General features: G+C 37.0%; 3 protein-coding genes across 27 annotated transcripts; 2 read left to right on the top strand and 1 right to left on the bottom strand.

The window, feature by feature from the left end:
- Positions 1 to 2,134: 2,134 nt before the first annotated feature.
- Positions 2,135 to 37,100, bottom strand: WFS1 (wolframin ER transmembrane glycoprotein). 2 transcript variants are annotated; one of them, XM_061992672.1, is made up of 8 exons: positions 36,970 to 37,100; positions 34,735 to 34,932; positions 17,733 to 17,815; positions 13,148 to 13,292; positions 12,165 to 12,335; positions 11,525 to 11,605; positions 7,061 to 7,206; positions 2,135 to 4,808 (listed from the first exon to the last, which is right to left on the bottom strand). In XM_061992672.1, exons 2-8 carry the CDS (start codon positions 34,925 to 34,927, stop codon positions 3,000 to 3,002), a joined length of 2,628 nt encoding a protein of 875 aa, XP_061848656.1. In that variant the 5' UTR covers positions 34,928 to 34,932; positions 36,970 to 37,100; the 3' UTR covers positions 2,135 to 2,999. The 2 variants fall into 2 exon arrangements, with proteins under 2 accessions (XP_061848656.1, XP_061848657.1); XM_061992673.1 differs by lacking the exon at positions 36,970 to 37,100 and adding an exon at positions 36,480 to 36,554.
- Positions 37,101 to 65,063: 27,963 nt separating this feature from the next.
- LOC104555463 (janus kinase and microtubule-interacting protein 2) lies at positions 65,064 to 276,514 on the top strand. Of its 24 annotated transcripts, XM_061992933.1 has the most exons (32): positions 115,497 to 115,656; positions 117,135 to 117,228; positions 117,876 to 118,416; positions 125,968 to 126,244; positions 136,712 to 137,206; positions 149,654 to 149,863; positions 150,489 to 150,608; positions 152,913 to 153,059; positions 153,667 to 153,807; positions 157,039 to 157,098; positions 159,305 to 159,379; positions 166,255 to 166,383; positions 167,652 to 167,780; positions 171,718 to 171,801; positions 175,393 to 175,455; positions 176,533 to 176,631; positions 179,622 to 179,723; positions 182,422 to 182,475; positions 183,449 to 183,514; positions 187,275 to 187,343; positions 190,515 to 190,592; positions 192,119 to 192,322; positions 208,094 to 208,159; positions 209,881 to 209,925; positions 212,328 to 212,408; positions 231,482 to 231,583; positions 233,226 to 233,372; positions 236,996 to 237,172; positions 238,980 to 239,036; positions 239,418 to 239,600; positions 248,774 to 249,004; positions 250,075 to 250,782. In XM_061992933.1, the coding sequence occupies exons 4-32, from the start codon at positions 126,116 to 126,118 to the stop codon at positions 250,459 to 250,461; spliced, it is 3,930 nt and encodes a 1,309-aa protein (XP_061848917.1). In that variant the 5' UTR covers positions 115,497 to 115,656; positions 117,135 to 117,228; positions 117,876 to 118,416; positions 125,968 to 126,115; the 3' UTR covers positions 250,462 to 250,782. The 24 variants fall into 24 exon arrangements, 22 of the variants coding, with proteins under 22 accessions (XP_061848918.1, XP_061848919.1, XP_061848917.1 ...); XM_061992934.1 differs by lacking the exons at positions 115,497 to 115,656; positions 117,135 to 117,228; positions 117,876 to 118,416 and adding exons at positions 65,064 to 65,164; positions 113,029 to 113,223; XM_061992935.1 differs by lacking the exons at positions 115,497 to 115,656; positions 117,135 to 117,228; positions 117,876 to 118,416 and adding exons at positions 69,897 to 69,917; positions 113,029 to 113,223.
- LOC133625131 (uncharacterized) lies at positions 160,588 to 166,247 on the top strand. Its single transcript, XM_061992951.1, has 2 exons — positions 160,588 to 160,824; positions 166,155 to 166,247. Exons 1-2 carry the CDS (start codon positions 160,689 to 160,691, stop codon positions 166,244 to 166,246), a joined length of 228 nt encoding a protein of 75 aa, XP_061848935.1. The 5' UTR covers positions 160,588 to 160,688; the 3' UTR covers position 166,247.
- Positions 276,515 to 277,591: the final 1,077 nt, after the last annotated feature.

Here is a 277,591-nt window from a genome sequence, read left to right as displayed (position 1 = left end):
AGTCAGAAATTCATAAATGCGGGATTAATGGAATAATTAACAGCAGCTGCCACATTCTGTTTCTCCTTTCCAGTCTAGATGATGGACTGCTGTGGAATACAAAGCTGTAGCACACATGAGTGGAACAAAGTTATTTTGTGCTCAGTTTGCTTGCAAGATGTGAAAGAGACAAAACCATCTTGCCTGGAATTGCAATTGCTTATTAAATATCAGTGATTTTGTGCCTGTCAGCTAAGATACAATTTAGAATGAAAAGATTTATTTGCCAAAGGCTTCGGAACACTGAACACTAGACAGACAGGAAAACAGAGTACCTATCCATCATGTTACCATTTACCTATCCTCTTTTGCCAGGAAAATATACAAGCATCAAGAGGGAATATGCAGGGCCACAATGATTAAGATGATGAAAGGCTGAGGGAGCTGGAGCTCTTTAGTTTCGAGGAGACTGAGGGGTGATCTCATTAATGTTTACAAATACATAAAGGGTGGGTGTCAGGAGGATGGAGCCAGGCTCTTCTCAGTCATGTCCAATGACAGGACAAGGGGCAATGGGTACAAGCTGGACCATAAGAGGTTCCAAAGAAACACAAGGATGAATTTCTTCACTGTGAGGGTGAGGAAGCACTGGCACAGGCTGCCCAGATGGGTTATGGAGTCTCCTTCTCTGGAGACATTCAAAACCCACCTTGATGAGTTCCTGTGTGACCTACTCTAGGTGGTCCTGCTCTGGCAGGGGGGATAGACTAGATGATTTTTCAAGGTCCCTTCCAGCCCTTGAGATTCTGTGAACACTTGAGAACTAGTATTGAAGGGCATTCTTTAAAGGTCCTGAAGACAAACTTAGCTCCTCCTCCTCTTCTGGATACACAGAAGAGCTAAAAACATCTGGAAACTGACCTTCTGTGTGCTAGTGTTCAAAACTTTTAACCTCTATTGGCCACAGACATCTGATAAATCCAACTGATACCATCAACCTAATTATTTTTTTCCCAGATCTAGATAATTCAGGAGATGTTTCTCACTTAAGTGCATAAAGGAGAATTGTATAACTTGGAATCTGACCAGTATCAGTATTAATATCCTTGACGGAGCTCCCCATCTCCAAGGAACCAGAGTTTTAGCTAGTAGTTCTAGGTCTGCAAGTTAATAACAGTTACATGCCAATATACCATATAATTTCCTCAGGAAAGGCTGAACTTGAATTGTGAGAATTTTCTGATGTGCTCAAACACCAACTCGTTAGCTTTGGCAGGTGGCAGCTTTCTGTTCTGTTCTGCATCCTTAGGCTCAGCTCTGCCTGGGCACAGAGTGGGGGGGCACTGGGCAGGACTTGTCTGTACCTGTAGCATCTTCCAAAGTGCAGCCCAAGGTGATATTCAAGAGTGTGCTTTTAGCTGGAGTGCAGCCAACTGCCTCCCTTTCCCCAATGTTTCCAGAGTTTTCACTGATAACACTTCTCCCCACTGTTACTGACAACCAACATGCAAAGGCAAAAAAGAACCTAGTGCAGGATCTGTGGAGTAGCCACATTGTGATGGACCTGGAAAAGAGACAGCTGAGGGGGGAACCTCATCAATGCTTACAAATACCTAAAAGGCAAATGTGGAGAGGATGGGGTGAATCTTTTTTTCTATGTCACAGTGACAAGACAAGGGGTAACAGGCAGAAGTTAGAACACGGGAAGTTCCACTTGAACGTGGGGATAAACTTTGCTGTGAGGGAGCCCTGGCACAGGCTGCCCAGGGAGGGTGTGGAGTCTCCTTCTCAGGAGGTTTCCAAAACCCGCCTGGACACGTTCCTGTGTGACCTGATCTAGGTGGAGCTGCTTCAGCAGGGAGTTGGACTGGATGATCTCTAAAGGTCCCTTCCAATCCTACCATTCTGTGATTCTGTGACATCCAGTGACCAAAAAGTCACAAAGAGGCCAGGGATAAGCAGTACGTGGGGATTTCACAGCTACAGAAGCTTCACCTGGCATATTCAGATTTTACTGACAGCTTTAAATAACATGAAGTACATCTTCAAATATCTCACACCAGAACATTTTAAACACTCCAAACTGTATTTTTCAGTGAAAGTTGTTATGAGTGCAACTGCTCACACAAACCGAAATGAACAAACGTTGTACCCATTTAATTCAAGTTTGTATCTCGTTTATTTGCACAGTACAAATAACAAACACTCTATTTCCGTTTCCACTGCAGACTTTTAGGTAGTATTTTCTGTTGCTTTGGCTTGTCCATTACTGGCAGTACCTCTATACCAGTCTCTCTCTGTGGTTTATCCTTCACACAGCAGCATGGATTATACCATAGTGTCACAGGTGTAGCTATCATAACCAATCAGAACAAGGACTGCATTTTATACAGAATATTTAAAGCAAAATGGAAGCTTGAGGACTTTTTACAACCTTGCTGGGGTATGAAACGGTGTGTCCTTTCAAAAAAACCCATTGAAGCCGCTATCTTCTGGCTAAATAGTGAAACGAGTTCTGTACACAGATACCGCTATCAGCTACTGACCGTAAGATCACTTTTTCCTAGAAAACACCAAATAAATACAAGCAATATATGCAACGTAAGCTGTTGTCAGCTACCTATCTAAATCATACCTGTGAAAATACAAAGGGGCACGTTGTGAATATTTAAAGAGTAAAGTGCTTTCAATATTGAGCAAGTGAATGCATCTAGTGTTGTACCACAGGCAAATATATCTCTGTTTTGGACAAAGTACTCTCCATGCAATTAGTCAGCAGCAATCCCCTGCATCCATTGATAATATTAAACTAGTACACATCACTTCAGTCATACAGGGTTTAAAGTCAGGATACAGTGTGTACACTTTGAAAACTCAACCAAGGCTCTACACTAGCACACATTTGGAGCATTGCTACAAGACGATGGTTTGTTGGGGGATTTTCCTTTTTAAAAGCCAAACCTTTGGTAATGTAAATGCAGCGTACACTGAAGATACCACTGAACCAATACCAGAGCTCATTATGCAGCTGACAGGAATGGGAAGAAGAAAAAATCAAAAGCGAATTTAATGGCTTTATGCACTGTGCTCCTCCAGTCATGCTCTATTTTCACGTGTCTCCCTGCAGGTAAGAGTTTCGACATGCAATTCAAGCAAGTGATTGCTTTCAGTTCAAAGACAGGCCACTTACTGCCAAGACGACCCTCCAGAATTGTGCTGAATTCAATTATACTTCCTTGCCTCAAGTTCAACAACACTTTTTTAAACTCATTGCTTGCCTTCAGCACAATATCTTTGGTTATATCATCCTCCTCTATAGGCTTGCTTCCATTCTTGCTACTGAAAGGCATGCCCACGGTTATTTCAAACTTGTACCGGTCGAACATTTTCATGTGGCAGTTATGCTTGGTCAAGTACTTGAGTCGACACAACTCTTCCTCCTCCACGGTAACATTTTTGGGGTCACAAAGAGGATAGGTTTCACCGTACAAGCACCTCATCCAATCACCAACAAAAAGCGGGAGCATATTTATTGCGGATTCCGCGCTGTTGTCGATTTCTGTCACGCGCACGTACTTGAACCGCCCGGTCCAGGTCACCCTGTGGCCTTCCAGGTGGCTGCAGAGAATCTGAGTCCGGGCCATGTTAGTGTCCTTCCAGGCCCGGGGCCCGCAGAGGAAGGCATACTGATTCCACGTCAAGGTGGAGTTGTAAACTTTCATCCCCTCTGAGCGATACACGTAGAACCAACAGAAGAGCACCACGGCCGTAATCCACACCAGGATGAGTTTCACAATGGAGCTGCGCGTCAGGGATTTCACCATTTCCACTACAGAGAAGTTAACTTTCGTCCACCACCGGAAGAGCAGAGGGACGGCACACAAAACCAGAGTCACTATGATTTTCATGAGCTCCAGAGACACAAACCACTTAATGAAATGGATGAGACACATCAGGGCGACGCCCACGCCCAGCACTGGCAGGGCAAAGAGGAACAGAAAGTAACCGATGGAGGCTCGAACGAGCCCAATGCCCGAGGACTCCCGCAGAATGACCACGGAGAGCTCGCACCACATAAAGCACACCAGATACGGGACCAGGTAGCAGTAGGTGCCTTTAAAATTCCGCAGCTGTGCCATTCTGAAGAAAAGATAGAACAAGTACAAAAACAGAAGGCATGGGATGCTTACGTTTATCACAAGGAAATGGCCGACAGGAACAGTAAAGAAGGTTTTGCCTAGGAATTTCAAGTAGCCAAGGTTCCCAGGTAACACCTGCAATAGGGATAAGCAACCCGCTGCCATCTCAGTCATTAACGCTCTCCGCGTGTAAGGTTCTGCACACGTGCTTAAACTCATGTAACTTGTCACTGTGAAGAACACCGAGATGGTGGCTAACTCTGAGCATGGGATGCAGTCTTTGCTCGCTATAGGGAAGGAAAAAATGACAAAGAACACCGAGAGTAAAAAATACACGTATGGCTCTAAGTGATTCCATCCGAAGTTGACCTCGGCTTGCTCCACATCGAGGTTTGGTTCGAAGCGGAGCAGTAAGTCAGTCAAAGCACGGAAGTTTTCCCAAGCCTTACTGTCCTGAAAAACCTTCAGTGTGCAAATCACCATCGAAATGAAGGACAAATAGAATATGACTAACGGAATAATGAAGGCAAAAAAATCAATGGTCAGATTACTGATGATGAAGAAAAAGATGAGAGCATTGATATGGTGTGTTGGAACAATGGTAGACAGCCAGTGCATTCCTGCCTTTGATGCAATATCTATAAGGTATTCTTTAATTTCCATGATGGCATGAAGAGGATATTTTACAACCTGGAAAGAGAGAGAGAGGCATTTTATTTATGAGCAGTTTTGTACATCACTGATATTCTTAGTTGAGGCGGTGGCAGTCACTTGCCTCACCTCTAAGCTGACGTGAAGAAATTGATATTTCTGACAAATGTTGCCAATAAAATGAGATTACTTTGTCTGAGATTATTAGCTCTATTTTGATTAATTCAGTCAGATGAAGCTCAGAGGCGATCTTGATTTCAGGAACGATGTATTTCACTACCTTTGACACATATAATTAAATGGCTTCCCAGTCAAATATTCTGCTCTGCTAACTTCATACAGAAGATAAACTACACAGCTGCAGTCCTGCACTAGCTTAAGTCATTGCTTGAGCTGTAAGTTCTGTAGCTTTAAAGCACTTAATCCACACAGAACAGCAGCAGAGGTCTGTTGTACATTCTGATAGCATATACACCACAGGAAGCAGGGCATGTGATTCACATGCAATTACAGGAAGTCTTTACAGTCGTGGTTTATCAATTTTTCCCAAGCATCTAGGGATGTAGCTGTCAAATTCTGCTTTGCAAGCAGCAGAAATAATGTCAACAGATAGAATTACTACGTGTTTACGGATTCTTTTAACCTCACAACTGTACTAGTACAGGATCTTAAAATGGTATCTTTCTGTCCTGGTTTTGGCTGAGACAGAGTTAATTTTCTTCCTAGTAGCTAGTTCAGGGCTGTGTTTTGGTTTTGTGCTGAAAACAGTGCTGATAACACAGGCATGTTTTGGTTATTGCCAACAGTGCTTACACAGCATCACAGCCTGTTTTGCCTCTCTCCCTGCCCTGCCAGAGAGTGGGCTAGGGAGCGTAAGAAACTGGGAGAGAGCACGGCCAGGACAGCTGACTCCAACTAGCCATAGGGTTATTCCATACCATGGAATATCATGCCCAGTATATAAAGTGTGGGGACTTGGTGAGGCAGTGGGCTGCTCGGGCACTGGCCAAGGAGGTGTAAGCAATTGCATTGGGCATCATTTGGCTTTTTCTTTTTTCTTCCCTTGGGTTTTATCTCTGTCTCTCTTCTCCTAATATATCCTTTCATTACAATTACTATATTATCATTATTGCTGTTATTACATCTGCTTTCATCCTAGTTATTAAACCATTCTTATCTTAACCGGAGTTTTACTTATTTTTTTCCACCTCAGTTCTCCTCCCCATCCCACTAGGGAGGAAAGCAAAGTGAGCAGTTGCATGGTGCCTAGTTCCTGGCTGAGGTTAAACCATGACACTATCTCCCATGGCATTTTCCACCACAGTCACCAGACAACAGAATCCTGGATCAAATTATGGGATGGAACCCACTTCCTATGACCAGTCACACACCTTACATAGGATCAATGAAAAGGTACAGGATTTCTTCAAAGATATATTCAAATACTGCACATCATGTGCTGCAAATAATCCTCCTTCCCTCATAAATAGTAAGCTTTTATGTTTTCCCAGAACTTTTGCTTTAATTTTAATTAGTTCAAGGGAAAGGCTAAGAATGCTCCAAAAATCCATGTATTGTGATGAGCTGGAGCAACACAAGCAATGACTTATTTTAGCCTATTAGCAAAAGTATCCCTGTTCTTTGTAAAGACATCTCTTTCGAAATATTAGTTATCTCATCCTTCCCTTCTAATCCTTCCCCTACCATATAATAATGGAAAACAAAATGGCAATTACAACAAAACCTCTCACATGAGAAGCTAGAAACCCTCCTACTTCCTTGAAATTTATACCTTTGACTGAATGCATGCACTTCAATTTTCCCTTCTCCTTTCACTAACTAGAGAAGTGTCATTATAGAAAACCACCATCAGCAAGTTCCACCATTCTTTAATTCCTTCATAAAAGACATTTTTCACACCTCCAGGCTACAGTCAGTTTTTCATGCCTGCTTGCTCCTGTTTAAACAAGAAAGATATGAAGCATATAATACCTGTAACAAAAATATGGCAGCTATGTCAGGGACACTTAAATCCTCAGTGAGATGCAATGAAGGTAGATTGCCCTTTTCCAGGGAAGACCATTACCCCTTTCACTGAAATATATGACTCGTATATATGAAACTGTAAACATATACATGAAGTCAAGTCCAAAAAGAACTTATAGCACCAATTGTTGTACTGACCTATATAGACTGAAGATCAGTTTTGAGAGTCAAGTGCGAGTCACCTCTGTCTTGTCTAACATGCTTAAGAGCCCTTCAACATAACCTGTTCAGTACTGCCTTCGTACCTTGAGTCGCAGGGGTAACTCTTCAGGAGTCTTCCCTGCCAATTCATCATCTTCCTCTTCATGCATAATCAGGTTAGATGGGATGATCCCCTTTGCATACTTCTTGGTAATTTCAACAAAGTCATCCAAAGCAATAAATTTTTTAGCTAAAAGATAAAATGAAGACTATAAATTGTATCACTGTAACATCCTACCGATTATGAGTTGGAATATTGACTTTCTTTCCTGGTATTAAAACAGATTTACTCTGGGCTTCAGGAACTGAACTACCAATAACACAGGCTTACCTTGCACCTTGTTCTGAGACCTGTGCTGAAAACAAGCTGCTTGTGCCAACAATGTGTGACTACTCTAAATCTTGGCAGACCGCAAATAAGTTTATTATACCAGTAAGCAGGAGAACGAGTGACTGAATGCAGCTTAACTGCAGGTATTCCAAGGGAAAAAAAACCTTACTGCATTAGGTCACGCACTTTTAAACCATAAATTATTATATTTTTGGTAACTGCTTGAGAAAAACCTTTAACCAACTGACATTGAAAAGACAGAACTGTACAGGAACAGTAATGAATTATCCTTCTGTTATTAACTGAAAAACTGACTTTTGATTTGGCATTTAACAACCATTTTTCTGAGTTCAGAAGTTGCAGACATGTCATTATGGGAAATGTCCAATTACTCATATCTACAAGACTAAACACAGAACATGTACAGTGTATTAATTTAATATGCTATGTGGCTATACAAAGGCCCTGCCCTAAACTACAGCAACTATGATCTAAAGCAAATAGCAAGAAAATATACTTTGCTCAGTTGTCCACAGAGACAAAATGTATCACTCTGCCCTGGAAGATCCTCATCCACTCCTGTGAGTAGAAGGGAGGCAAGAGGCTACTTCCGAAATGTCTAGGCATGCTGCAAGACAGAGGATGATTTATACACTGCTTCAAACTCTTCTCATTCGCATGGGTTAGTTGGTTTCTATGGTAGACAAGCTTCATGCTGTTTTGTAAAGACAGATAATTAACAGCAACCTTTATCCATACGCTGATGCAAATGACACTGCTATAGATATGAAAGACTTTTGAATGACAAAAATCTGTAACACACCTCCTACACAGTAAGTTTAGCCAGTCAGCTGATATAGAGATATGAAAGCTGTCTTACCTAGTACTTGTTAGAGATATTAGATAGACAGAAAACTGAACTAACTTCACTAACTTTAACATCAGAGGATTAGTGGGTTTGAGCCTATTCAGTTTTTAATTTAAAGAACTGCTATACATATAACTTCTACAAGTACTTAATACTGAAAACACTGTTTATACAGAACAAAATAAAGTATGTGTGTCAAGATATCTGCTACAGGAAGAGGGATATTAAAGAAGTTCAACAGAAGACCAGCAATTTACAATCTATTGCTTTAGTCATCATCAAGAGTGTAGCCAGCAGATCAAGGGAGGTTCTTCTCCCCCTCTACTCTGCCCTGGTGAGGCCTCATCTGGAGCCCTGTGTGCAGTTCTGTGCTCCTCAGCTCAAGAGGGACAGAGAACTTCTGGAAAGATTCCAGAGCAGGGCCACCAAGATGATCAGGCGACTGGAACACCTTTCATATGAGGAAAGGCTGTGGGAACTGGGGCTGTTTAGTCTACAAAAGAGGAGAGTGAGGGGGGATCTCATTAATATTTACAAATATCTAAATGGTGGGTGCCAGTAGGCTGGGACATCCCTTTTTTCTATAGTAGCTAGCAACAGGACAAGGGGTAATGGGATGAAGCTGGAACACAAAAAATTCCACTTAAATATAAGAAAAAACTACTGTGTGGGAGCCCTGGCACAGGCTGCCCAGAGAGGGTGTGGAATCTCCTTCCTTGGAGAACTTCAAGACCTGCCTGGACATGTTCCTATGTGACCTGATCTAGGTGAACCTGCTTTTGCAGGGGGGTTAGACTAGATCATCTCTAAAGGTCTCTTCCAATCCTACCATTCTTTGATTCTATGAATCTCCCAACATGGATGTTGCTTTTGCTCAGACTTTAACCTTTCTTCTTTTGTTCCTCATTGCTCAAATCTGTATATCCCAAAAAATACCATCTAGCATGCCTCTCAAGAAACAAGGATTTCTCTTCTTGTTAACTATCCTTATCATTCACAGGATGTAAGGTGACATCACTTGCACAAAGAAATCAGTGAGACTCCTTGTCTGTACTGAGGGGTTCAGATCAAGCCTAATATCAACTATGTAATCTAAATTTATTATCCCTTTGAGAAAAAATCTACAGTGGTAAGACAGTCTTTTTGGTGTAGAATCAACAAGCAGGTGTGTTTAGAACACCACGAAAATTCCCTAAGGGCACTTTCAGAGGACTGTGGGATGGCCTCAGAGGGAGTTACTAACTTACTATGTATACATGGCCTATCAAATGCAATGGCATATATACTCTCAGGCACACAGCAGCCGTCCAGGGGCACTGTCAGCTCTAATCTTCTACTTAGAACTTCATTAAGGACAGCCCAGATGAGATGTCTACAAACACATTCCTGGCTTAAAAATCATCTTCCAAGTATCGGTAATGTATTAAAACTGAAGGAAACATCTCCTGCTGGCAAGATAAATGAAGAAACTCAGTGGATGAGAGAAGTAAATGATGGAGAGAAACAGCTGTCTTGTTCATCCATGAAAGGATAAAAGCTCTCCAGAGAAAAGGTAACAGCTTAACTCCTACTTTAAGTGTTTGATGAAAACTTTTCGTTTTTTAAATGTTGTTAGTATTTTGTCACCCGAGTGTCTCTTCAATTGATACAAAAAGCATATGTTGTAGATTCTACTTCATTATTCACAGATTTTTTTTCTTCTTCTTCAATTTGGATGTGACAAATTCCACTGCCTCCCCCATCCACCGTAGAAAAAGAAAAATATGCACATCAATTTCTGCCCACGCTAACGTGTAGGTTCATTTACTCTCCTGTTATTTAATCTGCCATTTAAGTCATTAAAAAAATAAATTAAAAATTTGCCAGTTCCTTTTCTGACATTCTTTGAATTACTGAAGAATCCAGAACAAAATGACTTGCTTTGCATTCACGCTCCAGCACCACGTGCCAGTTCAGCTAAGGGACAGAAGGAACATCCACTAAGCACCAATGCACTGTAGCTTCAATCAGCCCAGACAGAGCTGCACAATGACCGGATGGTGAAACACAACAGCTTTATCCTTGAAGGACTGTTTTGAGCTTTCTACTAGTGGCAAATAAACCACAAGAACAGCTGACTTACTCTCATGGAAGTTTTGATAGGAACAGAAGTGTGATGTCCAAAATACTATTTCTCCCATCATCTAGTACCTTACATACACAGGCACCTGTCACCTCTCCTCTTCCACTGATCTGAAAGTTAACATAAAACTGAAATACTTCACTCTTCTTGGGAATGTTATTTTCAGAATTCACCTATGTAATGAACACAATCCTGGAACTGGTCAAACTGACCTAATGAAATGTAAATCTAATCTTTCAAGGAGTTTAAATCTGCAACCTCTAGATTTGGTTCACTAATCCATGTGATGCTTTAGTTACATGTATTCTCAACTACAGATGTATTAGTAATTAATATACTTTGTGACATTTGAAAGTGCTCATCAAGAACTGATCTACATTGCACCAAAACTATTTCATGACCTACCGTGTTTCAAGAAAGTGAAATTTTCCTAACAATGTTTAATCAAACCTTATGTTAGAAAAATGTTCTTGGAAAAGTATGTGCTGCATTGTTTAAAAATCATTTCCTTAACAACTTCATTTTCATCCCAGAGGTCCAGGAGCATATCAGCATTTCTTAGGTATGCAAAGCTAGAGAGAACTTTATTTCAGTTCCAATTCCCCATCACATCATACCTTAAAAAACTCACAGACTTAGGTCTACAAATCTGACCCTGTGTTTGTCGAATGGTAGAGTTCTCCCCACCAGATGAACTAAGCTTCTTCTAAGTTAGGAAAGAAATACCTTGGTGCATCTTTCCTATATCAATTCTTGAACAAATATGAAAAGACCAACATTAATTATACGGGAATGGCAAACAGAATGAGAGCTCTGTTTGCATTAAATAGTTGCATAGTTAATTCCCTTATTGTAATCACAAAGCTTACTGCAATTTAGAACTAAAAAAAGAAAATACTGAAAGTGACATTTTTTTTTTTCTGAATAGACTTGTAAGTGCTGAAGAGGCAAGAATATAAAAATAACAAATAGCATGTCAACTCCTCTTGGTACACCAATCACTGACAAACTGACTGTAATAGTGATGTCTTCTGTGACTTCGCATGCAGATCAGATAATTGACACTCTCAGTTTATAGTAATCCAAACTCACTGTGCATTCTTACTAAGGCAGCACAAAATTGCTTAGCAAAACAAATCAGAAACCAAACCCACAGGTAAATATTGAAAGCAGCAGCATGCACTCACATTCACTGCTCACTAATCGCTCCAGCATCCTTCTCTGCTTCTGCACCGACTTTGGGACCGGGCCAGGCTTCTTCTCACCATCTGGTTCAGTAACAGAAGTGTACAGCAAGACAAAGCAGTCAGTTAAAGTGATCAAACAATAAGTGCAGTGTTCTTCAAGATGCAATATCTGGAGAAAAGTATTTCCTCAAAGTCAAGATAAGTCAAACATACATACAAATGGGTAAGAAGTGGCTATAGAGCTTTCTATTTTCCTATTACTGTGTTAAAAAGGGGAACAGCATAGACATAGCTAACATACACTGCTGTAGTGGCAGAGAGAGCCAGGTGTCTGGAAGATTGGGTTTCTAAATTGAAATATCTAGTAAGATACTATCAGGATGACTGTTAAGGGGCTGGGGGTGGGCTCAGTGAGAATAAGTCAAACACAGGAAAGTCACAACCTACAGCAAGAGTCAGGAGGCCTTTATGAACTAACTTTATTGGTCCAGAGAGCATAGTTATTGAAAGAGTTAGTTATTCTTCATTAAATAGATGATGCATTTACTGTTACCTCATGCCTGATTGTTTACAAAGCCTTTTACGTTTCTGCCTGTAGGTTTGTATTTTATGAATACAATAAATCAGTTCACAAACAAACCTTCATTATCAACTTGCCCAACGTTTTCCAGTAGTTCAGAAACTGCTAATTGCTTCTTCTTTTTGGGGTTTAATTTCCAATACATGACTAAGGCAGCTTTCCTCACAGCTCTCTCCAAGTCAGTCTCAGATGACAACTTTTTCACTTCTTGCTCATTCTCAGAAGTGATGCCTCAAGAAAAATACATTATATACTATTATCACATACATGCAGAAACAACAGATATGCCCACTATTCTTCTTAGTCTGAAACTTCATCCACATCTTGACCACCTAAGTAAATTACTCAAATGCCCTTCTGTGCCCATGGCTTAAGTTTACACAATCACATTGCTTAAGTTTAAACTGTACTTCAATGACTGTTCAGTACATGCATTATCCTTATGTCTTGCTTCAACTTTTGAAGTACAGCAATTGAGGCAACAGGTGGAGCAGATATGCATGAGTGACACATAAAAGGCAGCAAGAATTTTATGAAAGTCGTTGAATATTTTGGGGTTTTTTTCTTGTATTTAAGAGTTCAGATATTTGGCAAAGGAGAGGAGACTATTCCAAGTGTGGGAAGTTGCATGAAGAAAGAGGTAAATCTTAAAATGAAAGAAGACAGTGGAAAAGATCAATTAGGAGGGAGGTTGGAGAGGAGCAAAAGAATGAAACAACAGCAGATATGTAGGTGGTGTGTGGTTGCATATGACTTTCATGGTGAAAGAGAAGAAGCTTCAATGAAAGGTGTAGAAGGGAAGATTCAGCATGAATTCTGTGAAGGAATTCAAGTAAATAATTAATATAAATGCTTTTATGAGCAGTATCAGTAATTAATGCTTTTAAAATCACTTTTTTGAAGAGGCTGTCAGCAACTATTCACATAATTTTTCCATGAACATTCCCATCACATTTTAACCCCTCTTATCATTGTTAAAATGAATAGAGTATAATTTCAGATGAAGTGGGAAGTGCAAGGAAAAAGTCTCAGAGAATCCATACCTCTTCTGTCTGCCAGGCATCTACGCAACAGTTTAACAGCTTCTCTTCGACCTTGCTTAGCAGCGAGGATGAACCAGTCAACAGCACTACAATTGTTAAGTTCTTCATCCTCCTCTTCTGCTAATCTTAAGAAGTGTTTCCCCACCTAAAAAATGCAGGGAACAGAAATCTTTCGTTTACTGAAACAGTCTCTGCTCTCTGTCTCTCTCTTCTCACCCCCTAGAACTCAGCTAAAATAAACTATCTCTCAACAAAAGGTCAAAACATTTGCTCCTAGCACTAAAGAACATAGCTGTAAGTTGAGCTTCTGCAGAGAAAGATCAGTTTCCAGAAGTCGAAGCAAGAAGAAACTGCAACCATTTGGCTATGTCAATGAATTAGCTGCCATTAGTCTTCAGCCATCTAAAGCAGGATCAGGTAAAGCTCACGGTGCTAAAAGTTCTCTTGAATTCTTTTCTTCCTGTAACAACGGTCAGACAACACTGCTAGCCTCATTTTAGAGGCACGAAAATGAGGTGTAGTAATATGGTGACAGTAAGACTGAGAAATTCAGATGAAATTATTGACAAATGGCCTTGATACGGAAGGAGGCTTCAGCAGTGAAATTCCTGAGCAGTTTAGCCACTGAAGGTCAAAGCAAAATCATAATTAATTAGTGAAGGAAATAAAACTAATACTGCCTAAGCATCAAGTAAACACAGGGAAACAGCCTGAAAAAAATCCTCCTATTCAAGAATTACAGAAATTATGAAGCAGTTGCCTGTTTTCCAGATTAAAAAAACACCTTTTCCCTTCCTTTGCTAAAACCAAACTGTATTATAACATACTACCATTCTATGTATTTATGCAATAACATGAAACATTTCTGCTTATCATACAACAAGGTAACAAAACACTAAATGTCTGAAAGTGCCAAAACTGTTGGACATTTTATCTGCACGCAAGGAGAATCTGTGAGAAGCTTTTGCTTGGCTAACTGCCCTCCCTCTCTCTCTACTGTTACTTCAGGAATGTTCTAGAGGTAATTAACGCAATACCTTAAGAATATAGCTCCATAAGTCCACACTATTATCTGCTGAAAAACACCTGTTTGACAGTTTCTCTGAAACTTGGCCTTTAGTATTACAACTTAAGGTGACTAAAGAAATACTTTTTAAACATTATTCCCATACATGTTAAACACATTAATAAAAAAGATCTTTTTCTTCCAGTAAAGGTTAGGTCTCCAGCCTTCTACAGAGATAGTTATTGAACAAATATTGCAGTGACTAAACCCAGAGTACATACAGTGAAGCTATCCAGAAACACAAACACAAAAAAATGGAGTAAGTAACCAAAAAGTCAGAACTAAACACTGATTACAAAGTCATGCTGAAGTTCAACAGGCAGTGCACACGTGTAGTGTCAGACCAAGAAAAGAGGATATGAGGAGATTACAGCAATCGCCTGGTAGTTTAACATCCAACTGCAGAGGTACCTTCAGCTATTTACTTCAGAAAGGAATTTTTGGAACATGATAAATAACATCCTGACAAACAGCTGTTTCTTGAGCATGTTGATATTTATAGCTATTGAGATTTTGAGTAAAGCTTCATGAGTAGTACCATTTAAGTTTATAACGATCTCTTGGACACAGAAACTCATATTGCAACAGAAATAAGTAGATTTTTTGCATTAGTCATATTGCACAAGGCTGCCACAGAAGCAAACAATAGTGTAACACCTGTTTTCTCATAGAAGTGTTTTTTTGGCCTGCTTGTGGACTTGTTTCTTATTATTTGAGGTTTGGTTGGGGGTTTGGGGGAAAGATATTTGGGTTTGGGGTTTTTTTGGAGAGGAGGTTTAGTGTTTGGGAGGAGGATTTATTTCTTTATTAATAGCTCAATGTTAGGATTTAATCACCTATCCTCTCCAAAAAGCCCTACAGAATCCACCTTCAAGATCTGAGCAATTAGGAAGTATTTTCCCTTCATTTTGATTATTAAAACTATAAGCTCTTGTGTATGTTGAAGGTTTTTTGGTAGCAAAAAAATGCCACCTCAAAGTCCCATAACAAATATCAAGTTTTTCCATGAAGTACTACTGGACAGTCTACCAGTTCTCTCTGAACAAGTCCTGTGCAGCAGTCACCATTCACTGTCATAGAAAAGCTCCTACAAGGACCCATCTGAAGATGGCTGCAAAGCTTTGTCCCACAGCAAACAAAGGAGGAAGAACTGGCAGGAAAAGGTGTTAACCTCAGGCTTGTCATGCAAGCAAGACAGGGCTTCTCTCTTCCCCATGAGAAGTCGCAGGTGTTAATGGCTTAAGGCAGATCTTCTGAGAGGAGACCTTATCTTTCTCTACCACTATCTGAAAGGAAGTTTTGGAAGGTAGGTCTTGGTCTCTTCTCCCATGTAACAAATTATGAGGCCATTTCCTCTTGTTCTAAGTTGCACCAGGGGATGTTTAGCTTGGAGATAAGGAAGAACTTTTTAACTGAGGGTGTTGTTAGACACTGGAACAGGCTGCCCAGGGCGGTGGTGAGGAGTCACCATCCCTGCTGATATTTAAAAGATATGTAGATGAAGTGCTGAGGGCCATGGTTTAGTGGTGGGCTTGGCAGTATTAAGTTAGTGGTTGGAGTTGATGATCTTAAAGGTCTTTTCTAACTGAAATTACTCTATGATTCATGCCGTACATCTCCAAAGCTTGTTCTCACCTGTGGGCTTCGCTAACAGAGGTGGTTATCTCAAGCAGCCCCCTTGCAGAGATTCTACAGCTGAAGACACAGAGCAGCCTTTTCTCCATTATAGAATTCCATCTGTGGGTGTCTTATTTATGTAATTGCTGTTCAGTTATTTCTCAATAAAGAAGATACAAAAAGCTACAGTAATACAGGTTGACAGCCACTCAGAGTGCATTTATTTCCATAGTCATTGAAGGGCTATTTTTGAATAAACTCATATTACTATGAATTTATAGCCAATGAACTGCATGATTTCTTGTGTTTGATTTCATAATTATTATCAGACAGCACAACAATGTCGTGTCAGCTTCTCACTCACACTCCTACAAAGGTAAGAAATAAACCCAGATTTTTCTAACTGACTCTAAAGGGACCTATTCAACAATAGAGAAAAAAATAGATTATTTTTAAGGTTTTTAAAACTAAAAATTAGTTTCCTCTCCACAAGTCATGAGAAATTCGATTGCACAGAAAAGAAACAGCTGTATTTGGGGTTCTCTTTCAGGCAGTCAATTCATCCTGAGCACACACTGAAGCAAAATTGTATGCTGGTCTCTTTACAACAAAAATCCTATTATTGTGTGGAAATAGAAAGTGTACACAGATAAAAAGCTAAAGGAAAACAGTGGAAGTGGAATGAATTGAAAAGGAGAAAAAAATTATTACTTATACACATACACAAGCACACATCATGGGCTTAGATTACAAAAGGTACTGCTTACTCAACTAAAGTTATATCCTGAAATAATATTTATGGGTTTTTTTCTCTTGTATGGAGAAACAGAGCCAAAATGTGGACTTTATGACAGTGATCCTCTCAAGGGTAAAGCTTCATCCTCTGCAAAGTCAGCAGCTGTTTCAAAGGTGAGGATTTTGTTACTGTCTCAAGTTACAACTCCCAAGGACAGTCTGCCCCTCAAACAGAGATGGAGTGAGATGAAAACCTGGCATTATTTTTCTTTCGATTTTTTTTTTTTTACCAGCTTTAAAAGGATTTCAACCTCCATCTTTTATTTTTATTCTTAAACAGAATAGTAATGCTTGGGAAAAACCCAAACAATCAAGGAGCATGTAAAAGACCATAACCACTCCCTTTTGCCATCAAAGCTGAAGTTGAAAAAGAATGCCCAAGTAAAATATTAACCCAACCAAGACAGACACAAATTAAAACTCTTCTAAACAATTATGAACTATTTATGACCAATACACCAGACAGTGGAATGATGCAGAAAACTGGTACAATTTTTTTTTTTTAAACTTAAGGGATACCTAAAGTGCTAACACATACAGGGATAGAACTGCCATTATTAATTCAACTAGATATGTATTACACAATTAAACACATCTAATTTCAACAAACAAGGATGGATTCTTTTCTAAAATGTGCAAATTCAACAGAGAAATTGTCTAAGAGCAAAATATCAGCCAGCCTCTGCTCCTGATAAATCACCACAACAGCAGTTTCTTGCAGAGTTCAGCCTAAGAGGCCTGGTCTTCTCTTTGCATGGAGTGCAGCAGTGCTGAACCAATAGCATTTAGTAGTCCCTCCACAGTAGTACACCTCCACAACTAACTCTTTGTCACATTCTTTTTTTAAAAAAAGGGATAAAAGCAGTTCTGTACCTTCTTTATGCTCCCAGACTATTCTCCCTGCTTACTCAAGAGTTGGATCCGAAACCAGAAACACTCTCAAGCAAGCAGCATTTTTCAAGAGAGAGAAACCATCTGGCATCATCTTTCTTTGAATAGTTTAAGATCAAACCAGATACAGTTCAACTAAAGAGATACCAGTTCGACAGCACTGCTATTTTTGGAACTAAGAGCAAACAAGACTGGACAAAGAACATATAAAGTTACCTCCGTTTGTGCTTTTGGTTCTCCAGCTTTGGCCCTCTCAAGCAGTTCCTCAAAGAGCACTTCAGGCTCTTCCTTCATGCCCTCTATAAATTAAAGCAATAAAGAAAACTGTTTATTAGCATTATTTGAAAGTATTTTATAAATCATTGTTATATGTGGATGAAAAATTAAAGGTTTCTATGTATATTTATTTTATTTTATCTATACTATGTCTGTTCTTTTACAAGAACAGGGGAAATTAATTCATTACAAAATTTACATTCCATCTTGGAGTTGCACTTCAGCATATTTACCATTACTTGTTATTTGGTACCAGTCAGAGAACGATAGGTACAGTTTAAAGTTCCTTATTTGCTTTGAAAGGATTCATTTCTCAATAGGAGACTACTTAACAAATATGAGCACCAATCTTGAACAAGCAGTATGGATCAGCTTTTGTACTATGAGTATTTTTACTATAAAGAGCACTTGAGTCTTTCACCTAGTAGCCTCATTACCTAGTAGTGAAGTCTTTTCAAGAGTTTTGGAAAATTAATCAGCCTTTAAAACACATACAGTATATCTGAAAGCTCAGCTCCCAGCCTCTGGACTACACAGAAACAAACAACGATTACACTGTTATAAACCTATTTTGAATTCAGCTTCACACTCGTATCTAATTTTTAATCCTTCCCTATCTACTGTACACAATTCTTTTCTTCAAAAGCAACATATTGCTCCACCAATCATAAGGTATCAAGAGCTTTTTCTGACATCCTATGTTTCTAAACACCACCATGCTGCATGCTACTTTAAGAATGAAGAAAGAGTAAGTTTAATGGAAGAGCCGACACAGCCTGAAACTTCTACTTTTTATAAGTTCTCATAAACTAGTTTAGACAAATCTGAATGAGAAAAATATCAATACAATGTGTACACTTTAAGTTGGGCAAGCATAAGAAAGGATAATAGATCACCAATTCAGTATAACATCTTTACCAGCTAAGCTAAAGTGCCAATTTACATACCACATTACCCTGCAAGGTCACCAAACACACTGTGACACTTGGTAGCTACATATTGAAAAGACATAGACAGCATGAGAAAGTGGGGTTAGGGAGCAGAGTTTCCAAATGTAGAAAAAAGACTGAGAGAAGCTTTCTGGTATCCACTCAAAGTTACAGATTTCAGCCTCTGCTCAATTTGGGCAATAATAATGTGAGAAGCTGCTAAGCAGCCTTGCTAACCGAGGTGCCATTCAGTATCAGCTCTTTTTCAAAAGATGGGAGAAAGGAAGAAATAAACCCCATTCCAAATAACCTCTCAAAGAAAAGGGTTACTTACATTCTTTAACATCCCTGGTACTGGGACTATTTCCAAACAAGACCAGGCTACAAGCCAATGATTTCATTAAAACCGATGTATTTTAACAAAAGCAAACCATGAAGTAAGTTTTCTCCTTCACTATGCCACAATTTTGTCTGTCAGGCTCACTTGGAAAAACACTAATGCCAGATTCTAACATGTTGTCTGGCTAAACAAGGCACAGAATGAAAAATATTTTTCATTTAGCTCTTGGGTCTTTTCGGAAAGCTGCAAAAATATTATTCTAAAATAGGCAAACAGCATCCCAGCAAAATCAAGCACTTAATTCTCTTGTTCTGATATATAACCAACAGGATTGAACTCTAAACAAGTCAGAAGCCTGTTTTCCAGATGGCACCATTCACACCAGCAGTCATCATTCAGGGGCTCTCTGCTAACAATAAACACCACATTACAGGAAAGAACATATTGCTTGAAAGGAACACACTATTCATTCATCTACCTCACTCTAATGAAAAAAACCTAGGCAAGACAGTACTTTTCTGTTTCTTCCCGTGCTTTCACATTTATTAACTTCTTCTGCATCAAAATTTTGGCAGCAATTGTCCGGGCAATGCATTTTTTTCTGTTCAAGTTTTTCCATACTTTGAGAAGAGAACATTCTCCCACACCTCTACTCTGTCCTGGTGAAGCCTCATCTGGAGTACTGTGTCCAGTTCTGGCCTCTTCAGCTCAAGAGAGACAAGAAACTTCTGGAGAGAGTCTAGCACAGGGCCACCAAGATGATTAGGGGACGCATCTTCCTTATGAGGAGAGGCTGCGGGAACTGGGGCTGTTCAGTCTGGAGGAGACTGAGGGGAGATTTCAGTAATACTTACAAGTATCTGAAAGGTGTATGTCAAGAGGACAGGGCAACACTTTTTTCTGCAGTGTCCAGTGATAGGACAAGGAAGGGGTAATGGACAAAAGCTGGAACACAAAAAGTTCCACTTATGTTTAAGGAAAACTTTTAGTGTAAGGGTGAGGGAGCCCTGGCACAGGCTGCCCAGGGTGGGTGTGGAGTTTCTTTCTCTGGAGGTTTTAAAATCCGCCTGGATGCGTTCCTGTGGGACCTGATCTAGGTGAACCTGCTGTAACAGGGGGGTTGGATTAGATGATGTTTAGAGGTCCCCTCTAGCCCCAATCATTCTGTAATTCTGTCATATTTTGGTCATATTCTGGATAAACAAATATTGGCACCACTCAGAAGTTAGTGTTTGCTAATTAAGTGGAATTTAAACACACACAAAAAAGCGAGCTATAGAAAGCAGTTTGCTAAACTGGTATCAGTCCTCACAAGAAAGGTGGCAGCTTATACAAAGAGACTTCCTTTCCCTCTTGAACCACTTGCGACACAGAGGATCATGGCACAGCTCTGAAGCATTCCATCTCTTCTTGCTCAGAGGAATGCTTGTTAGATAAAAGCACTTACTACAAACGAAAACTGTAAAGCTTTCTCCTTTTCTTTCTTCAACACCAAGCTATAGTTATTTTATGGTAATTATATTGCAGATTAATGTGTAAATAACGTCCCACACAAAGATATCAAAAAAAGCTAAGCCTGCATGTACAGCCTTATGGTCCAACTATCACCTTCACTGAGAAAAGAAAATAAAATGTACTGCTACTGCAGCAAACATGTTGAAATGTTTGTTCTAACGGAGCTGAGTGCCAGGGGCAAAGAAATGCTTTCTGCTGTTATTTTCAACCTACTGCCTAATCCCTCCTGCCCAGTTATCACTTCTATGTACTCTCACATGTGACCTATAAATAAAAGGTAGTTAATTAAAATTTTGTCTGTGGGCTGGTTCTGTAGTTGTAGGGCAAGGGTTGGAAGAGCAGGTTGTGGAGTGTTTTGGAGATCAAATGCAGCAAAACTTAGTATCATAGTGTTCCCATAACTATCAATATTTTTTTTTCCTTTGCTTAAAGGACAAGCAATAAGCTAAGTAAAATAAAAATGAACAATTCACACTTTGTGGCTACCATATCAATTTAATTTGTCAAACTATTTAGGTCTGTCTCTGAAGGGGAAATGTGTTTTGGAACAAGGATAGACAACACACATTTTCTGTCAATTCAGCTCAACACTAGAAAAAATACTAAACATGAGTAAGTGTAATCATCATAAAAATATCATTAAAAGTGGTGATCTGTGACTTATCACCCTTGTTCTTATGCTTTTAGTCACAAAATGTCTTGATGTGTATTCCTCCCACATAAGAGAACTGCAATGGAAATGTCAGTAGAAGCTTTTATTTTCCACCTTTGCTAAAAACTTATGCCTTTTCAATGTAAAATTTTACTGTCTTGAATATAAATATTCCAGAAGAGAGGAACGTTTATCTTACAGTTCTCCACGTATATTTTATGACAATTAAAATAGATGATGTTGAATAGATGATGTTGATGCTGAAATGTGTTTGTTGATTTACTTTCCTACCAACATATTAAAGGTCTCAGAAGAGTGGGTTCATCCAAACATAGGAGTTTTAGCACCTTGCCTTTAGCATCCCCTGGCAAGGTGCATGCAGCTTTTTCTTTTTTGGTCACAGCTATAGCACCTTAGTTCCAGATAAAACAAGTGGAGAAAGACCATGAACAAAGCAAAAACCTGGAATTTTAAAGGATCAATCTCTTAAGCCTTTTGAGGCTAAGATCTTCTTTGTTCATGTAGTTATTGGGGACCAGCCCCAAGACAGTTATGTTGTCATGCACAATAAATCACCTTTTAAACAAACACAAGGTTGGCACTTGCAGATGCTTTGAACGGTGGTAACCTACTGAGAACAGGATAAAAGGAAACACTGAAAGCAGTTGTGCAGACAGGAAGCAATAATGAAGACAAAGGATTCATTACAAATATGTAAGTTTAAAAGAAATTACAGGTTTTACAACTGAATATTAAAGCTGCATGGAAACTCTATTGAAAAAAAAAGATTAATGCGTTAAGCAACACCCACACTAAGTGTACAAAAGACTCCTCTATGGCACATACACTTTACATGATCATGACTACAAACATTCATTTGGGCTTAGAAAAAAAAAAGGTGAAAGACTTGCAGGAAGAGGAGGAAAAACCTCTACCCATGTGGGCAGAATAAAGGATCTGTCATCACAAGATACACTAAAGAAGATTTCTGGATTGGTCTTCCCATTTGATTAGTACAGCAAGTGTCCTGAAGTGACTGAAAGTGCACAATACATCTGATACGTTCAGCCCCAGTCAGTGTTAACACACTTCCAAACTCATCAAATACACACCTAGAAAAGTGCATAAACATTTTTATCATTTCAAGAGAAGATCTGACAGCTGCTGCAGGTGAAAACTGCTATTTAGGTGGCCCAGTAAATCGAGACATGTAATTGCAAGTAGTGATTCACAACTGATCTTGCAAATCTGAGGGTTTTTTAAATACAGGATTTTAAATGCAGTTCCTTTGATCTTTTGTTTGAATAAACATGAGTAAGTGACACTGAAAAAAAATAGAGCAGCAAAAAGGCCAAAAAGCATTAATAATGAACTCAATTACCTCCTAGAAAGTAGCAATCTAAGAAATTTAATAAATAACTTCATGAGGCATCTAGTTGGAGAAACCAAAAGACAGAAACCAATTTTTTCTTCTAATTGCACAATGCATAGAACTTAGTTTAACAGATTAATGAGTGACTCTTGAAACAGCAAGTTACATTTAGTATCTACATGGGAGTGTCAAAAGCAAAAAATCTGCTACAGTCATTTAAAAGCCAAGGCAGATTGAAAAAAACCCAAAAAGAACACAAGCTCTTAGAAATAAGAACGCATTATTGTAAAGCTACAGTCATGCCAAAAAACAGAGAAAAATAGAAAAAAACAATGAATTAAAAACATTTACAACAACAGATCAAAACATCTGGAGAAGAATTTGATGCAGAACCTGCAGCTACTTTGTTAGCCATTTTCTAGATCGCAAGGAACAGCAAGCTTAGCAGGTAGAATATATAGCCTATGGACAATTTAAAGACAACTGAGTATTTCACGTTAGGAAAGGTGCAGTAAAAGATCTACTAAAAGCTGTTTGACTACTTTATTGGTATGGATTTTTTTTTACCTGACAAGGAACGCATTGAGAAGCTCTTGTGTTGGAATCTCAAACTTAAATAAAGAAGTTATGGTTTCTTTTAATTGTGTTTAGAACTGTCGTGTCTCTTAATTGTTTACCCAAATGTTCTATTAAACTATATATGCCAGTGTGTAGCCTCTCATTTAAAACTGAGAAATGGAAAGCAGTAAGAATGATACCAGAGAGATCCATGATAACAGAGACCATTAAATCTGCTATATATCTATAAGGCAAATATGTAGAAGAAAAAAACCCATCATCTTAAGCCTATGGAAAGGGCATAAAAGATATACTGGGTAAAAATCAGGTGATCTTGGGTAGAAAGCTCTGAAATAAGAAGTCCTTGAAGGACTTAAAAGCTTAGTGGACAAGTGGGTTCAGCTCATATTTCTGTCTTCAAAGTTAGCAAGTAAGGCTTCTCACAGAAGCCCTCTAAATAAATTGGAATGGAAGGTGCTACATCGGTAAGGAGGATGGAGCCAGGCTCTTTTCAACGATGGGCAATAATAGGACAAGGGGCAATCGGTACAAGCTGGAACATAAGAGGTTCCAAAGAAACAGAAGGAAAAACTTCTTCACTGTGAGGGAGCACTGGAAAGGGCTGCCCAGATAGGTTGTGGAGCCCCCTTCTCTGGAGACATTCAAAAAACCCCTGGACGAGTTCCTGTGTGACCTATCTAGGTGGTCCTACTCTGGCAGTGGGGTTGGACTAGATGATCTTTCGAAGTCTCTTCCAGTCCTTGAGATTCTGTGATAGGAGATTACAAAACAAACCCCAAATAACAGAAAAAAACCACAGCTCTTATTTTCTCAGGGGAAAGACTATCAGTTTAGACACACAGAGATATACAAAAAGGCCTATATTATGCAACGCATTTATCAGTGAGTGGAAAAAAAGAGGCAGGGCTAACACAGTGGTGACAATCTGTTGACAATTCTGTGTTATTCAAGTCAAAAATACCACCACCTCAGAAGCAATCACTGCAAAAAACACCCCAACAAACCTACCCAATACAAACTCAACCAAAACCTGCAAAAGAATGTCATGATTGTTTACCTTAAAATATGGACAATTCAAGAGTAAAAAACCAACCCAGAAAGCACTATCAAACAGAAATACCTCACCATTGAGCAAGGAAGTCTCCAGATTGCAAGGGGACAAAGAATATTCTGAGAAGGAAACATCTGCTTTTGAACATCTTTAACATCTCAGGTAAATGTGAGTGAACTCAAGTAGACAGTGGTAGCACTGCATCTACTACAAGCTCCCTGACTCTCACAGACATGCTGTAAATAATAGTGTAAAGGATTCTCCTGAGAAAGGATAACAAGAATCTTGAACCCAAAGGGTTCATCATCCAGGTTTTCTCCAATATTAATATCAAGAATTGATGGCAACTTCCATGAACCCTCAGATGGAGTTCACAAACTGTAAAGCTCCAGTGTTAGTTCAGGCAGGAGAGAAGAAAAAGCTGGATGGCATCCAGAGGAAGAAAACCTGTACTTTGTATTTTCATTACCTCTATCCAGTAAGCTAGGTACTTAAGTGAGTTTTGTACTTACAAGAAGCCACAGTATGTCAAGCCTTTCAGCTCCTTGTTATTAACTGACAAGAGTAATTTACATGTTTGATGAATAGCAGCATGGAACAAGCTTTCACTCACAGGTCTTTCTGCCACCTAAATCACTGGGGTGGGAGTGGGGAGGGAAAAACGTCTTCTTTGACATTAAATCTTTTCCCACATGTGCACAAATTCTCCATACACCATGAAGTGTACTGATGTCTCAACTGATCTTTGTTGCATTGCACAGTGCTTTACTTGAAGCTTCAGGCATACATCATTTTACTGCTTTAACAAGAAAGCCCTACTGTAATTGAATCTGAAAGGCAGGACCATTTGAGTGAAAGAAAATTACTTGCTTTTACTTTGAGAGGACACTAGTATGAATAATCTATATTTGCTGCTCGACTTTACCCCTCCTACCATGCTTCAAGGAAAGTTGAACAATAAATGTGTAAGTGGAGACAGAAAGGACACAGAAAAGGCAAATACAGGATTAGTTACTGTGTTTGAACAAGCCTCTTCTGTGACTTTCATTATGATGAACTTGAAGCTGAACTTTTTTCTGAAAAAATACACCTCTGAAGTGCAACATATAAAGCTTATCCATATCAATAAGTGTGCCTAAGTAGTAATTGCAGATAGAGTCTGAGACATAAGTTTCATCAGCAAAACTAGATTTTACATCAAATTAAATTATAGCTTTCCAGTCCAGCACTGAATTAGCTTGAGAAAGAAACAGTCAATAACAACTCAAAATCATGCTATAAATTCTGTCCCAAAGAAAGTTCAGGTGGTGCACTGAAAAAATGTGTTTCACCTTAATTATTACCAGCTTGCTGGGAGCCACTATTTATATAACATTAAGTTTTCATCCATAGTTAGGATTTAAGGGCCCCAAAAACATGTTCTCCCCTGTATTTCAATGCCTTCTGTAGAATAAAGCCAAAATAACTAAAAGAGAAAAAACCCCACATTGTTCAGCTTCTTCAAAATCCAGCATTCAGCTGCTGAAGACAAACCACCCATAAAAACCTCTGTATTTGCAGACTGCTTTGAAGCCCTGGCCAATGGAATAGGACTCCCAAACCACAGTTGCAAAGGAATTCTGTCTCCTACTCCTCAGGTTTCATTGGTCTTATTCTCTATTTCTTTAATATTTACCTTTGCTAGAGTAGTCAGCAAGAGAAGTTGCTAGAGCTTCCTATAAACTCAGTAGAGATCTTACTACATGGTTCAAAAATACAATAAGACCGTATTGTAATCATCTGGTGTTTCAGGGCTACTAGGGAAAAAAAAAGCAAACATGACTGAAACAGGAGGAAAAAAGCAGTCTGTCACAAACATGAGACAATTTATGTTTGAAGATGAATTTGCTTTAAGAAGTTCACAAAATATAGTAGCTATAGAAACTAATTTTCTTGCACATTCTCAGCAATAAGTCATTTGCAAGTATGAAGAAAATAATGCAAGTATGAAGTAAATAATGCAAGCATATTGGTTCCAGCAATAAATAGCCAAAGAAGGCAAATTAAAGCTTAAGGACATGCCTAACTATGGTTATCAATCAAAACAGACTCAGCAGAACACATTTTGTGCAAAATCTCCTTAAAAGGCCTTTCCTTTGGAGTCACATCGTACACAATACCTCCAGTCTCTTTTGGAAGTTACGGTGGTAATCCTGATACAGAGTCACACAGGACTTTTTCTCAGGAAAAGTCCCTTGTGTAAGCACAAATCTGGTAAGCTAATTAAAATTCATCAAATTCAACGTTTCCATGCACATCTTTTTCATTCAGATTTTTTTTTAACTATCATAGAATGGTAAGGTTGGAAGGGACCTTTAGAGATCATCTAGTCCAACCTCCAACTACGAAACAAGCTTTCTAGAATCTCAGATGCCCTCAGGAGCAAAGGCATATACATGTTAATGACAGAATAAATTTGCTAGAAGATGCTATGTAAGCGTGTCTCCAAAGTAAAAGGTGACATTTCTTTCTTTCAGGAAAAAGAGATTCAATCTGTTCATCCACAGGTAGATTGTCTATTACCCAACATGCTTTTAGAAGTTGATCTGCACATTTTGTAACAAAAATCTAGGTTTTAATTGCTTTAAGGTGTCACTGCATTGTACTGTTGAGCTTTCAACTTCCAGTGGAGCCAGCCTGAATCTCTAGAGAAATCCTCCTACTCACTTTCCACAAGCTCCAAAAGTTTAGTTGTATTGTGTGCAGTACCTATGTAGGAGTCAAGTTTCTGGAAAGACTAACATGCCACTTAACAGCAGACATTAAGCATCACATCATAAACAGAATTTGTATATATAGAATACAACGACACAAACAGAGGAGCTGACTGGAGAGGGAGAAACATTTTGTAAAACAAAAGTCACTGTTCTGATAAGTGTTTTTCTTAACTTTAGATGTTTATTTGCTCATCCATTAGTGTTGAATCCTCTCATCCATTCAGAACCTTGTGGATTCTTATCTTAATTGCAAAGTAAGGGCTTGATACAATTAAGAATGCACTGCATGCTCTTCTTCCATGCACTTCAACTTCTATGGTTAAATCTGAAAATGGTCCTACTTGTCTCAAGAACAATAAAAAATATTTGTATTAGCATACATTGGCAGGCATTCTGTTTTTACAGTGATAACAGGGATGGGAGAGAAGGGAATAACATTTGTCTACAGAAGTGTTGAAGTCTGAGACTCAACTCTACTTTCTTTGGGAGCAGTAATGCATTTGTAGGTATGATAATAATCTTATACATACCACAATTGCAAGTCATCAAACAGCATTAAATTGAAAAGGGAACAACTTCTGCACCCTCACAAAAGGCAGGCAAATTGTCAGGAGGGCAATGAAAAAAATAAAAAGCACGTAGGTGGAAGACTAAAAGTGAAGATACCATAAAGACTATATATTATAAAAGTGGAGGGAAAAATATTCTTAAAAGCTCCTAGCATAGCTGTTATTGTACAATGATCATTTAAAGTCATTAAAATAATTTTACACACAACTAATGAGAAAGCTCGGCTGCTTTTTCTGTGCAGGCATCTCTGTTAAAATTCTTTATGGATGAGCTGGGATAAATCTAACATGTTCCAAAACCAGAGCACTAAAAATAAATAAGCTTTTTATCATTTCTCAGTTGATAATCACTACTGTTAAACCTCCTCACAAAAAAACCAAAGCAACCAAAAAATCAAAGGAGAAAGAAAAATCAACATATAGTAAAGCAATGTAAGAAAGAGCTGAGATCATAAACATATTTTTTGTTGGCAAAAAAAAAAAAAAGTTATTCTAACAACTTGGACAATGCTCAACAGAATATCAGCAATTTTGCAGTTTAGTCTTTTCACCACACAGACACTCTAGCAGTTTATTAGCTTACCCTGAAAATACAAGGGCCCTTAAAAAGGGCCCACTCCAATTCTATACTGCTTTATTGCTTTGCTTTAGTAAGCACTTCTAATAATTAACTGACTTTGCAAAGGGTTGGTTTTATTTCCCAATTTACTGTTTCTAGTCTTATCTTCTAACTTTCACAACAAAGGGGCCTTCTGTCACTGCAAAGGGCTCTCTAGTAGCAAAAGTTTCACAGCTCTCCTCCATTACTGTAGCGTAACGGGGATTTGTTAGAGTTGTATTTGAAGATGAATGTACAGGTATTGGATACTTCCTATTCTTTTCCTACAAAGCCACTGCAAAATATCTCCTGAAGGTAGCAGCTCTTGTTGCTGATCAATGCAGATGCATTATATTAGAGCATTGGTTCAGGTGACGAATCTGCTTTTAACTTTCCAGCTGTGACCTTTTAATGCATTTTGTTTGCACAGTGGAACATATACACTGGATTCCTTTCAGAGGAAACTGAATTGAAAGACTGTATTCCAACCACTAGATTAAATTTTTAAAATATGTACAATATGAACCTCGAGTCTTTAGCACCAAATGATTTACAGAGCGACTCCTACTTCATTACATAACTTACTAATGCCAACATAGCTTTCAGATGCTCACTTCCATCCTTCCAACACGCCAGTACTATGCTAGAACAAACATTTTGTTCTCAAACTAAGACAGATTGGGAAATTGATCCACCTGAAAAACAATGGAGGAGTTCTGAGCTATGACACTTTCTTAGCTTGACTCATTGTGTGAGCACACCAATTGTCAGTAATAATATTGTTATCAGCCAAAGAAAACATTTACATACTTCAAATGCTGAAAGAGGCAAAGATTGAGACTCCTTCCTCAAATAAATAGGTGTTCAATACTAGTTTCACATACGGTAAAAACACCAGCATGTTATTGACAACAATAGCAGCAGACCTGAAAGAGCCAATTCCCAGTGTTCTGCACCACCTATGACAATGTCCCGGAATTTTAACTGAAAGTACAGTCATTAAATTGTTTGGATAGAATCCTTTCTCACTCACAGCAATGCTTGGCAAATGAGCTTTCCAGAAGCCCCAGTAATTACAGGTAAAGTTTGAAGGGGCATTAATAAACTGACAGATAAATTGCTAAGTAATTAATGTTTCAAGGTGTAATTCATCCTGTCTAACAATCACAGATCTTTCTTAGATTTCTTCAAGCTTTGCACAAAACGTTTCCCTTTGCCTTCAGAGTTATCTGTATAAGCAAACTGCCAGAAAATGAAGATGCAGAAGTGCTAGTCAAGGTTATGAATAAACTTTGCTTCAAAGCTTAAGTGGAAGAGGCTAACACTCAGAAAATATTTGTAAATTAAAGAGGTTCCCTACTTGTTAGCTATCATTTAGCAATATGCTGGAGATGCACTGTTACACATTGTTACAATGCACCTGTAAATTGTTTGGAATATTTTTTTATACTATTTATAAACTCTAAATCATGCAGTTTACAAAATAATTCTCCTCCAAGCCATACAAAAAAACCTCATAACTTTCCTAAGTGCAAGCAGAACTCCGCACATCTAAAAACAACAAGGATAAAAATGATTTCTGCCTGCAAAGCTCTCAGTACAAAGATCTTCTCCATATGTTTTCAATTCTAGAGCAAGAGATTTGTGTTTCCTTAACAGTAAAAACATGGACAACACAAAAATTAGTTTCTTAACTGAAGGGATGTTTCTTCAAGCACTGCAACTTAGCTTTGTAATGATCTCAAACTTCTCAAACTCTCACCTTTGAATTCCTACCCAATTCCTCCTCTCCAACTTTATTGGCTAACAAATGCACACAAGTAACGTAACAAATATCTTTTTATATGTAGATGAAACAAGTTTTATCATCTTCACACTACCTCCCAGACTTCCATATAATTCAAAGATGTCCTCTTTTTAAGACAGACATTTTACATGCTTGAAAGTACTTAGGCATTATAAGAAAGGGCAACACCTCCAGATAACCTGCAGCACAATAAATATCCACTGGGCTGAAAGCCAGGGAGGTTCAAGTTACCATCATGGCTAACTTAAAGCAGTTATGTGAATGCAGACATCACAGACAAGTATCTGATCACCACTGCATTGAGAAAAGTTTCAGTTCTGCTTTCTTTTCATCTGAATCAAAAGTGAAGCATCCACTGGGCCACAGAAAAGTACATTCTAGCTCAACAACACTGACCACTTGGCTGGGGTGTGGAGTCAGGTGTCTCTTCCAAAAACATTACATAAGTAGCAGCACTGTTCAGATATTCACATGCTAAGGTGAGCATGCTGAAGGTGCTTTTTTTTCCCCCCAGCTCTGCTCTGTGTACACACACAGAGGAAACGGTTGCACTAACACATGGATGTTTTTAAGCCAATTTGGAGAATCTGGCCTTGGAACCTCCACAGCTCTCATTTGAGCTATTTCTTTTCACTTCAGGGCAGTATCTGAAGGAAGGAAGATGTACAGAGTGGAAGAAATACAGATGCCAAAAAGAGGTATGCAGCAGTTGGACAGAACCTGAGGGGTCTGGGCACCTAAGAGGCATGAAAGTCTCTTCGATTGGAGTCTCAGTCTGTCTCAACAAATTTCACTAGCAAGCAACCACTGGCCTTCCTTGCTAAACACCATGTTCCTCTTCACACAAACTACTAAAATAATGGCAGAAATTTTTTGTTTGGGGAACTGGCAACTGTCCTGTAATTTGTTTAAATGAATACTGATGACTCAATGGTTTTGAAACTTCAGAAGCCCTAATTAGTAGTGTATACGCTTTGCTCACTAATAAACTTCTTGTCCAAGAACATCCTTGAAAGAGTAACAATTCTTTATTTTTTACAGTTTAATTTTTAAACATGAGAAGTGACATTCATACTGTTCTTAACACATACAACAAAACCCAGTAACTTACATAGGCAGAAGTTTTCTAGAGAATGCAACAGCTTTGGGTAGAAATAACAATACCTTATTTTTGTTTTATAGCAACAAAAGTGCCATCTACAAATCATTTCAAGCTTCACAATTCGATATTGTTCATTGATTTAATCCAGATTTTATTTGCACAATACGTTCTCCAAGCTCTGTTACCTCCCATTGTGAAATGAATTCCATGAGGAGTAACAGAAACACTACCTAATGATACATAATGATACAGCAAAAGATAGACTGAAAAATTGCTTAGAAAAAACTGTTGTATAGGAGTTGAAGCCAAATGAAGTACCTGTGCAGTTGAGGATGTTTGTATGCTTAAGTGCTTTACTGAGTCAGAGCCAGGACATTCATTAATTTGCTGGACTATGTTGCAAGACAAAGATAATGCTGCAGAAGTAGAAGATGGGTGTTTCCAGGCAATAAATTGCTTAACATTCATGTTGATGTTACAGCCTTAGACACAGCATAGATAAGTAGATACTGCAAGAAAAAGCACTAATCGTAAACACAGATATATTACAGGAATATTTCAAGAATCATCAAATGGTTTAGGTTGGAAGAGACCTCTGGAGGTCATCTGGTCCAAAATCCCTGATCATATAGGGCCACTTACAGCTGGTTGCCCGGGACTGGGTCCAGTCCAATTCTGAGTATCTCCAAGGACAGAGATTCCACAACCTCTCTGGGCCATCTGTGCCAGTGCTTGGTCACCCTCACAGGAAAAAAAGCTTTTCCTGATGCTCAGACAGAGCCTCCTGTATTTCAATGTGTGCCCATTGCCTCTGGTCCTGTCACTGGGCAGCAGTTAAAAGAGTCTGGTTCCATTCTCTGCACTCCCCCTTCAGCTGTTTATAGACATTGAGAAGACCCTCATGAGCTTTCTCTGCTCCAGGCTGCACAGCCCCATCTTTCTGTCTTTCCTCATAGGAAAGGTGTTCCAGTCCATCATTCTAGTTCCATTTTCATGGCTTTTCATTGGACTCTCACCAGTATCTCCATGTGTCTCTTGGACTGGGGAGCCCAGCACTGGACCCAACACTGCAGGTGTGGCCTCACCAGTGCTGACCAGAGGGAAGGACCACGTCTCTCCAACTGCTGGTCAAAACTTTGTCTAATGCATCCCTGGATACCAGTCACCTTCTTTATGGGAAGAGAGCATGGGCATGCCGTAGATAGGCTTGAGGTAAAATTGCAATTCAAGACAGTATTTGAGGTGGACTTTATACGTCTCCCCTTCTCCAACAGAAATATCATAGATGATTTATTAAAAGTTAAATTACTTTCATTACAAATTGAAGTTTGTAGAATTTTGTGCAAGATATTTAAGTCAATAATAAGTGTTGCATATATTTAATAATATTTGAGATAGCTTTCTGCACAGCAATATGCTGGTCTTCTCTGTCCCCTTTGACATCATTCAGGCTTACAGTCACCATCACAGTGACTATTCAAAGCAAATGACTTAATCTTCCAAGCAATAAGTTGAAACAACCCTTCCCAGAACATCTGGTCTAGCGCATGTCCTTTCATGCAATCAGACCACAATGTCCCATGGCTAACTGACCAGATCCTTTACTCTTTCTAGATCTATCAGCAATTTGAATGTTATTTATCAGTAAAGGCTCTAGTGATTCCAGGGAATATCTTCTCTGTCAGTTTAAATATTTTGAAAATTGCTTAATTTTCTGTTTGAGACGTGACTGTTTCCATATTTATTTCCATATACACATACACATGTGTGAATTTGTACTTCTATTTGTACTTCTATCAGAAGCCCCACTAAAACCCCTGGGTTTAAGTTCTGATGATCAGTGCCACGGTGAGTGGAAGAAAAATTCTCTGCTTCCTTTTTTTTTTTTTAGTTATAGAAGCTGCTAGCATTATGACAACATAGAAAATAACCGTAGAAGAAAATACTAGATGAAGATCTTATTGAACATGATCTTATCAAACATCTCTGCTACCCAAATCCACTAAAAGCTCAGTTGTTAAGACGCTCTGGCATGACACAATGGCAATAATAGCTCACTCTGCAGCATTAAAACCTGCGTATATTAAGATGGGGATGGAAAGGGCAATGATAGTGGAACAAGACATGGAGAAGCTTTTCACGAGAACAGATTTAAAGTAATCAGGGATGAGTCAAAACTGCAACAGAGAAATACATGAATGATTTAAAGTTCTTTATAGGGGCACAAGTGAAAGCATCTATAATACAAAGCTAAACAGGAATTATAAGTAAATACACAGGCCTGTGAAAAAAAACAAGAGAAAATTCAGTATGATTTGAAGAGTCCAATATTTACATAGAAGACATCCAACTTAGAGAACACCTGACACAGTCTGTGTAAAACATCACTAGATTGATAGCTTGTCTTCATTTTCAGTATCTTGTGTCATTGTGGGCACCACCAACAGAAACCTTTTTCTCTTTCACATCATATTATAACGAAGCCTGAGATAACCCCATACCATATTCCTAATATTGTTGCTATTCTTTCCCTGTTGAAGCATACTAAGAAACTGGAGAATGAAACAAGGAAAACACACCTGTTAGCACTGTTCCTAAATTAACAATGACATAATTAATCTCAGACGTGTCAGTTCAACATCTCTGAATTTTTCTTGCGGTAGGAGAGATACAAAGTTGGTAGTTTTACCTGCATTTCTAACATGCCTCAGTGTATTCAAAAATTCCCCTCCATCTGGAATGTGCCTTTTGATAACAAAGAATCCAGAAGGTTCCAAGAGCCAGTCTGGAATTCGATGCAAACAGTAGATGTGCTAACACAAGCACAACATTGGCTTAACTATGTGCAAAGCTCAGCTGCCTCCAATATGTGTCATGTAGATATTTAATAGTTTTTACACTCTTGGATAACACTATTACCTTCAATACGGAGACTCATTTAAGAATGCAAGGGTGTGCACATAAGCAGTTTCAGAATCAAAAGTCTCATTTGAAAGAATGTTTAATAGCAGCAATTTTGCTAGCCCTAGACAACAAGATCTTCTTGCACAAGTGCTAGATTACAAATTGAATTTGAAACTGGAACTCAGCAGTTGAATACTGGGGTCAGATATTTTTGCACAAGAAGTTTTTCTCACCCCATCACTCTTCACAATCTTTGAAACTCAATGGTTTCACAGTGGAGGGAGGGGAAATTTCATTCCGCCTTTCAAAGAGTATCATGATTCTTAATCAACTTCTTATTTGCCTGCTAATCTCCATTTATTTCTCTCTGGTTTCGTATATCAGCTTATTAATCCCTCAGTCTGCATTACAGTAGTATACGTTCATCCATATTAGAATTCAAATTAAAGCTATAGTTAGCATGCAATCTAGCCAGCCAAAGAAATTAAATCAAACCATAACACTATGCTAAATTACATTTCATTCTTCCTGCCAGCTTTTCCAACAAATTTCTTTCCTGTTGCTCTGTATACATAAGAAAAATTGGATGCGAAGGCGCAAAATATGCCCAAAGTAAGATTTCTTCAGCAATGGGTTAAAAGAAATTAGAGAAAGGTATTTTCCTACTTTACAGTGTCTCTGTAAACAGAGTTTAGAACACATGTACACACACAATCTCCCCGTGTTTAACATAAGCCAGTTTTTCATCAAAATTGCATTCATACTTACCTTTTTTTTCAGCTTTCTCCCTGCTATGGGAGTAGCTAGGAACTGAAGAAGAAAAACTTGCAGTACCTCCTGAAGACGGTCCAGGTTTCTGGCTGTTCTCACTGTGGTCCACAGCAGCAGCATTTAGCTGGGACCTTCCCAGACTCACCTGTGGGTGAGAGGGACTTGAGGGAGGATCAGGCTCTGAATTCATTTTAGCTGCAAAGGAAGAGAATAAGGATTAATTATCACAGCAGGTTTACAACATACAATCAAAGGTAAAAATGGTAAATCTGAACGTATTTGTATAACTGAATAAAAGGCTAGAAAACAGTAAGAAGGCTGACAGCAACTTCAAGCTGTATTTATACATTCTTCAATCATCCTAAGCACGAGCAGTTATTGTTGAGTAAGGCTGACCATATACAGTCTTGTGCCAGAATAGCGACTGTCTTTTTTCCTAGCTAAATAAGAATTGATTTTCAAGTGTAGATAAGTGCTAAAATTAGTGACTCGGTCCCGTAAATATTGCATAGAAATAACTTCTACGAATCTAATATTCTAGTAACACACAGAAGACAAGAAGACTAGCCCCTAACTTTTTTCACAACAGTTTTGCCGTATTTATAATGACAGAAAAATAATTTTGTATCACAGGTCTGGTTAACTGCCATCACCTAAACAGGCAACAGAGAAAGACAAGATAGGTAAGAAGGCAAAGGAGGAGCTGGAGAATTCTGCCTCTGGAAATAGAAGGACATCACCAAAGATGCTCTTTATAGATACTTCCAAGTGAAACATACACAATTCAAAATAAGCTGACTTTATTTACTACTAAGTTACTATACAATTTTATAAAAACCCAATATTTCTACAAAACAAATGCCACCAAGGCAGAGAGGGAAAGGCCTTATAATTCCTTACAAGAGAACACTTTCTGATGTCCACTGAAAGTCTTCTCCTAAAAGGAGGAGAACTCTGCTCTACAATAAAAGGTTCCTTAAATCAGTAAGCTTTTACAGAAGTGCTTACTGAATAAGCTTTTCCAAGACAGCAAGTAGAAAAGCAGGCATATACTACCACGGGGTAACACTTAGTAACTCCTCCTGCTTAAGAGCAACTTCCCTGAAGTGAAACAATTTGCAAGGAACATTTTTGAAGGTGTCTCGCTACAAACTGTATTTTTTAAATCTGTGTCTTCAGAACACTGACCTACAGATGTCTTTGTAAAGATGACAGTAGTACAGCCAAAGACACACTACTCAACTCAGCTAACAACTTCTTCCACTTAAAGGACACAAAAAAAATCACAACAGGATGCTAGAAGTTCCAGCAAGATTACCACTGTAAAACATGTTCTTTGAAACTTAGACAACTTGCTTGCCAAAACTAAGCTTACCTAAACCAAAAAATATTTTACTGATTTAAGTAAAGGCATTTCTGTATTACATTTCTACATTAAGTTATAAATAAACCAACTCAGTTCAGTTCAACCTTCACACAGTCCTAGGAAAACACTGAGATTAAAATACTTTCCCAGTAAAGCAGCATGAGTATTTTTAACCATTGTAAAACCACAAAAGTTACTTTGCCTCTGGTTTTAAATTTGACCTTAGCACTTTGAAAAGAGACACAAGAGAAGCAGCGGCAGGGGATGCACTGCATGGTGCGGCTCCAGCTCCTTGGGGCAGATCTCTTCCAGAAAAGGGAACCAGGTCACAAGGGCATCTCCCCAGTACACGTTCGATGAACAGGAGAACACTTACCTCGGTGGTAGTTAGCTAGCAAAAACACTCCCTTCCCAAAAGTCACTCTGCACTTTTCCTACAAAAGACATCCCCAACTTTCCCTACTGCAGGCTGAGACGTGAACACAAGCCGGTCTTTAGATGTGATTTTAGGATTTCCTCTAGAAGCCTAGGAATGGGAGGCAGAGGAAGACTTTAGGGGAGCCCGGGCTTGTTTAGAAGCCAGTCGGCGCTGCGTGGGGAAGCGAGGGCTGCCCGCCCTCCCAAGCCGCGCTGCTGGCGGTGACTCTGCAGCTGCCGCCACACAGCCGCTCTTGGCGTGCGGGACGCCACGGGCCGGGAACGCCGGCCTTTGCTCGGCCTCGTTCCCGGCGAGGCCGGAGGGTGCCCGGGCGGCGGCTGCCAGCCCGGAAGGCCGGGAAGCCGCGGCGCGCAGCTATAAAACGGAGGGGGGTGAGACAGAGGCTGCTCAAGGCGTCCTTCCCAGGCTCCTCGCCCCAGACGCTCACCGAGCCTGGCACGGCGAAGTCACCAGCGCGGACTCCCGGCGTCAAGTTTCTCTCCACCTCCAGTAGCGGCTGCGCGCCAACTGGGGCCCCGCCGGGATCCCGCAGCCCTACGGGGCGGCTCCGGCTCCGGCCCGCCCACCGACCGGCCCCCACTCCGCGCCGCGCCGTGTGACTGAGCAGCACCGCCGCCACTCACTACCCGCCGCTCCGCGGCAAGGCTCCGCCGCGGCCAGGCGGGGCTGGCGGGAGGAGGCGGTGCCGGGGCGGGAGGAGGCGGTGCCGGGGCGGGTGGCTGAGTAGTGACAGGGGAAGCGGGCGCTGCCGGGCCGGCAGGTGTGTGTGTTGCGTGAGGCCTCTGTCCGTGCCGCGGCAGCAGGTGGGGGGCAGCGGCCTGCCGGGGGAGATTAGGAGGTGTCAGGTCGGAGGCGGCTGGGGCGGGCTTGGGTAGCTCCAAAATGGCAGCGTGGGGTAGCGGCAGCGGGGGTTCCCGCCCTCGGGAGAGGGTCCGTGCAACCGCCCCCGTGAGATAGCTGCTCGTGGGCCCCGAGGTGAGGGCAGCCTGGAAGCTGCGGAGCCGGGTGGTGGGCCCCACCGGGCAGCCGGCGCTGAGGAGGACCCGCCTGTCAGGAGGAGGGCCCTGACAGCTTCCCTCGCCATCTGCCCGGAGGTGCGGAGGCAGTCAGACTCCTCAACGAGGGCCCTTAACTTCCTCTGGAGAGGCGAAGGGCGAGTTCGGCCTGACCGAAGTGCCCCATGGTAGTGAACATGGAGGTGGGCAGGGCTTGGTGTGCCCTCGGCCGGAGTGGAACCCACCAGCCTTCCCCAAGCCTGAGAGCAGCACCTTCCCCTGACGCAGTGGTTCTCCTTAGAGAGCAAAAGGAGTGAAGAGAAGAGGAAGAAAACCAAGTTACTGGTTATTCCTACATATTTTCTGGGACACTCGTAGTTCTGCCACATACGTGGAAAGCTCCTGGACAGGTAGTGAGCTATAAACCTGCCAGTGTTGCTGCTGTAAACTTCTTTTTAGTAATAAATACATTACTTACTTTTGAGCTACTTTAATGTAAACAGTAAGTCAAGGTCCCTACACAGTACTATAAATAACTTCTAATTGCCTCCCCCCCCAACCTCACAAACTCAAAATATGAGATTTAATTTAAACTTCAGCAATTCATGTGAGTAATTTAGTCACTTATGTTGATTTTCACAAGTTCCAAGTTTGCAGCAGATCATGGGGAGTAACAAAGTGTTTTATTTTTGAAATGTCAGTTAAATCCTACTTGTTGATGTCACTGCTTGATGAGTTTTTTTAAATCTCCAGACAAAAATGTGGTCCCCAGCATCCTTAGTATTTCTTTGCTTTGGAAGTCATAAGACAATTCTTCCTTTTACCTAAAATAAATTTGAACAAACGTGAGGTTAAGCTTCTGTTTAGTTCAAATGAAAGTAAAATCTGAAAAAAAACCCCACTTATTTTTAAGAAGATCATTTTCAATCTAAATGTAATATGGTTTTATCGAGAACATACAAGCTTACCTTGTGTTATCTGCTGTTTCTTTAGATTGACAGCATGACTTAGGTGTGACAAACTGCTGCATTCTGCTCTCCCTGCTATTTACATTTGCTTCAAGATATTTTATACAATTGATTTGATATTTAGAGGTTGTGTTTAGTGAATGTAACTTGATTAGAGAAGAGGTGGAAATGAGGGTGGTAGCTAGAAAAGTAACTGAAAAGAGAATGGAAAATAAAGCCTCCCCTGCTGCTTGTCTCCTTTCCAACACAAGGCACAGCCACATGTGGCATAAGCCATTCTAGAGGAGCTCAGTTCAAGATCAAAACTGTCACACTGACAACTAACTTAAGTGAGACTTAATGTAAAATATATTTTGTGATTGCTTATGGCCCATCTTGCACTGAAGGTGCACATTAGTGCCATGGATTAGGTCCTCACCTATGGAAAGGCCAATTAAACCTTTGAAGTAAACGGATACACACCTTATATCCACATAACAGAAATACATATGACATTACTGAGAGTAAACCAAGCTCAAACGTCATGGAAGCTTCCATTATCAACTCCACTAATTTCATTTTGGCTTACACTTTACTGTAAATAATTAGTTCCCATTTGGCGTTATCTCAGTCCCCATTGTTACAACTACGTAGGAGAAACATGGAAGTACTGGAGTAAGTCGTCACAAAACCTTTTTTTTTATTTCAGTTATGTACTATGACTCTAAGTATCAACAGAATGGCTGAGGTTGGAAGGGTCCTCTGGAGGTCATCTGCTTCAGCCCCCCTGCTCATTCAGGACCACCTACATCTGGTTGCCCAGGACTGGGTCCAGTTCACTTCTGAGTATCTCCAAGGACAGACATTCCACAACCTCTCAGGACAACCTGTGCCAGTGCTTGTTCACCCTCACAGGAAAAAAGGCTTTTCCTGATGCTCAGACAGAGCCTCCTGTATTTCAATGTGTGCCCATTGCCTCTGGTCCTGTCACTGGGCAGCAGTTAAAAGAGCCTGGCTTCACCCTCTGCACTCTCCCTTCAGCTGTTTGTAGACATTGAGAGGACGTCCGTGAGCCTTCTCTGCTCCAGGCTGCACAGCCCCATCTTTCTGTCTTTCCTCATAGGAAAGGTGTTCAGTCCATCATTCCAGTTCCATTTTCACGGCCTTTTATTGGACTCTCACCAGTATCTCCATGTGTCTCTTGGACTGGGGAGCCCAGCACTGGACCCAACACTGCAGGTGTGGCCTCACCAGTGCAGACCAGAGGGAAGGATCACATCCCTCCAACTGCTGGCAATGCTTTGCCTAATGCAGCCCAGGCTACCAGTCACCTTCTTTGTGGAAAGGGTGCATTACTGGCTCACGTTCAACTTGATGTTCACCTTTCTTGCCAAGCTGCTTTCCAGCTGTGTGACCACCTGCATATGCTGTTGCCTGGAGTTATTCCTCCCCAGGTACAGGACTTTGCACTTCCCCTTTGTGAACTGCCTGAGTTTCCTGTCAAGCCAGATTAAAAAAAAATCCCATTGTAACAAGAACAAAGTAAGAAAGGTTGCAGTTCAGCCAGTTTCTTTTGTAGTAGAGAATCAATGGTGCTTTTACAAATATTTTGTAAGTTTACAGAGTGATATTTTTTTACTAGCATGTTTTACATAAATGTTGCTTACTTGAGAGTTGATAACATGTAGCAGGAATATTTGCCTGAACGTCTGAGGTACAGACATCTGAGATACAGGTTGAAATCATCTGCTTTTCCGTAAAATCAACAATGAATTATAGGAATATACTTGAACAGGGACGTCTAATGATCTAAGCAACTCATGTCATCTCTGTTCAACTGTGTGTGATACAAACGGACATTTTCACATTCTGTTGTGAAATTTGTATTTCAGCATCTAGGCATGCATGTGGTGTTAGGATGTTTTAGAAAAGTCTATCTCTTAGAAAATTTAATGTATAACAATAAAAGATAGTATCAAGCAACATCTAAGTACAACATTTTGTTATTAAATCGATCAGTGGAAACTGACTTACCTATCCTATTACTGAAGGGAAATCACTTTTGTAACATTGCTAGTTACTAATTACTAGTTACTCAGCAGTCCAGAGGAAAAAAATGTTTAATCAAACTCTTCCTAAAACAAAGAGAGAAAGCATCAGTCATCCAAGAAAACAGACCTGCATGAAGTATGAGTCATTCCAATGATTCCTTAAACTCTGGATATTTACAGCAACACCTCTGAATAAGAGTCCATTTCTTTATCCATGGTGCACTCAGAAACAGATTGGATGTAATTTCTTTGGATGTTTCTGGAATATGTTAATACCAGCAAAAATACTGTCAGCAGTGCTCTTGTAAGAAGATCTGAAAAATTCATAGAGAAAGAAATGAATGCCATGTGCAACTTCAGTAGTTATGAGAGGAAGTACATTATGGAAATGAAATATGAGTGATGCTAAAGAACCTGTACTAAAAGCTGTCTCAAAGATGATCTCTTTTTTTGCCCCACCTTACCAATTAAGAGAACAGCTGTTATTTAAAAGTAATAGGCTTTGTTGTTTACTCTGTCACACCCATTTTGACAGTATAATTTAACTGATGGAAGCATTACATCAGCATGAAATTAGTGCAATAAAAGCTCCAGCATACTTCAGGAGCAGCTGGGTACCATTGTTTTATTAGACTAAGGACCTTTCTGTAATTCATTCTGTAAATCAAAAGCAGCAGGTATTTTCTGAAAGAGCATAATACATTAAGCATGCTGAGATGATAGAGCATAATACATTGAGTATGCTGAGACCATAGACAAAGAATCTGGAGAATCAACAATATGGTGTCAGCAACTAAGATGTAAGTGCCATTTGGGATGGACGTATGGGAGAAAGAGGGCTAGGGTGGGAGGAAACGCAAGGAAAACCACAAGAAAGTGGGCACAGAAAGAGGCAAATACAGGAACTGAGTTTTGTGAACATGGTGAGGAAGACTCTTCTTCCCTTAAATACACCTCTGTCACCTCAGGCTTGGAGTAGCTTTTGCATAATCACCTGTTTTCCTGTGCTAAAGAATGTATGGTATTCTATTCCACTGTCCTATGTCAAATACTCTTTGGCTGGCAGCATGTGAATAGCATTCATCATCATCACCTTATCCAAAAAAGCAGCACTGTCTCTTTCCCATTAGCCATCTCAGCTGTGAGGAAAGGGTCAACATTTTCATGAATACCTACACTATAGGTGACTTATGTGGCATCAGATGTTCAGCTTTGCACTTATTTCTCAGCTGTCATTTCTAATCATGGACTTATAGTATGAAAGAGGGAAAGGTTATACAATTTGGCACAGATACAACCATATTCATGCAGATAATAAGTAAGTCTGCAAAGGTTTTACTTACACAGCAGTCCTGGGTTGGATGCATTCCATGGAGCAGGTACAGGGGAGCATGCACCTCTTTCATTTCCTTGGATTTCCTTGAATGTTCTTGTCACAGCTTTACTCTGAGGCAGCTACTGATTTACTCATAATCCAACAATCTAAGACTTGGCTCTGTAGTGCCTGAAGCTGCACCTGGATGAATGTTGTGCTTGTTCTGTTCTGCTACAGCCTAGAAAAATGGGACAATTTTCCTAGAGGGAAGGAATATTACCTCTAATATTTATACACCCAGCAACAAGCATCACTAAAGGCTGGAACTCTTATCTTGAATCAGTTTGATGTTGCCAGAGATGAAACTTGGTATAAAATTAAACTGGACATATTAAAACACTGAGGATTTTTTGATAGGGATAGTTTCTTACAGTACAGTTTGTAAATAGTTTGTAAATAATTGAGGTTTAAGAGGTACCATAGTTCCCCTCAAACAACATATTTAACACATATGAGTTTACATAAATTTTTCAAATGGGAAAGTGTGACACAAATTTTGTTCCATAAATTGAGTCATCAGTGTTTTTACTTTTGCAAATTGAGCATAATCTTTGCTCACAGTGACCTCTAGTGTGAATGAACAAATTAAACAATTCTCTGCAATCCCAGCTAGGGCAGCTAGAACACTATGCCTGTTGAATGGGTCACATAAGTCTACCATCTGTTAGACTGTATGACAGAGAGCTTTAAAGATTAAACAAGCATGCAAAACATGAACAGGAAACTGTAAAACCAAACATATTCCTTCACTCAAATAAAGAATTTAAAGGTCTTGCATGATTTCTGTGTAATTTTGTTTAGACTTTTGTGTATCCTGCACAAGTCAAATAATTTCTAGTGTTCCCAAAAGCAAGAGAGGGTTTTTTCTTTCTGGAGTACAGCTTTGTACTGGACTTTGAATGAGAGAGCAAAATTGGAAGGTAGTGATGCAAGAATTTCTACAAGGACTGTTCATGTGCAACCTGATCTAGGTGAACCTGTTTCTGCAGGGGGGTTGGACTAGATGATCTCTAAAGGTCCCTTCCAACCCCTACCATTCTATGATTCTATGACTGCAGTAAAAAATGTACAGATTCTCCAAACCTCGACCCCAATATAGTTATGAATTGACCTCAATATATTCTATATACTTTCTTCATCTAAGTGTGTTGTAGAAATCATTTCCCCCTCTCTTTTGCAGAACAATTTGAATTAATTAGAAAAAAAAGAATCTCTAAAGCAAAGATTTTTCTGTTCTGTTTCTCCCCAGTTGCAGGAGAAAAGAAGAAAGAGGAGCAGATCATTATAGAAAGTAATACAGCAAGGACTAACCATATTCCTCATGGCTGGCAGTGTTACATCTGGAATTTGATGGTTAAAGGGAATTTAGCTCTGGAATTAGCTAATTCAATCCTGACAATTATGAATTAAAACTTTAAGCGTCTTCCAACATTTCAGAAGGAGGAAATCTCTGTCTCGCTGTGTACAAATAGAGATGGTAATTCTTTGTTAAGGAAACAAGTTCCCATGGCTTGAAATACAAAGTGTTAATAATTTTCAAAGGATATTACAAAAAATTTCCTGTAAACTACGTTCTGTCCTTTCCTGGATTCCATCTGCTACACAGCAGCACTCACAGACATGTTCTCTAGCCACACAATATTACATATAAACTGCTGTCTGAAAAATTTAGTTGCTACATCTCCGTTTCAGGCATGTTCAAAGTAAAGGATTCTGTAATAGAGACTGCACAGAATTGAATCAAGGTTTTAAAAATGTACAAAACATTGAAAATTAAATTTCTGTTAGGAAATATATGCTATTAGTCCTATACATGTCAAATCAAATTCCATCATAATGTGGCTTTCAGTGTCTTAGTTAGGAAACCTTTGTAGATTCATATTAGTTATTAAATTTTCAAGTCATATTTGTGTCAATATTGCTATCTACAAATCTTGCTGCTTCCTGCCAAAAAAACCTGGCCACTAATCTCAAAGCTTTGAACATAAGTGCACTCACAGAAATGTGAAGTGTTAAGAAACTGAAAGAAAATTTAAGAATTATTATCTGCAAAGTTCACATTTTTCATTGTCAGTTACTAACCAAGAGAAAGGGTTCAGTCAATTTGAAATGCAGATTTAAACCCCCATTCTTTGACTGTTAGGCTCTTATCTTCCCAAAGCCTTTTACTTACATTTTTTTTTCTAATGTATATTTTACTGTGCTTGTTCAGGTTTATTTATTTGTCAGAACTCCAATCCTGTTGATTAACATCAACAGCAGTGGAATTTACTAACTTTAATAGTGACTTTACCTGACATTAAAAGGAGCATGGGGACAGGTAGCAGCTTTTTGATAATGCTGTTTGTCATAGCAAATGCAGTCATCTAATTATTCTTGGGATGCCAAAGCTAGTTCATCTTTATTCTCACAGAATGCTGTTGGTCAGATTGAGCAGTTTCGACATATTCACGATCCTATCATTACACACACAAGGCTCCCACCAGGTGGCAATAACACTCCACATTTTTAAAAGCATTTGCTGTTTCTGGATCGTGGAAAGGTATGTTATGTACTATTAGAAAGAAAAAAAAAAAAGAAGAGGTGATTTCTAATAGTGTGAAGGTGATAGGAAATTATTTTCCTAAACTCTCAAGGTACAAGCACTTCTGAAAAGTCATTTGTGAGTGGGAATAGACTGTAGCACACTGGGCAATATCCATTGTTAGGTTTTCAACATCTATTTCTATATAAATACAGGTAGCATATTCCACGTGGTTCCTGAGAAGCCGGAATTGTTTAAATTTGCCTTTTGATGAAACTGCAGAGAGCAGGCAGCATGGAGTGCTAATTTACTAGTGGGAGCTTAAACCTCACAGAGGTTTCACAGTCTTAGCTCAAATTTAAGATTATCAAATTCACATCTTCAGCTACAAATTAAATGCTCTTTTTAGACTCCTAATCTAGATGTATTAAGTGCTGTACAACTGCTACATTCCTACTGTTTCTGGAGGACAAAGACTCCTATTTGCCATAAGTGGTGGACGTACTGTGCAGCCACTTTTAAGATGCTCTGCACCTGGTCAGCAATCTCTGTACAACACATTACAAATGTGCTCTACCTGCAGAGCTGTGCACCTGCTTAGACCAGCAGTATGAATTCCACGTCGTCAGTGTTTCCAGATATATTGCAGCCCAGTTAGAGTTACTGGTCTGACAGCATGAAGAAAGTCCTCAACCTGTGAGAAAAATCCTCAAATTTCCCTTAGGAAAGTTTCCAGGAAGAAAAAGAGGACATGTCTGGGGAAACCAAAAGATGTAACAGTTGTGGTATCTCAACACTGGTAATGGTCTGACTCTTCAGTGTCTTGTCATGCACAAGCATGCAATGTGGTCAGTTATTTTCTTGATTTCTTTGATAATATGTGAGAAGTAAGTGCCTAAAATGGTCCTCACAAGAAATGAAGAGGACATCATCTTTTTTATCAAGTAGAAAGTCCTAAGGAAGGAGGTGGGGATAAATACTACAAACTTTCTCCCACAGGAAACAGTACAGAGTACAGAAGAAAAGCCTGTTTCTGCTCATACAACACAACCTACTGTCATTTTTAAGAACTGAGGTAATCTTTTATACTTTACAAGCAGTTCTTATGTACGTTTTCTCTCAGCAGAACTCTATGTACCAGCAATATACCCATCTTTTAAAAACTTCCACAAATCCTACTCAAGTAAAATAATTTTTTCTCACTCCTTCACGTAGAGGTATACCTGCTTAAAATTTCATACATATTTCCAAGCCATTTCACTGTAACCTAAGAAACCAGAATTGCTCAGAATCCTTTCTCATTTTTTAATCTATTGCAACTTGTATGATCACATAAACTGCCCATTTTCTTTTCATTTTTCCCTCAAATGCTTACACTTGGCATAAAGAAAAAGCTGCTCTAGGAAGAGATGAGATCTACATAAGCATTATTTTTTCTTCTATAGTTATGTAGAAAGTCAAACTGCAGAGTAAAGTAATTTATAACATTGTAAAGTAATTTATAACATTGGTTTAAACAGGGATATTGTATTTGGTTTGGGTCAAGGAAAATACAAGGTGATTGTGCAAGTTATTGCCTTTCATATAACAGCCTATGAAACATAACTGGTGTTTTTATCTGAGCAAATCAAGAAGCACCCATAAATCTGAAAAATTAAATTTAACACGCAGTTTTAGTTTTTCACATGTTTCTTATAGCTTATTGGACGAAAACACTTTGAACACAAATACCTGAGGCTGCAGAAATTATTCTTGAAAGAGCAATTGAGTTGGGTTTTCCTTTTTCAGTTCATTTTAAACAACAGAAGTCTAATATGTTATTTGAATAGGGAAAATTTCATGCAGAACTAAAAAGTTTACTGCCTTCTATATCCTTGAATAGTCTAGTAATATGAAGACACATTCTGTTTCAATAGAGGGAATCATCCAAGTATAGGAAGATTCCAGGTGCAGAAGCTCACTGCAACTTCAAACCATCCTATACAACAACACAGTTCAATATCTAAGACACATTCTTAACGATGTATAAATAGGCTTCACTAGGAATGTCTGATAACAATGTAATTCATTCACTGAAATGAATAAAAAATAACCCCAAACTATTGAAGTCAGATATATATTATGATAGACCTAATACTGCATTAATGTGCTTACTTTTCTTACACATGGAATATTTTTCTTATCCTGCTTTTGAAATACCATTTATGGTGCAAAACAATTAAGGATAAAAGTAAAAAAATCATCTTCAGTGAAATTTTGGATTAGGGTCCATGTAACCCTTAGGATACCAAGAGCCATGAAAGAGTTCAGGTCATAAATAGCAGCTGCTGTTTCCTTTTAAAAATACTGTTGTTCTTTGTGACAGAATTGTTCTCCACTAAAGCTACACGATTTTCATCATGAAATAATCCTACAACAGAAAGAAGAAGTGACAAAGAACTTGAAATTGTTTTTCAAAAATAAAGTCTGTGCAACTGCACTCTCAAGGCCATGCTATCCTCCACTCTTGCATATGACTATATTGAGGTATTTTAATACATGACATCTGTAAAACATAGAAGACAGTCAAATTCTACATATATACTTGAATTTTATCCTTCTTTCACACTATTCAGACATCTACTCCAATGCCAATAAAGTATTTTTTCTACCACCATCCTTCCTCAGGAATGGTGGCCAAAACACAGGAGGCAGCCATAGTTGAATGTCACTAGTGGTCAAGTGTCAGTAGCAAAAACTGCATGGGGATGCACTGATGTTCCTCATACTTTTCTCCAGTAACTTCTTGCATACATTTCTTGCCCTGTTCATCCTAACTCACTGCAAAAACTTCTTGTCCACTGTTTTGCTAATGATATTTTCTACTTTACGTACAACATAACTCTAACGATATTTTCTACTTTATGTATAACATCATCCTTCAGTTTACCTGTTCCACTTCCAACAGAATCATGCATGTAGAAATATGGCATTGTTATGGCTGGAAAAGACCTTTAAGATCATCAAGTTCAACCACTAATCTCACACTGCCAGGCCCATCACTAAACTAAACTAAACTAAAATGTATTCCTAATATGACTCTGTTTACATAATTTCTGGATCTAAGCAGACTAGTGTGTTTAGTAGTACACTGGTGCAGTTGGTGCCTGAAATTATACCAATCAAATCAGAGTCAGGCAATGAGAAATAAAACCAAGTCTTAAAATACTCTTCACACCCACTCCCCTCCTTGCCTTCTTCCTGGGCTCAATTTCACTCCCAGTTTCTCTACCTCCTCCCTTTCAGCAGCACAAGGGGGAACGAAATGGGGGTTACAATCAGTTAATCACAAATGGTCTCTCCTGTTCCTTCCTCCTCAAAGGAGGAGGACTCACATTCCTCTCCTGTTCCAGTGTGGTGTTCAACTCCTGGGAGACACTACACAGATTTCGCCAATGTGAATCCTTCCCATGGGCTGCAGCCTTTCCTGAACTGCTCCAGCGTGGATCCCTTCCACAGGATGCAGTCCTTCAGGAACAGACTGCTCCAGCTTGAGTCCCTCACAGAGTCACAAGTCCTGAGAGCAAACCTGATCTGCTGTGGGCCCCACTCTGTCCACGAGGCCATGGGTTCTGCCAGAAGCCTACTCCAGCGTGGGCTTCACAGAGGGTCACAGCCCGCTTCAGCCATTCCCTTGCTGCAGTGTGGGGTCCTCCCCAGCTGTGGGTGGATCTCTGCTCCCCCATGGCCTCCATGACTGCAAGGGGCAGCACCTCACCATGGGCTGAATCACAGGCTCAGTGGAATCTCTCCTCCAGTGCCTGGAAACCTCGTCCCCTCCTTCTTCACTGACCAGTGTACGCAAAGCTGTTTCTCTCTCACATTCTCACTGCTCTCTCTGGCTGCAATTGTTTCTACCCACCCTCCCCTTCTTAAATCTCTTATCCTAAAGGTATATCACTGATGGACTTGGCCTTGGCCAGCAGTGGGCCGATCTTGGAGTCATCTGGCATTGGCTCTATTGGACACAGGGGAAGCTTCTTCTAGATTCTCACAGAATGAGAATTTTGGGCTGTCCAATCTGAAGAAAAAATACTTACCATTAGTGCTGAGTCAGACACTAGCAAATTCTTTGATTTGCCACAGGATACACAAGATTTTTTTTTTTCTCTCACTATATAGTAAGGTCATAGATGTTCTGCTGTATGCTCTAGGTCATTCTAGCATAACTACTTGCCCAGGTTCTCATTAAAGATACATGACTGAGACTGCTTTTTCCCCCAGGTAGATTAGTATTTCTGAGATTAATCTTTCATCATACTTTTTCATCTTCTTTGAGTTTTCTGCACTTCTATCCTCTTGATGTGTCTGCATTCCTGATTTGTCCCTAGAATTGGCCTGGATGTCTCTTTTAAATAAAGCTTAGATAAGGCTTAGATGGGACTAAGGCAGCGATAGACACTTACCATAGAATCATAGAATGGTAGGGTTGGAAGAGACCTTTAGAGGTCATCTAGTCCAACCCCCTGCAGAAGCAGGTCCACATAGGAATATGTCCAGGTGGGTCTCGAAGGCCTCCAAGGAAGGAGACTCCACACGCTCCCTGGGCAGCCTGTGCCAGGGCTCCCTCACCTCAACAGTGAAATAGTTTTTTCTTATATTTAAATGGAACTTTTTCTGTTCGAGCTTCATCCCATCACCCCTTGTCCCATTGCTAGATACAGTAGTAAAAAGGGGTGCCCCAACCTTCTGACACCCACCATTTAGATATTTGACTAATAAGATCCCCCCTCAGTCTCCTCTAGGCTAAACAGCCCCAGTTCCCACAGCCTTTTGTGATTTCTTTTACCATTTCTTTTATATCCCATTTTTCTATCTGTTTTGATTAGAAATGAACAATAAAATGTTGTGCAATAAAATCCTTGGTAAATGAAAAGTATTGCAAGATTTTGAGAAAGAGATGAATACTGTCATACATCTAAAAAACATTCTGGAATCTGGGAGGTGGCGTATTCAGGGTGGCAGTGCACCCTGGCTGTGTTCATTATAGGGTGCACACAGGGAGTCAGTGTGACATGTGGCTGCTATGAATCCCTCTCTATATTACACGGCCTGGTCTTGTCAAGATGTTAATTTTTTCCAGTATTAATGTGTTGAGCTGGCTTAAGTTAGGGCTGCATAAAGAAGACAAGGATTCAGCAATAGTCTCAGAACTCAGATGAAAAGTCTTGTAAATAAGCATCATGAACAAATAAATAGCAGGCAGATTTCAGCTTGCAGGCTCAAATAGCTACTGTTAAAACAGTTGGAAGTTTGAAAGAACTGAATAATTTTAGAAATAGATCATTTTTAGCTGGTCTTGATTCTTGATTTCTTCAGAAATTGTATTTCTTGACCAAAATAAGTTGCTACATATCAAACAATATTTGGTGGGATGAGAAATCTGGATAGAGAAGCCAGTGAGAAGAATTGGCAGGGACCTAGGTAGACTGCCCTAGATTTGAAGATGGAGACACAGCTGGTAGGAGAGATGTCTGTGTTTTATTGTTTCAGAACACAGGAGAATATTTGATAACTGCTTGCAAATTTAATTGCCCCAGAAGAAAGAAAGTGTAGATTTGGTGAGGTTTACAGCTACTTCTACAGCTTGCATCTTGAGTCCAATTATGAAAGCAGGAAAAACAAATTATCTTGATGGAGATACACTATTTGAGATCACAGTTCTAAACGACTGAACTATGAAAAATCACTCAGCCTGAGACAAGAGTTCTGATACTTTAAACAGACATAAGTTTATGTTAAATATGTGAAATCTTCTAAATGACCTCAAGATTCTTTTCTGCTTGTTCTGAACAGCCTGGCTTTAATTCACAAGAAGTATTAAAATCTTTCATAATCTTAAATATGATTTAGTAATAATAAAAGAGAAGACCTATCACAGAAACATTACTTACTATCATTCAGTATTTGCAGATGAAGCTGAAAGAGCACAAGAATCATGTCTGAATTTCAGACCCTTTAAAAAGAAAAAGTAACTTGAGATTATAACCTATTTCTACCTCAAGATGTTGATTTCTAAAACTGAATAAAAGCTGCTTAGCTTGAGGTCATGGATGATGGTACAAGAAAAATAATACTACTTTAATTGTTGGCTCCTACTTTGATTCTTTCACAATAGTTCAAACCTGAAAACAAACAGTTTAATAAATACAAAAAAAGTCATTAGTTCGTTGCTTCTGTTAAAAGTGTTATGTCAGTAACTGGGTAACTTCTTCAGAACAACTGTGAACTCTGGATATTAGCAGAAGTTGGAGGAAAAGAGACTTCAATATTTTATTCATTAAGGACTTCAATGCATAAAGACAGAATCATCAAGATCAACATGACAATGGAAGCAGTAAGACTAGCAATAGCAAAAATGTTGGGTTCAGAACAGCGAAGACTGGGTTGGCTATAACTACCTATGTCAGAGCTGAGGCTGACACAATTGGAGGCTATTTTACAGCATGAAATGAAAAAAGTACTGCACAACCATAGTACACTGGTTAGCTATCAACAAGATATCCATACAGTCCAATTTTTTGTAGAAGTCTTCTATGAAGACCAAGGAAGTAATACTCTCTTCGTTTTTATGTCGAGCGTAGAGTCGGCAGAATAATTCTGCAACCACAGGATATTCTTTAGACCTGCTGCCATGGGACAGATGAAATATTTTACTCTAATTGCTGACAAAATCATGTATTTAGTTGTTCTCAAAAAATATATTCCAGAGAATGTCTCTTTCAAACCTCAGAAAGCTCTTTCAAACATTGCCTCAAATGCTAAATACAAAAAGTAGGTTTTTTTACAGAATCACAGAATGGTAGGGATTGGAAGGGACCTTTGGAGTCTTTGGTTCTAAATTCTCCAGGCAGAAATCCATGCATGAATGTTCCTGTTCTGGCACAGGATTTCAAGGATTTGTATTTCATCTGAAGAAAGAGCTATTGGTTATTGAATTAGTAAGCTTCCCTAGATCTTTATGACGGATGCCTTTAATCCATACCCCTCAACACTATTACCCAGCTTCTAATCCTTCATTTTCTTTCCCTCTTGAATGGGAGTGTTATTTCTAATATACCAGTCTTTACACTTAACAAATTCTTCTCTACAACTAAAAAGATTCGTGATTACACATTTTGTTGTATAGGCAATAATTTGCCTTTTGCATAGTTTTTAGAATGTGTCCAATAGTTCTCAAATCATACTTTCCCAGACAGATTCAGCATCAGAATAGAAAACTACACATCAGGTTTGGTAGCCCATACTGCAAAGTTGTAATAAAAAACCTGCAAAACCACTTCTCTACTCTTAAGAAACCCAGAACCTAGGAAGGCATGCATTACCATTTAAATTCTTTTGTTTTTTTTAACATCCTTCCTTTAATCATTTATTTATTAAATTTCTACTCATAAAGTTACATTTTTCTGTCTTTGAAGACATAGATCAATACTGAAGATTTTATATGCATCCAGCAGTGATGGAATCAGTATTGTACTAACATGGTTTCTTTTAGCACTGAACAGAAATAAATTTGTATGTTTTAAATGAACCATGTCAGTGTCCATAAACATAGTTGCAAAAATGCCAGCATTGAAACAAAACATGGTAATAATAAACAAAGCCTAAAAACTCAAGTGTTACTAAAGAAGAGACAAATCTTGCACTTGGAAAGGAATAACCACTAACAAATACAGTCTAGGGGCCAGCCAGCTGAGAAGCAGCTTCACAGAATAAGGCCAGGGGGTTGTGGTGGACAAGATGACCACGAGCCAGCAACGTGCCACTGTGGCAAAGAAGGTCACTGACGTCCTGGGGTGCATTAGGAGAAGCGTTGCCAGCAAACTGAGTAAGGTTATCCTTTCCTTGCTCTGGTGAGGCCACACCTGGAGTTCTGTGTCCAACTCTAAGCTCTCCAGTGAATCATTACAAAGATAGGACCAGAGCATCTCTCCTATCAGAAGAGGCAGAGAGCTTGAGCTATTTAGTTTGGAGAAAAGAAAGTTCAGAGGGATCTTGCCAATGTTTAAAAACATCTGATGGAAGGATGTAAAGAACTCAGACTCTGTTCAGTGGTGTCCAAGCGTCAATGAGCATAAACTGAAACACAGGAGTTTCTCCCTGGAGGTTTCTCAACTCCCTTGTTTTCCGTTATTCATTGTAGCTGATGAATATTCATTCATTCTGCTAAAAACAATGGGGTCTAAATGCCAGCTATTTGATGTACATGATAGATGTGATCTATAGGACACAAGATGTATGTGATTGTATGGAATGCACTGCCAAACTGGGTTTCTAAGCCTGCATTAGGTTAACCACCCCCTCACTTAAATGTTAAAAGAGTTCTGTAAAGTACTATTTTCCTATAGACACTTTTTTGCTATGAGGGAAAAAACCTCAAACCCACAAATCTCTCCACCATTTATGTGTTCAACAAAATAAGTCATTTCATTCCCTTGCTTTGATGAAAAAAATCCATCCCAACAGAGAAGACCAAAAGTAGTTATAATCTTGGAATTTCAGTATCATAGAATCGTTTTGGTTGGGAGAGACCTTTAAGATCATTTAGTCTAACCCTTAACCCAGCACTGTCAAGGCCACCACTAAACCATGTCCCTGAGCACCTCATCTATGCTTCCTTTAAATATCTCCAGGGAAGGTGATTCTACCACTTCCCTGGGCAGCCTGGTCCAACGCTTGACAACTCTTAGTGAAGAAATTTTTCCTAATATCCAGTCTACACTGATGCAATTTGAGGCCAGTTTATCTTCAGTAATATCTCTTTCTTCATAATGAGAGGACCAGGCTTGTCTTATCTGCCAAGAGTTGTACGTAATGCCTCTAAAATGAATACAAAGACACTAACTGAGGTTAGAATGAGCTAAGAAGAGAAGGTGGGTCATCGGAAGACATACAGATCTTGAATGGAATGCTTCCTCAATGATGCAGGAAACCCTGGCTGTTACCTGAATGTATAGTGCAGGCTCATAGCTGAGACATATAAATGGAGAACAATTTGTGTGAAAAATGAATCTACCATTTCAGTCAGGAAATCCATTAAGTGGGAGAGAGTAAGCTCAGAAAGCCACAATAACTGCATCCTATATATGAGAAGGCACCAAGTTTCTTGGTAGAGACTGGCATCAGGATGGAACTGCTGCCTTGCCTCAGTCTTCACATTTGCCATTTTCTATAGCTCTGTTTCACTGTCTGCCTTCTTGAAGGACCTGTTAAATAAGGCAAAGATTTGGATAAAGTTTTTGTTGTTTATTAGGTAAAGTGATATACTTGGAGAAAAAGCCACCCCAGCTCATGGACACACAAACACTCCAGGTATTATGAAACATTACAATATTTGCAAGATATTAAACATGAGCAAAAAACTAATTTAAGAATTAATACCATGATTTTAGTTAAGCACTTGACTGTACTTATGTCTGTCCTAATTTAAATTCTTCATATATTGAAGGCTACAATAGTGACTTTAGATTTTTTGTAGCTCGCTCCCCACCAAAAAAACCCCAAATCAAACAGGTATACAGAACAGAGAGTCCTTCACAAAGAGCTTAATAAGGTCAAAACTCCAAATACAAAGAAATTAGGATATGAGTAAAAGCAAAATCCAAGGTAAATTTACCTAAAAGGACAGGAGTAGTATAATTGTGGTCTTTCCTAATATTGGACTTACCTTTGTATTCATAATATCCTTTATCTTATGTCCATGCCATCAAGCTAATATCAGCTATCTGGCTTTTAACATGTGCCATCTATTTCTATCCAGTGCTAAAATACAGTAATAATGCACTTGCATCAGGCACAGGTATAGGAAGAGTTCCACTTCTGAGAAATACTTCCTAGAAATGCTGCTTCTGCTGAACAAATAAGTAATGTAATTCTGACTTTCATAACAAGAAAAAGAATGCCTGTATTAATACAAGACAGACTGCAGTTCCCTGTTTGCATATCCCTGTTTTTCCCCAATATATTAATCAGAAGATACCATTACATTACAGACTCTTCTCAATGATGTCCAATGATAGGACAAGGAGCAATGGGTATAAGCTGGAACATAAGAGGTTTCAAAAAAGTACAAGAAAGAATTTATTCACTGTGAGGGTGAGGGAGCACTCGAACAGGCTGCCCAGATGGGCTGTTGAATCTCCTTCTCTGTGGACATCCAAGACCCACCTGGACGAGTTCCTGTGTGTAGGTGGTCCTGCTCTGGCATGGGGGTTGGACTGGATGATCTTTCAAGGTCCCTTCCAGCCCTTGAGATTCTGTGATTCTGTGATTGTGTTCTGTAGTGGATGCATAATCATTTCATGAAAGGAGATTAGCTAGCTTCCTCAATGGAATTAGAATTTACCAACATAGTTTAAAACAAAGAAAATACAACATCTTTCACAGCTCACTACTGATGATTGTCCTCAGTCAGTCTCCTGGTGACTTTGTTAGCTACAAAAAATTTTATTGAAAAATCCCACTATATGATTACAAAATCACCAAAACGTCTCCCCTTATTCTAATGCTGGATCCATTTCTCTTCTGGAATTTATCCAGGAAAGAATAAATGAAATGACTCCTCACTTTCAAAGACAATCTGCTACAGTTCTTCACTTAGTTTACCATAGAAATGATTCCAATAGATTGCAAAACAATACAAGAAGGAATTTCAGAAGAAAAGATACAGAATGTTACATTTTATACAACTACTCTATGATCTAGGATAAGTCAATAACAGTATGGATCAAGAAGCCAACACAGGATGAAAAATAACAGGCTGGGTTGCAGTACGTTGAGGATTACATTAGATTTAAAAAGCGATAAATCAAAAATGACATTTTATTTCAGATAAAGGCAAGTGTCATTGTGGGATGCAAGGCATACAGGAGGTAATCCTTTCACTACTCAGGATTGTAAGGCCATAGCTGACATCAAAGCTGTACTTCAAAACCCAGGTCCATACTTGGGAAAGAGGTGAATCATGTGGACAAAGTCTAGAGGAGAGCAGTGAGTGAGTGAAAACCTAGATGGGATTTCAGGAAAAGGTGGAAAAATTAGCCTTTCAGCTTTTGCAAAGAAAATATTTCAAAATATGCAAAGTCTTCTGCAAAGAAAATCCTTTCAGCGTTCAAGGGAGTTAGGACAGGTAGTAATAATTTGCCGCCAAGTACATTCAGATAAGCCATTAAAACTCCACAAGAACACTGAAACAGACCATTTGTGCATGGTTGTCAGAGGGTTTTTTAAAACAAAGAGATACAAACTTTCAAAAGGAATATTGAGGTATTAGAAGTAATGCCTTGGAGAACAAGACAGTTCAGAATATATTTCAGAATTTCATCCAGCTCTGAGATTTTTATCAACGTCCTTTTGTACTTCAAATGTAGATAGTTTCTCTGCTTACCACAAAGAGTATTCAGTTTGTGAACTGCTCTTCTTTAAAGTTTTAGAAGACTCAGAATGTTGGTATGTGTTCAAATCGATCTGAATTTTGCAACAGATCACTTTCAAAAGATATGATATTTAGAGCATTCCCTGTTGTACCTTTATTGTTATTGTTCCCTTCCCTCTGTTAATCTCACTAAGTTAACCTAAGGTTTTTCTGGTGGACACAGCTGAGATCACCGATGAGCCAGTCTTATTTGTTTTAGTAAGAGCCATATTTGGATATCTGATCAGCATAAAGCTTTGCTTGCTCAAAACATTGTTTAGCTAACACAATGGTTGAAAATATTCACAGTCAGAAATTTAAAAGACATTAATACATTTGTTTTACTTTTGTGCCTTTGTTAACATACCTATGTGAACTATTGCATTAATTAATCTTCATACAATAAGACATCTGCTTGTAACACACGTTCAGTGACATTTGGTTTTAAGATAAAACTTTCAATAGCAGAGTGGGAAGGAGAAACAAATCTTGAAGAAACTCTTGGGGCACAGGCTAAAAAAAGGAAGGACCAATTTAATTCTTAATTTATTTTAAGTTCTTAAGTTATCTTAATCTCACTCTGAATTTCTTTGGTGGACTGAAACGGGGCAGGGAAGAGTGTAGCCATTTTAAATTTTTTTAAGTTGTCTATCAAGACTGAAAAGATTACTTCATTAACATGCAATCTGAGGTTCACAAAATTTTCTAGGCTCTAAATTTTTAACTCCCCTAATTTTTCCTCTTGGCCATTCTTAAAGCCTTTAGAATACGCTAAGATTTTTTATGGTTAGGGCCCAAGCCACTTGAAATGATTCATAACAGAGCACAGTCTAGTAGGGCGAGTTACCTAAATAATTCGATACTGTCATACCCTTTGATAGGTGCCCAAGGAAATGGAGATTTCTTTCGAGGTTTCATTTCATCTATTTCATCTTCCCTTTATGCCAGAGACCATTGCTTTTCTGAAGCAGGGAAATACTTTGTGCTACACTGCCTCACATCTGGCACCACAAAGTGTTTTATATACACTATGCCTGGCTCATTCCATTTGAGCAGGAGTGGCTTCTGTGGGGGGTAGGCAAGCTAAATTCCAAATGCAGTTGTACAGACATCTTAAATAATTTTTTTTTGTTTTTAAGTCAGGGAAATGATGTAGAAATTCTGAGCTCCAGATTAAACCTGTTTCATACAGTGAGCATTGACAAACTGTGCTATTTGTTTATTTTTTCCCTGCAATCTCCTTAGATGGGCTTTGGGGTATTGGAAAAGACTGCTCAGAGAATGAATCACTTTTTAGGATCATAGAATCGTTTCAGCTGGATAAGACTTTCAAGATCATTGAGTCCAGCCTTTTTCCCACTCTACCAACCACATGACTGTTTCCCTAAGTGCAACATCCAACTTTCTCTTAAACATCTCCAGGGACAGGGACTTCACCACCTCCCTGAGCAGCCCATTCCAATGCCTGACAAGCCTTTCAGGAAAGAAATTCGTCCTCATATCCAGCCTGAACCTCTCCTGATGCAAGTCAGGGCCATTTCCTCTTGTTCTATTGCTTGTTACTAGGGAGAACAGACCGACCTCCACATTGCTACAGCTTCCTTTCAGGTAGTTGCAGAGAACAATAAGGTCTCCCCTGAGCCTTCTTTTCTCCAGACTAAACAGCCCTAAGACCCCTCAGTTGTTCCTCACAGGTGAAGTGCTCCAAATCCTTTCCTAGCTTGGCACCCTGCCTCTGTATCCTCTCCAGCACCTCAGTGTCCTTGTAGAGAGGGGCCCAAAACTGGGCACAGTATTTGAGGTGCAGTCTCACCAATGCATAGTATAATATGTACTAGGTGCACACATACTCCCTGCAGCATAAATTTGTCATCTCAGCAGCCCTCTCTTTTTGAAGTGAATCATGAAACATAACCAAAGGAAGAGGCACAGAGGACAAAGACCACAGTAGTGTCTTTGTGTACTGTGTAGCACTGAAGTACTGTGGCTGAAGCCAGCTCTTGATGCCTGGATGAAGACTAAGCAAGCTGCCTTCAGAAGCAGCACAGTCATTAGCCCACCAGGCTGTGAACTAATGAGCTCATAAACAGTGCTATCACAGGAATCTCAGCAGTTTGATCATCTCTATCATTACTCTTTCCTCAATTATATATTCTTTGTGTCTTCTCATAGCCAAATTTACATATACCTTCTACTATTATGTTCCCACTTGATCTGTTTGACCCCACTACTACGTTACCATGGCTAGACAACAGCTGACTGAACCTTTTTCAAACTGTGGTATACATAATACTGTCTCATGGGAGTCCTCACCATGTTTTTGTATTATTATTCTTAATAACTCGGCTTCCAAATATACTATTTAATTAAATTTTGTTTGACATGCATCTATGTTGTTTCTTATTCTTTATTTGCAATGTGATTCCTTCCTCCACTATAAAATGATAATGACAATCTCCACCCACATATATTACAATTGGACTAGATGACTATTGTAGATCTCTTCTAACTGAACTAAACTATTCTACTCTGTTCTCTTCTGTATAATTTAATTGCATACACTATATTCATTCTTCTTTTTTCATATCAAATACAAAATTTGTCATATCAAATTTTGATCAGTCTTATTTTTCTCAATTCTGGTTATGCTGCCACTACAATATGTTGAAGTGGCCGGGAGAGTGAACTACTGGGATAGTCTTCAAATATCTGAGTACTGGAAGGCATTTTCCTGAAGCCATCAAAAAAAAACAAAGGGGAGAAAAGAAGACAGAGAAAGCTCACTATAACTTGTCTGAGGCCATAAGAAAAAATAAGAGCACTGCATGTTACTTGGACAGAAGTCTGTGTTTACACAATCTTAATTGCTCAAGTTGTTACTGAACTCTAGGCAGTGCACTTTAAGACCTTAATTTATTTTGTACCTTTTCCTAAGGAAAAACATTGTAAAGATAGAGCTATAATAATTAACTCTATCTAAACTTTCTGCTTATTGTAGCCTATTTTATCAAATATATGTGAAATTGTTTTTAAAGTAGCCTAAGGAGAGCAGAACTATATGGACAGTTAATAAATTATTTTATTATAACCATGGAATTAATTGTATTGGATATGATTAATTTTTAAACTTGAGAAATATTTTTATTTTCCTCTGTTGCACATGAACCTGTCACTTAACAGAGATTAAATACAGCTTTATTAAGTACAAAAGCATTCCAAATTCTGCAACACCAGGAATCTACAGGCAGCTAGGAAAAAAATCAGTTATTTTGCCTTTGAGTATTTAAATGAATACAATCATATAGGGGCAATTTTTGTGTCTTCACTGACAAATATCATGCTAGTGCACTACTGAGATGAGTAATGCAGTGCTTATTTCATTTTCCACAGGGTATAACTCACTGATGCCCAGTATCTTCTCCTTTGGTTAGCAGTTGGTCCTATACAATTTCTACCTCTAAAGGCACATCCACGTTCAAGATTCAAAGTCCTACTCTGACTTTAAAAAGAGCTGCTTTCTAGTGAGAAACAGCAAAGCTTGCAGATCTGTTATGCTGAGTTACACCCTAGTTTCCAAAGAGATATACAAATACTTGGATCCTCTTCTCTTTTAATAGGGAAAAGGGAAGGAATTTATGAGGCTATCTCTTCATTTTCCCATCACCCTTTTTTTTCCTCACAACGATGAGCTTAATGACAGCAATCTTTTTTCATCCTCTAAGAAAGATACATACAGAGGAATCCCTCAATATTCCCCAAAACAAGCCTTGCAGTTACCTGCACAACAGCAGTAAAATATTTCTCACTTTTGTATTACTAATTGAGGATTTACCTCAGTGGGCATAATAGAAGCTGTGGTATTTCTTAATGAGGATTTCCAACTAGCTGCTACCCTTTCAAATCACGCATAACCTTGCATAATGTCCTGAGCCTGCAGTATTGAGTGTTTCTACTTTCTAAACACATTAACTGCTGTAGAAATACAGTAAAATCTTCCATATGATTAAATTTTGATATTGTTGGATGATTAATACAGCATATTTTATTCTCTTTTTTCCATTGTACTTAAAGTTTCTATCACAGAATGCTACAATTAGAATTGATAAATATATATTATCAATATAAATATAATAGACAATATTATAGCAAGATCTTGTCTTTAGATAGTTGAGCTGGACATTAAATAACTCATCATTGAAAGCAATAAGAACTGTGAAGAGAAGAAAAAGTCCACCAAAATTGCATGTTCTTAACAGCCTTTCTCCAAAAAAGCTCTGAATAGCTGAGTGCATTATGTACTAAAGCAAGCATGACTGAACCACAGGCACACATCCTCAGAGAACCCCTTCTAAGAAGCATAATAGCTGTTATTTTTACCCTTTTAATCCCTAGCCTCTCCTTATTACAACTAATCATCTCAACACAGGCATTAAGGAGAACTATGCAGGTAGCACCTGAAATCAATTGGCATCCAAAGGCTCAGTGCTTACTTCTGTATCAGCATTTTGACCAAACACAGGTCAATATACTGTAAATCTTCAGTTTCCCCCTTTGTTTTAACAGAGAATCAAATACTTTATTCCCATATTCCACTGCATAGTCATTAACTTCATCTATTTATATTGTCATTTTTAATTTGATATGTGACTGCACAGCAAGACAGCACAGCAAGCTTTTAACCAAGTCAGCTGTACATAAAGCCTATAATAAATTCTAATTTCAGAGTTTATATTCCCAGAAGACTCTTCCCCCTCTATTCAGGAAAAAGTGACTTCTTGAAAACAGGTGCAAGAAATTATTAAAAGTGTGTACATACCTGCTCAGAAGCATTCTAACACTCAAAAGAAAATGTAACATTATTGTTAAAGCTACATGTTTCAGCTGTTAATTGCAGTCTGATTTCTTTGGCTGCTATTGATGTCTGTGAAAGGCAAGGATTTCCTATTAGGAGCACATGTTTGTAATGCATGCTATTTCTGGATATTTCTACCAACATCCATCTATGGCAGAACCTATCCATAGGGTGAGAGAAAGGAAACAATATCATGAGGAAGATATACCACAACTTGTCACATCAGTGTTTCTACCATTTGTAAAAGAAGATTTGATTCTGACAAAATACATGTTATAGAAATCATTTGTTGGATGCATATGAGGCTGTAGGCAGGTGTAAGCAGTTTTTGCCCTTGGCCAAACTGACTGGCATCTCCCATCAGTTACAGTATCACCTTATGAGCTGCACACACCAGAACCAGTTTCATTTTTGGTTTAGCAGATATAAATTCTGTGTTTTGAAAATCAACAGCATGGTAAATGATTTTTGTGTTCATGTGTGTGTGTGTGTTAACACCACTTAATTTTATACATGACTGCACAGAAAGACAGATGCTCTAGGGTTATGTGAACAGCACCTTCACTCTGGGGCCAAGGTAACCTTGTCAGAGATGCACCCACAATGTGGAGAGGGAGCCCCAGTATCCCATACACATCAGCTCTCTGAGCAAAACATATCTCAACTACTACAGAAAATCAGGACAGCTCTTCCCTGCAATCTTGAACCGTAATAGAGGTCCCTTCCAACTCCTACCATTTTATGATTCTATTGAAAGAAAATTAACATAATATGAAAACAGTACTGTTTTAAATGAAAATCCACTGCAAGTTTCACAATGCTGGAGTAACTTTGAAGAATACACCTCATTCCATTTTAATGACTCTGAATCTCCCAGGTTTTCTGAAATCCAACTTTTCTAGAAAAATCATTCCAGTGAAAGATCACACCCAAACCCTTTAAAGTGGATATTCACAATCAGTCTTCTTAAAGTTCTCTCTCAGTAGTTCATTTTTCCTTTGCTGTCCTGAGCAGTATTAGCATGAATAATAATCAGTAGTGAGCATTGAGAAATTTTAAATACAGTCATATATTCTACAGAATTGTTGCAGTGTTGCTATGCACTATTATATCATTGCCTGCAGATGGCTGCATTTCAATGGGAAAAAACCATAACTGTAAAAAAATAAAGTCTGCCCTTAGATGTGTATTTCTGGTTTCTAAATAATAATAACAGCAGCAAGAATAAAAACCAAACAACGCAACCCTTGCACGTTTACAGCAGCAGAAAATCTGTCCCTCTGTGTGTGAATGTTTCCAAAGTGCTCTAGTTTTTTTTTTTTTTTACATAGAAGAATGTAAGAGCTTGAAGCATCACAATTATTCAGAGATGAAGTTGTAAAAACCTCTCACACATTGTTTTAAGTGAGTAGGAGGATGACCACTGTTCACAAGAGATTTTTATTATGATTAAAATGTTAGTGCAAATTTAGAGCAAGGATTCTGACATACTTCTGCTACTCTGCAGGCTTAAAGCTCTTTACAATGAGTATAAAAATACTAAAAATTGATTCACTTTTAAATTATGTCCTGTCCTTGAAATTTTATTTTGCTTTCTATTTATTGTAGTTAATTCACTATGAATATAATAAAGTTCAAATGTTTCTAATTCTAATCTGCATAGCTGTAAAGTTACCAAAAGGTTTTTAATGTATTCTTAAAGTGTTAGTTTTAAGGCCCAGTTCTATTCCTCCTGAACTAAATGAAGAATTTGTATTGATTTTGAGGGATTCAGAGCAGAGATGAATATTTTGTTGCTGATGTCTCACACAGCACTTTTCAGACTCAGGAGTTCGATTGGCTTTACCAATCCCTAAAAGCAAAGTTAGAAAGGTGTTAATGCAATAGCCAAATAAACAGTAATAATATATTAGCCACTACTTGGGCAAAATGTTTCTTTTCCTTTGCAGACGTCTTCTGTATTTCACAGCTACACACTCTTGTGTGTGTTTTCAGAACGTTATCAGGAACAACACAGTTACTAGGATATATCAGGATTAATATCTGGCTGACCCACAGGATTCCTGTGTGAACTTAGGCAAGTCTTGCAGGACCCTCTTTTCTTACAGCAAGATACAATAGTGATGTGAACAAACAGACAGGTCAGACTTTAAATCTTTACTTTCATTCAATATTCCAACCTCTTGGATATTCCATGTGTGCTAATAGCATCAGTTCTTTGGGGATAGGATCATCTTTACAGCACATTTGTGCAGTGTAGACAGCGCAATGGGTCTCTCAGCATCTAAACATCAGTGGAGCCACATGCTCTCCAAAGCATGCTCCAGGGTTCACAAAGTGACAGTTTCTCTCCAGCTGAAGGGAATAGTAGGTTATAAAACCATGTCTGATAGGAAGCTAATCTGTTTTACTTTGTGCAGACAAGAAAATGATGACCCAATCAAATGTTTAAACAAAACCCAACATATGTAAACTGTTTATTAATGAAAAGTATTGAAAAACACTGGGCTGGCCAATTTGTACATTTCACCTTCTTATTTATAAAGTGCTTTCAAGCAAAAAATATTTAATAAGGTAAGAAAATAGTTTAGGTACAACAACCCTATTCACCAGCCCATTGTAAGCAAATCCTAAACAGAATATCCTGCCTTTCTTCAGAATACACCACTGCATCCTTGCACAAGGGACAACACTAATGTAAGGTCATATATATTATTTAAGAGCTCTAGTTTCCTCTCTCCCTGACCAGGGACTGAACTAAGGCCCAAAATTTCTATTCCTGTAAAGAACAGTTAGATAGCAGCTAAAGAATAACAAGCTGCTTATTCTGGTTCTGTAAATCCAGACTTGGAACATAGCCACTAATAAATGTGTTGACATTTTGTAAGGTCAAACAGCTACAAACATTTATACCTGAAATTGCCTTGGCAAACGGAACAAACAAACTAAATGAAGTAATTAACACCAGCCAAGACATTTGATTCTTATTGGTTTTGAAATCAAAAGCAGTATTTTCTCTATAGAAGAGTTATTCTGGGTACAAGAACTACTTTAGCTCCTGTTTGAAATGATTCCCTTCGGGAATATTTGTTTAAACATTGCTTTACACTGCCCAGCAATGCATGTTTCCTTTGGGTCTCAAAAGGTGGTTCTGACTATGTAATTGCCTATAGTGTTGAACTTTGTGTTCCACTTCAAATTTGTATGAGAAACATTTGATTTGGCCATCAATAGCATCATGGTTTTATCCACTAGACTGGCACCTTCATATCAAATTTCTGTGTTGCAGCCCAGAGCTGTCTTTCTGTTGACCCCCATCAACCTTTTTCTTTGAGCATGTTTCGTGACAGACATGTATTTCTTGTATTTGCAATTCTTTCAAATCTATCTATTTATTTTCCTATATCTATCTTGTAAAATTAAACTAAGGAGAGACCAGACACCCCAGCAGCAACAACCAAAAATCACAAATAGAATGGTAAAACTTTTTATTTTCCGTGTCATCCTGGGCCTCTATACACAAATACTGCATTAGTCAGCAACTTAACATCAAGCCAATGATTATGACCATTCTCACTCCCTGAGGTGTTAGTATTTAGCTAACAGAAATAAATTTCTGCTGCATTCACAGGGCCAAATTCACTGAATCTAGATCATCAGAAAGATACTTGCAAACTGCATTTTAACAAAGGCACGTTCGAAGCCAATGTATGGCACCACAGAAGAGGCAGCCTGGTTTGAAACCCGCAAAGCCTGGGCTTGGAAGCCTCAAGCAGCTATTCTGTTCCACTCTAACAAAATAATGAGGTTTTAAATGGTATTAGGGTTTACAACCGTCTGGCACGGCTAGGGAGTGCTAGCAGTTGAGCTAATCTGACAGCCCCGTGTCTAATTCCTGTGTGCTACGGTACGGTGTACCATAAAACATGAAATCGATTAATCCTTCTCAGCACTCTATTCTTGACTTGCACGGGTCCGTACCGGTCGCGCCATCGCGCCGCGTAAAGGGATGTTACACTCATCTCACTCGAGATGGAGTGACTTCTGCGCCCACCGCTTGCCTCAGTGCGACTTTCCAGGAGCGGGAACAGAGTCCCGGGGAAACCGATGACGGTGAATGCTCCAAGACCCAATTTGCCCCTGCCACACCCCTGGTCCCCTCTTCCCCATCCCTTCCCGTTCCCTTGCCGCCGCTCGGGGCGGGGCGGCGGCGGGGCGCGGCGCGGGGCCACCGCCTCCCGAGGGCGGTCCGCCGGTGACAGCCGGGGAGGGAGCCCGGCGCCGGCAGGGAGGTGCGGAACGGTGCGGTGCGGCTGCCGGGCGGTGCTTCGCCGCTCCGTCCGCATCGCGCCAGTGGGTCGCTCCGGGGAAGGAGCGGGGCAGAGTGCTTGGCGGGGCCCTACCGCCGTTGCCGGCAGCGGCGCGGGTGAGTAGCGGCGGCCGGAGGCACGAGTGGGTGATGCGGAGGCGGCGCGGAGGATGGGGTGGGGGAGGGAGGGAGGATAGATGGGAAGATAGAGAGATAGATGGAGGATGCCGCCGCTCTCGGAGACTTTGATCGTGCGAGGTGCCCAGGGGGAAAAAGTGCATCGCGCGGTGGGGCGAGGCCGTGCCCGTCTCCGTGCCAGTGACCTGACGGGCAAAGAAGCCCCGGGAAGGGCGGCCGGTCCTTGGCGGGGCTGGGCGATGTCTGTCCCCCGGCGGGGAGAGGCAGAGGCGGATCCTGCCAGCGAGGGGACAGCTCGGCCGGGCTCCCGGCCCCGGCTCTCCCGCGAGCCCCCGCCAGCTATCAGCGGTGGGGAGAGTCCCAGAGCTCTCCGAGCCCTAGGGGGCTGCCCACGCTCATTCCCCCACCCCCACCGCCGGTGCCTGCGGGGGGAGTGTGGCGGGGAATCCCGGTGCGGCACATCCCGCACCCGCCTCGGCCGGGGCTCCGCCTCTCTCTCTCTGCCCGGGCGTTACCTGCGTTCGGGCGGGCAGCTCTGGCCGTCAGCGGGGCTTTGACAAGCTCTTACAACCCGAGTCCTGCCGGCGTGGGCCTCTTAAGAGCAGGTCTGAGACCCACCCTTCAGGGGCTTGCAGGATGAGGCCTTTATATTTTTTTTTGCAGGGTGCGGGCTGGCTGATATTTACATAATATCTCTGCTTAAGAGTGACCTCTTCCCTAATTGGAGGCTTCCTTTCCATTTTCTATGGCAACACTACAAAAGAGATCACTCCAGGGGGTTGGATGAGAGGAGTATCTGCACATAGTGTAATTTTGGTTTATTGGTTGCCCATTAAGACTGGTTTGTCCTAGTAAATGGGTGGGATTTTGGGGAAAGTTCTTTACCTCAGCAGGTAAAGCCCGTGAATCACTGCAGGTTTGTGGGATCCGTGTTTAGAGAGAGGATGGAACGGATTCAGGATTAACAAACAGGCAAGAATTGTTTTTCTGAGGTATTTACAGATTATCAGTCATAGATAATTAACCTGACTGGTGACTTCCGTGTACCATACTGTCTAATTAACCAATACTAAGAGAACATGTTAATTTAAACAGATGGCATTTATTTCTATTTTTTATTTATTTTAAAAATAATAGTGTTATTCAGAGGAAATCCTAGCAAATTTTCTAAGGGGGAAGAATATAATTCTTACTTAATTTTGAGATGCTTTTTGCTCCCTGAGATCTGTGCCCTACCCTTAGGACCCATCGTGCGTACACAGTAATATCTTTTCTTCCATGGTTGCTCTCACTGACAGTAAACATGCTGTGCCTAGGTACTTATGTGGGAATGGGATTCTGTAATGCTAATTAGGGTCTGCTGTGTTTCATCTCCATGAGATGTCAGTTTTTGTTTCAGGTTTTATATGGCTAGGGGTGACTATGCTTTGTGTTGGCTTCCAAAGCCTACTGAAAATGTTTTCTGACTGTAGGACACATTTATTCATGGTGCATTTAGGCAGGAAGGTTTTTATGAAGACTTTTAAATTCTGCTTAATTATCTTTTGAGTGAGTGCTTTTCTTATTCATTGAAAATGTGAATGCCTTACTGTTAATAACATCGAAATTAGTTATCGTAATACAATACTGATACAATTGTGATACTCTGTAGGGTTTAGAACATTTGTTTTCTCTCTCTGCTCTGTTTATATTTCTTGGTCCATTGGGATGACTTTGTTTCTTGCACTTGAGGTAGTGTGGGGTATTTCTGGGTTTTGTGTTTTTGGTTTTGGATGAATGCAGGTAGTGAGGATATTATTATGAAGTGAACAGATACGTTTGAAAGAGTTTTCAACAGAATTACTGAGAATCTTGGATCTTCTAGAAGAGGTGATTCTCCTAGTGGGTGGAGAGACTGTTTGGAGAGGTGCTCTTCAAGTTTAAGGAGACTACTCCCTTGAATTTCTTCACTGAAGCACTGGGGCTTAAGTCAGCCATGGACTGAGATACTAGTCCTGTAAGAGGCCATTAGTATAGAGATTTGCCCAATCTGTTTAACTTCTTCTTCATGTAGATAAAGACTTATTTTCTTTTTCTTTATGGAAATACTCTCTACTGAAATGTATGTTCCTTTAGTGTCTTAGATTGTTGTTATGGGAACGCAGGAGTTGGAAATAACCTCAAAAGAGGCTATGGGTTGAACGGGAGGTAAGAATGAGGCTTGAGTTGGAAAAGATGTGCTCTGTTAAGATGTTAATCTCAGTATACAGTGATAGAATAGAGGTTCCTCATAGTGATTTTTCTCTTAGAGGTTCATCTTGTTCAAGCCCTCTTTTTATTTGCCATAGTATATTTGCATGCCCAGCACCATCTTTGTTACAGTTTATCTCAGCTCTGGTATCAGTTTCTGCTTTTAAATGTACTTATTTAAATGTCAGCATTTAAATGTTTACAGTTATTTTCATGTATAGATTTTTATTTTTCTGTTGAGCACTGTGATTAGATTACAATAGAAAACAGGATATGTAGGAGTAGCAAGTATATTGAGGACATAAATGAGCCTGGCCTACATTTATGGACAGTGTAAGGCCAGATGGAGCTGACTGTTAAATAAATGTCAGGGAACAGAAAGTAATGAAGAATGTGAGGTTGGATTGCCTCTTCGTATAGAAGCAATGTTGGTTGCATACTGCTTCCCTCTAAGAGGATATATGGACATGTACCACTGATTACTGTGTCTCAATTTATCCACTTATTCATTTTCAACTAAGGTTGCTCTGCCATCAAGGAAACATTAAATCTTTACTCATGTTCTGGTCTGTAATCCTGACTCTTCTTTTTTTCTCTCAACTTTAATTCTATTCTGCTTTATTTTGATGGGACAATATGCAGCCCTAATTACAGCTTTGTGTATTTATATGTACAAACACATTCTATCTCTTTTGTTTTTCATCAAAAAATAGTACCAGATTTAGAACAGTTACTGGTTTATGGTACTTATTCCAATGTTACTGGAAAATCAGTTTCACAGTCATATTTATGTGTTAAAATGTAACATAGTGAGTTCAAGATCTAAAAAAGAGAGTTTTCTCCACCTCGGAAAGGCTTCTGTCTGTATTCCAACTTGTAACTTCTGTGTAACTTCTGACAGGATTTTCTAAAATGAGAAACTACCAGCTCTAACTTTTAAAATAGTTATAGTTGTTCAATGAAATGGTATAGACTCACTCTCAATGAGGCTAGATGGAGCGGCAGTAGTAGTTTCAACTGATTTTTAACTCATTCTTTTTCAATGACACTTCCATAGTTGCACACTATCATAACTCACAAAACTGTTTTTTAGCATTTGGAATGCTTAGGCCTTTCTTTGAGGTCACTAAAACTGCCAGTTGCTTACTTCCTTACTTGGAATATTCCATGTCTTCATTCCCCTATTAAGATTGTCAGCTTAAGAGAAGCCTCTGCTACATGCTGTGATAAGTAAGGTCTTCCCCTTTTCCTCCCAAGACAATACCAGGCTTATAGATCTGGGATTTAATTCCCCAGCTAACTTTGAATTTGATGCATACTTTCTTTACCATACAGTCTCTCAAACACATGCACAACTGCAAATGAAGAGCCACATGTATTTGTGATGCTCACATCTACAACTGTTTGACAGGAGTGGGTGAGGTATTGGTGTAATGAGGAATACCACGTGAAAGACTGTTTTTGCTGTTATTTTTCCTGGTTTTTTTAGACAGAAAAACTTGTAGTCACTGTGTATCTTGTGAGCAGTTCACAATGGGAATTATATGTCAATAAAAGATATAGTGTGTTAATTTCTTATCTCTGTCTAGCCTCTGGTTTTAAGAGAGGTATGCCTAATACATATGACATAAAAACATATAAGCGTATAGTCACATGTAATTGTTTTAGTGCTGCCCTAATAACACGGTAAATAACCTGATTCACTTCTACAAACTATTTGCAGTTAAAGTCTAAAGTTAAGGAAAAATCACTTAAATGGTGAGATGCTTAGAAAAAGCCAATAGACTTTTTTTGTATTGGTTATATCCTCCTCAAAAAGCACAGTCCATACAGGTTTGGTTTGCTTCAGGTTTGCTTTGTTTTCAGTGGAAGATGGTTGAAGAGCATCTCTGGTTTGTTTTGCTGATGACAAGAGATCTTTGATATAAATATTACTTGTTTTTTGCAGTTGTCTTAAACCCTATATATTTAGTCCACGACCTGACGTTCTGTAATCAGCGTAGAATTAAGAGAAGAGCTATTTATATTACTAATTCAATGTGTATTTGTTAATGTGTTGCTTACTTGTTCCCTTTTAGATGCTGGATGTAGCCACCACTGTAGCAGGATCTGTCATAACAGAGCAGGGAACCTCAAAGAGTTTTCTTGTTTTCAGTTCACCTTAACAGTATTGTGCCTGTTCTCTAGCTCCCTACTTTCAATTAAGGAAAATGGGAGCTGTTTCAGAAAGCATATTTTTTGTGTTTCTCAGTGCCATTTTGACTTAACTGTCATCCTCATGGACGACTGAGAGTTGTCCTCCATTTCAGTTGTCTTTGACAACCTATTGAGTTGCTCTTATCACGGCTCTTACCTTTCCCTTCAGTACGGAAGTGTCATTAGTGTCACCCGGCTGTATTTTGCAGTTTCACTTTTGATTTAGCACCGATGTTAAACATGTGCTGCAGATGAAACTCGTGACTTCTGGGGTTTAATCTCAATAAATGGTGTCTTTTTATCTAAGGTAAATATGATTGTCAGCCTTCGTTATGGGCTCTGTCTGCATATCTGGTTGCTTTGACTTCGCTGTGTAGGTGAGGAGGTGAATTTTAATTCTTTTTCCTCTATGGGTATAATGCGCTCCAGTTTAATGCTGGCATATTTTAAGATGAAGCAAGCCATGGCATGTTGGTGTAATTGAAACTGAAGTATTATCATTGTTATTATTTGTATGGTAAGAATAACAGTGAGCCACTACAGAGCAATCTTCCTTGGGTTCTTCCAAAAATACCTTCTTTAATGATAAGGATGAAGAATATCTATCTAAAGTAGACCTATTTTCATAGAAGTAGAATAGTAGACCTATTTTCATTTCATATTTTCATTTTAATAAGACTTTCCAAAATGTCAGTGATTGTGAGGCTATTTCAGCTGCTTTTTCGTCTCTTTGCTGTCTAAAACAATATCCAGCATCTTGTAACTCTTTATTTACTGCACCATACTGCTTTTATTTATGCTAAGAAAGTGTCAAATATTTTGCATTTCTTCTCACTAGCTTGCATTTGAACTGCTATCCAAAGGTACAAGCTTTATTTTCCTGTGAACTCCTAATTCTCTGAACAAGCTTGTTCTCCAAGTTAATAAATACTTGTGGTGACATGGCTTGTTCTCCATGTTAATAAATACTTGTGACGATGTGATGCACTTGTATCCTGAGAGTAATCAGGACACATTTCTAGGGTGGAGATTTTGCTTTGTGAGACTGTGATTTTCATTCTATTTGAGTGTGTAAACTGCAAGTACTGCTTAGAAATGAGAGATGGAACTCCAAGAATATACCTTTTTCTCTATCAAGGTCTAGAGCACTACTTTTACAATGTTTTTACCCTAGGTTGATCTGCTTTGAGTCACACTGGCCTTTCCCTGTAGAATACATTGTGTCTTAATCATTTATCACTAAACTTGTTAATATAGACTATATTATAGACTATAGTACAGACTATATTATAATGATACTCTTGTAACTTTACTGTAGCAGACCTTTATTTCATAAAGAAGAATTCAGTAATTTTTCCTCTCATATATTTTCCTTCCTATTTCTTAAATGAAAAAGAATGATTTGCAAATGCATTTTATTACAGCTTCTTACATCAATGTTCTTTGAGATTTACTCATTTTAAGATAAGAATGAAAACCCATCTGCACTATGGCAAAAGAAAATAATTCAGCTGACTAATAAAAATGATGGAAGTTATTACGAAGGCAGACTTCAGCTTCCCGTTAGATTTGGCATGAGACTTTGGCTACTATCACAAAGGGTGGAGAAGGAGGATGGGATACTGTGCCCCAACAGTTAGTGGATCTTCTGGTGATTTTGAGACTTTTAGTGAAATGGCAAACTCTTGCTAAATAAATTTAATTATATTTACTGTAGCCTGGCTTCCTACAGACAACTTCTGCTATCTTGGTCCACTATGACTAATTTTTGCATCTGTTGACCAATTTCAAATGGCATTTTTAAGAAGAGTTGAAGTCTTAAAGATGATGCTCCTGCTCCTGAACTCAAGATGTATGTACTTCACTGGGAAGGTTAGGTGGACCCTTCTTCTTCAATTTTTAAACCAGTGTTATTGTTGAAGTTGAAAAGTGGATATTTTCTGGCTATTTCCTTTTTGTCCTAACATCGCGTTATATGCTTTCTTCTGTTATGGTGCTGTTTTTGCTTTTGTTTCGTTTTTTTTGTAAGATTTGGTTGGTTGTTTTTAGTGGATTGTCATTATATGCTACTATTGCTGGAGAGTTTTTTAGATTCTGCATTCTACCAATCAGGAAGTCAGGACCATTACTACTTCTTGCAGTAAAATACAAAGCTGTCTGTCACTCAGCTATATGTTTATTTTACCGACTTTGTCTTTATGTTAATGAAAAAGATTCTGTGTATATATAGGTTTTTTTTGCAGACTTTGTGTTTTGGTATTATCCACTATGTAGGAAAGCCTGAAATACCTTTTTTTCTTTTCTCTGTTTTTCCCATCTTTTCACCTTAGCCTTTCCTAGATGACTTCTAGGCTAGAACATAGATGGCTATTTCTGCACCACAGTGAGGAACCATGACCACAGCCATTGTTAGATAAATCAGAGCTAGATTTAATTGGTATGTTTAGCTAGCTATTTAGGAATTCAGCTATTGGGTAGTGAAGCAGTAGTTTCTAAGAGTAAAAATCATCAATGCAGAGAATTTTTGTATGCATTTGCAAATATACACTCAGAAAATACTTCAAGGATTAACATAAAGATAGATAGATGTGTTTGTGGAGACAATATATCTGAATAACTGGATGAAGCAGAAGATTCCTGCACTATAAAATAATGTCATCATAATTCCAGGTTAAGCTTTAAGAGGCATTATATTGGAGATGTGTCTGATTTAAACAGTATCTAAGCTCTAATCAGAGTACTTAGTGGACTTAATATATAGATTAATATAGATTGTCCAGGAACTGAGAGAGGCGAATCCTTCAACAAGCACAAAAGCAACATAAGATTCTAATTATTTGCTGTTTCCTCACACAAAGCAGAGAGATATCTAAAAAATTGAGGGAGATATCTCCATATCACTGTAGGTTATAAATACCATGCATTTCTTACAGATTTAGATCTGTAAATCTAAAATCCTGTTGGATACTGGTAAATCAGAGCCTTAAATATCATGTCAAGAACAGTAATTCTTATCTGGAGAAAATGCAAAATATACTGCAGATTTGCTTTTTCATGTCTAGTATTTCTATTTCCTGTGCATCGGATGCAAAAAAGCATGAGTGGTTCAGCTGCTACAATCAGCTGCAACTGGCATGTGGATTAAGGAAGCTGGAAAAAGTCCATGGTCATGCACTGGAATGCAGTAATTGACAGCTCCTTACTGGGAGATGGGACCGAATGTGTGAATCCATCACAGCGTGAAGCTTAGATCTGTTGAATGCTATCCTGCTCTAGTTATTTCAGATTTTGGATACCCTGGAATAACCTCTCCATTTTCCAAGGAAATTATTTTTATTGGTATATAAATATATTGGGAGAGGGAAAAATTAAAATGGATAATGTAAGAGAATAACTTTCTATGGTGAGTTTTCCTGTGGAAACAAGTCTGAAGAAGCTGTATGGAAAGTAGTTGAGTCAATAATTGCGAGCAAGATGCAGAAGGAGATGAGTTGAAAGAATGTGACACAGAAAATAAGAAAGAGTGGGCGTCTATGTAGGCAGCTTTGTTGATGGTAAAATGCTACATGTTCTTATTTTGCTGTGTGCTTTTTCATAATGGAGGAATGGATGTTCTGCACAGTTGAAATCATGTCTGTTTTCTTCTATAATATTTTTGGTTTCTATAAATTTTCTATAATGTTCTCTATATTCTTTCATTTCTGTAACATTTTCTATAACATTTGGGGTTGGACTAGATGATCTTTAGAGGTCCCTTCTGACTCCTACCATTCAGTGATTTGTGATTTTTATTTACTTTTTTCTTCATATGTGGAAGGAATCATTAAGGCCTAGGTATATTCTTTAGGAATGAAACTGTTCAATGGGAAACTCTTTTTTTTTTTTTTTTTGAAAGTTCTTGAATTACACAAATCCATTTCTTCTTTTTCCTGTTTTATATTGCCTGAGGGAGACCCTACCCTACAGGTGATATAAATGTTGTCATGTGTTCTCTCTTGCAAGGGCTGTAGGTTTCTAAATAGAAAAATAAGAACCATCTTGGTACTGACTAGTTTGATTCTGATCTCAACCACAATCTGTGTAACATGGCACCCTCACCCATACGACCATTAACTTCATTGCTTGTGTTCTTGGTTTATACTGGACATTAGAACTAGCCTAGGCAGAGATGTTGACAGTAGTAGTTACACTCGTTGCAACTGTGAGCAGCAGCTTTATGTCTCCTCGTGGGAAGAGTTGCTATAGTTTTGGGGTCTTGAATACAAATATATCCTTCTTTAATCTGGAGTAAAGTCTAAAAATTGATTATTTTTTTTTTCCTCAGATGTTGGATGAGGTCTTTCTTATCTGTTTTTGGCAAGCAGGATTTAACTTCTATTAGATTGTTCTTCACGCGTTGAGAACATCTTAGTTATTTTTGCTGTGGCTTGTGAAACTCTACTTGGTTCCAAAGTGGCTGGAGAAAACGCTGTATGCCATGTGCATTTATCTGTCTGAAGGTGCTGCATATAAACATCATTGGAATGTGATCATGGCCATTGCTGTCCTCATTGTAACTCACAAATAGCACATATGCCGCTCCAGGGGAAAATAAACAACAAACATCTAAATTTGTAGAAGCCACTGTTGGAAAGATGCTAAACATTTAATCTCAAAACAAATGTTGAGGAGGCGGAAGTTTACCTCACTGGATTCTGAATCATTTGAAGCAAACTGCAGGCCTCTTCTTAATATAGGCTTTAATCTGATTTAACTTCAACTTTTAAACTGTTAATCTTTAACCACATTAGAGACCTTTAATATGCTGGAGCTTGCCGTGTTGTGACTTTTCTGGGGTAGCACAAAAAAATTGTATTACAGACTGATTAAACAAAACATCAAGAGCAGAGATGTGGCTTCTAAACCATGTGTTGAAATTCTTGGACAAGCATCCAGTGACCATTAGTAGCTTCCCCTCTATTAAAAATAGTCCGATAGTTCCTGATTTTTGTTTTCACCCCTTGTTTTTTCCAGGTAAATATTTTCAGTATGGTCAGCTGAGATGCTATTTGCTACCTGACAGCAAAACTGGTTCTCTTTGAAATACCGTCCTGCATTACCCACTCACAGTTCTCTGACCGCAGATTCCCTGGTTTATTCCCTTTCTCCTTCTTTCCTTGCCAACAAGGTCTCTTCTAGTGCCACTTCTGTCCCCATGCTCTCTGGCTTGACATCTCTTTACAGAGACTTTATCCCATCCATTACTGAGTTTTTATCACTTTTGAGATTTTTAAAGCACATCCCAGCATCATCTTCTGTGCTGTATCAAAGCTTATAGATCACATTGGAGCAATATGCACTGTGATTCTCTGATTAGCTAATATCATTCTGCATTGCAGTATCAAGTTTTTTTTGACACAGATAAGCAGGATGTTGGAAAAATGGTGCCAACTATGTGGCTGAGGACTTAAATACCATATGAATTCATATAAATTAATAAATATCTGAGCCCAAGAGAAATATGGGAGAGGAATTACAGAAAATACTAGGTTACAGGGCCGTAGAGTGGCACTGAAGACTGTCAGCCCTTGGTTCTGTTGTTTGGGCTTCAAGCTGGATTAGGTAGTACTTGTGGAGATGTGAAAATGAAGCTTTGACCTATAACAATGGCAAAGCTGACTTTCAAAGCTGGGTCTCAATCTGAGACATTTTTTTTTCCTGCATGCTGTTAGTAGTATTTGTGCTCATAAACAGCTTAGAATAAGCTTGCAGTGCAGTGAAAAATCTCAGTGGGACTGTCAGATTAAAATAATGTTTTGATTTTGGCAATTTACAGTTTTAAGCAAATACATTAAATATCAGAGCTTTGTTACTTAAGCAGTTCAATGAAATTTTGCCTATCTTATTCAGGTTTTGTAATGCTGGAGTAGATGGGCAAATGCCATGGTGTTTGTGTTCAAAAACATGTAAACATTTTTTTATTGCAAGAAAAAAAAGCCAAACCAAAACATTTCAATGACAATGGGTTGCACGGGAGCTTTGACCTGCATTATGTGGCCAGACTTGTGTTTGCCTCATTTTGCCTTGTGTATGCCTGCAGTGAAGCTGTGCAATGCATTTCAGAACTGATGCCTACGTCACTGCAACTAACAGACAATCTGCAAGTTGGGTCAGAATTTCTCTGCTTCCATTCCTGAATATATAGGTGGGGAGTAATAGTCTCTGTATATAAGTTTGTTTCAACTTTTAATGTCAGGGGAGTTTGATCTGCAGCTTCTGTGTTTGGAATGCTCTGTGGAAGTGTGTCAAGGAGACAAAACTATCATCCTGTTCTTGATAATGCAGAAAGCAGAGTTCTCAAAACCGGTAGTTGTTTAGTTATCCTTCTGCCTATCTACATATCAGAAAAGGAATAAATGGCTTTTGTCACTTATCTACATGAGATACTGAGCCAGAAGCAAAATACCATGTTCAAAATATTGATCTGTATGTATGTTGGAGCTCAGCTTTGTGTTTTCTAACATGGCTAAAACTCATTCTAGCTTTGATAAGTAGAATTTAAATTCAGATGTTTCATGTCTCCATACAATAATCTACATATTATTTTATAATTAGTTTATACTTCTTCTTTCATACCATAATTTCTGTTATTGAAGGTTTCTTCCTTCTCTAGTCATGAAGCACCAAGCCTTCTATGTAACTTGAATTTCAGCTTTTCCTTTTCCCATAATTACTTCTTTTCTACCATTGAGATTATCTGTCTCTGTAGGATGGAATACATATTTCAGTCTGTACTGACCATCTGCACATGCATTTGTGTAGTACACTTTTATCAATATTATGTCTTCATATGCATTTTATTTATAAATGTTATAATGCCATTAAATTTACCTGTATAATGCCAAATAAATACTTTTTATAATAATTGTTGCTGCTGCTAAACGTGATATTTATCTTTCCAAATTCAACATCAGCCTTCTACTTGAAGATTGTGTCGTGTTGGATGAATTCAAATTTGGAGAGAATTTACAGGGTTTTTGTTTAATTATCTTTTCCTGAATTCTAATTCCACTAAGAAAAGTGACCATTTTTTTCTATCTTGTTAATAGCAAGCTACTTATTTTCTAATTTCTGAGTTTGCTTTTAGTTAGCTTACTTTTTTATTTTTCTTTTTTTCTCTTTGGATAAGTATAATCACCATTCTAAACATGTTAGAAATTTTTTATTCAGAGTTTGAGGCTCAGTCTATGTGCCAAGTTGTTTAATGTCAGGTTTTTTGGTAATTCTATTATTTGCTTCTTGGCCATATAGATTGATTTTCATGAGCTTGGGAAGAATGATAAAAATTAGTCTTGGAATTTATCAGAGGAACATTTATAAAATATCTTTAGATTTTCCTTCTCAACCTTTCACCTCATTGTGCAACATATGATATACAGAAAGCCCTAGCTGAATGGGGCTTGTGAGATAGTTCAGCATCTGGCCCTTAAGGTAAAATCCATCTCAATGACCAAGTATGAAATAGGATTCATGTTTCCCTCTCTCCCTGACTGAGCTACATTAAAGTTAGTGTTTCCCATGAACAACCAACATAATACTGAAATTACCATAGATCCAAGGCAGTATACAATATTGTAACTTTTGAGATACATTTAACTACTACTTTTTGTTTAAATTGGAAGGCTAGAAAGTAACAGTTGACTTACTGAATGTGGAATGAGAAAAGAATTATCTTCTACTTACTTTTCACACTGCTTTTGCACTTCTGTAAAGGGCAGGTTTCCCTGTTTTGGATGGTAGCTTAAGGGAAGAAATCCTGGCATCAAAAGTCTTCACAAAAAGCTTGGATACGAGGCAGGTTGCATTATACAAAGTGTTTTCATTGCATTCTCATGGTGCAGAAACAGCCTCTAAATGATAGGGGCACTATATGGTGGAAGAAATGCTCATATTCTATTGCATTCGCATCACAGAACAAATCATCTGATCTATTTGTATGGAATAAGGGCTCATATTTCCAGTCATCAAATCTCCCTTTCTCTTCCCTTTGTCCTTTAAGCTTTGCATTTTGTTCTTTTTTCACTAAAATGAAGCCATTATTTGGGTTTTTTTTCTTCTCATCACACTTTTTTTTTTTTTTTTTTTGTAACATGTTTAAGTGAAATAAAAGGAAACTATTTTTATTTGAGGGATCTCATTGTTTCTTTTTTTAAGAGTTAAATTAGTGCAAGAACTTTTCACTGGACTATAGCCTTAGCTTTGCAGGGAAATGATTAGGGTTTAAAGACAAGATGCTATGTTTATGGTCTATTGACCTCATTTGACATTGGGAATGCCATGTTTTAATTCCTGGTATACTTACTGTTCTCTGAATTTTGAAATCTGTGGACTTGACATGGCAACAGAGAAAAGCATCTCAGTGCTCCAGAGAAAATGTGATGATCTGAAACTATATATCTTTGGACAGTATTTTTAGTGCTTTTCCTGTGTATACTGTATTAGCAAACACAGTGTAAAATGAAAAAAAAAAAGAAAAAGCAACTAGTGCCACTGAAAATCAAACTATTTCTGTACATTATTTTTGCATTTTGATCATTTATTGATATGCTCTTTAAGCCAACAACCATTTAAATATGGCCAAGTCTAGAAACAACAGGCACTGAAGCATGTAATGCAATGACAATTCATAATGATGAATTCATAATTTTATCTTCTGTTTGTATTTGGCTGTTTTATTATTCCTGTTGTTGTTTCTTATATTTCTGTTCTACATTTCATGTTGTACTTGATTTCAAACAACACGATGATTGTATTTGGCAAGGTGTTTACAGTAGGTGACTTGGGTCAAAAACCATGTTCTGAAAAGCTTCATCCTTTTCCCTGCTCCATTTTGTAATCTATAATCTTCATGTCTTGCTTTTTATGCAGACCTTTTGTCACTACAGCTGTTTTTCAGCATGCAGGAGTGAACTTAGCTCCTTTTAGAATTTCATTAATGCCACTTTTGATCAGTTGGCAGATGTTAGAAGTGACCGACACTCACCATGGCCGCTGCTGATCCCCAAGTGCCATATGTGTCTGCAGGACAGGTGGCCAGGATTCTCAGCTAGGGAAGCTCAGCTCCCAGTGGGTGCTCTGAAAGATGAAGATGTCTCCAGGATGGATGAGCATTCTTGCCACTGTGATAATAACTCAATATATAATTTGAGATCCCAAGCATCTTTGAGTAATTTCTGCATGTGTTCATTAACTTGTAAACGTAGGCATCTGCACTCTCTGTGAATGCCCTAATGGGGAAGAGCTTATCAATTTCTTTGCTTACCTAATTCCATTGACTACTTATACCTTCCCTCAGGAACCTCTCAGTAACACTATGAGCATGGCTATATAGCAAATATGATATAAATCAAAATAAAGCTGTGTTATAAGGATGAATTAAATTAGGCAGGTTTATTTTTAGGTTACTGATTATATTGACAATCAAAACATTTAACAAGAGTGTTCTTTGTTCTGTGCAGTAATTTTTACAACAAAATTGTACTCTCATCATTGTGTTGGCATGAAAAATCAGGGAACTTGCTGGCAGGCATATCTGGGTTAGGATGCAGTAACTCATTAGAAGCTCCTAAAGCAGGATTACATAAATGAGACCCTATCTTCTCAGGTTAAATATAGTTCTGTAGTTTAATCTGTGACTACCATAAAGTCAGCCTGTATTGACTGACAGTAATAATCTGATTTGTTTGGCTTTTCAGTGCTATGCTTAAAAACAAGACATTGGAAACATAAATAAAATTCATGGAATATATTGTGAGTTAATTGGTGTTATTTAGGGTGGGATTTTTTAATGAGTTGAAATGTTAATTAACTAGACAGATTGGAAAAAAAACCTTGAAATATATATAAATATATATAACACACTTTACATCAATGTATTTTTTTGTTTAGTCAACTTATAAAAAGAATTTCTTCCTTTTTCTGCTTTAGGCTATAATCTTGAAGGCTACTTCAGTAAAAGTATAGGTAATGCTAGCTATAAAAATCTAGCAATTAAAATATAGGCTTTTGGAATATATTACAGTCACAAAGAGAGAAAGGGACATGTTTTCCTTGATAGATTCCCTTGGCCTCTTTTCTAGAACTGATGTGTTTCCATTAAAATGATCAATAGGCTTCTAGAGGCAATGTTCAGTATTCCGTAGCAAGATGTTGAATATTATTTTGTATTACTACTTTATAATAACTTATTGTATCATTATTTATAAACACCTTTTTTTAGGGACATTATCTATCAGTTTCTCATTTCTGCTCAAAAGACTGGAGAAACCTCAAACAAACCAAGACCCACAAATACCTTTTCTAACATGAGAGTTTAGTTTTTAGACAAACTGTCTTTACAATTTCTCTGTAAGGCCTCATTTTTTTCTTATAGTTGGCAGGATGAATGTGTGTGTGTTTGTGTGGACTGGTACATATCACTGGTTACACACATCAGTCATATAGATTGAAAAAATTCTTGTCAGTGCCTTCATTTAATTTGCTGGTCCTAAAAAGCCTGGTGTAGCACTGAGCAGTCCATTCTGACAGCATCAGTATCAATTGGCTGTTGGGTAAGCAGCAACACATTTGACAGTGCTGAAGTCTTCAACTTCTGTCTGTTACACCATCTGAGTTGTGTTTCTTAGTGTAGCATTCCTTTTCATCTGTGAACATGTGGGGATACACCAGAGGTAAAGTTATGTTCAGTTCCAAATATGAAGTCAGTGTCACATCTGCCAGAGGTGCATGTGCACGTTGAGAAATGAGCATGGTTTGGCCTGACTGAAAGCCTTATCTAGGCATGAAAAGCATGTTATGTATTCATAATGCCACTTATTTTTTTTTCTCAGATAAACTTGTACAAGTATGATAAGGTCATGCCATGTGCACCAAGTACTGTCCAGTTATATGTTCAAGCACTCAACTTGTGTTTTGGTTTTTTGTTTTGTTTTTTAAAAAGGTAGATGGGAATCAAAGTCCTTCTATTAATTCATTGCATGCAGTAAATTTGCTGGTTTTCGTACATTCTTGCGTTCTAAACGGAGGGTTTACATTAGCAAGGTGGTGAGGACATACAAAGAATTAATTTTGCACTCCTCACTTTACTAAGGAAAAGGAAATTATTTATTGACCATAAGTCTTAATTTTAAAGACTTGGAGCTGAGGAAGTTGTATTTGATATATAAAGAACAAACCCAGTTCAACACTGGAGTATTTCTGTTAGAAACACCTCACTGTTTTTATAACTCTTCTAAAGATGGAAATAAAGTTGTTCTTATGTCATGGTTCAGAAATGTAAAAAGCAAGGGCTCAGTTCCCAAAATGTCAGTAATAGGAATAGAAGCCAATAGTAAGACTGCTTCTTGTTAGCTTAAATATCTCTTGTAAAATGGTCAATGTTGCAGTTTTCCACAATCTTCCCCATATTTTGTGGGACAAATTTTTGACTGATAAATTTTTTCAGAGCACTTCAGGATTTTCTGATGGAAGGAAGCTAAAGTACCTTGGAACAATAATAATCAAATACACTTTTTTTGCTAAATAACAATAATAATTTAGTACTTGACACCAAATACATCTTAACTAGAAGATGTTTTCAATAGACCTTTCCTAAATAGAGAGTCCAAGATCAGAACCAGAGAAAATATTTATTTTAAAACTTATAGGGGACAAATAGACTTAGTTATTGCAACGTTCTATTTCCATTGACTTCAAACTGGCTTTTTATCTATTTTTATCTATTTTTATTTAAAATAGATTTCCTTACTTTTCCTTTGGCAAAATCTGTGAAGCAGCACAGAACAGCAATTGTGAAGGACTCATGAAGAATCACCTATTCTCCTAGTTAACTAGCAAATTTTAAACAATCTTGGCTTTTTGTTTGCTTCTCAGAAAAATGCCTCATATCACATCTGAAAATACAGGTAATACTTCCTTTGCTTCCCCTTGAATCTTAGTTCTTTCAAACAAGGACTACCCTGTATTATTAGTTCTAGCTTTGTTGTCAAGGCAATAAATGTGATAATGCATCCAGTATGTTCTAGCATGTGTTAAAAGTGTTGTAGGCAGGCAACATATGCTTTAACAAGATGTAGCTTTGCTAGTTTGAGCCTGTCTCTCTTTGAGCTTTTTATCTATACCAGCTTAGGTGATTTTATAGATAATGGCTGTGTTTTTTTTCATATGGATGCATCCCTTGTAGTATTCTAACAGCTGTGATTTTTATCCCTAGATGAAGACAGCGTATTTATGTGATGAGCACTCCCATTTTCTGCTAGCTTCTCTGAGCATTTCTGGAATTCCAAGTAATAATAGTAGTTAAAACTTTTAGTAAACTACTTTGACCAGATTAACCATGAAATTGATTGCTTTTCAACCCATACAGTAACTGATGCTCCCTTTAGTGTATTTGGGTATGTGTTTAATACTTCGGTAGACCCCCCAGAGATAAGTATTGTAATAGTGATTTTCACATAAAAAAATGATTTTTATTTTGTAGTATGTGAATGAACTCAAATTGCCTTCTGTAATGTGTAAGGAATTCAGCATCTCTCTTGTGAACAAGATATTTTGCAGGTGTTCTTATAAAATAACTTCTGTCAGAAGTCACTGTATCTATTTTATCTTTTAAATTATTTACTCTACAAGATTTGTTAGAAATGTGATACAAATGGAGTGCAAATTCACAAACTTTATATTTAACTTAGAAAATGCATAGAGGTACTGTAAGAGAGTGGTTTGTAAGGCCACCAGCGATAGAGCAGCTGAATTTTCATCTGGAATTTCCCAGACAGAAGAATGTGCAGATGTAATGCATCGATTTGCTATTGCATGCCCTAGTTGGTTACTAAATGCTTTACGTTTACTGGATGGTAACTTCCATGTTAGAAGTCTTGGCTTACTCACTGTGCATCATGTATATATAATGATTTAGGTTATGAGAAATGCTATTATAAATGTATGCTCTGTTCTTGACTGTCTCTGAGTTGGCAGCTGTGGCCATCGTTGGAGGCAGGACACTTTGCTATATGGGGCTGAACCCATCTGAATTGATGTGGTGGTTCCTAGCAGCACATGAATTTTCGGTCTTAGTGTAGTGATTAGGAGAGAGCATCTGTAAATCTTCGCTATAGTTGTTACTCAAATTAATAGTTGATTTTAGTGAAGTCGTATAACTAGAGACGTAAATGAGATAAATGAAACTGCAGTTACCAGGTGAAAAGGGAGAGAACAAGTCAAAGAATAATAATAATAGTAAACTTAAAAAAGAAAGATGATGGAGGAGGAAGACCTACAAACAAGAAGAGCACAAAGGAAAGAATGATTTTTATTTTTCATAAGGAAGTACTCCAATGAGGTGAAAGAATTTTCTTTGTATACACGCAAAAATGATACTGAATTAGATCCATATTAATGAGCATGGCAATTTAGTTACTGTGTATGACACAGACATTTGGCAGTACTGATGTGATCTGGGCTGGCCTAAGGAGATGAATGCATTTTTTTTGAGTTAACCAGAACAGATGATAGGAATGACAGCATAGGCCTGTAATTTCCAAATAGCTAAATTTGAAGGTTTACACTTTGAGATTTTAAATAAAGACTTATAATTTTCACTTTTTAATTTTGCCTTCTCCTGACACAGCAGACAGCCACATGTCAATATTTAAAGCCAGGGTACTGTTGTGTAACTTGGTTTTGCATTTTGTTTACTAAGCTATCCTTCTGTACTGGCTTAATTGTGACGACCAAGGTGTTTTTACTATCTGACAGTATTTGCATCTGACATCTAGCCTCTCTCAGCTTTCTTGCTTTAAATGTTTCTTGCTTAAGAATAACTTTGGAAACTGATTAATGCCGAATAAGTGAAAGTGAATAGACATTGGTAATAATCCTTTATCTTTGATTCTATTTTCAGAAGAGTAATAAAAATTATTTTATTGATGCCATATTTCTTTAATTGAATATATATTAAATTTCCCAGTAAGAATGCAAAGGTAAATAACCACTTTTCGTGAACAACTACAGCCTTATTTTTATAATAATGCTTTACTTCACAATGTTTTTCCCGATAGTTTCCAGAAAGATCTACAAAAAACCCAATTCATAAGGAATTTTACTTAGTATCTAAACATATATGCACTGTTACAAGGCAGTTTTAAAATTATTTGTTACTAACCCAAATTCTTCTTCCAATAGAAGAACTAAAAGTTTGTTCATAAATGACATTCAGTATTTCATAGGTCCAACTGTTGGCTTCCATTCCCTGCCCTGTTCTCTCAAAGCAATAGCTTCCCATTTGCTTGCTGTTGCCAGAGAAGGGGACCATCCCATAGTAATGTTCTGATTAGAATCTTTTTCAGTTTATCTTTTCAGAAGGATATTAAATCAATAAAGTTTAATTATTTAAAGGTCTATTTCTGAGACAGAACTTGTCTGTCTCTGCCCTGTCTTACTTATCTCCAGCATCTGCCCATTTCTATCATTATTGCGTCATGTCAAGTCATATCAACTTTTTCAAATATCCCTTTAGTTTTGCTTTATGTTATTCTATAAAGATATTGCAGGTATTGGAAAGCCAACACAATGTGCAGAATATTGTCCAGTGTCCAAACAAATTAGATTTGTTCTTTTTCTTTAGTCTTTCCTCTTTCTAGAAATCTCTGCAGCATTTCTAATAAACAGTTCAAGGTCTGATAACAATGGGAATTCTTGGGAACTGTCTGTACCACTTTAGATGATTTAAAAAGCCATTATTTGTCAAATGCACCTATTTATTGTGGCTGTAAAAGGAAGATGATGCACATGTTAGTATTATTTTGGAGCTGAGAGTAGTTTAAATGGTCTTAATTTCTTCCTTTAAATAAAAATGAATAGACAATGTCTCTTTTGCATAGAGGGAGGAACTCCATGTAAAATCAAAATATTATCAATATCAGTCATTGGATGTAAAGTTTATTTTCTTATAGCTATGTCTAATTTTTATATTGTCAGACATCACTGAGTATCTCTAAATAGCTGGGATAAAATGATCACATCTATTTGACTATATGTTTTTAAATTTTAAATTTCAAAAAATCAGGTGAGCTGTAGGACATTAAAATCTTGTGTTCAGTAGGCAGAAGTAGATGAAGAAGGTGGAAGTGGTCTTTCAGTACAATTTAGGCCTTAATTTCTTAAAAGTTTTGGAAACCAGCACTGTGATTGAAAGAGGTTTTCCAACTCTGTTGCCAAAGCCCAGACGCTTTTTCTCTGCCAACCTCTCCTTTGTGCCAGCTCCAGCATTTTTCAGATTATGAGATGAATTGTCTCAGAGTGAGCAATAAAGGGTATGGAGAAATGAAAATGTCTCAGTTTTAGCTTGGATTGATTCTTTCTTTTGGCTTACCACAGCTGTGCTGGCTCAAGGTAGGGACAGAATTCTTTAATTTTAAGATTTACATTGGCATAAAGTATTAGTGAAACTATAGCCTTAATTGTGGCATACTGCAGGGACGGAATGAGCACTCTCCCTGTGCATCCTTCTAGGGATTGCCTCAGATATCACTGACTAGAAATTTCTGCCAAGATTATATTTTCTTCAGGTACATATTCGTCTCTTGTATCCTATTCCTCTGCTTGCTTCTTGTGTTCTTCATGACCACTTTCCACAAGAGCAACAGGTTGATAACTGACTTAGTCATTGATGATTTACAGCAGCCCTTGCTGAAGTTTGTTTTCACTGCTTCTATGCTGGGTCCTGCACAGCTCTGGCAGTATGTGCTGCTGCAAAGCTGAGATCAGTGGCAAGGTGATGGACTGACTAGGTGTTTGCAAACTGAAGCAACAGCAACAGGTCATACTTTTATGACCACCAGGAGGTGCTAGTTTAGTGAAGCTGTAGGGAAAGGCTGTATTCACAAAGATGTTGCATTGCCCAAATCCGGAGGTGTGATTCTTAAAATATCTGCCCAGTAACTTCCTATCTGCAAATGTCCAAGTTTATGTGTCTGTAGCTCAGGTTTTATATTTTTCCAAGTTATTATGGATTTTTCATTGCTAAACTGGTCACTGTTCACCTGCATTTAACCCAATCTGTGTCTCTAAAGGGGACCAAATCAATATGTGTGTCATGCTAACATAGGCTGCTTAATTGGCTGCCTTTAGAAATGCCATTACTGAAATTTTTGCTCAGAAGTACAATCACAGGAAGAGGTAGGGTCCTTTTCTGTGGCTGTAGCAGTCCTTTGTTCAAATCAGAAATAATCCTCATATAAAACATCATAGAATGCCAGTTACCTATTGAAACTAGGTCACTTTGTATGAAATAATTAAAGATTTATTGGTCCTTAGGGAAGGACCTAGATGTCTCAACTAATGTTGGGAGCCCTTACCGGAGAATAATGAATCAGTCATTTGTTGGGCAAGTGTTGCAAACTTTATAACTGTGTAACAACACATTCTTCCAGTTGCATCCTAAAAAGACACCTGCTTCATTTTTTTAATGAAAAAGAACTTTTATTTGAATTCTTTAAATACAGAACTGAGCTACAAAAGAGGATTTAGAGCTGTAGTAAGTGGAGATGCCCTTTTAGGCAATCGTAATTACAGAAATATAGCTTATTGCCTCTTTTCTGCAGAGTATTGTGTAGAGAGGGAAAAGGAAGGGATGATGGCTGGGTTTTCCACTTTGCTTAAGTGATTAGCATCTAAATTGTGCATTTTGAGATGCTACAATTACCAAACCCTTCTGCAGATCTACTCCAAAATCATTAAGTAAAAACGGTGTATCACAATCACTTTTACCGTGTGTGTGGGTCAATGTGCTTCCATCTCAAATACTCAGAATAACTTTGAAACTTAGAAGCCATGTCTACTTTTCTTTCTTCTCAGTAGCAGCTTCTGTACAGAGTTGGAAACACTTACTACATACCTCTGAAATCAGCTTAATTGACAGTAACTTGTGGAATGCTGGGAAGACTGATGACCTAAGATGTTCACCTTCAGCTGACTTTAATGCACTGAGCAGCTGGAATAGCAGGGCCACAATTATCACAAAGCATCATGAGTAATAAATAGTGAAAAATTTATTGACAACTTCTTTATTGAATACCCCTAGTTCATTCATTAATTCTTTGTTCATGTGTTCATTGTTTCATATTAATAATATTTAAAAAGACTGTATTAGGTGTCAGCAGTTTGTGACGGTTCTCAACTGCAGCAGAACCCCAGCAAGTAAAACAGTACAACAAGAGGACTTGACGTTGTCATATATTGTAAAATTTTCTTATTAGCTCTAGAAGTAAATTGATTAATGTGTAATTTGGTTTTACTTTTATCTAGTTTTACCTAATTTACCTAATTTTAAATTAATGCAGATAAGACCTATGTACATGTATTTTCTCTCTGTAAATATATCTGTTTTATGACTGTTTTGGAGAGATTTTTTTTCCCCTCTAGTTGAGAACATCTCCCCTTTTTACCTGCAAAGCTGATTGCCCCATGTAAACTATCTGATTTCAGTCAGCTTTCTGAAATGCAGAAAACAAACAGTAAACGTAATTCTTTCCAGCTCTTTAAAAAACAACACCTAAATAGATTGTCTGTGCCTATAAATGTGACAATTTCTGGTATTCTAACATTTCTGCTTTGAAGCCCTGTACTCACTCCACTTTTATCCTGACATAATCATTCTCTCATTGTATTTTCTGCAAATATTATAAGACCGTGGATTGTGGAATCTCCTTCTCTGGAGACATTAAAAACCTGCCTGGATGAGTTCCTGTGTGACCTACTCTGGTCCTGCTCTGACAGGGGGTTGGACTAGATGATCTTTCAAGGTCCCGTCCAACCCTTAAGGTTCTTTGATTTACTAGAAGGGCAGACAAGATGACTAAGTTTTCATTTTCAGTTTTGTATAAGTAATGTGAGTCACCTCTTCTGAGAGGTTTTGTATAGTGAAATAACATTCATTTTTATTTTCAAAAAAATATTGATTCAAGTGAAGAAATTTTGTAATAGCTGGTCAGAAATTCTGCTCATTCTGTAATCTCTTTCCAAAGGAGGCAGATTAAGAACTATCCGTTACATAAATATTCAATTGTCAGTAGTAAGGGTTTACAATCATTAGGTATCCTAACGATGATGCTGACATTAAACTTTGTTGTTTACTGTAAGGAGAAATGGTATAAATAGACTCCCAAATAACTGTGCAATAAGTGCATCATTATTGTACTGCTTAATTTGAATTTAACAAATATTTTTATTTTCACTGTTGGCATAATGTCATATCATTACATAGTTTTCCCATCTTACTCTGATGTAAGATAAAATAAAATGGCATTATTTAGTGATTGTTGTTAGAACAATTCTTTTTCCTCATCATGAATTTATCTTCCAGTAGCCAAGTAGCATGTAGAGTAGGTAGAAGTGGTGCTGTGATGCAGTTCTAGTGTGGTGCAGGCAACTGAGAGCAAGCCAGAACTGGCAAGTTAATGCATGTAGCTGGGAATCCCTTACAAAGTCAGAATATCTCTTATAAATAAGCACATCTAGTTATGCAAGGCTCTCCTGATACTTTGTGTTGTCAGGAAGGCAAAAATTGTTTTATTTCTGTCAATGTACTACAGCAAAGACTTTCTGTGGGATGATAAAGGATAGATTTTTAATGCTGTTTGACACAGCTGCATTAACTCTGCTGAAGGAAAGGAAATAATTATTCTTATGTTTTTCTTAATTCAAAAGCAGTTTATTGTGAAGCAGGACTTCATTTAGACATGAAAGATTGAATTATGTAAGTTTTTACACTACTCATCTGATTGGAAGATTGTTATTTCAATTTGAAGCATTTGCCAAAGGGTGAGTTCTTGCCTGTGGGGTTGTGTGTGCACATATAAATCTTTAACTTTAGTCTCCTACACCTAAATTCAAGCAGGAGAGACTATCTTCTGCTGTGATGACATTCTGCCAGAGCAGTAAGGTCTTGGGCCTTATGAACAGTTTGGCATTTAAAAAATTACCAAAGAACACCATCCTCTGATTATTCTTGTGAACTATTAGAACAGTGATGAAGACTGTAGTTTACAAGGAAGAAGCAGGAAAATGAGAATGTATTTTGTTTTGTCCTTCAGTTTGAAGGACAGTTTGTGCAAATATATTGATAATATATTTTGTGATAATGAAGCATTTTAGGTAAACCATATAACACATCTATTTTATAAAATAAAAACTTTATTGTGATTTTACAATTTGGCTTTAGAAAGACAATGAAATATTTTCATTTTCCATTGTAAGAAGTAAATATACATGTGAATGTATTAAGCCATTTTATACAAAGAGTAATGGTTTTAAACTAAAAGACTGTAGATTCAGATATAAGGAAGGAATTTTTTTTAGTGAGATGGTGATAAAACAGTGGAACAGATTGTCTAGAAAGGTGGTAGATGCACTATCCCTGGAAACATTCAAGGTCAGGTTGGATGGGGCTCTGAACAACATGATTTAGTTGAAGATGTCCCTGCTCATTGCAAGAGGGTTGCACTTTGACGGCCTTTAAAGGTCCTTTCCAACACAAACCATTATATGATTCTATGATGTGTTGTGTCAGTCTCCCACATATACTCCTCTCTGTATTTAACAATACACAGTAATAACCAAAATGAAAGAAGGAAACCCAAATTTAGTCCCTTTGAGTGCTTTATCTCCTCCTGGTGTTTCCCAATTAACTGTCTCATGTCTTTACATCTGTTAGATGAATAAAAGGCAATTCACTCTTCTGCCAAAAAGTGCTCATTTCTTGTTTTAAAGATGATTCAAAGCAAAGAACCTGTTCCAAATATGTTTTGGTTTTTTTTCCTCCAAATGTAGTGTCCTTGAAGTATCCTAATAGTTCAGACAACTTCACAACTTGATCAGGGTTTGCTGACAGATCCCTAAGGTAGTCCTCTTTCAGCTAGATCTAAAGTAACTGCTTTCTAGAAATGCAGAAAGATTGGTCTGTCTTTGTTAAAGAGTGCTGCAGATGAAAGTCTAGCTCTGTTGAAAAATATCAAAACCCAGCTGCTCTGAATTTCCTCTGTGAATTATTAGAGTTCTACAATGACACTTATTTTGTTATTTACGGAGTAAAAGTCAATAGCAAGGTTTCCAATGTTCTTGATTGAGCCAAGAGGTTAACAAAATTTTTCAAATTGTGGGTCTATATGTTATTTAAAGGCAGCAGCATAGCCTCAATAGAAAAGAGTGTCTTCAGTAGTCTTTCCTTTCTATTTGGAGTTTGAGTAGCTGCAAGAAAATTTTGAAATAAAAAGCATTGGGAAGCAAGTGTCTGGATTTAAACATAATTTGCTATAGGAATTCAGTTACTTTTTATAATTGCCAGTGTGATTTTTATGTGCCAAAGGACCGTGTTTTACTTCCATTTGAAACTCTTTAGTTTGAAAGCATTTATTTTTCTTCTTAAAGGGTACATTTGATAAAGAAAAAAAAAATCACTTTACAAAAATGCTCTCTTGTAATTCTGCTTTTACAACCTATTACCATTTAAGTGTTTTATTTTTAACAGTCAAGATATTTCTCAGGAGTACTTAATTTTTAACTCATCCCACACTTTAAAGGTATTACTATCAACTATGTCCTATTGTGATATTGGTGAAGGCTTTTTGGTGGGGGAAGGTTGTAGTGTGCGGCAATAGTCCACTCTGCATCTCAACTTGTATGTGCTGTTAAAGAGTAACTGGCTATAAAAGTGTGTATATATTTTCTAATACTGAGGCATTGATAGAATTTTATTCTAGTGATGTCAGTTGATTTTCAAGAGGATTAAGAAATGCTGGATGGATGTGGTGTTGGTAATGCTAAGGTCAGTCAAATGCACCTTTCATGTTGGTACACTGAAAATACCAGACTGCAGAGCTGCTCCTGCCTCTCCTTGCCTGAGAGAACTACTGTTTCCACTATGTGTAGCATTCTTAATTTGTTTGGACAGAGGATGTCTGATATTAACCCAGGATGCTTCTCAAGGTTTCATCAGATTAATTCAGTTACAGGAAGCTTATCCTGTCGTACACGGACTGTTTGATTATGCAATCAAATTGAAGGAAAAGTTGGCAAGAGCAGAGCTAGAACAACACTGAAAATAATTAGCTCTGCCATAAATAATCTTCAATAATGTAAAAATTCATCCTAACATTAGTGTGATTTTCTTTCTTTTGTTAGGAACATCCATTATTCCACTCATCTTTGGAAACTCGCATTTTTTTTCCCCTTAGGTGCTTTTGTTGTTTTTAACCTCTAGTTAGCAAATATAAGTGTTTGGTTCCAGGGCAGGGTTGGTTTTTTGTGTTTGTTTTTTGGGGTTTTTTTCAGAGATGAGAATACTCCCCAGATCTTGACAGATTTTAAGAAAGGTTAAAAAAGCTTTTGTACTTATTAACATTTGGATATATTTTCTGTAGTTTCTGCAGCAAGACCTAATATCATCAGATAAAACATCTTAATAATGTTGGAAAATAGCAAATAAGAAGATGCCATACTGAGTCAAGCCAAATGAAGTTGTCAGAAGCGATAACTTATATAGAGAAATAGGGTTTTATATAGGTTGTTATTTATCTATCATTACCAACAGAGGTGGTTTACCTGCAGAAAACCATCATAAAAGAATTTCTCATTAAGAATACTCATAACACAACAACTCTACATAAAGATGGTTATAGGAAAAGTAGGAATAAATCTATGCAGCTAATGAAAAAGAGGTAATAATTAGGCAAAGTATTCTAATATGTTTAATAGAATCCCCTTTCTTATCTTGCAATAAACTAAAACTAAATAAGATGGTAAACAAAAGTGTTAGCAGGGGGTTGGACTTTAGAGGTCCCTTCCATCCTGTACCATTCTGTGCAGCAATACAAAAACATAATTGAAAATTACTAAAGCAGAGTTTCTGAAATGTTGTGATATGAATGCAAGAAAGACTCCAGAGGGGAAGATCCTAAAATGTGGGTTGATTTTTTTTTTTTTTTTAATGGTGTTGCTATTCAATAAAGAGATAATTAAAACCAAACCCCACCATGTCAGTGGACAGCCTGCCAAAGAAAAAGCAGGCTAAAAATTATCTCATTAACCAAAATCATCAGCACTTGTTCTACCACTTTTTGAGTATTTTTTTAAAGAAAAGATTTGTCCTGAATGCTTGGTTATTGTGGTGTTTTTGATTTGTTTTGAGTTTTTTTTGTCTTTGGGCTATGAGTATTCACGGTTACAAAAATCTTCATGTTCCCTGTGGCAGGCTGTCCTCTCCTAAAACAAACCAACAAAAAATGTCCTCTCTAGGTACCTTTGTTCCTCCAAGAGACTCATATTGGAAATACTGTGGAAATTCAGGAATCAGTTGCATCTCAAAGAAAACCCAGTTGCTCAATTGCTGAGATCCTTGGCAGTAAATGATCCACCAGTGTGAGACACTGACACTTTGCTTTCTGTTATTTCTATAAAAAAAATCCATCCCAGAGAAGGTTTTCTATATCTACAAAATATCTTTGTGTGCACAGATAAAAATGCACATTTCTGGTTTTAGAAAGAGAGAAGTGGTCCCCAGTTTCTGTCTCTAAATGGGATTAGATTTCAGGGCTGGCAGCTAGTTAGGGAGATTAGGAGATCAAGATGTATGCTGTGTGTGTAAGGGGAGATAGGTCAAATTATTGAGGAAAAAAGGTTTCTGGCATCTAATGAAAAGTGAAATTGTATTTGTAAATACTACAACTTTAAAAGTCCTGTGGGAACCTAAAATTTGGGGTTGGGGTAGGTATATATGTGTGTTAGTATAATCCACAAATCTATAAGCCTTTTGTATCAAAGGCTAGGATTACGATTTACATTTTCATTGCAAATGATTGAAGTATCAAAATATTGTTCTCTAGAGTAATTGTGATCTGCATTATCCTTCAGTCATGCAATTCTAGTGCTCTAAATTGAACATCCTACACAAGAAACCTCCTGTATAATAACTGGAGGTGGTCATTTGAGGAACTTTGAAGTGAGATAGTGTGTATATTCCTCTTGTTTGGGGGAATGTTTAACTGCCTAAAACTCCTTTGAAAATGGAAGATACCATTGCTTTGCTTTGCTCTTTAGCAATGTTTATGACTACTCTTACGTCCTACCTACGGTCTTGTAGGGAATAGTGGAATCTCCTAACTCTTTCTGCAGCCAGCTAAATTCAAAACAGCCGTGCTTTTATATTTTGCTAGACATGAAGATGAAAGCTTAATATAATATTGCAGATCTGGATGAAAACAGTAAGTTAAATATGCTGTAGGGAATGTATGATGGTAAATGAAGTTTCCTGGAAAATACCAGTAGCTGCAAATACTGGCTGTGAATATGCTGGCTCTCACAGGATTACCCTGGAAAAGTCTTTCATTCCTCTTCTTTTTCCTCACATTTCTAAGAAGCAGATATCTTATTTCCTTGCCTTCATGCTCTCCCATGCTGGGATCCATTTTCTTGGCTATTTTGAGAATCTTTTATGTAGTGGGAGATACAAGACCTGTAAATCAGTGTATCCAAAACTGAAATGGCAACTTAGCAGAGATACTGTATTTCTGTTCTTCCAGGCCTGTCTTTGTCAAAAAGTAAAAAGCCAACACTGCAAGCAAAATGTTTAGCAAGGATGTAGCAATACTGTTTTACAAAGGAGTAATAGAATGATATGCCAGCAGCTAGGAAGTTGAAAATACAAGTAATTTGGGTTGTGATCAGTAGCCTATAATCCTGCTCTATAAAGAAAATTAAATATTTATAATTAATTTCTATAAATTAGGGTGGAATAGATTAAGCATAAAATGAACTCTGAATTTAGAATTGTTTTGCTTGAATATGGTTTGTGAGCTAAAAGTACTCTTGTTTACTTTTGATAGGAAGTTATACTACATCCCAACGTATGCCTTAGGATTTTCCTCTGGTCTCAAAGACAGAATGTATAGTTATTGGATAAATTTATCCATAATGTGAAAAAGTAGTTAGAAATACAACATTGATACCCTTTGACAAAAACCCCTAAATATTACAGCCTTTTGAAAAAGGATTCTTAATACTATATATTGTTTATTATAGAGTCTAATGAGAAATTAAGAGAGGAAAGCTGAGACAATTAAGAAATTCATGCCTTACCTCAAGCAAAAGTAAGACTTTTGTAACAAGATTGGTAATGATGAAATTTAAAAGGACTGTCCTAGTTTGTTCTTTCACAGACTGCTTGTGTAATCTTTGGCAGATTTGAAAATTTTTTTGCCACAGTTCTGTACTTCATGGATTCCTTGTGGAAAATAAAAACAATTTCTTCTTTCTTTTCTTTTCTTTTTTTTTTTTTAAATCAAAGAGATATGTAAGTATATATATATATTTAAAACCTCCAAACACTACCATTTCAGAGCTTTTATTTCTTTATTTCTCTTCTATGGAAGCTTCAAGCTCTTACGGCTCATACTTTCAGTAGAAATAGAGGGACTGAAGCTATGAAAGAGTAATTTTCTGCAGAATTCATTTTATCTGAAGTGAAAAAAATCCAAACCAAATTACCATTAGCCATACTGCCTAAATGCTTAAGTGTTTTCCTTCCTGTGCATAATGCACACATCCATGTTAGATCTATGAAGCTGTTTTCAGTAGAAAATGCTGTAAGACTTCTTCCTGGTCCTGATATAGAGTGAGGTAAAGAGCACTTTTTAAAAACTTCAGTATTGTCAGAAGCGAATTCAGCTTTAATAGTCTTCTGGATGTGAAACAACGGTGTGGTTCACGTGGAATGGGGAAGTTAGAGCCCAGTTAATATGGACTGATCTGCACCAGTGTACTGTTCCTTCCCTGTTTGGTTAACAGACACAGGTATTGTGTAGATGATAACAATGAAAAGAGCCTGAACTATCCTTCTTAGATATAGACTTCTGTATTTCCTTTTTAATAATGAAATTATGAGTTTTATATGAAGTAAACATGCTCTTAATAGAACCTACAGACTAGTTTCTAATTGCAGATTTAGTGTGATTTGTATCAATTTAGTGTGTTTAGAAGGAAAGAGAATGTTGCAAAGAATGTCATTTAACTTATTTTAATAAATCTGAGAGTAGAGCAGAAAACTTAAATAATGTCAGTGTATCATGCAGGATGTGTTTAGACATAACAATCTCCTAAAACTTCTTGAGATAATTCTCTGAGGACATGCTTTTTCATGATTGATGCCTACCTAATCATCTAAACCAAAAAATTTCCTACATCACAGAATCACAGAACTGCAATAATCTGTTTAATTAGCTTCACTTTTTTTTATATTCTGTGTGTATCATTTGAAATGCAATTTCTGCTAATACTTACTGCTTTAAAGGAGCTGCATGGAATTAGTTTACGGACAGAATTTAGCTAGCCTTTAGTAATGTTACAGGTATACAGAACTTTGAACATCTTGCACGGAGCATTACTGATATATATGGAAAAATGCTGAAATAATTGAAACTTTGGAACATTTGTGTCGTTGTTATGTAATTTCAATATCATCTAGTTTGTTGTTTCCTCTTTAAAATAAGCAAAAGTATTTACAGATTTTTTCCAACCATGTGTTACTATAGTGTTAATATCAGCAATATAAAGGGAAATATCATATATAATATGAATACCAGCTCTGTGTTACTGCAAGTGTTGTGTGAACTGTATGCTGTGGCTTCACATGTATATAACGTCCTCATGTGATGAGTCTTTTTTCCATGTACTTGCTACTGCAGCCAAATGAAAGAACAAATCTTCGCTTGTCATTAGTTCTTCCAGACTGAAATGTATTGGATGCCAGGTGAACTGCAGAAGAAAGTGTAAATGAGAACACTAATTTCAGTGATTTGTAAAGAAGAATTGCTGATTATAGTATAATAATTATAAATTTTTTTTATTAGTGTGCTTTTGAGGATTTGTGCTTATTTAAAGGTAGCATAAAAATGGTCTATATAAAACCTTGTAATTTTCAGTGAAAGAGGATGCGATCAATGGTAATTTTGCTGATTTTAATTATTGAGGTATGTGAACTTGTACTTGCCTAACTAGTTTCATTTTTTTTTTTTCCCCATCAGCTGTGGCAATATGAGTTTTAAACCTTCAGGAATTTTCAGAACGCTGAACAGCCGTGATAAATGTCATGGAGTGAGAGAAATAATTCCATGCCTTAGTTTTTTTCCTAAGCTTTCATTAAGAAGTAGTTCCATTGATGTTGAGGAAAAGCCTTCAAGATATGAGTGAAAAAAACAAAGGTGTATCAAACAGGACTTGTTTTTCCTACAGCTTTAGGAAATCTACTGTATAAATTACTGTCAGATTGCTTTTTCTTTTTTCTTTTGTGTTTTTCTCTCTGCATTTTAATATGACGACTTGACATGATAATATAGGGTGAAGTTTGTAACCAGTCTTTAGGTAGTTATTTCATCCCTCTTCCCAAACTGTGGTTTAATGTCAATGATTAATTTTTTGAAACTAGAAATTGCCTTGTTCACTATTCTTATCCAATAAAAACCTGAAGATTTTGTTCGATATAGCAAGAAAATAATGGCATAGTCTTTTTCATTTTAAAGAGGACTTAATTAAAACTTGGCAAAAATCATGAGGTGTTCGAAGCAAAAAAAATCATAATATGGTCTTCTGCTAATGTCTGTGTCATTCAATGACTTGTATCTAATTAAAATAACCAGATTTATGGAGGACAAGACATAAATTAAGTTTTGGCTTCTTTTTTTACCTTCCAGGCAAAATATTTGATGTTACCAGCTAAATCACTGGAAGCCTACTCTTGTAGTTCTGGCTATAATGCATGGATCCTTAGTGTAATAATTCATTTCAGATAATCATAGAATCATTTATGTTGGAAAAGATCTTTAAGATCATCAAGTCCAACCACTAATCTAACACTGCCAAGCCTGCCACTAAACCGTGTTATTCAGCACGTCATCTATGTGTCTGATAAATATAACCAGGGATGGTGATACCACTGCCTCCCTGGGCATCCTCTGCCAGGGTTTACAACCCTCTCAGTGAAGAAGTTCTTTTCTGATCTCCAATCTAAAACTCGCCTGGTGCAACTTGAGACCATTTCCTCTTGTGCTATCACTTGTTACTTGGGAGAAGAGACCTACTTCTGCCTTTACTACAGTCTATTTGGACCAGTATCATAATGTTTCAGAAGAAGGGTCAGAAAATTAAGTACAGAACTCATTGTCATCTTGAGCTGACCCATTTTTACATGCTTTTCTAATATTTGAGGGGAAGTTACACTGTGTCATACTGCATTTTACCTGCACTTAGTATGGTAAGAGTAAGAGCAGAGTAAGAATATGAGACCCTTCCCATTTACTTTTCCATGCTCCAGCTGTTTGCAACTCAGTGATTTTTCTATGCTAATGTCATTTCTTTGTATTTAGCCACCATCACTGGATTATATTTTCCCCAGAAATTTTTTAAGTCTCCTCCTCAACCTATGTGAATTTCTAGAGTAAGAGATCATTTCAATTATATTCATTAGCTTGCTCCCTGCTCCTTGAAGATCCACCTTCTGTATTTTTTTCCTAAATCCACATCTTACTTTGTTTTTGTTCTAGAAAAGTGACCAGTTGATAACTAACCATTATCTTCATTTTTATATATATGCTCCTTCAAACTGCCTCTCTTCTTAGCTGAAGAGCTCTACATGTAATGCACATACATGTGTATGTCCCCAGACATCTACTGTTGGATTAGTACCCGGTTAGTGTCAGAGAGTGTGGTAGACTAGATGATCTTGGTCTGAGCCTGCATGGTTGTGCTCCAGTTCTTCAACAGCCTGTACTGTTGTGTAGTGTTGAATATTGTGTAAACAATACAGATGGTGAATCTGTGAGTAATTTTGAAAAATACATGAAGAAAGAAGTCTTGTTCTCCCACCTAAAGTAAAGTTTAGCTTTATATTTAACATGAAATCCTCACATGTTCATTAAATGCTCATGTTTGAGACAGCAGTGTGATTGACTAGACTGCTGCTCAGATATTACAGAGATTTTGCTAGAATTTTAAAGATATATTATCCTGACTTGAATTCATCTGACTCATCTCTTATGACAGAGAAATTCTAGGGGGTTTTACTTGTGTGATGACTTGCAGTGAATGCTAGTCACTTCTTTCTATCCTTTCTGTTTAGAACTAAGTGAAAGTAATGCAACAAGACTTCTGGCAGGTTATATATAGACAGCAAAGTCTCACAGTCTGTTCATATCTGAAAAAGAATATTTAAGATTACCTTTGAGGTTTTTCTATTCCTTTACATGTCTTTTTAGCTTTTGTCTGTAGTGAAGGTATAATGTTTTCTTTGGCCAAGGCTAGTGGAAGAAAGGCAATCTCTTAGATTCTATGTACTTTGCCTTCTGAAGCACCTCAAAACTGGTTTTGTTGTTTTGGTTTGGCATTGCAGATCCTGTAAGTGTCACATTTTTGGTTTTCATTCATTAACATTACTATGGAAGTTGTGAGGTAGGTCTTAATGAACATTTCTCCCTTAAAATTAATTTCTATCTCATAATTTGAAAACTGAAATTTAACTTACAGCTTCAGGTAAAAAAAAAAATCTTCCTTAGGTGAAGATTATAGTTGTGAAAAAAACCCACCATTTGTTAAAATTAATTACCTATTAAAAAAAATAAAATCATTACTATATAGTCTAAATATTTAGTGTGAAAATCCAGCTGTGCTATTTGACTGTCATATTAGATATGCTCAAGATTTGTTTGGCAGCTGAACATCAAGTTGTGTATGAGAGATCTGACTTCTTTGAGGCGCTTCCAGTCACGTTCTAATGTTTCATGTAGTATGGCTGGAATTTCATTTGATGATCCTGATAATTTTAGGAGTTAACACCAACCTACTTGCCACTAGCTATGAACTTTGAGTTGATTACCTGTCATAATAGGAAGTCTCAGCCTTGCCAGAGTGATCCTGGAAAAGAAAAATGAATGCAGTAGTCCTAGCACCTACTGATGCCCTGTATCAGAGCTAGCCTGAAAAAAAATCCCCAACACCAAACTGATTGCTCTTACTCAGTGGTTTCTTAAAACTGCCAGCATCTGTGAGCACACATATTTGCATGTGTTTTGTATGTCATGTACAGCTGTTTTCAGTATGTATTAACAAATCTTTGGTGGTGTGCTGTCCATGCTGTTTGCATCTTGATTTGCACTTCATTAAACTATAAATAAGTGGTTCCTGATTGTTCTGGATTTCTGTCATTTATACGTTAATAAAATTTACAAAAACATATGCAAGGGTAGGAAAACAGTGGATTTTCCTCCTCATTTGATCATCGCTTTAGGAGGTAAATGTAAATTCTGACTTAAAATTTAGTTCTGTAGATGTGAGATACAGAATGACTTTCATTTTCTTTGTAATTCTTTAATATGAGGTTTCAATCAGAAACTATTAAAAACACCTCTGGGAAAGATAACGATTTTTAGTTGTTTGAGTTGTTTAGGTTTTGAGAGATTCTTAACACTCTGAATTCAATGAATATTTTCTGGGTTGCTTGTTTTGTAGAACCATGATTTTATTTCTTTTGTAGATGTGGAGCCTATGTGATGTTTGCTTATATGGAAACAAGTGATTAAAGCCATTTGGCTTTAAACTAGTTGGTTAAAACCTCTGAGGAGACAATGTGTGGTTTAGATGGTAGTTTGGTATCTTGTCTGATTTCTCTCCTCAAAAACCTGACTGTGCAGTGCTGATTTTAAAGCATGCAAACAAAATACTGCAAGTATGGTGATTGGTAAAGCAAATGCAGTGAACATTAGATTATTGCACTTTCAAGATGCCTTGGCACTCCTCTAAACAATCAAATTTTCTTAGCCTGGCATTTAAATGACCCTTACGTTAGTGGAGAGACATTTGAGAATGCTCTTACAAAACTGGCATGAAATGCAGAGATTGGATTACTTGGTCCATTGTCCTTCTTAAGAGTAGCATTGGCAGATAAAGGACTACTGACATACACTTGTTCACCTTGTTTTTAATTGCCAGCCTGATTGAGGTGACTTCTCAGATTTGATAGCTCTTTCTAGGTTTCTTCTAAGTCATCTATCTCTCTAGTTAGTCAATCTTACTGGATCTTCCCTTTGCTTTGCAGTATCTTTCCTAAGCCTTATTCTTTTTCATCTGCTTCCCAGTCTACGCAGTGAGGGTTTTATTTCTCTTAGCAACAGTCTTTCAAGGTTATGAACACTCTTATCACTTCTCTATCTTCTTTTATTCAAAGTCAACAATCCCAATTCTTTTCAGCCGTGTCTTTTAGGTGTTTCTCGTGGTGTCCATCAAGACTGTTTAAATGGCCCATGTCTGCAAAAATTGAATGCAGTACTCTAGACTGGAGGTAATGAAGGGCATCACCTCAAATGCAAGGCTTTTTGTTGAACATACTGTCTGTATTTTGCCTATTTGAAGATGTGATATGCTTTATACACTTGTTTATCTACTTTTTGAGACAGATTGACAGTATGCTGTTAAGTTCCTAGAGGCATTTCTGGATATGTGCTACTTGGGTCCTTCTAGATAGACCTCTTATGAGGAATGGCTGTGAGACTAGGGGCTGCTTAGCCTAGAGAAGACTGAGAGAGCACCTAAGTACCTAAAAGGCAGATGTCAAGAGGATAGGGTGAGCCTTTTTTCTGCAGTGCCCAGTGACAAGACAATTGTTATCTTGCCTTTGTAGTTTAGACAACATCTGGGTTGAAGCAAAGCCCTTGTATCTGCTTAGGTTTTTGTCAAAACAGAATTACTTGTTCATGTTTTAATCCTGACTTCATTTTGAAGACCATCAACTATTTTTTTTAAAAGTATGTTACATAAATATTTGGAGTGCTATGTAAGAATAAAATATTATGTATCAATTTTACCTGATCAATGCATTCATATTATTAATTATGTGGCTATTTCTGTCTTAGAAATGTCTTGAACCAGGATCTCAGTTCTGAAAGTTTAATCATCAAGTTTCTCAATTTGAATAATTTCTTATTGGAATGATGTGGTAGTATTTACACTTTTTTTTTTTTTTTGTTAATAGTTCTGCTAATTACAAAGATTGTTTGGAGATATTCTTCAAGTACAACATTTTTCCAAAGAGCAATTTAAGGAAGCTTCCCTTTTATTCCAGGCCTCCATCCTTTCGAATTTGAGCAGATTGAACTAAAATCTCGAAGTATAATTGCCAAGTTATAAGGAACTTAGAGTAAACAAGTAGTGTATGCATAGGAGAATCTAATTTCACGTGCATAAATCACGTTTTCCTCTCTCTGGCTTGTAGCAGAACTAAGTCATATTTTATAAATGTCAAAAACAAAAGGAAGGGATAATATATCCTATTGCAAGACGGCAGCTAGAGGATCTTGTGGAAAGAAGTGATGACTTTGTTACCTTCTAGATGAAATAAACTCAATAAATATCAGTTATCTGATGAGTAAATTCTGTTTTCTCCCTGAATGTTACCGCTTGGCTTGGTATTTAAAAATTGATGATAATTAGGTGCCAAAGTCACACATATTGTATCCAGTAAATCTTAATTAAGTTATTGTAAAAATTGTAAAAACAATTTCTCCTTCAAGTGGTAAGTGTTCAGTGATCTGAAATTAATTAACTTTGAATCCATCAAATTTGAAATACAATAACATTTCATACTTAGCAATGTTGCAGCCTGAAGTTTAATTGAGTTTTGTTTGTTTTACGACAGCTGTTATGCTTTCAGCCATAGTTAAAGAATATTGTGAAGAATCCCACGAGGATTTTAGAAAGCTTTTAGGTGAACTTTGGATGTATGATGATAAAAGAAATTTAGAGCAGATTTGCTCAAGATGGTACGTGTGGAAGTGAAAAGTTGTAATGTCTGCTAGATTTTAAATGATGGTTGCTCCATGCAACCTAGCGACAACTTAAAAGCCTTTGGGCCATGCTGAGCACTGTGACCTATTAGGTGGTAGGCATACAGGTTGGTAATTAGCACTCTAATGCCCTCACTATCACGTCAATTATAATTTTCACAACATTAGTCCTCTATAGACTTACCTTTTAAGGAAAGAAAATCCGTGCCAGAAATAAAACTTCAAAGTACACATCTATCCCTTTTAACCCCTTTAAGGACTTTTAAATGACACAATATTAAAAATATTATGTTTTGCTGGTCTAGAGAAAAGTTGCACAAGAAATGCTATGTTGGTCAAAAAATTATCTTGGATTTGTGTATATGTATATTTGACATATATGTACATTTATGGTTTTTTAATATAAAATATATATACACATATATACATCTATATCAACTATGACTGTGTAGAAAATGATTAAGTACAAGCCATCTGAATTGTATCTAAAGATTGCATTCCTTTTACATAGCTTCTTCAATATATTTTATCAGGGACATGTTCACTTCTGCTGATGTTTGCACTTTCCTTGACTTTATTGTTCTATCGTCCCTAATAAATATGGATACTTTGATGCACCAGCGTGCATATGTTGGTTCACTTTTTCTAGTATATCTTTGCTGACTCAAGCAGCAGTCCGTTTAATCTGAAACTTTCTTTATGGGGAGGTGTTTATATAAATACACAGTTAAAAAAAGGATGGTATAAAGCCAAGTGATTTATCAAATGTGAGAAAATCAAACATAAAAACCCAATAAATGAATCTGAAACCAAAGGATTTGTCAAAACATGTCTGTTCAGCATTCAAGTTAGAGATAGTAATGCAATGCAGAATATATAACTTTTTTAAAGAATACTTTGTTATTTTATGCTTTATATTAAAGGTGGTATAAAGAAATTGAAAAATAATACTTTGTAGGGAAAACAATTAGATCATATTTAGTATTGCATATAATATTATATTTGAGATAAATCACCTTAACTGAATTGTGAATAAAAAATATTTGGTGTGATGTGTTTGGTATTACAAAGAATTTGACCTTTCCTGGCACAATGTTAGAAGAATAGTAGTTACAAAATTAAGTTGTTGAAGATTAATCATATTTAAAGCAAGTTTCCACTTCTGGAACTGGGTTTACATTTTTTTTTTTCCTAAATTTAGTAGTGCAACAGGACATTGAGGAAGAAAAAAAAAAAGAAAACCACGTGTTTGAGAATGAACCAGTAAAAGAAAGGTGTTAGTACACTCTGCACCTCTGCACAGGTGTAAAAATAAGAGCAGGGAGCTGCAGGTAGGGATGCTAAGCCTGGACTTTATGGACTGGCAGGATAAGTAAGCGGAATTATGCTACTGTTGACAGGGCAGTGAGAACTTTAAGCTCAGCATGTGTCACAATGAAAAGAGCTGTGAGGAACTGGTTTGTGGAAATGTTAGAAGCAGGCTTGTTTCCCCACGCTCATGTTCCTGAAGGGTGGATATTTTGTACATTTGTATAAAGAGATCCCAGAAACACCAAAGGGAGTATAACAAATGCAGGAAACCCAGCCCACTCTGCTAAGCACTATTCTCCTTAGACTAGCTCCTCCCCATGTCATGACTATGGAGTATGGCTCTTCTACCGGGACATTGCACGTTCCAACTCAAGTTCCTCCTGGCCTTTGTGAACACCAATGTAATGCTTTGGTGGGATCATTGTGTCTGGAGCTGAGGGACAGGAGCTTTGGTATTCCAGAAATTGACTTTTCCTGCCAAATCTGTTATCATTTCTGAACAGCATTTAATGAAAACATCTTACTTTAATGTATAGCATATGCATTACTATGTACATGTAATTTAAATGTGTGTGTGTGTCTATAAATATATACGTATGAGTTTAAAATGTGTGAGGAGAGGAAGGAAAAGGGATTTCAGACACCAGGCATTACGAGGTGTGTTTATCCTTTTAATTTATTTACTTTGTGGAACAAGATTATTTTTTCTAATGTATCTTGAGGAGGCCATGGCAGCCATATTTTTAGGACACTTGGATTTTCACAGCTGTTATTCCAGCACCTGCTAGACAGACTAAAAGCTGAATTCCATCATGTAAAAGTTAAGGCAAAGCTCTGTTAAAATATAACTCAGTTGATTCCTACTTTTCTATTCCTTAACAACCTAAATCACTCTAACATGTTTTCTTCAATCCCCGTTTATATTTGTTTTCTCCTCAAGGAGAGTGACTCTTTATACTGGCAAGGCAGTGTTAGATGGCATAGGCACTTACCTAGCTTTTGTTAAATCCGTTTGGTTTCAGTGGAAGAGTTAGACAAGGTCTTGCGCATGCTGTCTTTTAATCAGATCTGAAACACAAGAAATAATCTTTAAAGGCCAGCTTACGCTGAGCTAAGAAGACTTGTTCTGACTTTAATTAGATATATATCAGCAAGAACATCTCTAGAGGAAAAGTTATTTACTATTCATGGCACACAAAGGACATTAATGTGATGAGGATAGGAAAAAGGCCAAATGTACCCTGGACTGCATCAAAAGTAGCCTGGCCCTCAATTGATTCTCTCCCTCTGCTCCTCTCTGATGAGCCTCACCTGCAGCTCTGAGGCTCCCAGCATAAAGACATGGAGCTATTGGAGCAGATCCAGAGGAGGGCCATGAAGATGATTAGAGGGCTGGAGCACTTCTCCTGTGAAGACAAATTGAGAAAGTTGGGTTTGTTAAGCCTGGAGAAGACTCCAGGGAGATCTTAGAGCAGCATTTCATTACCTAAAAAAGGACCTTACAAGAAAGATGAAGAAGGACTTTTTACAAGGGTGTGTAGTGATAGGACAAGTGGTGATAGATGAAAACTGAAAGAGAGAATATTTAGATAAGATGTAATGAAGAACATAATGTTATACCCTGTGAGAGTGGTGAGGTGCTGGAATAGGTTTCCCAGAGAGGTTGTAGCTGCTCGATTCCTGGAAGTGTTTGAGATCAGGCTTGATGGGGCTTTGAGCAACCTGGTCTAGTGGAAGATGTCCATGCCCATACCAGGGAGCTTGGAACTACATGATCTTTAAGATCCCTTCCAACTCAAACTATTCCAGGATTCTAAGTGATGAGGTATTTGTCTCTAATAGCAAAGAGAATTAATTCCCTGTAGAATATGAAGATAGGAAAGGAGGTAGGACAAAGGGAGAATATAATCTGGTATATTAAAAAACTCCACTGTATTGAGTTTGTAGTTTTGGTGTCCAGTAGTCTTTTGACTTTTCTATAGATGTGATGTATGGCTTTACTATCATTGAATTAAAGAAGATCCAAAAAAAGTCATAGCCTGTGCTCTTTCTGTGCATAGCAGTAACTGAAACGGGGCTTCTAGTGTTCCATCTTAGGGATTGAAAAATCTATTGTAGATAAGTTGCACCTATCAACACAGATTGATCACCTATTTTAAGAAATACCACTGTATCTGTGTATCTCTGGATACCTACATCCTTTTAGACTGCTAGAAGTATTTTCAGTAACAATTGTAAAAATCAATATGATCTGTTGTGAAGCGTGCCACTATCAGACATGAAATCCTCATGGCAGGGACATCTGAAGAATTGAATTTGTAAATAACTAGACTGTAACTAACAAAGAACTAGAATTCAACAGCCAGCATGCTTACACATAACTGCACCTCTACAGTGTTCCCTTTCAGTGCTCTTGGTGAAATGACTGCCCATTGCAGGGTAGTTGTTTTGTAAAGGCAAGTACCTGAAGAGTGTTTGGAGTATTTTTTTTTCTCTCATCCCCCATTACTATGATTTTAATTGGAAGCAGCTCTTTGTTTGTGGAAACTAGTGTGAAGTCCTTTACTGATAGTGATGTCTTTGTATCAAACAATGCCTGTTTCAAACTGTTACACTTTGTTTAATTGGACTTGCTGAAGTTTCCAGGAGAATGAAACTTCTATCATCTCCCCCTGTGAATCACTTTAACATGCTGTCTCTGAGCAGAAAGATACCTTTTTTATGAATAGGTGAAATAATATGCTGGCTGGATACTGATATTTGTTAAATGTTAAGTCCTTGTTGAAATGTGGAAGGGAGCACTGAAAAGCACAGAGATTGCAGATGTATGTACATGTGTCATTTTTACCATCATTATGAAGTCTTTATTGAGCACGCAGGATCTGTGCACTTCAGAGCTACTCTTAGAAACAGATATTTGCAACTTTGGAGTTAAAATTCGAGTGCTTACTAATGATGTCATAGAATCATAAAATTATTTCATTCAAAAAGGCTTTTAAGGTCATCAAGTCCAACCACTAACCTCATACTGCCAAGCCAGCCACTACACCATCTCCCTCAGCACCTCATCTACGTGACTTATAAACATCTCCAAATTTAATGGAGCTAAGTGATGCTGTTATGTATAGAAAGTGTAAGTTTTCTTCTGAGGCAGAATTAACTGCTGAGCTGCAGCTTAAGCACATATGACTTGATTGCCCTGAGTCTTTTTCACAATTTGTTGCTGACTCACTGGGTGACCTTGAGTAAACCTCTTCCTTTGGCACATACTGCCTGCAAGGGAGAAGAACCAGTCATGACCTATGTAGTTATTCTTGGATGAAAAATCCTGTGAAACTTCAGATCTGATGTAAAAATTTTTTGTTGTGGTAGCTTCATGTTTTATTGCCTTACAATAGGCAATTTGTGTTGGTATTAGAAAGGAAGATGGGGTGTATGTGTCGAGGGACAGAGAGGACGGTGCTGCAGTGGAAAGTTGATAACTAGTTTGTAGATGGAATGTTAAATAACTGTATCTTTGACTTCCTTGATTTCAGAATATATGCTAGTTAATCCCAGAACACCGATTTAAAAGTTATTAAGAGTTGTGTTTTAAAAAGCAAAAATAAGAAAAAGAAAAGTGAGTGCTGAAATTTAAAAATCAGTTTTCTCCCAACTTTATGTTACTTCTAATTTACCTGGGTATGCCTTTTTGTGCACATAGATGTCCGTGCTTAGGCATAAATGTCTTACAGAAGAGACAGTAGCATTATAGTGGGCTGTCTCTGTAATGGATCTTTGATATCTACTCCCTCTTGACAGATAATTTTATCCCGTTTGGACAGAGTATATTCTATCTTTCCAAATTGTTGACCTTTTTCAGATAGTGGCTGTTCTTCCCTTTCTTTTTTAAAACTAATTGTCAAAAAAATTATTCAGTTAGAAGAGTTTGTAAACAGAACAGAACCTAAAGCCAGGGATTTGTCTCAAATTAGTGGAAAAGTTTAAAGGAAATGCTATGTGATCCTGCAAAATCTTTGTCACATTATGACACAAAAGCTTTTATCTTTCCAATTGTTCATATGATGCCAACTTCCAGCTGGCAAAGATCCTCAGCATAGCACTTGGCTCTTCTTTTGGCTGGAATTTTAAATGTACTAATTTGAAATTTTCTCGTATTAAATGACATATTTCGAGACTACTAGTACCTGTAAGGATATTTTTTTTTTTTTTAAAGAGAAGGACTGGCACAGAGCTGCAGGAAAAGTTTAGTGACTAGTTTGTCAAAACCTCTGAAAAATAAAACACATACCGTGAAGATTCACTGTTGTAATCATGCAGATTTCTTATGAGTCCACAATAGAATTTAAAATAAATTCTATTATTTGTAGCAATAGTCACATGTGGCAGTTTCCAAACTCATGGTGAATGCTGATGTGCAAATTTCTTTTTAATTAAGCATATAGAAGTCAGTTAAGCTAAATGAGTAAATGCTAGCCTTTGCATAAGGGTTTTTCAGGGTTAAGATATAAGAAACAGGCTTTATGAGTTGTTTTGGAACAGAGCCCCCCGTATGTATTTGCTTATATCCATCTAAATGCTAAATGAATGTCATAGATATTTATATACTCTATGAACTACTGAGGCAAAATAACAAATAAACAAGCCATATGTGAGCGAAGCTAAAGGCATGAATAACATAATAAATCTTGCATTAGACAAGTTTAATAAATACTGAGTTTTGAGGAGCACCAATGAAAAGATAGGAGTTCTTTTTGGAAGCTGAAACCTTTGCTTTTCCATCATCGGAAAGACTTTGGACACTGAACTACATACAATTGCCTTATGTGTTACAGATGTAGGAAGAATCCTTGTTCAGGCTAGCACACTGCAAAATCTCTAATATCTGAAATAGGAGGAAGAAAGTCCATGGGTAAGTTTATATTCCCTTTGTGGACAAGTCTAATTGGTGATCTTACATCAGCAATTTTGGTCATATTGATAATGCAGGCCTGAACACTGTGTGTGGGAGTAGTGGGGAAAAGTAAGTCTTGCAGATAACTTTATTAGTTAATTATTGGAAGTCTTTAAGGAGATAATTTCACACAGATAACTCTTCCCCTGGCCAATTACTGCTTCACTGCAGTCATCTAACTCTCCCCTACCAAGCTGCTACTTCATCACAGACATCTTAACTACCAAGAAAGTTTTTGTATGTCTTTAATATATAAAAGCACTATGTAACATAGAGAATATAGATTTGCCTATTTTGCACACAAAACAACTATGTCCTGCAATTTACACAATGTATTTATCATATGAAATATAGTAAAAACTGTAATTAACTTATTTTTCAAGTGCGTTTTACAGTGTTAAATCAACTGTTTATGCGAGTCATGCTCACATTCTTCTGAAACACTCCCTCAAGATTTCCTATTGCTTCCTGCTTCAGAAAAAAAATAAACAATAGGAAGATTTTTGTTTGCATTGACAATCCAATTAAAACAACAAGGTGTCAGGAATGATATCAATTCCTATGAAAGCTCAGTTGCATGAGGCACTGTCTACAATCCACTTGTAAGCCCTCCATCTGGGAGTTGTGCCCTAGTAATCTACAGCAAGGCAGTATGGAACAACACAGAAACGAACTTCAATTGTTGACCTATTTTTATAGTCCACTGTTGCTGACAGGAGCTTAAATGAATCCCAATGTGTGTCTTGTTATAGGGACGCCAAACTGGAAAGCTGTAATATAGAGGAGGCAGGAAAGTGAGTAACTACTTTTATGTCTGTCAGTATTTATAGTATCTAAATAAAAATTCTGTGTTTCGTTCACTGAAGACGTATTTTGCAATTGAAACAACAGATTACTGCAGATCAGGAAAGTTTATGTCATTATTTCTGGTAGTCATCAAAGAAATATTTGTAGGCATGAACTTACTGCTTACTATGTCTTTGATTTCTGCTATTTCAGTAGGAAAGAGTTCCGCAAGTCATTCTATCCTCTTAAAGTTTGTTCCCTGTGTAGAGGATGGAGAAGGTTGTTGCACATTTTGCTGTTTATGTTGTTGAGGATATGTAGAGTGGTTCATAAATATCATGCCATGATATTTTCTTGCTGATAAGTCTTTGTATTAAATGGGGATGCCTCTGGGGGTTTTTTCTATCTTGGGCCACAATGCATTCACAATAACTTACCTTGAAACTTATGTTTAGAATGTCTTTGTTTTCTGGTGATCCTTTCAAAAATAATTTTTGTTTATTTTGTTTTTATTTTTCTATCTGCTTTTGGTTCAGCCACAGCAGAAAACCTCACATTTTCAGGTTGTAATATGATGTATTAAGTGGAGACTGAATGGGTAAAGGAGAGAACAAGTGATGTATATTGGGTACAAGTGTTCTTTGCTGACGTGTTCTAGCTGCTGACACATCAAGTTCCATTCATGAAAGGCTGCATCTGTGCTACTTTTATTCAGGTGTAATTAAATTCTTTACTTGGCTCGAAATCCCAGGGAATGTGGCACCAAAGCAAATATCACAATAGAAAAAAAGACTGGAGGCAAGAATGGTAAGATGCAGTCTTCTTGCATGTAATTTTTATGCCTGACAAATAGCTGTCTTACTGACAAATATATAAATTAAATTACTATCATGAATATAAAGCTTTAGAGAATAAAACAAGATATTGTAGTAAAATGTCATGGGGTTTTTTTAGAAAGAAATATGCTTTTTCCATACTTCAACATATGGTGGTAAGAAGGAACCCCTTCCCTTCTTCCTCTGACTCTTCATTAGAAAAACTTCTGACCAAAAGCCAATCATTAAGTACATTCCCATTACAAAGCATTGCTGTTTGAGGTATGAAGGACAAGAGGAAGGGTTACTACTTCTTTTCTACAGGAAAATGAATTCTTTTGAGATTCTCTACCCTATAGTCCACACACTCTGCATGTGTGGACTCTACATGAAGTGATGCTATTTGTCGGAGGAATTGTAAATGTTCTGCAAGTAATGTACTCTGTTTAAGAGTTAAAATGAACTAAGGTGTCTCATATGAGTAGATCTGGCTAAAGTCACACACAGAATCACGGAGAGACTCTGAGAGCATTGTCTATTCTGGGACTCTAAAGGAAAGGGTGAAAATTTGCATCAGTGTTTTCTCTCTTACCTTTAAATTTATGTTACTCTCAATATACCAAGTTACCTGAAATGATGGAATAATGTATGAGAAAACAAAATTTTCAACAAAAATTCAATGTCTTTATAAATAAAAACCCTGAAAGGACATACTTGGGTGTGCTTTCTGGCCTTTCCTAGCTATCTGTGAAGTGTTGACAAGTGTGGCAGGTCATTGCCATGTAAACAGAAATAAAACCTTCATTTTGGTAAGTGAACTTTTCTCAAGAGAGTCATTATATAATAAAGGACTTAATTGAATCAACAGTCTTTATTTAGCATGTACTACAGGATATGAATATGCTGGTGACTTTATTACACTGAATGAAGTTAGTGAATGAATTTATCAAACATCAGCTCATTTGTCAAATTATTTTTACAATAGTTTTGATTCTTTAACAAGTTTTTGATGAGCATAATAGACATTAAATTGTGAATGAATTTGAACAAGTGCAGTTTATGCTCTGTTTGTAGATTAACAGATAGGCTTCCACAGCACCAGCTTCCTGTGTTTGTCCTTCCCCCACCACCCCACCATTAGAAGTAGATGTAGCTTAGCAGCGACTGGAAATGAGAAATTAAGTATCCAATTATTTTAAGTTATTTTTGTATTACCATATGTTTTAAGAAGCTATAGGAAGATTACTGAAGGATTATTGGGTTGTAGGCTTCCAGCAGTTGCTGGTAATTCATTGTGAATAGCATTAACAACTTCTAGTGACTGGCATAATTAGATGTTTCAAATTGACCATAGTTTCTGCAAGACTTACTGCTAATTATTCTGCTTTTCAAATTTCACTGGTGTGCTGTGCCATTGAGACATTCACTGTAAAAAGTAGATATTGTCACATTGCTGTACTGTATTTTTGTTATATGTACTATTATTACTGCAACTTGAAATTGCAGGTTCTACACTGATGTTTCATTATTCCCTCAAAACTTTTGTAAACACTGTTCACTTTATAGAGAAGGAAGGTATTATTAAGATACTTTTTATTTTCAAATTTACTAGAGTATTTAAAGGTAGCTTAATCATGAGTTTTCCAGAATCTAGGAACTTCTTTAGAAGAATTGATATTGCAGAACAAATAGATCTGATAGAAAGTACATTTTTAAATGCAGATAACTTACCTGGACAACTTGTGAATTTGAAGTCATGGAGTTTTTTTTCTTCTGAGTCTTGTGGGTATTGTTCTGTTTTGTTATCATCCTATTGACCTGATTGCTGTGTTGCCTTGCCTTTGACAAGAGAAATCTTGCCTTCTCTTAGGCGTTTCTGGATTTATATTTTAACTTGGATTTTTTTTCTAATTCCATTTTGCTCAAATGTATTTAGATTTCCTCCTGAAGAACAGAAGAAAGCAACAAAACATTGTTTTCTGTGGAATAATACTATTGAAATAATTACAAATGGGGCAACTCAAAAAGTGTGATGAAGATAGGGTAAAGTCAGACATATGTGATATCATAAAAAAATGGAGGCTTTTGGCCTCACTCTCTCCCTATGGAGGTTTGTTACTACATAAATAAATTTAATTCCTCTTTTCCAACCTTGTGTGCTACTTAAGCATGCTGACTAAGCTATTTCAGCACTTGGATCTCCTGACATGATATTACTTTCATCCTCCTCTAATATATATTCTCTCACAGCAGTGAGTTTGGCCCTAAGGAAATGAATATAAAGATTTTTATTTACTTTCTACATCAAATACTGCCTAGATGACTGTCTTTATTGAACAAATAAGCTAGTACTTTATTCCCTGAGGGTTTAGTTTTTAAGCCACTAACAACAGATTGACTTGATGACCTTAAAAAAACCACTGGAAATGAGTACAATATTTCACAACAATGGAAATAATTTAGGAGTTACATTTTTGAGACTGGTACTGTTGGATGCAAGCCTGATATTTTTAATATGAAGGATAATTTTTTGTGAAGATCTGAACTGTGTATGTGGTAATAGATATATCCGTCATGTTTCAGTAACATTGAGATGGGGTATCTGGTCTGTCTGCCAGTTCTCTTGCTCAAAAGTCAGGGAGTTTGCTTGGTTCTGTGTCATGTCTGCCAGCTCTCTGCTTTGGAGACCTCAGTATGGCTGTGTCTGCACTAGATGTTGATGAAATTTGTTTACTTTGTCTGAATCACATTTCCTCATTAACACTTTAATACAAAGGGTATTGAGATTTATTACTGAGAAGACTTGACTCTTTTCTGTATACCATAGTGTAAATAAAACTGCTGTCATAGGTGTTTAGAGACTCTGGGAAAATTGAAGTAGATAATTTCTTTTAGATACTAAGTTTTCAGAGTGCCATTTTCCATAAAGTTATCACCCCAAAGATAATATTATTTCTGTAATGGGTTTTCCTGTGCATGGGAAATGGCAATCCAAACTAACATGCAGTGCATATCAACAAAATTTTGAATGTTTCTGTTGTTTCCCCTTGTGACCAAAATATGTTGAAATATTATCAAGAAATGTGAAGTGAAACAAAATCAAAACTTTGTGCATCTCTCTATTATGTGTGGGGGTTTTTTTTCCAGAGAGGAAATTGTTGTCAATTATCATTACCTGCACTGCACTGGAAGGTTATACATAGACAGAAAAATAGTATTCAGGTTTTCTGATATTCATTCTGTCTAACAAGACACATTATGACTTCCTTAAATTGGTGTATTCTTATAAAGATCCATAGTAATGGCCAGACTGTATGTGACAATCCATAAGTGGCCATCATGCCAATTGAAATGTGTTGAAATGGAATTCAAATTTAGTGTTAGCTAAGCCAAGTCAACAGTCTGGATTGACCTGATCTAACTGTCAAGTAGCTTTCATCCTGCTTTCATTGAAGACCATCTAGCAAAGACCATGAATTAGTGCATATTTGTTCTTAATAGAAGATATCACACTTAAAATTCTGCATGCCTTATTCTACTGCATCTTGTTACTCTTTGTAAGTTTTTTTTTAATTGCATTACTACGATCAAAGCTGTTAAATCTGATTTGGATTAAATCTCTTTTCTTTTGCTTAACAGATGATGTCACTAATATTGATCAGAAATCCCTCCTTGCTGATGAAGGAGCGAACATACCAACAGGACTAAGAGTTGTGGTGTGGAAATTCCCAGTGCAAACATACCTAGTGACTCAGCTACTGGTGCTTTTCAGTCTTCACTTCTTAAAGTTAAAATTGAACACAGCTCCCTCTGAAACTTGTGGACAAGAGAAAGGTATCGTGCATTGCAAGCATGTTCATTGGATAGGAAGAAAATAAGTCTACAATACAGATATGATGTTATCAACTGATTAGAGACAATATAATTTGAAACTTCAAGTTTGATTTTTTTCTATACTAAGAGACTTTAAACCCAACCAGATTTTGCAGGCTATAAAATAAACCAAATCTGTAATATTTTTTTGCCTTTGCTTGAGTATGATTCCCTTTACATAGAGACTTTCTGTGTTCAGTGAATAAATTTTTTGATGATATGAATGTTTTCTTTGTCAAGATTTTTCATTATTAATTTTCTCCCCACCCAAGGCATCTAAACTAGACAGTACAGAATGTTGCTCAGTATTTTCTGTTTATCATATGCTTGCTAACTTGACCACTGTCATACTTTACTATACGTGTCACCATTATAAAAGAAGAAAGGCTTTTATTGCTTTGATCTCAGTTGGATGAAAAGCTTCTTCAACAGATTTTCCTAACCTTCTGTTAACTTTTATGTTTTTATAGTGTGCATATCTGGGTATTCAGAAGGATACTATATATACTGTGCATAAAAAACCACCACAATATTCTATTTGCTTCAAGGACAGAGTAATATATGGGGAAATATAGCGCTTTCCTTTTATTGGAGAAGTATGGTAAGGATGACAGTTTACACAGCACCTAATTCCTGGCTTTTTCATTTTGAGATATCTCTGCAATGGAACTGCAGTGCTGATGCAGTTATTAAGATTAGAAATATTAGGAGACTCTGTGTAACTCTTAACTCTGTGTAACTGTCCTTACTGCAGGAAAATGCCATGAACCCCTAGAAATGATTTTTTTTTTCTCTAGAAATATGTTGTGAGTATAAACAAGATTTGTCAAGAAACTGCAATCTAGAAAGACACGGAAAGCAAGAGTAACTCAGGACATACCCTTTTGTTGTAGATATTTTGCAGTTTATATATTGAAATTGTCACCTCTTTGCTGCTCATGGACTGTACTGTTATATTTGATACAGTGCATAGTGAACAATTTCTGAATGACCCTAAGTAAGGCAAGTGGTAAGGGAAATGACAGCTGTAGAGTGCATGATCATTACTGAACAATTCATTGAGAAGGAAAGGGTCAGGTAAAAATGTAGGATGTAGAACATGCCGTAGGACCTATCTGGATATATTTGCTTGTGTTCTACAACACTCGAGTACATCTAATAGTTCGTCAGTATGTTTGATTTTAATGCTTCAGAAACTTTCATTGTACTGTAGTCATTACAAAGCAAAAAAAAAAAAAAAGGATATTTTTTTCCCCTGTTGTCCTTCAGTCTGTCCTATTCTTGTACATCCAAAGCATTTAACATAGATCAAGAAGTCAATTTAGACTTATTATGTTATTTAGCTGACTCAGCATAATGAAAAAACAATCCTTAAAACATGAGAGTCTTCAACAACTAATGTGTTTTGACAAATGATTTTATCACATGTAAATTACCTATAGGAAGGAGATTTCCTATTTACCTGACTCTAGCTGATGAAAATTTGAGCAGAGAGATTTCATTCTCTGGATTGCTTATGCACATTTGCCCAGTGCTGCAGGAAAAAAAACCCCTCCCTATCTGATCTCTGTCTTATTTGCTTAGTCACATTTCTTGCATTTAAATGTCTTAATTATTTGACTAGACTGATACCTCTAAGCTGTCTCCTCAGCATGGCAGTGCAAACAGATAGATTCATGAAGGAACAGTGCTTTGCATCATGCAGCTGTGTGCAGGCACTTCACTTTAGAGAAAAATTGTCTGCATCTGTGAAAAATTAGGATTGCTGGAAAGTGTTGTGTATAGGGTCAAGCTTATTTTAAAAAAATGACTCTTTGTTTTGCTGACTGATTGTGAAGTCTGACAGAATTGATATTTTTTCCCCCTCTCTTTATTGATGGAAATAAAATTCGGATACACTTTGGTATGTTGCTCTCATATTTCCATTTTTTAATTAACATCCTTTGAACAATCTATCTATGCTGACTAGTCCTCTGTACAAATATTACTTAGTATTTCAGCCATGCAATTACAGATCCATTACTCTTCAAACACAGAAAATAAGTACTACAACATACTTGTGTCTGAATAGTTTTTCCTAATCTTAGTAAATATAATAAAGTAGTACATTTGCGTAGCTGACAGCTGTACAGCTGCTGGCAAGATTCCCACACATGTTTTCCTGTTAGATAAGTCATGCTGGTCATGCTAAGATAAGGTAATGCTTCATGTAGTCATCTAAAAGTACTGTATATGTTGAATGTTTATAAGAAGTGTTAAAAAGAAAACTAAGCCAAATTTTCTGACACCTTCTCTCATATATGTATGCCTTGCTGTCCGTTATTAAGCGTAACAGTTCTTCCGTCTGTTATGAAGCTCTTTGTATATTCATAAATGACTGAGTGAAAAAAGAAGGTATGAACTGGGAGAAACCTATGGCCTATATGGTGTGCATTCGATAAAGAGTGAGAGACCATGAAGGTGGCAGTGTTTACAATTCTTTAGGATAAGCTGTCCTTGTAATACCTAGGTTTTTTCTTGATAAATAGGCTCTCTCATGGTTATGGTTCTCTTTATGGCCTTTTCTTTGCTTTTCTCAGCTCATGCATTCAATTAACTTGTAAATTCAATAGACCTGAACAATGCATTATGAATATTAAATACCTTTGAAAATGTGATTTTATTGTGGCAATGGGGGAGAAGGAAGGCATGTTTTATGTTGTAGCATTGTAGAAATCCTGATTTCCAGGAGAATAGTTTTGAAGTGCACTAGTTATCTCAACATTTGAAACTTTTCCTTTCTGAAGGAAACCCTTCCTGCATCCTGCACCCGTAAATGCCTACTCCATTTATTCATATTTATGTTAAGTATGTTATGAAGATCTTTGTATTACAAGTAGTCTTAAGCACAAACTTATTTTTATATATATCATGTCTCTCTTCAATCAATTTCAAGATGTGGCTGAGTACCACAGTACAGCAGTTCTTCAATCAAGTACTCTATATATTATTTGGAGGAAACTGCTTTCTAACAGACTTCTAATTCATGAAGACTTTTCTGCTCCTTTTTTGCTTTGTGTGATCTTTTTGCACATCCTATATTTTACATAAAATTAGGAGTCAGTATGCCTGAAAAACGTTACACGCTGAAACACTCCTTCTCTCATCTGTATTCACTTTTTATTTAGTGTGGACTCTGTTCTCTTTGTATCAAAACCTAAACTTTAACATGAACCAGAGAGTCTACCTCAAATTTGTTTGAAAAAGTTACTTCAGCTGGGAATATATTTAGTAGAATCGTATTTATTAACATGTGCTATTAAAAATGTGTTAGTAACTCTTTTGTATGTTGATTATTGCAGGAAAAAAAATGAGGAAAGCAAAATATGGGAACGAATTACATTTCATAGGACCACATGTGTGAGTTTAGAAACTGAATTTAATAAAATAGAGCATCAGCCCAGCAATGCCAGTTAGCAAATACAGCCTACCACAATGAGGGAATACACCCTTTTTGGTCTGAAAAATTGCTTAGTCTTCAGAGATGGTAATTTGAAGATACAGCATTAGCATAGGGTGCTAGATGGTGTCATTCTCAGGTATACTCCTGAGTTCTGTGTTAGTCACCTTCTGTAAGTACTTTGATCTTGATGAAACACATTTTGTCAGCTATGAAGTCAGAAATTATTTCACTCATTGAATCTCTTTAAATGAATTGTTTTATGTGATTCTCTTTACTTGAATTATTTTTAGATGTTGAGCCACTGTTTAGAGGTTGTATCCAAGCTAACAAGCACATGAATTAAGGATTTATTGTGTGGAAAAAGCACTGTATTATCAAACCCAGAAACTTTATCACCTATTGAAATTTTATCACATATTTATAATTACAGTGTCCTGATCTGGGGACAGTATTGGTTCATGATCCAGGAAGAATTCTCTCTCTTTACACCTTAGGAAGGAGAATAAGAGAAGCTGACAATTCAGGTTTGTTAAAAAGTGTGATAGCTTAGTATGTCTGAGAGTGATTTCTGTGTAGACAGAATGAATGGTTTTGTAGATGTGCTCTGAAGTCAGGAACATTAAGAAGGCATCCTGAAGATGATCAAGATGGAAAATATTGAGGGTGGAGGAGATCAGAATTAATTAAACAATCTGAGTTGGAGAAAACTTTAAACTTGGTTAGTTAGCAACTGCTGAACACAATGCTGTGCAGGCTTGATGCTGTAGCATCTTTGCCACAACCCTGCTAGACTGTGCACTACTTCTTGCTATTAAAACTAATAAAGAGAGAGATAAATTCTGTTTGCTTTATTTGAAATGTAGCTTGAAATTAAGAAATGCAAAGGGGAATCAGATGAAGGAAATATACTGAGATGTAAATGACAAGTGTCCAGTCTGTAGCAGAAACGTTCCTATTGCTTCACTAAGAAGCTTGCATTTCCGTATTACAGAAATACTGTATTACCTTCTGGTTGTTTCAGAAAAGAGGTGGGACAAGAGGTGGAAAGGGATGCAGAGAATTGTAGTACCTTCCTGTGTTTCTGAGACTTTATACTGTTTTGCCTTTTAGATCACTTGCCCTTTATTCCATCCATTCAATAGTGGCAGCTTATTATTTCTGTGCTTTTCAGGAAACTGTGAAAAGATGACTTCCTATTTTTCTCAACTGAAAGAACTTGTGCTGAACTGCTTGCAAGAGTGCAGTTGTAATGATTTCCTGTACAAGCATAATTTTATGTTTTCCCTGCCTTACATTTAGTCATCTAAATGTCAACAGTCTTTTAAAGTTAATAAAAGTAAATGAAAGAGGAGCATCAGTGATAAGGGGTTATATTACTGGTGGAGAGCAGTTTCCAAGTGTGCTGGATGCTATTATAACCCAAGAAAAAAAATGAGAAATTTGGTAGTAGAAGGGCACTGAAGAGAATTTGGGCATTTCAATTAACTTCCAGTGATTAATCTAAGATTTCAAAGTGGGCTCTTTAGTCAGAACAGTGAAAGAAAACCCATTACATTTTCTTGAGAAGAAAGAAACGTCTAGTAATTTCATAACCTTAAACTCTTGCAACAGTTGGGAAGTGTTAGTGAAGATCTTCACTTTATTCACATTGTTCGCTGAAACAGGTAGCATTTCATTATTTTCCTTTTCCTGTACAAGGACAGTGGACACAGGTAATGACTTAAGTCATTAGATTTGTGTGTAACTTTCACCTTTAGTATCACCCTTATTTTTTCTGCTTTCTTTTCTCATATGCACGTGTCTTCTGCCTTTGAGACTTGATTATGAGGAAAGAGCAGAGAAACAGTGGATAGATCTCTTATTTAGGCTAATGATAAGAAGTGGACTACATCACAGAGAAGATTATCTCTTGTTTCATTAGAGCTTTCTTAAGCTTTCTTTCTGGTAGCTCTTTCCTCGTGTACATACATTTGTGTGCATTGATTAATTTCTGAACTTCAAAATACTTTTGGACAGTCTAATCTGGGTAGCAGTCAGTCTCATGTTCTACAGTAGCTTGTCACAGAGTAATTCAAGAGTTTTGTTATTTATATATAATTGCACATTTTGCAGTTTTTAAGCTGAATTATGACTGAATGTGTCTGGTTTTTTAACACTGCGAGAGATGCTATCCTTAAAACTATTTTTTAAATAGTCTTTGTGGCCATCACATTCAACTTAAAGCATCTTCAAAAAGAACATTTTTGCTTCTGGTGATCTAGTTGCCAACAACCATTCCAACAAGCCTGGCACAGTTTGAATCAAATTTACTGGCAGTTACCAGAAGGGTAGTTTATTGGTAGTCTTCTCACGAAGGTGAAGCAGTTTCATCTTGTGATATTGGAGGATGTTTACACAAAGGAAGTCTTCAGTTCACAGTTTCCCCTGTGTGATTTTCTTGTGCTTTGTGATGCTTGTCTTTGTCCTGTTTAAGCTGAGAAAGATATAAAAGTTTGCCTCCAGGCTCTTGCTGTGTTAGCATCTAGCTGTGTTTTTACTGGCTGTAGTTTTAAGCTGCTACACTGCTCCCTTTTGGAATGTAGAGAGTTGAGAGGGGAAAGAAGCTATTGTCTGGATGAAACATCCAGTTTAAATATTTTATCCCAGGTGATGCTATTGCATCAGCTAATGACCAGAGTGATTTAAGCTCTATTCATTTCAAAGAAAATTCACTCAAATGTCAATACTTGAAGAGACAACATTAGCTGTCTCATTATCAGAGCACTGCTACGAGAAAGTTAACAAATCTTGTAAAGAAATTGAAGTTTTGTGAGACACTAAACTTGATGATTCCTCCTAACTAAAAATTGCTAGGTTCTCATGAGCCTCGTTTCTTATAACCTCTATTCAATCTCATAATTTAGTACTGTCCTCAGAATATCTTTGACTTAGGCAAGCATAATACCTGTTTTAAATTAAATGATTTGTTCAAGGTTGTACAAGGAATCTGTAACAGAACTATAGAAGAAACCAAAATTCATCAAGCCTTAGCCTGTGCGTTGTCCATAAAATAATCTATTATTATTAATATTGTTATCATTGTCGAGTTAGATTTGCAATTAAATTTGAATATACGGTATCTTACTTGAAAAATATTGAAGTTGAGCAGGAGTCTTTGATAAATTAATTAAACATGATTTTGAGGTCCTAAATTCCTCAGGGCAGGTAGATACTCTGTGGGGGTTCTGTAACTTAAAGCAATAGCGCTGCCAACTCTGTAGTGTATATATTTATTTTGATCTCAGGAACCAAGGTATTTGGCTTTAAAAGTGGAAAGTGATGGCATCTTTGGAAAAAAATAAGCATGTTCTTTAATCAGTCATCTTGTATTACTTGAATAGGCTGTCACCTTCATTTTGGCTAAGAGTCATGATTTTAATGAGTTTGGTTGAAGTTGAGCTGCTCCTTGGTAGATGAAGAAGTTCTGTCCTCAACCTATGCAGTGCTGTAACTTTATTGTGATGACTGATATGCTCATTGTGCTGTGCACATGGCTATGTAATTCTTCTGTGACGGAGCAGTACAGTGGGAACGCAGGCCAGCCTGGCACAATATGACGTAGCTTGCAGGCTTAATAAAAGTGATTAATGGCAAACAATAATTATTGAAATGTGGAAACTACACATACAGAAATGCCTTTTCTTCTCTTTACACCTACTTGCCATCTCAAGCCTATCATATTGATTTACAAAATAATAAAGTAAATATTCAGCATTCAGGAAAGTGTTGGACTACCCCAGTTTTTCTCCCAGCAAGGTTACGCCTCTCTCATAAGTCATCAAATTGGGAATCTGAACCTTTCTCCCGCAGCCTGTCAGTTGTCTTGTATATTTTCTACACAGCTATCATCCCTGAATTTTTCATTCTTCCAGTTTCAGGATTTAACTCTTACAGCCCTTTACAATTAAAAAAATAACAGAGATAGGTAGACATAGTTTAGTGATGGGCTTGGCAGTGTTAGGTTATTGGTTGGACTTGATCTTAAAGATCTTTTTCAACCGAAACAATTATATGATTCCATGACTCTGAGTGAAGTGTCACAAAAGTCTAACTCATGTTACTCTGGAATCTCTACAGAGCAAAGAAGTTACCACTAACTGTGCTCAACAGGCTTCTGATATTATGAGCTCTTTCTGTAAAATAACATTTAAAAATACTTAGAGCTTCCTGGTGATTGCTTTCCATATAGTTTTGAACTACAGGAGTTTTTCTGTTAAAGTAAGATTGTCTCAGGACTGTAGTCTAGGCATCTGCAAAAATGAATGTGGAACTGTTAATTAACAATAAAGATGCTTTTGGTTTTACCCACCAAAGAAATCACAAACTTTCCCTTGGACCTGACACTTAGAAAAGTGTTCCAGTGTAAGGGAGCTGCATTTCCCAAAGTGGGATACTGTTTAGAATAACCCTCAAAAGCTCTTATGGAAGTAGATCTGTCTCTTTAGTTAGCTCATGAATGAGTACCTAAAATGTGACTAGTCTACAATGTACTTGGAAAATTATTCTCATTTGTATTTATATTTTATGACTGATAAAAGTATTATTTTACATCCTGTAGAGATGCTTTTGCTTTTATCCAGTCAATCATGTTTTATTATACAGAGCCAAGAATTGAAGCAGGAAATACACGTCATCTGAACCTTGTGAAAAATTCATCTTGAGCATTGGGAGCTATGATTGTTGTCTTTCTCATACAGTCACTGGTTGATTATATTTTTAAACTATAACGTAGGTGAACTGGCAGTTACTTCCCAAGTTAACATAGTGCTTGCGTCCACTGCATTTACTACTGTCAGATGATAGAGTAATACATTTTATTATAGTATAATGGGTAGCGCCTCATAGACTATGCAGTATTATAGGAGAAAAGTTGAACTAAAATAAAGAACACTGTTTTTTTTGTAGACAAAGTGTCTAGAACAAGCAGCATTTTTTTTTTTCCCCCTGCACCTGTGTTTTTGTTTGCTATTCAGCTGAGATGACTCAGTAACAACTTCACCTTCCAAAAATCGTGTTGAAGCTGAATAATGTTGTTCAAGACTGGAATGCTGAATTTTGAATGACACCATTTAGTAAATTTTTATTGTTACCATATTATTTTATCTGAATTTATTACTTAAGTTTATAGATGTACTTAATATTCCTGTTGATGATTATTTAATTCTGTAAGACTCACTCTTTAGAGATATAACCTTCCAGTTATTTTTTGAATTCAGTACAGAATCATGTTTAAAGACTTGCATTTCTTTAAATACTTATTTTTCACCAAGAACTATTAAGTTTTTTTCTTTTCTTACTCTTAAGTAATCAAAATTCTTTTATATACCTTCATTTTCATTTAGGATTTTTTTTTTACTGTTATAATTTCTTGCTATTTAATATATAGCAGCATCATTACTTTATTCTATGACTTTCTTACTAAAACCAGGGAAGAGATTGTAGTGCTAAAGTACATCCTTTCAAACTCTAAAGCAAACAGAAGAGAAAGTAGAGGTTACAATTGGAACACTGGTCAGCTAATTGATTTTACAGGTTTTCCATCTGATTGATTTACCTTATAGATTTAATGCATTTCCCAAAACATATAACACCAATCGAGGGATAATTTGTTCATCATGTTAAATATTTTGATCTCTCATATCCTAGTCTCCCAAAAGGTTGAACAGTTGGCAATCAAGTTTATTTCTTTTGTTGTTGACCTTTTTCTTGAGTTACAAATGCACCTATACTGATCCAGCAAAGTGAGACATTTGGTATGTTCCAGAGATTGCTGAAAAGCTGACTTTTGATTTAGAATCCAGTAGTCTTCCCTAATTTTTTTAAATATAAAATATATTAAAATAATCTTAAGATTTGCAGTAAGTGTGTAGAACTCACAGTTCAGGAAGTGGCTATTTTTATTCATGGAGCGACTGTGGGACTGTCTTGTGCTGCCTTCATAAACTTGCCTCTCAACTGATGTATGGTGAGTTAATAAATTGAAGCTTCTAAGTCAGTAAAGCCAGATTTTGTCACATCAGACTATTTTTTTCCTTCTTCTCACTGTGTTTACTAGTTGAGGGTTTCTTTTGTCTTTTGTTGTGTATCCTACGTTTATCCACGCAATAAATGTGAGTAGTCACCTAAAAGAGAAACTAGGCACTTGCTGGTTGTTTGGGAACCAAGATGTGTGCTCTTCTGCTGTAGCCCTTGTGTGTCTGGGCTTTGTGCCGCTCTGAGTGTATAGAGCGACTTTGTGTTGCTATAGTTCCTGCTTTTGAAATAGATACACTGGAAGGTGTATTTAGGGAAGAGTAGAAATGGAAACATTCCTATGCCCACCAGTGCAGGTTAATGGGGATTTTTTGTTTGTTTTGGATTTTCTAGTGATTTTTTTTTCTCTTTTTTTTCTTAATGCCCGTAAGCGAAGAGGGTGATTTTCTTCAGATTCTGGGTCTAAGCTGCTATTTTACCTGAAAGATACAATTTTTAACTGCTGTGAGTTGCAGGAAGAAAAAGTAAAATGTTTTGAGATTATTTTTTTTTAAATTCTAAAAAATACTACAAAGACTAGTGATGAACTCTGCTTTTAAAGACTAATATAAGTGTAATTTAAACAGCTTTTAGACAAAGTAGACAAGAGCATGATTCTGATATCTGATCAAACGACCTTATTTGTTAAAGGCTTTGAATGATAGTGACTTTGTGGTAGAATATGAACTCTGCAGTCATTGAGAGTTTTGCATGACCAGGACTTCAGAGACAAGCCATCCTCTGAAGAACATATTCAGAAGTTTAGATGTTCATACTGAATGGTATAGTATCTTCACAATATGCTTGGGAACATGATATGGTTAGGAGAGATCAAAATGTAAGTGGTAATTTCAAAACACTTCACATTTAAAATCTCTTTTTCTCTTCTCTGGATCATGGAATCATAGAAGCATAGAATAGTAGGGTTGGAAGGGACCTTTAGAGATTGTCTAGTCCAACTTCCCTGCAGAAACAGGTCAACCTAGATCAAGTCACATAGGAACTTGTCCAGAAGGGTCTTGAAGACCTCCAAGGAAGGATACTGCACAACCCCTCTGAGCAGCCTGTGCCAGGGCTCCCTCACTCTCACAGTGAAATAGTTTTTTCTTACACTTAAATGGAACTTTTTGTGTTCTAGCTTCATCCCTTGTCCTGTTGCTAGCTACAATAGAAAAAAGAGATGTGCCAACCTCCTGAATGTCATGTATATCCATATCAAGCACAGTTACCCTACTTTCTCATTTTACTGATGGAGAAGCGAACATAGGTATAGCTTAAATGTTCTTTGTTCCAAACTGTAATCAAGATGGGAGCAGTGGAGGTTATAATGAGGTTAAAAATCATATAGCCAGGCCAATGAGGGATCCTTTTGGTTTCTTTAGCTGAATTAAATTATATATAATGTGTCTGTATCTCATGTTTTCTTTACAAATTGACCAGGAAAATAACACTAGCAACTGATTTTGAATTCAAATTTTCCACATGGTTAAGGATTTTGGATGAAATATACTGATTAAATGGTCTTTAGCATCACAGAAGCTCTGTAGATTAAAAGCATGAAATTCTTTTATTAAGAAAAATAATTCTTCAAGTTTCTTCTACTGAATGAAGGATTCTTTGTTTCAAGTTACTGTAAGTATTTTGCTGATTTATTTTTTTAATCAGCAATTATATGTTAAATCACAATAGCACTGGTGTTTATTTCTTTTTTAAGGTAAACTCAATGCACAAATAAAATATTATTTGGTTTCTTCTTTTTTCACACATTATACTTTTTACATTTTCATTATAAGAATTTAAGGAACAGAGTAGATTTTATTCTATATAATAAATTGATAGATTATCAAGTTTCAAAGGAAAGACATCTGATATTACAATGCAAAACAATGATTTCACTTAAGTTACTTTACGATATCATTGATATAGTTGGTCTTATTTCATTCACTCTTTATAGATGAAATAACTCCACAGGAATATTGCAAAATAGGCTGAGACTTGCTGTCCTGAGTTCTATTCATTTTCAAACTGATTTGACTTGTAATTTTGAGCAAGGTATCTAACTCCTTGTTTTGTGTTTACCAGTCCATAAAGAAGAGAATAAAACTTAGGTAATTAGTTGAACTTGTGAAATGATGTTTATCTGTGCATACCTGAGGTATTAGTTATTAACCCTGTAGAAAGTATGTGCTGAAGAATGCCTGGGATTTTCATTTTAATACAATTTCTAAAATAACTTCTATGCAGAAGTAGTTTGTAAAGAGGAATTTATTCTTTTGAAATTTGAAAGCAATTTTACTTGAAATAAAATATTCCTGGAATGTAATTTAATATGAAAGTATGAACCTCTGTTGTGAATTTGGTGATGAAAATTATGTGGATATTTAAAATGAGCAGAGTATGTGAGTTTAGAAACTCATCATTAATAGCACTTGTTGCTCAGTTTGTTCTTGTAAAACATCAAGTTAATTTGTAGAGGAGAGCAGAGAGGAAAAAAAAAAGCCCTAGATTAAGCTTCTGTAACTACCATCTAAGAAAATTAATCATGTGATTTCCTAATTATTGTCATTAAAATTCTTTGTCTGCTATTGATATTCTCCTTTACTATTACATAAAGCAGATTTAACTAATTGAATATTTTTTTAAGCTTAGAGGCATTCTGAGGAATGAAAATTAAGTTAAATATCAAGTTTTTATTAGAGCATATCAAACTATCAACCTGGAAGTGACCAAATTTTATATATGATATTTTTAAAGAGTAATTTTAGAATGTTTTTTCTATATATCCAAATGCTGTGATAGTTGAAGAAAATTATTAATAATAGGAATGATAACTGATCCTTCCAACCCCTACCATTGTATGATTCTATGATACATTAATGTGAGAAGTGCTTTTTCCATGCTACAGGAAATAAACTAATCCCACTAAAACACATCCAGCCTCAATTAATTTCTGTTTATATGCTGTATTCATCATAACCATAGAGGTTTTTTTCTGTAGACATCAGATTACAGTGGATATGACTTTGATAAGATGATGAAATACTGTGTAACTTATTTTCTGATATATTTCTTTCCAATTCTAGTACACTGTCCAATAGAATATTTACTATGAGTAAGTTCAGTGTGCTTTAAAACTGGATATAAAGTCTAATGTTTGATTTTGCTCAATCCTGTAGCCTAATTCTCTTTCTACTCTTTCCTTTTTTTTCCAGGAAATGAGAGACTGCTCCCACAATGGCAGAAATTTATGTGAAAGATTTTGTTGAATGCTCCATGACTCTTAAATGCTAAAAGTAGAAGGGACGAGTGGATAGCTCAGTGTAGAGCAAAAAAAAGTTATTTTAAACTTAAAAAATCATTATGTCAAAGAAAAGTCGTCCCAAGGGAGAGAAGTCCGACATGGAGATTGAAGCCCTACAAGCTGCTAATGAGGAGCTACGAGCTAAACTAACCAACATCCAGATAGAATTTCAGCAAGAAAAAAGCAAGGTATTTGTATGGTGGTGATTCTTCTTAACAGTAGCACCATTAGAAACCAGCAGAGTTTGAATCTCAAACTAATTCACTACTATAATACCTTAGCCTTAAAGAAAAACAGCAGTAATGAACTGAAATTGATGATGACTGTTTTAAATAATGTGAGAAAGGAAGTAAATGTCTCCAGTCATCCAGTCCCTGAAGTCTAGAGTCACAGGAATAGAAGTCACACTAGCTTATTGTGGCTTGAAGGCAATTAAATGAGTTTTGTATTTAATTTGAGAACTGAAAACAGTATGTTGTAAAAAGAAGTGTCTTCAAAGTCAGACATCAGCACCATATTCAAAGCATGTTATTTAAAATGCCTATGAGGAAAGAAAATTAACTGGAGAGTATCTCTGAAGGAGTCTTGAATTGATTTACTGAGATTCTGAGCACCATTGCTCAGAGCTGTTCATTGATGCATCTCATTGCTATCAGTATCTACACATGCTCAAAAGCTATTTAAGTGACCAGGACAACACCATGGAAAAATTGTCCTTTCATGAAGAAGTATACATTGATAAAGATTATAATTTACTTTTCTATATCTTAGTAGCAGTGTAAAATATGAACAGGCTAATAAGCTTATTTCTATTCTGTTAGTTTTTTTAATCTCAAATATTGCATTTGACTTTGCATAAGACAATCTTGGAGATGAATCCATGTGGAAATGGATTTTTCTGTATTTGTTTGGTCATCCTGTAGTTGTAAGAGTCTCAAGGACTTGGCAGTGGAACAAGTATGCAGTGGAAACATGCTTACTTAACATAGTTTTGTTCTAGTCTTGTTTCTTTATATCAGTGCAAAATTTGGTACACCTGAATAATAATATTCCTGTATGTTCTACTTTCTGTAACAGCCTTGTGTGATACTGAGCTTTGGATGGTCTTATTTTTCATATTTTATTTAAAAAAGCAAACAAAGAAAACCCTACAAATGCAATCTTCAAAAGTTCTTTCTTACAGAGAAAAAAGAACCAATAAAGCCTTAATTCTTGTTTCATACAATAGGTTCAATATACAATGGCCAACAAAATTTCTGTTGTTGCCTTGGAAATTTTTCTTATTTGCAGACTGAAGCAAAAAGTCATATCTCTTATGAGTCAGCAGTATATGAGTGAACAGAAAAGTCAGGGGTTTTTGCTATTAGCTTTTTCTTACAACTCTACTTTTGACAGATATAGTGAGAATCAATTATAAAACAAGAGTGGCACAAACTACTTAGCTTCTTAGAACAACACACCATTAAATTTGTTAGTGGCTGATACCCTCTAAAATGGAATTTACCAACTGTTAAACTGTATTATTTCACTCTCATTTTTAGTATCTTGGTACTTCTGTTTGGAAAGAGATTTTGTGAGATGATGGTACATTACTTTTTTTTTTTTGATGATTTTTTCTTATTTACTATTTTGTTTTGTATCACTTTTAGTGGAGAAATACTGATATTAATTTTATTATCCTCTTTTAATTTCATTAGAAAGAACATGTGATTATAAAGTTATCTTATACAATTAATTCATTTTAAGTATTTAATTTACTTAGATGCCAAGACAATCTACAGAAAGATTACATGAACCCTAAGAGGAGTTTAGCCCTGATATGCTTCCAAGTTTGATGCTTTACCTGTAATAGTGTCAAGTTTACCTCTGGTTCAACTAAGAATAAGGTTTAGCAACAAGACAATGACAGCTGTAGCTATAGTAACTAGTCTGCTTACTTATCTATGTCCAATCTGGTAAGAGGTGCTTCAGTTTGATTACCTGTTCATCTTCCTAGAGTTTGAGAATGTTGTATTTTTCTGGAGTACTGAGTTTGTTATAGGGGACACGTGTATTGTGTGCAGAGATATGAGTGAGCTCACATATGTAATGTGTAGATGAATATAAAAAAGGAAATGAAAAGTGCAGTCCATAGTAACTTTGTGTATGTTTTCCCAGTTCATTTTGTTTCATTTGTTGTTGAGCCTTTTACAGAAATTTCTCCTGGCAAATTCCTTTCCATGTTTTTGCAATACCTGATCTAAAATTGCTGTAATTGCAGTTCTTTAAATGTGCATCACTGTGGATCTTGCTGGTGGTATTTTGGGCCTCTGGCTTAAGAGTGGCTGAATTCATTTATGTTGCCTAAGGGATGAAACAAAAATTGTGGCCTTGATGTGGTTCCCTTGTACTGGCTATTGTTTTGGGAACACTTACTTGATAGATTTAGGCAGCCCATGAATATATGGTGTGTCCTTCTGGAATTGTAGCTTGCTGCCATCTATGGAGTCCCTGCAGAAGGAAATGAGTGGATAGAGCATGAACTCACATAATGCTCTCAAACTGCTACTGCAAATGTTTGGTGGGAAGACATCCAAGATTTGGGTATCAAGTAACAAGAAAAGTTCACTGATGCACAGATATTTGTATTTTAACATGAATCAGTGTCAGTGGAGTTAAATCCAGATGGCAGCCAGTCACGAGTAGTGTCCCCCAGGGCTCAGTACTGGGACCACTCCTGTTTTATATCTTTACTAATGACCTGGCTGAGGGGATCGAGTGCACTCTTAGCAAGTTAGTAAGATTCTATAAATGGAAGTAGATCTCATTTTAACTGAACCTTTAAGTCCAGTACAGTAAGCACAAGGAGCTGTGGTGAATGAGCATGGTTTTGACAGTCAGTCAAGAAAACATGAATCAGCTCAGTGGTTTTATAAATGCCAACGCTGAGACCCATGAATATTTAGGAATAAGTGTCAAAACATACCTGTTCCTACTGAGATGGTTAGAAAAAAATTAGAAGATATTCTTCCAATACTTAAGGTAGTATTTTCTCCTTGAGAGTAAGGTATATTAGCATTTGCTGTCACCATTGCTTCATCTTCACTGAGTTTAACTATTGCATCTAAATCTCCATATTCTACTTGTGTCTGTACATTAATAGAGTTGAGATGAAACATGTGCAGGAGTTAGGATAAATGAGATGATCCAACTCAGTTACCCCTATATCAACTGTATTTTTGTAAGTTTTCATGCTTTTCGCAGATTATCTTGAGGTTTTTGAGCTTTGATATCAGATTGTAGAATCATAGAATCATAGATGGTAGGGATTGGAAGGGACTTTTAGAGATCATCTAGTCCAACCCCCCTTCAGAAGCAGGTCCATCTAGATCAGATCACATAGGAACATGTCCAGGCGAGTCTTGAAGGACTTCTAAAGAAGGAGACTCCACATCCTCCCTGGGCAGCCTGTCCCAGGGCTCCCTCACCTGAATAGTGAAATAGTTTTTCTTAAATATAAGTGGAACTTTTTGTGTTCCAGCTTCATCCCATTACCCCTTGTCCTGTTGCTAGATACAGTAGAAAAAAGGGATGTGCCAACGTCCTGACACCCACCATTTAGATATTTGTAAACATTAATGTGTGTATAACAGCGATTCCCTGTAAATTGGGAAAAAAACTATTTTCAATGTGTGAAATTAAAAAAAAAATAAAAGAGAGAGATCATGTCATACTGTCAAAACAGCTTCATTTACCAGGGATTAAAAATGTCATATGGAAAAAAGTTATGGCCAGTATGTGTGTAAGAACTCTTAATACAGCTGTTGGTTTGAGAATCCAGACATACTGGATTTATTTATAAATGAATGCTATTCCCATCTGCTATGTATCAAATAAGAAAGGAGTCAGTTAACTTACAGAATTATAAGGGCTGTGATGAAAAGCAAGGAGGCACTAGGGTATTGTAATTAAAATACAGCAACTGACTTGGAACAGGGAAATGGGTGAAGTATTAGAAAAATAAATAGTTCCTCCTGACTGGGATTAAAAGGAAGCTCTTGGAGAACTCTTTGCTTGAAAGCAGAACAAGGAAAACCAGATCAGAATCTCGTATAACTGGAAGTGATAAAAACTACATTCAGTATGATACTTTTAATTGAGAAAGAAGCCAGGAGATTTCCTAGGCTGTCAACTGATGTGACCTCTTACCATCACCAATAGAAAGATGGAATTAGGTCTGCAAGTTCTCTGGATGTCTTTCATTAATACTCTGCAGCAGTTATCATGTCCTAAAAAGTACAGATTTTTAGCATGTTTTTCCGCTCTAGTGGTTTAAATTTTGTTCATTTTAGCACAAAGGTCTTGTGATGCAGCTGATGGAGAATTTGTCCTTGACACATGGAATCAGTTAAAATCGGTATAAAAATTTTGCGTTGAGTATGTTCATCTTTCTGTTCTGACACTGGCCTGGTGCACAGTAATTTTCTGTTGTTACTAGGCATATAACTGTGCCATGTCACTTCCAAGTCACTTCCAACACTTCAGATGTCCAGCAGTTACAAGACCTCCTGTGCCCTAAGACTGAGTAGTCTCTTATATTGAGGCAAAAGTATGAGTTTATATTTGAGGTGACATTGATTACTGCTGCTGTTTCTCCATTTGCTGTAACATTGTATGAAGTACATTTCAGGGACTCAGCTTTGGGATTTGCTTCTCCTACTTAGCCTTAGACACCATACCAACGTAGGCATAGTAAAATTGATCCAAGGAAATCTACAGACCTTCTGGATTGATTTCTTAGACCTGTGTCCCCCTGTCTCTCCTTGTCTGTCTGTCCCCCTGTCCCCCCAGTGGATTACTGCTATGACTGGAGACTGCAAAACTCATTCCTTTCCAATTTCAATATCAGCCATTTTTAGCTTAGAATCAGGATAAGATCAGACAAACAAAGCCGCTTCACTGAACGGTTTTGATGGACATGGTTTCATTTCACTGGACATAGTTTTGATGTGATTGATTCAGATGCAAAATACCTGTTTATGAAGAGCTTTCCCAGTGACCTGGCAACAGTTCATTAGTCATTAGATACTCAGGTAAACACTGTGACCCCAGTGTTTAGTGAAGGAAGATTGCTAGGAAGGCAACTATACTTCCCTTTCCTAGCCAGCTGTGGAGAAAAGAAGAAAAGCAAGAATTGTAAAAAATTTACCTGCCAAATTGGGATTTCAAAAGGATAAAGAAAGTTGATTTGATATGTTTGGTTGCAACCTGGTAATACCATCTTTCCCTGTCTAATTTAGATTAAAATGTCTCCGAAAATGGAGCAATGAAACCTTGCGCTACCCTGGAGAAGTGATGTTTCAGATCACTTTGCAGAAGGTACTCAGGAATGCTCATCAGGGCCAGAAAAATGTATTCCTATTAAATTTTGTTGAAATTCTTCAAATGATTATGGTTGGAGCAGGCTTAAGCTGCATTGGTTACTGTTGGATTTGTTTGTTCAGAGACATACCAAAAAGAGAAGAAAAGAAGGATTTTTTTACTTTTACAGATTTTGTTATTACATCTCTTGTCACATCACTGGAAATGAGATCTGTATTAAAAAATTATTCCTTTCTACACACTTTCAAAAGTAAGCCATTTGGATTGCTCTACTGTGTTGCAGGGAAGAAATTTTTCCATGATATAACTGTAGATGTTGCTGCAATTGAGTGATGTCATAATTAGTTGTGCAGCATTATTTTTTGCCAGCTTTTTTAAAATTTCTTATCCTTTTACTTACAGTGAGATTAAAAAAAAAATCAACTGGTAAATTCAGATTTTTAAGAGAATAATAGAAAAGTGCTGCTGAATATGATCTTCCTTTTTCCAATATCAGCTTGGATTAGACTATGTGACCCTGATTTTGAGTGTAAAAAAAGTATTTGGGAACCATTCTGGTGATGGGACAATCCCTGTGGAGTTAAAGTGTATGAATTTGCTCAGCATGGGTTTTTGGTGATGAAAAAATGTATTTGAACACGAGTCAACAACATGCTTTTGCAGCAAGGAAGGCTGACGGTATCCTGGGCTGCAAGGAAGCATGTTGCTAGCAGTTTGAGAGATGTGATCCTTCCCTAATGCTCAGCACTAGTGAGGCCATATCTGGAGTGCTGAGATCCCCCTTGCTAGAGAGATATGGAGATACTGGATGAAATCCAGGGCTAAGAAAATGGTAAATGACTTGGAGAACCTGATGTTCAAGGAAAGACTAAGAGGATCACCGAATCATAGAATTGTTATGTCTGGAAGAGACCTCCAGGATCATTGAGTCTATCCTTTGTCCCAGCCCTATCAATCACTAGATCATTTCCCTAAGTGCAACATCCACCAGTCTCTGAAATACTTCCAGGAATGGTGACTCCACCAAATCCCTGGGCAGCCCGTTCCAATGCCTGACAACCCTTTCAGTAAAGAACTTCCTCCTCACTTGATTCCCTCATCCAGATCATTACTAAAGATGTTAAACAGGTGTGGTCCCAGTACTGAGCCCTGGGTGACATCACTCATTACCTGCCACCAATTTGATTTAGCTCCATTAATCACAACTCTTTGGACTTGACCATCTAACCAGTTTTTCACCCAGCTAGTTCATAACACCATCCCTCTAACCACAAGTACATGTTCTCTAAGTACAATTAAATTAATTTTTGAAAAGCTAGTGTAGGTGCAGTAACATTTTTAAATGGAAGACTGGTAAACACATACCTTTTTTTCCTTTCCCTTGAAGTTTGCAAATATTTAAAAAGTAAATTCCTTTAGTATGTAATTTAAATAGTAGAGTTTCCAAAAACATGGAAGGATAGAAGGTTTTCTTCCCAGCATGTGGTTTTCATTGTACTGTGTAACTGAGCTTTTCAACATGGAACTACATTGCACAAGGTGTTCTGTAAATGTTAAATGTTGTCCAATTAATTTCTTGGAATCTGTGAGGAACGGGCCAGAGGGATTGAAGAAAGACATGCAAATAAATATTTTTGTCAGGAAAGGAAACTTGTTGCTTAGGAGAGACAAAGCAACTAAAAACTTTCAAAAGTTAGTTCTTAGTTGTTGGAGAAGCTAAAATGTAGACTGAACTCTGCAAATCATACAAGTACCTTGTATCTTGGGTTGCTATTAACAAATTTGTTCCACCTCTCCTTCAATATTTGCCTATTACATTGCTAAAAATGGGACTAGTGTTAGAGGCTGCCTATTTCATAGAGATATCTTAGGTTGCTTATGTCTACAACAGTCTTGACTAAGTAAATATTTTTAATGGCATGATCCAATCAATACATGCTGAAATTTTAATACTAATGATACTGTTGGCTTGATGCTAGATTACACTATAAGAATGCTTACATAGGAGTAGAGTTTACATATTTTTTAGACAAAGCAAAGCACAGAGACTTCTTTGTTATTTTTTGGGGAAAACTGGTATTGCATTTGTTTTTAAAAATAAGTAGCCTCTTTTCTTGTTGGCCACACCCCTAGTAATGTGCTTTTTTCACAATTGGCAATAAATTGCCTACCATAACCTGAGTTCTTGTCAAAAAGCTGTGTGGAGAGCATTCCCCCCACTCTCCAAGTGATTGATCATTGTGCCGCAAATAAAAAATATCTGCATTTACACTGAGGAGGAAAAAATGAGGTAGTCTTTATTAGGTTCTTATCATGCTGTTTTTATTGGGGCAGTGGTTCAGAAGCACTTGGAAACATTTATGGGTTAATAGGTTGTTACCTTTTAGGGCATGAATGATTACCGAATTTAGAATTTACTCCAGTTTATAAAAATGTTCTATTATGTTTCTGCCTCAAGTGATTGGAGTATCTTGTGTAAGGAAACAACACCAGATGAAAATATGCTGTGATAATATAATTGTATTGCTTTAAAGAAAATCCTTCTTTCAGGCAGTGTTTTGATGTAATAAGGGGAAGAAGCAATGATATTTGGCATGATTTTTCCAAGAAGCTAGCTTCTGCTTTGGAAACAATATGTGTCAATGGGCACCAATTATTAAAGATTTGATTCTGTGAATTTGTAATTTTAGAAAGACGGAAATTATATGCTTTATTGGTGCTCTGATACCACACCTGACTTTTTGTTTCCATGTTGGCTTCATTTCTTGATTATGCTTCATATTCTGCCTATAAACAGAACCACTTTCTTCATTGGGAAAGAAAGAAGTTCTGGAAATGAAAACACACAAATTTCTTTAAAGTTTAAGGTCCTTTTGAAATAGAGACTTAGACATATGGGAAAATGCCACACTACTATTTTCACTCAGTCAATTGCTTTGGAAGCCAGACATGTACAGATCTGCATAGCGTGCAGGAGGGAAGGATGGAGGGAATGCAGGAAAGAGAGCTAATGACTTGCAGGGAAGACCTAACAAACAGATCTAACTTTCTGTCTTTTCTGAAAGGAGACAATAACAGGGAAAGACTTTTTAAAGACCTTTTATTTTTAACAGGGTCACGAGGAGTAATAGACATTTAAGATGCAGTGTAAGAATCCAGGGGTTTTAGAAGGATTGTTTTTCTCATTTGCGTTGCTCTTGCTGAAGCTTTTAAGTAAAATGACTAGTGATATACAGTAATAGTTACCCTGAGTGGTTCAATGTGTGTTCTCACAGACAGAAACAATGCATATGGATGTTGCCTTCCTTCAATTCAGTGAAAGATGAAAAAAATTGAACAAGTATGCCATTTTGTATAACTCAGTATTCCTCCAAAATGTCAGAATATGTTTCTTGTGTATTAGAAATGCTTTTAGGAAGTCACATTCATTAATATGTTGTATTGAAAACTGCCTTTCATTTGCATGCTTTATGTACAATGTGACTGATTTTAAATTACTGTAGTCCTAGCATCTTAACCTTATTTATATATGCCATTATGCAGTTTGTTTTCCTGTGTCATTGTTACTATGTTTCATTGTTCTGTTTCATTTAAATTTTCTTTGCTTATCAGTATGGAAATAACTAGTAGATTTATGTAAATAATAAGCATTTGTTCATTTGCAAATTTATCTATAAACATCCATTCCTGATGGTGAATATGTAAGTGGCTTAGCTTTGTTCTGGCATCATAAAATGGTTTGGGTTGTAAGGGATCTTCAAAGACCACATAGTCCAACCCCTCTGCTACGGGCAGAGATGGGAGTGTCTTACAGTTTCCTGTGGAACTGGATGCCCTAATGAGAGCATTGAAAATAAGTGCTGTCTCCTGCAGGTAATTTTCAATAGCCAGACATACTGTTTGGGGAGAAAAATAAGTAAATAAATAAATCTATTTTTTGACGTAAAGATATGTTATCTGAATTATCCTGGAATAGAGTAACAATACCTGTGCAATAAAGAGTGCTTCCGATGGTGTCTGATTCAGAGCTGTTACCTTTTCCATGGCTGTAATTATTGTACTCTCCTACCAAAATAATGAAGTTCCCAGAACTAGTATTATTTCTTTTAATTAACCCTTTACTTTTCTTTTAACTGTGGAACACAGAATCTTGCAGAAAACTATTGCTTTATTTACTTCATAGTAAATGATAGCCTGACTATTAATAGAGATTTCTATTTTTTCTGCACAAGTTACAACTCTGGCTTAGTTTCATATTAATTGAATGCATTGTATAACTACAGATCCCAGCTTTCTATAGCACAAATGCATGCAGTTTAGGAATATTGTGACAGTGACTGTTATCCTGCTGCTTGGTAGCCTCCTTTTACCATTTGGTATGCATGTTTGGATTGCCACTCAAGGTTAAACATAAGTCTTTCAAATCTCTGCCTCTGACTTGACTTTGGATGAGAAATGCATTTATAGAGGACATATAGAGACAGTCATTGAGATAGGGATAGTAGAAAGATGTTATTTGCACATGACTATGCATGAAATATAGTGTAGTCTTTCTGGTATGTTGTAATACGTAAAGAAACCTTTCTTCTTTTATTTTTTATTTCTTTTTTCTTTTTTCTTTTTTTCTTTCCTTTAAGTTAATATCTAACCCCACTTTTTCCAAGTGTTGCTTTCCATGCAGCCTGCTGAGTATTGTTTTATAATGAGGATTCATCACAGTGGGTATTACTATAATAGCCTACAAGATCTTTCCTCTATGTCTTCTCCAACTCTTACAGTCACTGGCCTATATTTTCTGAAGCACCTGAGATTGGGGCCTCTTGAGTACATATGATTTTTCAGAAGGCCAGTTGTTTTGGCTCATCTAATAAGGACTTTCCCATTAAAATATCTAAGAAGTTAATAAGTCAAGGTGTTCCCAGCATAAACAGAAAATCTCTCTGATTCATTTTCTATCTGCTTATAGAGTGCAGCAGACGAGTTATAGAGTATTCTGGGGTGGCTGGTGAAAGAAAATAAAAAAAGAGCTAGCTTGGATACTGTTCAGTTTTACTTTATTCCCTAAAACTGTGAGAAACCGATTGCACATCCCCATAGTAGATTTGTGTATGCACACATGGCCTTTTTCCAGCCTTCGTTCCTAGTTGTTCACTGAAGAGAGAAGTGTCAGATATGCAGTCTTTGTTTTTGAGTATTCAGAATGCCTTTTTACCAGTGTTTTAGAAAAAGCTTCCTTCATGACTTTTAAAAGTGTGGTAGCACTTGTTAATGAATATTTTATATTGATATTCCAGGTGGGTAAACTGAGAGAGAAAATCCAAGAGGTTAAGCAAGAAAGGGAGCAGGAGCAGCACAAGCACACTGCCTATGTTTCTGAACTAAAAGCCAAGCTCCATGAGGAGAAAATGAAGGAACTTCAGAGTGTCAGAGAGCTACTGATCCGGCAGCATGAGCAGGAGGTAGCAAGAATGGTGAAAATCAAAGATGGTGAAATTCAGCGTTTGCAGTCAACAGTCAATGTCCTGCGGGACGGGGCAGCTGACAAAGTGAAGACAGCACTGCTGAGCGACGCCAAGGAGGAGGCTCGCAAGGCTTTCGACAGTGAACGGATGAAGTTGCAACAGGAGATCTTGGAGCTGAAATCTGGCAAAAAGCAGCTTGAAGAAGCTTTGAACAACATTATGCAGGCGGATAAAATGAAGGCGGCTGACCTGCGCACAGCTTATCAGTCCCATCAGGATGAGATTAATAGAATAAAGCGTGAATGTGAGAGAGAGATCCGCCGGCTGGTAAGTTCAATAAGTGATGCGTGCTTGTTTCTCTTTAGAGAAGGTAATAATATATTGCTGTATGTGTCCATAAAATCAAACCACTCTTTTGCAGTGACATCTTTCACCAGTGCCGGTTGCTACAATAGGCAACTATTTCCACTACTATCTCCTCCTTATAGCAACGATGAACCTTGGCTCCATGTCTAGCGCAACCCAGTCCAAAGCTTTATGTTCTGCCAAATGAAACATGAGTGAACCAAGACTTTCCACTATGAATTTTCTGAACAGATCAGAGAAATAGAGTTTCCCATTGCCATTTGCTCAACTGTAGTTCCTTACAAAGTTCCATTAACCAAAAGAGTCAGGCATCGCGCATTTGGCAATGCAAGAACACCTTTGTGAGATGGCAAAATTAACTTTTCAGAGAGCTTTTGTAGTTATATTGGAGGAAACAACTGTGCTAAAACAAGAAAATGGATTTGTTTCTTCTGCATCATTATCTAGGTCATTCGATTTTAAGCATTGTTGCCTGGTTTTATTCTGGAAAATTTCCATGTTTTTTCTATTGCAGGAGAAAAGTTAGGGCCTAGGCTTTTGTCATGCTTCATAAATCCTGGGAGTTCTACACAGATGGCAGACAATGCTGTTTGTATAAAATAAAAAAATCAGTGATGTTTCACAATAGTGGGTGCTCCAAATATTTCAAAGTATTCAGCTTTGTAAAATGTAAAGAATCTAAGAGGTCTACACAGTAGGATGTTTACAGATCATATCATCAAATGCTTCTTTTTGATACTATGGTATTTTCCATGTATATTTATATATCTGGTCATTAATCTGCCTAAACTAGCAGTACAATAGCTATGCAAATAAAATGTAAAATGATAATAAGCATAATATTTATCATGTATCAAGAAGTATAGACTGTAAATATAAAGAAACATCATTTTTCTTAAGAAAAATATTTGATTAGCTTGTGTTTATGCAGGTATGTCCTCCTATTTCTGGTATTTCCTTAGGAAAAATGATGGTGAGGACAAGCTTCAGATGTGTAATATCTCTTTAATGGTGGTAATTTTCTGTCTGAGACAATGAAGTCTTTTAGTGCAGTTAATATTTATGCTTGAAATTGGACGTTGATCAATTCTCAGGGGTATAATTTCCTGGATTAATTAAAGACCACTGCAAAGATTGAAGTTTATTGCATTTTTTGTTCCATACTATAAATGTAGAATTTTAAATAATCATGACTATCAAGTACAGGTAATTTTTAAAAGTGTTAAAGATGAGAACAGATTGCTATATTGTGGCTTGTTTTCTTCTAGAGAACAATTGCTAAATAAATTTAACCTTCTCAGAGAAGGTTACCTCACCAATGGATGGTGAGGTCAGGCACATAGTGGTGCACCCCAAAATCTGTCATCCCAAATTGCCCCACTAAACACACCTATGTTGTGTCTTTGAGTAGCGTTGTAAAAAAAAACCACTTAATTCTTCTTTCAAGAGTAGAAGCTTTTCAGCCTGCTGCAGTGTGGAAGCAATGAAGGAGGGTGCTTAGGGTTTTCTGCCCAGCACAGAGAAATCCTGTCAAATTTAGAATTTTGTTGGAACCTCACTGGGTTTCCATTACTCACTACATCTAAAACTTGATTGCATTGGGAGAGTATGTAGATAACTCTTGTTTCCTATTCCCACCCCTGGAAATGGTTGTATCTTCCCCCCTGCCATAGAAGTACAGGGGGAAAATATTAGGAGCCCGATGTTGCTTTGTAGTGCCTCAGCTCCTTTCACATAACGAATTTCAGTTTTTTCATTAAATTCTAAGGTTTGTGTTTATGAAAGAGAAGTGTCCTAGGAATTCATGGCAATTGAGGCAGTTGTTACTGTACAAGATGCTCTTTAAATCTAGGGCAAGGTAAAAAATACTTCAGGGTTCTTAGATGCTACCCTCTTCCTCTGGGAGAGCAAGTAGGATTGCTCTCAGAATCAAATCATCGGGATATTTCCCTCTCCTCTCCTCCTTCTATTTTAATTAGTGCAAGGGTTGCTTGCCTTCAATTCCAGATTAACCCATCTGCTGCAGGTTTGGGGTACTCGGTTTGTTTAGTTTCTACCCTGTGGGATGAAATGCCAAGGATATGGCAGCCAGTATTGCTAATATTAGCACAGTTCTGTAACTGACATACAAGAAATGTGCTTTTTTGATATGTGTGTTGTGTTTTATGGCACTATTAAGAAATCAGCATCTTTGCTATTAGTGGCCTAAATGGGCTGGCCATACTGTAATTCAAATTCAGATAGAGTAATTCAGAATGCAATATCTGATTGTCTTGTCAGACAAGATGATTTATTTGGCATTTTAGATCATGGATTAGTTTTGCAAATGTATTTCACAGAAATATTGCAAATAAAAAAAACCTGACAACAAATCCATATTTTGACTGTTGATTATAATATCAATAACAAATTTGAGTAAAATTTGGCTCTTTTTTTGGCTTATCATCAAAAAAGTAATGAGAAAGGAAAAAAGCAGAGTCCATTGTCTATGAATATATGGATACAATTACATTGAGTACATAAACATCCATGCTTGTATTGTAAACATGTGAGTAGTTTAGAAATGTGATCAATCAATACTGAGTTTGTCTCCACAGTTTTGAATTGAGCCATGAAAAATATCCATTAAGCCTCAGTACAAATGAAATTGAGTGGGGAAGATCCTAGACCGTAATAAGCTCTTTGGCAAAAAAATACAATGCATTTTTCTCAGTGCAGGATGAAATTATATTAGAATTTGTCAATTCCTGTAACTGATGTAATATAAGTGTGATATAAATGTTTTCATTATGTTGACGTGGATTTCTTTTTTCCCCTCCTAAAGGAAAATATATTCTTGTATATATACATCGACACAGTGTGCTGGCAGCTAAGAGACTGGAAGTAAAAATAGCTAGTAACAAACTGGGGAGACAAATCAAGCAGATGTCTTAAAAGGAAGGAGACGGCTTGGAGAATAAGAAAGCAAGACCAGCCATTACCAATTTTTTTCAGCCAATATTTTCTGAGTAGTTGGGTCTGAACAGTTGTATTATTCTGTCAATGTAGCACGGAAACTATGCTGACACAGATTCAGAAACAACAAATACATTAAGAACTAACAAATATTGGAGAAAAAAATCAGAAATATAAAACTGAAAAATAATCAATACAAAGGAAAAATATTAAAACCTGGTTCTAGGAAACTGGTTTTTTTTGCAATAGTGTACAAAATCATAATTGTACTTCTTGTTCATGGAGCTTCAATATAAACAGTTCCCAAAGTAGATATTCAGCCAAGGGCTGCATAGACAAATATGTATATACCTAAATAACTGTGTCAACAGGCTTCCTTTTAAATAGCATCCCTGTAAGCAGTATATTTGGTTATTTGGTTTCCTTCTGAGGCCTAGGCTGGTATAAAATAAATTTAATCCAGATCAGATTAATGGTGAGGAGAAGCTGAGTTTATTAAGTTGCATTTATAAAGTAGCTTGTAAAAGCAAAACTGGAATAAAGGGCATTTAATATTTTAATCTAAATATGTTATCACAGGGGCATTACCACCATCATTACTTGGCTCAGCCTTGGACAGTGGGTGGTTTGTCTTGGAGATGGCTGGCATTAGCTGTATCAAATACAAAAGAAGCTTCTAGCAGCTTCTCACAGAAGCCACCCCTGTAGGCCCCTGCTACCAAAACCTTGCTGAACTATATATCTTAACCACAAAATCATTGCAAAAAAAATCACTGATTTTATTAGGAACCAAATAATATACATGTATCACACAGTATACTAGAGGAAATAATTTTTTTTTTTCAATTGCATTCTCAAGTAACCTCAAAAAAAATCATCTAATAAGTAATGTGATATTAGTGCAGATTTGTATTTTGAAGGAAAAAAATAATTTTGCTGTTAATATAATGAAAATAAAACAACTGTTTTCAGTAGTAATTTTTCAGAAGTTCCTGATCAACCATGATTTATGAAGATAGGTGCACTATTTAAGTGTCCTTAGTCTCCTTAGTCCAAATTATGTAGTTGCATAAATTAAAAACTCATTCTAATGTGGAACTGTTGTATTTGGTGTTTGCCAAATGGAGTACATGAAAGAACATAATTCAAACTAATATATTAAGCAGTTTTTAAAGGTAAGCATCAAGCCAGTTTCACTGAAATGTCTATTCAAGGAAAAAAACCCCTTATGGAATATGTTTATGTACCATTTATACAGTGATTAAAAAAAACCTCTATATATTATTTCAGTTTAGTGTTTGTGTAATACTGTATGACATTATTTAAACAAAAAGCTTCTGAAAGACTGAGGGTAACATCTTTTTAGAACTAAGAATTAGATTGTTCCAGTTTAGGACAAAACCAAATTTTATCTCAAGTCATTCACAAGTTAGTATTTTCTAACACAGTTAGAAAATCCCTGCACAGTTCTTAATGTGTCTGTTTGTAGGTCCTGAAAGTATTAGCCTTGGCACTTCAGATGTGAACTACGCTATTACAAAATCACAAAAAAATTTAGATGGTGAGGGTCCTTTCAAAGTCAGTTGATCCAATGTCCTACCTGAAGCAGAGCTGCCTTGAAAGTTGCATCAGATTGCAGTGGGCCTCCTCCTGTTGAATTTGAAAATCTCCAAAGCTGGAGATCCATAGTTTCCAAGACAGCCTGCTCCAGTGCCTAGTCACTGCAAAATTTCTTTCTTCTACCTCTTTCTGTAACCTTTGTTACAATCATCCTTTTGCTGTTCATCTCTCAGAAATGTCTCATTCATCCCTATATCCTCCTTTAGACAGTTGAACAGATATCTGCATCCTGCAGTCTTCTCTTTGGCCAGCTGAACAAGCCGAGTTTCCTCACCCATTCCTTGAATGACGTATGCTACAGCCCCATAGTGATCTATCTTACTGGCCTTCCTCCAGTTTTACAGCACTTGTGCCAGTTTGTCGATATCTTTTTTTGTGCCAGGGAGCCCAAAAGTGGATGTGCAGCTCCTGGTGTGATTTCACAAAGTGTTTAATAAAAGGCTTCTGTGTCCTACTGGCTACACTCCTCCAGATTTGTCTCAGAGTCAAGTTAACTTCAATCACTGCAAGCTCCCACCACTGCCCCATATCCAGCTTGCCCTCCAGGACACTGAAGTCCTCTTTCTCTTTATTTTATTATTTATTTCTCTCCCTTGCAGAACTGCCAACCTTCATTAGTGTCTAGCCTTTTTTTGTTGCATGAATTTAAACACTCCCAGGGGCAGAACGTTGGATTTGTCTTAGGCAAACTTTATGAGGGTTTTTCAGAAACATGAGAAATAACACGAGCAAAAGTTTAACACTCCACAAAACCCCTCATTAAATCCTTTGCAGTGGTGGCAACTATTTTCTAATAACATTCACTTTCTCCTGCATTCCAGTTGCTAGGATTTTACCATTTTAAGTCAGTAAAATTTATATCTTTAGGTTACATTCAGCAGTGGGGGTGATGCAGAGACCTTTTGTATCTGTGGAAATCCTGATCCTCTGCCACGCTTAGAAGCAGGTTGAAGCCTGGCTTTTCTCACTTTACCTGTGCAGTGTCATATATAGATGAATTTTGATTCTTAGCCAAAATCTTGAATTTTAAGACTGGAAAGCTGAGTTTTGAATCATCTAAGTGTGTGTAGTCATGTGTAGTTGGGTGGAGCCTACTGTAGCATGCTTCTTATCAGCCTCTTAAACCCGTGTTTGTTTCACACACAGCTGCTTGATATCAAATTCTAGGCTGCCTGTGTGAGTTTTGCCATCTGTTAGGGATGCGTATTTCAGCTGCATTCCAAGACTGGGCTGATCTCCTGTGCAGACCCTTCCACCACCTCCAGCATTTTCTACTTTGCTTTCTGTGCTCTGAAGATTTGTACTTGTCCTCTCAGAGGCTAACAGGGCATCCAGGCCTTGTTTATTCCTGAATCAAACAAATCTAATAAATCCTTATTATAGTACAGGCCCAGCATTTTGTATTTATTCTTAGTATTTTCTAAGGACTTTATAATGATAGGTGGGTCACAAATCTGATTATATCTCTTTAAAAAATATGAACCAATATTAAAACTCCACAAAAGTTATCCATAGTGTGTCAAGGACAAGAATGTCCTTAAATTTGTATTTCTTAGTCCTCCTGCATTTTCCATGTTACTTCCATGTTATTGTTCATTGTAGTTCAGTCTATGGACAGTTGTAATAGATAACAGAAGACAATCAGTAGTACAAATCATAGTCAGCTACAGAAATGCAAACTAGTTTTACGAAAGATGTGAGAAAACCCCAATTGGTAAGTTCTGGAATTGACTGCATATATGGTGTTTCTTGTATAATTTATCAGAACTTTTAATATATGCCTTACCTTTGAGGTTTTACACATTTTAAAATAATAAGTGCGAAAAGCTATTGGAACTTCTTTAGATAGATGGCCATGTCTAGTGTAGAGAATGCTACATATAATGCAAGAATATTTTACTTCCTCCCTCCAGGTGGGCTTTCAGCTTACTAAGTCTTACTGTCCCTTTATAAATTTAGAAGATATAGATTCCATTTACTTATATATTTGTTTATTTCAGTAGCATCTCTTTTTTGTTTATCCTAGAAAATAACAATTTATAGGTCAAAATATCTCTATTTTTAGTGTTGAGCCTTTACTATAAAGTTTAATTCATTTTTCTCTGGAGAAGAGCACTGTAGAATTTTTTTCTGCAGTTGGCTCGGAGGTAACTTTGATATGGATGGGTAAAGAGGAAGGTCTTGGCAATGCAGCAGCTTCTTTTTCCACTTTGAAAACTGAGTATGTTGCTGCCTTGATAGATCTAGCTTTTAATTGCCTGGGAATTTCTCTTTCAACTTTGTGAGAGGCTAAAGTTACCCTAAAGGTCTCTGACTTTCTTTCACTGTAGCTATTGAAGTGTCAGATAATTGGCAAGGGATACTTTTTCCAGTGGCTGGCTTGATTCTCTTTCATGTTTGCTAAATATTTTAAAAACACTTATTTTTGCTCATTTCTCTTAGCTTTTAGGAGGCAGTTAGATACCTGTTCTTAGGAAGCTGTGTAATTTTGACACAAGCTATAAATACTAGCTCTTCATTGATATAATGCTGGTAATTGCTGTGTTCAGCAGCCAACATTTGACAGCACAAAACCCATTCATTAAGAAACGATACTTTAGAAAGCTGTAATTTTAACTAAGAACTCCAAAGTTGTTGATGAAGTTATGGTGATTTCTCAATAATTTTCCTCCACAGCTGCTTGTGGATGATCTTATTTTCTTTGAAATTGTCTTTTGGAAGGTATTCTGCTACTTTTCTTCTCAAAATGTGTAATTGAAAAAGAGTTCTAAACTCATGTTACTCAATTCCCTTCTTACCACAGATATTTTGCACTGAATTGTATCATAGTTAATGGCATGAAGAAAAATGTGTCTATTCTAAAATACTTTAAATGTTGTGTAAAACAGAATGTAAAAGAGTTTGTGTGACCCTGCTATATCTTGTAGCTGCAAAAAAGAAGCAAATTTGGTTTAAATTGAGAACAAATCTGAAAACAAAGCAGCCCGTTTGAAGCAATTTCTGGGATAATATATTTAACGTTATACCTGTGAGCCCAGAGCGTGGACTGCGTTCTCATTGTGATAAATATATTGGAAAAAAAGATGGTCTCTACCATTTGTTTCTTAGCGAGAGGTCTCAAATGAGTAGTAGCACAGGAAAGAATACATCAAAGCAGGGTCAGGGGATTAATGCAGTCAGCTTTCAGTTGCCATGTGTTGCTTGTTTGAGGTAGGTTGAGCCACAGGTGCAGAAGCCTCTTACAGGCTCATGGCATGGCAGACCGTGCCCCATGCCACCTGGACCATGAAGGGTTGAGGAGCACAATGGAAAGACATCTGCTTGCTCAGCATCAGGTCATGAATCATCCAGCTAGAAATGATGCGTCCAGGTTTATTAACTTCAGCTCAGCGTTGGCCTTGACGTCCGTGCGTCACTTCCATCTCTATAGTCTGCTTCCTATGTCTTAGGTTCTCAGGGATTTAATTCTTAGATGTCCCGTTGAATGACCAAGTAATAGGTCATGATCTCAGTAGTGTAATTACTGTTAAGTATTGACAGATTTTTCACTGTTTTCTTTTGCATTTTAGAGGTGTCACGCGAAAGGAGAGTTAATAAGAGAAATTTGAGGAAGGGCAGTTGGGTAACTAAACAGATATTTGTGAAATGTCCCTTGAAGCAGAAATAGCAGTGAAACAGCAGAAACACACATGAAAATGTGTGACTGCTTATATGACAAGCTGGTACTGAGGATGGCACATTGCACCCTAGTAGTAGATAAGGGATGAATGGTCTTCAGTTAGGCTAAGAGCACCTTTGACAGTGAGAGTAATTTTTTGCTGTTTGATGTTGTAAAAAAACACCAAAACCAAACCAGCTTAGAGAACCCAGAGATGAGAGTTTTGTGGTGGAAAGGAGCATCATTAACAGCAGCATTCACGTTGGATAGTGAGCAAGCAGAAAGGAGAATGCCGCAATAACTAGGGCATGATATAAGAAATCAGGTAAAACTCTACATGTGTGTATGATTTTTAGAGCTGATAGGCAAAAAATGTCTTCAGAAATAATCAAAGTGCACTTGAGAGAGCAAAAATTAAGAATGATAGCTATTTTATATATTGAAGTGATGAGTAGTTAGGAGACAATTCCCTAGTGATGAAAACCAGACATTAAAAAGTATGAGAAAGAAAGGGGAAAGTGGAAATTCTGGATACTGTCTGGTGGATGATTATGATAGTAATAAAGTATAGGGTTAAAGCTTTAAACTGGAGAGGTCGTGAGGGAACCATTAATTGTTATTTCACTTAATAAAAGCCAATGATGTTCAGTTTTTCCACAGTCATCATAATGACAATTTGAAGATATCTTAAAACGTGGATGTGCATATGTATGCATATATATATGCATATATGTATAGATATCACATGCATATATAGAGAGAGAGATGAAGACATTTCTAGGAAAAACAAGCTTGCATCGGTGGAAAAGTTGACAAACTTTTACGAATACAGCTTCTTAATTAACCTTAGGACTTCTGTACCTGAAAGCTTGTTTTTTTTTGACTCTGATACTTGGTCTAATAAAAAATATTCCTCCTCTTTTAGACCGTATGGATGCCTGGACTATCTTGGCTATGACAGGGTTGCTTGTGCAACACATACTTGATCAAAACAGCAAGCAGCAAGAAACATAGATTAATCTGTTTTGATTTTAATTTACCCAATTGAAGACACTCTTCTCCCCACTAAAATAAAGAGTGTAATATATGATTTTATTACATAAGGCTGTTTTCCTTTATGCTACCTATTTTTCTTCTTCACGTCACCAAATGTAGCAAGAGTTGGAGAGAAGAGTATTTCTCCAGTGATACAGAACTGGCATGGAGACTTTGTGTAAGCTTTACAACTATAAGATTACGTAAGACTAAGCTAAAGTCTTTTGGAAGTGATTGACCTTTTTTCTCTGTCAGCTTATGTTCAGTTTAAACCTAAATCATATCTCTATTTTTCCTAGTCTCGTACCTCCTTTTTCTTTGCCTGCCTGCCCCTTGACCTGCCATTTCTCCCACATGGAACTGAGGGATGTTATATCCCTGTAAAGTATTTCCATTCTTTTTCCATGCTCCACCTGCACCCCTTCCAAAGTAATTTTTATTCTGTGATAAGAAAGCAGACAAGTAGGTTTTCTTTGTAGTTTGTAGATCTGAGGAAAGATGGTAAGTCTTTGGGTCAAGCATTGGGGTAAATTAAGAAGACTGAGACATTGACTATGAGGCAGTTATATTGGAGAAATCAAAGGTGAAACCGTCTCTTTGAGGAAAGAATTGTATTGTGCCCAAGGCTTCTGGAACAGAACTTAAACTAGAGGCTTTACTGCTACAGTTCTATTCATTTTTATCAGTTTGTAATTAGAAATTCTCATTTCCGCTACTTTGTGCTTGTAAAAAAGTGCCATTGCAATGCTGTATATACGTTCACACGCATATGTTTACATGAGTAAGAGATTGTCTAGTGCCTACTTGTAACTTAAAATATAAGCTCAAAATGAAAGTATGTGCAACCATTGCTATCATATTGCTATTTTTAATCAGTGTCCTAAAGGTTTTTCCATTTCAATAAAACATGGGTTTCCATGTTTCAGTTTCCATGTTTCCATGTTTTTTCAAATGGAAAACATACATTTTCCATTTCACTGAAACATTCTGAAAGTTTCACCACATGTAGATGTTTTATGGCAGAAAAAGCAGTAGTAGGAAGAGCAGAAGGGAATTATGACTATTTTCCTGTCTTCCCCTAACCACCACCCCAAAGCTGTGCCCTTTCATGCCATTTCTTTCCGCTGTATGTGAGCTTATGTGCTTTGATCTATGGAACTATGTGTGAAGGGTGACATGGGTGTGATTTCACTGGTCACATCTGTTTGAAACAATCTTTTCTGCTGTGTTTAAGCAAGGAAAAGGCTGTACCAAGATTTTTACTTTTGTTTTTCTTTTTCTTCCAACTTAAACACTTATGTCATATCCTTTAAGTTGTGAGAATATGAAGAGTGCGAAATGTGCTACTAATTGGGTAGCTAAAGTCAAGGCTGCCTGTGGAGCCTTGGTTCTTCCTTGTATTTCTTGCATGGATAAATTCCTAGAGCAATTACATAGACATTCACTGTGAACACCTGTGTAATTGAAAACGAGACTGTTCACAGTATTTAGTTACATGACACTTTTTCTTCCCAAGCAGTCCCTAATAGATCAGTGTGTATGACAGATAGTATTCAGTAAATGAGGCAGCTGCTTAATTTTTGTCATTGCTGTTCACTGCACAGTCCCTCTGAAACTCTACATGTTGCAAATTGTTCCATTAATAAAAACTGCATTCTTTTCTTGCAAGTCCTTTTTGGTATACTTGAATGTCTCACAAATCTGAATTAAGGTACTGGTAAGTATTGTATCTATTTACTGTGTGGGGACTTGAGACCCAGCAAACTTCCCAAGTCAGGAATGAAGTCTCCATCAGAGCCAATCTTCATTAATTTCAGTTGCAACTTAAAAGTAGTTGAGACTAGCTTATTCATTTCAAACGTGACCTTTTTGTCTTTGATCATGACTTGGTTCAGCAATGCCATCTTCTGTCATGTAGGTTATGTGCACAAAGTAATTTTGTGTGCTTTGTAGGCTGTGAAAGGAGAAAGGCAAGAATCTTAAGGAAGCAAATTGTATCTGATTGTGTAATGTGGTTGTATTAATCCTGTACATCACTCAGACTTAACTATGTTACTTCTAACATTTCCTTTTTTCTTTTTCTTTTTTCTTTGTGACTTCACATAAAGGACTTCTCTAGATGCAGGACTGTAATGAAGATATGATTTTACTTTATTTAAAAAAAATATTATAATAGTCTTATTTCCAAAATTCCATGGGTTTATTTTGGCCAAGAAAATATTTTAATAAACTGAAGGAAATAGAGCATAGTTATATTAATATATTGTTAATGGCTAACAGTCTTGTTAAGAAAACTGTTTCTATAGTAACTGCTGCAGATTGTCACTTCCTCAAACATTTAGAATAGCATCAAAGTGAACTTAACACTGATGCTGTGGGGGAAAAATCCTATGAGAGCTGCAATAGATCACTGCTAGCAGTATGCTTTATTTGGTATGAGGATGTATGAACCACACAGTTCAGTAACCATAGAGGGTGTTTAAGAACTATTTATTCCCAGACTTTATTCCAATGCTCTGTGTGCATTTGCTTCTTTTCCTTCTATAGAAAGATTAGTCCTAATTTGAATCTTATACAAAGGGCAGATAATATACATAGGTATGCTTGAGATTTTAAGTTTATATGTGTGTGCATGTATATACTACTAATTTTTAAAGTCTTTGAAGAGTTTCACCGGTGTGATTTTTGCTACTAAAGAGCAAGTCAATATGGGGCAAATATGTGCGGCTTGCTTTAAGACAAAGTCCAGGTGACTTTTAAAGGATATGTTTGTCTTATCTTATACTAGCCCTGTGTTTCTTCTCTGAAACATAATGAAAGAAGATTCTTCTGCCTCCAGAAGTGTGTATCTTCAGATGAAGTGGATTATTTCAGTGGCTATGTATTCTATTTCAGTGTATGCTTGCATCTGTTTCTCTTGAGTTGAGACTGCACCAAGGAAACTCGTGATCAAATGAAGGCTGAAACTTTTTCAGGAGAAGGGGAAAAGGCTTTAGAGGAGCTAAATCTTCATTTTAGCAAGCACAATTTGGTATAATTCTGAGAGAAACAAAACTTTGTTTTTGCAGATTTCTGTATATGCATCCAGTGAACGCTTGGAGATGTTACAGAAACTTCCATCTTGCTTTATTTTTTTCCAGATGGATGAGATAAAAGGCAAAGACAGGGTGATTTTGGCTCTCGAGAAAGACCTTGGTGTCCAGGCAGGCCATACACAGAAACTGCTTCTTCAGAAAGAGGCTTTGGATGAGCAGCTTGTCCAAGTGAAGGAGGCAGAACGATACCACAGTAGTCCCAAGAGAGAGCTTCCTGCGGGAGTGGGGGATATCACTGAGCTGATGGGAAGCCCGGTAAGAAAACTGTATTTTCTTCAGTGTTCAAGACAAGGCAATTGCTGTCTGAGCATTCATAGTGGTTTTGTGGTTACTTGTAAAATACTAGAAGGACTCATTCAGCATAAGCAGCCTTGCGCTGCACTGTGTTGTTTCATTGGTGATTTAGAAACTCCTTGGATCTCTTGAATTTCAAAGAATATTGAAAAACATGTGGGTATAGAACTTTTAGAATATATATATTGAGTTTCATCTGTGCATCCCAGTATTTTCTTAGGCATTTCTTTCATAACTTTATAAATTATTGTAATCAATGGCAAATAGATATTGTACTTTTCAAAAACCGCCATGTGATTTTAAGCTGTCCTATGTACTGGATTTTTCTACTTTTAGCTGACAGTAAAAAACCTGGTGAGAAGTAGTTAGTAACAGGTGAAATATTATTTACCTAGCTTCTTTAAAATAATTGTTAAAACCTTTGCATACATTTCACAAGTATTATGTAGCATTTCCACAGGATATTACTGTTCAGTGTTTCAGCTAATTAAAATGTTTTTCAGACATGGATATAAAGAGTCTATTTTAAATTTACACATCTTTTTGCAAAGGTAATTTTATATATCTCTATGTTTTTGATGTAAAGGAACAGCATTTGGATGAACGAGATGTGAGGAGATTTCAGTTAAAAATCGCTGAACTGAATGCTGTAATAAGGAAGCTGGAAGACAGAAATACTCTCTTAGCAGATGAAAGAAATGAACTGGTAAATTAATTAGTAATAACACAGATGGTGACTGGGAGGGCATCTTTATAGTAAAAGATTTAATGTTGGATTGGAAAGTCAGTATTATAAATAATTCACAAATTAGTCCTGGTTGGACTCAATCAATTATATCTAAATATAACAGAGATTTCTAGAGACATTCACTTTGTGACTCTAGAAGATGTGGATGGAATCTCTCCTGTTCCAGAAAAGTAAAACTGTAGAAATTTATTTTGGGGTAATCAAGTTGTAATCAAATTGACTGGTAGCTTGCTGTGTCTTTGTGTAGTGATGTTGTGCAAAACATGAATAACCTATGTACTCTTTATTAATCTTTTTGCAATTTGACATTGTTTGTGCAACATTGTTATGCTAGCTAGGAGTTAAAAAAGGTTTCTTGTGCTGGAGATGAAAAATCTGCCATATCTCAAGGGAAATCTCTTAAGTAAATGAAATTATCCTAGGAGTTACAAAAGAAAGGATGTGACAAGAATTTTAAGAATGAATGTCATTAGCCTGCATTACTACTTAATTACTTATACTGGGATTGAGGATAGAACTCCCATTGACTGCAGTGGGAGGTGAGTTTTAACAATGAGAATTTTTGCATGTCCTCTTATGATGCCTTATTTCTAGCGGCAGAGATTTTTCATTCTAATCAGATGGAAAACTTTTGTCATGCAACATATGTATCTTATTCTAAAATAATGCTATTATCAGTGGTGAGGGTAGAAGAGGAGAGCACTCTTGCCATGTGTCAGTGCTGTAGATAAATGACGCATAGACATCTTCCTCCTTGCTATGTCTTGCTTAACTCTTCACTTTGAGATACTAAGGGTTTGCTTTAGGATGAAAGGACTTAATTTAATTGCAACATCTAAATGTTTATCAGAAGGGCCAACTTTTGAAATCTTCTTGTCCAACATCTTGACTGAATCTAGATTGGTTAAGTGAATTGAACAGTGCCAGACTAAAATTGGATGTATTGAGAACATAATTGTGTCTTTTTCTTTAAACATTTTGCCCTTAAATAGTAAGTATAACAAAATTGATTCCTTAGAAAACATTTAAATTTCTTGAGGTAAGAAGAAAATGCATTTTAGTCTCATACATACAGTTGGATCCATACAATGGATACAGTTCTCCATTGTTCCTACTTTAAATAAGTGTTGAGTGTTTGTTGTTTTGGGGATTCACTTCCCTCCTCCTTTTACTGCAGCAGTTGCATTTCTCTGCTCTATACTAAAGAACATCTTGCCTTTTTTGAAGACTGCACTACATAAAGATGGGCGAATTTAGCCTTTTTTTTCCTGTGGACATAAGTCACACAAAACATATCTGAAGAATGCTGAAGTATTGTAACATCTATCTTTCAATGTCCTTCAGTAAAGTGCTTTTCTTGATGCTTGACCTAGAGGCATGAGAAATATATTTTGGAAAAGATATGGAGAACCTTTTGTCATATTGTGAGATGTCATTACATAAAATGTAATATCAATAAGCTCATGTGATTAAGAACTGTGAAAACTATTTTTCTTCTGAGAATGAAGCAGAAAACTAAAAACTAAGTGAAAATATCTCAGGAGAAAGATTACCTTTTTCTCATTTCCAGTTAAGACTCAGTAAAATGAAAAATCTTTTGATTGTAAAAAATAGTTTTTATACAAACAAAACAACTCAAGGATAAATAAAATAAAAAAGTGAAATATTAAGTACAGACAAATGCAAGAAAGGGCAGTAATTTGCTTCACATAATTGCCTGACATCATAAAACCACAGGAACAAAATTGAGCAGCTTGAAAATGTCAGCGGAATGCTGAGATTGAATCTGTGCCCTCTGGCTGACTTTCTCATTGCTCTAATTACACATTAGGTACAGAGTTTGTAAAGTAGAGTAGGAAGAGTTTACTCCTGCTAAGGGATAGTGAGAAAAACTACCCTAGAGATGTGGTTGCTCAAAAGAAGCTTTTTATATGAGGAGATTAGTTTATCAAGAAATCAGTTTTATGGATCATCATAAGAGTTTCCCAAGAGCAGAATCCAGTGATCAGATCTAGTGCTCCTGTAGCCTGTACAAAAATTATATTTATTTGTTTGGACTTTTGTAGAATCATAGAATCTTAGAATGGTAGGGATTGGAAGGGACCTTGGTAGTTCTCACTTCAGCAGTAGTTTATATCAGATGCCACTTAACAAAAGAACTAAAATTTCTGAATCAAAGAAGTAAGTGGAGGCACATGGATTTCTTCTTTTCTACAACTATCAACTAAAGCACAGATAACTTTATTCCTTTGCCATTTCCAGCTGAAACGTTCTCGGGAGACAGAAAGTCAGCTGAAGCCTTTGGTAGAAAAAAATAAGAGGATGAGCAAAAAAAATGATGATATGTTGCAGTGTATCCAGAGAATGGAAGAGAAAATTAAAAATCTATCAAGAGAAAATGTAGAATTGGTAAGTAATCATCTCTGGCATCATTATCTAAGAGCACATTGCACATAGTTACTTTTGAGGTGGAAGTGCTAGTGAGGCTTTTACTCTAATATAGACATTTCAGAGTCTTCAGCCAATGCAACTGAATATTCAAACTCTAAATTCTGAGTGACATGTGCCTTGTATTTTATCAATTCACAGTGATTAAGGGAAAGGATTACAGATAGATAGAATGTGTTTGGAGGCTATAAAAATATAATGACTAAAAATCAGCTTTAATAAATACTGCTTTTATGATTAGAAGTCAGAACTGAATTTGAGTGCAGGTGCCAAAGGCTCTGCTATGTTAGATTGTTGAACAAGCTCATTTGTTGGCGAGTTTTGTTCCAGACTCTATTCTTTGTTTCTATTTTAAAATACCACATGTGAGAATTAAACACTGAGGCATTCAGAATGTGTAATTTTGTGTTGTTGTTGGAAGAGACCTTGTGTTGTAGTGGAGTGTATACTGATGGGTCTGAAGAATTCTTCATGACATCACACATGAGAATTTCCTACTGTTCCAGTAAGACACTTTAAAACATGCTATATGTTTGTTTTTTTAAAAAAGGATTTTGCTTTTTTATAGAAAGAGAAGTTATCTGCACAGCCAGCACTGAAGAGGCACACGTCTTTGAATGACCTCAGCAGCACACGGGAAGAGCAAGAAATTGAATTCCTTAGATTGCAAGTCAAAGAACAGCAGCATGTTATTGATGATCTCACAGTGGTAATGTTTCTGACTGGTATACACACATGCATGCACACACATCTGTAGGGAAACGAAAGATTTGAGGTCTTCAAGACCTGCCTGGACACATTCCCATGCGACCTGATCTAGGCGCACCTGCTTCTGCAGGGAGGTTGGACTAGATGATCTCTAAAGATCCCTTCCAACCCCTACCATTCTATGATTCTATACTTTTAACTCCAGTTGTTGTAGTGATACAGAAATAGTTCTCTGGCATTGAAAGGTTCTTTTTCTTTCTCGGGTAATGAATTAATTTCTTTGGAACATGTATGAGTGTCTGTATTATAAAATATTTACCTATTCTGAGCTGTTTTTGACAAGGAGTGCATCATTCCATCCACCTTACAAAACTATCTGTAAGTAACTGAGAAACTTGGAGGAAAGGACACGTTTCAAAACTTAATGACTGAAATGTGTTGGATGTAGACCTTGGTGCAAACCCAACCTCTCCCTTGATCTAGTTCTAAAAGAAAGGAACATGCAGAATGGCATTCATTTCACCTAATCATTTCTAACTGAGCTGGCCACACCAGCTGTGCTTAAAAGAAATTAAGAGAAATATGCATTCATCCAAAGGTAGCAGCATACTTTAAAACTGCACAGCTGCTACCCTCTGACTGTGAAAACTACTGAAGATGGTGCTTATAGATGTTTACACTGTTTGATCAGGACTCCTTTGAGTTGTGTTAGAGTCGTCTAGTGCTATTTAGTGCAAAGTACAGTACACCCTTCTGGTGCTGGCAGAAATGACATATCCTCTCTGAGAGACCACTGCCCTTTTGGAGCAGCATCTGGAACTCAGGCAGACTATTCTGGAGCATCTCAAAAGGCAATATTGACTTCTGCAAAATAATAAAGTAAATTTAAGATCATTCTGTATATATAAAACAAGGAAAATATTGAATGCCACCTTGTAAAAAAAAAAAGAAAGATCCAAAAAGATGAAAATCAAATGCTCTCTCCAGAACATTGTCTGTAATCTCAGCAGGTCCTCTGAGATTTTGACCCAGGATTTCTCTCTGTATTCTGTGCCAAAAATTGATGTATGCATGCATTCTCCAGTGTCACAGTGTTGCAAGTAGTATGATGTTACTCAGACACTATAATATAGGGTCTGATTCACAGAGCAATGCTGCTTTACCTTCCAAATACAGCTGTACAGGCAAGAACTATGACTTGATACAACCTCACCTATATTTCAGTGTAAAATGAGTATGGAAGGACTATCTTTTTACTGTCTCAGACAGTAATCTGAGGAATTATATTGTATCCTGACTTCGGTCAACTAGTGTTAATTTGTGTTTAGTGTGAAAGTAAAATAAACAAATATTTTAAAATATGGTTTCTTTTTTTTTGTTTTGTTTCCTATTCACAGATACTTTTTCTCACTCGCAGAACTAAGTTAAATTCTTAACTAGGATATTGCTTTCGTTGGCAGTACAAACTAAGTGAAGCTTTGTCTTCAAGATGAATTCAGTGGAACTTTGCACATTCATTGTGCTTTTCACCCGTCTTTTATGGCTTAAGACATACCTCTACAGAATGCAAATATATCATAATTATCAAGAACTACCCACATGTCACATATCTGATTAATACAAGTCATCAGCTTACTTCCAGCTGAGACCAATACGATACACAGAAATAAGAACCATAGTCTTAGGCAATAAGGTTGTCTGAAATGATTAACATTGTCATTTGTAGGGTATATTTGATGCTGTTGAAACTGCATAAACTAGACTTCTCCCACAACAGTGATTTTTTGGTAAATTTTAAAAAAGAAAGCTGTCAAGACAAACTCAGATGACTGCAAACGATGCTAGTGATTTAGCAAATGGTCTTATTTAATTGGCATTGCTCTGATCGATTGATATATTATTGAGGCAGTAAATTTAGCAATCTTCTTACAAACAAGGTGAGAATCAGGAAAAATTTTGGAGATATTTCTCCATTCTGCACTGACGTGAGAGGAAAGTCCAACTATTTATATACCTGCTTGTGATACATGACACCCATATTAAAGCAGGCACTGTGCCTTAACCAGGTACCTGAGGTGGGAACATTTATCTCCAACACTGTCTAAGATTCAACTCTATGGTTTCAATTTTAGCTTAATATATTATTCTACAGCTTGAAATACCTACTCTGTTTTACCTTGGCAGGCTTTGCTTTTCCATATTTTGAAAACCACATCTATTAAAGGTGCTATGTGACTTGTGCTTTTCTTTATTAATTGGTATTTACCAGAAGCTTTTTACTTTAATAGTGCGCTGATAAAGATTAATATTTTTGTTGTGATTTTCACTGGGAGCTTCCAGTTTCTGAGATGAATATAAAGCAAATAACTCTGAATAGAGTAGTATAATTCAGTGAGCAATAACTATTAGAAAAGCCCTTGGAACTACTAATGTTTTTTAAAAATAGAGGTACTGGAATCAAAGATGCAGAGATAAATAAATAATAAGGAAAAAGGCAAGGAAACATCACCTGCCTCCTTCGTTTGTGGGGTGATTTTTGCTTGCTCCTTTGCATTTTTACCTTCTTTTCCTCCTCTTCTTCAGAATTCAAGGCAGTATTATTGTACTTAAGTGTTCATAAACGCTGCATTTTTCCAGTTGCAATTGCCTCCTGTTAAAATATTCTTAATTGTGGTCTCGTTTCAAAGCCACAATAGAAAAATGACACCAAGTTGACACAAATTGAGAGCGCCTTTGGATTTGAAGCTTTTACCCTACAAGAATAAGTCACATGTAATACTATATCTCCATATTTGTGCTTGCATATCAAAGTATGCCTGATAGAATTACTTGTGATTACTAAGGCTGGACTCATTTTTGGCTACCAACTTGTTTCTTCAGGATGGTTGAACACTGGAGTGAGAATGTGAATTCTGTTTCCATAGTGAGCTTCCTGGTAAAAGAGTCAAAAGAACTGTCAGAAATCTGTGCCCAGTATTTAACAAAGCCTTTTCTTGCCAACTTCTCATCAATTATGTTAAGTATATAGCTGAATGTTTGCTTGTTAAAGGGATAAAGTTTCAGTACAGTGTGGTGTTACATCAACATGGTGTTATTCAAAAGGATGAAGACATTGTCTTTATGTTGACTCCACCGTAGGCTTAAGGAAAATGTTAAGGATATTTCTTTGTGTTAGACATATAGAAATAAGTTTTAAAGTATACCCATACCAAAATGTTCTCTTTTCTTCTAGGAAAGGGAGCGGTTATTGCGGTCTAAAAAACAGAAGAGGAAAAGTCTGAAGCCTCCAAAGGTGAGCAAACTTTAGGTTCCTCATTTGTTTCTGTTTCAAGTACTGACTGAAATTAAAGCTCTGTTTAAATTAATGGTATAATTGTGTATACTACCCTTGTTTTCTCTGGTGAGCACTTGCTATTTTTTTCTCAGGATAATTCAGAATCTGCAAGATTGTACTGCAAAGGAGTGTTGTTTTGAGTTTTAAATAAGCATATAATTACTCTTTTAGCCACTGCAGTCTAAATATTCAAATGTCTTGAGGCCTAAATGATGTAATGACTTGAAACAACTAACATTTTTCAAAGCACAAATCCTCATTCCTTTTTAAAGTAAATGCACCCTTTAAACTGCTTGTATGAAATTACTTCTTAATCACAACCGAAAACTATAATTTATGCTAGGGATGCTATTGAAAAATTTCTGTATGTGATATATAAACAGCAAGAACATTTTAACTATTTTTCTATAGTAATTTTTTTGCTTTAGAATCCAAATGACAGCAGAAAAAGATAGATTGTAGAATTAGATTTGCTTCAGAGTGTACCTTTAGAATTTATTGTTAACACATGCTTTAAGTATTTAATTTTGCTGAATAACGTTTTTCATGAAATTAAGTACTAGCACTGGAGAGTATGAGTGGGGGGAGAATAAGGTGAGCAAGAAAAAATGAAAGTGAAGAATGGAGAGATAAATATAATCTATTTAGTAGCTTAAGATACATTCTGTCATAGATGGGTGCCTGCCTGTGTGTTCTGCATATTATATTCCTGGTGACCTCCAGGTGGAGCTTTCTTATTGCCTGCATTCTGTAGTATGTGTATTCTGGAAGATTTATCCTTTAGGGTTCTCTGTTTCAGTGGTGATTTCTTTGAATTATGCTTCTAATAATGACGTGTCTTTTACATGTGAAGAAAGAAAAATTCAGAAGTACCAATAAATCTTGCATATGTTTATCTGTTATGTAATGAAAGACTGATAGATGCCAAGTATCTCTAGAGTAACCCTGAACTTTCTTGTAATATACCTGGAATTTTGTGTGTTGAGAGTGAGTTTAAAGGCAGGACATAAAGATAATTCATATATGTAACTAATACTATAGTTTTTATAGTCATCTCTAATTATTAACCCTTATTCAAATTTAAATTAAGTATTTGTAAAGTTCATAGTGAAACAAAACTAGTTTATGTAGTTTCTTAAGAGTTGATAACTAGTGATGCTATAGGCTGAACACAAAAAAATTATCAATTTATGTTGTACGAATTTTCTGTGCTAATAGAACTCTGTCAGACTTGGATTCTGTACTCTTTCCTTTTACCTATTTTCTCTTGAGCAAGCTGCTCCCTGGTGATATTTTCTTCTCTTCCTTGTTGACCAAAGCAAAAGTTGAACAACCTGAGAGTCGCAGAAAACACGCATGATACCATTAAAAAATGTGTGGTAGTGATATTCTTCATGTGGTAAGAATACTATAATTGGGGGGCTTATGCAGAGGTTACTACAGGAATTCTGTGCGTATGATCAGTAGAGTTAATAGGGATTTGCTTTTTGTTTGTGATATGGTTTATACACCAGAAAGAACAAATTAATCTGTAGCAGACATTGCTCCCACTAGTTATTCCAATTAGAATTTTATTCAATTCTGTACCCTCAGGAAAAGTGGAACTGTAAAATAAAAGCAAGTGAAAAAAAGAAAGTTGTGAGAGAAAAATGAATGGGATGATACATGCTCTACTAGTTATATTCTATATACTATACTGGTTATTATCTACAGATATATGCGTATATGGTTTCTAAATGTGCTAATTCCTTAAGGAAGGAAAGAAGTAATCAACAATATATTTGTGTTCCTGCCAATATAAATAATGTATGTTATTAGTGTACCTATCATTGTAGAAGCCTGTATGCTATTCACATGTACATGCAGTGTTGACTTGGAGTTTAAACACTATTGTTGTTAGCTTCTAAAAATCCAGTCCTGGCATACAGGCTGGTTTCTTCCCCCACTCACTTGTGTGGTCCTGTGGGGATCAACATCCTCCCAGAAAGCTTTGTTTTATATAGTTTTCTATCATTTTTTTGTTATCTGTGTAGAGTGGGCTGCTTACCCAGATGAGCTGTTGGGATTGTACTATCTTCATACTCTCTGTTTTTACAGTCTATCTCAGAAATTCAGATGCAAACAGCAGAACTCATCTAACCATGCATTTGCAATACTTTGTTAGATGTCATTGATGGAGATAAGAGATAGACATCTCACTGTGAACAGAATACTAAATGCTGATTGTTCTCCTCTGGAAGTAGGTATCTAAACAGTCCATACAAGTTTTGTCTTGAAATTGCCATGGACTATAACAGCTATCTAAGATGAATTGCTTTACATGTAGACATGTACATTGCAAGTGTGTTTCTGTCTATGACCTCTTCAAGATTTTTATATTGTACAGATGATAACCTATATATAATATAGCACACAAAATTATGGATGTATCTGTCCTAACCAACCACTCAGCAGGAGAAATTAATGATGTAAATACTTGGCTTTGCTTTTGCAAGTTTTGGTAAATGTAAAATTAGCATTAGCACAGTGAATCAGCAAGTTTGGCTGTTACAGTTGAATCTTTTTCCAGCTTTGTCCCACTTCCCTTGAGAAAGTGAAAAAGGAAATAATGGATGAGAGTTAGGTTTCATGAAAGTAGTCTGATAAACTCAGGCTAGAAGATATATAAAGGTTCCTTTTTGTTCTAATAAATGGGAACTTGGTGCACAGGGTGAAGACAAACTCATCTACTGCTGTAGCTTCTAAGAAAGGGATATTTTCACTTCAGAATCCTTAATTTTTGAGGTACTATGTCTGGACAGTGTCTATGTTTGTTTCCTAGTAAGAGTATCTTCCTGACAGTGATTCCTGTTATCAGGAAGAGAATCCATGGCATGCCATCCACCATCTTTAAGACAGCTTATGTGAATGATCTGTCAGGGTAGTCCGATAGTCTTCACAGCCCAATTTGGTCTAAATAATATAATTTCTGCTCAGAAGCTTATGAAAATACCAAGATTTAATTTTGTTTTTATTTGCAATTAGATATCTGTGTTATTTCTGGAGCTCTATAGATGCACTAGGTTACTGTTGCTAGTGTAGCTTTGACAGTGCTCTCTTAATTACCAAGGGAAATAGGAGTCCATAGAACAGCACTGGCAACCCTTTCGGGTTCCCTGAGGAAGGGAGCAGGGGAATAGGTTTTTATAACCTCTGTGACTGCAATGTATTCAGAAGAGTAATATAGTGAATCTGTATAGTCAGGTACTGTAGGATAGTTTTTTCTGAAGTGAAGCAGAGTAAGGTGGGTTGATTTTTTTTATGTTAACACACCTTTGGATTTGTTAGGAAAAAACATACTAACGCTGAATCTTCTTTTGCTGTTTAAAGCACGCTGGAAACAGTACTTTGGGGGTTTTGTTCATATTTGATGTTGAATGGAGCTACAGTGATCCATGATTGATGGAGTAATGCCTTAAAGACAAGGCATAATCACCCAGTTTGTTTGGCAACTGCAGGACTCCACGGATTTGTTTCTTTATTTAACCTTTAATAAATGGACTGTACTTATGACAGTGAGAAGCCTGCACACTGGTGTGATGGAGTTCATATTTCTTGTTTTATATTTTTCCTTTTTTATCTGCCTCTGTACTTTGGTGTGCCTGTATTTTTCTGGCTGCCAAGAAATGACATATAAGCATGAAGGTAAGAAGTTACTGATTAGCTCATCTGATTGCATTACAAGAAAATTGATCTTGGATTATTTTCATCATGTTCAATTAATTCCTTAAAAATGAGATATTTAAATTTAAAGTACAACTACTTTAGCAACAGAGAAATCAGATTATATGTAATTATATCTAAATTAAACCATTAAAATATGAGGATACGTTGAAATTTACAGATAATATGATCTATGTATCTCTACTGATTTATCACATTCTACACTTCGATGTTTACTGAGCACCATACTTCAGCAGAAGCATTAATACTTGAGTTATAAAGACTTAATACATAATTTTACTTTATGTGAAAACATTGATATAAATCCACATGAAAAATGCTTGCTGTGAAATGCATTGCAGTAGTCAGTGGATATTAGAATTTAAATGAGGATTTTTCAACAATTTATATGACTGTATTCTCAATTGTGAATTTATGATTTATGAGCATCAAGTGTACAAATCAAAGTAAAAGAAACTTTAAATTGCTAATTGAGAATGTTCCTGTTTTTAAGAAAAGTCTGAAGGAAACTGAAATGAAAATAGTGTATAGTTACAAAAATCCTGTGAGTATCGTATGTTTGCATATATTTTTCAAAAAACACTGTGATTCAGCTTTTGATCTACATGTGGAATCTCCCTGGGAGCTGGATTATTTGTTTATGTGTTGATATTTATTGCAGTGTTTATCTACAAACTTTGTATGTCAGGTGTCTTTTTTTTTTACATTTATTTCTCTCTACAGCTGTTCCTTTCCAGTTAATTTGTTGTGGTTTTGCTGTGAATCACTCCTTGTGGTTAGTTGCTTCAGATACTAGATGATCAACAATAAAACCACCTATTTTGTAATTGTATCATGAAGCAATTAATATATGTGCAATTAATACACAATGGTTATACACTTTGTATCTATTTCTATGGAAAGTATCTACTTCACAAAATGATAAATGTACAGATTCTCTAAAGGAGAAGGAGTAACTAAAGATAAATAAGTGGTTAACTCATAACTGCAAATAATACAGCCAGTCTGATTACATTTAACAGTTTTTCACTTTTAACATTCATTAAAATGTTGGAGTTTTTTAGTGTGATGGGAGGTACTGATTTTCTTGCATAACTCCCTTTCATCTAATAATGAAGTGATTTATTTATTAATAAATGCAAATGAGATTTCCCTACTTTTGCTCCCAGTGAAATGTTTAAATGCAGCTACTATTTTTTTTCAAAATAATAGCTTTACTTTAAATATCTTCTCAAATCTATATACATTGATTTAAAGTCAAACACACTGTTGTTTTGGGATTGTCGTTTCACTCCTTGAAGCAGTGTGCATGGGTTTGCACATGCAGGGTTAAAGAAGGGTACATACTTAAGCTCAACTATATGTAGTTTGAGGTATGCAAAAAGCCCCATGGATATGATAAGCCTTATTATCAGTTTTAACTAAGCTGCTGCTGACCTTCATGGTACTGTATATTCTCTCAGCCACATATATGATAATACTCTGGAATTTTGCTCTCCATCTTTCAGAAGTCCCTTCTATCAGCCTTTTTAAAGTCAAGGCTTGACTCATGTTGTCAGTCCTCAAGCCTTTACTGCAGGCTTTCACTGAGCTTTGCTCAAGTATATTTACCATTTTTGAGGTCAAACACCCTTGAAACAGGAGGCATGAGCAGGGTCAGCTGTTCTGCAATCCTTGGAGTTGGTTATCCTTGGCTAAATTTTAGCTTAGGCTAAATATTCTGAGCTCCATCAACAGACAAGCTGGTACAGGCAGAAGAGCAGGATTTAAAAGTATTGGCATAAGAGTCTGTATGCAGCTTTGCTTTTTGTTTACTCTCAGCATCTTTGAGTAAAAAAAGTATCTGCACTGCAAAATTAGGATGTGGTCTTCATGAAAGTTTTTTGATTCTTGTTTACCTGCCATCATCTTTACTACCATATAATCTACCTCATCTTTATAGAACTGTATCTGCTCGTGGGTTTAGAATCAGAAAGTTCCTCCTGCTGAGTTGACCTGGCAACTCAAATTGTAAACTATTTTATCTTTCTTACACCCAGAAGATAATAATTCCTTTAGCTCTAGTTTCAACTCACGATATTTACTTGTAGTATCACTGTTAGGTGATTCGTGGCTGACATCAATATTCAGTATGGGAGAAAAGCTGGACAGGCCATCTCCCAAGGACTAATTACACCTCAGTTTTTGTGATAAACCTACTTAAAAGAGAGGAGTCTGAAATATTTGTAATTTAAGTGTAAGACAGCACATTAGCTTTCTAGATAAATCTGTGTATTTCTAGAATAGAGCTTAAACCTGTTCCCTGTGTCCATTGATTACGATGAACAATGGAGTACCATGTCAATGGTGATGGGAAGAATTGAATTATTCCTGGGAAGTGTTTTTCTTAACCACCTTATACATAGCTTTGCCTAATGAAAGAATCACAGTGCTTTCTAAAAAGAGTAATATGTCTTTGTGGGGCTTTATTACTATGGCTGCAGTTCTTTCTTGTGAATACACTCACTTGTAATTCTAATGTTCTAGTAGTTTGCAAAAGGAAGTCTGTTTCTAAAGGTTCTTCAAATGCTCTTTCCCTTCTTTCATACGAGGAAAAGCTGCAGGAACTGGGGCTGTTTAGTCTAGAAAAGAGAAGACTGAGGGGGGATCTTATTAATATTTACAAATATCTAAAGGGTGGGTGTCAGGAGGTTGGAGCATCCCTTTTTTTCTATTGTAGCTAGTAACAGGACAAGGGGTAATGGGATGAAGCTGGGACACAACAAGTTCCACTTAAATATAAGAAAAAACTATTTTATTGTGAGGATTAAGGAGCCCTGGCACAGGCTGCCCAGAGGGGTTGTGGAGTCTCCTTCCTTGGAGATCTTCAAGACCTGCCTGGACATGTTCCTATGTGATCTGGTCTAGATGTGCTTCTGCAAGGGAGTTGGACTAGATGATCTCTAAAGGTCCCTTCCAACCCTACAATTCTATGATTCTATGATTCTGTGCTGCATCATATTTTTCTATAAGGAAATGTGTAACCACAATCTGTTTGGAAGAGATGTGGTTTTTCCGGGGTTTGTGGGTTTTTTTGAGTCTATATCATCCTTTCAGAAAGAATCTTCAGTAGAAACAGTTTAAAAAATGAGATCTGATTTTTTTTTTTTCAATAATTATTTGAGGTACTTATCTTGAGTGAAATAGTTAATTCAGGTGAGTATCTTGAAGCTGTCTTCAGTAGTTTGAGTGGGATTAGCTGTACTGTGGGACTATGATGGAGCTTTTTTAGCTAAGGAGCTGTGAGAATGTGACATGATAGACCATGGTAAGCAGCACTGTAAATGGAGTGTGTTGCAGGCAGAAGTTACACTTACTGTTTTGATTTTATACTACCACTTAGTTAAAGACGGGATATTTTGAATGTTGAGAGCTATGCTGAGATGAAAGAATATATTAAACATTGTAGGGCTTTGCGTGAAAGTGATGGAAATACTTTGCCGACATAGGAAGAATGTACAGATAAGTGGAGGAGACAATGGTGAAAGGTAAATATTTGGAATTCATCATGAAATAGGGCATTATAGACAAGATAAAACCTTTTCATATCTTCAATGAAATTGATAGTTTGCAATTCCAGTCTGACAGTTTGCATTTGATGAAACATAAAATGTATTCTGTTCTGAGTTAATAACAATTGATGGTGGTTTTTTTTCATCCTTTAGACCTTTTTGTATCTTCTTACATACAACCTGTGGTTTATGGTTGTGTTTTTTTTTTTTAAAAAAAAAAACCTTCAAACATTAGGATTTGTGATTCAGCATCAAACAGTAGTAAAAAATATAGAGATGGATAGATAGATTTTCCTTTGTCATCTTAAAGAATCCCACTCCACTAGCCTTGCTATCTAGGATGCTTTGTAATCTGACTCCATTTTTTCAACAACACCCTTTTTTTATTACTCCTCTGAATTTATGTTAGGTTATTAGAATAATTCCGTGGTGTGAATTGTTAGACTTTCTACTGATTAATGACAGTTAATTTTGGTTATTGTTATTTTGGGAAGAAAAATACTGCAAAACCTGTTTTACTAGTTAAATAAGCAATTTTTTTCTTCTTCTAAACAGCTGAATTTGCTGCTTTCTGAGCATATGTTAGGGAACTGGTGGAAAAGAGGCTCTTAAAATGATTATTGCAGTTATGATGTATGAAACATCACATTTTCCACAATGAATATTGTACTGTTCACTTCCATTGACTATGCATTTTCTCTTGTTTTCTGTAAGCCTGCACAAAATTTTTTAAATCTAGATTGAAATGCTACTTTCCCTAAGCATGCTTTTTTTTAGTTAGTCATAATATTGGACCAAACTTTTGAAAAACCTGAGAATGATGGTGTTGGAAATACAAATGGAAAGTGATAATTTACATTTTTTAGTAGGATTTTACAAAATAGATACTATAATATTTTTTTCCTCTTTAGAAATTAGTATGAATGACAGAAATTGTTGCACATTGTTCTTCAGAATATATTTTCCCATTTGATTCCATATAGAAACATAGAATCATAGAATGGTAGGGGTTGGAAGGGACCCTTAGAGATAATCTAGTCCAACTCCCTTGCAGAAGCAGGGTCACCTAGATCAGATCACGTAGGAACCTGGCCAGGCAGGTCTTGAAGACCTCCAAGGAAGGAGACTCCACAACCCCTCTGGGCAGCCTGTGCCAGGGCTCCGTCAGTGAAGTAGTTTTTTCTTATATTTAAGTGGAACTTTTTGTGTTCCAGCTTCATCCCATTACCCCTTGTCCTGTTGCTAGCTACTATAGAAAAAAGGGATGTCCCAACCTCCTGACACTCACCCTTCCGATATTTGTAAATGTTAATAAGATCTCCCCTCAGTCTCCTCTTCTCCAGACTAAACAGCCCCAGTTCCCACAGCCTTTCCTCATATGAAAGGTGTTCCATACCCTTGATCATCTTGGTGGCCCTGCACTGGACTCTCTCCAGCACTTCCCTGTCCTTCTTGAGCTGAGGAGCCCAAAACTGGACACAGTAATATACCTCTTGTATATTACATTGTATTGGCTTCTTTTCTTCCTAATATATAAATATTGTATCTGTCTGTGGTGACTCTTCTTAAGATCTGTATGGTTTTGGTAACTTGCTGTTATACTTTTGCTAAAGCATTACTTTGTTGGTGATTGCTCAGTGCTGTGTGCAGTTCAATTCTTGGACTTCTACAAATGATATAAAAAAAGTAGCTAATTTAATCAGATAACAAAGTTTACAAAGGAAACTTTTTTCTTCCAAGATATTAAAATAATGACTGTAGAAGACCTTATCTACTGCCTACTGGGTCACTGGGATTTTCAAACTGTGTTACTGGTAACTAAAAGAACCTAAATTTTCAGAGGCATGTTGTGGAGACATTTTTTGGATTTGATGAAGAATCTCTTGATTCAGAAACATCATCTGTAACTTCGTATAACACAGATAAAACAGACAGGACACCGGCAACACCAGAGGAAGATTTGGAAGATGTAAGTAGTAGATTATTTGTTCTTAAGCTCTTTAAAAATTGATGTACACAGAGTATAAATGCAAACATTTTTTTAGCTATTCTGCTTCAGGAACTATGAGAGATTTGGCAGAGAATTTCTTTGTTTTAACTCCAGTAACACATACACAGTCAGTGCAGTGGAATTACGAAGATAATATTCTGCCTGACAGATCTGGCAGATATGGAACTGAGAAATAAAATTGTTTTTCTCAAGTCCATTCTTTTTAATCGAGAGAAAATGAATAGGCATGTTACTTTGCCAAAGGTCAATAGTTAATAGATAATCGTTTACTTTTCAACCTTATAATTTATTTGACTGTTGTGATACAACCAGGATTTTCTTCCTGTACTTACAAAACTGAGACACAGTTTTTGTAATTCATTAGGGCTTAAATGATCATAGGTAGTAAATACCCATGTTTTGTTTCATCTGTGTGATATATAGTGCAGCTTTAAAAGACTGCAGGGTTGAGGACAAAGCATGATTTAGATACTCTTTTTCATGTTTCTTTCCTGTTAAGTAACTTGTGCCTAATTCTCCTCAGGCACAAGAAGCGTCCTATTTTTTCTAGGTTTAATGTCTAATAATATTGTAATACCTCTTTCCTGGAGCTCAAGTACCTGGAGCAAAAATTAATTAAAGAGAGGGACATTCATTGCCCTCAGCATTAGAGGAAAGACCTAGTGTCATTTGCTCAATATTCAAAGAAACTTAAGACATTAAAAATACCTAATGTTAAAGAAAATAATAGCAATTTGAAAATGATTTTATGGCTTTTGAAGTATAACTTCTGCGATAGTATGTTTGTGTTGATAAAATGCTTTAGCCTGGCATAGCAGAAACAAAAAGTGAGGGAGTGATAGACTGCATGACAAATAGAACGATCCTCTTCTGAAGCCCCTGTGACAGCAGAGCTGTTGAAGACAATGGTGCATAGAACCATTCCCTCACATCTTTCCCAGTCAGTTTCTTCCTTTTTCTATCCATCACTGCCTTATGTAGTAACTTATACTGTCCTCAAATTTTGAAGTTGAAACAGTTATTGATCTCTGCATTTCTGTATCATCCTCAAATCATCCTTCCTTCCATTTCTACTTTTTTTGGTTTTTAAATCTTTAGTAAATTTTGAGATTGATATGAGTTGTGTTTCTTGTTGTATTTGTGAGTCTATCTGTATAAACAAACTTATTATTATACATGTTTATCTCTACATGCACAAAAACACCTTTTCTCCCCTTTTCATTAAGAGTACACCTAAAGAAGAAGCTGAACTAAGGTTTTGCCAGCTAACAAGAGAGTATCAAGCTTTGCAAAGGGCATATGCATTGCTTCAAGAGCAAGTTGGTGGAACTCTGGATGCAGAGAGAGAAGCAAGGGTAATTTTTACACTGAAATTTCTTTTGATTCTGAAATAATTTAAAAAAAGATGAAAAAGCTTGAAATAGTAGGACATATCTTTGCAGGTCTACAAAATGCAAAGCACAGTGTTCTGAAGATTAGAGGATAATATGAGTAAGGATACAACTCAAGTTCATCTGGTGCGACCAGAACAAAGATATCATTATGCTTTATTCTAGCATGCATAATATATTAAATATTTCAGTAGGAAGACACCGTTATTTAGAATATTCCAGCTGAACCTGCAATTTGGATAGCAACTTGAAGGATTTAGAATGTATCAGAGAATAGATTGCTATACTTCAGTATTTTATCATATATTTCAAATTCTTACCCAAATCTGACACAGGATTTTTTTATCTGTCTTTTGTCAAATAATTGAAATAATCTTTTTTTAAAAACAAAAAACAACTTCATTTTGAGAGTATTCTTCTGCTAAATAGTACATAGCTAGCTGATGTTCCTATTAGGTCAGCATGTGTGATTGTTTACTCTCTGAAATACATGTTTTTTTATTCTCACAGCAGTCTCTGTACTATAGGTATTTGAGACATGAGAGTACATATTCAGTTTGCATTTACCTTTTTGCCACCACTGTGTTTAACTGCTTAGTGCAGAGATGAGGTTAGCAGAAGTCATGCTAACAGCTTCCATTCTTGTTCAAACCCAGAGAGGAAGGAGGCCACTTCATAATGAATTGGTGAGCTCTGACTCACTCCCTATATCTATTCACTGGACAGTAAGTGGCAACAAAAAAGAGCTTTGTTAACCTGAGGCAAAATTTATTCCACTTTATCCTAACTCCTGCAGATAGGGGCATGTCTAGAAATGTAGCACATTTGCAAGTCATCCTCTATATGCATGACTATTGTAACTGAGGGCCAAAGAACATGCCATATCCAAATGAGCAGGCAGGAAACTTCTTCATCTTCACCTCATGTCCTTTGTTCTGCATCAACTAGAGCTTGATGCTGTAGATTACTGTCTACTGAGACAATTGACTGATGTCATTGCAAGGCAACTCTCACTTATCTTTGAAGGGTCATGGCAATTGTGGGAGGTTCCTGAGGACTGTAGGAAAACAAATGTCGCTCTTGTCTTCAAGAAAGACAAGAAGGATCTGGGGAACTGAAAGCTGATCGTCCTTACCTTGTTTCCTAGGAAAGGGATGGAGTAAATAGTCATGGAAAACATTTCTGAATATCTGAAATACAAGAAGATGACTGGGAGTGATCTGCATTGGTTTATGAATGGGAAATAATGCTTAACCAACTTGATAGCTTTCTATGATGAGATGACTAGCTTGGTTGATGAGTTAAGAGCAGTGGATGTTGATATATCTCTTGACACTCTCTCCAGTAAGATAGACAAGCTGATAAAGTACACACTAGAGAAGTGAACAGTCAGGTGGACTGAAAATTGGCTGAAATAGCTTAACGGGTTGTGATCAGTAACAGAAAGTTCAACTGGAGGTATGTCACTGGTGATGTACTGCAGAAATTGATACTTGGTCCAGTACTATTCAACCTCTTCCTTAATGAACTGGATGAACAGAGTGCACCTGCAGCACATTTGCAGTTGATACAAAATTGAGAAGAGTATTTGATACATGAGATGGTTGCACTGCTATTCAGAGGGACTATTTGAGTACCTGAAAAAATTTGTAAAGAAATTTCATTAAATTTAAATTCAGCAAAGGAAAGGAAAATTCCTTCATGGAGGAAAACGAAACATGGACATACATATAGGACAGAGTCTAGCAAATGTCCATAAAGGTGATTAAGGGCTTGGAGCACCTGATATACAAGAAAAGGCTGAGACAGCTGTAAATGTTCCGTCTGGAAAAAAGAAGGCTGGATAATATCATATCGAATTGTGTAAATATCTGATGAAGGGAATAAAGAGAACAGAACCAGACTCTTCTCAGCAGGATCCAGTGAAAGAAAAAGATGCAACAGGCAGAAACTCCAATACAAGAAATACCATTTAAACATAAGAGAAACCCTTTCTCCTCTGAGGACAGACTCCTCAAACATTGGAACAGGTTTCCAGAGAGACTTTGGAGTCTTCATTCCTGGAGGTATTCAGAACCCCACCACACAAGGTCTTGAACAACCTGCTTTAGGTGTCCTTGTGCTTTGAGCACAGGAGTTGAACAGGTAACCCCTTCCAACCTCAGTGAGACTGTGATTCTAAAAGGTATTTAAGCTTTAAAACAAACTGTAGCCCATTGCTGAGGATGGACTCAATCCCAAAGGTAGGAGCTACCACTATCTTAATGGATCCACTGATTAGAACAATTAATAAAATATTCACAAAATTCTATATTGTTAGGCTGCTAATGTTTACTAGGCATACATGTGCACTATTTCATCCATGTCATTTTCTCTGGCACGTGTTTTAAGATCCACTTACTGAATATTCTTAGGTATAGAAACAGTATGTTTGTGAAAGCAAAATTTCTGTGTGTTACTAGGCAAAGCTTTTCAGAAAAAAGTTACAGAAGAATGTAGACTACTTGACATTATCTGGAGTTATTTATAGTTTAAAATGTTAGTCTATTATCCCCAGAGCCAGTATTTAGAAGATTCAGGACTTACTGTAGAATGTGTCATGTTTTGTTTTGTTTTTTTTCAAGGTTCTTTTAAGTGACTCTGAGCAAACCTTAAGTTAGGGTTTTTTTTTTTTTTTCCTGTGAAATACAGATCTTTTAATATTAGAACCACTGCTTTATGGCTTTATTTGTTCTCAGCATCTTACAAAAGCCTAGTCACATTTGACACTTTCTTTTTAAGTAGAACACTTAGCCAAGGAAGGCAAAAAGGACTTTGGAGATCACTTCAGAAGCTAGATTTGAGACAGGGGGCATAATTACATCTAATTACATAATTATATCCACTATTAAAGTAAGATTTCATAGGCACTCAACTATTTGACAGTTATTGAAGACCACTGTATATTTTATTGGCCTTCCTGGGAAGGAAGGCCTTTGTAATAGCTTTTTTAAATTTTATTTTGCAGGCATTTGCAAACTGTCCCTTCAGTACATTCTGGAATTGCTCTTTCTTTTTTAATGGCTTTTGGTCTCTTTTGTCACATCCATGAAAATTTATCTTTTGACTGAGTCTTTTGAGGAAGATTTTTGCATGGTTAGTTTTGGAGGGCCCAATATTCTGCTGGGATGAACATTTCCTATTACTTTTAGATGAGTCTTAAGGTAAATAACAGGGACTCAAAGATGAAGGAAACCTTTGTGGGAATTTTTGAACTGCTTGAGTGAAAGAGTCCCTGAAGTAGGGTGAGAGAAGTACTTGATATAACTCAAGGAGCCACAGTGACTGAAGGCCTCCAGAGATATCCTTTGGTTTATGTCAGTTTTTTTTTTAGCACCTTGTATGATCCAGTTCCTTTCAGGGCATTATGGGACTCAGGGAGTAAAACCTACTGTAGTAGAACAGGTGGTGTACTAATCATGTAGAATGAGAAAAGTTGACTGGCATATTCTGTTTATGGAATAAATAATTTGAGGTCAATATATTTTATTTAGCTATAGGTCTATCCAGTTGTATTTCTTTTTCTCTCTTGCCCCTTTTCCCCCAGTTGCCTTGAATTACTAAAGCTTATGAATAGCTTCTTAGAGCACTTTTATTTCCAAACTTTTTTTTTTTTCCCCTGGGAAGAGCTTTGTAACTGGGTATGTAATGGTAACACCTTTTTAGGCTCAGAAGGAAAAATGCTGTTAGACTGATGGCTTTAAATATTTTATAATATAAACACAAATTTTAATGAAAAACATTACAAGCTGATTGAAAGTTGATGGGAAGTATCTTTACTCTGATTCTGTGTGTAATTAAGTCTACCTACTTGGATGTGCATGCAGAAACACACCCCTTTTGATGTTTTTTTTTTCCTCAGACTCGTGAACAACTGCAAGCTGATCTTCTCCGATGTCAGGCAAAAATTGAGGACCTGGAGAAAGCTCTAATTGAGAAAGGACAGGTAAAAGGCTCTCTTAATGCCCTCTACCACATCATTTTCTCCCTCGCATGCAGTGGTGCCCTTGCCATCTTCATTGCTTACTGTTATTAATGGGAATGATACTGCTACTCCAGCAATAGATTATTTAAACTAAGGAAATTATTACGTAGGCTAAGAAAATTACATTAAAGGTATATTTTCAGCACTGAACTGTAATATTGAAATAACCACGTGTATGTGCATTGTAAATTCTGTGCAGCTTTTCTCCTGTTTTCCAATAATTCCAGTAAAACAATATTCTATATTTGTACCAGAGAATATTTTTGATGTGTAGCACAGAAAAATTCAAAAAACAAATCTCTTTCACACAGACTTCAGCTAGAAAAATGAACCAGTGTGTCTGGTTACTGGAAGACACACTGTGGTGTTTCCCTCCCAGACTTAAATCCTTGGAGGACCCAACTGCTTTCAAATTCCATCACACTGAGTAAAATTAGTCTATATATTTCATTATACCTTGTAAATACTTGAAGATGTGGCTACTGATGCGTATTTAATAACATCTAGCATCTTCAGGAAGGCTGATAATAGTTATGAGAGTGCATTTAAAAGGTGTTCGGCTGCATAGAACACAGAAAGCTTCTAGAAAGCTTCTAGAACACACAGAGAAAAATAGGTTGATGTTATTTCATGCTTTATTGTTTGAAATGCCAATTTTAAGATTAGTATAGGGTAATAAGATATAGCTGTCTGTAAAATCACATTTCAAAGACTAATAATTCTGTAACTTTAAAGTCAACTAATGACAAGTTAAAGATACTATAGTTTTTATGATTTATTCTTTGTAAGAAAAAACTTTCTGTAAGATTCTGTATATATACAAAGATTTTGGGGACCATATTTAAATTAAGGATAAATTTTTTTATGCTAACTTCAACACAAACTACAATTTGCTTAGTAAATACCCTGTAAATAAAATATTTCAAAAAATATATTATCAATCTGAAATGATGGCTCACTGATCTATTGGAAGAATAGGTAGAACTGAAGACCTCTCTGTGTTCTACTGCTGACATTTCAGTGTGTTGATGATAAAGGTACTGTAGGCAAATTGTTGTGTAATTAATAAAATAGTTCACTATTACAGTTTAAAGTGTAAATACTGTGTATATCAGTAAGTGGAGATGGTTAAATGTGTTAGAAATTACCTATGTGACGTTCAGCATGGTATGTCAAAATAGTATGCCTGTAATTTAGAATTTCATTAGTTATTACTTTATGAGGTTCCTAATCACATTTTCAACCTTATATCTCTCAGTAATCCTGAGAAGGCCAACAGAGGTGTGACAAGGAGTATTATGACATTGTCTCTAGTGGGCTTATTTGTATGATGGGCTTTAGCTTTCCACAGAAGTGGTTGTAGTGTCTTCCAGGGAGCTCTAGCACCCGCTTGTTTCTCCTGACCTGTTAGTATATACATTCAACAAAATAAAGGGTTGTGATGATAAACTGACTTCTTTGTGCACTATGTGATTATTTTTTTATTATTATTACTTTGTCATTTATATAGTACTGATAATGATTTAATAATATTTGTAAAATGCTTATTTGGGGAAGTAGTACCTAAAGTGCTTTTGAAAAGGAAACAATGATTAAAAGGATCCTAATGTATTATCCCAGGAATTTTTAGTCCCACTTTATAGCTTTAGGAAATAGAAGCAGCAACCCCTTCACAATTTTCCTGAAGTCAAATTCTGAGCAGATTATAATTTTATTGCTAAAAAATGATTTGAAGTTTGCCTTATAATGATTTAGGTGTAATTTCAGTCAATGGCAATGGCTCTTGCTAATTTCTCATCCACTCAATCTGTCAGAATTCCACCTAGATGTAAAATAAGACTAATAATCCATTTCTGCAAGGTACGTTGAAGTGCATGCATAAGAAACTTTATATTAAGGGAAGAAATTATAAAATATAAATAGTGGTAAATCATAGATCTCAAAATATTTGAGCATGTAATGTGCCAGATGGCTTTTTTTTTTGAATGCTCAGCTTTCGAAGTGACCTGGTGGATATATAAATTCAATTCCACTGGAATTAAGGTTTTCTCAGAAATTCAAATTGAATGTCAGCAAGAAAGACACAAATGTTAATTATCAATAGGGCAAATTAATCTATTTTTTCTACTTATGTGAACTGGAGTAGTTGAACCTACAGGTCTGATGTAACTGTTGAACCTACCTTTTCCATACACATGGAAATATCCACCCTAAGACTGTGCAACTGGTCATTCCTTCACCTTAGGAAAATAGTAGTTAAATGTTAAACTAGACATCATATTTTATATTTCAACATTTCTTTCATTTGTTTCAAAAGTTCTTGACAACTGACATGCCTTTTCAGCACTTATTTTAGTATATTCTTAGTATGATATTTATCACGTCATAACCCTTGAAGAGCTTGTTTCCTGCATGAAGGTTAAAATGCACTTGTGCATTCTTGTATAGGAGTGAGAAAAGGAGAAAGAACAGTAGAATATGAAACTGTAGTGGAAAGGAGGTAGAACAACTACCTTTAAACTTTTTTTAAAAATTGCTGATTGGAATAAATATTGTATCATAATGTTTTAGATTTTTTTTGGTTGACATTTCGATATGCAGATACCTTGCTGACAAAGTATGAGCCTCAATAGCTTAGTAAGAACATTAAGATTTTACAGAAATTGTCCTTTTTACATGACAAATAATTTTATTGAGAATATGACACATTCATTGTTGGATATTGTTTTATTAAACTTATTAGACCAGTATGAGTCAGGTTATGTAAATATGTTTTGCTACAGGGAAAACAAATCAAATTTTACTGTTATAATCCATTCAATCTGAATGTCCAGTTATGGGTGGCAGAGAATTTTTGTAGCTTGAGTCTTTAAGAGATATTTGATGAGATATTTGATTTTGAAACCATAGAAAAACCTAAAAGAAAAGATCAGCTTTGAAACAAATGATGAAATGGAAATACATTTTTCAAATGGAATATAAAATCTCTTATGTCACTCTCCTCCCTTCATAGCCTTGAATGCCCTATCACAAACACTGTATATTAGCCTGATTCTCACACTTTTAGGAGAGGGCAAGTAATTTTATGAATGTTATTTTCAGTTATTTGGGATAATTGAATGTTTTTATTCTCTTTCTCCATTGGGATTTGCATAAGATCCATCCAAGTGGGAAGATTCTGCAAGGAAGTTCCCTACTCTTTGCAATGGAAAGAAACAGTTATGAGTTAAGCTGAGTAAATAAATGGGGTTAAAATGAGATAAAATATTATATAACTGTGTTCACCCACAATTTCTATATGTAAAGATTTTAAAGTACTGCTTAGCTAGAACATATTAGGAAAGAAGAGATTCAGCTTTTATTTTCTCTGTAGTATAAAATGCTATTTATCCTTGAAATATTGATGATAGCTTTATTTTTTTTACTTGTGACCATATTTATACTTGAAAATACAATGATTTCTGAAGCCTTGTAATTATTGTGGTCATTTATTTGTCATATTTAGCAAAATATATATAATTTTAATATTTTCCATCTTCTTCTTCCTCATAGGATTCAAAATGGGTAGAAGAAAAGCAGCTATTAATCAGAACAAATCAGGAGTTGCTAGAAAAGGTAAGTGTTCAGTGTCTGGGAATGTTTTCACAATTCCTGCCCTTTATAATAAAAGAAATGGTAAAAAGAAATGAATGTACTAAGTACTGGAACATCAGCATGAAAATTGGTTATTTTATTTCTCTCCAGAAACACGTGTTTCTGATTAAAGTATCAATATGCTTTGTACATTTTGGGAATGGAAGCTGCTCTCGCAGAATTAGAGGTTGTGTAGCCAACAGTAGTATTCAAGTTGGCTGACGTTTCTAGTGTCCAGAAAATACGATCTAAAATATTAAGTATAAGGTGTGTTTTGCCAAACAGTAACACAAAGATTATTATTGTCCTGGTCACTGATAAAATTGCCTGCTCCCTTCAGCCTTCTGTTCTTAAGTCTTTCCACACATTAAGTTGTATTGATTGCTTTAAAGATACTGTATAATCTTCTGTCTGATATACTCAGAGCTGAGCATCCTCATTGCTCTTCAGTGATATTGGTGGAAAAGTCAGCTAGTACTTAGGATGTCAAATAATTATTTTTGTTAATTAGTATCTCAATATTAATATATCAGGAATAAGATAACCAAAGAAAAATTTTTGACTAAAAGTAGTGGACTTAATTTATTCAGACACATGGTATTAGGAGCATTATAGTACATTATGCTACAAGTTACATTTCTATTGAAATTGCTACAAATAAAAAGATAATCAGTTAAGCTATACAGTAGACTAAAGCTATTAGTTGGCATAATAAATAGTAAATTTTGAATTTCTGTTTTGTTCTGTTTATATTTATGTTAATATAATCCAGTTTCATTCGATTTTAAAAGAAATCTAGTATTACTTAACTTATTTGATACAATATTCATATCAATTTCACACTAGTTCCAGACTACTATTCAAAGAGACTATTGACCTTTTTCTGCTGTAAGGTCCCACCAATACTTTCTGATGTGATGTTTCTTCTTCAAGACTTCTTCATTTCTCTAATGAGAAACTGAAATAATTAACATTTTTGTCTAAACATCAGGCCTGTAAATCTGTACAGTATCTTTCAGATTGCTTACAGAGTGTTATGATGATGTGTTTATCTTATAGATTTACAGAATGGAACAAGAAGAGCATCAGCTGAAGAATGAGATGCAAGATGCAAAAGACCAGAATGAGCTGTTAGAATTCAGAGTGCTAGAGCTTGAAGTAAGAGATTCTCTCTGTTGCAAACTCTCAAATGGAGCAGAAATTATGTTTGAACCCAAGCTGAAATTCCTGTAAAGATTACTGATGTCTGGTGCATGTTTAAGGGAAATCACTTAGGTATCTATTTTTTAAATGCTGTATCTCGGGATAATGAAATTGATGCCGCTGCCTTAATATGTTTTGGAGAGAGTGCTCACTAATGTTTATAAAGATGTAATATAGCTAATATATATTGCATATAGTTTGTTTTTCATCTAATAAAATATTTTGTTTTGCAATATTTTGCCTTTTTTATTTGTTTCATTTCCATAACTGCTCCTTTCCTGCATGTGAAATCACTTGGTATGTATATTACAGCCTTGGTTGGCATTGTTTAAATTAACACACCTTCTCACATCTTGCATGCAGTGATCTGACTAAAGATCTGATACATCCATCACATCAATGTATACTTGCTTTTGATTACATTTATTTAAGATTGACAGCATTTATATGAGATAAAAATATCTCAAAAGAACACATTTTGACAACAACTTTCAAAGATTTTTCTTACCTGAAATCCATTTTCTGTTGGTATAAAATAGTCATAGACTGGAAATAATGGGCCTCACTCAATGAAAAAAAGGAAAGATGCTCTCTGAGAATGTCAAAGTTAAAGTGATCAAGCAACAACTTCTGTAGATGAAAGTACTATGTTGTCCATAGCAACAAATTCTATATTTTGCATAAATAACAGCAAAATTATTTTTAATAGCAATTTGAAGATGTAGCCTGTGATTACAGTAGAAAAAAATGGTTCTCGTCACCTCATAAATGGGGTCCATGTTGAATTTAGTAACACTAAACTAGTTGTGTGTGATGCACAGTTGTCACGCAGTTGCATTGCCTGCTAACACATTGTTCAGTTTCAAATATCATCACCATTCTTAACATCATTTAGAATAAAGTCTCCGAGAAACCTGTCATTGTCAGTCTTCCATAATTTTCATCACCCAGCACGTTTCACCAGAAATCTTCGCATGTGTAACTTCTCTGGTAAAGTTGAAAATGTCATCTCTTCTTGTTATGTGGACTTTCTGCATTTTGTCTTTGATATTTCTTAATATTTCTTTAATCCTTTATCAATCATATATTTTGATGTAGAAGCCCTTTATGTTAAAAAAATTGCATTTAGGTTCTTAGAATATCAGTAGATGTTCAAGAAAATAAACATACTTTCTAATAAATATCTTTATAAAGAAACTGTAAAATGCCAAACATTTTTGCATTTGAACAGTCAGTTACACTAGAAACTGTTTCCTAAAGTGTAAGTATTCTTAGAAGGAAAACAATTAAAAAAAATTCTCAGGAAAAGAAAAGAAAATGCTTCAATATATACTTCATTAACCTATTTTTCACAGGAAAGAATCACATGAAAAATTGCTTAATTTGATGTGTTGAGCTTTGTCAAGGCCAAATCTTTAAGGACTTGTTTCAGAGTGATAGCAAGAAAAAATTTTGTTTTTCCTTAGAAGGCAAGCATGTAGACACAAATGTGACTGACAGTGTAAATGGTTTAGTGAAATCATGAGCAATTCTGGCAATCAGGACGGTATTTTTTGAGAACAATTAAATTATTTCATATGAAGTTCTGGCTAGAGCAGAAAACACAGCCACTTGTTTATCATTTAATGCAAACAAATTCAGGTGAGTTCAGTGCAATAGCAACTGATTATTTTTTTAAAAAAATCTAATAGGTAGCTGAATTTACACAAGAATTAAGTGTCTGGTTTGGGGTTATGACAGCTAGGTCATTTAAGCCCATTTCAAAATTAGTCTGTTGATATAAATATGATTTAAACTTGAGCCAATAAAGAGGAAAAATATGGAGTTCAGAGATTTTTCCCTCCACATTATAGTTTCAAATTAGGTTTAAGTTAGTTAATGAACAAGAGTTGCCATGCTTTGTAACTTGCTTAAGTGAATGGATACAGCCCATTGGCCACATCAATCAAAGCACCTTATTTTTGCGATTCAGAAAATGAGGTGATGCATGGATATCATAGGAACTGAAATATTTACAGTAGCTCTCTTTTATTGTATGGTCAGAAACTGAAATTTTTGTTGCAAGTATCTCCTCTAGTGACATGGAAAGGAAATCTGATTATCCTCACTCATGTTTCCATGACTATAGAGAATTCAGAGTAAGACCCAGTGCCTTTGTTGCCCAGAGCCTTCAGTCCAGTCACGTTCACAAGCCCATTAAAATTGAATTTCAGTAAAATTGATTAGATGTTTTAATGAATTTCTGCCTTCTGAAGAAATCATAGGTTGGTATTTCGAAGAAAATACATGAAAGTGAGGTAGATAGGCTGGGTAAATTTTAGAAATACTATAGTTTTAGATAAATAGAAATTTATAATTGCTATTTTTGGCACAAACCACCTTGTAAGTGTCATGGTAGTGCTGTCTTTCAACATATCTAACATCCTCGGTTATGAAGTGAATAGGATTTTAGATTTTACATGCTCTAATGGAAAAGTTAAATGTAGAATAAGCAGGAAGGAGATACATAGCTTTAAATTTATTGAGAAAATCTTCAGTGATAATGGTGTTTCATGATGGAGTTTATTTTGCAGTTTCTTCTTCCTAAATTGCCCCTTCTGCTATGAAAAAAAAAAAAAATCCATAGTTAAAATAATGTTATAACCAGCATTAGAAACTGCAGAGTTTTTCAGGGCTTATTCAGGTTTTTTTGGCTAGCATCCAAGAGTTTCTTCAACTGAGTGGTACTGGTAAACTTTGCAGCAATCAAACATGGAATCAGATGGAAGCTAATGCCATTCTTACACTTAGCTAAAGCCAAAATCCTTCAATTAAGACAAAATAACATATATTTGGGATGTGAATAGGAATCTAACTTCTTAATGTACCAATATGTTTTGTAAAGGTGGGAAATAAATGTTTACATATAATCACACATTTTGTTTTTAAACAAAATCTTTCCTCAGGAGAGAGAACGAAGATCGCCGGCATTTAATCTTCACATAACCACCTTCCCTGAAAACAATGGAAGTGCACTTCAACTTTTCTGTCATCAGGAAGGAATAAAGGTATAATAGAGCATTAGTAACCATTGGATAGCCAGGAATTTTTTTGGAACGACCAACCCAAAATTCAAACAAGTCATTTGCCATATTGCTGTAGGGAGGAAGACTTGAAAAAATATACATAGTAAGAAAAGGTATTTTTAACTGGAGAGTGAGTTTCACAAGATTATGATCTGTCAATCTGTGAAGAATCCATCAGTGAAAATGAAGACCAGTCAATCGAGAAAATTTACATTTAGTCTAATGTATTGCTGTAAAAACATTGCAGAGATGAATGTGGATGTTGATGTGATTCATTGTCAGGCTTGCTACAATACTTTATTCTTGACATTGAATGTTTTCATTGAAGTTCAGAAATATAACATTCAATTTAGTGAAGCATCTACGCATTTTGTTTGTTGAGTTAATATGCTTTAGCAGGAGTTGGACTAGATGACCTCTAGAGGTTCCTTTCAACTCCTACCATTGTTTGATCCTGTGATTATGTGAATAGGCTAGCTGTACAAAATAGTTTGCATGCTGGTTCACTTCCATTGTTAGTAATGTTGCACAACAGGCCAGGGTAACTTTTCTACAAGTAGCTTAAGTGGAGTATCTCTGTGTGTTGCACTTCATGGCACTCACTAGTAATTTATGACGCATTTCTATTCAGTGCCTTAGCGAGCATAAAGCTATCTGTAGTGGAAATGAACTGAAATTGTGTGCTGCATTGATAAGAAACTGAGTAATATAAAAGAAATAAAAGAGGTTAAAAACTGATTCTTACCTTCAGGTTTAGTAGGGTAATCATTTTGTAAACCACACCAATAGTCATCAGTTAGCATATTACCTTTGAAATAAAGCCTCCATGGGATGCCAGACCTGATTTTTAGCTTATGTCTTATTGATTTGCATGGTGACTGTAGCAGATACAGCTTACCAGGATCTAGAATTCTTTTTTTTCCTTTTGTCTTCTGTTGCATTCCTAAACAGAGATGTTTTTTTCACTCTATCTCCATTTACATGGAAGCAGGGACAGTCACTTAATGTGGGCATACTGAGATTGGTCACTTCTTTTTTTTTCTGTGTCTTTCAAAAATTTTTGTCTGTCAGTAGCAAATTAGATTCTAGAACAATTCAAAATCCAATTTGTTTTCTAAATCTTCCAGTATGTTTCTTTATACAAATAAGTGAATTATAATGAGTATTTCTGGCTCAATATGTGCAAGTACTTGCATGTCTTACTGAATTGCATTCTTCAATAGTGTAATTGATCAGCTAAAGGAGGCTCCATTCAACATTGCCAGTGCTCATGATAATCAATAGTTTTGTTTTTAACACTGATGCAAACACAAGTGTGTGTTAAGCTCCTCATCATTCTAAAATTACTGATGTGAATTGTTTAATAGCTAAGGTAACATTTGGAGGCAGTGCTCAAGGGAGTCTCAAGGGAGAGAGGGAAGAGAGGGAGGGGACTTCTAAGGTTAGACAAGCCTGGACATGACACATTGTTCCTTTTTCAGATATGGCATGGACTAATTTGTAGATTCTCTTCCACATCTGTGTCTGGTCTTCAGGGATTTTTTGTTTCATATTAAGCCTTCCTCACTGGAGTCAATTACGTACAGAATCATGAGAAAATATATTCTGGTGTAGCTATGTAGTTTGCAAGCACAGCTAATTTAGCTTTAAACATTTTAAAGACTGACCATCCTGACTACTGACATCCTGACTGGAGTTGCATAACATAGATGCAAAGCAATACATTATATACTTCAAGTAATGAAACTAGTGAGCCATGACACAACCCTGTGAAATCTTGTCCTCTTCTAAGAAGTGTTGAATGTAAGTAGAAATCGAGAGTGCCAGTGTTTGATGAGGCTGTCTTGCTTTATGCATGTGGGTTAAGCATTTTGGACTAATGTGAACTGGTCTTTGCCCATGCTGTCAAGGCTTCCTGCCTTCAAACAGAATGGCTACACACAAGTTCTCAGTGGGAAAGATCCCTGGTCTGTGTTAGCTTGTGGACTATGCTTGGGATAGTTCAGGAGAATGTGATTAACTGTAAAATACAGACATTATGTGAATTTGTTCCATTTTTTAATGTCAGAGGAGTATTTCGGTGACTGGGCCTCAATAGGAATGGTTTATTCACTGCTTTTTGCAGACCTAGGGGCTGACAGGCAGAGAAACATGGCTTTCTAGATTGTGAGCTGATATTTGGAGCAGTATGTTCAAGCCCACTATGCATGCTCTCTTGTGCCATCAAAAGGCTCTGTAATAAAGAAAATAAAACCCAAATGACCCAACAGACCTTTTTAACAATTAGTTTCTTCATGCTATCTCTCATTCTAACTTCTGTAACTTGATGTGCATGATGCTTCACTCCACACAAGAAAAACACCTTGTCCTTTAAGCCTGTTTTTTGGTTTTGATCTTTCATCTGCATACATCAGTAGAATGGTAAATGTGAATGGTAAAGGAACATCCTGCCTTCATACACAGGCATCCAGATTTCTCATTGTAATCAAGAGTGACATTTGGATTTATCTCTGAAAGTATCAAATAACACTTCCGTAATTGTGATGCAAAGCTAACATTTCACTTATTAACATTTCAAATCGTTTTGCATGTAGAAGCGAACAACTGGTACATAAAACATAGCCTGTAAAAACTATTTCTTGCTTCCTTTATAAAAAAATATGTTGAACATCTTTTTCAGGATGTGAATATATCTGAACTTATGAAGAAGCTAGATATTCTTGGAGATAATGGGGTAACAACTTATTTTGTTTTAAATATACCTCTAGTTTTCTGGGTATTTTAAAGTAGATGTTTTTTTTTCCCACAGCAGAAAATAACATTCAAGAAAATGCACAAGGTGATTTTTATGTGCCTATGTTTGTAGGAACAATGTGATTGGCTTGACAATACTTTTACAAACTTACAGGAAAATCTTCCAGCTGAACTGATGCTAGTGAAAAGTGTATTTTCTCAAGACAGGATTTGATCATGGCTGAATGACACAGGAAAAAAAGCACTGTAGTAGGCAGAGGAAAAAGATGTAAAACAGGCAGAGCAAGGAAAATAAGGAAGTCAAAGTGAGACCAAATTATTCCTGAATTTTTACTCTCAATTGTAGCACCCACTACTGTGAAGGATGCCTCTGCCAGGAATGGATTTTCTGTGAGAAAGGGGAAGGATAACTGGTTCCCTTTATTCCTCTTTACAGTATTAAGTCTTAGTCATGCACTTGGGATGCAAGCATCTATGGAACTTTTAACAGTTTGAAGTCTTTACTAGTTTTAAGCTCTGGATTTACTTTTTATGTTGGAAGTTCTGTGAAGGTTTTTATAGCACTTGCTCTTCTTGTTTTTGTTAATGGGAAGTCTAGCTCTAAAGTGCATGAGGGGGGACATTCACTTGCTGCAGAGCTATGGTCCAGTGAATACACATTTTTTTTCTGCCTAAAAGATGTGTTTTTCAAAATCCCTGGCAGAAACCACTTAATGTTCATTGATCAATGAACTATTGCAAAAATATTGTGGGAGTGCTGCACTGAAATAGAGTGGAGACCAAATACCCTTGAATTAGCTTTTAATACTTTCAAACATGGGATCCTTTCTAGTCATGTTTATAAAATACTAAATATTAATCTGATTTATTCTTTAAAGTATAGGGAACATTTATCACTTATGTTAAAGGATGGATTTCCAATTCAATTTAAAGTGCATCTTTTTGTATTTTAGAATTTGAGAAATGAAGAACAGGTTGCCATAATCCAAGCTGGGACTGTGCTTTCCCTCTGTGAAAAGGTAGAATTCAGTAAAGTTTTGGGGTTTTTTTTTGCATGAAGACTGACCATGTCTTTGAACATGTCACATAACTTTGCCAGGGAAGCATGGCTTTTCTGTTCAGGTGGTCTGGATTGGAGCATGTGTTCATCCTTACATGACTGTTGTGATTGGGATGTATTGAGGTAAAATCAAGCTTAAAAAAGAAATAAAATTTAAAAAGAAAAGCATGTTTTGGAGATACTCCCGTAGAATAGAGTACTAGAAAGCCACTTAACAAGCCCTATTTCTTAGAAGTGCCAGCGTCCTCAGTGCTCTGGGAACAAGGTGTTGGGAAGCCCTCTGTAAATCAGACCACCATGGTCCATTTAGGGCTCATTTCTATGTATGACTGAAAAAGCTCTGAGTACTCTGTGGTCCTTTCTTCTGTAAATTAGTGTAAATTAGATAGCATGAATGAGTTTGTACAAGTAGTTTGAGCAACATGGTGTAGTGAAAGCTGTCCCTGCCCATGACACAGGAGTGGAACTGAGTGATCTCCAATGTACCTTCCATCCCAAACCTTTCTATAAGACAGATAATCAGAGAGGTCACTCAGTTCTGCATGACCGTTTCTTTACTTCTCCAATTACAGAGGAAATATAACCTGTATGTGAGTAAAGATGACATTTAGAACTAAGAAAGACTTACATTTTATCTGAAGAAGCTCTGTTCATCTTTTACATAGGTTTCTATTAAATCTTTCCTAGATGCATTTTTGAGATTCAGAATTGGAATTTTAAAATTACTTGAGCATTTTGTAATAATTGAATTAATTGATATAATTTTTATAATCTACTTATCTAAACATCTTAATGTAGATAATCTAAATTAGGTGATTTAATAGTCATTGATTTAAGTGAGTAATTGCTATAAGCAAAATAAAAAAGAGAAAAAGTGCAAAAATCCCAAAGCTTTTCATTGCATTATATCATTAAAAACAGGGAGTGGTTATCATAGCCCTTTACATTTGTTAAGGAAAGTGGAAGACATCTGCTATATAAGGCTAAGATAGGGAGAAAAACTGGCCAGACTTTAGAAACTGAATTGTGTTATTATTTCTCAGGTGAGTTAGTGCTTGTGCAAAAAGTGCCACTGGAATAAGACAACTTATTTAATTTGTGTCAAAGTGGTGAGGAATAAAACATACACTTTGTAATCTATAGATTATTTCTGTTAGTAATGGATCACAGTAATAAGGGATTGGAGGCTTGATCAACTGAAATAATTTTTGAAATGAATAGACTTATTTACATATTTAGGCTGAAGTTGACCTATAATTTAATTTCAGGGGTTTTTTTTTTCTTTTTTTGGCAAAACTTCCAAGTTTACCTTAATGGATTTTTGTGTGTGTGTGTGTGACTTTACCAGATAATCTGGTTATTACAGAAATTGAATACTTCATCAAAAGGAGAGAGATTTTAGTTTTATCTTCTATAGTTAAATAGACTGTATTTAAATAATGAGATTAAGATGCTTCATGTTATCTATGGATTGTACACATTTTATGTGCCTCACAGTAATCTAGCAAGTGCAAGCTGATAGCAAATTGAATCAAGAAGGTAGTCTGAGAATCAGGAAACCTCTTCCTCTTTTTCATGATACTGGCTAATCAAGTGGCCCTGATTTTCTCGGTAATGAAGGCACTATCTGTGTCCTAAATTTACTAAGACAAAGAATAGCAGGAAATAGTCTTAGACTGTCCTTAAGAAAACAAACACAATACCACATTTCACAATACAGTTTCAGAGCACAGACAAAATCTGGCAAAATATGATAAGTAAGACTGGATGATTGTTTTAACATAAGTTCTGTTGGGTACATGTAGTGAATTTTGGTTAAAGGAAATGTAAAGTAACTACTGCCTTCTCCAGTGTAGTGTAACCATCTCAGATGTCCCTCCAAATAAAGGCCAGAGAGCTTCCCACATGCATTCCCATAGTTTCTTAATTGTAAGAAACTACCATGTATAATTGTCTTGTAGTAGGATCTTATGGTAGAGAAGTGGTACTGCAGACATAGATATGCTAGTTATATTTACATGTACTAATTAATCACACTGATTGCTTATTGAGATCAAGTCTATTGTGCTCAGTCACAAGAATTTATGTTTTGGAAATTAGGCTAACGGGCAAAAGAGGTTTCTGGTTCTTCAGGCACAATTGCAGAAGCTTATTTTGCATACTACAAATGATTACAACTATTAATACATGATTATTTCTTCTGTGCCTCTTTGTTCCATAAAGGCATACAGGCATTGGAAGATCAACAATTAGTTTTGCATGTCATTCTTACCTTCAAAAAACCAGACCTCTGATTTTTTCCAATAACCTTTCATTTGCAAATATTGGGGATATCCGTGAGAGATGCTGAGGATTTCCCATTTCTGAATTCAGGATGCTCACTGTCTTGTTGAATCCTTTATCACTTTTCTTAGGAATGTCTTCAGTCTGTCACCTTCTAAATGAAGAAAACAAAGATGTTGAAAGTAGAATCACTGAGGAATACAGTATTCCTGCCCTCTTTTATCCAACTTTTTACAAAGCTAAACTTACTGAGTAGATAAAATAAGTTTCAATTTTTATCCATCAGTCTCTTAAATACTGGAAGATCCTTTTGGATTTTTTTTTAACTAATTAATATTTTTCTTATTTATAAACTTATCTTTGTAGATATCCTATCTAAATTTTTGGGGGGAAAATGGATATGTAATTAATTCCTTTGAGTCTGAGTCCCAGTTAATTCACCAAAACCCTAAATTTAAAAAGTTGATCTGTAATGCTTACCAAAGAATTAAAGTAAGAGTAATCTAGTGTTAGCAAGCAAAATATTTGAGGAAAGTGGCAATTATCAGTGGCAAAGCTACAGTTGGTCTTGATAGAGCTAGTGCTACAAAAAGAGGCAGTAGTCCAAACTATACTCTCTGTAAGCTTATCATTGATCCTTATTGTAGACTAATAAGGAAATTCAATGAAACAATTCAGAACTAAGAATTCCTGTCCATTCCAATAAATTGAAATGCTGAATATAAGTATAATCCTGGTGACAGTAATTAAGCAAGAATCTTCTGTGCATGCATATAGCTATTACAGTATGTAATTCGACCTTTGGAATGCAATGACCATTCTTCAGCATTACAATTCATTTGCTTTTCACCAGAATGGTAGCAGATCCATGGTAGCAACTGTGTGAACTTCCATCTGTCTGTCTGTTTTATTGCGTCCTCTACATTGTGGATATTTTAGAAGTGAGTGTCTTCCGACAAAGGGCACAGCAAACTGCGGGATAAAGGATCAAGTTTGCCACCTTGTCTTTTGTTTAAATTGCCATCTGGAAAAATGTGTGATTGCTACCCTCAAGTCACAGGATGGTTTTCCAAATTAAACCAACAAGCATTGAGTACATCAAACTGGAAATAATCAGATTGATTTTGCATTCTTGACCTGAGTCTGTTTTGTCTCCTGAACTTTACAGAGAGGAAAGCTTCAATGTATTATAGGAAAACAACCTCCATGTGTTTGAAACTCTTTAGTATGTTTCTACAGTTCTTCATTATGCCTATGTTTTAACAACCTGTTTGTTCATGCCTAACTTCAAAGTGAATAGATAGTAAGAAGTAACTATGTCTGGGAATGTTGGCAACAAACTTGCAAAACATTTGGAGCAAATTTTTCAAAAGCTCTGGTTTTTTTAATGTTTCATTTTTTTTTTCCTCCTTACACTGCTATCTATGTTCATGTAGTGGTTAAAACAAATAGAGGGGACAGAAGCTGCACTGACACAGAAGATGTTAGACCTGGAGAATGAAAAGGTAAGTAACAACAGTGAAAAATATAATTTATTTAGCGAAAACTTTCTTCAAGGGAACATATATAAACTTCACCACGGATTGATTTGTCTGCTTAACGGAGATTGCTTCACAGTAAAATAAGCAAGTGGTTTCCAGAACAATTTATTCCTTGTATTCTTTGGTGTGGGAGGGAACTGTCAAATCTATATAGAACTAAAGTAGCAAACTATATACAAAGTAGGACACAAAGGTGTAACACTGTGAAAGCATATTAACACTGTGAAATTGTCTTTGTTCTTTTTCTGTGTATTAATTTATCTGGCAACAGCATAATCTTTATAATCTTGGTATTATGTTAGCACAATTGTCAGGGATATTCCTTTGCTTGCTGGCATTCAGCTTCTGGACAAGTTGTAAAGACCTCTTACTCCAGATGACCTTTCTTGCCCTAGTTCATGCTTAAAGACAGAATATTTTCTCAAAAGCAGTTCTGCTTTGCATAACAAACTCATACATACCGGCTTATAACATACCAACCTGATTTTTCCATATGTTGAAGAAAGAGTTTTAGAATGAGTGTTTTATTGGTTTGTCATGCATCCCGTGCTTCTCATCTTCAAATGGCTTTACATTTACTAATTGATCCTTGCTACATCTTTTCCAGTTAGATAAATAATCAATATTATATTCATCTTAAAGAATGGGAAGCTGAGATAGAGATGTTAAGTGATTTGTCCAGGGCCACTGAAGAAGTGTATATCTGGGCCACAATCAAAACCAGAAGTGCTCAGTGTTTAAGTGTAACCTGTCATACTGGTTGTACTTTAACATAGGTATCCTTTCCACATTTTGTATTTCTTTAACTAGTTATGGAAAAATGTGACGTTTATGGAGAGGGAAAGTGCCCACAAATATTATTTTGTTTTATAAAGGGAATTGGAAAACTATTGTTTATCTTGGTTTATTGTCTTCTCATTTGTTATCTGTGATGTTTTCAAGTCTTGCTCTGAATAGCCCTGTATCTACTTTTTTAGCACAGCAATCTGAGAGTCTGCATTGCCAATGACTGACTCAGTTGTGAAATGAGTTTAGAAATAATATTGTAGCATGACACTTTCAGAAGGACTGAGCACTAGTTTAGTTGGAGCTATTATTATTTCCTTCCCTCTTGCTTTTTGTGGACAGCTTTTACAATAGCTTTTGGTGAAGCTGCAGTGCTATGCTGGGATCTGTTGGTAGCTCTGACTCTCTTTCTAGTTTTGGACCAATCAGTCTACTTCTCTGGTGTTGGACACTTGTAAGCACATTAGGGCTAGGCCTGTGCTTTACTGTGTGCTACCCAGTACATGATGGTAGCATGTCTTGTACAACAGTCATGTACCTGTTGCTATAATCCATGTAACAACTCAACCCAGGTAGTCAAAGTGGGATTCAGTTGCATAAATATGGTGACTAATGCCATATTACTTTCTTCTGAGTTATGGAGATGTCCTACAAAGGGCTGAGAAATGTGTCTGATAGGACCTGTTGGAGACCCCTGCTCTTCTGGACCAGCAACTGAAGTAGCATATGCTAAAATGACTATAATAGCAATAGATACCCTTCTGTGGGTAACTGAATCCCAAGATCAAAACCTGACTTAAACTTTAGTTCTACTTTCAATATCAATTCAGAGGTAATGAAAAGAACTCAAAGTCTACAAAAAAAACCCCCACCCCAATCCTGAATAATAAATATCATAGTTCTTATACAGAGAACAAATAGCAACTTATTCCTTTGAGTCCTCTAATATCAATCTTGCATGTTGCTACAGTCAATAATTATTAGTTATTCTTAACAAGTGAGAGGTCATCTGTAGGCATTTTATACTCTAAGCCCCTGCCAGACATTAATTTCCTGATCAGGATGGATTTCTTTTAAAGCAGATGTTAGGATGGAGAATTCATCATCATGGTTCATGCTTAGGCAAAGTCTATGCCAGTGCTACACTGACAGCTGACAAACTGTTGAAAATCTATATATATGTCTGAAATTAAAATGTTACCAAATAAGTGAATTTGGGACAATCCCATATCCAATAAAATGAACCAGATTGGCAACACTAGATTTCTTTATACTGTTAATAAAAGCTACAATTAATCATCTTAAAAACCCTATGTATTTAATCTGACTTTTTCCCACACGTGTTGAGAAAATGCAAGAGCTTGTTGAATACAAAAAAAAAAGGTAAATATTCCATTAAATCAGAGGGCTTCTCAGATTTCTGGCCTACTACTGATTTTTTTTTGAGAGTGGAAACTTGTCTCAAAAGAAAAGCTAATAAAATCAACTATTTTATGTTCTACATTTATGTCATACAAAACACTCTAAAGGCATGCAAGAGTACTGTCACTACTCAGTTCTCCCTTGACTATTCAAACAATCATTCAAATGTTCGAACTTTCTTGCATCATCATGCTTTTTAAAGTTTCACTGAAATCCCAGTTTCTGGTTTTATATATATATATATAACTGAAAATTGAGTTTGATTTTTGAAAACAAAAGCAAAGAACCCCTGTAAATCCTAGGCATCTTGAAAACTTCTTCAGCTAGTCACTTAACCTCTCTGTGCATCCTTAATGCATTTCAAATTGGCTTCCTTCCTTTACAAGTTGAGGACAGAGTTCTCACTTCTGCTTCAGTAATGCATCAGGGAGTGCTGCTGCAGAACCCAGCTGCAGTCTTGCATGTTCTAGTTTCTTCCCTAGAAGAGCAGGCTAGACAACCTACATTAGAGTTTACTCTATGATTTCCTTAAGGATATGCGTTGGATGTTTCCAGAAAAGCCATGAAATGCCCTCACTTGTGTTTCTCTTCCCTCTCTTGGCCTGAAAATTATGGCTAGTGGACCCCAAGCATGTACCTTCCCATTAACCTTTCAGCTGTTGTGTGCACTTCTGTCAGGACAAGGCAGGTTTGTATACTGGTGTAGAGGTTAATGCTTTCTAGGTACAACTTGTTAATACGATGCGTTTATTTTAAGTGCTAATACCGTAAATTTGATATTCCAAATATCCTGAAGATTAATGTGATCATTGACTATAGATTTTCTTTAGCTTTCAAGTGGAAAACTCATGTAAAAATGATGACATTTATGATTCTTCGTGAATTAGAATAAAGAACAAACACTCCTTTGTTTTTATTATTGCTCAGGACCTGTTCAGTAAACAGAAGGGTTATTTAGAAGAAGAGCTGGACTACAGGAAACAAGCTCTGGACCAGGCATACATGGTAGGAAAAGAATGATCATCAAATTTTCATGTTGAACAGTTTTGATAAAATACAGGTGTTTGCTTTTTTCTTCTAATTATAAACAGAGTTCTTTTAAAACAGATTTCTTTTTGTGACATATAAAGAAATAAAATATTACTTAAATGGAGACTTACTAAGTGAATTACAGTATTTAAAAGTGTAATGTTTTTGCACTGCGTTTTTTGTTCTAAACTATGTGAAGATTTGTTAGTACATCTGGAATGGGAAGAGCTGATTTATGTGTGTACAAAACCATGACTAGTAATATACGCTAGAAATTACTTTTCCAATATTGCTTTTTCTTAAACATTTTCAAATATCCCTACTGCTAACATATCCTAAGTTGGGAATGGCTGTTCTTCCTATGCAGTCCTAGCCAACCTTACCTTTCCTAGTTCTCTAAAGTGATGCTGCAACCTTGCCTTCTCTCAGGCTAAGCAACAATTAGGATTTGTCTAGGAACTGGTAAAACTGCACACCCAACTTTGGTAATAGTGAGACTTCAGGGAATCAAAACACAATGGTCTAAAGAATTATTTATACACTGTGAATATTTCTCATGGGGAAAGTGTTTTCAGAGAAGAGACAAGATGTAGTGCTCAGAGCAGATAACAGAGCTAAAAGCAAGTAGGTTCTATTTCTAGCACTGTGACCTTAGGCAAGCCATTTAACCTCTCTGTGCAGCTGTTTATGCATCACTAATATGGATAGAATTACCTACCTCACAAAGGTGTTGTGAGGGCTAAAGGGATGTGTCAGATGCTCTTGATGCAAATATTGTCAGTCCGGATGCTGTTTTTTAATAGGATCATACTAACCTCAGTAATCAGGCAAACTGCCATGACTCCTTTCATTCTTTACACTTGGGAGTATAGTTCTCCATATGAGTGTAAAGTTCAGCTGTGCTCTCTGTGTTGCAAAGTACTGCAGTTTTGGTCAGTGCATGATAATCTGGTTAGGAGTATGGTAAAGGGTAAGAGACTGATGAGGGATTAGCATATGCCAGTACACAAGTGTTCCTTTCCATTGCTTATAGCAACTTGGAACTAAGGCAGTGATGTAGACTTTGAGCAATAGATGGCAGGAGAGTAGGGCCAGAGAAGGCAGATGGTAAGATTTCTGTTGTTCACAGCTCTTCCTGTGGACTTTTTATTGTATAGGAACTTGTTAGTTTTCATTAATATTGTAATGTTCAACATCAGAGGTTGGGATTTTGCTGCATGTTGAGCACAGACCTATCACATGAATCTTTCTTAAATAAAAGTCAATCATTTACTGGAATGGGAAGCATTGCCTGAGTGTAAATTAGTGCCAGGAGGCTACGTGCACTCTGTGTGGAATGCTCCTCACTGCTCACAACTGCTGCTTTCTGTCTATCTGTCTGTGTGTGTCCTTCCCTCCCGCCTAAGGCTTTGCTTGCTAGCCTTCTCCTCTAGCTGTTGGTGGGTTGTTTGCTTGCTGGATTCAAATGGCAGCCTGTCTGTATGTGATTTGGGTTGCATTAGAAAATCCAGGAGCTGGAAGCCACGCTGTATAATGCGCTGCAGCAGGATCCAGGAAGGTGGGCAAGTGAGTCACTGACGGAAGCTCAGAGGGAGGATTTGCGAGCTGCAGTGGAGAAGGTGCGGCGGCAGATCCTGAGGCAGAGCCGTGAGTTTGACAGCCAGATCTTGCACGAGCGAATGGAGCTGCTGCAGCAGGCACAGCAGGTAAACCTGGTTCTCTCTCTTGCTGGTGTTGCTGCCACTGCCCATACAACAACATCACTTCACCATCACCTTGTTGAGTTACACTTGGTCTAATTTTTGTATTGCTCCTGGGACAATGAATCAGTCAGTGTTAGAACTCGGTTGTGCTGGGCATGGAACATACACAAAATGAGTCACTGTCTCACCACAAGGTCCTGTTGCATAGTCTGCTTCATGTGTATGCAGTCACACAGTCTTCCACAGGAGTGACTCTATTGGGAGCTTGTTGCAAGTTTAAGGCCTAAACTGGAGAAAGCTTAAGAGAATAACACTCACAAATAAGAGGAAAAGCAAACATAGTAGTTATAGGAGTATTTTTTTTTAATTATTTTTCTCAGTTTTCTTTCCTTTAGCTATTTGTGAATTATTTTTTTTAAATTCATAAGAAGTCTTTAGGAGGCCATTTGCAAGCCTTCATGCCTTCATATCAGTTCAGAAAAGCCTTGTCTTTCTAAGTCACTACCTTAGGAACAAATACTGACAATATTGTTCCTACTTAGGAACAATACTGACTTGCTTGAATACTGAATTCAAGCAAGTTCCTGGCAAGTGTGGTAATTATTTACTGAAGAATCGTTTGGTAAGATTGATAGTTTTCTTGTTCAAAGTATTGAGGGAAAGAAGAGAGCTGTATGTCTCAGGGTGTTCGTTATTTCAGCATGAATAAGTGTTCCTAAGGATCTTGGTTCCTCTTTATAGTAATGTCTGGAAGATGCAGACAGATCTTGAGATCTCAGATCTTGAGAAGTGCTCTCCATTTCTTCTTGCTACTTCCTCTACAAACATGGATTCACATATTGTAAATGTCAAACTCTGCTGTGCAAATGTATTTTCAGTCTGGAGAAGATGAGACTGAGAGGGGATCTCATTAACACTCACTTGTGTTTGAAAAGTGTATGTCAAGAGGATGGGGCAACACTATTTTCTCTAGTGTCCAGTGATGGGATGAGGGGTAATGGACAAAAGCTGGAACATAAAAAATTCCACTTAAGGAAACACTTCTTTAGTGCAAGGGTGAGGGAGCCCTGGCACAGCCTGCCCAGGGAGGATGTCTCCTTCTCTGGAGGTTTTCAAAACCCACCTGAACATGTTCCTGTGTGACCTGATCTAGGTGGACCTGCTTCTCCAGGGGGTTTGAACTAGATGATCTTTAAAGATCTCCTCCAACCCCTACCATTCTATGATTCTGTTAGGTTAACAGTTGGACTTGATGGTCTTAAAGATCTTTTCCAACCTAAATGACTCTGTGTTGTTATCTCAGATGCCAGCTTTGAGGTAAGAACTGCATTTAGTTTAGTTCAAGCCTAGCTCTGTTCAGGTTGGCTTTGCAGATAAATATAGACGATAGATATTACTGTCCTGGAAGTGTTGTGTTCTACTCCTGTCATCTCAAAATGATGAGCAGTGTTAGAAGTGAGCTCTGTCTTCCTAAAAGTATCCTTTCTCTTAGTCTTTTACGATGTTCTCATGGTTTGGAACATGTAATGTTGAGATCAGGATGCTAGGAACAACTTGATATTTTTTCACTGAGTGTCAGATGAGAGCTGGAGAAAGTAGGTACCAACTGGCACTAAGTGTCAAAAAGACGGAGTAAATACATGAAATTTGGTAAATAAGAATGGAGAGAAAAGCTTTTAGCTTAAGGTTATTAGTGTAGCTGAAAATTACTGAGAGTGGGTTAGAGTGGGTTTTTTTGCCAGTCTGTTAGACAGTGCAGTTTCCTACCCAGACTGTTGATATTTTATTCAGAACACTAACATGGTGATTTTTATTTGCACAAATATTGTTTATCAATTACATTTAACAGGTATGAATGACATTGTGTGTTGACTGATGCCTCTACACCTAAGTAATATAGAGTTTCAGGTTTCTGGATCAGAGTAGATATAGTCTGGTCACTTGCTTCCATCAGGCATGTAGATTAACATTAACTACTATTGGCTAGGACCCTTTTGTGACACTTGGACTGTATTTTGTGGACATCTGATTATAGCTTCTGAGTTAGTCTTGTATAATATTGGCAAATGGGAAGGGAAAATAGGAGTAGATTTGTAGAGTGAAACAGTTCCAGAAGACTCAAAATCCAAACTATGTGAATGTCAGTGGTTTAATTTGGACTATGTTCCATTTGGTCCATTGGACTACTCACTGTCAGCGTGAGTGCACAGCTTCAGTTTGAATCCAGTTCATGTATTCACAGATTGCTCTACAAGACAAAGTTAAATGAGTATGGAAGAAAACTTCAATCCTTATCTAAACAAAAATGCTTTATAAACATAGCATCATTAGCCATGGATGTTTATGTACCTGTCTCAAGAATTGTAAACTGTGTGATTAGTTTTGTATTGAGCCCATCTCATTAGACGTGCCTATGATACAGCCCTGGAAGGGCCATGTTGAACTGAATTCTACTGCTTAATAGGGAGATAAGTATTTTAGACATCTATTTTTAATTCCCCATTCTAGACAGGAAAAACAAAGACAAAGAAGATAATTTGCCTGGTATATGGAAGATTAATGGATTGCATTTGAAATTGTTTGCCCAAATTCTTCTCCTCAGTTGTTTTATTCTTGAAGTTTGTGAGTCAATCAATACTGATAACCTAGTAGTTGTATTCAAATGTCCACAGCTTAAAAATAACCAAACAAAAAAAGCCACCCTAGCAGTGGATCAGCAATGTCACAGGACTAATTGTCATAGGATTACATTCATCTACATTAGCAGATGACACAAGCTGAAATGCTACAAAAGTGAGGGCATACCTGTTTTGGCAGATTTCTAATGTCCAGATGAAGCTGCTTTAAGTATATTACATGCTTAGATGCTACATTAAATGAATTCCTTATTTTCTTTTGATGACACTGCGGTATTAACAAACATATTATACTTTATTCTGGCAAAACTTTAGTCTAGACCTGGTCATAGATGTGCAATCTACAGTGCCTTTACAGTATGCACTGTCTTTCTTACTCTGCTGAAGTGGAGGTTAAGGAGAATGATAACACTGTGATGGACCTGCAAGATGTAATACAGAATGTCCTTATTGCACTCTCAAACTTTCCATGAAACAAAAGCAGTTTATTAAAGACTTGAAATTCTCTGACACTCTGGAAGTTTCTTCACTTCCAGGGGGCCTCTTCCTTTATTTCCATTGCTTCTGGTCTGCCTGATAAAAGGGCTTCAAAAGAACAGCTCTGCTTATGCTGGGAGACTGGCTACAGTCTTCTCCTGAGTCAGGTTTTTTATGTCAGATATACAGAATGCATGTCCAAGAAGATCTCATGATGGAGAAGAAGCTGAGTTCTCTCCTTCTGCACGTAAATGATCCTTGGCCATACTGCAGGATGCAGAAGTACATGTGATGAACACTGCAGGTAGGTCTGCAGGGTTTCATTACAGAACTACTTCATGTAGGCACTTTGGGGATTCAACTTATGAGATACTGATTTTAGAGAACGAATAAAAAATCTTCTTTGGGAATGTACTGAGTGAAAAGAACAGGGACATGCATAAGAGAGGGAGTAAACTGTTGTCTAAATGTGAACCTGTGCTGCTTTATGTGTGTCTCTTTGTCTAGATACAAAAAAAAGCCTTCTTAGCCCCTATGCATTGACTTTGTTCTAGTGAAAGAGATGTATCTTAGGATCTTAGGCCATTTTTTACATTGGTAAATAACCAATATCTTGGACACATATAGCCATGCATTAGTATTGTTTGTTTGCATATAAATGGAACTATTCATGTATACCCATTGTGTACTAAAGAATTGGTGAAACCAAATTAGACAGACTGTATGATTAGATCTTGCTAAGGCATAAAACAATTTTATTAAACCCAATCTGGGGAACAAAACCTCAGCTGAATCACATTGACAATATTGCCTTTTAAGTTAGAGAAAGTGATTTGATTTACACCATCTATACTCTCTGTTTCAAGGGGAAAAATGTGTTAATTAAAAATCTATCATGAGCAGCTTATGATATTTGCTTCTAGCCATAGAGTATGTTCAGTTCAACTGCTGTTTCTGCATATATTGCCATCAGAAACATCTCAGTGTGCTGCACTGTTATTATAAGCTTTTGCAAATCAGTGTCTCGTTTATTTTTAGCAAGACTTCATTTAAAAGTAACATTTGTACTCTAGTCAGTGCATTGGCATGACTTTTGTGCATTGTGGAAAATAAGATTGTTAATAGCAGGTTCTGCTAAGAAGGGTAATTATATATATATGTAAATATCCTAAGTCATTTCTAGAGAGAAAGGTGGTGATGTAGCTATGAAAAAAAAAGGAGGAAAAAAAAATTCAATGCAGTTATAAAATATATTTCTGAATTAGTGATACCAGCTTCATTAAGCAAACATACTCCTCCCCTCCTTCCCCAATAAAACCAAAACCAATCTCCTCCAAAACAGAACACAAAAAATCTACACAGAAGCATGGTAAGATTCCTTAAAGGGATGTTGTGATCGTGTTATCTGCTGAAATTAATACATATTTAAAAGTCAAATTATGCCTTATATAAGACAAATAAGATCTAATTTGAAATATATTCATGATTGTTTGACTGCAGACTGCTTCTGGAGTTACTCCAGACTGCCTCTGGAGTAACAAACTGTGGAAAGTGATCAGAATCAGGCTTTAAATTACGATATATTAATTCAAATTGCACACTTGGCAGTATTCAAGCCTGAAGAAAAATCATCATAGAAATAGAATTTATTCAGATATAATTTTAAGTTATTTTAAACACAAAGAGAAACTAAAAAGAAATCATTGAAGGAGTGCAGATTGACACACATTCAGTTCCAAAAATGGTTGCTGCCAATCAGACAGTTTATGAGAGACAGATTTTATTAATGTAATCCAATAATTTCACAGAACAGTCTTATCTTTGCATAAAATTGTAAGAAAAAAACCCAAATATAAAAGATGTATTAGTTCATTGTATCATCAAAAAGTGTGAAACTTCTTTTCTTCCTGAGTTGCATTGTAGTACTGTACTGAACTGAGGATGTTTTATCCTAACTTGAGTTATAATATTGTAGATGGAGCTCAGTTTTGCAGAATTAAAAAAGCCATCATTTCAATTCTAGACCTGAATGTAATGCACCTATGGAATGCTGAAGGCATCCAAATTCCAGCTCTAAGTAGCTGGAATATAGCCGCAAACTATGTTTTCTTTAAACTATGTAATTTACACCTATGACCAGGTTGAATTATTCATTGATAATAAAGCAGAAATTACCACTTTATTTACATGTTTTCCTAGAAGAAGGTATAGGACAATCCTTTAGGACAAAAGAGATGTAACTCAAAACTGACCTTTATATGTCACAGCCATAGAGAAGGATTCATTGCAAATGTGGTGCCTCAGGTGCAGACACCAAGGAAAGGTCAGAAGCAGTGATATTATTTTCATCCTGAAGTGTCAAATACATAAACATATCAGGAAATCAAGAAACACCAAACTAATTTCCTTCCCCAAGTTTCTTTGTTCTTTTTTTTTTTCTGACCTGAAGAGCCAAAAAAAAAAAAAAAGCTGTAGTGGGTGCCATTGCTCCATGGGTTCTCCCTGCTCTCTCATAGGTGACACCTTTTTCACACTGGGAGAGCAGTTGGTTTACAAATCCGCAGGACTGGATGTCACCATATCTAGAAGATCCTACTGGCTCAGCCATTTGGAATACATATTTGGTTTACTGATTATTTTCTCTGAAAACCTTTTTTTTTTACAATTTGTTAATACATTAATTATCAATGTACAGTATAAACCTGAGATTTGCCACTTGCTGTACTATGTATGTTCAGGTAAAGCTTGGATAAATCCAGCAGTTGATCTACATCTCTTTGCCATGTAGTATGTTGATAGACTGGCTATTTTTCACCCAAGGAGAATTATTAAGATTTACTATTGGACTGGGAAAGTTTTTGGGGGAGAGGGGTTGTGAGGAGGTGTTGGGTTAAATTTGCCTCATGTCAGAGAGGACAAATTAAAGACAATGACTCTTCTGGCATGTTGTCTTGTGCCAGAGAGGCTGGCTTGATCAAAAAAGTCCCAGCTTTGTCACACTATTCAGAAAGTAGGTAAAAGTATTAGTAATGAAGTTACTTACACAATAATACTTTAGAAAGTCTCATCTCATTTTACATCCAAATCTATATAGATATAATCTGGCTTCATCTTTTTTATTTAAATCTGAAGTGCTAAGGTACTGGCAAAGTCCATCCCCATCTATTTGGATAAAACTATAGATGAAGAAGAACACATAGGGAAGCCAGTGATTATTTTTCATTTCTTTTCACAGTTACTAATGCTTGCAGTTGAGAAATGTTCTATGCTTTGCTGTTCAACACAGATAATGCATTTTTCATATTCGGCAATTGCTCTTATAGGCATCTGACTTTGTAACTGTCTATGTAATCTATGTTCATCAAGACATCATGACTAGGTTAATCATAGCTGACCCGTGGTATTGATTTGACTTGCAGGGGTGAATGTTGAGACTTTCAAGGCATCATTGGTGCTATAATGACTATATCACAATAAAGTTCTGTAATTTCCCACAGATTACACGCATGGCGGATAAGAGTTAATTTTAGTAATTTCTCTATGTTTGTCTTACAAAGTTCCCTTATCTTTTCTGTATATTTAGACTTCAATTCAAACCATGCCTACTTTGCTGACTGCCTTAGGGATGCACCTTGTCTGAATAAGTGATGATATCAGGACTAATGTAATACAAAGTATATCTGGAAGGTCCGCTCCCTTTGTCCTAAACAAGGTGTGATTGAAGTTGCACTGGAGTTAAGAGCAATTGTTTGCCCTAAAGTAATATCAGAATCAAGAAGACTCTTATGTGAATTTTCAATGCTGACATCCTCTCATCTGCAATCCTGAATAGCCTATGCTTCTTAGGAAAGGCCAGTGTGAGTCGAGGAAAGGCAAATCTAAACCAGAAAGTATTGCAAAGTTTGTTAAAGAAGTGAAGATTAAATATGTTTTCATATGCACAATTCATATATATCTCATAATAATTACTTACATGAATATCTGCTATTTAAATAGTGGAATGTAAAATATCATAGAATCATAGAATCATAGAATGGTAGAGGTTGGAGGGGACCTTTAGAGATCATCTAGTCCAACTCCCCTGCAGAAAATATCTAAATTTAATGCTAAATAAATATTACACAATACTTCTTTTTAGATATCAATGTATGATGTAGTTTTACTATACCATAAATCAAAAGACTCTCAGCATTAAAAACACAACAAAACAAAACAAAATCTACTAGTAAATATTGACATATCTTCATATAAATAGAGCCATTCAGTATTAGCTTATAACAAATACTTAGTTTAAGCTAAACGCATTTATAAAAGTCACTGATTTACTACTAAGACCATATGTGACTGAGTACATATTGACTTTCATGCTGAGAAATGAATTAGTGCAGCTGCTAAAAGGTTCATTCTCATCAGGAAGGCAAATAGTAGTTTCTTTAACTACAAATGCTTAATAAAGATTAATAAGAACAATTCTTCTGCTTCAGTAACTGTTAAGTGGATTGTCATGGTTGAAACTGCAGAATATAGAATGGAATGAATTTTTTGCCTGCTATGTTAAGACCCTGTTGAGAATCAGAGGTACAGTATATGCAAAATGATCTATAGTTATATTCAACTGGTTAAAATTTATATTAAGTTTTCATTTATAATATAAAACAAGATGGCAACAAAAGTAGTTTAGTGTTTTTACAGTGTGCTTACTTGTTTCCTTATGACCATTATGCTAAATCACATTCTAGGAATATGTGACTAAGTGGAACATTTGGATTCCAGAATCCAGACCCCTTACAATAGCAGATCCAACAGCTTGAGTAAATGCATGTGACAATTACCTATGCAAATTTATTGTAAACACCTTAGAGGCTTCTAAATAGCTGTTAAGTTGCATTAGATTTAAAACAGACAAACAAACCTCAAACCCAATCAAGAATATATATTTTTCCGTTAAGGAATTTTATCCATCAGTTTAGTGATCTGAATAATAGCTAAAAGCAAATAAGTTTAATTTTTTACATGTAACATAGTTATACTATTTACATATTAAAAATCTTACATACCTGTGTCTTAATAATGTTGAGAAGCTGCTTAAAATAATGATATAACGAAACAATATTGATTCTTCCCTTTGTCAAATTGATAAAATATTTTCCTTGCTAAATTTTCTTGCAGAAAAAGATACGTTCTTGACCATAAGCTGGCTTCAAAGATTCAAAACATGGTTCATGTCTGATATAGTCCATCCATGTTGTCTATCCTGTAAATGTACATCAACCTGAACCTTTGCAATGTTTCAAAGCTGAGGCTCTAAGCAGCTTAGCAAATCCTTCTTTGTCTGCTTTGTGCTAAAATTATCAAATTGTTTTCTTGGATTTGCTGATGAATGTAAATCCAATAAGAGTGTGTCACAGGAACTATTAAGGTGATTTATAAACCCCCTGATTAGTACATTCTCGTATTTCCCAACTATAGTAGCATGGCAAGGAGCAATATTTTGCAGCCAGGTAAATTTATCTTGATGTTGCTGGCAGTAAAACAGTGTGTTCGGATGGGCTCTTTACTTACACACTTATCTAGGAAACAAGAAAATCAGTTCTCCAGCTTGACATGTGTGTATGGGATTGTGTGATCATGGTTTTCTGGCTGGTGAAATTTGTCACAGAAGTTCCTTTACTAGTAGCATTTTCCTCATTTGGCAAAGCTGCTTGACAATTTTAAACCATCCAAGATGTTGCTTGAGGACTGTGAATGATTGTGTCATAAACCAGAATGTGTGTAAGGGACCATCTAATTGTAGAGAGATATGGTCAAATTCTCATCAGATTTTGAAGTATCATGAAAGAAAAACGAATAAGGAATTATACACATTTTGGTTGATTGATGAGGGAAATTTGGAGTTGGCATCTTAGACTAGGAAGGCACTTTGTTACATCTCAGATCAATTTTCTTGCTTTCTAATGCTGAACTTCCTCCCATGCCAAACTCTCGAAATTATGACAAATCATTACTGAGCTGATTTATTACCTCCAGAAAAAAAAATCCATTTATTTAAGAGCTCCTTTATGATGGGCACTACATTAATGGAAGCAGTACTTAATGTAGATAAATTGCTTTTCTAAAACAAGCTGGGCACACATACTTCATATGTGCTATGTGGGAATGCAAAGAATGTTCTCTTTTGTTTTGTTTTTTAATAGAACAATTTTCCGCATTTTGGTGAAACTCATGTTTTTGGAATTTCTGTTAGTAAAAGTAGAGTAAGATTTCCAGACACATATCCACCATCATATTGCTTGCATTTCACCTAAACCTTGATTCCTCAGATGTCACAGAGGTGTGGCTTGAAACCTTGAGGTTGCAGTATTGCCACAGGAGCACTGTTAAAAATTACAGAAATTTCCTTTAAAATCAGTAGCTAGCTGGTTCTCTACTGATAATGCACCAATATAATTCCTTTGGACCTGGCCTCTGAGTCAAATGATCTACAAGGAGCCTATTGCCTTTGATTCATCTTGTGAAGTCCTACCTAGGTGTTTCAGACCTCTGTTACCTCAGAAAGGAAGAGTTAACTGTCTTCATTACCAGTACTGGAACATACACACCAAGACATATACACTATTTAAAACATACATCTTCTGCACATTAGTAATCTTCAGCTGAGAAAAATCTCATTAATATTTAGAAAAATCTAAATGGTGGATGTCAGGAGGTTGGACATCACTTTTTTCTGTTCTCTCAAGTAACAAGACAAGGGGAAAGGGAAAAACGCTGGAACACAAAAAGTTCCATTTAAACTCAAGGAAAAACTATTTAACTGTTCAGGTGAGGGAGCCCTGGCACAGGCTACCCAGGGAGGGTGTGGAGTCTCCTTCTCTGGAGGTCTTCAAAACCTGCCTGGATGCATTCCTGTGCAATGTGATCTTGGTGGACTTGCTTCTGCAGGGGGCTTGGACTAGATAATCTCTAAAGATTCTTCCACCCCCTAGTCTTCAATGATTGTATGATTCTAAAAATGTTTGATTTCTCACTTTGGGGCAATTTGACAGCCCTTTTTGTCTGGGAGCTCTCCAGGCATTGGACTGCAGAGGAGGGGCAGGAAATGATCACTGCAGTCGGCAAACATAATGTATACAATTGGAAATGACTGGTGGTGAACTTGCCTTTCACTGCTCTCTCCAGTTATGTAAATAGTGCCATGTTAGGGCTGCTTTAGCAGACTTGCAGTCATACACCTGTCTTCCCACTATAGACTCCCAAAAGAAATGTGTGCTTTAGCTGCCATACCTGTCTTGATGTTCTTTCCCTTACCCAATTGTTAGTATTTTAAGGGTGTCCATCAGGATTATAGCTGTGATGCCTACTGTTATATATATAATGTAAATATAACTACTAATAAGATAAAATTTGTAATGGAACTTAAAAACCTGTTCAAATTGCAGTTCAGTAATAGGTAAGGTGTGAGTTGTACATCTTTGTTCTTTTACTGCCTGTGAATGCAAAGCGATTTCACAGCTGAGCCTTATTCCTGATGGAGCCAGAGCTGCTGCGCTGGGAGAGCCATCTGCTGTTAACTGGATGTTGCAGCCCAGCTCTGGCAGCATACTGGCTTCTTCCAAACACCTACTTGGAACTGGTAGCAAAATTTGTTGCTAGTGGAAGGATGATTTGTCAAGTAGGTGCCTGGCATATTTGACAAGTCCAACAGTGTGCCTAAGTGGCCAAGAAGGCCACTGACATCCTGGCTTGTGTCAGAAATAGCGTAACCAGCAAGACCAGTGGATTGTCCCCCTGTACTCGGCACTGGTGAGGCAGCACCTCAAATACTGTGTTCAGTTTTGGGCCTCTCAATACAAGAAGGACATGGAGGTGCTGGAACATGTCCAGAGACAGGGAACAAATCTGGTGAAGGGTCTGGAGCACAAGTCTGATGAGGAGTGGCTGAGAGAACTGGAGTAGTTTAGTCTGCAGAAGAGGAAGCTGAGGGGAGACACGATCACTCTCTACAGCTTTGTGACGGGAGGTTGTAGGAAGGTGGAAGTTGATCTCTTCTCCTGAATAACAAGTAATAGGACAAGAGGAAATGGCCTCAAGTTGTGCCAGAGGAGGTTTAGATTGGAGATTAGGATAACTTTTTAATTGAGAAGGTGTTAAACACTGGCACGATCTGCCCGGGGAGGTGGTGGAGTCATCACTTCTGGAGATATTTAAAAGCCATGTAGATGAGCTACTGAGGGACATGGTTTAGTGGTGGGCTTGACAGTGTTAGGTTAGTGTTTGGATTTGATAATCTTGAAGATGTTTTCCAGCCTAAATGATTCTAAAATTCTATGATGCTAGTCCAACCCTCTTTCCAAAGCTCACAAGAGCTCCATGTGAGTGAAGGTAATAACAGGGAGTATTCACAGATCTATCCATCCATCATCTAGAAGTTTTGTGAGGTTTTATTTGCTATTGTAATGATAAATTAGTATTCATTATTTTGGCAGGTTGGTTTTAAATGTGAGTGAGGTGGACCGTGTTAGGAATCCACGTCCCTAATATTTGCCCTCTTCTCTTTCATGGTTGCATTCTCAGTGTGCTATTTTTGTCTGAATGCAGTTCTTTGTTTGCATACAGTAATTCCTTTATTTGGCCTCATGATTTGACAGCACAGTGTTATTCTCATGAATCCCCAGCTCAGTGTGACTGAGGGACAGCTATTAACCATAGGAACAGAAGAATTGCTAGAAGCCAGGGGAACACAGTTTCACTTTGTCCCTAATCCTTGCTCTGACTGATCCATGCTAGGAGATTTATAGGTAACACAAAACACTGTGCTGGTTTTAGGTTGTGTATCCATATCTTCTATCTTTCCTTTTTTAAAAAAGAAAATAAACAAAAGAACAGTCTGTGGCTTTCCTCTCAACTGAGACTTCTCAATGCTTTGAGTGAGATACTGTAGATGTTGTTGCTTCCTTGCATAGTTTTTCTTGTAGTTGAAAATGCACTGGATTTACCTTTCAAGGTTCCTGTGAGCCTTGTCAAGGATAGAGCAATGAATCTTTTATAGCACAGCTGTTATAACTCTATGTGATGTAGTAGGAAAAGCTTGATTTGCTGATCATCACTTTATGTCCTGAAGCATGAAAGCAGGAAGAATTTCTTGATAACAATAAAATAGTTCTCTGTGGTTTGTTGTCACAGTTAATACTTTTGCAAACACAAACAAATCAAAATTCACTGAAAGCACCTAATCACGTTGGAAACCCACGAGTGAGTCCACGTCTTCTTGATTACTAATTGTTGCAAATAAAAAGAACAGTTGCAAAAAAAAAAGGAAAATGTAAATTCTTATACTGAATCTCAAATAGTCCTGCCTTTGGTTTTAATTACTGGATATAAATTTTGTGTAATTTCTTTCTCAGTAGTTTAATATGACCTTTGACAGGTCACATTCTAGCTACTGCTAGAATAGCTGGGATTATTGCATGTGGTTTACATGTAATTTTTAAAGTCATATTTTGGAAACTTGTCTTTGTATGATCAAAAAAATGGTGTGAATGCAGATGGGTACGATGGGGGAAAAATATTTGTATGTCTTAAATACTCTATGAAGATGTAAATATTTTTTTTTCTTGACAGTATATTGCATATATATTTGTGTATATTTTTAAGGCCATCTATGTGGTTAAATAGAAATAAATGAGTTAAATCAGATTTTTCAGGATACATAAATAGCTGATCTAGGCTGGTTATCTCCTGGTGTTGACCCTGTGCAATCAGAGGATATTGATGGGAAGAGCTATGCCCATTTCATCCTCCTAGATAATCTTCCCTGCAATACTCCAGGGGAAAGCAAGTAAATAACTAGAAGTAAATAACCTGTTGGAAAATTCCAACCTATGTTTTTTTGTTAGAACAAATTTCAACCTGTCTTTGAACTCTTAATTTCTGTGGTAGAGAAGTTAGTTACAAAATCTTACTCTTTTTGCAGTGTAAACCTTCTGTCATTGTGATTTCCACTCATGTAAAGTGAATACTAGCTATTTAAATACTAGTCACTTGGCTAACATATTATCCTTAGGTGGCAATTTCGGAAGAGATCAATGTGTTCATGTATTCCTACAGCACTACTTATTATATTCACCCTACATGTATCTGCCTTATCTGAAATAAATCAAGTTATTTTGAGGATTTGTTTTTAAATTTTCACTGCTAAAAACACTACCTTGTGAATATTCCCTTTCAGTTGCTAAATTATCTTTGTATTTAAACAGAATTTTAAGAAAGTGTATATTTCATCACCTTAAAACTGTTCCCTGTCTTTCATCTCATAAAGTTTAACAATTATGATGAGTTATAAGTGGGAACTGGAAAACAGAAACCTCAGGCCTCTTTTTTTAGAGCTATTCCAAGTAGCTGGAGAGAAAACTGAGTAGCTGTAATCTTTTGAATAAATTAAAAATTCATAAGGGAATAAAAAATTTCAATTTTTACTTAATTAACAGAATTCCCAAATCTGAAAAAATGCCATCTTATCCTAATTAACATGTTCTTTTATAAAAGAACACTTGCTGCAAACCCTGAGGTGAGAAAGCCACCAGATGCTTGGGGACTTTTTAATTTTCCTTCTTTTCTAGAAGCGAGTTCTCAGCAGATACTGAAACAATATCTCACATATAAATCCTTAAGGTGAAAATGGTATTTTACAATATTGCTTCTCTCTTCTTATCTCATCTTGGACAAATTTTATCACAGAGCATAGCAGGACCCCCATAGAATTGAAGCCTGTCACTCAGATCTGGGGTGTGGTTTTAAGTAGGAATCAGCATAGCTGAATGGAGTGGGAAAGTAACAGAAGTGTAACCTGATGGACCAGAGGTCTCAGAGGTGATTACAGTTGTCTGCTTGTCATTCCATGGCTTTTTGCAGTGATTTTAATATTACTGGTACATACAGTACATGAAGATGATCACTGGAGAGGTAGACTTGCCTTAAGCAGATGTAGTATAAATCAATTGAAATGTAATAGAGGGAAAGTGAAATTAATACAGCTGTGCTTGGGGCATTTGTTACGGTCAGCAAAGCTGCACTCACTTGTGTTACATGAGGGTAATCTAGTTTGTGCTTTTATATTACTATCTGGGGAAATCTCTGAGCATTGCAGCACAATAGAGTGGAGTTTTTGATTGACAGATTCTGACTGAATAATATTTATAACATTTAAGCAAAGTCCTTTATTTTAAAGCAACAGCAATAACAAAACTGTTGCTTGTGATTTGTCTTCAATATTTGTGCGGAGAGTAGCATACCTTAACCAAAGTAAACTGCAGGGTTGGATGAACCTCATGTTGGGAGTAGCTCCAGATTAAATTTGCAATTTTCAAGCCAAGCTCTGTGATTCTCAAACACAATGTTGTCACTGGATCAGCTGCTGCCTTGCTGTGGCTCTCACAGGCTGCCATGAATGTGGGGCACTTCCCACTATTTAAAGTCTTTGAATTGAATGCAGGTAATCAGCTATCAGCATCTCTTGATTCCATAGGTTTATAAGTTGTGGATGTTATTTTGAAAGATATACTGTTGTTCAAATCCATTTTGCATGAAAATTTTTTTTTACATTATTTTTATTGGCCTATGCGTAGAAATTGGAGGAGATGATAATTTCTCTTTCAAAGTTCAGGAACTGTTAATAACCTTAGCAATTGTAGGCCAGACAGAGGTCAGGTAGATAATCCCCTCAAAAGCTTATATCTTGATTCTCAGTGGCTGTTAATAGGAGATTCTGTGTTTCTGCCTATTAAGAAAAAAAAAATAACCTACTTTAACTGTAACAAGTAGAATATGCTAAAAGTGGAATAAAATGTATCTTAATATAGAAGCCCAGAGAGAAGGAGAAAGAGAGAGAGAAAGAGAAAGTGATAGAAGGAAGGAAAGAAAGAAAGAAGGAAAGAAAGAAAGAAAGAAAGAAAGAAAGAAAGAAAGAAAGAAAGAAAGAAAGAAAGAAAAAGAAAGAAAGAAAAGCATAACTGACTGAAAGGAAAAACGGAGAGAAATAGGATATGTGGACCTTACAACAGTTGTATTTTTTGAGAACCTTTGTAAAACTAGGAAAATTCTTAACAATACGGAGAGCTTCGCTGAAGGATACATTCCTCTGACTCTGGTGGAGGATTGTTCTGGTAATAGGATGGAGCTGAATCTCTGGATGTTGTCTTGGTGATGAATTGAAAACCTGTGTGCTCTGTTCTTCTGGTGTAGCATGACTATGCTGGAAGCATAGTTGTGTTTTATATGTAAAGAAAATGGAGAGATAAAACTAAATGTAATAGTATAATCTGCTCACAGTCTAGGTAAGTAGAAAAACTGACAGTTGTAAAGAGAGTTGTGTTGTTATTCTTAGAATTTTGACACTAAATGCAATTGTCTGTGTATATATGGGTGGTGACGAGTAGACTTCCTGGTAGAAGCATGATGTTCTGAATGTACAGCTTATTTAAAATGCCATGATTTCATGGAAAAGTGGAGTAATCCTGCCATGGATATGTCTAATATAATTGTAAAGGCAAAGCTAGAATAAAAATCAACAAATTGTTATCTTAATCTTCAACCTACTTTGTATCTTTTTGATTCATATACTTTTGAAATGAGATATAGTAATGTCTGTTTTGGTTTTCTTTTACAGAGAATTCGAGAACTAGAAGATAAAATAGAACTTCAAAAGAGGCAACTCAAAGAAATAGAAGAAAAGGTAGATAAATGCCTGGGCAATGACAATGAGGGGTTTTTTCTGCACTAATTTATTTTTCTCTGTTGCATCTCTGTTAGTAGTACTTAACCTAATATCATAAAATCTATTTTAAACCAAGATAAAATTTGAGTTCAAGTCATCGCTACATTGGACTAGATGTTCTCTAAAGGTCCCTCCTGTTCCCTACTATTCTACTATGTTTCCCGGGTCTGTGGAGTTTAGGCTCTTCTACAGAGCATGGGCTGACGATGGGGCTTTCTCAAAGGTTTTTTCCTCACTCTTCACTAATCTCACTGTCCTGTCATCAGCTCTCAGGATGTTGCAGTCCCGCCTGCAACACCCTCTGGGAGTATTACTTTTCTAGTGTCTACGCCAGTTCCCTCAACAGCTTCCTTGGCCCCTTCTGCTCCCACTGTAGTTGGCCCTCCTCTGCAGCACCTTTTCTTATATGTTTTGAACAGTGACATCCAGATGGATATCACGTATATCTTTGGCTATTGCCAAAGTATAAGCCTTTAATGCATTGCTGTTACAGTTTACAGAGTAGGTATTGGATTAGATAGACTGCTAATTGTGAAAATGGAAGTTAATATTATCTGTGCTGGATCATCAGTTGAATGGATGGGGAAAAGCATTGGAAAAGAAACAGCTTAATCACAAGCTTAGCTTAAAGCTAGTAATGAGTTAAAATGATTAATGTTCTCTTTGCCTCAATGTCACATTAGCAGGAGCTGTCAAAAAAGCTTCATCATTTTGTATTAAACTTCAGCTCCTGGATGAGTGGAGGGCTTCCTTCTATCTCTATTACATTTGATTTTTTTTTCTCCTTGGGTTTAAATCTCATTCTGAATTTGGCTGCTTCAAGGAAGATTGTGTTGTTAGAGACTCAATGAATTATATTCTTCTGCTTCTTTGTTCCTCTGAAGATTTAATGTCAGTGGATGTGGACTGACACCTACATGCCCCTGATACTAAGAACAATAATTTCTTGTGGAAAGAGGTCTTGCACTGTTGAGTGAATGGTAGTATTTATAGGTGAGCTTCATTGCTGGTTGTAGATAAGGGCAGTGCATCACTTAAAGTTACTGTGCCATGAGTATGGCTATATGATTTCCTTTAGGAATGGATTGAGTGTTTGAGTTTTATGCAAAATTCCTGAAAAATCAGAATATAAAGCTGACAATATTTTTGCCCTATAGATTCTTCAGAAAACTGTCCTATTTTTAAAGGCTAAATCCAAAAGAATAATGAAAAATCTCAGGTTTATTCTATGAGTTGATACACGAGGAACAAGTGCACATCATGCATTTCTCAAAACTGATTTTCTATCATTTAAGTTGGATTCAATATCTGTGTCTTTGGCTTGACAAATCTTGGTTCAGGAAAGCTTTCAGGTGTGTTAGTAGAAGTATTTGCTTGACTGGGTCACAAAGCCAAGCCTAGTATTTCTGAAGTTACACAATGGACAAATGTTACTATTTTGTAAAGCTTCCCTCAAATACTGAATTTTGTATCCCCATTACTCCTTTTTTTAGAGTAAGATTGCTATACTATATCTCTCTTTCAGATCAACTCAATTAATATTGAATATTGAAGAATAATGTTGTAATGTCATTGGATTTCATATTACGAATCTTACATCTTTTTTCTTTCCTTTTTTTCCTCATTTTCTTTTGATCTTATGTTATAGTTTTTGTTCCTTTTTTTGTTTTTTTCACTAGCATTCATTCTGTGGCCTTGATGACACAACTCAGCCAAGATGTGTGGTTGGTATTCTTTGTATTTCTCTGTACTCAATTTTTAACTCTTAGATTTTTCCATGTTTTGAGGATTGGCTTTGTAGGGGAGGGTATACTGGTTTTGCTTGCACAGAAAAGTGTCAACTATAAAATCCAACTTGAATCCTTTTAGTTACCTTCCTGGACTTCATCAGGAAGTCATTGGGTTTTCAAAGAGAATTGATTTTGTATTCTGGGATACCAACTTCCCTAACTGCAGTGGGTCTTTTAAATTCTGCAGAGAAAGTACATTTTGTCTAAAAGTTCAGGTATTGCCATAGGATCCTACCTTTTATTATGTCAGATAACGTGATGGTGAACATTGTTTGTTTTTCGGTTTTGTTTTCTAAAAAGCTCTGAAGGCATCACCACCCATGGGAAAAAAAAAAAAAAGGTTCATTTGGATTGCTGAAGATCTTTGAAGCCATGAAATAACTTAGGAACTAGTAGCCTAATTTCCTTTTTATGAGGTGATGTGAAGGTTGCAATGTGACTGACGTCCATGTGCCTCTGGAACATGGAAAGGGCGAGGATAAGAAATCTTTGTGTCTCTCTTGAGACATTACTGTCATTCCCACAATCCTTTCCACAATGTCATGATCTTTTCAGCTCAATGCAAAGGACCTTAAGTTACTTCAGCATGACCCATAGTGGCAGTGCTCACCTCTCACACAGAACAAGAAGGAAATATAGTTTAAGAAAATCAATCCTAGTCTTTTTCCTGGGGCAGTGCGAGTTGCACACTGCCTTTCAGGAACAATAGAAACTCAACACCTAACTGTTAGAAGATTACACTACAATTTAAAACTACCAAATATTTACATAGTGATTTTGTTGTTGTTCTTGTTTTGCTTTGTTTTTACCTTTACAATTTTTTCTTTGTTAGAATCTTTTGGGGATTATGTTTGTATAATCTCCTTATAGTAAGTGATGCAGTAGATCAAACCTTTTGAAACTGCTATCAAGTGCTGTATGACAAAGAAGCATGATGACAATAGTTACCCCCAAAAAAAGCTGTTATATTTATCTTACATTAAGCTTGAAACAGTATTTTCTTCTGCCCAGGTCACAAATACTTTTTGTGAAATCAGACCTGTATAATCTTAGGCTCTTTTGGAGGTTTATTCAGCTCCTAGTATATTCAGTTATCATCTTTCTGATGATGCTCTTGGGAAATGGCTCTGGTCTAATCATTACTAGCATTGCTCCATATGTTTTATATTTGGCAATAAAATGATGGTAGATGCAGATGAGTGGAATGTAATCCAGGGGTATTATTGATATGCTACAAGTGCAGTAGCTTTATTTTAGTTGTTAGATGGGTGTTGAAAATTAGGTGAAACTGAGCAATATTTTTACAGCATTTTGAGCATTACTTTTGAATTTTATTTTGTGAAAAACTAAGCATTTGCCTACAGAGGTGTGTTTGAAGAAGGAAGAAGCCTTGTGGTACACCATTCACCAGACCACAATTTTAGTTGAATTTTCTGTTCTATGTGGACTGGAAAAGACAGATGAAATTTTGACTAATGTAAGTTTGAAAAAGTAATGTTAAAGGAAGTCACCAAACTACTATCTTGGAGTTTTGTCCAACTTTTCCAGTCCAATCCCAGTTAGAGATGCTAATGTCTAGACAAACATTTGTTTGTAAATACTGTGAAAAGTATACTGGCCAAGTTTAGAGACACTTTATAAACATTCTATAAACTTAATGAGATCACAAGTGTTTCTAAAATACCATTTAAAATATTTTGAAATACTGTTAATTCAAAAATTCTTATGAGTTTAAGGCTTACATGTGATTTATAGGCTTCTATGCTGATAGTGTTATGGATCCCTTTTGTAATAAAAACAAAGAAAAAAAATTGCAAATATAATTAGTTTCCAGAAAATACATTGTTCTGACATAACCTACTATTCTTCCTGTTAACAGCAGCTACTTACGTAGTCAAATTCAAGGTTGATGACAAGAATTTTGATGGGATAACACAGGGATAATGGCTGTGTAGCCGCACAGCTACTCAGCTCTCACACTTCTATGAGTGCACATCATACTGTGGTGCTAGTGTGAAGAGCAATTTCCGTTAATTCATCTTGCCAGAGATGAATCTGTCTCGGATTAATGTAACACAGCAAAGCCTATTTTAAGACTTAACTATAGTTGGACTCTTGAACATTTTTCATTCTTTCAAGGCCATACAGGTGATTTACTGTTAGTAGTTTTGGTTCTCGTTATTTTGAAGCTAGTAGAAAGCTTTCAGATGTCTGTAAATTTAGGGCTGGATGCCAACACTAATTTCTAAATTAATGTTATCTATCTAAATCTCAGCAGACCTTATCCTTTTTTTGCTGTTTTTGTTTTCCCTTTTTTGTTTTTGTTTTGTGTACAGGCCGCTAAAAGAATCCATGGAGTGAACAACTGGGTCCATGTGCAAAAATACAGAAAATATTTGTTGAGCAGCTTTGAATTGGTGCATTTTTTTTCATAAAACAGTTTGCATAATAGTTGAAGCTGCAAAATATTAGAATTTAAAATCAGAGAGTTTTATAAAGATATAGCTTCAAACTGGAATGATTTGATAATCAAATATGGACCAGCACAACATAAACACTGAAAAAATCTAAACAGAATTTACACAATCAAACACTGGATAAAATACAAGTGCAATTACTCTCTGCTATCTGAACTGTATCTACCAAATGGTTTTCTTACAGTACTGAGATCTTTGTCTCCATACTGCATGCTTTCAACAAATGTGGTTTGCATTTCACCCAGGAAACACGGAAACTCCTTTTCAATATCTATATAAAAAAGCTAAATGTTTGACAATAGGTTCTCTATAGTAAATAGCTGACAGGAAAAAACCAAAAAACGACAAAACTGTTCAAACTTGGAAACAAATACAGATTTAGAACGTCACAGTGGTAAAATTCATATTAAATTCATGAGTTGGAAATGCACAGAGAAGAGATGGGCTTTGGAGAAAGGCAAGATGGTAGATTGAACTAAGAAAATTTTGAAGTGGCTAAGAACTGCACAGCAGAAATTATTTCTTGAATGTTTCTTGAAAAGTAAAGCAATAAAGATAGCACTGAGAGAATGAAAGATTCCGTGGTGGCCAGAGATGTCAAGAGAACCCATGGTGCATTGTCCTCAGTTATCTCATCAAGAAGAAGGAGGGGCTAAGGAAATGAGTGTGTAGATGAATGTGATAAGCAAAGAAATAGTTGGAAAGAAATATTTGGAAATCATGGCATCCTCAGAGGTGAAAAAAAAAAAATTACTTTAGCTACTAGGAAGAAAACATTCAAAATAATGGTAGATAAACAGTCAAGGACACTGACCACCTGAACTGCAGCAAAATTTTGTGAGAAGCACAGACTGAAAAGAGTTGTTTAAGTGGAAAAAATGAATGATGAAAAGAGTTAAGATGGAAAATGGTTAGAAAATTCAAAAAGACTTCTTTCAAAGCGGGAAAAGCAAATTGGTGTTTTTGGAGCTGGAAAAGTAATCTGGAAAAATTGTTTCTGCAATGTCGATGCAAGCAGAAAATATTAAAAGCACAATATTAAAAGATAACTTTCTCCTCCACTTTTTCTTGAAAATCATCTTTGTATTAAAAGGGCTACACAGAAACATATCTACTCCAATGGACACATTGAATGACAGCATGAACATGGAGTGGAATAAGATGGTTACCATAATTCATCAAATAAAATGGAAATTATGATTGGAAAAAATGACACTAGGCAAAGAGCATTTAAGGCTACAAAAAGAAAGCTGTGGGAAAGATTTGTTACAGTGACTGAATATCTCACTGTTGAAGGTTCAGGGATCAGCCTGAAAGGAAGCCAGTTTTCTCAGATAATTTTTAGATACTGAAGTAAGACCAGAGATGTACTCTTCACAAAGAATCACCAGTCAAGATCGTTTACCTGCTGAAGGAGCTGAGGCACTCCACAAGATTAATTCAGTGAGGTGCAGCAAACTGTGGCTCATGTGATGGTCTGAAAAACCCTGCTTCCTCATACAAAGCACAATTTAAATTGGAAACAAGGATCATGCAGAAGTTTGGGAACTTGATCCCTGACAGAATGTGTCTCTCATAATGTGTTTGAAAGGAGCAAACATTTAAAGAACAGTATTCAAATAGAATTTTTTCATGTTTTAGTTAAAACTTTTAGTGATGTGATGATAGAATGTGGAAAAAATGAATTCTTCACTGCAAATGGAAGAGTTTGGACATTACTCTGAAGAGAAGGACCACAATGGGAGATAAACAGAGCTTGAGATAATCAAACCAGGTGTTGATGAAGGAACAGAAATTGGAAAGTGTGATTCATTTGTCATAGATGTATTTTTGCTCATCACTGCTTTGGAAATGAAATGTTAAGCACAAATATGGGATGGTCAAAGCATGTGGCTACAACAGTAAGCACACTGCAGAGACAGGAGATGAAAGTGCTACAAAGTAGAAAAGGTATGAGCAGTTTCATTTTCTGATTTTGATGTGTATTTTGTCTCGTAATTCACATGTGACAGATTTCTCAAAAACTGTCTGATTTGGGTGATATTTTCTATAATTTTCATGATGTTTTTATCCTGTGCTGAGCTAGCAGGATATGTAGTTCTGGAACACTGAGTATATCATTCCAATCTCACTATCCATATTGATTCTTACTGTAGGGCTGGGAACAGGTACAGTGTATTAACTGACTAGATTCAGCCCATGCAAGATGCTTGGCCTCAATTTCACTTTCTGTGACACAGCAGTACAAGAGAAGGAAACAGTAAGTTTTGCGTTTCTGGTATCAGTTGTAACAGCTTTCCTGGTTTTATTTTGAAGTACTCAGTAGTTTTCAGGATGAGGCACTGTAAGTGTAGAACCTAATAGATCATGCGTTTGGAGATTGACTTTAGAAATTATTATATTAACTTTCATTGTATCAGTGAACAAAAGTGCTGTTATAAACAAGAACATGTACTAAAGATATGTCAGTATAATACAAGGTAATGATTTTAAGTGTCAGTTTATACCTGCTTAGTCTGTCCTCACTGCTTTTATGCTTTGGCTACATTCTGCAAAATACACTGCTAAGAATTTTTCTTGTTATGATTTATGAGCTGGATATTGGGCTGAGACACAGTTGAAAAAGGAATTAATTTGGCTTCCACTGTAAATTGTTAATGAGTAGAGTAACAATGTCCCTGTTACATATTCTTCTCATGGTGGCATTCAGGAATGCCCATTGTCAGGGAACAGAATGTGTGTTCACTTTACAAATAATAAACACCAACAAAATATTAGTATCTCGAGGAGGTCAAAATCGGTACTGTTACATTTGGGAAATTATACAGGCCAGGACAGAGCCATGATTATGTTTACAGGTCTCAGGAATGCATGGTCTCTGAGAAGGGACTGGACTTGGTAAGTCTAAAGATCACAAAGTGGCTTGAACTGGGTTGTCCATCTGGATTTATACTTTGTCTTCCCACACTTGTAGCTTTTAAGTATCATGGTTTCTCAGGGGACTGAGGAGTGGCTAAATCTTTTCAGATCCTTATGTGGCTGACAAAGCCACTGGGTGATAAGATGGCCGAAAATAATAAACTTTTATGTAATTTACCATGTGTGTGAATAGCAAGTATCAAAACATAGGACAGTAAGAACTATTAGTTTATACTTTTTGCATTGGTTTAATGCTATTTTCTACCCTTCAGTAGACTATACTTTTTCAGTAGGCAAAATAAATGTTACTTTTTTCTTCTTTGCCCTTTAGATTTGTTACTAAATTTAAAATTGCACAATGTTCTGAATAATAGGGCCAAACTGAGTGGTTGGATTCCATTACAGATCCAATTCCAAATCAATACAAACATAGCAAAAGCAAAGGTATTTCTCAGATGCCAGATATATATTTTGTGTATTTGTGTTATATATATTTATTATATATAAACTGTATATTTAGTGTATATTTTATATGTATATATATTTAGAACCAAACTTGCCTTCCCAATCCCTAAAAATTATATTTTAGCATGGTTTCATAACCTCTCAAAGGAGAAGTAGATTTATAAGTAAAATACTGAATGCAGAATTCCCCAATATCAGTTGAATGTATTGAATGTTTCTCTGAAACAGTCATACTTTGCCTTTTGAATAGGAAATCTCCTTTTTTAATCTTCTGCCTTCAAACAATAAAAATACTATACATTCCTCTAAATTAAGTACAAATATTTTTTTGTGATAAACTTACTAAATTTTTTTAACTTTATTTAGTACAAAATTTTTGTCTTTTCAAAACTTTGATGCCTAATTCCTTCATGAATTGGTCTAGTTTAAGCTTTTGTAGGAAGAAATAACCCCAAGTACCAGTACAGACTGTGGTTTGACCTGCTGGAGAGCAACTCTGCAGAGAGGGACCTGGGAATCCTGGTTGACAATAAGCTAAACACGAGCCAGCAATGTGGCCTCGTGGCCAAGAAGGCCAATGGCATCCTGGGATGCATCAAGAAGAGTATGGCCAGCAGGTCAAGGGAGGTTCTTCTTCCCCTCTGCTCTGCCCTGCTGAGGCCTCATCTGGAGTCCTGTGTCCAGTTCTGGGCTCCTCAGCTCAAGAGGGACAGAGAACTTCTGTAGAGAGTCCAGTGCAGGGCCACCAAGATGATCAGGGGACTGGAATATCTTTCGTACAAGAAATGGCTGCAGGAACTGGGGCTGTTTAGTCTAGAAAAGAGGAGACTGAGGGGAGATCTTATTAACATTTACAAATATCTAAATGATGGGTGTCAGGAGGTTGGGACATCCCTTTTTCTGTAGTAGCTAGCAACAGGACAAGGGGTAATGGAAAGAAGCTGGAACACAAAAAGTTCCACTTAAACATAAGAAAAAACTGTTTTGCTGTGAGGATGAGGGAGCCCTGGCACAGGCTGCCCAGGGAGGGTGTGGAGTCTCCTTCCTTGCAGATTTTAAAACCTGCCTGGATGCATTCCAGTGGACCTACTTCTGCACGGGGGTTGGACTAGATGATCTCTAAAGGTCCCTTACGACCCTTACCATTTTATAATTCGAATTTCATAATGTGAACTGCAATTCCTTTCATATGTGCTGAATTACTTGGAGAGTAGTGAAATGAGACTCTCTCATAAATAATAAATGTGTTCAGAATTGCGAAGGATCATTCATTTGATCAACAGAGGCTTAGACTTTTATTGCATGCTCAGACTGTAGTGCGTTCAGAACCTAATAATTTGGGTTATTTTCATCATGGATCCTTCAGCTGGAAGAGAACAAGAATTTTGTTTCTGTATTAAAATGCCTGGTAATGAGGGATGTGATATTCTGAATTTCAAAGTTAAAATTGATACTTCCTGGATTTTCCAGGAAATAGAAGATGCAAGTATGCCCGATGAACAAGTAAACAGTGCTGGAGAAGAGAATTTGAACCTCAGAATAAAAGAACTGGAAAAGTTGGAGCAAAAATTGAGAGGCATCCTTGAGGACTACATGGAGTCAGATTCTGCCCTAAGAAATAGGTAAATAAAAGATTATTTTCCATTCAGAAGTAACATGATGGGACAAATTGCTCTTTCCTTTGTCCATGTACTGGTTATCAAATGGTACATGCAAAACACGAAAAAAGAAAGCCTTTATGTGTTTTTAAGGTGCCTGAGAAAATGCGTGAAGAAGTCTTTTGTATAGCTGTCAGAATAGAAATGCAATATTAAATGTTTTGCGCTTATTATTTATTCAGATTTACAGCATGATCTAAAACCTTGCTGCAAATAACTAGATAGTTTTTTCAGAATGTTTCATTTTTAAATACTCATAAGGTGTAAATTCTGCTTGTAAAATATGTTCTCTTCCTTTTAAGAGTTAATTAGGAATTTTGTGTTGCAAAAAATGTTCCTTGTTTCAGAAGTCTTCATCCAGTTTAGTATGTTAACACTACTCATTACAGTACCTAAGGTGCCATTAATTATATAGTTGACTAGAATCATAAGATCAAGGATTTTATAGCAGCTGCCAAATATTTAAAAGGATAAAAAACTGAAATGATATTCAAAATAATTATTTGTATAATTTCTTCATTGCTTTGGTTTATCATGGAATTTGGTCAAAAATGTTTTAATAATGGGCTTTTTGTCAAAATAATAATGAATCTGGCTTGAAAAGGAAGCTTTCATAGGAATAGGCCTATTTTAAGAAAAATTTCAGAGGGAAAGATGGGAAGAACTTTATTTCAAATCAAACATAGTATGAGAGGGCATTTCAAGGAGGCCAAATGACCAGCTGAAACTTCCCTTGGTTATAGGAAGCCCATTTTCAGGGCAAAATTAGAAGACAAAAATGAGAAGGGGAGCGAAATGGATGACTGTGAAGGTTGAGGTTTAAGGAAGAAGATATGGTACAGCAGAGTCCTGAGGGGCACAGGAGGTAATGTGTGCATCTGAGATAAGAGGAGGCTCTAGTACCTGCCATAGGAGATGAGAGATCAGAGAAAAATTTTTCTTAGCAAGAAAAGGCTGGTTTAGGATTCACAACTCTTTAAAGCACTGAGAAAATTTTGTTTTATAGGCTGAAAAGGGAGGGAAAATCTTAAGGAAAACATGAAGCTTCCTCTCGTAAGATTATTTTAAGTTTTCCTAGTGTGTAGAGGAAACACATCCCATCACACCACATCATCTTACACTACCATTTTAATAGCAACAGGTGGAAAAATAATGATAAATAGATGTATTCTTGATGAGTGCTTATCCATCTGGAACTGTACTGTGTGCTATTTACTTAGCAACAATCTTCATTCTCACTATCACAGGATGAAAGAGCTGGAGCTGTCACACAAAACTCTTATTGTGACAATTGATCAACTAAATGTGAAATTGCACCAAGTTGAAAATGCAAATGTGCGTGTTAAAGGGAAACTGCGAGACATTCAGGAGGACCTGATCAGCTTGGTAAGGAGGATATTGTTTCAAATGACCTACTTTAGCTTCTCTATGTGGTAATAATTTATAACTCAATCTAATCTCCATGACATGTGTGTTTTTAAACAATAAATCAACTCAGCCTTTCTCTTTTTCTACTATCAGAGGAATTAGAAGAACTTTTTGGTCTTATTTTTCCCTACTTTGTATTTTTCTAATGTCCTTGACAGCACTGCCCTTATTTGCTTCATTTGGGCCCTCAGTCTTCGAGATCTATGCTCCCATTTCCTTTTTTTCCCTCCAGAACCCACGCAATGTACTCCTTCTATCCAGGTCAGACTTTTTAGCTCCATAAAGACTTTTTTTTAATTCCCAGACACATGTGCTACAATAGCACCATGCAGCTAATGCAGCTAATGCAGCCTGATTTCTTTACAAAATGCAGCTGCTCAGTCCATCATCTGACTCTTGAATGGCTCATGTGTTTTCAAGCTGGGCCCCACCTGCTGTTGCATCCACTTTAAGCTTCCTGCTTAGTTTTGTGTTCTCTTCTAGCTTCCCAGACTGGTTTTGGTCTTCTTTTATGTGATGAGTTGTCACATGGGCCACCACTCTACAGATCCTTGCTGGCATGTACCCTTCACTGGAGCAAACCGACCTGCTTCCTCATTGCTATGAACATCCCACTGCCTATTGCATGCTCTCACAACTCCCACTTCTCTGTCTCTGTTCTGAAACTGTCAGCTCTGCAGTGGAAAGCTTTCCATTTTCCCCAGTGCTAGTACCTCGTCACATAAATGTTTTGTATCAGGAAGGTCAGCTTTTGGATGATAACACATACAACAGTCATTTTTACCTAGTTGTGCAACTCAGTGGATGAATCCATGAAAATGGAGAAGGAAAGAAAGTTTTTCAGAGACAGTCTGCAGTGAAACAATACCTTTTGATTCTGTTTAGCATGATACATTTTCATTTTCTCAGCACTTTAGGCCAATGTTGAATACTGTGACAGAAAAGTCTCTTAAGAACTAACAATAGTCTTCACTTTTTTAGTTAAAAGTGAGATGTATTTTTCAAGCTTAGACATACATATATTCCCATCAACAGTTAACCAAAGTTTTATCTCACACCTAGCTGACTTTGCATAACATTTCAGCCTAGTGTTCCTCCTGTCCTCTCCTTGCCAGTGAATCCCTCAGGAGAGTACCAAAGATCAAAAAGACTAATGTAAGTCCTTGAAGAAATACAGTAACGTCTCTGCCTTCAGTCTTGCTTGAATGGCCTTATGATACTGGTGGCTCAAGGGGAGCATGGGAATTACGAAAGCCTTCTCTGTCTTTTACTGACATCTTTCACCTCTGTATGTCTCTGTTTAAACACACTTTGGTGCAAATGAAAATACCAACATCTTTCCCAAACTGATTCGAAAGGCATCTGTTCCTTTCTCCTTTTTCAGGGGGTTCATAAAAAGAGCTAGCAAATGACAGGTGTGGTAAAGGGCAAAGGGCACATGCTTGGACCCGGGAGAGCATGTGTTCTGTTTTCTATAATAGAACCACAGCTGCTCTTCCTGTTACATCTCAGTGCTACACTACTGTCAGCATTAAGGGTGTTACTGTATAGTTCAGAGCTGGTTGTATGAATTCCAGTCCAAAGGATTCTTTTGATTTAGTATATACTGTAGAACATGCAAAATGAAGTGTTTAAAAACTTCTGTTATTTTATGTAGTAGTATATGTAGGTCAGTTTGTGGGGTTTTTTGTTTCCTACTGAGATATTTCAGTGATGGCTGACAAAGCAATAGGTCACTTTTGCTCCATATGCAGGATTTTACTGGCTTTAAAAAAAAAATCCACTTAGTTCATTCCTGAGTTCTCAGAAAATGAGGACACAGTAGTTGCAAAATCAAGGAAGAAACTTAGTATTAGGATGTTAACCATACAATTCACCAAAATTACAGGCTGAAAAGCAAGAAAAGTCAGAGAAAAAGCAAAAGGAAAAATTACGTTGGCTTCAGGAGCAGCTGAAGACAAAAGAAAATGAAATTAAAACCCAGTCAGAGTATTTTGAGCACTACAAACAAAGGCAGAGACAACAGACAACAGTACTGAGAGAAAGAGAATGTTACCTTCGAGGTCAAGTATCTAGGCTGGAAAAGCAAGTCCTAGATCTTAGCGCCCAAGTTATTCTTTTGACATCCGAGTTAGCACAAGAGATGGTGCAGTATCTCCAGCAGAAGCTGGAATCACCGTTCAATGGAACTGAAGACTCTAGACACTGTGAAGTGGAGGTAATGGAACTGAAAACTTGCATTGAAAATATGGAGCATGACATGAAAAGACACATTGAGGCATTTCAGAAAAATCTGAAGTTCTTAAGGGAAAAAGAAGAAGAGAACAGAAGACAGCAAGCAGACCTGCTGACTGAACTCCAGTGCTCTCAGGACACTGAAGGCTTTCTCAGAAGAAAATTAGAAGAATCTTCCCATCATGTTTATAGTTTGAAATTGTCTGAAATCAAACTACAGGAAAAAATGGAAGAGCTTTTGGATGAAAATAGGGCTTTAAGAGATCAAGGAAGGATGAAGTTGAAAAAGGAGAAAGAAAAGGACTCACAGCTTAGAAGATCGGAGAATGGAGACAATAGTGTTAACCTGGTAAGTAAAAATAAGGAAAAATATAGTTAACTTTTATCTTTATTTCACCCTGGATTATGCTTGTCATTAGATAAGTGATCAAGATATAAATATGAGAATTTTCCCCTCTTTTTTTTTCATTTGTTGCTGCTGATGCATTACTACTTCACAGTGTCTAATTTACACCTACTGGAGTCAACAGTTGGAACTTCATTGCCTCAATACTTTATTAGGTGCACAGTGAGGCAAATTCACAAATCTTGTTTCCTTAAGGTTTTAAGTGACATGCCCAAGGCAAAAGGTTGTAGTCATCAGTACAAGTAGAGCCCAGAAGAACTTCTGAGACCTCTCTCTTATTGACATTGTTCAGTGGAGGAGTTCATGTATGGTTGGGTGAGTTTTCACATGCTGTTCATGTCCAAATGTTGAAGAAAAAGGCACAGCTGACAATAAATCTTGTCTGTGAGATTTTTCTGGATAATAGTAAACAAGGGAAGATGGATACAGTATTCATGACTGGGAGTGAATGGAGATATACAATGGTTTGCAGCTCCATAGCATTGTGATATGCCCTGAATACACTGAATAGGACTCATTTGCTTCAAGCTCGTCTCTACAACATTGCATGGGAAAGCTCTGCATATGCTGTAATATGACATTCAGCTTCTGCCAATTCATTTTGCTGACAAAGAACAATTCTTTTCACAGAGAGGACTTACACAAAGCTTTATCCTTCATGCACTAAAGTGAAGAGTATTTTTATTATGACAGGTTGTTCGAGAAAATGAAATCAACTAAGCCTCACATTCAGCTACTCCATTCAGATTGTGACATGATATCCCAAGAACTCTTCTGATTTTGTCAGTAACGGAGAGGTAATGGGCAAACATAGAATCATGGAATGGTAGGGGTTGGAAGGAACCTTTAGAAATCATCTAGTCCAATCCCCCTGCAGAAATAGTTTTTTCTTATATTTAAGTGGAACTTTTTGTGTTCCAGCCATGACTCCTTGTCCTGTTGCTAGCTGCTATAGAAAAAAGGGATGTTCCAACCTCCTGATACCCACCATTTAGATATTTGTAAATGTTAATGACATCTCCCCTCAATCTCCTCTTCTCCAGACTAAACAGCCCCAGTTCCAATAACCTTTCCTCATAAGGAAGATGTTCCCGTCCCCTGATCATCTTGGTGGCCCTGGGCTGGACTCTCTCCAGCACTTCCCTGCCCCTCTTGAACTGAGGAGCCCAGATGATGTCTCACCAGGGCAGAGCAGAGGGGGAGAAGAACCTCCCTTGACCTGCTGGCCACTCTCTTCTTGATGCATCCCAGGATGCCATTGGTCTTCTTGGCCACGAGGGCACACTGCTGGCTCATGGTTAGTTTATCATCAGTCAGGACTCCCAGATCTCTCTCTGCAGAGCTGCTCTTCAGCAGTTCGACCCCCAGCCTGTACTGGTGCATGGGGTTATTGCTTCCCAGATTTAGGACCCTGCACTTGTCCTTGTTGAACCTCCTGAGGTTCCTCTCTACCCAACTCTCAAGCCAGTTGAGATCCCGCTGAATGGCAGCACAGCCTTCTGGGGAATCAGCCAGTCCTCCCAGTTTGGTGTCATCAGCCAACTTGCTGAGGGTACACTCTGTCCCCTCATCCAGGTCATTGATGAAGATGTTGAACAAGACTGGCCCCAGAAATGATTCCTGTGGAACTCCACTGGCCACAGGCCTCCAACTCGACTCTGTGCCATTGATCACCACCCTCTGGGCTCTGTCATTCAGCCAGCTCTCGATCCACCTCACTGTCCACTCATCCAAGCCACACTGCTTGAGCTTTCTGATGAGGATGTTATGGGAGACAGTGTTAAAAGCCTTGCTGAGGTCAAGGTAGATGACATCCACTGCTAGATGAGGGGACTCATCTAGCCAGCTGGTTATGCCCTCATAGAAGGCTATCAGGTTGGTCAAACAGGATTTCCCCTTGGTGAAGCCATGTTGACTCCCCCTTATAACCATCTTATCCTTCATATGTTTAGTGGCAACATTCAGGATGAGTTGTTCCATGACTTTTCCAGGGATGGAGGTGAGACTGGCTGGCCTGTAGTTTCCTGGATCATCCTTCCTGCCCTTTTTGAAGACTGGCGTGACATTGGCCTTTCTCCAGTCCTCAGGCACCTCGCCTGTCCTCCATGATTGTTCAAAAATGATAAAGAGAGGCTTAGCAATCACATCAGCCAGCTCCCTCAGCACTCTCAGATCCTATCAGGACCCATTGACTTATGAGCCTTAAGCTTGGCCAACAAGTCTTTAACCTCTTCCTCTTTCTCACAGGACAACTCTTCTGCTGTCCTGGCCATCCTGTTATCCTTGCCGGACTGGGCTTCCCAAGGGCCAGCCTTGGCCGTAAAGACTGAAGCAAAGAAGGCATTCAGTACTTCAGCCTTCTCTGCATCCTCTGACACCAGGGCACCCTCAGCGTTTAGCAGCGGGCCCACATTCCCCCTCACCATCCTTCTGCTGCTGATGTACTTGAAAAATGCCTTATTGCTCTCCTTAACATCCCTGGCTAAATTTCATTCTAGAAGGGCTTTGGCCTTCCTAGTTGCACCCCTGCATGCCCTGGCAATGTTCCTATACTCTTCCCAAGAAGCCAGCCCCTGTTTCCACCTCTCATAGATGGAGAAACATAGATGGAGTTGTCCCAGCAGATCCTTGCTCATCCATGGAGGCGTCCCACCTCCTTTTCCTCCTTTCTTGCACATTGGGACACACTGATCCTGAACTTGGAGGATGTGGTGCTTGAAGATTGACCAGCTCTCATGATCAGTCTCTCAATTTTATACCATTATTGGCCCTACAGTGCCAAAAAAGTGAGCTCCAGAAGATTGTCTTTGTGTGAGAATGAAAGAGTGTTAAGATCATCCTGAGGTAACCAGCAGCACACAGGTGACCTCTGTGGAGAGCTAGGAAGCTGCACCTCACTGCATGTGTCTCCATTAGCTCCCCTGAGGTGGCAGGACTGACTGTTGCTGCTGCTGCTACTTATTTTTACACTTAGCCTGAACCATTGGCAGTTATTTTAACTAGTGAGCTCACCTTTTCTTGGAACAGAAGAATACGTTTGAAAAGATTTTCATATGTTTCTAGAGAGACTTGCACTGAGTTATTAACAGGTATGGTAACCAAGAGCACTACAAGAGGATTGCACAGCTCAAATCAGAAGTGAGGGCTTTGAGAGCCAGCAAAGAGGTAGTGGGGAATTGCTATTTATTTCAGAAAACTGAAAAATGGAGAAAGTAAATGTTGAGTTAAGCAAGATATATCGACTGAGTTCCTGAGTCTAATAAAAAAAAGCCTTCCAGAAACATGACCAAATTCTCTGCTGTACTCTAACAAAAGGGTAGGATTTTTTTTCCTCTTCAGAAAGTTTTTCAAGCATTTCTTTTCTAAGTATTTATTTGCATCTGTGTTATTGTAGGAGGTTACTAAGTCTCAATTACCCAGTCTTTGATATAAATGAAAAGGTTGTGATTTGTGTTAAGCTGTTTTACTTTGGTCAGTTGCACAGTAAGTTGCATTCCTTAAATGCTGTGTACAGTATCAGCAGCATCAAATCTTGTGCTGCCTATATGTCTAGTTGTCTTTTCCTTCTCTTCTTGTAATGCTACTAAGTTATGCAGATTTTTCTAGCAGAAAACTACTTGAAATATCAGGGAAAAAATCAATATCTGTGATAAAAGGAGGAGGGAGACATCTGGTGTCGTGCTGTAAAACTGAAGAGGACTTTTCCCCCTTATCTGGTGTTCTACTAGCACATATTAAAATAGAAATTCCTGATCTCATTACTATTGTAGCTAGCAACAGGACAAGGGATAATGGGATGAAGCTGGAACATTTGATGGAGACTTGTGCAGTCTTTGATGCAGACAAAAGTGACTGCAGTGATATGTTTTCTGCATTGTAACTGGTTTGGCTACCACCTTGGTTATGTCTTTTGTTGAGAAAATCAAACCCAAGTCATCTTTTCACCCAAAATAGGCATGATGCACGTTAAATGTAAACTGCTGTGTATCAAGCAATAAGCATATCTGCTTTCCATCAGAAAGTGACACAATTTCCAAATTCAATCAAGGAGTCAAGATAAAAATCAAGAACAGAATATGAAATTTACAATTAAGTTATCATTCAGAAAGAAGATTTCAGTTGGAAAGATTATTCTATTTTGAATTCTTCCAACCTAGGAACAGATGTCTTTGTAACTGACCACTGAACTATTAATCTCGATCCCCGCTTGACTGGACTTTCTTTTGTCTTTGTTCATAAGCATATAATTTAGTCTCTATTCTGATAGTGTTCCATCTGTGATCTGTCATATCACATGCTTATTACTCAGATTTTTTTCCTTAACTCTGTAAAGTATGAAGGAAACATTAGAGGGAATTTTAAAACCATTACATTTATTAGAAAATGCTGGAATGGGAAAATGGTATCAAATAGTAGCAATTATAATGAAATAATGTGTCTTTTGAGTGTAAAATAACAAACAAAATTTATATGCCTGTTTTTCATTTCACAAACACTGTATTTTTATAATCTGGGTTTTTTTTTTTTCTTTTCTTCCTCCTTTTCCCATGAAGAGTGGAGATCTAATCCATGGTGACATTGAAAATATGAAGTGTGGAGCAGTCTTGGATTCACTCAGAAGCAGAGTTGCCTTAACTCCAGTTGTGCTGCTATATGCCAAAGAGTCTGGTATGAGAACAAAATGGAATTTTATGCTTTCATTTCTGTGCAGTAAAAGTGAAGATAATTTCATTCATGTGGTGTGCATGACTTAAAATGTACAAGACCTTCTAACAAAAAACTCTTAATTTGTAAACTGTATCTTGGGTAGATTAAGCAATAAGTATTTGCCAATATGATACTGGCTTTTAAATATGAGCTTTCAAGAAGTTACAGAGATGAGGAATTTAGGGATAATTCCCATGTCCTGGCTGATGTAAAGTGTTTTGGAATGATGTGTATTGGTCCAATTTGATTTTCAGACCAAACAATGTGAAAGTTCTAATATTGGCAAATTCTATCAGGTAGATTCTTCCAGCATAAATTAATGAGCATTTTATAGCAAATTTTAGTATATGCAAATACAGTCCTGCACTGAATCATTTTAAACTGTATTTTCAACCCATTAATTTTAATCCAGTCACCATAATGAAATGAGTTTTCTATTTTTCAATGCTTTGCGAACTGCAGAGTTACCCAAAATATACCTCATTTTCAAACTTACTATTTATATTTTCTTGTGAAGTTTGTTTTCTAATTTAATGTTCTACTTATCTCTGCATCATTGGTGGGGTATGCTTCTGGTTTTGAGCATACTCTCACTAAAATACTTTTCTGTTCAAAACATCTGGTCAGATGTTTTTGGGTTTGTTTTTCTTGTAACTATCTGGGAGGAGCATTACACTTGTCCAGTGCTTTACCATAACAGAAACACCAGGCTGTAGCTGTGATGGGGTAAAGCAGATGGAGGAGCTACCAGAAGAACTTCTACCAGTTTTGGAGCACAATTCCAGTGCCTTTGCAAAAGTTATTGGTCTAGCTGAGAGTGAGCAGGTGAGAAGAAAAGTTACTGCTATTGTTGCTATCTTTGTGCACAGTGAGTCACAGAATCACAGGGATTGGAAGGGATCTTTAGAGATCATCTAGTCAAACCCCCCTGCAGAAACAGGTCCACCTAGATCTGGTCACATAGAAAGATGTCCAGGAGGGTCTTGAAGACTTCCAAGGAAGGAGATTCCTGGGCAGCCTGTGCCAGGACTCCATCATCTGAGCAGTAAAATAGTTTTTCTTATGTTTAAATGGAACTTTTTGTGTTCCAGCTTCATCCCATTACTCCTTGTCCTGTTGCTAGCTACTATCGAAAAAAAAGGATGTCCCAACCTCCTGACACCCACCATTTAGATATTTGTAAATGTTAATAAGATCTCCCCTCAGTCTCCTCTTTTCTAGACTAAACAGCCCCAGTTCCCACAGCCTTTTCTTGTATGAAAGATATTCCAGTCCCCCGATCATCTTGGTGGCCCTGCGCTGGACTCTCTCCAGCAGTTCCCTGTCCCTCTTGAGCTGGGGAGCCCAGAACTGGACAAAGGACTCCAGATGAAGCCTCACTAGGGCAGAGGGGGAGCCCAAGATGCCATTGACCTTCTTGGCCACGAGGGCACATTGCTGGCTCAAAGTCTGATTTTTTAGATAAAATGAAGAGTTGTTGTATTTAAAAATGAATATAAAAGTAGCTTTAAATTACAGCTACTGCAGATATTTTTCACGATGAATAGATGTATGCACTAAGAAAATTATTGACTTATTTGTACCTTATTTATATCATTACTATCACTGTAAATTTGAAAACACTTTCTTTGGAAATATTTTCCTCATCTGTCTGTAATCTAGTGTTATATGGATTAAGTGAAAAATAAATTATGATTAGCAACAAGGAATGATACATCTTAGCTTATATTTTTCAATTTGAAGTATTTATCTTTTTTTATTACCAGGTCATCCTTGGAACAAAGACAGCAGGTACTCTAGAAGAGAGTTTAATTTTGTCCAGATGTGCCCCAAGTTATTGTGCAGCAAGACTGACTCCTCCTTGCTCTGAGAAGTTAGCTAACAGTGAGATAAGTAAGGAAACCAAAAAGGAAAACTCTTCTCTCTGGAAGGAACAAGCTACACATTTGCCAGCAAAGATGTCCTCTGTTTCTGTGTTTGAGGCTTTGACGAAGAAGAAGCGCCAACTTACCTTTCTAGAACCTGAGAGCTACCACATATCACCTGTCAATACTGTCAAGAAAGTGAGGAGTTTGGAATTCTGTGAAGTAAACACCAATCTTTGCTCTGATGGCCTCTGCCTTGTTGCAGAGGGAGGATTTCCTGACAAAGATTCTTCACTTCTTCATGGAAAGATGCCTTTCACTGTGACTAAAATATTCCTATCATCTCTAGAAAAATACAGTGTGAGAAAACATTGGGAAAACAAGCAAATTCCTCCAAAAAACATAAGTCTGGGTAATGTTATTAATGAAAAGTATTACCAAAAAATCTTTAAAGGGACATCTAAAAGAGAAGAAATACAGAATGGGGAAGCTCAATCGCAACAGATGACCTGTGTTCCTGACGAAAATTATAAAGTTTTAAATAAAACTGAGTTGGGTAGGCCTGGGAAGCAAGGAATAGAAGCCAAAGACAGCTTAGGTACCCCACTGGATGTCCAAAATTTATCTGTTGATTTTCAAGATTTAAAGAAGCATTTTGAAGGGAGACATGAACTAATGGAGAAACAAGGAAATCTCTCACAATTCTGCATCTCTGACGTGAATAGAGTATATAATGGAGAAGACATAATAAACATGGAGGACAAAGGAGAGCAACCTCAGGAAACAGCTCACCAAAACAACCTTTCCAACATTATTGGTCTAAAAGAAAAGAAAGAACAGACTCTGAAATTATGTGAACCAAAAGAAAAGAATTCCTCATGTCAAAACATAGCTGCTGAAAACGTGCAATGTGCATACTCTCCGAATTTTTTTTGGTCTAAAGGTGAGAGTTATTCCCAAAACATACTGTCTCCTGTGCAGGAGAGGGCTGTGAGCTTAAGAAAACCGTTCCTTCCAGGGAGTAATTGTTATGAGTGTTTCTGCCATCTGTCACCACTGGAAGCTGATATTAAATGTAATGTGAAAATAAAAGCAATGGAAAAAATGATGGCTGTGTATTCTCAGAAGATATTTCTACTAATGCAAGAGAATGAAAATTACTCAAAAAAAGTCTGTATATTGCAACAAGAGAATGAAAGATATGCTCAGATGGTGCATGCACGGGAAGAGGAGATGGATGCATATTTTCAATACATTTTAGCTGTACATGAAGCTAACATTGTTTCATTCCAAAACTTACTTAATGAGAAAGAAATTACTGGTGAATGTTTTAATAACTTATCGGAAGAAAACGTCATTAGCCCAGGAGCATTTTTCACTGAAACCTTTTCTAAGAACCTCTCATGTGTTGAAGAGAAAAATAGGAATTCTGTAAAAGACTCATTGACAATAGCATCAAATAAAGTTCCCAGAAGTTTTTTATCCCTGGATGGAAGGAAAACAAGATATTTCCAACTGCTTTCTGACCTGAAAGAAGAAAGAAGCAGATGCTTTAAGGAAATAACTAAATTGTTACAAGACAAGGAGAACTATGTAGCAAAATACAATCAATTATTACAAGAGAGAAAGGAAAATTTACAAAAAATCTCTCTTTTAGAAGGTGAAAAAGAAACTTTATTGGGATGTTTAGCAGAATTCAAGTGTGAACAAGATAAACACAAGACCTTGGTTTCAGAACTTCAAGAGTGGAAAAACAGCTGTTACCAAACTATTTCTGATTTACAGGAGGAAAAATATGTACTGAAAAGAGAAATAGACAGAATCCAGAAAGAAACTTCAAAACAGCTGGATGAATTTCAGAAAGCAAATGCAAACATTATTTTAGAAAATAAAGAATTGAAAGAATTAGTGTCAAAGGAAAAGAAAATAAAACTAGAACAATGTCAGCACAATCTTAAGCCAAATAAAATGGAAACAACATGTAGTGTAACTCAGACTGAAGGAGTTCTGGTTATAGACTCTTCAAACTGTTTTCCTGGTAAAGAGGTAAATAATAACAATTAGGAATGATATCAAGCAGGATCTTTTATAGACAGGGAGAGTTATAAATGTTATTTGGAGGACAAGGCTAAATTAACTTGGTAATATAAAAAATGTTGTAACCTCCTATGTGCTGGAGACCTGAGGTAGTAAAGATTTTTTCTTAATGTTGTATTAGAGAATTTTAAAGTGATACAGCAAGCTACAAAGTTAAAAATAATACTTTGGAGTGCAGTGTTGTCATGATTTAACCTCAGCTGTCAACTAAGTTGCACACAGCGTTTGCTCACTCCCCCTGTGTTGAGATGTAGGAGAGAATTGGAAAAGTGAGAAAACTCATTGGTTGAGAAAAAGACAACTTAATACACACATATGGAAGCAAAGCAAAGCAAGTAATTTACTTCCCACTTCCCATGGGCAGGCAGGTGCTCAGCCATCTCCAGGAAAGCAGGGCTCCAGCAAATGTAATAGTTACTTGGGAAGACAAACATCAGCACTCCACATTCCTCCCTTCCTTCACCCCGCTTTATATGCTGAGCACAACATCATGTTGTCTGGGCTATCCCTTTGGTCAACTGGAGTCAACTATTCCAGTCATATTGCCTTCCAACTCCTCGTTCCCTATCAGCCCACCTGCTGGTGAGGTGGTGTTAGAAGCAGAAAGGCTCTGGCTCTGTGTAAGCACTGCTCAGCAGCAATGAGAACATCCCTATGTTATCAACACCATTTTCGGCACAAACACAAAACATAGCTCCATACCAGCTACTATGAAGAAAATTAACTCTATCTCAGCCAAAACCAACACAATTGTTCAGGCATTTTAAAAATTATCTTATTGCAAGAATAAAAGCTTTTTGTAGATCAAAATTAATTTCCACAAACCTCTGTTATAGTGGTGAAGTATTCAACATTGGGAAAAAAAACATGTCTTATTGAAAAGTTCACATACTAATTTTTATTATAATGAGGTCTATTTTTTAGTGTTTTTATTTTAATTAAATACACACTTAAAGACAGAATCTTTACTTATAGTGGATTTCTCATCCATGTCTTTTTTCTATAGTTGTGAATCTTATACCACAATGAATTCCTATGGAATTTACTGTGTTCTTGTAAAACCGGAATTAATCCTTAATTTGAGAATAATGCACAGGGAAATTTTTCTTCTAATATCTTGATTTTATGCAAATATTTTTAGTAATTCAGAAGGAAACTACATATGGTGCTGTAAAAACCTGTGTGCCATTTTGTATATGTGAGAGAAGTCATGTCTTTCTGTTGTGTGTCCAGGGCAGCATGTTTGAAAGCTACAGTGTGATGAAAGAGCAAGTTGAAAAGACAAAAGAGGAACTAAAAGTACAAGAAAATGAATTGGAAAAATCAAAAAAAGAGGTAACCTCCTACTCCAATGTAATTCTGAGGAGCAATTTGTTTTCTTTCTTGTTTTCTAATATGACCGTTTTCCTTTCTGCCAGAATGTAACACTTTTACAAAACAGGGAATTCCCTGATCTGCAAAATTAAACTTGTATCCTTTGTTCTTTCATTGAAATGATGAATTGCACAGTCATTCATGGTTGGCCAGAACTTCAAGTGAAGCTATGTTCCTCCAGCACTCTTTGACAGAGGCTGAGTGCTTAAGACATACAAAGTGAACTATCTGCTGTGGCCATCTCTGGCTTCAGAAGTACTGAGAGTTGTGGCAAACCTGAATTCAAAGTAGTTTTGAATGAGAGGCAAAATGATGTAAAATCCAGCACTGTTAAAGGGTCTCTCCATATCCATTGATGGTATGAAACATGCACACCGTCTCTTCTCCCAGAACCCATGCAGTGCACACAAAGTCCAGGACCACCTACATGGAGGTGTTTGGATGGCTAGTTTTGTGCCTGTATGAAAATAAATTTGAAGGTTTAATACTAACTAAGGAAGCCTTCAGTGTTGTGACTTTCTGAGTGCATTAGGCTTCACATTCCTATTTTTTATTGAACAATCTGCAGGATCTGCTTATCTGAGCAGAATGTATTGCTTTCATAGCAAGTATATATTTATGAGTCTATTTCATGCACTAACAGGCAATGCTCAGACTTCCTGTGGAAAAAACACTGGCAGTAATAAGTGTGTTGAGTATGTAAAAATGCAGTAGGATTATACCTGGTGGATGTACAAAATGGATGTCCTTTGACAACTACTTTGTAAAACTTTCCAGATTTCAGGTGAGAGGACTGGAATGAAAGAGTGGATTTGGATGTTACATATAGTTAGAGAAGACTTCTGACTGTGTAATTTGGACATAAGGAGATCATTTGATTTTTGCTTTTTTTTTTTTTTTTAAATAATTACTTTGGGCCCTTCTAATCCTTTTGTGTGTTACAAGGAAGTTCTGTGTTACACCTTCTTCAGTTTACTTAAAAGCATGTGAAGCTTTTCCTTTCAGAAGGGAGAAGAAATGATCTATCATATAAGATAAAAAGCTTGCTGTCAGGAAACCAACTGACTTGCTGAGTGGTTTGTTTGTGGATTGTTTTTATTCAAAACTACAGTTGATGGACATAAGTGAAGAAAATATATCCTCAAAAACATACAAAAGTCAGCATTTATTTTCCTCCTTTCATTTTTCATTTTTTGACGTATCTCAGGAAGACTTTTTCCCCAGCTGATAAAGTCTCACTTTCCACTTCTCCTGAGGGCTTTCAAAGACAACTGAAACTGCATTCACCACTACTTTTTTTAGCTTTATCCAGAATACTCAAGGTGTCTTCACATTTAGATATCAATTTGAAAATATCTCTTTTTCTGCATAATTCTAGTTAGATATGTTTCTATAGGACTTATTTAAGAGTCTTACTTATTTCTAATAATAAGACTGTAGTCTATTGTGTAATTCTATTTATTTTAATCAATTTGCAACAATTTAAAACCTGTAAAGTGGAAATCCAACTCAAGTCCATGGTTGTAAGCTGGTGTTGAAAAATGATACCACTGATAAGACTAATTCTAGTCAGTAATTTTGGGGTTTTTATTTTTCCTGTTAGGCTCAGAAGTGGTACAGAGAACTTGGCTTTGCTGAAACAAGGTATGAAGAAATTGAAACTCGTTTGAAACAGACTCTCTCAGAATTAGAGTATCTTAAACAAGAAGCTGGGTACAAAATGCTTGGAAAGCATCGGTGCAGATTAATGGTATGTATGTAAATGGAATGGAGAAAGGTGTAATCCTTCGGAGGGAGTCTTTTGGATACAAAGACACCCATTATTGTTATTGGCAATATGTTTAAAGGCAATATAGAACACCTAGAGTCACTGGAACTATAAACTTGAAAGTGAGCAGGACAGGGCAGTTCAAACTCTGGACTTTGCATGGGCATTATAGACACCTCCATTTTTTTAGGACTCTTGTCCTGCTCTCTTTAGCCAGAGTCATTTTCTGATGCATGAATTTTCAGGTGACTTTAATGAAAGGTGTTTGAGGAGCCTCCAATGTTTACAGTATTTAGCCTTTCTAAAACCTTCTAGCCCCAATAATTAGGTTTAGACAGACAAATGAAGCTGTGGTGCCAGGCACTTTGCAGAGCAAATTCCACTGCCAGTGTACTGGTAGTGTCGATTAATGAGGAGCCTAAGTCTGTAATTGATGTGGATCCCTATTCAGGCAATCCTTCTGCCACATGGTGGTTAGAAAGTCTCAATGGAATGTATTTGTATCACAGAAATTCTGGTTTTGCTGTAAATGAAGACTAAAGTCTTATTTCTCTCACATGGGAGTAAAATTCACTAACCTTGACAGAAAGTTTTTACACTAGAAAAAGAGCAGGTCAGCCTTTCTTCTGAAAAAAACCCCCTCATTTAAAAATCCCTCCCATAACTATATTTTTCATTGGAGTTTTTATTGAATTGGAAGTGCCTATTTTTATAGTATTGCAAAGTTGTTTGCTTGAAATCTGACTTCTTCATCCAATTTAATTACTTGTTGGAGGGTTAATGTCAAAATGTTGAATTACTCATGTGTCTCATTGCAGGGTCAAAGATGTGGTACATTGTACATAACAGAACTGGGGTTATCCTTCGGTTACACTGTTTGATGGCACAGTTAATTATCTGCATGACTCAGGTCCATTATGTCTTAACTAAAGGATATTGATTTTATTGGCACAATTAAGCAAATAGTACAGATAGAAAATAGAGTAGATATACTGTAACAGAGATTGTGACTTTGTTTCAATAATTTTCTTTTAAAGTAAACCTTATAATATACACCAAGCTGTCAATAGTGGGTTTGTGTAGAATTGTTAAAATCTGACCTAAGTTTTTCTTAATTAAATAAAAAGAAAATACTTTTTGTCCCAGTGATTATCATGATCTACTTTTCTAACATCATTTTTGTTCCTGAGGACACTTCTGGAAACTGATGATCCTGTTCTTATTTTCAGTTGGTTTCTTCCCATGTCCAACTTCCATGCCCAGTGCTTTTCAACCCCTGACGTTATTTACTGATACAATATATCACAATAATCTATGAGTTTTTTTCTGTCCTAAACTCAATTTTCTGAAAATCTTCTGTCTATTATGCTTGAAAGAAGTGAAGATGTGAGCATTCTGGATCTAGAACCCCAGGTTGAGAGGTCTTTATGAGAGTTTTGAGCATGTTTTTTAATATCTATTTTATATTCTCTGCTCCTGATGCTCAGGGAATCTAATTGTCAACTGGAACAAAAGGCTGTCAAGATATTATTCATTGCAAGTAAAAGGGAACTAAGATTACTCCAAGATTACAGCTAGGATTCTGTTTTGGTGGTATCGTTAATAGGGGAAATAATGTGTCGAATAAGAGTATTTGGGGAAATAGGATGTTGAAGTTGCCTTCTGAACCATGGTGCTGTGTTAGAAGTTGGGAAAAATATGTAGGTAAACAGGGTAGTACTTGCAGAATTTGACATGAAATGCACACAGTAAATGAGGTACCAGGCTTCCTTGGTGAACTCTTGACTCTTGTCATGGCCTATAGCCAAAAAGTCAGATTCCTTCTCGTTTTCATATTGAATTTTCAGATAAGCACAGAACACACAAGAAGGAGAAGATTTTGTTTTTAATGTTTAGGTACCAACTTCAAAGACTAGAGATCCTGCAAGGTTTTACAAAAATGCAAGTTGTTAAGTGCTGCATTTTGTGTATAGTTATCCTTTGGTCATTTCCTGGTCCCAGATACTGGGTCCATCACTTTTTGGGAGTTGATTACACAACCCATGGTTATTGTTAATGGGACATCTGATAGAGTGATCATAAATAAACCTTGTATGCCTCATTTGTGCTTTGAAACTACAGACAACTGCTAGCATGTCAGCAAAATTAATAAAGCAAGGGGGAGCTACTTTCTGTCATTAACCTTCAAGCAATAGTTTTATTTCTCCACCTCCTTTTCCATTAAGCATCTTTTGTTAGGGCTTGTTTCCATTTTTTATTTAACATACATATTGTATTGGAAAGAAGATGATGAGGAAAATACCATCTCCCAGACTCATCCTCAGGCTTTTGTCACTGCAACCCTGGTCTAGTCAATCTTGCTATGTCCAACAGTTGCTATTGTTTTTTTAACACAAGAGGGAGCCAAAAAGTTTGATACAAAGCATGCAGGACTTGCAATACTGTGCATGAAAGACTTGCTTCATTAGGAAGAACGGTATCAAAGTATCACATTTCTAGTTTAACCCGTGTTACAATGATGTGTTGCAGGCAGAATGATATGATCTATAACTTCAGGTTGTTGGTTTTTATGAAGCAGTGCCTTCAATACGATGTAATGTCCAAGTGTGTCAAAGTTGGAACAGCTGTGAGAAAATGAGGAAAAATTTAACTGAGGTGGTGTTCATCACAGCTCTTCTTTTGGATATAACAGTGTTAGTAACCATTAAAATCAAACCACTTTCCTGTGTGTTTTGTCAGAATGTCATGTGATTTTATTGCAGTAAATCATAGGTTAGACTATGTTTTTTAGTTTAATACTTAATCTTTTAGATTTGCTTATATAATGCTTCATTAGAAACCTTGAGCAGCTATGTGTATCAACTGTAATATTTATTTAATGTAAGTCCACGATAACATAAATGTTTTTCACAAGGCTTTCCTCATCTTCAGATTTTCCCCATTCTTAATCTATATGTTTAATCTGACAGTGTCACTTCTAGGGGTTGACCTTATGATGCTGACCATCAATCTAAAGCTTTCACTAATCCTTTAATCTAAGTGCATGAAATTTAAAACAAAATTGGAGATTGGGGGAGGAGGAGTCAAATTCAGCAGTGCCTCCTTCCATTTGTTCTCTACAGCTATTACTACATTTTAATGTTAGAAGTATTTTCTTTTCAAATATTTTTGAAATTTATACTTAAGATCTGCTTGGTTTTATTAAAAATTTTCCAAAGCAAAAATGTAAGTGGGAGAGATGAATTTGCTCCCTGAGGTAAATACATGTAGAAAAACAAAGGATGCCTCAGTTTCCCTAGATGTGAAATTACTATAATACAATACTATACTTGAAGGAATGTTGTGAAGTCCCAATCCTATACCTGTTCTCACAGGTGATCAAGAACTCTTTATAAACAATTTCAAGATTAGTGAAAAGACATTCATGTCTACATTAATATGTTTATGAAGGTTTGAAGTCACATATTTTAATCAGCTGATTTTTTTAAATGTACAAGATAGGTGCACATATTAATTAAGATTTTTTTTTGTACTCTAAAACATGATTGGGAATATTGTCACTATTTTATGCATCTAATTTGAAAATCTGTGTATTTACTCTCTAGCCCGTGTGCACTGTGAAAGATTCCCAGGAACCAGAGGAGAACAAAATAGTCAATAAGAGATTACAGCAGCAAGTGCTGACCTTGAAAGCCCAGCTCAGGGACCAGGCCACATTAGAAAATCAGTATGGCAACTTGCAGAATGAGGTGGAACTCCTTCAGGCTCAGCTATCTGAAAAGGTATAACAAAGCTGTTCTCTGTGTGCTTAAGTGGGAGGACAAATTAAATGTTAAGTCTGAAATTCTCTACAGAGCCACTTCCTTAATTGACTAATTTATCAGGATTTTTAACATTCTCAACTCTCTGTTGCCCTGTATCAGATTAGGAAACACAGTGAGCTAATGACAGAATTTTGATAGAGTTTTTCTAACTTTTTTTGATCCAGGTGCTAGTGTTAGACATTAAGAGTTTCATTAACACATTTCCAGTTAGATGAGTGGTTTGTATTTTTATTAATTAGCATTGATATTCTGGTGACAGCCCCTGTGTATTCACAAGTATACTTACATGAGCCGTTTTGACACTTCTGTGTTGTATTTCACTTGGCAAATTAGAGCAAATAAAGGCAAACCTACTGCCTTACTATGTGACAGCAAAGCTCCTGCAGTCAGTGTGATTACAACTACTGAACTCTTGGAAACAAATTCCTGCCAGGACATTTTCCCCTTAAATTTTGTTTCCCATTTCTTTGGAAACTATGTTTTGAAAAGGGATGATAGTTGCAATGTGAGCCAAATTGTACTTGTTTATTATACCTTGAAACAACTAGTAAATGAGATTTTCTCAGTGATATGATTCATATCTTAATGCAACGTGTAGAATATGCCTCTCTGAAATACAAGAGATTGTTTTCTTCTTCTTACTGGGTACAAGTTTCATCCTACTTCTTCCATGGTAAATTTACCTGTTCTACTGTTTTGGCTTTTGGTGTTTTTTGTTTGTTGGTTAGTTTTCATTTTATTTGGGTTTTTTTTCCTAATCTTGTCATGTACTGTGATTTGCTTTAAACATGTGCTGTATAGAGAGTTAGTATGGTTCCCAGGCATTGATTAGAATGCCTCTTAACAGAATAGCAGTAGTAAAATGAAATTGTATTATAGTGTCTAGTGTCTGTGGTGACAGATGGTGTGTATCAGAGGGTAGGTGAGTAGAGTAAGATGTGCCATCTATATAAATTAACATGTCCTTAATTGCTCTGTTGCATCAGCAAAATGTTTTGCTCCATGTCTCACTAAGAATTGAATGTCACTAATGCAGGGATCAGGTTTTTTTTGTTCCCCCAGTACCAGTGTAATATAAAGACACATCTCTTCTGCCCTGCCTACTCTATTTTTTCCCAAGCCCACAATTCATTACCTGAGGACCACGCAGCCTCCTTCAGTGTAACTGAATTCTCATAAAGGAAGGCTTTCTCTGATATATATGATATATTTACTGTAGACTTTATAGAAATACATAAAAATATAAAATTTTATGAAGAAAAACGAATGCAAAGGAATCTGTACTTTATTGCCAAATAATACTGTACTGATTGCTAATAAGAACGGATTTTACCTGGTAGGGTATCATATTTTTTTTCTGCATAACCATAAAGCAAATTTCCCGTGAATAATGAACATTTTAACCACAAGATACAGACTAGATCATCTCACTCAATTCCTCATAGCAGATATGCATCAATTGTGTTAGAGTAGAATGTTGTAGATGTTCACTTTTCAGAGTTTGCCATAGAATACAAATTCAGATAACTCCTTCTCTTTTCACTTATTCAACAATGTAATATACATAAGAAAAGAGGAACTTGCCCTGAAGGAGTGTTTTGGAAAAGTAAATGGGAATTTGAGTGCATAATGAAGGATACCAAATATTCAATGTGATGCTGCTTTGCCTCAGAAGTCAGGTCTAAAACAAATAACAAAAAAAAAGGTACATTATTTTAAAGTGACTCTAGAATAAATTAATGTTGAATCTTTTTCAACCTTTCAGGAAAAAGAACTTCAGAAGAGAAAGTCTGAAATGAAGTTGACATTAGCTCCTCTGAAGGTACTGTATTTTCCTGAAAGCCGATGCAGATGTGTGCTTTTGCTTACAAGCTTATGTGTATGTGCCTGCCCTCTAATGCTGCTCCTGACTAAGTTGTTTGCTACAGGGCTTCAGGCAAGGGCTTACTGACATTATTGCTATGAGTACTCTTCAGCCTGTTAAAAACGGGCCCTCAGTCTTGGGAAGGGACCATCTCTTCCTAGTTTACCTGTGCACACAGATTGCTGTTGCAAGGTGCAGAGACACCTAATACCCTAGAAACGTAAGAATGCAATCTGTAGCTTTGTGTCAAAATGTGTGAAATTACAGATAAGACACAAAATATAATCTTGCAGTCTCAACAGGGAATGAAATCAATGTATATGTGTTCATGCCGTGCAGGCTAAGCTGGCTTGCCTCACGAGAAAGTGCCAGGAAAGGAACAGCTTCATTACAAGGATGCATGGAGAATTTCACAGGCGAGGAATCAACAACTCTGCATTTGATGAAGAGGTGAAAAAGTTGGTGAATGATGTGGTCTTGGCAGAATACATCATCACTTTTACACCGATGCATGATCAACAGGTAAGGGTTTGTAGTTCTTTGTAGGATTCTCCCATTTCAAACATTCCATTTACCACTGTGTTTTAAGATTTGAGTCAACTTAGTGGATTCAATTAATATTCAAAATGGAATGAGTTACTTGCATTTTGCTGGCAAGATGAAACTGATTGCAGTGAGATATACTCTGCTTCACACCTGATGCTGTTCAACATTATAATTTATAGCTCGGATGCTGGAAATATACTTCATATTTTTTGGAGCAGCACCTACTTGAAAATATTCTTAAGGACAGGAATCTGAATCTGGCAACCTGAAGAAACAGGAATTCCCTTGCAGTACTTTAGTAACCTTCAAATGAGCTAGGAAAAAACCTATTTTGTGTTATGTGTTTGTAAAATATTGGGAAAGTGGCTGCCTGTTGTAGCAGAATACAGAACATAGGTTCATACTATGTTTTGTACTTCAGCTTATTTTGTACTGCACTGCAAAATGAGTTCATAAAAATAAGTTAGTTTTTAATGACACTGACATATTTTTCACCATATGCTTAGAACAGGCATATAACATAGAAAATCCACAGGATTATTTTCCTGATTATTTTACCTTTTTACATCCAGGGTGCTTCTAGTGCTTTTAAGTGCAATCTATCACTCAGTAATATTTGTTTCTGTGGCAAGAAATAGTTTATTGCGTGTTAAGGGAAAAGGCAAATTGATTTCTGATTGCAGGATGGGACAAGATTCTGTATCTGTCTGTCTTCTCTCAGTGTGTCAAATCTGAATCTGCCACTGTCTCACCCAATCTCATACTGAGAATGAATGTTTTATGGGACAGTAGTCAGTAACTCATCTGTCAGAAGGGAGCGAATACTTCAGAGCCTTCAAAGGTTGCTGTGATAAATGAGTATCAGCTTAAAGCATCCCAAGACAATAAATATCAAAATACTGTGCACACTCACACTGTCTCCCTGACTGTATAATTATCACAAATCTGAGCAGTTCCAATGGGAATTAGATGGAGTCTGTATTCTGATGGCCAGTGAGTTCATTTGCAATGCAGGAGCCCTCCATTCAGCACCTTGTTTCAATAGCTTCTTAGCTGTTCATACTAAGTGGAGCACAAACCCCTCCCATAGTCTCCAGTATGGTAGTGGCCAGAGGTCTCACTTAGGCTCATGCACAGTGGGATTCAAGCCTGGTTTTTTGGATCATGCATAGAACAGACCGGCTTTTGCTGGGAATCTTGACATTGAGCTGAGACCAGGTCCATTCTGGTCTGTGATAAGTAATTCCATGTGTAACAGCGTTTCCTGTCAAGGCAGATCTGTGCGTTCCCATGAAAAATTTAGGTTTCTATGGATCAGTTTTACAATGCAAAAAAAATACTTCAGTGAGAAAATGTCCCAAGTTTCACTACTCCTAATTTAATAAATACGATTATGATTAAACAGAAGAGAGATCATTTCATATTCATAGAATCATAGAATGGCAGGGATTGGAAGAGACCTTTAGAGATCATCTAGTGCATTAATGCAATATGTTCTTTGGTTTTAAAAATCCTGTACTGAATTCTATAAACAGACTGAACTGACTTTTCATCTTTGAGGATTTACTTCTTGTGTTACAACTCTTATTCTCACTACAATTCACATCTTGCAGGGCTATGACCAACTTTTACTTACATAAAACTCCTTTGAAAGCTCATTTCCTCTTTCCCCTCAGATTTTCACTTCTAAATAATTCCTAACATTGTAACACTTCTAAAGAAAACATAGTGAATGGATAGTAAATGGAACTTTTCTTTTTTTTCCTTTTTCCTTCTTAAATTAAAGATTTTCAATTGGAATTTTTAATTTCTGGGCCCAGTGACAAATGGAAGCTTGTCACACATTGGCAACAGACCTGCCTGCTTTGGCTTACTGATGAACTTCAGCTGAAAGTTTGCATTGATGCATGAAGGGCTGATCCAGAGGCCTTTGAAAGGAAAAGGGACTCTGTATTCATTACAGTGCCTGGCCTTTTGTAGTTCAGTAGAAAACTTTGCATATGGTTCTCAGAAGAAATATGTTTTCAAATTCTAGGAACTCTTTCTCTTTTTTTGCATCTCTACTGGGAATTATAATGTAGATTGGGTAGATCTGCCATAGCTGCATGCAGGAAGCTCTCGCTTCACTGGAGGGCTTTTGGGCATCAACATGTTATGCTTAAACACAAAAGTGAACTTCAGTTCTTTGCTCATTCAGAACATAACGGATGGTTGGTCATTCTCTTCTGTTTGCCAGAAGTATTTTCTTCCTAATGCTTATTCCAATTAAAATACTAAAACATAGAAACACTGTGATGCAAAACTAATCATAATTGGAGCTTCTCTTCAGACTACACTTTCAGCAATCGAGATATTGTTCTCAGACATGATAAATCAGTGTTGTCCCAATGGCTTTATTTTGCTGATTTGCACTAATTCAAGACTTCCAATCAGCTTGGTTTAGCAGATGTCACAGAAGAGTGTCTTATATTTTAGATCACTTAAAGAAACACTGTCACAGGTATTAGCAAAAGTGATTTTAATACTAATTTGTAAAAGGGCATCTTATCAGAGTTTGATGACAAGGTTCACTCCGTCACTTCCTACAGGGAAGAAACGTAAAAGTGGAAATTGTGTTAGAGTTAGTTTAGAATGATTTATTCAGAGATAGGAGATAGAAAGGGTAAGACAGGTTAAGAGAGACCCTCCCATTGAGTCACAAAATTCAGCATGGACCACCTTGCTTTCTGTGCTCCTTCTCAGAGAGGACTCTAAGTGCAGCTGGATGCAGACTTAGTCTCACACTTAGTCAACAGTTTATGTCTAATGGAATTAATACAGAGGGTACAGAAAAATCTCCTTAAGGATACTTAAATCATCACTTAATTATATGAGTGATTGAATAATATTTGCTGTAATCAACACAGTGATTTAATTAATGCTTTAAAAATATCAAAGTTTACATAAAACTTGCAATGAAGCTTCTAAATGAAATCACATACATATATGCATGCACAGAGTTATAGAGGTCAACCTATATTTTTCTCTTTTTGACAATTGTAAAAAATTATTGGTACCACATGATGTTAAATCCTGAATCCTAAATCTTTAATCCTTAATCTGCACAAAACCCAAATGTAGTGAATTGCTCACTGTACCTCATCATCAGCATTCATCAGTAGACAACAATTAGCTCTTCATCACCATCAACCAGCAGACAGACTTGAAATTCATCACGATCTCTTGCCCTGTGAAGCCTCCCAAGTAAGGAGGAGAATCAGAGGCACAGCCTGCTGCAGTCCCAGGGGACTCAAAGGAACCACTATTTACAGTATTGCAAGATGACTGGCTTTGGTCAGTAATTCTTCATTTTGGCCACGGTGCTTGTCAGGTAACGCTTACATGTCTCAGAATGGGCTACAAGCCAGGCAACTGGAGACTGTGAGGCATTTCTCAGGCAGTAGGAGTTCAGATACAATTAGGGGGCACCTAATAATTCTAACACTGTACTTGCAACTAGGTCAAAAGAGTAACAGGCTTGGCTGCACAGGTACATGAGAGAGCATAAGGTTGTCTCAGTTTACCACTTTGGTGATTAAAACAAGAACTTGATGTTGGGTGCCTCCAACATTGCAACACAACCCAGGAAGGTGATTCTGCACCACCACATTCTACTTCGTGACTGAAGTCAATGTATCTTCTTCACAGAGTTTTAGTGTGGTCACTTCTTGCTTATGTGCCTGGATTTAAATTGGAATTTGAGTGAAATTTCATGTTAGGTTAACTTCTATAACCACCAAAGGCATCTATCTTCAAATAGAATTAGACAACATTATATACACAGGGAGGTTTTTGTAATAACATAACTTGTCAACTTCTAAGCTTTGATGTATGTAACAAAAGCCTATAGCAAACACAGTAAGAATCAATAAAACTATTACAGGGTGTAGAATCAGATTTAGTGTTGCAGTTGCTCTTGGAGATCATCCAAAAAGAGTTTCCTATCTTGTACAGGAGTGGTAATAAGTTTGGCCAACTGATATAATTAAAACCTTATCTTATTTTGTGTTTGTAAAATTAAAAGCATGTGTCTGAAGAGAACACATTCCAGGGACAAGGGCTGCCTCCAGTGGGTGCAAGTGACACTTGGCACAGTGCCATAGCTGGGATTCACATGCTCAGTGTCAGACACCGAATATGTGGCCATTTTTGGACTTTTGTCATGTCCCATTTTCGTCATGTTATTGGAAAGGCCTTGACCTTATCTTCCTTTTCTTGCTAACATAGAATTAATTTATGGACATTACTAACAGTTACTGTCTCTCTGCCCTCTCAAGTGGCAAGTATACCAGACAGCTTTCATCAATGTTAGATGTTCATGTTCACTAAACAGTTAACAAAAAGGACCAGGATTGATGTTTGCAACAGCTTGTTTGCTTGGGTTGGTAAAAGTGGGAAGCAAGAGAAAATGCTCTAGATAAATAATAAGAAATGTGAAATAGTAGATTCTGCTTTTTTTTTCTGAACTCAGGTGTGCAACTGCAGTTTAAGGAACAGGCTTTTACTCAATTTGATTAGCTTGAGGCTGTGTCCATGCCCCTTTTGATATACTAGAAAACCACACAGAGGAGCAAGAGAGCTTGGCTGGCCCTATGAGCTCATCCCAGTCATTGAGGCTGTGCTGTATTTTAGGGCCTTTTCTCTTGTTTTCAGGGTGTGTATGGAGAAAAAAGAGTATATTCAATTCTTTTCTTTGAATGACTGGGCCCACATATCCTGGTTTTATATCAACAGCCTCTGTCCAGGTGACTGATGGCTGTAATGGATAACGCTGCTATACTCATACATTTCAATTTCTCTTGTGCTGGAAGGCTTTGACTTGATGATGTATTTTATATGTTCTCTCCATCGCAGAACTAAAACCATTACAGCTATTGGCCACCATTTCTAAGGGCTGAGAGGGAATTTGTGCAAAGAGCATAGGCATAAATGGAAGTGCTTTTTATTGCTCTTCATTGAGCCATCTTAAACCTTATGGATGGAAAGCTCCAGGCAACGAATGCGTCCAGTGTAATGAAGTATTTGTTTTATAGAACAGGGAATTAATGTGCTGAACAGTATGGCTTAATCCTCCTTGATATCAGGGAGTAAAGTAGCTTTTGAGATACTTTTTGGTAGAACAATTTTCATTTTATTTTATTTTATTTTATTTACCCTTTTTTTTCCACAAAACCACTTACTGCTTTCCTATGAATCATATTTGAACAGCCCTGAAATAACATTCCCTGATGCTCTCCATAGCATGATTTGTGTGTAGATGGTGAGAGATAAGAAGCTTTTCTCCCACTGAGGGTGAGATGCATTTACATCCATGGTACTTTATCTATTTCTTTTCATGGTGGAGAGCTAGGGCTACTTAAAAGGAGATATCCTGCCAATTTTATACATCTGCTTTAGATAAGGTGAGAAGAGTTGTAGAAGCTGGACTCTATTGGTTATGAAGGGCACTGGGAGGAGGTGTGCTTCAGTCAGGTGAGTCCCACCCTCACAGGGGAGATTAAGTTTAATTACAGGAGTTTAGTCTTTTGGTGACAATGGTGATCAAGACCAAGGGACCTTTCAAGATTAAATTTTTTGCCTGAAGAGGCTTATTTTACTGACATTACAGAAAATGTGACTTGAATCCATTGGAATACCAAGGGATGAAAGGGAGGAGGTGGTGGTTGTTATTCAGCATTTTTTTTAAAGGATAAAATCCTTTGCTAAGAGAGATTTTATTTTTGACCTTCAGAAAGATCATTTAAAATATTGAAAGATATAAAATGTGGATTAAAAACAGTTAAGGGCACTTTAACCTTTCCAGTGAAATAACTGATAAAGCTGTTCAATAATTGTATAAATGACTGTTAGTACAGAGGGTGTCTCAAGAGTTTGTAGTGGCTGAGGAGATGGTATATACTCAAAATTAATGCCATTTTTAAGTAAAATTGGGTTTCACTGACAAAGATTTGGATCTGTTTCCTGTCCATATATATAATATAGATATTTTAGCAGTGTTTTTTGCTTTAATTCATCGACAAGAGCATGCATTTGTCTAGAACAATAAATGCAAGTAGAGTACCAGCAACAATTTAAAGAAGAAAAGTTTTTAATCTAAGTTTTATTTTTCTAATAAGTGTTAGAATTTAGATTACTATGAAATGTGCCATTAAAAATATCCAGATGAATTAAACCATTTTACTCTTATCTCTGATACAACACTGACTTCATTTTTTTTAATTTTGGGAAAAAGTGATGTGTGGTTTTTTTATGCAAGTCTGCACTTCTTCAGATCTGATGGAATACCGTAATTCATTTCCTCTTGGGTGCGATAATTTGTGGAAACTTTGGAAGAAAGCAAAAAAAATAAAGAAAACCAGAATCAATGCTGTAAATAAATAAACTAATTTAAAAGAATCTGATTTACTAATAGAAGAAATTAATGTCTGGGCATTGAAAAATGCAAGCTTTTTTTCTTGTCTACATCCATAATGCTATAAAAACAAGTGATCTTCAGTATTTCACAGAATCTTGCAAAACACTGAGGATGAGTCTTTTTGAGAGAATTATACCAGCTTTCAAATATAGTGCAGACCATACTGTGAAAATTTCATCAAGGTGGTAGCAGCTTCACTCACCAGTTTTTGCATTAACCTGCCTTTCTATTGAGTTTTACTACATTGTCTGCAGTAGTATTCAGTAATCCCAAGAGGCAGAAGAGTTTATGGGTTGAATAGTTTAAAGGAGATGGAAAGACCCTGCAAGGAGATTATTTTTCTAGAAATAAAATGTGCCAATGTCACAGCTTTGATTTGGTGCTGGGTTTTTTTTTTTCTGATAGCTCTCCTGTCTATGAGGAGGACAATGATTTGCCGTTGCACGGGTCATTGAGCTCCAGAACTTGTTCTGCTCCTGCTGACTCCCATCTATCACCAGGGATGCCTCTAACTGTGCTTCCTATAGTGAGGAAATTCTCATCAAATCAGTTTAGATCCAATCTCTTCATGCCTGAAAACGTTTCAGGGCTGCCCTTTGTAACCCCTTCGTCACTTACAGCCAGTCAGCGTGAGCGATGGGGAGATACTGCACTCATAACCTTGGTTAGATACCAAGGACTTCTGAAGCTGCCTTTGGCTTCTGTGTTTGTAGGGGAACATCCAAATGTACAACTTTCACCTTCCAATTGTTCTGTATCTGTGATGCTAGGATATGACTGGACAACCATGCAACCCTACCTAAATAAATGCTGTGTCCAGATAGTGTCACAGACTCCCTCTGCTATCAGCGTAGAGAAGTAACTCTTTTAGTGAAGAGCAGCAATCCAAATTATGTGCCTGAAGTTGGTCAATATGAGCTGTCTTTCAGTTCCAGGATGCCACTGTAATTCCTTGTTGCTCAGCTTGAAATATATGAGCTGGGTGGTAGCTGCTGCTGGGCAGTGGTAGATATCTCAGCTGGCCAAACATGCCTATGTTTGCTATTTTTAATGGGACCAATGGCCAGAATTCAACAGCCTCAGTTCCTCCTTCCCAGTGGGGAGACAAAAACAGAAGGTCAAATAGGATCGAAAGCAGTATTCATTGCTTGTGTTTACCACTTGTGTTCTCTCATCCTGTGGCATAGCAGGTCTAGAGACAGATAGGCACCCTCCTGACCCTGCGAGATGAGTACCAACGCATAGGTTTAGGAATCTTAAGACATATACTTCAGGAAACCCAAGAGCTTTGAGGTTCACTTTGTAATGAGATGAAAGTGATGAGCTGTTTCAGGTCTGGTTAGCTTGAACATATCAACAGCTGGGATTTGAGGTCACCTGCAGGCTATGGGACAGTGCAACACCTATATACTCTAATACTAAGATTGGACTGCTTGCAAGCAGTATGCTTCTCATAAAGCTCCACAGTGATCATTCCTGCAAGAGTGAAACTTTTTTCTTGACAATAGAAATGGCTTACATTCTTCTTCATGCTGTTGTAGCATTATATTTTGATGCATGAGCTTGTCAATAAATGCTCATCTGCTGGATGTTCTCTTCACAGCAATCTTACACCACTGTGGCATTTCAGAATCCTTTTTTTTGAATGGACACAAGTGATGTAGCTAATGCTCATTAAAGTTCTCAAGAGGAAAAGCAATATATTATTTTAAGTGAAATTTTATGTTTTTGTATTACATAATAATTTCTGATCTGGTATATTTATAGTACTTGCATTTCTGAAGCTTTTACAAGAGGACTAAGAAGACCAAAGTGATGTATTAATTTTGGAAACAAATAACCATTGTTAAAAACCTAAAGGCTGAAACTGTTGATAAAAATCTTAAATTTGTTTTTCTGCGCAATTGCAATAAAAATGTAACATTAACCCTATAGCTTTAATAAATTTCTGTTTGGATGATAAAATTCTACTGCCTTGTGACTGTCATTCACATTCAAGGAGACCTTTATTTCCTCCTTGAAACTGTTATGAAAAGATCCATAACTTTCATTTCTCTCTAAATGTAGCTTCAGTTCAGTTAAGATATTCAAGAAGGATAATATTTGTTGGGATGTTAAAGTTCATATAGAGGTGAAATCAAATCAACTATCTTAATATTTTGATTCAGAATAGGAAAGACTGCTTAAGAGTTAATACACTTGAATTAATACACTTTTGAAGTCCATTCAGTTTAACTTTCTTGAGCATTATATATAGGCAAACCTGATTTTTTTGGTAGCATGGAGTAAGAGAATACATGTGTGAAAGAATCATTTTAGAAATTCAGAGATTCTTCAAGAGGAGACCTAATATTATGCATTTTTTAATTAGTGTTTTTTGTACTTTTTAGTTAGGTTTTCTTAATATCCAGATACAAACTTTGACTGTAGCTAGGACTCAAAGATATTTTTGTTTGGTTAGAGGAAGAGTTGATGAATGCAGGATTCCTTTTCAGAGAGATTCAGAAGTGTTTCACATTTAAAGGAATTGGTATATTATAAATTTTCTCTTTTAGGTAAACATAATTTAACTTTTAACTTCTGTGAACTTTTTTTTATAATTAATTAATCCAACTGGTTTCCACTAATCCAAAATAAACAGTGTTGGAAAACTTCGTCTAGCCTGAATTATTTAAAATGATGTTTTCTCTTGCAGATGCTGCCTTCTTTAACAGACATTTCACAGCTAGAGGATCAGGAGATATATGTGAATATGAACAGGATGACTGCATCAATAACTGAAAACTGTCAGGAAGAGGTGGATAGCATCCACAGTTCTCCTACCACCCCAGATGTGTATGCTGCTTCTCCTATAAAATTAACAAGTCCAGAGAGCATTGTAGCCTTACATCGAGAACTAAGACAAAGCCATCACAAAAATTGCCAGGTCAGTAAGAAATTTCCCATAATTTTGTTTCATGAAATCTATTTCTTGGCAGTTATTTTACAGATAATATAGGTATTTGAATAATTGCTTCCAGAAATGCACACATGATTTTTAGTTTAAACAAGCTGAGGATAACAGATTCTTAATGTTTTTTGTTAGGAATTTTCTTCCCCATTGTTTATGAATGGCTTTAGACATGTAAAAATAATAAACAGGTTTTGTTTTCATCACGGTATACACTCTGATAAGACTGTCTTTGAAAATGATTGGATCTTTAAAAAAAACTTATCATGTAGATCTTGTCCTACCTTTTTTTTTCTCTCTCTTTTTTTTTTTTCAGTGATCCAATTATTCCTATGCCCTGAAGCTCTTTATAGTAATTTCCATTAACTGCAGGAATCCTGTTAAGAACAGAGCTGATCAATTGCAATTGCATTTGTGACAGTCTGCTGCTAAACTAAACATGCAGGAGATTTCACCCTCTCTGAAACAACATAACCTCTCCATAACTCTATGGGAACAATATTCAGTATGCAATTACTGGACCCAGTTAGCTAGAGTAGTTACAAATATTATTCTACTGATTTTTCTTTATAATCTCAGATTCAAGTAAATATAACAAAGCAAGTAAAAGCACTGTTTCTACTTTTGACATTAATAGTTTAAAAACTCATGCAGCATATTGAAATCTTCTTTTAGTTAAGAAATTTATTATACAATTAAATGCTGACTCAGAATTCTGATGACCTGTGATGGTCCAAATTCAGCTTCCTGGTCATTTTCTCTATCTCAGTCACATTGTTTAACAGATAATTGAAAATACTGTCATAAAATTTTTAGGAGAACTGAATGCAAGGAATTCTTTGATTGACCTGATATTTGTAAGCTCGGAGATTTATGTTTTTATATGCATCAAGTGAGCTTTAAATCCCACTGAGAGCATGACACAGGCCTCACTTATAAGCTACAACCGAATCAGCCACAATGCACAGATAACATGGTTCCATGTAACACACAGAAGCACAACGACACATTCAAGATGATATTTTCTTCTCTTCTTTCCTCCTCAGATACCTTCAGCTGTCTCCTCCAACTCAAATCCAAATGACTGCAACCTGCCCATGAACCATGAGGAAGCCCATTTGCCTCTGCTGTCAAGGATGCAAGATGCACTCGTGCCTCCGGAGCGTAATGCTTTCTGGGCCACAAAGGGGAGGGATTGGCTGTCGAAATGTGATGATGTATTTTGGGGTCAAATAGGAAATCAGCACGCAGGTGCTACTCCCCAGGGAATGAAACAGAAAAATGCCATTATGAATAAGGCATGGCTCTCTAGAGAAAAAACAGATGGCTCAACCTCAGCTACCACAGCAAAAAGCTATTTGTCAGACGTGTTGTCAGCAAGTAATAAAGGTCGAAAACCTATGGGGAGAAATCAGCTGCACGGGAAAGAATAAAACCCACAGAAGGTAAAGCATCTTAGCAATATACTTTTCCCTTTGTTACAAAGGTACTAATCATTTTTATAAACAAAGATCTTTGACTGGTTAGCATGGCCTAGCATCTAGTTTGAGATGACTGGAAAATTTACACGAAAAAGAGATGTAATACTTCTTATCATCAAAATTTCTTAGAACATTGGAGGCCACTGAAACCTATGGATTTTTACATAACCGGGCTGCCTCCTCATTTTCTTTTCAATGCTTGTTTATGATTTGCTTTTCTTTGAACTGAGACTGTGAAATAATCTATTAAATCATTTTTACTTGTATGTATAACCCATTTCTTCAGTGTGCAGTGGCAAAGTCTGAAAAAACATCTGTTTTGTGTGATTGTTTCCTCTGGAGCTTAAGGAAATGTGATAGCATGGACTTCCTAGAAACCCATTTTACAGAAATTGGTCTAGTTTTCACAGTTATTGTTTCTTTACTGCCTTAGGACTATAGTTTTAAACATTTTATCTTTTTTTTTAATGAGCTGACCTACAGCAGCATACTCAACCCATTCCTGTAGATGGTAGTATCTGTAAAATAGCATCCTTCGGTTGTTACTGGATAAGAAATTGCATCTTAACTTGAGTAGCTTTGCTGGATATGTTCTCAAATATTTCCTTTAGGTGACTGCTTGTGTATCGTGAATACAGTTACATCTGTGTTCAAAGGATGAGTGATTCAGACTGCACCCTGCTCTGCCAAAGCCCCAAACCTGCACTAGGGAGAAGCGCATGCAGTGCCAGTCCACCTACACTGGCACATCAGTGGCAGTGCTTCCTCCTAGTGTGGCTCAGAAAGAGTTGTGGTCCAGGCTTCATAAACCTTTGATGAATCTGGATTGTGGGAAGGAGGAGGGAAGAGGGTGCCTGTGTAGGTGCATGTGCGTACCAACGCCAGTGGAGTCTGGAAAGCTTAACTGAGCGTGATTGTAAATCCCCCAAAACACTGATTTATATTGGAATCTCACCAGAGTTAATACTTTTGGAAAACCTCCATTATTTACATCTCTCAGCTAGCTTTACTTTTCATCACCTCTATTAGAAAAAGGACATTTTTAATACACAGTAATCTGTGGTGCTTCTCCTTTGCCTCCATTGGTTCCAGTTGGTTCATTGTATGTTACTACTTTGTTTGACACTGCTTTTTGGAAGCCAGAAACCAAATCACTGGTTTTGAAGAAATATTAATGCACAAACATGCTTTATTGTGGGAAACCCGTCTTCATTTACTCAGCAAAGTAGCAATTCAATTGCTTACAGCAACAAGTGAATTGGTCCTCATCCAGAACATCTTTAGAAAACACACATCAGAAACCAAGGGAAATAGCCCCTGGAAGTGATGTTTGGATGTGCTGTCTAAGCAGAGGAGATATCAATGAGGTTCCAAAATCTGGTCTTCTGCTTTCCTTCTTTCCTTCCTTCCTGTTTTTCTCTACTCCCTAATGCCTGGCAAGTACATGTGGAAAAACACTAGTAAATGTTTAACATGCCAACTTGTTTGATAAAAAGGTACTTTAAGATTTAGTACTTTCAAGGATTTTTTTTTGAGCTTTGTCTAGCTGCTGGTAAAATATAGGTGTTGGAAGCTGAGGCTGGAGGTCAGATCAAAGTGCATGAAGTGTGCTAATGGTAAAGATAATAATAATACCCTGTGACAATAAGTCTTTGTTATCATAGCATGTCTATCTACTTTGTGATTAGGACTATAGTAACTTAGCATGAAATTAAGCTTTTCTCAGTTCAGTCCTTTTCTGTCAAAGACAAGTGTGGTTTATTTTAAACTATGAGGCTTCATTTTAAGCTAATCAGGTTATTTGGCTCCATTCGTGCTCCTGGTAGAATTCATCATTTCCTGGACAAGGGCTGCAGACACACACAGGTGTAGAGGAAGGAACAGACACTTCTAAGCATATTACCTGCAAGGAAGCACTGTAATGCAACATGGACTCAATTGCTCAGGCAAATGGAATCTGGGATGATACCTTGGAACTTTTTTGAAATCCTGTAGCCTCTTGTTTTTCTAATTTTTAGGATGCCAGTTCTCCCTAGTATAAAGCACTGTTTAAATATGTGCAGGTATTACAGTTGTCATTTGGACAGCTGTTTCAGCTGCTTTTAAATTCTCTCAAGTAAAATGAAAGATTTTAGACACTATGGTGAAAGAATGCTATTAAATTAAAAGCAATCTGTTTGGAGTGTCACATTCAACAGTATTAGAAAAGGTGGGTCAAGTAAAGGTTTTCTTTTTTAAACTGCTGTCCCATTCCACTTTTTCCTGATACTGAATGGTCAAATGAGAAACGATAGTCCAATTATGTCAAATAATTATGCCTTAATTGATGTACAAGGATATTAGATGATGCATTACACGATCAAACAAGGTCCTTCAAATCCTTTAAACACAGTCATTCATATAAACCAGCTCCAAGATGTACAGTGGCGGGCCAGATGGCCCATATATTGGTGTCCTGCCAAGCTGAGGTCCTTTGGGAGTCTGAACTTACTGAGTGACTCATACAGAATAATTAATATTGACCCTTATTCTGTAAATTATTTGGGTTTTCTGCAACTCAGGGCAATCAGTAGCAATGTGCTTATAGAATACATCTGAACAGTTGACTTTCTTTGAATCACATGTGATCTGCTGTTTATCATCCATGGACCCACCCAAAGCAAATGGCATTATCTGCACTTGACTGGACACTTGGAAGGAGGCTGGACGACAGTGTGCATCCTATCAAGAGATGTTCACTGAGCCTCCTTTCCATTCAGACCCTTCCACTTATAAAGAACTTGTTTGAAACAGCACAGAAAACAATTTACTAGAATCAATAATTAACATCAAATGAGTTTTTATTAACATATTTGCCCAGTTGTTTTTTTTTTTAATAAACTGGACCTCCCCAGTACTAAAGTAAAAATATTTTAGCAGCAAAATCATCTCTCTAATTTTAACAGAGGTATTACATAGGAATCGAATTCCTAGAAGTAGTAACCTGAAATGTGCATGGTGCTTTTTAGAGGCGATGTGAAAGATAAACTTAAAGAGGAAACTTACTGTGTACCTGAGGCCTTAAATACACTGTAGAACGGTTTGTACCTGCACTGAGGGAGGAATTTTTGGATAAAGGTTTAAGTCAGTTGCCTCTTCAGTTTAAGAACATCTGAAAAAGACATGGTTTGGTCTGAATTAATGCAAGAAACATGGTCTGCATCTCCCTTTGAGAAGTGGTCTGCTGGAGAAGGCCTGGAAGGCACTGAAACTACGGAAAATTTCAAAACTCATTGTCTTTAAGGTAAATTATATCAGTGTCCACTCCAATTTTTCCTGGAGATTAAACATTTCTAGAAAATGCAGAGAGGTTGCTCTGGAAGCCTACCACTCCCAATCTGTTGCTATTCTTGTGCTATGGAAAGATGTTATGCTCATAGGAGATTTGGAAATCAGGTCTGGTGCTTAACCCATTTAACTCTGTTCTGTGCTCAGAGCTACTATTTGTATGAGTTCAAACAAAACCATTTTGACCACGATTAAATTTTCTGTAGTCCTGAATAATTCCTGTGTCTAATAGAATCATAGAGTCATATTTTTTGACTAGCAATTCTGATTGTAAAAATATTACCTGTTATCTCCTTAGTGATGGCCTTTTCATTTGGCCCTTAAGCTGATGCATATTAAAGCTCCTAATTACAACCAGGTAACACATGAAATATTTCTACAGTGCAGATGTTTCTCTTAAGGCCTGAGTAAACCAAGAAACTCCCACATCTGTTTGTACAGATAGCAAGTCAGACAGCTCCTAGCAGAGACTTTATTCCATCTTTCTTGTAGTAGCTTTTTCTTGGGAATAAAGAGAACAGGAAAGGCTAGGATAAAACATGGAATGTTTCAGAAACCTTGCCCTAATACATTTAGCTAGGAATATTGTCTTTCCCAAGTCTATGGCTCTGATCCTATCCTATCAGATAGTGGTGAACCGTAGAATAATGTGTTAATTGACATATAAATATGTATAAAATATTTATGTCCATATATATACATATGTATAATTACATGGGGTTTTGCATAAGTAAAGATAGCATAAGATAATACGGAGAAGTCACTTTCTACAGATCTCTTATTTTTTCCTTTCTTTCTTCCTCTCTCCATTGGGATTTACTATAGAAGTAGGGACATGAAAAGAGACAGATTTTTTTTATTATTGTTAAAGATTGAATTTACACCTTAAGAGGAAAAGAAGACTCTATGGTGGAAGTTCTAGTTGCACCTTGACTCAATCCAGATATGCATCAATCTGTCTTCCTTTTCAAATATATTAGTTTCCATGGGAGGGAAACTCACTTGCATACTCCACTTGTCAGCCCAAGTGTAGATGACAGTGGGACCAGGCCAATGGGGGACATTTGCTCTATAACGATTTAGCTCCCTGATGGTTCTTTTGCTGATGAAAGAGGGGCAGAAAAAAAAATTAGTAATTGTATAAACTGTTCTCAGTGCATTTTTGGTTTGCTTTTGTATGTATAAACTATTGAACCTTTACTAGGTAAGAGTCAGCATTGCTAGGGAAAATACTAAGCTCCCACAGTGGGAGCCAGGCTGACTTGCACCCTTGTTAGAGATCTCTTGAACTATAGCCGCTGTTGCATTTCAAGCAGTATAACCTATCTGCCTTTGCAAAGCTCAATGTAGTGTGACCAGTTCTTGAAAGAAATAAGCTATGACTTATGAAGTAAGCAGTTCTTAAAAAGAAGCCGGGGGTTGGTGGGAAGTGTTGGGGGAAGGGAAAAAAAAGAGCTAGAGGATCTTATTACAGATGATGGGCTAGGTTCACTAGGGTGTTGTCACAGCTCAGTTTCAGTCTGGTGATCCAGAGCAGCTGCCAGCCTGGCTTCTCAGGCACCAAATCTGTTTCTATGTTGAAGCCATTAGTAAATCAGATCAAATATGTAAGGGCAGAGAGAGATATATTTTTTGGTGGGTTATGGAGAATGTTTAATCAACTACTTAGAAATTAAGTAGTTGATTAAACTACTTAATCTTCTGCCTAGTCATTCAATTTTTGGTCACTGTGAGGATGGAACAGAATAAGGGGGAATTTCAGTAAAGGATTCCTTGAAGTTTACTTGGGTAGGAGTTGTATTCATTGTATTTGGACAAGATTAAGAAGCTTTGGAGTGCCATAGCCTCTTTGCATACAGTCTGGCAAATCTCTCTTTTAAGTGGGAAACTCCTGGAGCACATTGTCCATTTCTGTGATGCTGCCCCAAGGCTGAAAGTCACAAGCCATCTCGCTCTTAGTGAAAGCCACAGCTAGGAAGGGAGGATGTGACTGTCTCTTGTTGCCCTCCCTTAACCCCACCATCTGCTGCTGCTGACTCTTTGCTTTCCCATCTGTGGGCTGGGCACTCTGTTTCCAGCTGGCTACATTCAATCCCTTCTGGTGAGTGGGCTTTAAAATCTCAGGGTGAGGCTGCCTAGCTGGAAGCTACCAACAGTTTGCAACTGTTTGCACAGGAAGCTTCTTTTGAGGGGCACAAGGCTGTTCTTTTCTCTCAGAGGAGCTGATATGTAGAAGAATCATAGAATCATTACAGTTGGAAAAGACCTTCAATACCATTGAGTCCAATCACTAACCTCACACTGCCAGCTCATCACTAAACTAAACCAAGTCCCTCAGCACCTCATCTATGCATCTTTTGAATATCGCCAGAGATGATGACTCAACCACCTCCCTGGGCAGCACGTGTTAGGTGGGTTCAGTACAGAGAGTACCTTGGGTGGTGATATTTAGGAGAGCCAGAAAAGAAAATCACTGCTTGTTATATCCGACATCTGCATCTTTCCTAGAACAGCACATCCCTGTAGTCTCCCTTTTAGGTGTCTCTGTGAGACTGGAATTTGCATAGACTTTCATGTGTGGGAAGACAATTGATTCAACGTTTCCTGCTTCTTCTTGGGTGACATGATATCTTTAGTAGGCTACAGAATTAAGCTCTTTATTGCTTACAGCTTAGCCAGCACTGCAGACCTTCACAGAAGTGACTGTCAGATGTCTGTGTCCCAGGCAGAGTGTTTGTTATCACGTGTTTAGGAACTAAGCTTCATTCATGCTCTTAGGGAGTGGCATTCTGCGCAATGTGAATTTGTCTTTTGGGGTCCCTGGCAGTCACGAAGATAAATCAGCACTTGATTTACAGAACAGGATTCATCTCATTTCAGTATAGGTCTAAAACAGGTAAAGTGATCTGAACTCTAGAGATGCCTTTTCTACTCACTTACTGTAAAGATGAGTGGAGGGGAAACACCTCAGATGTCAAGTCTGCATTGCAGAAGAAAGGAAAGGTGATTTCCACCTATGATACTTTAGTAGTAAAGTGGGACCAAGGTCATATCTCACTTGGTTGTGGCAATGTGGTAGTGCCTAGCTGGACAAAGAGTAATTTTTTTTCCTGCATCCCAAGACTGAACACTAGACTGGCCTTCTCATATGAGATAAAATACATTAACTCTTGGCAACCTCTATTTTGTGTTTTGAATGTTCTGCCTGGGGACTTTTCCTTTGTACTTACACCTTAGATTAACTACATAGTTTTGGTTTAATTTATAGCCACAAACTCTGTTGCATTCACTCTAAGATGTTTAGGTAACCATTTTGCAAATATATTAAATAGGAAACAAAATTTGTATGTACATCTGAAGCCTTGTTGACCTGACAAATTCTCCCAAGGCCCAGAGAGATCAGAGATAGCATTCATCAAGTGAGGCACTGAACATATGCCAGGTCTAGTGCTAATACTCAGGAGCTTTTGCATAAAAATAAGCCGGATTCACTGCTCTTTATCTGTGAACTGTGCACTCCTCTTCAGTTTTGCATACTTCCCCTTGAATAACATAAAATAGGACAATGCAGAAGAGAAGGCAGCAACTTATGAAACAGCGTATCCAAACACATGGATTCAGCCTGAGCTGTGGAAAGTTTTCTTTAATGGATTAGTACCTGCATCGTTGCCATTCTCCTGGGAAATCATATAAGTACATGTGTTTCCTTTAGAGGGCTTCTGACCTCTTTTGTCATTGTCATCTTCTTTTCTGTGCTCTCAGTAAGGTGATATTAAAACAAATCCTTGTTGGTATGCTTCCTTGGGAGCTTTACATAGTGTAAAGGATGGAACAAGTTTATGCTACTCTTAAATTAAAAGCAATTGCTCAAATTCTTGCAAGTCTCTGGAAGATATACTTAGTAAGAATGAGTGCTCTTTGCACTGACAAACTGGATGCTGGGGGGAGAATAATGTACCTGACTTTCTTTTGAATAAACCATTTTGAAAAGAAGACTCTGCCTCACTTTAATAATAGTTTTTTAAAATAAACATAGTACTTCTGCAGTACTGGGGAGCACTGTGAATTAAGCCTTTTATAGATGAAAGAGAAATGGATCGGACAATTGCCTTAGCAGTATTATTAGCAGTAATCACAGAATCACAGATTCTTAAGGGCTGGAAGAGACCTTGAATAACTTCTTTTGTGGAAAAATCTGACCATTTTTGAATGTAAAAACATGAATATTTTCTTTCCTAGCCTAGTTTTCCCCTAAGATTTTTTTTTTTGTTTTGTCTATAGATTTGTTTGAACTGTCTTGCTATATGTCCTATGAGTTACTACTTTTGAACTCTTGGTTGAACAGAGGTCGTAGCAATATATTCTTTTGAGCATCATCTCCGAAAGCTTAACTTTGGAGACTGCTCAGAATGATTGTTTTGGGACTAACTGACAATCCAGAATGTTGTACAAAATACCTGAATCTGCTTACCAATCTTTTCCTTGATTATCACGGGAAGGAAGTGCATTTCCACTTGTGTGCATTAACACAATTAATCACTCCCCTCCCTTCTGTCCATTGTCAGAGTTCATGCTGCTCCCACAGTCAGTGTGCCCACTGTGTTTTTCCTTGGGAGTTAAGCCATTCCGTCCCCAGCCACTGCAGAGCTGACACCTATCCATCGACACTCAAAGAGAATAAAACATCAGTCACACAAACCACAGGCCCTGGGAGCTGTGCTGCTGCTTTGAGCACATGAAGTCATGGGATCCTTGATATTTTAAGATTGCTGCATCTGAATTCTGTGTTATTTATTAATGGCCACACCATTAAAAAATCAACTTCTACTTGATTGTGTAACGTATAGGTCCACCTGTTAGACCTATGACACAAGTTGAACTCAGGTGCAAATGATCAATGTGAAATAAAAGGTAGTGCTATGTGACCCAATTAAATTAGATGCTCTTGTTCTAGTCCTGTCATTTGTCCACACCTATTAACAGTTTTATGTCCTCATAAAAGACTGTACCTGTACAGCTGTAGGTATTCAGGCTAAAAGAAAATCATATAAACCAAAATATATATCCAAAGCTTATATAACTTATAGGATAAGAGATAACCATCCATAAATACAATCAGAAATTAAAGAAGAACATGTTTAGATAAATATGAATTTAATCACATAAAATGTTATGGAGATTTTTCAAAGTCGTAAGAAGGCATTAGGTGTTACTGATGTCATTCCCTTTACATTTTAGTTGGTAACTAACTTCTCTTATGCCTTTGAAAATGCCCCCTAAATTCTTAACTTTCATTATACACACCATATATAATTGTAAAGGGCCAAAGATGAGGATTCTTTGTGGTTTTCAAATTTTATTTTTATTCAGTACACATTTCCAGTTGAAGTATTTGCTCATGGGAGAATAGAAATAAAAGTGTCTCAAGACTCTCAAGGGCATTTCACTGGGACTTGGTAACACTCACCTTTGTAAAACCTGGCAAGCAATAGGACCATTGAAAAGGCTTTTTGTCACCCTGGGCATCAGGAAGCAACTACAGAGTTGAGCACTGTGCTACAAGGCCAGTGTAATCCTCAGTCACGTGTTGGACTTAATGGGAATTAGGAGATTCTAGAGATCTTAAATGAATGTTCTCATTAGGAAGGACACTTTTCTTCTCCCTTATTTTACATGACAAGATCAATATCTCATCAGGGAGACCTTCAATAAAGACTATTTTGAATGAGTATACGATAAGTAATATTCTCTTGGCCACACTGGTGCTATAGTTTTCCTCGTATAATGAGTGTTAAGTAGAACAAAGATCATTTGGGAATAAAATGTAGCTGTTTGATCCATTTGATAATTTCCATCTGGATGGCATTTGCTTCCCTCAGTAAAGAGAACAAGAGCTGCCTATTTCTAGGCAATCTGTTCAATTTCTTTCATAGGAAAGGACAGTTTAGCTATTCCTTCCATATGGGCATACATTATTACATCTAACAAACATGTTGTTCATCTTTCATTTTATTCAGATCCTCTAAGAAGTCTTAATTCCTGGGTGAGTTGGGATAGGGATTGAATATCCTCTCTTTTTTTTCTTTTTCTTCCTCTCTCCAGAAATCAATAAAGAACAGAAAGTATTCCCATTATTTTCAAGATCCACCTGGACATGTTCCTGTGTGACCTGGTCTAGGTGGACCTGCTTCTGCAGGGGCGTTGGACTAGAAGATCTCTAAAGGTTTTTTCCAACCCCTACCATTCTATGATTCTATGATTATTCTGTTTAGATAGGTGCTAGTTATTTTACTAAAATGAAAGAAAGTTTGCTTGAGAGAGCAGAAAGCAAAATAGCTGTAAGGATACCACAATAATAATTGTTCTTCTGGGGCTCGCGATGCTGGGAAAATACAGGTCTGCAAGTGTGACTGTCTGGTATTGTGGAATGCAAGTCTTGAAATGTCTGTCATAACTTAAGCAAGTTCTGTCTCAAAATCCCCCCTCTAGAACAGTAAAGTATTCTAAACACTAAAAGAATTATTACAATCATAATATCATCTTGGCTAACCAAAGAAAAAATATTTTCTTAGTACAATGAGGTGACACTGGTTAATGTTGCAATTTTGTCACTGCCCTGGGACTAGTAGATCTTTTGATTTTTACCAGTTTTTTCCTATTTGTGTTTTTTTTTTGTCTGAGGCATCCTGAGTCCTTTAATTACCTATCAAGAATACCTGTGAATCAGAGGGGATACATAAGAGCTGCTCTATCCTCTACATCACGATTTTGTTGAAGTCTTAGTGTCTAAAACCTTTGGAAAAGTAAAGAAATCTCTTCCTAATATTTCCATGCATAAAAGCAGGAAGGAGCAGTAGGAATTGCTGGTTTGTTGGTTGTAGTTTGAGAGGACAACTCTGGGGGGTTTTTTTATGAAAAACAAGCTTGGGTTTGTTGGGGTTTTTTTTTGCTTTGGCAAACCCATATGTTGTAGTCTTGCAGAAATGGAGTATTGTGTCATTGCATGGAGACAAGGAAAGGGGCAAAAATTAAGAAAAGGATATGAGTCATTGTCTGGTGGTTTAGAGCCACATCTCCATCCACTTCTTGATAGTAGTCCCTAGATACCATTTGTTTTCTCTTTTGTGGTTTGATGTGACTTGGTGGGCTGTTTCAGCAATAGGTTTTGCTTTACCATGCCCAGTATTCCCAGTATTCCCAGTGGATGCTGCTGTTGTAGATGTGCCAGGGCAGCTTGACTGGATGATCATCCATAGAATGGTGAGAGTCAAGCCCATCCTTTTGTTGCTCTACCAGCAAAAGTTACCACCCTTACACTAGATCCATGAGAGCATGAGTAGCTTCCAAATGTGCTAATTGAGAACGAAGGCTGTGATATTAGCAGCAATTGCTCCTGGAGTTGTTATTAATTTTCATATTTATCAAACAGCTATCAATTGAGACCTTTAACTTGCAAATACTTGCATGATCTAAAGGAGTCTGTGAAGGATGATTAAATCCCAGTTTCCGTAGAGGCTTACGCTGATTCAGGTAACGTTCAGTTAGGGTCTGGTTCTCAGAGGATTTCAGTGCCTTCACAATCACATATTTCATCAAATTATAAATTTAGGATTTAAATGCCTTTTTTTTTTTTTTTCCCCATTGTCCTTGCTACTTGTTGGTAATGTTCAGACACAAGTAACTTGAGAGAGAGCAAGCTCTGGTTCCTTCAATGGTGAGTTTAAAGTGAATCCAGGCTGTAACACTTGAGTTTGGGATGTGCAATACAAAAGACAAGCACAATTCCTAATTTCCAGAAATGACTTTTTTCTTGTTCTGACCTTTAACAATCTGCACCAGTGAACAGAGCCATGTTGGAGACAGCTGGTAGGAAGGCACTCAGCTCTTTTGCAGCCTGCATCTGGTGTGCCTCCTGTGTGGGGAGTCCCACCAGACTCTGCTAGCTCCCCAAACACGAGGTTTTCCCAGTACAGTAAAACCAGATCTTCTTGCTGCTGAGAAATTTTGAGATTTCTTGTGTCTGGAAGGAAAACGTGTCATTTTAATTTCAGACTCGCTTGGCTGTCCATCTCCTTTGGGAATGGTGCTAAACTCTCACGGTGACAGGAGATAATGGAAGAGAGTGTTGATTGGATTTGTAGTGATATGTGGTCTAATTATTCATGAAGTCCACAAGTCATGGTGAAATTACTAAGGGTTTAAGACTAGCAGGTTGAGTTGTCTAAAGATAATTCTTTCATACTCCCTTTAAAGGAGGTGGGAAGGGAGAGGAGGAAGTTTTCTTGGAAATAAGAATCCACCCAGGAGCTGAAGCAGAGGAGGAAAAGATGAAGTTGTGTTGAGTGGGAAAAACTAGAAGGAAAACAGGCAAATGTGTAATCAGGCAGGACAAAGATCTGAACTCGAATCTCTGTTTCTCACTTTTGATGATTATGTTTTATAAATCTGTATGTATTCTTAATTCTTCATCAAGTTCGGCAATAAAGCACAATTAAAGCCAGAAACATGAGTTGTGGTGAGGATATAAATAGCTTTCTCCAGTGATTGAAGGCTTTTTATGCTGCTAAATGACCCATATCAGAAACAAATTATATAAATACTGTAATTGCTTGTGTTTCTTTACCTTGGTATTTCCATGGAGCATTTTCAGTTTGTTGAAGGAGCAAAGAATCACAAATATTCTGGATTGCCTTATGTGTATGTTGCTCATGTAGAGGTTAGAAGGGAGAAAAATAATGTATTAGATTTCTCATGGGTGCATTTTAAGAAGCAAAAGCCATATGATTCATTAGGCTATTCTTTAAGACAGAAAAAGAAGATGGGTGAAGCCTCTTTTTGTTCCCCAGAGTTTCAGGAACTCCTGGCTGAGTGAGCTAATGCACACGTTTTTCATGTGACGTTCAGTCCTGTCGTGCTGGAGGCCTTTGTCCCTCCAGCAGACAGCCAGGATTAGAAATGTTCAGGTGGACTGGCTCAGATGGGGAAGGACGTGTTCCCAGTTACGTGGAGCCCAGGTGCTGAAGGACTTCTCGGGGAGAAGAGAGGGAGTGGGTCAAAATAACAGATGTTTTCTAGGCAGGAATTCCCACTAATTTTGTTTACTCACCTGGCTGTTGAGGAAACCCTGTGACAGCATATGTTTCCAGCTGACAGCCTTTTGATAAGATTAGCTATGACAAATACAAAACTTTGTTTCCCACAGGGAAAACTGATGTTTGTTACTGAGATCTCATTTCAGTTTCTGTTGTGGATTTTCTTTTTCTCTTCCTCTGAAAGTAGCTTTAAATGGGACAGAAATGGTGGATAACTAACACAAAGTAAACAGTCAGCTGAGATTTTCTTTGCCAGAGCCCTTAGAGCTTGCTTTGCACTCTTTAAAGTTTTACCCAGACAGATTGTGGCTTCTACAATCCTGGTGGTGTGTAACAGTTGGATCTGTCTAAAATCTATGCCCTTAATGAGTTATTAAAGTGGGCAGCATCATTGAGAATTTATTCTGTGCCTTGAAGCTTTCTTCAGACCTTTTTGTTATGAGACAACAGCGGCTACTCTTGGCAAAAGGGGCTTTGCTGCTGCAGTCATGACAGCACAGGTATTGTGCAAGTTGTGCTTCTGTGATAGCCCCACATAGGCTGACAGTGTAGTGTGGACATCCTTTGAGCCATTAAGTTACAGCATTCAAACCATTGGCACAGTTATTTTAGGCATAATTTCCTAAAAATTGATTTTATTCATACTTGCAAGGTTACATCCTAATGAATTCTGCAGGCAGATAGTAGAACAGAACTGGTGAAGGCATGTAGCCAGATAGTTATTTTGTTTTTCATGCTTAGAGAATGGAAACTTACTTATGAATAGAAGAACAGAAATATGCTTGTGGATACAAAAGGAAAATCCATAAAAAAATGAGCCAGCATCTTGGGGAAGAGATGAGGGCAGACAGATACTCTCCAGGGCTCCAATCACTCAAGCACTTCCTAAAGCATAGCTGCTTTCCCTTCATTTAGTGAACTGTGATGGATTTTTCTTCTATTGAGTTGTCAAGTCTCTCTTGAACCCGCAAAAACTTTTTGTATTTGCAGTATAACATGGAAAGGAGGTCCACTACTTAATTACATGTTAACAAATGCCCTCTTATGAGCCTGTTACCAGTTCATGCACCCTGGCTCTTGTTATTCCTGGTTTCCCTCTCTACTTAGATGTACTTTTACCCAAGAATCAATCTTCACTGTAGAGTGTAAGGTTTTCACAAGAATCTGTTTAGTAAACAGGAGATTTATTTACTACTAGCTTTTGGACTCAAATTCCCAAAGACTTTTCAGGCCATATATAGAGTACACTTTTTGAAAAACTCCTGAAACTTTTCTTCTCCAAACTGCAAGCTTTAGTGTATATGAACACTTACCTTTTTCTTTCTTTTTAAGTAAAAGAAAATACTTGGCTAATTCTAGAGCATAGACAAAACTTTTGGAGGTACGACCAATATTGCAAGCTGAATTCCTTATCAGAGCTTGTAAGATAAATCAGACAATGACAGATAGTAGGAAGATGGACTTCGGAAATAAATACCATTTCTTCTCTATTTCACATAAGTGCTTCCATTTGAAATATCTGACATTCATCAAGCTTTTTTCCTCTGTTCAACTTCAAAGATCTTTTTATACTCTGGAAGTCCTCAACTTCACAAATGATTGTCTCAGGTTACTACAGAATGGGGCAAAGTGAATACCAGAATGAGTCTTTTAAAAAATGTATCGTTAAAGCTGTGGATGCACAATCAACATCTTCATGCTGCCTTTTCATTTTTCAATTGCTAGCCATTCTGAAAGAACTTTTAAAGCCAAAATCTTTTTGTCTTAAATACACATTTCTACCCCGAAATACCCAAATACTCATTCTCTGTTGAATATTAACAAAGACAGTCAGCCTTTTGTGGTTGAAGTGGTGTTTTTTTTAGATCTCTGCCTTGAGAATTTAGCAGATAGTTTTTCAGATATTGTCTTTTTTTCTACTCTATACTATTACATCTGCTTTTCATTCACTGTTTTGTCTGTAAATAAAATTACCTTCTCAATGAAGTAATTTTACTACAACATGTGATGCAGTGTATTAATGAAAATTTCATTAATCTGCCTAGCTAATATAGAGAATAGTGACTGAGATGAGTAACTGTTAATATTTTGCTAATACCCAAAATACAGTATTGATAAAGAAGTGCTGACACTACAAAGCTATGGCCCTGTTGAACCTAACCATTGAAATCCCGTGCTGAAATTGTATTGCAACTCGAATACTGTATTGGCCAGGGGGTTAACAATTGACTTAATAGTAAGAACTCGGATGAAATGTTGTGCTGATCTGGGGACATTGCTAAATTGACTTTTCTCACTAAAAAAGATAAAAACTCCAGTCCGTGCATTTACACTATTTAAGTGATTTGAGAAGCTAATGAAAATAGCATTCTTGCTGCATATTTTTTGTGTTTTCTCTCCAGGGATGAGTTTGGCAGTTGTTTTGGTCTATTTTATTAAAGAGTGGGGAGAGGCAGCCTGATAGTCGATTCAGAGAGATGACAATGGATTAGGATGTTGCAATATGACTTTCACTCCAGAACATAAGGTAGGTTCAATAAAAATGTACATTTAATGTTATATTGCAAAAGATGTTAAATAAGTTTTATTTCATTTTTATGCTGATTTTTTTTTTTGTACAGTTTCATTTAGATAGAGAAAATCCTGCATGCTGATTTTTAGGACTGTTAATTTTCAAATACAGCACATCGATCTAGAAACACTCAATAAAATCAATATAACCATTTCTGATGACAAATGCAGATCTAACGTTTTTTGCACAGTGGTCACTGACATAATCTATTCTGTTGCCTTATAAAAAAATCTAAGCCAGCAAACAAGTAGAAATATATGTCATCAGGATAGTTTTAAGATCAACTATTTAAAATTGGTGCTAATATAATTATTTAGCTGAAATACCAAGTTTAATTATATTTCCTATTCACACTAGAAAGCTAGTTTTCTTGCCCTTCATTGGTTCTGGTCCATCATTTGGACTTAGTCAGGACTTGGGTTGTACACTGTTGCTAAATCACCCAATTTGTATCAACTATTTATTTACCTCTCACAGGCTACATAATGTTTGCTTTGACCACATTCAAAATCTCTACACTCTTAAACCGAGTTCCCCTTTTACCATGCCTTTAAAATGCAGCAGCTTTATCTTTTACTGAGGTACAGAGAGGTAAATCCAAGGTCACGCATAGTCTGTAGCAAACCAGGGTATCAAAATCTGGTCTAAGTCCAAAGGCAGTGCAGTGGGCACTGAGGTGTCTTATGTCAGAAAGGAAAAGCTGAAAAGTTAAATTTTAGCCAACACAAGTACATGTATTAAAATCTGACATGTCATTTTAATGGGAAATTGATGTATTTGTATTGAATAGCCTGGAGGAAAGAGATCTGAGAGAAGAACTTACTCCTCTCTACAACTATGTGAAAGGAGGTTGTGATGAGGTGTGTATCGGCCTCTTCTCCCAAGTAAGGAGTGATAACATGTGAGAAAAAGGCCTCAAGTTGCACCAGGAGAGGTTTAGATTGGATATTAGGAAAAATTTCTTCATTGAAAGGGTTGCCAAGACCTGGAACAGGCTGCCCAGGGAAGTGGTTGACTCACTATCCTGGAGGTATTTAAAAGCAATTTAAATGTTTTTCTTAGGGACATGGTTTAGTGATGGACTTGGTAGTGTTAGGTTAACAGTTGGACTCAGTGATCTTAAAGTCTTTTCCAACCTAAATGATTCTGTGATGCTAAATAGGTCTAATGCTTGTGAAAGGTGCCAGACTGATTATCCAGGAGACAGAAGAATCCCATATTCATCAATTGATACAATAGTTTACATTGATATAGCTGTTGAAAACTTGTGTAGGTTTGAAAGAGACATTTTTCTACAAAAATGGGAGTTCACAGTCCGTACATTGATCCTTGGGTTGCCTGAATGCTTGCATTACTGTTAATGGAGGACACGTCATTGGATTCATTACGAGAGTCTGAGTACTTCTTTCCTTCCTGCTGCTCCATTTTCCACTATCAAAAATAAAAGAGTTTCCTCAATTTCACAGTAAGTTCAATGCTTCCTTCCTCTGACTCATTCCACTCCCTTTAAAGACCCTACAATACTGTTAACCATTTCTCATAGCTCCTAACAACTGGCTGGCAGCTGGTTGATTGAGGATCACTTGCCTCCTTTTTTTTCTTACGAAAATTGAAATCCATTTCCAGTTATCTATTGAAAAGGCATTCTTTTATCAATACAGAAATTTAATACATCCTCTTCTTTATACTACTTTGATGTAGATGGATATTAAAGGTATCCAGGTCATTCTGCTACTATTAACTGTAGGTTGAAGTTATGTAGTCTGCAATTCTTCCATATATTCCTGTGCATAATTCATTTTCAATACATGTCTTTGCTACCTTTTCCAGTTCTCTATACAAAGTCTCAATGAGTGTGACATCACCACTCCTAGTCATCCTGTCATTTGAATTTATGCATGTATTATCTAAAATAACTTTCAAAGCAATGTTGTTTTCCTCTTCTTATCAAGGGCTGGATCCTGCTTTATTAAAGACAATAACAATCCCATTTTCTTTAGTAAGAACAACTTCCATAAACAATAACTTACATTGTTTCAGAAAGATCTCTGTAAGACAAGCACATTTGGGAACAGCTCTTTGGGCTGTTTAAATTGTTTGTGTTTCATCATACTAGGATAGCTGAACTATTATTGCTCATGGTTGCCATATGTTTGTATCTGGTTTTTTTTTGGTTAGCATTTATCCTGTGGTGCTCAGGAGATTTTTTTTGCAAGCAGAATCATAGTTTCATGGCTGAAGCCCTTGATCAGCATTAGACTGAGCTGATTCTTCAAGCAGAGCCTTCAAAATCCATTACTTCCTGAGGATTAAGTTGCACCTTGCCACGCAGACCTGAAATTGAATCCAAATTGAATGGACTAACGATGTAGTCACTGACCTAAAAGAGAATTTGGACATATCTTCACAGCCCCTAGCAGGGAGGAGCTGGCAGGCACATGTGCCACTTCATTTATACAAGAAACACTGAGTCAAGCCAGAGACATTCCTATGGCTTTCTGTAACACGGCAGACCAAGCTGCTAGTTTCCCATGAAAGCCTGAAATGTACCTTTTACTTGAAAATAACATGAGTTTTGCCTGGATGCTAAAGTTGCTGAATTATTTAAAGATTCTTAAGCAAATCAGTTACCAAAATATGTATGAGGAGAGGAGAGGAGAGGAGAGGAGAGGAGAGGAGAGGAGAGGAGAGGAGAGGAGAGGAGAGGAGAGGAGAGGAGAGGAGAGGAGAGTAATAACTCTAGGATATGGCCTAGTACAGTTAGCCTGAGCTTTTAATTTTTACATATATATTACTGTCACTAGTTGCCCTTCTGCACTCTTTAACATCCACCTAAGTCTTAATGACCATAAAAGGTAAATATCTATCTTATATTAAACAATTTAAGAACATGTTTTTCAAGTCAATTCTTTACCTAATTTTGTTGTCTGTCCTGGTTATATCCAGATGAGGAATTGCATGTCTGCCATGAGTTCAGCAAGTACCAAGGTAACCCAAGTCTTTGTTGAAAGAGATTATTCTATTAATATTTAATGTGGAACAACCACTGAACTGCATAATTTGATAGAGATGAGTGTGCTGCTCCCTGAATACCTACCTCTAAAGTTCTGAGGCTTTCTTCACTTTTTAGAAGGAATGTAAGAGATTAAACACCAAATGCTGTGTTGTGGAAACAAAAGGATGAAACAAGCCAATAGTATGTGGTATTGCACATGTAATTACCTGGCAGTTTTTCTTAAACCCTTTTGGCAACTTAGCAGTGTCTCTTAGCCAGCTGGTTGCTCAGGGGCTTTACTGGCACACCAAGGTTGGTTTCCAGCATACAATATGTGATGTGCCTTTTCAGACACACATTAGCTTCTCCTGGGGTTTGTGGTCCTTCCCCCTGTGAGCCCCTAGCAGACAAGTTAGTCATCATAAGCAATGGACTGAGCCTGCTCTTGGTGGCAGGAATCTTGCTTGGCCTTCTCCATGCTCTTCGTTGGCTCTGAATGCCAAGGCACCTCCCAAGTCTGTTATGGCAGCTCTTTAACAGCATCATTTGCAGTTATTACTCTAAGTACACCAAGACTAGGTTTATTTCTCCGAGCTATTTAGAGTTCTCCCTGAATATTATTCAAAATAAGTTTGGTTAAATCATCATCCATGCTGCTTTGTCTATATGTCCTTTTTCCCACATGTCTGAATCATCTGCCATTATTTTTTTCAGCCTGTGATCTAAAAACGTCCATTTGACCTTTTGCTTCTCACATCGGTGCCCTGCATCTGTCCTTAGAAATTCAGTAGCATACCTTCTCCCACTGCAGATACTTGTTCCTTTGTCTTCTTGTCATCAAATGTATGTGCAGGAGATAGGACTATGATAAAGAATATGAAATGCCATAAACCATACAGCCATATGACAAATTAGTTTATCTAATGCCTTTGGCCCCCTGTACCTGATATCTCCTCCAGGGACCTCTTCCAGCACTCCACATGACTGAGATAGGAGCTGCCATTAAAAAATATAACAGGCAAGATCATTTTTGTCTATGTCTTGTGGAGTCCTACCAGATACAAACTGCTCCTTTGGAGGTCCTGTGAAGAGGGTAAGACTCTCTCAAGGGCTGTTAAATACAAACATTTTTGTGTCAAGAATATTGTCAAAGTTCTGTTAAAGTCCAGGATATTATTGTATTCTCTCCCACAAGAAAGGGAGAACTTTTTTCAATGTGTTTTAACACTAAAAGATTACCTGAAAGACTGAGATCATAGACTTGAAGAAATAATGATTTTTAGCATGACAGAACTAAGTTAATTTCTATATCATTTTATTGACATTAAATGGTAAGATATAAGAAGACCTGCATTACTCAAAAGCAGTGCTCCTCATCACTCAAAAGTGATGCCCCTGTGTAACCTAAGTGTTCTAGAACAAAATGAAACTCGATGCTATTTTGTCTCTATATCTCATTTCATCTCCCATATATTACATAGTACACAAGGTACTACAATCTCTCCTGCTGCAAGCAGGTTGAACACCTTTCAAGCCAAATGGTTACTACTCATTTACTAGATTAGTCTAGTATTGTATCAGAAAATGTTGCCTAGTGAGTAGTATTGATTAAAAGGCTGTAGGAAACTAACTTATTTTGCCATTCATATTTCTTCTCTTCAGATTATCTTAGAAAACTCATGCTCTTCATGTACATTTTAAATCAGTATTCAGACTGCTGGTATTTCTGTTTTAGTTTCTGAGATGACAAGTGTCCAGTGCAGTTGTACAAGAGAAGTTCCATAATTTGAAGCTCAGTCTTTCTCTGAAAAGAAATGTCCATCTGCCAGCTCTTTCAAGGTAGCATTTATACTCTTCGTGGGAAAGATAATGCCTATGTTTGTCCTCAGAGGATCTCTATATGAATATATGCTATTGTCTTTCTTGCAACAGCGTCTTTAAATATAGGCATGTTCTAATAAGTAGACATTTTTACTCCAAAGAACCTGTAAAGGGTCAGGAGTATGTTAAGGTAATTCAGCAGAAACACACAAGATGTTTTAGTGCTACTATTTTTTTTTCTAACTGAAGCATCTGTTTGTGATTCCTGACTAGTTATCATCTGTCTGAGTGAACAGAGTTTCAGTGTCTCATTAAAGGCAAGTACCAACTGGTAGCAGACGGAGTTGGAGCTAGGATTCCACTTGTAAGCAAAGTGAGAGCTGAAGGTGTTTTCAGTTTTAGGAATGAAACCTCCTGCCTTGGTTAACACTGGGACATTTGGATTTGATACAAACTAATAAGGAGATTACCAGAGCAGGGAGATAAAGAGCAACCTCAGATCATCTGATTAGGACTTAGTTTTATTCACTGTAACATACTGTTAGTATGAGCACAATAAAAGAGTACTCAGGTATGGAAAAATTTGCTTTGAGTATTCAAGAAAATAAATATGTAAAGACTTGGGAGTTGGAAATACAGGGAGTACAAAATTTGGAGGATCTTCTGAAGCTTAATTAAGAAAGTTATGCCTTCTCTTACTGAAAAAAGTAAGAGGCAAACATTATGCCGTGGTGAAGAGTGGAGAAAAATTCTGGCTAGGTAGAGAATGTCTCTGGTAGAGATTTTAGTTAGGTCCTTCCATGGTAATCCAAATGCCTTTAAAAGTCAGATTCCTGCAGTGCATGAAAGACAAGAGTAAAAAAGACCAGAATTCCTCACCAAGAATGCCTGGTCTGTAGGATGTGACATCTGACTTTGACTTTAGGTTTGGTTGGAAGGACATTACACAGCACTGACTACCCAAAGATTTCCTCAGATCTGACCAATTCTGCATTATACATATCCTAGAACACAAACAGAAACAGTAAATTGCGACCTGATCTAGGTGAACCTGCTTCTGCAGGGTGGGTGGACTAGATGATCACTAAGGGTCCCTTCCAACCCCTACCATTCTATGATTCTATGAAATGCCTGCTGTTACATGCCCTTGCATGGACAGTGTGACATCAAGAAGTAATGATAGTTGTTTAATTGTTTTTATTAGTTCAGTTTTTTAAATGCTTTGCGGTGCTTTTGAAAAGCCACCAAGACAGCCCTTCAGCAGGGACCTGTGGTGGGTTCCTTTAGCTTCAAAGACTGTATACAACATTGGAACTTTCATGTATTAATAGTTATTTAGGTCTAAATGGTTTTTTTTAACCTAGATCAGAGTCACTAATATTTAAGCATGAATATGCTTTGTAATGTTCCCTTGCTGTTGTTCCCTCTCCAGAGAGGAGATGCTATTACTGATTTTTGAAAGAAGTAACATAAGGAATAATGGTGGCAGTGCTAGTTTTACAAAGACACGGAGATAGTTATCTAGTTGGTGTAAATCCCTAAGTTGCACTGGGATCAGATGTGTTGGTCTGAGTGTTTATTTTGCAATTTGAAATGAATCTTCTGTTCATCCTCTATATGCTGCACAATGGGTAACACAGTGTAGTGGGCAAAATGGATTTCATCTAAATTAATCTAATCTGGGAAATGCTTCGTGGCTGCTGGTGGTTTTCAGTCCATTGGAAACTAAAGCTATTCCAAAACTTGTACAATATGTATATGGAGTCCTTAACACTAACCTTCTGCTTTATCAGCTCTGATTGTACTTCATTACTTGCTAAGCTACACAGAGTAAAAAATATTAATGAGAACTTAACATTTTAACTGTGTTTTAGATGTTTTTGTGAATCACTAAAGGTATCTTCAAACATCTCAGTAGGTCAGGCTCTATGCCAACAAACTTGTTTCCAGTGCTCTGTGCCAAAAATAATTAAATTAATTAAAAAATTATCTAAAAAAGAAATCCTTTCTCCTAAATAAATTCACAAAATAGGAAATGTTTTTAAAAGCAGGCATTTGGAGAAACAACAACAACCAACCAAGCAAACAAAAAAACCACAAAAATTTTGTAACCAGGTACTTTCATACAGTCTTTGTTCTAATAACCATACATTCTTGAAAAAGCTGTGGTAACTTGGGACCAAAAGGTTATTTGCTGTTAACAGTGTATTAAATACTTGCATGCTTTCAGTTGCAATAAAATAAGTCCTGTTACAGTCAATAGTAAAATATAGTTCACTTCAGTTAGGCAAGATCAAAGCTTGAATGAATACATAAATTCCTTCTTACTGCTAATGGTCTTCATAAAATATTTACTTTGTATCCTTTACACATATACAGAGCCTCCTGAGAGAAAGCTTTGTTTCAGCATCAAGAGCCTGTTACACTATCTGTGGTTGCAAAACCACTTTAATCTGGAGGTGACAAACAGGAGAAATTAATGGCTTCAATTTGGACATAGGCAGCCAAGTACCACATTGATTCTTTAACAAAGGCAGAATACACTTGATTGCCTGGAATTTAAGAAAGAAATCATTGACTTGGTTTATGATCTTAAAATACAGTTTAAAACATTTTTTTTCTGTCACCAGAGAGATGGGAATACTCTGTACACATCAGTGCCATTTCAGCAAACCCACTTAAGTATATGTTTAAGCATATAATGATATTTCATGAACTTAATAGCAAAAGGCATTCAACTAAAGCTATAGACAAACTGAGGAGTTATCCAGGTGTTTAAATACTAGAGTAGTTCTTACACCCTTGTTTCTACAAGGAGATAATTAAGTCTCATAGAGGCTGAGTGACTTCCCCAAAATTTCCCAAGAAGTTTGTGGAAGAGAAAGAAAATTAACTCAATTTTCATTAGCTTTAGACGCTAGGTTAGACTCAAGAGTGACCTGCAAAGTTACCCTTACAATACAGATGGTGTCAGCATTATTTGTCAATGCAAATCCTGATGGGATGGGAAAAAACAGCTCTTTGCAATACCAGAGGCTTTTACTAGACTTGTTTTTAGACAGATATTTTAGGTAAGATATTTTAGGCTAACTTTACCAATACAAGTGAGTGGAACTTCTAGCACAAAAATAATTTATAAAATTATACATTTGTGGATATTTTTCCTTGTCTGTGTGTTGTTTTTAGACTATCTGACCGTTTTCTGCAAAAGGTGAGAAATGGACTGGGATTTGAAGGAGGATTGCAGAAACGGTGTTGATATATTTTAATTGCTAGCCAGCATGCTGTCCTCTCTAATGAAATCCTCTCTTAAGTCAATTAAAATAAAAGACTTAGAACACAGGAGGGTGCAAAGAAGTGAAAAGAACTGGTGTATGGTGGTGTTAGCTGGAGAGAAGTAGTGTTCTGTCTTCTCATCTTTCTGTTACTCTAGAAGTATAGGAAGATTTTTCCTTGGTGGCTCATATGAGTGTTGCAAAAAGTACAAGCTAAGACTTTCTGAAGACTTTCTGAAGCTGCGACCTGATCTAGGTGAACCTGCTTCTGCAGGGGGGTTGGGCTAGATGATTTCGAAAGGTCCCTTCCAACCCCTACCATTCTATGATTCTGTGATTCTATGATTTGCTCATGACATGTTAGACTGTAACCAAGAAAAGCTAATCACCATTCAGACTTCTGTGACAATGTGACATACTCAGTGATTTTTAAAAAGCAGGCCATTTAAATATAGCTGAGAGGCTAAGGAAGGCAAGTTTTAAAAGTCTTAGCAACGAGCCTTAAAATATGAAAAAGAAATAAGTCTAAATGTTAGAAGTGTGAAGTTAGACATGTGGCGTCATGGTTTTTGGACTGGTGTCAATTATGCAAGTTGATTGGAACTGAGTACAACTCTTATTAGTATCGGGAACGCAGTATTGGGAAAGCAGGTGGATGAACCCAATGTAACCAGTTCCTTCCTTCCTCAGTTGTAAGTGGATACCTTTGAAATTAGTGCTTTTATTAAGAAATGGCTACAGAGTAAAAAAAATCAAAATTATCACTGTACTTGTCAGGGCTTACCCTTCTTATACTGTCTACAGTTTGCAACAGAACCAATAAGAAAAAAGGCCAATGCAGAAGATACAAAAGTTAGCTAAATCAATCCACAGTAAGAGATCAAAGATAAGAAAAGCCCAACCAACCAAACGCCCCTGAAATCATATTATCATAGAATGGTATGAGTTGGAAGCGACCTCTAAAGATCATCTAGTCTGACCCTCCTGCCAAAGCAGGTCCCCCTAGATCAGGTCACAGAGAAACGTATCCAGGTGGGTTTTGAAGACCTCCAGAGAAGGAGACTCCACACTCTCCCTGGGAAGCCTGTGACAGGGCTCCCTCACCTGAACAGTAAATATTTTTTTCCTTAAGTTTAAGAACTTTTTTGTGTTCCAGCTTTTATCTATTACTGGACCCTCTAGAACAAAGTACCGCTCCATTCTCCTGACATACACCTTTCAAATACTTACAAGTATTAAAGAGGTGTGTACCTCCACTCTCCTCCAGGCTTAAGAGCCCCAGGTCCTGCAGCCTTTCCTCTCCTCCAGTGTTCTGATCATCTTGATGGCCCTGCAGTAGACCCTCTCCAGAAATTCCCTGTCCTTCTTCAGCTGGGGAGCTCAGACCTGGACACAAAACTCAAGATGAGGCCTCACGAGGGCAGAGTAGAGAAGGAGAAGAACCTCCCTCGACCTGCTGGCCACACTCTTCTTGATGCATCCCAGGATGTCATTGGCCACCTTGGCCAAGAGGGCACATTGCTGGCTCATGGTTAGTTTATTATCAATCAGGACTCCCAGGTCTCTCTCTGCAGAGCTGCTCTCCAGCAGGTTACCCCCAGCCTGTACTAGCGCAGGGGATTGTTCCTTCCCAGATGTAGGAGTCTGTGTTTGTCTTTGTTCTACCTCATGAGATTCCTTTCTGCCCAACTCTCAAGCTTGTCAAGATCCTGCTGAATGGCAGCACAGCCTTCTGGTGCCATCAGGGAACTTGCTGAGGTTACACTCTGTCCCCTCATCCAGGTCACTGATGAAGATCTGGGTGGAAAACTGGTTAGATGGTCAGGTCCAAAGAGTCGTGATCAATGGAGTTAAATCCAGTTGGTGGCTGGTCACAAGTGGCCCAGTAATGGGGCCACTCCTGTTTAACATCTTTAGTAATGATCTGAATGGGGGGATCGAGTGCACCCTTAGCAAGTTTGCAGATGACACCAAGCTGGGTGGAAGTGTTGATCTGCTTGAGGGTAGGGAAGCTTTACAGAGAGATCTCAATAAGCTGGATGGCTGGGCCAAGGCCAGTGCCATGAGTTTCAAGAAGGCTTGGTGCTGAGTCCTGCACTTGGGCCACAACAACCCCCAGCAGCGCTACAGGCTTGGGGAGGAGTGGCTGGAAAGCTGCCAGGCAGAGAGGGATCTGGGAGTGTTGGTTGATAGTGGCTGAACATGAGCCAGCCTTGTCCCCAGGTAGCCAGGAAGGCCAAGGGCATCCTGGCCTGGATCAGGAACAGTGTTGTCAGCAGGAGCAGGGAGGTGATCATTCCCCTGTACTTGGCTTTGCTGAGGCTGCACCTTAAACACTGTGTCCAGTTTTGAGCTCCTCTCTGCAAGAAGGACATTGAGCTGCTGGAGAGGATACAGAGGTGGGCTGCCTAGCTAGGAAAGGATTTGGAGCACGTCTCCTGTGAGGAAGGGCTGAGAGGTCTGGGACTGTTTAGCCTGGAGAAAAGAAGTTTCAGGGGAGACCTTATCACTCTCTACAACTACCTGAAAGGAAGTTGTAGCAAGGTGGAGGTCAGTCTGCTCTCCCTAACAACAAGAAATAGAGCAAGAGGAAATGGCCTCAATTTGCACCAGGGGAGGTTCAGGCTGGATATGAGGAGGAATTTCTTTCCTGAAAGGGTTGTCAGGCATTGGAACGGGCTGCCCAGGGAGATGCTGGAGTAACTGGCTCTGGAGGTGTTTAAGAGATAGGTGGGTGTTGCATTTATGGAAATGGTCTAGTGGTTGGTAGGGCTGGGACAAAGACTGGACTCGATCTTAAAGATCTCTTCCAGCTGAAATGATTCTATGATTCTAAGATGTTGAACAAGACTGGCCTCAGAAACAACACCCTTGACCTCCACAGGCTACAAGTCTCCAACTTGACTTGGCTCCATTGATCACCACCCTCTGGGTTCTGTCATTCAGCCAGATCTTGATCTGACTCACCATCCACACCATTGCCTGAGCTTGTTGCTGAGGATGTAATGGGAGATGGTGTCAAAAGCCTTGTTGAAGTCAAGGTAGATAACATCCACTGCTTTCCCCTCTTCTAACCAGCCAGCTAGGTCCTCTTAGAAGGCTATCAGATTGGTCAAGCAGGATTTCCCCGTGGTGAATCCATGTTGAGTCCTCCTCCATAACTGTCTTTTCCTTCATGTGTTTTGAGATGACATTCAGGATGAGCTGTTCCATCACCTTTCCAGGGATGGAGGTGAGGCTGACCAGCCTGTAGTTTCCTGTGTTGTCCTTCCTGCTTTTTTTGAAGACTGGAGTGACATTGGCCTTTCTCCAGTCCTCAGGCACCTTGCCTGTCCTCCATAATCTTTCAAAAACAATGGAGAGTGGCTCAGCAATAACATCAGCCAGCTCCCTCAGCACTCATGAGTGCATCCTTTCAGGTCCCCTAGATTTATGGGTGTTAAACTTGCCCAACAGGTCTTTAACTTCATCCTCATCCACCAAGGGAAAATCTTCCATTTTCCAGACTATCCTACCATTCTTCACTGGGCTTCCCGAGGGTCAGTCTCAGCAGAGAAGACTGAGGCAAAGAAGGCATTCAGTAGTTCTGCCTTCTCTGCATCCTCTGTCACCAGGGCACCCTCTTTGTTCATCAGGGGATTCACATTCTCCTTAATCTTCCTTTTGTTGCTGATACATTTAAAAAAGCTCTTATTTTCCTTTGCAAGGTTTAATTCCAAAAGGGGTTTAGCCTTCCTGGTTTTGTCCCTGCATACTCTGTTGATGTTCCTATACTCTACCCAAGCAACCACATCATTTTTCCACCTCTCATAGATTTCTTTCTTCTCCTTGAGTAGTTCCAGTAGTTCTTTTTTCACCCATGTAGGCCTCTCGCTTCCTTTTCTTCATTTTCTACTTGTGAGGACACGCCAATTTGGGCTTGGAGGAAGTGGTACTTGAAGATCAACCAGTTTTCTTGGGCACTCCTACCATCTACAATTCTATCCCATGAGATTCTTCC

This window comes from Colius striatus, chromosome 3 (genome assembly GCF_028858725.1).
Source record: "Colius striatus isolate bColStr4 chromosome 3, bColStr4.1.hap1, whole genome shotgun sequence".
NCBI classification, from domain to species: Eukaryota; Metazoa; Chordata; class Aves; order Coliiformes; family Coliidae; genus Colius; species Colius striatus.
The sequence above is the reverse complement of the archived record's forward strand: the minus strand, read 5'-3'. Positions and strand labels throughout refer to the sequence as shown.

What these genes read in the sequence shown, in the direction of transcription:
- LOC133625131 (XM_061992951.1), top strand. Translation starts at nt 160,689, where the DNA reads ATGACAGTGAGAAGCCTGCACACTGGTGTGATGGAGTTCATATTTCTT. An exon ending in AATGACATATAAGCATGAAG is followed by an intron (nt 160,825 to 166,154) that starts GTAAGAAGTTAC and finishes TTTTCTTCCAAG; the next exon opens with ATATTAAAATAATGACTGTA.
- WFS1 (XM_061992672.1), bottom strand. Translation starts at nt 34,927, where the DNA reads ATGAATTCAGAGCCTGATCCTCCCTCAAGTCCCTCTCACCCACAGGTG. An exon ending in ATGCCTGGCAGACAGAAGAG is followed by an intron (nt 12,336 to 13,147) that starts GTATGGATTCTC and finishes ATTTTTCTTGAG; the next exon opens with GCATCACTTCTGAGAATGAG. An exon ending in AGTTACCCCTGCGACTCAAG is followed by an intron (nt 4,809 to 7,060) that starts GTACGAAGGCAG and finishes CTCTCTTTCCAG; the next exon opens with GTTGTAAAATATCCTCTTCA.
- LOC104555463 (XM_061992928.1), top strand. Translation starts at nt 214,675, where the DNA reads ATGCTTGGCCTCAATTTCACTTTCTGTGACACAGCAGTACAAGAGAAG. An exon ending in CAGTACAAGAGAAGGAAACA is followed by an intron (nt 214,729 to 217,322) that starts GTAAGTTTTGCG and finishes TGGATTTTCCAG; the next exon opens with GAAATAGAAGATGCAAGTAT. An exon ending in GCTATATGCCAAAGAGTCTG is followed by an intron (nt 226,248 to 226,986) that starts GTATGAGAACAA and finishes TTACCATAACAG; the next exon opens with AAACACCAGGCTGTAGCTGT.